General features: G+C 41.5%; 2 protein-coding genes across 2 annotated transcripts; one reads left to right on the forward strand and one right to left on the reverse strand.

Moving 5' to 3' along the window:
- The first annotated feature begins 60706 nt into the window (after positions 1–60706).
- LOC126234746 (uncharacterized) lies at positions 60707–63123 on the forward strand. Its single transcript, XM_049943491.1, has 4 exons — positions 60707–61160; positions 61303–61490; positions 61640–61803; positions 62080–63123. Exons 1-4 carry the CDS (start codon positions 60892–60894, stop codon positions 62365–62367), a joined length of 909 nt encoding a protein of 302 aa, XP_049799448.1. The 5' UTR covers positions 60707–60891; the 3' UTR covers positions 62368–63123.
- A 15382-nt stretch (positions 63124–78505) lies between these two features.
- Positions 78506–243566, reverse strand: LOC126237296 (cullin-associated NEDD8-dissociated protein 1). Its single transcript, XM_049947252.1, has 22 exons — positions 243391–243566; positions 240995–241164; positions 240693–240906; positions 236151–236299; positions 206252–206395; positions 206005–206167; positions 196909–197176; positions 179655–179794; positions 178699–178859; positions 177134–177339; positions 176572–176726; positions 161570–161698; positions 158071–158202; positions 157832–158000; positions 146680–146831; positions 143142–143302; positions 123513–123711; positions 121520–121777; positions 98332–98520; positions 94236–94479; positions 93341–93487; positions 78506–79048 (listed from the first exon to the last, which is right to left on the reverse strand). Exons 1-22 carry the CDS (start codon positions 243430–243432, stop codon positions 78918–78920), a joined length of 3723 nt encoding a protein of 1240 aa, XP_049803209.1. The 5' UTR covers positions 243433–243566; the 3' UTR covers positions 78506–78917.
- Between the last annotated feature and the right edge of the window lie 36943 nt (positions 243567–280509).

A 280509-nucleotide genomic window follows, 5' to 3' on the forward strand; every position in this document is an offset into this window, starting at 1 on the left:
TTTCGCCTTTCTTCACATTAAGGCATCAGTGCTATCTATAATAATACAGTTATGATACAATTTTTTTGATACGTATTATTCGTAGATTACAAAACAGTTCACTTTTCGTTTTTTGTGAATAAGTGATACAGTTCGCGTTTTTAGTTGGAATCTGCGCTTTCTCTCATCTGGTCACATTGTGCAGGCCACACTACTGCTCTATTTACAGAACATGAGCCTGTTTTTATGTTTCGAGCGTTTCTCTTCCCACGTTTCATTTTTTTGCCCTTATTTGTGTGATGCAATATCAGTCTTCTCTCACTAATATAGACATTTGATCGAAAACTGACTTCAAGACATAACTACTTTGAGCTCACTGTGTATCTCATCCTGTCTAGTTTTTTTACGTATATGTTGCCAACTTATCGAAGTATACGCTGAACATCAACGTCTATTCATTTCTGTTACGTTTACATCTGTGTGTGTGTGTGTGTGTGTGTGTGTGTGTGAGCGAGCGAGCTAGAATAGATGCATGTTCTCTTTCTTGTTTTTTCTTTTGAGAGTAGACTGTTGAATATGAATGTAATAGCTATCAGAGAATGATTGAAAGTTGTTGTGTTCAGTTGATTTGAGTTTTGGTTTAAATGTTTTGTCGAGAGGTTCATGGACAAGTAGTGGAAGGGGGTTGGGTGGTATTATTATTATTATTATTATAGTCCTCCGTTGTAGTGTTACTCTGTTCTTTAATCTATTAGTGTAAACAATGAGTTGTTTTGCACATGTACTTCATCATTAAACAGGGTTTTGTTTCCTGCTTTGGTTCTCTTTGTGTGGTAATTTTCTTGCAGGATTAGGAGGTGTTTTTTATAGTTCATTCTAATTATTTTCATGTCTTCTTCTCAAGTAGTTGGTTAATGATTGTGTTCTCTTAGGTGTTCTGCAAACGTCGAGTGGTTTGTCCCATACTTCCAGGCTCTCATGTGTTCTTTGTATCTGACATCAAATGTTCTGCCTGTTTGTCTCATGTATCTGCCATCACAAATGTAACACTGTAATTCATATGTACCTGCTTTCTGGTATATCTTTGTTTTTTGTCACTTCTGGGGTGTATTTTTGGATAGAATTGCCTGTATTGTGTGCTACGTTTATTCTCTGTCTTTTTGAAAATGTTGGTGATTTTATGTATGAGTTTGTGTTTGTATGTCATTGTGTGCCAGATTACGTTTTCTATTAAGTTTTCCTGATTATTTTGTATAGTTGTTATGGTACTGAGTGATTCTGGTTGTGTTTGGTTCTGTTGTGATGTTATTAATGGTTTTGCGCTTTTTGCTTTTATTTTACTTTTAATTTTGTAGTTTAGCTTTGTGACTATGTTACTGTTGTACCCATTATTTTGAGCTGTCTGCATTATTATGTCCAGTTCTTTTTGGTAGTTTTCTTTCTTAAGTGGGACTGTGTTGAGTCTACGGAGTGGTTTTCGATCAGATGTCTGTATTAGTGACAGAAGATTGGCAGTGCATCACAACAACAAGGGCAAACAAAATGAAAAGTGGGAATAAAAATGTTCGAAACATAAAAACATGCTCATGTTTCGTAAGTAGAGAGGTAGTGCGACCTCCAGTATGTGACTAAATAAGAGGAAACGCAGATTCCAACTAAAAACGCGAACTGTGAGTAATCATTTAGCTACATAAAAAAGAGTAGTGAACTGTTTTATAACCTACGAATAATATGTATCAAAAAAGTGTATCATAATTGTATCATTATAGTTCCCACTGGTGACGCCTTAAAGCGAGAAAAGGCGGAACGCGTCTGGGAGAGTAAAAGACTGTGCAGCAAGAGAAGACATTTTTTATTTACAAAAGAAATATTTCTGTGCTTGCTGAGGATGGCCACGCAAACAAACTCGTCTCATAAATGCTTTTCGTGTCGTGTCAGTCTGAATTTTAAATCGTCTCTACTTTGGCCATCATCAGTTGTTTTGCTACCCAAATAGCAAAACTCGCCTACTTTTAGTGTGTGAGGTATTATACCGCTACGGTAAGCACAGTGGCAGTGTATATAAACATTTCATGACACTCACGATTCTAGGTGGCATTCTTTGACTCTTGATTTGGTTTTAGTGTTCTATGCTCCATGTATTAGAGGACATAACGCACACATAAGTGCGAGTATTAATGTAATATATGTGGAAACAAATGATTAATTCTCAATTTGGTGACCGCCGACGTAGCATTACGTCAGTACAACAGCGCCGGCTCCGACGCACCGCATTGCATCGCACCACGCACAGACTAATTCCTTTCGCACCAGCCGTGTCACGCTTATTTTCACGTTTGAAATGGCAAGAGTCAGCAGAGCCGGCTGCAACCAGCAGAATCCCTATAGAACCCCACCGGTCTGGCAACATAATGCAATGCTATGGTTTGCGAGACTGGAAAGCCAATTCGTGTTAGCACAGATATCGTCAGGTGAAACCAAATACAGCTATGTCGTCGCAGCACTAAGTGAAGATTCAGCTACAGAAGTGCAAGACATCCTCAACGGATCGCCGAGAACGGAGCAATGTGGGTCTATCAAAAATGCTTTGGTTCAAAAAATGGCTCTGAGCACTATGGGACTTAACATCTATGGTCATCAGTCCCCTAGAACTTAGAACTAATTAAACCTAACTAACCTAAGGACATCACACAACACCCAGCCATCACGAGGCAGAGAAAATCCCTGACCCCGCCGGGAATCGAACCCGGGAACCCGGGCGTGGGAAGCGAGAACGCTACCGCACGACCACGAGATACGGGCAATGCTTTGGTGACACGGCTATCCAATCAGAGGCGAAGCGATTGGAAAACAAACTTTTCCTATTCTAATTTCTTCAGCGTACCTGATGTAATTCGACCTCATTCCTTTATGCTTGTTTTACTTTTATTGCTAATCATCTTGTGACCTCTTTTAAGGACTCTATCCATTCCATTCAACTTCTCTCCAAAGTCGTTTGCTATGTTTGACAGAATTACAGTGTAATCGGCAAAACCTCGAAGTTATTATTTATTCGCCCTGAAGTTTAATTTCCTTTCCAAATTTCTCTTATGTTTCCTTTACTGACTGTTCAATGTCCAGATTGAATAACATGGGGTACAGGCTACAACCCTCACTCCCTTCTCAACCGGTGCTTCTTTGTCATTCCTTCGATTCTTATAACTATAGTCTGGTTTCCGTACAAGTTGTAAATAACCTTTCGCTCCCTATATTTTATCCCTGCTCCCTTCAGAATTCCAAAGAGTGTGTCCAAGTTAGCATTGTCAACAGGTATCTACAAATGCTATAAACGCAGATGTGGCTATCTTCAATCTATCTTCTAAGATGCATTGCCCCAGATGTTCCTACAACTCCCTGCACCCCGAAACTGGTCTTCTCCGAGGTCGGTTTCTACCAGTTTTTCCATTCTTCTGTAGATAATTCGTTCCAGTATTTTGCAAAAAACGGTTCAAATGGCTCTAAGCACTATGGGACTTAACATCTGAGGTCATCAGTCCCCTAGACTTAGAACTACATAAACCTAACTAACCTAAGGACATCACATACATTAAAGCCCGAGGCAGGATTCGAACCTGCGACCGTAGCAGCAGCGAGGTTCCGGACTGAAGCGCCTAGAACCGCTCGGCCACAGCGGCCGGCAGTATTTTGCAGCCATAACTTACACCGAGGTGACAAAAGTCATGGGATTCCTCCTAATACCGTGTCGCACCTAATTTTTCCCGGTGTAGTGCAGCAACTCGACGTGGCGTGGACTCAACAAGTAGCTGGAAGTCCGCTGCAGAAATGCTGAGCCTTGTTGCCCCTGTAGCAGTCCATAATTGTGACAGTGCTGCCGATGCAGGATTTTATGCAGGAACTGACCTCTCAATTATGTCACATATACAGGGTGTTTCAAAAATGACCGGTATATTTGAAACGGCAATAAAAACTAAACGAGCAGCGATAGAAATACACTGTTTGTTGCAATATGCTTGGGACAACAGTACAGTTTCAGGCGGACAAACTTTCGAAATTACAGTAGTTACACTTTTCAACAACAGATGGCGCTGCAAGTGATGTGAAAGATATAGAAGACAACGCAGTCTGTGGGTGCGCCATTCTGTACGTCGTCTTTCTGCTGTAAGTGTGTGCTGTTCACAACGTGCAAGTGTGCTGTAGACAACATGGTTTATTCCTTAGAACAGAGGATTTTTCTGGTGTTGGAATTCCACCGCCTAGAACACAGTGTTGTTGCAACAAGACGAAGTTTTCAACGGAGGTTTAATGTAACCAAAGGACCGAAAAGCAATACAATAAAGGATCTGTTTGAAAAATTTCAACGGACTGGGAACGTGACGGATGAACGTGCTGGAAAGGTAGGGCGACCGCGTACGGCAACCACAGAGGGCAACGCGCAGCTAGTGCAGCAGGTGATCCAACAGCGGCCTCGGGTTTCCGTTCGCCGTGTTGCAGCTGCGGTCCAAATGACGCCAACGTCCACGTATCGTCTCATGCGCCAGAGTTTACACCTCTATCCATACAAAATTCAAACGCGGCAACCCCTCAGCGCCGCTACCATTGCTGCACGAGAGACATTCGCTAACGATATAGTGCACAGGATTGATGACGGCGATATGCATGTGGGCAGCATTTGGTTTACTGACGAAGCTTATTTTTACCTGGACGGCTTCGTCAATAAACAGAACTGGCGCATATGGGGAACCGAAAAGCCCCATGTTGCAGTCCCATCGTCCCTGCTTCCTCAAAAAGTACTGGTCTGGGCCGCCATGTCTTCCAAAGGAATCATTGGCCCATTTTTCAGATCCGAAACGATTACTGCATCACGCTATCTGGACATTCTTCGTGAATTTGTGGCGGTACAAACTGCCTTAGACGACACTGCGAACACCTCGTGGTTTATGCAAGATGGTGCCCGGCCACATCGCACGGACGACGTCTTTAATTTCCTGAATGAATATTTCGATGATCGTGTGATTGCTTTGGGCTATCCGAAACATACAGGAGGCGGCGTGGATTGGCCTCCCTATTCGCCAGACATGAACCCCTGTAACTTCTTTCTGTGGGGACACTTGAAAGACCAGGTGTACCGCCAGAATCCAGAAACAATTGAACAGCTGAAGCAGTACATCTCATCTGCATGTGAAGCCATTCCGCCAGACACGTTGTCAAAGGTTTCGGGTAATTTCATTCAGAGACTACGCCATATTATTTGCTACGCATGGTGGATATGTGCAAAATATCGTACTATAGAGTTTCCCAGACCGCAGCGCCATCTGTTGTTGAAAATTGTAACTACTGTAATTTCGAAAGTTGGTCTGCCTGAAAATGTACTGTTGTCCCAAGCATATTGCAACAAACGGTGTATTTCTATCGCTGCTCGTTTAGTTTTTATTGCCGTTTCAAATATACCGGTCATTTTTGAAACACCCTGTATGTTCAGTGAGATTTATATCGGACTATCTGGGTGGCCAAATCATTCACTCCAATTGGGTAGAATGTTCTTCAGCCCAATTGCGAGCAACTGTGGCACAGAGACATGGCGCCTAGTCATCCATAGAAATTCCATCGTTGTTTGGGAACATGAAGTCCATGAATAATACAAATGGTCTCCAAGTAGCCGAACATAATCGTTTCCAGTCAATGATCGGCTCGGCTGGACCAGAGGACTCAGACCATGCCACGTAAACACACCATTGTGGAACCACCACCAGCTTGTTCAGAACCTTGTTGATAACTTGGGTCCACGGTTTCGTGGGATCTGTGCCACACTCGAACCCCACCATTAGTTCTTACCAACTGAAATCGGAACTCGTATAACCAGGCTACGGTTTCCCAGTCGTCTAGCTTCCAACCGATATAGTCACGAGCACCGGAGAGGTGCTGCAGGCAATGTTGTGCTATTAGCAAAGGCATTCGCATCGGTCATCTGCTGCTATAGCCCAATAACGCCAAATTTGGCATTACTGTCCTACCGGATACGTTCGACGCATGTCTCACATTGATTTCTGCGTTTATTTCATGCACTGTTGCTTGTCTGTTAGCATTGACAACTCCTAGCAAACGCCGCTGCTCTCGGTCGTTAAGACCATCGGCCACTGCGTTGTCCTTGATGACAGATAATGCCTGATATTTAGTATTCTCGGCACACTATTGACAATGTGGATCTCGCAATATTGAATTTCCTAACGATTTCCGTAATGGAATGTCTCATGTGTCTAGCTCCAACTACCATCCTGCGTTCAAAATTTCTTGATGTCCGTCGTGCGAACCTAATCGTGGCGGACACCTTTTCACATGAATCATTTGAATACGGTTGACAGCTCCGTTAATACACTGCCCTTTCATGCCAGGTGTACACGATACTCGATACTACCGCCATCTGTATATGTGCATATCGCTATCCCATGACTTTTGTCACCTTAGTGTTAAAGTGATAGATCGATACTATTCCCACCTGTTAGCACTTGACTTCTTTGGGACAGGATTTATTACACTCTTATAGAAGTCTGAGAGGCTTTCGCCTGTCTCATATGTTTTGCATATCACGTGGATTAATACTGACTCGCTCAAGGATCTCAATGTTTAAAGAAGTATGATTATACAGAGTATCAACCAAAATCTGTGACTGGATTGAGGATATCTTGCTATAGAGGACGCAGCATATTATCTTTGATTTAGAGACATCGACAGAAGTGGAAACTTCTTCAGCTTTATCTCAGGGAAGTGGGTTCAGGTCATTTTTGTTCATATATATATTCCTGACAGACAATAGTAAGAGTAACCTCAGCCTTTTTGCAGCTGATGCGGTTACCCATTGTAAAGTACTCTCTATAAAAAGCTACACAAGTATACAATCAGATCATGATAAGATTTCAACTTAATGCAAAGATCGGTTACTTTTTTATATGTGCAGGTATTGTGCTATTCACAAAACGCAAAAACGTAGAATCTTATTACTGCAGCATCGATGAGTCACAATTGGAATAAGTTAACTGATTACAATACGTAGGCGTAACAATTCGTAGGGATATGAAATGGAATGATCACATAGGAGAACAGAGAGACCACACGGCAATCGGATTTTTTTATATTTTTCTATACGCTGACGGATCGCAACAAAAAGACGGACTGGTGCGGCATAAACGAAAGTTGGTAGACCTGTCTGTACATCCGAAAGATGATGTCTATTCAAATTTCGCGCCAGTCGCGTAAGAGTGGCGCCAGTAGTGCCACTGTGTGGATGGAAATCAGGTGTTGTTTAAATACACGCCGTAACAGTCGTGAGCGTTAATTACCCTTGACACTGGACGTGGTGAGTTGATTTTAGTCAAGAATGCCTTTAAGACGACAAAGACGTCATTATCAACACCTCATTGCGTTTGGACGAGGTTATGTAATAGGGCTACGAGAAGCTGGATGTTCCTTCTGCGATACTGCTGAAAGATCTGGCAGGAATGTAGCCACTGTAAATGACTGCTGGCAGCGGTGATCAGGAGAATGTACTGTCGGAAGAAGCCCGGGCTCCGGATGCCCACATGGGACTACCAAGAGGGAAGACCTCCGTGTTCGGCTTATGGTTCTGGCACACCGTACTGCATCTACAGCAGCAATCTGAGCAGCAGTTGGCATCACAGTGACGCACAGAACTGTTACAAATCCGTTACTTCAAGGACAGCTCCGAGCCAAACGCCCTATAGCGTGCATTCCGCTAACCAAAAATCAGCGTCGTTAGCGACTTCATCGGTGTCATGCGAGAGCTCACTGGCGAGCAGGATTGAGATCTGTTGCGTTTCCTGATAATAGCTGGTTCTGCCTCGGTGCCAATGATGGCCATGTCTTGGTTAGAAGAACGCTAGTTGAGTACCTGCACCCAATCTGTCTGCGTGCTACAAACATTCCACCTACACCTGGAGTTGTCGTCTGGGCTGCGATTTCCTATGATAGCAGGAACACTCTCCTGGTTATCCCACGCACCCTGAATGCATGTTTGTATGTCAATCTGGTGATTCGACCTATTGTTCTGCCATTCATGAACAGCGTTCCAGGGGGTGCTTTCCAACATGATAACGTTCGCCTACATGCTGCTGTTGTAAACCAGCATGCTCCACAGTGTCGACATGTTGCCTTAGCCTGCTCGATCACCAGATCTGTCTCCTGTGGAGCACATATGGGAACATCATCGGACAACTCCAGTGCCATTCACAACCTCCATTAACCGTCCCTGTATTGAGCGACCAAGTGCAAAAGGTATGGAACTCTATCCTACAAAATGACAAGCAGTATCTGTACAACACAATACATGGATGTTTGCATGCTTGCATTCAGCATTCTGGCGGTTACACCGATTGTTAAACTACCACTATTTCACATTTGCACTGGCCTATCTCGCCTTTAATTAACCTGTGATTTTGCAATGATAATCACTTAAATATGTTACCTAAAGAAATGTATTTCCAAAATTTCATTACTCTACATTAATTATTTTTTTGTTGTTGCGATTTTGTTTCTGTCAGTGTATTTGTGGTACGTGAAGTTCGGAACTCAAATAACAATTAGCTAAACCTTGCCGGTGCAGCTTTCAAAAATTCTCTAGAAAATCGACTTTGAAGTTTTCCAAATGTCTTTAATTCTCTAAATCTAGAATGATTTTCCGATGGACTACGTGGTTCTGTTGTACGATGCTTGCATACCATGTGGGTGGCTAGAGTTCGAATCCGGCTGATGCACTGCCTACAGACGTTTCCGTGAAGCCTAATACATATAAAAATCAAAAATTTTATTTGTATTTTTTAATTTTAACAATTTTTTGTAAAAGATAGGTAATTAAAAATTTACGTTTGCAATGGAAACTGGATTTTTTGACAAGTGTAATTAGAAATAAGAACACCTGTATTTTTCATTAAAATTACAATTAGACATGTGTTAATGAACATAAATTTGATGAATATGATATTTAAATGGTATAGGTATTCGAACTGAACAAAATAAAAACACAGAGATGCAATCACTGAAAGGAGAGTCGAGCCAGTGAGCCAGTGATTACCAATCTCGAACACTGACAATTTTTTTTCATCGTTATGTATTTCACACTTTGAGGAAATGCTCGTAAAACATGCTCCTTCGTTTAAAAATGTTCATCAACAGGGGATCGAACCCAGTTACCCTGTATGGCAGGTGAGCTTTGTACCACAGAGCCATATGACCCGTATTATTATTTTTATTATTTTTTGTAAGTACCGCACAGACGGAGGCATTTGACCAGTTATTCTTCAAGCGCCCCATACGCGTTTGGAAAGGGAAGAAATCCTAACATGTGGTGTCATTCTAAGCACTCTCTTCCATGCACTTCACAGTGGCTTCCAAATTGTGTATATAGATACAGATACAAATCAGATTTTAAGAATTTTCAGAATTAACATCGCCAACGTCAGTCTCTGTAAACTTTCCTAAGACAAGACAACGAGTTTGAAATTCAAAGAAAATTAAAGAAAAGAAGGAAAAGGAATAAACGATGATTGAAATTACGCCATATTGATGTTTGGTCACTAATTTGCTTGGTAAGGGTTGGGGAAGGAAGAGATTATGGCCTGTTTAAGTAACCATCTCCACATACACTTGCAGCGTTTTAAGGAAATCACAGAAAATGTTTACCCTGAAAGTGTAGTTTTAATATTCCTCAATTTCCATCAAGTAACTCAAAAGTAATATCGGGGTTGTTCCTTCAAGAAGGCTGCGAACTGTTTATTGCCGCATCATTGTCCAATACGAATTAGTGCTCAGTCACAAATTAACTCAGACAATGGTGAGTGTTAAAACTCTCACATTCTTTCCATCTTTTGCGTGCAAATCGTTCGTCTTACCCGCTGCAACGGATCGATCGATCATTCCAGTCTAGCATTTTGAAGCAGATTGCAGTTAGAATAGCAAATACAAACAAGAAAATACTTGTTTTGTAAATAAAACCGCCTTTTTCTGCTGCCATTTAATTTATTTATCCCAGACGCGTTTCGCCTAAAAGGCGGTTTTATTTACAAAACAAGTATTTCTGTGCTTGCTGCAGAGGATGGCCACGCAAACAAACTGGACAAACAAATCAATTTACTTGTTGATTTTCAACACGTAGGTCTACAGTATAAAGTTTATTCCAGACGAATGCGTGGTTAAATTGGTTGTGATTTATTTGTCATTTTCTGTTATTGTGATCTTCAATCTGAAGACAGGTTTGACGCAGCTCTCCACACTAGTCTATCCCGTGCAAGTCTCTTCTCTGAATAACTACTGACTGCAACTGTATTCAAATTCAGGCCTTCTCCTCCATCCACTTCCCCCTCCCCTCCCCCACATATTCATATTCCATCCACTACCAACCTGTCAGTTCCTTGATGCCTTAGAACGGTCCCATCAACTGATTACTTCTTTTAGTTAAATTCTGGAATAAACTTCTTTCTTCTCCATTTTGATTCATTAATTAGTCGGTCTAACAATCTAATCTTTAGCATTCTTCTGTAGCACCACATTTCAGAGGCTTCTGTTCTCTTCTTGTCTGAACTGCCTATCGTTCACTTGTCAGTTCCGTATCTATACTCTAGAAAAATACATTCAACGGACTTCCTAACACTTAAATTTATATTAAAAGTCAACAAATTTCTCTTCACTCAGAAATTCTTTTCTTACTATTACCAGTTTGCATTTATCGTCCTCTCTAGTAAGGCCGTCATCAGTTATTTTGCTGCCCACAGAGCAAAACTTGTTTCGTAATCTATAAAAAAAAAAATTTGTGTTCTGCCTTACGGCAGGTCTTGTCATGGGGGAAGCCTCGTCAGAGAGGTACACCGCATGAACGTCTAGGGAAGTGATTCCAGTGGTGGTTTCCCGTTGCCTTCCACTAATGATGATGAAACGATAATGAGGACAACACAACACCCAGTCCCTGAGCGGAGAAAATCTCCGATCCAGCCGGGAATCGAACCCGGGCCCCTTTGCGGGACAGACCGCAGCGCTGATCACTCAGCTATCGGGGCGGACTTTTTAATCTATAAGGGATTATAAAAAAGTTTCCGTTCGCAGACCGTACGATCCAGAATCGGTATTTCAGTCAGGCGACAACGCCATGAACATTGAGGTAATCATCCCACCAACAAACCAGGTTGTTTGGTAAAACAGCATGTTCTGCTGCGTGAAGAGGTGCTTGCTGCACATCTTCGTCCGACAGGAATTGCCGACTCTTCAGGGCGTTTTCTAAGAGACCGAAGGCCTGATACTCGTAAAGGGAGAGGTCAGCACTACAACGCGGGTGCTCGAGTGTCTTCCACATGAGTAGGTGCAACTACTGCCTTACGACATTCCCATTATGGGGATGTGCGTTATCATGAAGCAGCAGCACCAATCCACAGCGGTGGTTTCCGACAGATATGCTACCCCACATGCATTCCTCATTCTCCGATGGATGCCTACCGGTGTTTGTTCTTTGACAGCCAAGAAAAGAATAACAGCACGTTGGTCCTGATTGGACGCATATGCTAATAACATCACCATAGTTCACGTATCCGCATTTGTTGCACGCTCGTCGACACAAATGCCTCATTACTCCCTTGCCTTCACGTCAGTGCTTGTATACACTACGTGATCAAAAGTATCCGGACACCTGACAGGACTTATAAGTTCGTGGCGCCCTCCATCGGTAATGCTGGCATTCATTATGGTGTTGGCCCACCCTTAGCTTTGATGACACCTTCCACTCTCACAGGCATACGTTCAATCAGGTGCTGGACGGTTTCTTAGGGAATGGTAGCCCGTTCTTCACGGAGTGCAGCACTGAGGAGAGGTATCGATGTCGGTTGGTGAGGCCTGGCACGAAGTCGGCGTTCCAAAACATCCCAAAGGAGTTCTATAGGATTCAGGTCAGGACTCTGTGCAGCCCAATCCATTACAGCGATGTTATTATCGTGTAACCACTCCGCCACAGGCCGTGCATTATGAACAGGTGCTCGGTCGTGTTGGGAGATGCAATCGACATCCCCGAATTGTTCAACAGTGGGAAGCAAGAAGGTGCTTAAAACATCAATGAAGGCCAATGCTGTGATAGTGCCACGCAAAACAACAAGGAGTGCAAGCCCCCTCCATGAAAAACGCGACCACACCATAACATCACTGCCTCCGAATTTTACTGTTGGCACTACAAACGCTGGCGGATGACGTTCACCGAGCATTCGCCATGCCCACACCCTGCCATCGGATCGCCATATTGTGTACGTGATTCGTCACTCAGCACAACGTTTTCCCACTGTTCAATCGTCCAGCGATTACGCTCCTTACACCAAGCGAGGCGTCGTTTGGCATTTACCGGCGTGATGTGTGGCTAATGAGTGGCCGCTCGACCATGAAATCCAAGTTTTCTCACCTCCCGCCTAACTGTCATAGTACTTGCAGTGGACCCTATTGCAGTTTGGAATTCCCATGTGATGGTCTGGATAGATTTCTGCGTATTACACTTTACAACCCTCTTCAACTGTCGGCAGTCTCTGTTAGTCAACATGCGAGGTCTGCCTGTTACCTTTTGAACTGTACGTGTCCCTTCACGTTTCCACTTCACTGTCACATCGTAAACAGCGGACCTAGGGATTTTTAGGAGTGTGGAAATCTCGCGTACAGACGTATGACGTAAGTGACACCCAATCACCTGACCACGTTCGAAGTCCGTGAGTTCCGCTGAGCGCCCCATTCTGCTCTTTCACGATGTCTAATGACTACTGAGGTTGCTGATATAGAGTACCTGGCAGTAGGTGGCAGCACAAAGCACTTAATATGAAAAACGTATGTTTTGGGGGGTGTCCGGAAACTTTTGATCACATAGTGTATATCCGCAACGGAATTGCGCTGGACTGCATATACGCTGCAACAACGCCTTCAAACGGAAACGGTTTGATCGATCCTTACATTTCCCTCAGCATTAATGTTTAACCCCTTAGGCTGCGTCCGTTATAAAGGATGAAGCAGATAAACGTACCATACCAATAAGTCCAGAGCAAATAAATCTATCGAAAAAAAAACATTTATATTTGGACGATCTTACTTAATATAAAAATTAAAAGTAACAATCCAAGTCGCAGTTTACTTGCAGTCTATTGGAGGTAAACGGTTTCGGTTACAATATCCATCTTCAGGCCAAGATCCTAAATCACACGAGGAGCCGGGGCCAGAGCCGTTGCGTAAGGCATCCGCCTCGAAGAAACAGAGAAAGAGAGGGGAGGGGGGCGGGAGAGAAACAAAGAGAGAGGTAGAGTTCCCGCTTAAACACAAAGTAGCCCTTCGACTGGCTGAAGCCTCGACCGACAATTTGCCATTCATGTATGGCCTTCTGGCATCGTCAGTCAGGAGCCGCTTCTGAAAATACTACTGTCGCGAGCGTTCTAAACCCGTACAACCCGATCTGCGTATGCCAGTCGTCAGACTTCATTCGTTCCAAGGTCTCCCGTGAAAAGGAGCGTCTCGCGCTGCTTTTAGGAATAGGAGAAGAAAGGACTGTATCAGCCGTCTATAGTTCACAAACCCCGCGTCTGTCTTGCGCGCGCGTACTTAGCATTTTGCGACGTAGTCGCCACAGAAAGTCACTACGTCTGACCTGTATTTGAATTTTAAATGGTACTGTTCATGGACACAGTCTGCAGACATTTGCATACACGCTCCAGGTTGAACCTTACCACCCTTTCAAATAATTATGCTAACCCTCTACAGTCCTTTACATTCAGGTCGAGCGGCGATTTCTACATCTGGATCGACATTCGTTATCTGTCGGTCACTAGGAAGTCTGTGGCAGAGGACGTACTTGAAACGAGCCTGCTGATTTTGTTGAGTCCTCTGACACATGGACAACTACACTAGCGAGAGGACCCACCAGTATGCAGTGCTCGTACACTGCTGGCCATTGAAATTGCTACACCAAGAAGAAATGCAGTTGATAAACGGGTATTCATTGGACAAATACATTATACTAGAACTAACATGTGATTACATTTTCACACAGTTTGGGTGCATAGATCCTGAGAAATCAGTACCCAGAACAACCACCTCTGGCCGTAATAACGGCCTTGATACGCCTGGACTAGAGTCAAACAGACCTTGGATGGCGTGTACAGGTACAGCTGCCCGTGCAGCTTCAGCACGATACCACAGTTCATCAAGAGTAGTGACTGGCGTATTGTGACGAGCCAGTTGCTCGGCCACCATTGACCAGACGTTTTCAGTTGGTGAGAGATCTGGAGAACGTGCTGGCCAGGGCAGCAGTTGAATATTTTCTGTATCCAGAAAGGCCCGTACAGGACCTGCAATATGCGGTCGTGCATTACACTGCTATAGGTATGGTTTCGCAGGGATCGAACGAAGGTTAGAGCCACGGGTCGTAACACATCTGAAATGTAACGTCCACTGTTCAAAGTGCCGTCAATGCGAACAAGAAGTGACAGAGACGTGTAACCAATGGCACCCCATACCATCACGCCGGGTGATACGCCAGTATGGCGATGACGAAGACACGCTTCCAATGTGCGTTCACCGTGATGTCGCCAAACACGGATGCGACCATCATTATGCTGTAAACAGAACCTGGATTCATCCGAAAAAATGACGATTTGCCATTTGTGCACCCAGGTTCGTCGTTGAGTACACCATCGCAGGCGCTCCTGTCTGTGATGCAGTGTCAAGGGTAACCGCAGCCATGGTCTCCGAGCTGATAGTCCATGCTGCTGCAAACGTCGTCGAACTGTTGGTGCAGATGGTTGTTGTCTTGCAAACGTCCCCATCTACTGACTCAGGGATCGAGACGTGGTTGCACGATCAGTTACAGCCATGCGGATAAGATGCCTGTCATCTCGACTGCTAGAGATACGAGGCTGTTGGGATCCAGCATGGCGTTCCGTATTACCCTCCTGACCCCACCGAATCCGTATTCTGCTAACAGTCATTGGATCTCGACCAACGCGAGCAGCAATGTCGCGATGCGATAAACCCTTTATCAAAGTCGGAAACGTGATGGTAAGCATCTCTCCTCCTTATTCGAGGTATCACAACAACGTTTCACCAGGCAACGCCGGTCAACTGCTGTTTGTGTATGAGAAATCGGTTGGAAACTTTCCTCATGTCAGCACGTTGTAGGTGTCGCCACCAGCGCCAACCTTGTGTGAATGCTCTGAAAAGCTAATCATTTGCATATCACAGCATCTTCTTCCTGTCGGTTAAATTTCGCGTCTGTAGCACGTCATCTTCGTGTCGTAGCAATTTTAATGGCCAGTAGTGTAGTTTTATATAAAGATTTCAAGAATGGAAAAGAAAACTGTTAGACGACGACCAGTCACTCTTTAAGAATGGTAAAGACATCAGAGGAGCAGTTCTGACACGCTTGAGGATTTGTCGACTTAGAAAAGGCGTTCGACAATCTAAAATAGTGCAAGATGTTAGAAATTCTCAGGAAAGGAGATGTAAGCAGTAGGGGAAGACGAGTAGTATACAATATGTAGAAGAACCAAGACGGTAAAATAAGAATGGAAGAAAACAAAGTTCTCGGATTAAAAATGATCAAACACAGAGGTGCAGTCTTTCGCCCCTGCTGTTCAGTCTACACACCAAAGAAGCAATGACGAAAGTAAAAAAAGATTGAAGAGTCGGATTAAAATTCAGGGTGAAAGGATATCCATAAGATTCGCTGATGACATTGCTATATTCAGTCAATGGAATGAACAGTCTCATGAGCACATGCTATGGACTGAGAGCAAACCGAAGAAAGACGAAAGTAATGAAGAGAAACAGAAACGCGATTAGCGATTAATTCATCATCAGAATTGGAGATCACGAAGTAGACAATGGAATTCTGCTTCCCTGGAAACGAAAACACACATGGCGGACAAACAAGGAGGATAGAAAACGCAGACTAACACAGCGAAAGACGGCATCCTTGTCCAAAAGAAGTCTACTATGTAGAAAAAATTTCTGTGAATGTATGTTTAGAGCACAGCATCGTCTGGAAGTTAATCAGGGACCGTGGGAAAACCAGAAAAGAAGAGAAGAAGAGAATCGAAGCGTTTCACATCTTCCGTATAAGAATGCTGAAAATAAGATGGACTGATAAGATAGGAAATAAGGAGGTTCTGCGCATAGTCGGCGAGGAGAAGAATACGTGTAAAACACTGACAAGAAGAAGGGCCAGGATGAAGGTCTGAGGCGTGGGGTTGATCTGTTATTCTGTTATTCAGCGCAACGGATTAATCTGAGATGTACCCTTTACCCTGTGGCTCCTGCAAGATGCAATTTCCACCCCCACACTACTACAGAAGTCAGACAGACACTCCGAACGTTCTAAAGAGAAATTCCTGTAAAACTTTCGGCAATAAATATCTTCTGGAGTGTTCCGCTGTAAGGAAATGACACAAAAATTCACAATATTTCTTACGTAACTAGTGGGATACTTGAGTACTGGAGTAGTGCTAGTTAGTGTAAGAAAAAGATTAAACTAACGAAAGTTATTATTTATTTTGCAAAAATTCTGAGAAATCACAATGGCACTTTTAGTTATGAATTTAACAAGTTATATCCTGGTTCTTTTCGGAATGTGAAGTTACCTCTCAAGGATAGGATTCCCTAATGAAATTTCTATACAAAGTTTAAGATGGTTGTTGACTTGGCAGAATGGCTGAGAGGCGCGCCTATTCAACTTGAATAATTATCCTTTAGAATGTTGCTAGGTACGGTCGAGGCTGTCGTGTGTGAAATGCAGTGAAGTGTACTGTTGAGGAGGAAATATGGGGCTCGCAATAGCTGTAGCGCACAATACCGTAAGCTGCGATGACTGCTGTCTGCGCCGCTCGTTGCTGACAAATAAGATAACTCTCGTTCTAACTGGATTGACCTTCGCCAATCAAACTTTCCCTATGCCTTGATGAAGTCAAGGATTCCTATTCGCCCCTAGTCTAAATATTGGCGTGGTACACCGGTCAGATAACCAGTCCACCGCGATGCCACTCAAAATTCGCTAGCAGGCTTTAACTATGTCTGTTCACACCGCACAATAAGTGTGTCGGCCAACACAGTGAACAACGCTTAATCGCAAGGACTCAATATAGAGTAGCACTTCGATTTGCTCTCGACAGAGGTGCTCTCCCAGTGAAGTACTGAGGAGAAACTTGTTCCTCGCTCCAAGAGCGACAACGGAACTGCGCCTCTCCACGCCAGACGTGAAGGGGTATATCTTTCAGTCTCTTCCATTATTCCTTCAGCTCAAGGTGTCAGAAATATCGTCTGCCAATCAGCATTGCTCTTCTAAAATGGGAGAATGACGTTTCCTTTAAGGTGACCAATCCGGAAACCTGTAGCATTGGCGTTTGGCGTTTGCTATCTCCCTGTGAAAATCTCTGAAACTGCGTGCTATGTGTAAAGAATGCGTAGGCTGGCCGCTCCCGCACAATGTAGCAGAATTTGCTTTTAAGCCGAACACGGGGTTGTTCCCCCTTTTCACTCAGGCCCACGCTGTCCGCTACATGGGCAGTCACCGGCCGACATAGGCTGGGTCGTCCTCTGAAATGTGAATGGAATAACAAGATTTACGTTGTGAAGAAATAGCACTGTGCTATTTTTTCACATCGGCATTCTTCAAAAACAATTGCTAAAAATTATGAGCGAAGAAAGATCTAAATGACAAGATTGGTCTTTACGGTGGGTGGACACGTTTGAGGAGAAATGCTTATGTAATCGTAAACAACAGAAAATGCAACGTTTAGCTTCAACAAGCAATTTCGACACTTCAATTGCTAGGTGGCAGAAATAGAAAAAACAACGAAATCGACATGAAGTGTTCGAACACCTTTCATTGTGTCACTTACATCCAGTTGCCGTTGTAAGCAAAGTGGTTAACGCCAAGCATGAAAGTGCATCGTTTTCGTTTCAGTTCTTACTCTAAGGGGAATACGCAAGCTGCTTGCTTGTTGATGTACAGAATGTCTAATAATAAATCAATACTTTAAAAATTCAGCTCTAAAACCGAGAATATATTTACAATGTCCAGCCGATACTTTTATAGGCAGGTACGTCGATATATCATCCGTCGAATATCGATGTATCGGTACCTTTTCTGGGTATATCGAAAGCCTGTGGCGATATTTTTTTAAATAACAATGTATCGGATTCCTGATATTTTTAAAAATATCAAACCAGTCTGAGGACTGGTAATCCAATTAACACTGGCCAACAGTGAAAATTTAACGAGGATGAAAATAAGTCATTTAACTAAATCGAACACGCTGAAAAAGAAAACGACAATGAAAAACTCGATTAGCTCTCGTTTCCAATTTAAAGGGGGTGCACTGAATTATACTTACACAACTGGTCATTAAAATTGCTACACCACGAAGATGACGTGATACAGACGCGAAATTTAACAGACAGGAAGAAGATGCTGTGATATGCAAATGATTAGCTTTTCAGACCATTCACACAAGGTTGGCGCCGGTGGCGACACCTACAACGTGCTCACATGAGGAAAGTTTCCAACCGATTTCTCATACACAAACAGCAGTTGACCAGCGTTGCCTGGTGGAAAGTTGTTGTGATGCCTCGTGTAAGAAGTAGAAACGCGTACCATCACGTTTCCGACTTTGATAAATGTCGGATTGTAGCCTATCGCGATTGCGGTTTAACGTATCGCGACATTGCTGCTCGCGTTGGTCGAGATCCAATGACAGTTAGGAGAATACGGAATCGGTAGGTTCAGGAGGGCATTACGGAACGCCGTTCTGGATCCCAACAGCCTCGTATCTCTAGCACTCGAGATGACAGGCATCTTAACCGCATGGTTGTAACGGATCGTGCAGCCACGTCTCGATCCCTGAGTCAACAGATGGGGACGTTTGCAAGACAACACCCATCTTCACGAACAGTTCGACGACGTATGCAGCAGCATGGACTATCAGCTCGGAGACCATGGCTGCGGTTACCCTTGACGCTGCATCACAGACAGGAGCTCCTGCGATGGTGTACTCAACGACGAACCTGGGTGTACGAATGGCAAAACGTGATTTTTTCGGATGACTCCAGGTCCTGTTTACAGCATCATGATGGTCGCATCCGTGTTTGGCAACATCGCGGTGAACGCACATTGGAAGCGTGTATTCTTCATTGCCACACTGGCGTATCACCCTGCATGATGGTATGGGGTGCCACTGGTTACACGTCTCGGTCACCTCTTGTTCGCATTGACGGCACTTTGAACAGTGGACGTTACATTTCAGATGTGTTACGACCCGTGGCTCTACCCCTTATTCGATCCCTGCGAAACCCTACATTTCAGCAGGATAATGCACGATCGCATGTTGCAGGTCCTGTACGGGCCTTTCTGGATACAGAAAATGTTCGGCTGCCCTGACCAGCACATTCTCCAGATCTCTCACCAATTAAAAACGTCTGGTCAGTGGTGGCCGAGCAACTGGCCCATCACAATACGCCAGTCACTAGTCTTGATGAACTGTGGTATGGTGTTGAAGCTGCATGGGTAGCTGTACCTGTCACGCCATCCAAGCTCTGTTTGACTCAATGCCCAGGCGTATCAAGGCCGTTATTACGGCGAGAGGTGGTTGTTCTGGGTACTGATTTCTCAGGATCTATGCAGCCAAATTGCGCGAAAATGTAGTGACATGTCAGTTCTAGTATAATATATTTATCCGATGAATATCCGTTTATCACATGCATTTCTTCTTGGTGTAGCAATTTTAATGGTCAGTAGTGTATGTTGCATATCTTGTGTTCGAGGCTTCGTTTGAGGCTGAACTGTGAAAGATCAAAAATGGCTCTGAGCACTATGGGACTCAACTGCTGCGGTCATAAGTCCCTTAGAACTTAGAACTACTTAAACCGAACTAACCTAAGGACATCACACACATCCATGCCCGTGGCAGAATTCGAACCTGCGACCGTAGCAGTCGCACAACTGTGAAAGATCTTCCATGGCCTTTGCTACACCCATGATCTGGCGAGAACCATCAGACCATGTGAATGTTGTTACTTTTGTATGACAACTCCATTGAAACATGATATTTCCAAAAATAAAAAGCCTTTCCTTACCTACCATAACATACTGTCGGTCATGCGACCAGTGCCTCACGCCGACGGACTGCCTATTCCTGTCACACCCGATTGTGATAGCCACGAGGGCGCTAGTGAAACTAGTGCTGCACCACTATCTTCGAAACCCGGTTCTTCTGATTTTTCGTATAACAGTGACTGTACAGAGATTCACAAAATAAAACTGTGTGAACTTAATGCCTAGTGAGACACCTAGAACTGCCGAAAAGTAAAGCTGAATTGGTGGCCTCGAGACTATAACAGTGGAATTCTCTTGATAACACGTTAAATGTGATGACTGCGTTCCGTAACCGCCATACACGATTCATTCCATTTTTCTAAAGTGAATACAACTTGGTACTTTGTAGTGATGTACACTGACTAATGGCAACCATGTGAATTGACAATAAAAATGATCAGTGGACGTTGTTCATCGACTCCTTCAAACAAAGTCTCAAGTGTGTGCGCTACTGCATAACTGCAACGTGTTACCATCGATTCTGATTGGGCATCGACCTTACACGAAAGAAACATTTGATAACATGTAAATATGAACTATGACAAAGATAAATGGCAGATTTCTGGGGATCTGAAGCTCATAGGCATATTACTTGGGCTACTACGCGGCTAAACCAAATAATGTTGCTTCCTGTGTCCCTGGGTTAGCAGCGACAAAGCACTTCGTTATAAAAAGGAAGAGTGGCCTAAGCGTAAATCACTTGAACCAAGATCTCACAGTGTTATCTACGAAGCACTTAGCAGATCAAGGAACGTAAGTCTCTCTGCTTTCATATAAAATTTGGCCTAATGAACAACTTCGTTAAGGCCATGGACAAAACTAGAGAAGCGTTTCTCTATTTGCGCAAGAAATTTCTCCGTTCTATTGAGGCGAAAATAAAAGAAGGGGTTGTCGTGGATCCCCATATACACAAACTTTACAAAGATGAGCATTCCAACACCATGAAATGAAATGATCGTATGGCATTGCTGGCCGGGAGACCCTATTCGGGGGAGTTCGGCCGCCATATTGCAAGTCCTCTTTAGTTGACGCCACTTCGGCGACTTGCGAGTCTATGATGATGAAAGGCACACAACACCCAGTCCCCTGCCGGGAATTGAACCCGGGCCCCCGGCGTAGTAGACGGCAACGCTACCGCTACGCTACGGAGGCGGACATTCCAACACCATTCTAACATGTGATGAAAAGTTAGCTTGGGATGCCTTTGTTGTACAGTCAGCAAATTTTATAGGAAATAAGAGGACAGAAAACTTAAGAATCTTGTGGTAAATCTTCTGCACTGCTTCAGGTGCAACATGTGCTGAAAGTTACATTTCCTAGATTCACACTTGGACTTCTTTACTGTAACTGGCGGCAGGGAGAACGCTTCCATCAGCAAATTTCGGATATGGAAATGAGATACCAGAGAAAGTCGAGTGCATCAATGTTAGCCGATTACTGCTGGATACTGATCAGCAGAAAACTGCAAACGCCAGGCAAAGCGGTTGCGCCTTCAGAGACCTTTCTCCGAGGGAAAACACCAAGATAAATACATGCGTAACCTTATATAGGCAGTAACGTAAAGCTGTCACCACTTCAAAGCGAGAGCTAATCTTGTATCTTCATTAACATTTTTGTTATGAGCACACCTGAAAACCTAAAGAATAGCTGTTTTCATGCCTGTTACGGAAAAAAAGTAAAATTTTGTTGGCTAGTGTAACAACTATACCGACGTACATAGCCTTGCTTTAGAGTGAAGCAGTTGTTCAGCAGGTCCCTGTGGAGAAGACGAGTCACAGTGGGCTCTGCGCCAGTAGTTCTCCGTGCGGGAGGCTTTACTGCGCTCGTTAGCGAAGCGGTAATGCCTGGCCAATAGCGCGGCTGCAGCTGAATTTGCGAACGCCAAGGATCACGTCGGCGGTGGCAGTCGCGTGTTGCAGCTGAGAGTATTTCTGGACCGGCAGCGTGACAGCGCATGTCTAACAGCAGATGCGGACTCCCTCCTCCCAGACGAAAATTAGGCCATCAAGTAAAGAGGTACAAAAATATCTGGAGAGATTCCAGTGACCCAAAGGGTTACGACAAGGATGCGCGATAGCTTTACGTTCGTCTTTGTCTACACCTACATGGATACTCCTCAAAACACATTTAAGTGCCTGGCAGAGGGTTCATCGACACACCTTCACAATTCTCTAGTATTCCAATCTCATATAGCTCGCGGAAGAAACGAACACACATCTTTCCGAGCGAACTCTGATTTCCTTTATTTTATTATGATGATCGTTTCGCCCTATGTAGCTCGGCGTCAACAAAATATTTTCGCATTCGGTGGAGAAGGTTGGTGATTGAAATTTCGTGAGAAGATTCCGTCACAAATAAAACGCCTTTGTTTTAATGATGTCCAGCTCAAATCCTGTATCATTTCAGTGACCAGTATACTCTTTCCCCTATTTGGTGGTAACACAAAACGTGCTGCCCTTATTTGAACTTTTTCGATGTACTCCGTCAATCCTATCTGGTAAGGATCCCACACCGCACAGCAGTGTTCTAAAAGAGAACAGACAAGCGTAGTATAGGCAGTCTCTTTAGTAGATCCTGCCAATATAACGCAGTCTTTGGTTAGCCTTCCCCGCAACATTTTCTGTGTGTTCCATCCCATTTAAGTTGTTCTAATTGAAATTCCTAGGTATTTAGTTGAATTTACCGCCTTTAGATTTGACTGATTTATCGTGTAACCGAAGTTTAACACATTCCTTTTAGCACTCATGTGGATGATCTCACACTTTTCGTTATTTAGGGTCTACTGCCAGTTTTCACACCATACAGATTTCTTTTCTAAATCGTTTTGGAATTTGTTTTGATCTTCTGACGCCTTTAGTGGGTAAACGACCGCGTCATCTGCAAACAACCTAAGACGGCTGCTCAGATTGTCTCCCAAATCGTTTATATAGATAAGGAACAGCAAAGGACCAGAAATCACTTCTGTTTCACTCGATGACTTTCCGTCAATTACTACGAACTGTGACCTCTCTGACAGGAAATCACGAATATAGTCACATAACTGAGACAATATTCCATAAGCACGCAATTTCACTACAAGCCGCTTGTGTGGTACAGTGTCATAAACCTTCCGGAAATCAAGAAATACGGAATCAGTTTGGAACCCCTTGTCAATAGCACTCAGCCCTTCGTGCGAGTCAAGAGCTAGTTGTCTTTCACAAGAATGATGTTTTCTAAATACGTGTTGAATGTATGTCAATAGACCATTTCTTCGAGGTAATTCATAATGTTCAGAAACAATATATGTTCCAAAATCCTGCTGCATATCGATGTTAATGGTATGGGCCTGTAATTTAGTGGATTACTCCTACTACCTTCCTTGAATTTTACTGTGACCTGTGCAACTTTCCAGTCTTTGGATAGGGATCTTTCGTAGAGCGAACTGTTGCACATGAAGCTGTTGCATCATCATACTCTGAAAGGAACATAATTGGTGTACAGTCTGCACCAGAAGACTTGCTTTTATTAAGTGATTTAAGCTACTTCAGTACTCCGACCATGTCTACTTCTACGTTACTCATGTTGGCAGTTGTTCTTGATTTGAATTCTGGAATATTTACTTCGTCTTCTTTTGTGAAGGCATTTTGGAAGGCTGTGTTTAGTAACTCTGCTTTGGCAGCACTGTCTTCGACAGTATCTCCATTGCTATCGCGCAGAGAAGGCATCGATTGTGTCTTACCGCTAGCATACTTCACATACGACCAGAATCTCTTAGGATTTTCTACCAGGTTTCGAGACAAAGTTTAATTTTGGAAACTGTTATAAGTATCTCGCATTGAAGTTCGCGCCAAAATCGAGATTCTGGAAAAGATCGTCAATCGTGAAGAGTTTGCTTCCGTTTACATTTTTATTTGTTTGTTTGTTTTTTTTTTTTTTCGTTGCTTCTGCAACAATATTCTGACCTGTTTTGTGTACGTTATTTAAAATGTACTTGAGTTCTGCCTTAAGGTCACGGAAACGCTCCTATCCTATTATGGGTATGTCTACGAATGACGGGTAGCTCTTCACTTTGCATTTTGTCGATGATCAACTCATTTTAACGGGGAAAAAATGAAATGATCGTGTGGCATTGCTGGCCGGGAGACTCCGTCCGGGGAAGTTCGGCAACCCAGTGCAGTCGACGCCACAATGGGCAACTCGTATGCTGGTAATGAGGTTGAAATGATGATAAGGACAACAAAACTCCTAGTGCACGAGCGGAGAAAATCTCCAACCCGGCTAGGTATCGAACCCAGGCCCACTGCATGGGAGGTAAGCACGTTACCAGTCACCTAAGCAGGTGGACATTTCAGCGGAGATGAGGATGAGGTGAACTATATGGTCAAAAAGCTGAAAAAAGTATACCAGAAATGGGGTTTAACCATCACCTTAGAGAAAACTAAATATTTGACAACTGGAGGAGTGAATCAAGACCTGACGTTAGATTCTGTGGTAATAACGTTGTAAGTAGGCTGTTTATGTTTTCTTATTGGCAACGTTACGTAGCGCTCTGTACGAAAATCACTGGCTGTGCTGTGTGCAGTCTGTGGCTAGTTTGCATTGTTGCCTGCCATTGTAGTGTTGGGCAGCGGCAGCTGGATGTTAACAGCGCGTAGCGTTGCGCAGTTGGAGGTGAGCCGCCAGCAGTGATGGATATGGGGAGAGAGATGGCGGAGTCTTGAAATTTGTAAGACTGTCATGAACTGCTATATATAATATGACTATTAAGGTAAATACAGTGTTTGTTCTCTATTAAAATATTTCATTTGCTAACTATGCCTATCAGTAGTTAGTGCCTTCCTTAGTTTGAATCTTTTATTTAGCTGGCAGTAGTGGCGCTCGCTGTATTGCAGTAGTTCGAGTAACGAAGATTTTTGTGAGGTAAGTGATTTGTGAAACGTATAGGTTAATATTAGACAGGGCCATTCTTTTGTAGGGATTATTGGATGTCAGATTGCGATGCGCTAAAAATATTGTGTGTCAGTTTAAGGACAGTCGTGTATAATTGCAAAAAGGGGACGTTTCATATGTCGACCCTTAGCCGAGGATACCTCACTGGAATCTTCTGATTTTTTCCTTGTAGTTTGTGTAATTAGCGTAGATTTTGTTTATTGCTAGCGCGTAATTGTAGAGAGAATCTCCTTTGTAGTTGCAGTCTTTCATTGTTGTACAGTAAAACAGTTGTGACATGCATGTAGATTTGCACCAAGCATTTAAGTAGACATTATTTCCATTTCTATGTTAATGTGTTATCTTATTTTGCTCTTCAAATTGTGCTTTTCTGTGTTATCGTGTGAAATATTGTGACAATAATGGCGTGTGAAAAACGTAACACTAGGCTCCAAAGTAAACTGAGAAATAATAGTGACGACGAGCGTAGCTTATCAGCGCCGCCGAGTAATGAATTTACTAATGTTCAAAGTAGTAATTTGGTAACTGTGCATAGGGAAATGGGGCGGGCGTCAAATAATGGTGTAGACAGTGAAACAGGTAGTGAACAGGGAAGCATTATCGATCGATCGGTCGGCAACAGCTCGCCTCAGGAATCGGGAATGACAGAACACAATATTGCAAATACTGTAGACTCAGGTTTTGGATTCTCACCGTTTTCTCAAATGAGTCAAGACACATTTTCCGCTTGTCAAAATGTGAATGTTGCCGGTGCAAATTCACTGCCGAAAAGCACTGAGGAACATGTTTCAGACACCAATGCATTGTTATTACAATTAATACAACAAATGGGACAAACACAGCAAAAGCTTCAAAAGTTAGACACAATGGAACAAAATCTTCAAAAGTGAGACACGATGGAACAAAATCAGAGACAAACACAGCAACAGCTTCAAAAGTTAGACTCATTGGAACAAACTCTTGAACAAACACGTGAAGATTTAACTACTGAGTTACATAACATTGAATCGAAATGTCAAAAAGTCTGTAATGACGTAAAAACACAGATTTGTGAGCATTTCCAACCTATTTTTTCGCGTCATGAAAATGCATTACAGAACCACGAAGCAGCCATAAAAGAACTGCAGACTATTGTTCATGAAAATCACGACACCTTGCAAGCTAAAATTGACTCAGTTGCATCTACCGATTCGGTTACGCAACTTGCAAAAACTCAGGAAAACTTAAAAGACACAGTAGATACGATTTCAACACAAATGGACACTCTGAAACTTGGTTCAGAAAAACACACAGAGGAAATAATTTCACTATCGGATAAAGTAGCCGAACTTTCAGATCAGTTCACTAACTTATCTACAAAGGTAGATGATGATCTGAATGACACAAGACCTGTAGCCTTCACGGACACTGAAGAGTATGAACAAATTAGAAAATTCAAACAAAATCAAAATCAAATCAATACACAGTACAAAAGAGAAATCCGGGAAGTACAAGATCAGCTGACACAGGTAATACAAGAATTACGTATTTCAGAGGACGCTCGCGCCCCAATACGGGAAGAGGGACATAGAAATACGGAACAGCCACAAAACAATAACACAGGGCATTTCGGAAGTTATGAAAGAAATTGGCAATGTGCACCGAATTTTGAGATTGAACCGCCGACACGACGTAATAATGACCGACATGCGACTCGCCGACATGATGATTTTGACTATAAGCTGTTCATTACTACACGTTAATTCAAAACGTTTAAGAATTCTGGCAACGACATTCATCCACAAGCGTGGCTCCATCAATTCTCTCATTGTTTTCCTCCCAACTGGTCATTAGAGCATAGATTAGAATTTATGTGTGGCTACTTAGAGAATGAACCAGCTGTAAGAATGCGATCGGTCATTCACGATTGTCACAATGAAGGAGAATTTTATCATGCCTTCCTCTCAGCATATTGGTCTCAAGCTACACAAGACCGAGTAAAACATAGCATCATAATGATGAAACATTTCGAACAATCTGAATTTTCCAGTCTTGTGAAATATTTCGAAGACATGTTGTACAAGAATCAGTACCTGTCAAACCCATACAGCCCCTCAGAACTCATCCGCATTTGCTTACTCAAATTGCCTGAACATTTACGACATATTATTTTAGCAGGACGTTGCAAAGACGACATTGAAGCTTTTCAGGGACTGTTACAAGAACTGGAAATTGACACTGACAATCGCGGAACGCGAAAACAGGAACACAACAATTACAGGTCACATCTGTCACGATTCCGCGATGAAAGAAATAATAACTGGACACGACAAGGCTATTCTCACAACACATATCGTGACCAAAACAGACACCACCCTTATGGCAACCGTTGGCAGAGTAGTAATAATTACAGGGAAAGATCACCTCTCCGCGGTAATGACTATGACAGAGACAATCATAGAAACAGACAATGTGGCAACCAGAACTATTATTATCACGGGAGACAGAATAACTTCAGACGCAACGGTCCACCGTGCAGTGATAATTCAGGGAGAAATTCTCCACCACTTAACCGACAAGAAAGAAACTACAGGAACTACCGACATGACGACAGACGATATGATCGTAACGACAGACCTGAATTGCATCAGAACTGGCGGGATTCAAACAGAGCAGGGCCCTCTCGAGGAGGTGGATTTGTAGAAGTTAGGTCTCCAAATCACAATAACGACGCGCGCCAACAAAGAGACAATAGGCAATGACTCATACCGCTGGCAGCCACGAAACGTACGTATGAAACTGACGACGCAGCTGCCGTAGCTAGTAATTACGTAAAAATGGAAGACATTAGGGACATCTTACTCCAGGAACACGACGTAAAACATAACATTGCATATCCTGTGATTCACATTACAGTAAATGACGTAAAATTTACGGCAGTACTTGACTCTGGCAGTCCCATTTCAGTAATTAGTGAAACAGCCTTTAGCAAATGTAACAAATCGAACGATTGCCCCACACTTCCGTTACGTAAGATTAAATTACAAGGTGCAATCTTTGGAAAAAGTGTAGATGTACGCCAACAAACCAACTTAGAATTCTTTTCTCAAAGCCACAGCTTCTCTATGAGCTTTCTTATTGTTCCATTATTGTCGACGGAAATTATATTGGGAGTAGACTTTTTGAATGAATACAAAGCAATCTTAAACTTTCACGATGCTGAAATAAGTTTAGAGAAAGAAGGTAAGTCAATAGCTTTGAAATTTGAAGATTGGCTCTCAAACCATGACGAGGAAATTAATCGGCTTTACCTTCTGTTAGACAACAGTTTGGAGTTTTCTACGGAACTAGACACTAACAATCACTCTGCAAGTACTGACAGGGATGATATCGACGACATATTTGATACTAATGAGTTAATTCAAAATAAAATTCAAACAATTGAGAACTGTAATGACATTGATAGGCAGGACCTTTTTGAGATTTTACTAGCACATTCCACAGTTTTTACTCACAAAACAGGAACAATCAAGGGATTTCAATACCAATTTCGTGTTCGTGAGCATACTAAATTTTGTGCTAGACCATACGTAATTCCAGCACATTATAGGGACCGTGTTAGAACAGAAATACAATCTATGCTTAATAAGGGCATTATTGAGCATGCAGTAGCTCATACAACAATCCATTACATGTTGTCGAGAAGAAAAATGGATCGATCAGGCTTGTCTTAGATTCGAGACAAATAAATACTATCATCATTCCTGAAACAGACAGGCCGCAAATGTTGGAAGAACTTCTTCAAAATTTTAATGGCGTAAAAGTTTTGTCTTCTATTGATCTCAGATCCAGCTTTTATCAGATTGAACTTCATCCAGAATGTAGAAAATACACAGCTTTCCTTTGTTTCGGCGTTTGTTATCAGTTTCGGAAACTTCCTTTTGGTTTGAACATTTCTTCGGCAGCATTCATTCGCGGGCTAAATTCCATATTACCTGAATTCTTAAAACGTCACATCACCTTATATGTGGACGATATTCTAATAGCGGAAGCTTCATGGGAACAACATAATCGCATCCTCAACAGTCTGTTACGTATTTTTGCAGAATCTGGAATTACAGTTAACTTGGAAAAGTCTGAATTCGGTAGGACAAAGGTGAAGTTTTTGGGACATATTATTTCTTCTGAAGATATTCAGCCGGATCCTGAAAAGTTAGAAGCAGTAAGAGCCATTCCAGTTCCATCCACAAAAAAACAAGTCCGCAGTTTTCTAGGTCTTGTAAATTTTTACCGTCGTTTTCTGAATATGCAAATTCTAGTTACACCAAAACTTTGTTCTCTCACTGGAAAAAATACTATTTGGAACTGGGACGAACAAGCACAGTTGGAATTCAATTCTTTGAAAGAATCGCTACTTAATGCGCCAATACTAGCTCATCCAGATCTGTCACAAGATTTCTGCCTTAGCACGGATTCTTCTAAAGTCGGTCTTGGTGCCCATTTATTTCAAGAAGCCATAGAAAATGACACTACTGTTCAGAAAACCATTGCTTTTGCTAGCCGAGTGCTAACAAAATCTGAAAAAAATTATTCCATTACCGAATTAGAAGCTTTAGCTATCGTTTGGGCATTTAACAAATTCCGTTTCTTTCTTTCTGGTAAGCACGTAAAAGTATACAGTGATCATCGTGCATTACAATTTCTTATGTCTTCAAAATTAAATCATGACAGGTTAAAACGTTGGGCATTGTTTCTGCAAGAATTCCGCTTCACAATAGTCTACATTCCCGGCAAGGAGAACATTGTTGCGGACGCACTGTCACGCGCAGCGGCTGGGCTTGAGAAAAGTAACACAGAAGGCAACCTCGAGAAAAATTTCAGTATTCTTTACATTCAGAAAGTCGCCTTTGAAAACTTCATCACCACATCTTTAAAGGACACTGCTCATGAACAAGATAAAGATCTGATTTGGAAAGACATCAAGAGCAAATGGCATGGAAAGACACACACACAGATTCGGCATTATTACCTGGTTAGAAACAACATACTCTTCAAACGCTGCACTGTTGATGACAAGCTATGGGTACTTTGCATTCCAGACGATTTTGTTAATAAGCTCATTTGGTACATTCATTTCAGCTACGCACATTTTGGTCCACGAAAATGTTATCATATTCTGCGAACGACTTATTATTTTAACAATATGGAAAAAAGAATTCGAAGAGTCTTGTCTATTTGTAAACTTTGTCAAAAGGCGAAACCATTTACTGTCTCACATCGTGCTCCGTTGTTTCCTATTATTCCTTCTAAATTAAAAGAATTTGCTGCTGTTGATCTCTTGGGACCGCTTGTCAGAACATCTAATGGATTTTCGTACGTTCTAGTCGCTGTTGAACTTACTTCAAAATTTGTTTCTTTCACTCCGTTACGTAAAGCCACTGGACGGTCTGTATCCAATGCCTTTGTTAAAAATTTCTTACGTGAAGTTGGACACGTTATCAAAGTCATTTCAGATAATGGACCGCAATTCAGATCTGCTGTTTGGTCACGCACGCTTCGGAATCATAAAATCAAACCTGTTTTTATTTCATTGTACTCACCACATTGTAACCAGTCTGAACGGATTATGAAAGAAATCAATAAGCTTTGCAGACTTTATTGTCACAGAAAGCATCAGCAATGGGACAGATATTTACACTTATTTCAAAACGTGCTGAATGAAATGCCTCACGACTCCACTGCTTTACCACCTACTCTTGTACTAAAGAATGAAGAACCACCAAACAGAATCAGAGAGCTTGTACCTTTCCCGAATGCACGTAAACTTCGACACAAATACATAATTGATTTGGCTATTAAAAATATAAAATCTGCAGCAGACAAAAGGAGTAAACTACACGGTAAAGCAAATGCAAAGAAATTATACATTGGTCAGAAAGTTCTCAGTAAAGCTCATTCATTGTCACATAAGAAGAAACACTTGAGTCACAAATTCTTTCTAGTTTACAATGGACCATACAGAATCCGACGTATACCACATGATAATTGCGTTGAAGTTGAAACTCTGCGTACTAGGAAGAGTAAAGGTTTACACCACATTTCACATGTAAAACGATTTATTGAGAGATAATCTGCTTTTTAACTTTGTCTTTGTCATAAAACTTTTCACTTCACATTTCTAGTATGCTTTGTCAGACTTAAGAAACTGTTAACATGCAACAATGTTTGAAGTTAAATATCCAGTCTAGAACCTAGGGAACATTTATAAACAGAAATTACGAATGCATTGTTATAGTGAACAGACGACACAGTGTTGTCATTTGTACATTCTTTCTTGTTAGTTACACGATTACAGAACGACTATCAGGCTCACATACTTAGAACATATACCGGCACTGCTAATGAGATTTTCATGCAACATTTTGGTTTACTTGAAAAGACATTCTTTATTTGAAGTACTTTCTGTGGGATTAAAGATGACTTAGCACTTGGTTTCTTTGAGAGCTACACAATTATATCACGACGCTACTAATGTGTGACACAATTTACATTGTTGCTTTTGTGCTGTATCTGCTGTATATCTGCACAGTTTTTCTGAATTCTTCTGGAAAGTAAAACATGTTTAATAGTGACTTGTGGTATAGCTACAATAAGACAGCCTTTTTTTTATTAGCACAACAATACGTTACAGTGTAGTACTTTCTTGATCACGGTACTGTACGTAATAACTACGATATCTATACGCAAAGCATTTCACTTTTGTTTATCATGAGGTAAGTACATTGGCTTTTGCAGAACTTAGCTTTCGGAGGAAAATAACTACGACACTTCCACAGAGATTATCTTACAGCAAGACGAACATTTAGCGCTACAGTACACGTATTTGAGTGATTAATTTTGTACTTAAATCATTTATTTTTAAAGATATTTGAAGTACAATGATACAAAGATTTTCCGTAATACATTTCATTCCATTGCTGTAGTCTGTAACAGCTGAGGGTATAATTACATTTATCCTCAGGGGGGCACACGCCTACTTTGTGTACCATGTGTTTGGCAAGCACAAGGAGCCCTAGCTAATATGGTATTTGCTTATACAATTTTACACATCGGTACCATATTTCTCTAACACACAAATTACACAGCTATCTGACCATTTAACTGAGAGATAAACTTTTTTTTTTTACTACGTCAGTGACACATGTTTACACAATTACAGAGTTGGATTACTTCACACTTACGAAATTGTATTTTTGTCTGTACTTCGTGAATTGTTCACATTTTTTTCGGAACCATTATGATACTATAAGAGCTTTGAATGATGTATTTGGTAAGGGAGCATGATTTTAAAGTACGTTTTAGGTAGATGACACTTTTGAAATGAGCAGAGAATTTCTTTTAGGTTTTGAAACTATTGGAGGAAGCTACGACGATTTTGAGATTTGGCTGAGGTTTTATGATGTTATTATTACGATGATGATGTGTATTATGCTGTTGCGGTATGTTTATGATCAAAAAGCTGATGCTATATGAGTTATTTGATTATGCTACGTATGTTATGATGAAATATTGAAGAAGTGTTGACGAATAAGGTAAGGAATAATGAGTAGTGGTTAGGGACTCTGGTTTGTGAAAAAGGTTGTTGGAAACCAAGAATCGTACTTTAAGAGTTATGAAATGTGTGTAAATGCGTGAATGTATCACAATGCCGGCGAAAACTTTTTGGACACTGTTATATTCATAGGATTTTGTTTCTACACATTCGTAATGCAAATTCTCGACCTCTGAAATTTTTTTTATATGAGACTGTCACTGTAGCGGAAACTGCTGTCGTAAATATTTCGGTAAGAAAGCTAAGTGACCTTGATGTAATGCGTTGTGGCGCCCAGCTGGGCCAGCCGCCTGGAGAAAAAGCCATTAAGGAAAAAAAAAAAGGAGGCCATTAACCTCGCTTCTGACTTCCTTTGTAGAAAGCATCGCAAATACGACACGCTCATTACCCGGAAACATATCGTACTTTCTGATATTTACTGAAATGCCTAATGAAATGACAAGAAATAGTTTGTCTACACACCTGATTATGACTACTGTCTTTCTAGATGAGAGACTTTTTTACTACTTATGAAATGCCACATGGCTATTGAACGATGTTCTTATGCTTTGCTTTGTACATAGTTGCTTATTTCATTTGATATCTAGTTTCTAGCTGCACTGCATCATTGGTTCAAATAAAATTTTATAGATGTACTAATATAAATATTTTCTGTCTACAGATCCAGTAAATAATAGTTTTGTGATATATTTCCAAAAAAATGAGGGAGCACAAATAGACATTTCCCTTCACAGGAATTGCATAAATAATTTCTTTACGATTTGGTAACTTATCTGCTAGTGTAAGTTCTCGTGATGCATCACTCTAGTGTTAAGATGTGACATAGGTATTAGACATGGCCATTTTTAGTGCAATATTTTTTCTGCTTGAGCTATGCCATGTTTAGATATAAGTTTTTTTTATTTGCTGCTGCTGTTTGCCAGGCATAATGTTACTGAATTTGACTTTGTATTACTCTGTTAAGCCATTTTACTACTGATTTATTTTTCTTGTTTGCTGCTCATTGCCTTATATTAGTTGCAATATTGCTGCTTGCTTTGCGAATTTGAATATTTTGTCATTGCTGTTTGTGTTAATTGTTTTGTGCTGCTGCATTGCCTCGTCCCTTAGTTTAGCATCTGAGCTCAGTAGATTTAAGTTAGTTTAAGAGGGGGTAGACTATAGAAGAGAATGAGTTGTGATGAATTGGAAGAAATGCATTGAGAAGTTATACGAAAAAAGTACAGAAAGCAGGTATATGTAGGATTTTCTTGGAAATAAATAATGAGGTAAGAAATATGTGAAATAAATACAGAAAGCATGCTTGGATAGGATTTTTTTGGTGGAAGCAAAGGTTGAAATAAGACAAAAGATCTATGGAATGAAGTTTTGGGTTGGACTGCAGTACCAAATGTTACACTGAAAACAAACCCTGTCCTTTCCTTTTGTGTTATCCCACTATGTGTTTGTGTACCCTTGTGTATTTGTTTTCTTCCTGTCTCTGTGTAGTTTCATAGAATTTTTTTTCTTCTAATACTAAGCTGCATTCACTATGATGAGGAATGCTGTTATCCTCAAATATAATTGGCATTAATAATATGTTATTTACCTTGTAAATATGCTTAGACATTATTTATTCTGTTTTGTTTTAATGCTCATGTGTAAAGTTGATGTTTCAAAAGTTATTCTGATCTTTTATGTATTTACTTATGTCATAATTCCTGTAACACTGATGTATATGTTAGTTCGATTCTTTTGTAAAGCCTGTACTACAAATGTTATCTGTATTATTATGTTCTTTAATGATGTATTTTGTACCTTTGTTATTGTATTCTCATTTTATAAAATTGTAATTGACACCAGTTCATCAAATTAAGCAACTTGTAAGTTACACGTTTCTGTTGGTCATAGTATATGAATAATATGTGAGAAGTAGGGACTGGCAGTGTTTGCACGTGTGTTAATGATTCAGCAAAGGACTGGATAACAGCATTGCTGGTTCTAAGGACAATTCCAAAAATTTCTTGAGTGGACAAGTGGTGGTTTATGGACTTGCTATATTCTCCGCAAGACTCTTCGATGGTGATTGTGCACCTGCACAGTCGCAACAGATGGCTGCTGGCCGTCTCTACATGGACTACAGTGGGTCTGCATCTTTGATGACCCACCAATACCATTATTTCTATAAGGACTACAGTGGGTCTACACCTTTGCTGACTCACCAGTGCCATTATTTCTACAAGGACTGCAGTGAGTCTGCACATCTGGTGGCCCACCAATACTGTAATCTCTACCAGGACTACAGTGGGTCTACTCTGTGATGACCTACCTACCAATACTCTTCAAAATTTCGACTGACTCTGCTGTGGGTTTGCTCTGTTGTGGCCCATTATCTGTCTGCATGTCAAGAGTCAGCACTGTCTTTCTGTTGGAAGGACAACACTACTTCTTCAAGACTGCATGGAAATCCACTACTTCCATGTGCATTTTCTTTTACTGCTCAGATTTTGAGGAAAACACTGCAATGTTACTGTGATGAATGATCAGGACTGTCTTTATAAACTGTGAGAAAATTTTAGCTTTTGACCAACATTGTATTAATAAGTGTGTGCATATGATATCTTTCTAACTGTAATTATGAAAAATTTTATCAAATCATTATTGGCCACTGCCCAAAACAATTTGTAAAATTTTTTGTGGGGAGCATGGGGGCTATGTAAGTAGGCTGTTTATGTTTTCTTATTGGCAACGTTACGTAGCGCTCTGTACGAAAATCACTGGCTGTGCTGTGTGCAGTCTGTGGCTAGTTTGCATTGTTGCCTGCCATTGTAGTGTTGGGCAGCGGCAGCTGGATGTTAACAGCGCGTAGCGTTGCGCAGTTGGAGGTGAGCCGCCAGCAGTGATGGATATGGGGAGAGAGATGGCGGAGTCTTGAAATTTGTAAGACTATCATGAACTGCTATATATAATATGACTATTAAGGTAAATACAGTGTTTGTTCTCTATTAAAATCTTTCATTTGCTAACTGTGCCTATCAGTAGTTAGTGCCTTCCTTAGTTTGAATCTTTTATTTAGCTGGCAGTAGTGGCGCTCGCTGTATTGCAGTAGTTCGAGTAACGAAGATTTTTGTGAGGTAAGTGATTTGTGAAACGTATAGGTTAATATTAGACAGGGCCATTCTTTTGTAGGGATTATTGGATGTCAGATTGCGTTGCGCTAAAAATATTGTGTGTCAGTTTAAGGACAGTCGTGTATAATTGCAAAAAGGAGACGTTTCATAACGTCTGTGGACTCATAAATATTTGGGAGTCATTAGTAACAAAAATGGACATAGTAAAAGAGGAACCAAGAACCGCACTGTCCATGGTCGACAAGCAGCCAAACAATTGAATGAAGTTTTATGGAGCCCACCTATTACGCCCATGCTTATAAATTAAGGATAATGCTGATACCTGGTGAAACAACGCTCTGGTGGCCGGTTTGCGGGTTTAAATCAGCTCGGGGTATGACCATGCAGTGCATTTGAACTCCGGTCGTCGCTCGGTGGCGCTGGCAGCAGTCCACATACGCAGAGGTGTGTTGGTGCATGTCAGAGTACGGTGCAGCGAGTAAGTGTGCAGGCGTTTTCAGACGTGCTAATGGTGACTGTTTGTTGAAAATAGCTCAAAGAACACATATTGATGACGTTATGAGGGGTAGAATACTAGGGCAACTGGAGGCTGGTCAAACACAACAGGTCGTAGCATGGGTCCTCCGTGTGCCACAAAGTGTGATCTCAAGATTATGACAACGATTCCAGCAGACAGAAAACGTGTCCAGGCGTTACAGTACGGGACGTCCACAGTGTACAACACCACAGGAAGACCGATATCTCACCATCAGTGCCCACAGACGGCCACGGAGTACTGCAGGTAGCCTTGCTCGGGACCTTACCGCAGCCACTGGAACAGTTGTCTCCAGATACACAGTCTACAGACGTCTGAACAGACATGGTTTATTCGCCCGGAGACCTGCAAGGTACATTCCACTGACACCTGGTCACAGGAGAGCCCGTAAAGTCTGCTGTCAAGAACACAGTACAAGGTCATTGGAACAGTGTTCCCAGGTTATTTTCACGGACGAGTCCAGGTGTATACTAAACAGTTATTCTCGCCGGGTTTTCATCTCACGTGAACCAGGAACCAGATACCAACCCCTCAATGTCCTTGAAAGCGACCTGTATGGAGGTCGTGATTTGATGGTGTGGGGTGGGATTATGATTGGTGCACGTACACCCCTGAATGTCTTTGTCTGAGGAACCGTAACAGGTCAGGTGAATCGGGACGTCATTTTGCACCAGTATGTCCGCCTTTTCAGGGGTGCAGTGGGTCCCACCATCCTCATGATGGATGATAATGCACGGCCCCACCGAGCTGCCATCGTGGAGGAGTACCTTGAAACAGAAGATATCAGGCGAATGGAGTGGCCTGCCTGTTCGCCGGACCAAAACCCCATCGTGCACGTCTGGGATGCTCTCGGTCGACGTATCGCTGCACGTCTTCAAACCCCTAGAACACTTCAGGAGCTCCGACAGGCACTGGTGCAATAGTGGGAGGCTATACCCCAGCAGATCCAGAGTATGCCAACCCGTTGTGCGGCCTGTATACGTGTGCACTGTGATCATATTCCATATTGATGTCAGGGTACATGCGCAGGAAACAGTGGCGTTTTGTAGCACATGTGTTTCGGGACGGTTTTCTCAACGTATCACCAATACCGTGGACTTACAGATCTGTGTCGTGTGTGTGCCCTATGTGCCTATGCTGTTAGCGCCAGTTTTGTGTAGTGCCACGTTGTGTGACACCACATTCTGAAATTATCCTTAATTTATGAGCATGAGTGTAGATCAGAAACGAAGATTAGTAAAAGGAGCCTTCAAAATGTCTCACACACGTGTATCTAGAGGACATGTGGCCTGGAATTGAAAAAGTGTCATGATGACCTCTCCGTTGGCAAAAGATTCCGGAATAGTCCCCCATTCGGATCTCCGGGAGGGGACTGCAAAGGGGGAGGTGACCATGAGGAAAAGATGGAAAAATCAGCGAAAGGATAACGTTCTACGAGTCGGGGCGTGGAATGTCAGAAACTTGAATGTGATAGGGAAGCTAGAAAAGCTGAAAGGGAAATGCAAAAACTCAATCTAGGGGTCAGTGAAGTGAAATGGAAAGAAGACAAGGATTTCTGGACAGATGAGTATAGGGTAATATCAACAGCAGCAGAAAATGGTATAACAGGTGTAGGATTCGTTATGAATAGGAAGGTAGGGCAGAGGGTGTGTTACTGTGAAAAGTTCAGTGACCGGGTTGTTCTAATAGAATCGACAGCAGACCAACACCGACAACGATGGCTCAGGTATACATGCCGACGTCGCAAGCTGAAGATGAACAGATAGAGAAAGTGTATGACGATATTGAAAGAGTAATGCAGTATGTAAAGGGATATGAAAATCTAATAGTCATGGGGGACTGGAATGTAATGGTAGGGGAAGGAGTAGAAAAAAAGTTTACAGGAGGATATGGGCTTGGGACAAGGAATGAGAGAGGAGAAAGACTAATTGAGTACTGTAACAAATTTCAGCTAGTAATAGTGAATACTCTGTTCAAGAATCACAAGAGGGGGAGGTATACTTGGAAAAGGCCGGGTGATACGGGAAGACAAATTAGATTACATTATGGTCAGACAGAGATTCCTAAATCAGATATCGGATTGTAAGGCGCACCCAGGAACAGATATAGACTCAGATCGCAATGTAGTAGTGATGAAGAGTAGGCTGAAGTTTAAGAGATTAGTCAGGAAAATTCAATATGCAAAGAAGTGGGATACGGAAGTACTAAGGAATGACGAGATACACTTGAAGTTCTGTAAGGCAGTAGATACAGCAATAAAGAATAGTACAGTAGGCAGTGCAGTTGAATAAGAATGAACATCTCTAAAAAGGGCAATCACAGAAGCTGGAAAGAAAAACATAGGTACAAAGAAGGTAACCGCCAAGAAACCACGGGTAACAGAAGAAATAGTTCAGCTGATCGACGAAAGAAGGAAGTACAAAAATGTTCAGGGATATTCAGGAATACAGAAATACAAGTCACTGGGGAATGAAATAAATAGGAAGTGCAGTGAAGCTAAACGAAATGGCTGCATGAAAAATGTGAAGAAATCGAAAAAGAAATGATAGTCGGTAGGACTGACTCAGCATATAGGAAAGTCAAATTACCCTTCGGTGAAATTAAAAGCAAGAGTGATAACACTAAGAGTACAACCGGAAATCCATTGTTGAATGCAGAGGAGAGAGCGGACAGGTGGAAAGAGTACATTGAAGGCCTCTATGAGGGGGGAAGATTTGTCTGATGTGATAGAAGAAGAAACAGGAGTCGATTTAGTAGAGATAGGGGATCCAGTATTAGAATCAGAATTTAAGAGAGCTTTTGAGGACGTAAGATTAAATAAAGCAGAATGGATCGATAACATTCCATCAGAATTTCTAAAATCGTTAGGAGGAAATGGCAACAAAACGACTATTCACGTTGGTGTTTGGAACGTATGAGTCTGGCGATATACCTCCTGACTTTCGGCATAATATCATCCACACAGTTCCGAAGACTGTAAGAGCTGAAAAGTGCGAGAATTATCCCACAATCAGCTTAACAGCTCATGCATCCAAGCTTCTTACAAGAATAGTATCCAGAAGAATGGAAAAGAAAATTGACGATGTGTTGTTTGGCTTTAGGAAAGGTAAAGGCATAGGAGTGGCAATTCTGACGTTGCGGTTGGTAATGGAAGCAAGATTAAAGAAAAATCAGACACATTCATAGGATTTGTCGACCTAGAAAAAGCGTTCGACAATGTGTAATGGTGCAAGATCTTCGAACTTCTGAGAAAAATAGGTATAAGCTATAGGGATAGACGGTTAATATATGATATGTACAAGAACCAAGAGGGAATAATAAGAGTGGACGACCAAGAACTAAATACGCGGATTAAAAAGAGTGTAAGACAGGGATGCAGCCTTTCGCCCCTACTGTTCAGTCTGTACGTGGAAGAAGCAATGATGGAAATAAAAGAAAGGTTCAGGAGTTGAATTAAAATTCAAGGTGAAAGGGTGTCAATCATACGATTCGCTGATGAAATTGTTGTCGTCACTGAAAGTGAGGGAGATTTACATGGTCTGCTGAATGAAATAGACAGTCTAATGAGTACAGAATATGGACTGAGAGTAAATCGAAGAAAGACGAAAGTAATGAGATGCAGCAAAAATGAGAAAAGCGAGAAACTTAACATCAGGATTGATGGTCACGAAGTAGATGAAGTTGAGGAAATCTGCTACCTAGGCAGCAAAATAACCAATGACGGACGGAGCAAGGAGGACATAAAAAGCAGACTAGCACTGGCGAAAAGGGCATTCCTGGCCAAGAGAAGTCTATTAGTATCAAACATAGTCCTTAACTTGAGGAAGAAATTTCAGAGAATATATGTTTGAACCACAGCATTGTATGGTAGAGAAACATGGACTGTGGGAAAACCGGAACATAAGAGAATCGAAGCATTTGAGATGTGGTGTTACAGACGAATGTTGAAAATTAGGTAGGGCTGACAAGGTAAGGAATGAGGAGGTTCTGTGCAGAATCGGAGAGGAAAGGAATAAATGGAGAACACCTGCGCGGTAAAGGGACAGGATGGCAGGACATCTGTTAAAACACCAGGGAATGATTTCTGTAGTACTAGAAGGAGCTGTATAGGGCAAAAATTGTAGAGGAAGAGAGAGATCGCAATACATCCAACAGATAACTGAGGACGTAGGTTGCGAATGCTACTCTGAGATGAAGATGTTAGCAAAAAAATGGCTCTGAGCACTATGGGACTCAACATCTTAGGTCATAAGTCCCCTAGAACTTAGAACTACTTAAACCTAACTAACCTAAGGACATCACACACACCCATGCCCGAGGCAGGATTCGAACCTGCGACCGTAGCAGTCCCGCGGTTCCGGACTGCAGCGCCAGAACCGCTAGACCACCGCGGCCGGCTAGATGTTAGCACAAGAGAGGAATTCGTGGTGGGCTGCATCAAACCAGTCAGAAGACTGATGACTCAGAAAAGAAAAGAACTGATGGTAGGGTTCGAGTGTGGTGCAGACTCCACGTAGCCATTTACCCAAGTGGTCAACAAGGTTCTGAGCAAGTGGTGGTGTGGACTGTGATATGGACTGGGTCCTCTGTTCCAAATGAACCGATCATTCACTGGTAATGGTTATGTTCAGTTATTTGGAGATCATTTGCAGCCATTCATGGACTTCGTGTTCCCAAACAATGATGGAATTTTTGTGGATGTCAATGCGCCATGTCATCCGGCCTCAATTTGTTCGCGATTTTAAGAGTATTCTGGACAATTCGAGCGAATAATTATGCTATCCAGATTGCCCAACATGAATCCCATCGAAAATTTATGAGGCATAATCGAGACGTTAGTTCGTGCACAAAATCCTTCACCGGCAACACTTCCGCAATTATGGACGGTTGAAGGGGGAGCGTGGCTCAATATTTTTGCAAGGGAATTCCAACGAAGTGCTGACTCCATGCCATGTCGAGTTGCTGCACTACGGCTGACAAAAGAATGTCCGACACGATATTACGAGGCATCCCATGACATTTGTCACCTTGGTGTAAGAATAGCTATGAACTATTACCTGTATTTGTTTCTCTCTTCAAAAGAAACATGTGAAAGAACTGCAACTGTGAGAACAAGAGACGTTCCTCGAAGAAAAAAAGTGTCTGTTGACTTACTATACGCTGCCTCAACGTCAGTTTGGAGTTTGCGCGGGGGAAGCCCTCAAGTGGTGGACTTAAAAAGCGCTGCGACGGTGAGGGGGTGTCCCATTTGCAGTTGTGCTATTGACCTTCCGGCTTTTCGGGCCTTCTTCACGGTTTCCTGAATGTGACGTCAGCAGCCCGCGCAAACGTCAGAGTTGGACCGGTGAGTGCCCGGTGGCCAAAGAGCGGACTCGCCGGTGTTGCACATTCTGTGAAACCGAAAGGCCAACCGAGGCTTCCGTCTCGCGGGAGCAGTGCTGACGTAGCGAGGTGCACCGGTCGCTCGCTGCTCATCCCACCCACGCGCTTACGTCTTTTTTAAGTGCTTAGCCGCGTCACGGGCGATTTACGGCGCTCCATTGATCTCTAGGAAGCAAGAGGCTGACCTTAACGGCGGTGAAGTCTACAGCCAGCGTTGCATTGGCGGAGCCGCCAGCACACCGACAAAATATAACGACATTTATTTATTTGTTTGTCAACGGCCGTGCCACGTTAGACACGCCGGTAACCGTCAGATCACCGAAATTAAGCATCGTCGGGCCCGGTGGACTCTTGGATGGATGACCATACGGACCGCCCTGCAATGGTGGCCTACAGGGACGCACTCAGCCTCAAGATGCCAATTGAGGAGTTACTTGACCAAGTGGTAGCGGCTCCAGGTCACGAAAACTGACAGAGGCCGAGAGAGCGGTGTACAGACCCCACGCCCCTCCATATCCGTATCCAATGGCGCCAGTCGGCTGGGGATGACACGGAGGTCGGTCGGAACTGTTGGATCTTCCGAGATCTGGCATTTATTTCATCATTTTATTGCTCCATTTAGACCTACTCTCTATATAACAAGTCATGTATTTAACAGTTTGTAATGTTGTTACATGTATTTGATTGATTACAAAGCTGCATATCACCATAGTTATAACAACACTAATAATAATAATGATTTGTAAAAAAATTTACAGAAGGGTGGAAGAACTGGTAGCAGCCGACCTCGGGGAAGATCAATATGGATTCCAGAGAAATGTAGGAAACGTGAGGTAATGCTAACCCTACGACTTATCTTGGGAGATAGGTTAAGGATAGGCAAACCTACGTTTATTGCATTTGTAGACTTAGAGACAGCTTTCGACAATGTCGAGTGGAATACTATCCTTGAAACTCTGAAGGTAGCAGGGGTAAAATACAGGGAGAGAAAGGTTATTTACAACTTGTACGAAAACCATACGGCTGTTTTAAAAGTCGAGGAGCATGGAAGGGAAGCAGTAGTTGAGATGGGAGTGAGACAGGGTCGTACCCTGTCCCCGATGCTCTTCGGTCTACACACTGAACAAGCAATAAAGGAAACCGAAGAAAAATTTGGAGTAGGAATTAATTTCAGAGGAAAGAAATAAAAACTTTGAGGTTTACCAGTGACGTTTCAGTTTTGTCAGAGACAACAAAGAATTTGGAAGAGCAGTTGAACGTAATGGACAGTGTCTTGAGAGGAGAATATAAGATGAACTTCAACTACAGCAAATGAAGACTAATGGAATGTTGTCAATTAAATCAGGTGATGCTGAGAGAAATACATTAGGAAACGAGACACTTAAAGCAGTGGATGAGTTTACCTATTTGGGCACCAAAATAACTGATGATGCTCGAAGTAGAGAGGATATAACATGTAGAGAGACAATTACAAGAAAAGCGTTACCAAAGAAGAGAAATTTGTTAACATGGAATTTAAATTTAAGTGCTATGAAGTCTCTTTCTGAACGTATTTGTATGGAGTGCAGGCATGTATGGAAATAAAACATGCACGTTAAAAGCTGGTCGCTGTGGCCGAGCGGTTCTAGGCGCTGCAGTCTGGAACCGCGCGACCGCTACGGTCGCAGGTCCGAATCCTACCTCGGGCATGGATGTTTGTGATAGGTTAGTTAGGTTTAAGTAGTTCTAAGTTCTAGGGGACTGATGACCTCAGATGTTAAGTCCCATAGTGCTCAGAGCCATTTCAGTTTAGAGCTGCATCATACCAGTCAGACAACAACAACAACAACAACAACCACAACATCAACCACAACAACAACATTGATATTCATAGCCGTATTATGTATCGGTACCGATATTAGTTGCATATGCATATGTATTCACTAAAAGTAAGAAAAGGGAAGCTCAAAAAGAAGAAAGAATACTGGACAGACGATATTTAATAGCATGAGCCATTTTACACCAGGATCTAAATAACAGGGCTGAGGCTAGAAACAGAATGAATACCATCCTCTTATAAAAATATGAATGCATTTGTAGACTCTCCAGTCACATTAATGTGACCACTTGTCAAAAACCTGAACAACCACCTTTTGCAGGGTAGGCCGCTACGAGACGTGCAGGAAAAAGAGTCAGTGAAATTCTGGAAGGTACCAACAGGGATGTGGAACCATGCCTACTCAAGTGCACTAGCAAGCTGCAATACGTTTTTCGGTTGAGTATCCATGGCGCGAACAGCCAGCCCAAGATGGTCCCTCGTATTATCGATTGGGTTTAAATACGAGGAAATGGTTCAAAGGGCTCCAAGCACTATGGGACTTAACATCTGTGGTCATCAGTCCCCTAGAACTTAGAACTACTTAAACCTAACTAACCTAAGGACATCACACACATCCATGCCCGAGGCATGATTCGAACCTGCGACCGTAGCAGTCGCGCGGTTCCGGACTGAGCGCCTAGAACCGCTAGACCACCGCGGCCGGCAAATAAGAGGAGTTTGGTGGCCAGGGGAGTACGGTAAACTCATTCTGGCGCTCGTCTAACCACGCACGTACACTGCAAGCTATCTGGCAAAATGGATTGTCCTGCTGGTAGATGCCATCGTGCCGAGAGAAAACAAACTGCTTGTAAGGGTGGGCATGCTCCCCAAGGATAGATGCATACCTGCGTTGACCCATTACGCCTTCCAGAAGGACTAGATCACCCAGGGAATGCCATGAAAACATTCCCCAGACCGTCTTGCAGGGAGTTTGCTTTCAGACGTTTCACGCCTCTTACATCAACGACCGTCTGTCCGATGGAACATAAAAGGTGATTCATCTGAAAAGATCACCTGCCTCCAGTTGCGGTACTGGCATGCAAATTCCAGCCTTCGTCGTCGATGAACAGTAGTCAGCATTGGTGCAGGAACCAGGCGCCTGCTGCGGAGGCCCATACGCAGCGATATTCGCTGAACAGTCGTTGAGGAGACACTGTCGGTAGCTCCTTGATTCATCGCGATGGTCAGTTGCTGAACAGTGGCATACCTATGCGCACATACACATCTCCGCCGCCGGTGTTCACCCTTGTCATCTATGATCCATAATGCACCACATTTGCCTCGGCGCCGGTTTTGGAAGTCGCCATTTTGCCATGCACGGTGTACTTTAACCAGGTGGCATAAGAACAGATTCAACCTTGGCCTGGAAGCTAATTATCATGCCCTTTTGGACTTCAGATAAGTCGTTCCGTTTCCACATCACGACAACGACTGCGCTGTTTTTCGCGTTCCCCTGACACTTTTTATGTATCCTCCACTGCTAGTGGACAATTTTCGAAATTTTTTCCTTTACTTGTATTGTAAAGCCTTGCTTCCTGTCAGATTTCATTATGTCCAAAAGAACAAACACCACATATGTAATGACGGCGAGATTGGCCAGAAAATGTTCAAATGAGTGTGAGATCTTATGGGACTTAACTGCTAAGGTCATCAGTCCCTAAGTTTACACACTACTTAACCTAAATTGCTAAGGACAAACACACACACCCATGCCCGAGGGAGGACTCGAACCTCCGCCGAGACCAGCTGCACAGTCCATGACTGCAGCGCCTAAGACCGCTCGGCTAATCCCGCGCGGCAAGAGATTGGCCACTGCAGGTGCACAGCCGAACTCTTACGGGAATCGGCGACTCCGCGAGTAATGATGAGAATGGGCAGGGGCATTACGTCAGTAGTGTGCAGGTACGTTGAGAATTTGGATCTGACGGAAGGCGTGCTGAGGTAGTCTGTGCAGGTGCGATGACAATAGTGTCTGGATGGCTCAGTGGTCTGCCGGCTCAGCGTGTTCGGTCAGAGGGCTGCTCGCCCTCTGTAATAAAAATGAGTAAAGGAATAAACGATCAACTTGAACGGATGCCTTGTGACGTCCGCCCAGACCAAACGCAACGGAAAAATGTGGTCACAGCATCTGTCTAATAAGCAGGAGACCCGTGTTCGAATCCCAGTCCAGCACAAATTTTCAACTTTCCCCATTGTCATAAATCAATACCCCATGGCAGTGACATGTCGTAACTCCTTTGTGTCTCGATTGATAGTGGCTGCAGGTTCAAAGTGGCCTCAGTACCTGACACAAAATTTCAACTTGATACCTTTACCAGGTTCTGAGGAAAAGGAGTCTTAACAGACGGGCAGACAGACAGACAAACGGACAACAAATGGCAAAATAACATTTTTATGTGATATAATTACAAATTAACAATTTTCAGATGTTTCCCTCACTTGTACTGTAACCCTGTAAAACTTTTCTTCTTGTCAAATTCCGCTATTGTAGACCAAAAAGAAGTACAATATAGGTTTTGATGAGTGAGTCTGCTAGTATCGAAATACAATATGTGATATAAATGGCCATATCTTTTGACCGCATAGACTTGATCCTAAATTTTTCTCACCGCCAAAGGAGTCTAGACCTTTGTATTTGACATAAATTTCAACTTGATACCTCTGCCACTTCCTGAAAAAAACACGTCTTAACAGTCGGACAGACAGAGGGTCTACCTGCTAATTTTGACGAAGTATGTGGAGTGGCGTAGGTAAGAAGAATTTAGGCGCCTCAATTTGCGCCTAGGAGTGCGCTGAACACTGAATTGCAGCTCCAGCTTTCTTCAGCACTATTCCACACTTTGCATAGATATCAGTTGACGCTTTCCGTTTGCTTCTCATTACAAATGAGGAGAAAATGTAAAAGCGGAATACTAATTACCGACGAGAAACATAACCTGAAGAAAATGTGGTATCTACACACTGGTTATTAGCAACTGAAGACGTATACAGGGTGGTTAATTCCAAACCATCGTTACTTCAGAGGGACCCCATGATAAACCAGTGATCGTAGGACAATGAAACTTTGTGGAAACGTTTGTAAGGGCATACGGAAGAGCGATAACGAATAAACCACTGCAAGAAGCACCTTTTAATTTCCACATAAGAGGTTAACATTTGGTAACTGAGTACCATGCTTATGTTCAAGGTTACAAACATTATTCAGTGTGATGACCATCTGCCTCCTTGATAACCTGAAACCGCACTCGAGATTGCTCTACTGTTGCCCGAAACATCGGTGGACCATGGAATGTGCAGCTGTCGTGACACAGTTCGTGCACTGCATTCTCAGCCAAGGCAACAGCAACGTCTTAACAATTTGTGGCCCAATTTCCATATCGCCAGTTAATTCGAACTTCCGAATCCTGTTCTTCAATCCCGGCGCGGAAAGAGGATCTCTAAAAAAGGGTCAAATGGCTCTGAGCACTATGGGACTTAGCATCTGAGGTCATCATCTCCCCTAGAACTTAGAAATACTTAAACCTAACTAACCTAAGGACATCACACACATCCATGCCCGAGGCAGGATTCGAACCTGCGACCGTAGCGGTCACTCGGTTCCAGACTGAAGCGTCCAGAACCGCTCGGCCACAGCGGCCGGCAGAGGATCTCTCCGTATTCCTTTAATGCGTCGATACTCGCAAAGAGCAGCTTCACTACTGCTGTTGTTTCGACAAAAATGTTTTAGTAATAAAGTCGACGTAAAGCGCTGTTCACCTTGTCCAGACCCATGTTGACTGTCTGCTACCGTAATGCACATTCATGCTTAAGTTCAAATGGTTCAAATGGCTCTGAGCACTATGGGACTTAACATCTGTGGTCATCAGTCCCTAGAACTTAGACTACTTAAACCTAACTAATCTAAGGACATCACACACATCCATGCCCGAGGCAGGATTCGAACCTGCGACTGTAGCGGTCCCGCTGTTCCGGACAGCAGCGCCTAGAACCGCACGGCCACCGCGGCCGGCAATGGTTAAGTTTCAATCCTATATCTCCGCACCAGTACTGGCGCCTAATGGCAAGTCATGGCACTAGCAGTATTAACAACGCAAATCCTGCAGCGCACAGTGTGAACATAATTCCTGTAAAGTTGGGTACCCATGAGGTAAACAGTTTTCAGTCTACACTGGCTCAAGTACCAAACGTTTAATCATCCGGTATGTTAGAAATCGTTTCGCATTTCAATACCTGCTATACGTCAGGTAGCTCCTGACGTATTTTGGGAAAGTGTATCTCATCCATAAAGAAGACGGCAAACGAGTGTTTAGGATCTCCACCAAGTCGGATTAAAGGAAGACATCGAAGCAATTCATAGGTGTGCTGCTAGATTCGTTACCAGTAGGATCGATCAGCGTGCAAGCATTACGGAGATGCTTCTTGAGCTCAAATGGCAATCACCGGAGGGAAGACGATGGTCTTTCCGCAAGACACTATTTCGTATAATTTGCGAACCGGCACGTGAGACCGACTGCAGAACGATTCTACCGCCGCCACCGTACATTTCCCGTAAGGACGATGAAGATACAATGTGAGAAATAAGGGCTCGTACGTTGGTTTTTAGACATCCGTTTTTCTCTCGCTCTAACTGCGAGTGGAACAGGAATGGAAATGACTAGTAAAGGTACAAGATGCCCTCCGCCATGCAGCGTACTGTGGTTTGTGGAGTATGTATATAGATGTAGACATATGTGAAGCTCTTCAAGGATTTTGTTAAAGTACGTATGAAGAAGATAATGGCAATAAAGCATGATTAATGAAATGTGAAATACACGTACAACCTCTCACTACTTAATAAAATCTGGTACGTCGTTTCTTAGAGAGCACACGGCGTGATTCAGTAAAAAAAAAAAAAAAAAAAAAAAAAAAAAAAAAAAAAAAATTAATAATAATAATAATAATAATATTTCTCCGGCCATTACATCAAAAACCTCCAAAATAACAATTATACACTAGCCACGTAATACAGCTAGCACCAACATAAGCAACAATAATGATCAGGTCTTTCGTATTTATTTAATTTTAATCAGCATGATACATTCATATTCGTAGTTGTTCACTTTCAGGGAAATTTATTGTTTTGTTCCTTTTTAATGGAAATAAATACAAATACTGTACTTATTTACTCCGTTCCAGCCTCCAATTTCGATCGTCATGTACGAGGGTTATTTGGAAAGTAGGGTCCGATCAGTCACGATATGGAAACCACAGTGGAAATCCGATGAGGCCTCGCACATGCGTGTTGTATGCCCGTCGATTGCGTCACATCGCTCTTTTCAGTTCTGAGTACACAGTGAGCAAGTAAAGATGCCCAGAAAATAGTCTCTCCCACCAAGCATGGATACCTGCTGAGAGATGTCGCCTGATTTCATGCAACCCCACATAACATAGCTGTCATGCCTTCTTCTTTTTCACAATTACTCTTGGGCAGTGAGGGCGCTCCTGCAGTGTTTTCGATGGGAAGTGTCTAAATCACCCACCATACAGTGCGGACTTGTCTCCTTCTGATTTTCTGCTCGCATGCACTGGCTATGACAATAACATTTTGGCACAGACAGCGAGGTGCAGACCAGTGTAGAGAATTGGCGGAAAGAGGGTACTGGAAAGTTGGTACATCGCTACGACAAATATGTAAGTTGGAGCGGTGAATATGCAGAGAAGTAGCTGTAAGATGTAGCTGACTGTTACAAATAAAACATTGTTTTTCATTGGGGTTTCCATTTCGCGACCAATCGGCCGTTTCTTTCCAAACAACCTTCATACCCTAAAGTTTATTTACAACAACTTACATGACAATATTTACTGTGACATCTGGCAACACAAAAGCCACAAAATCAGCTCCTTTCCTTTATATTTATCCAAAATATTTTGTGCATGAAAAGAGCGCAGGTAACCCCTGTTGACAAAAAGGATAGGTCAGATACATAGTGGTGATAGTGGTGGTGGTGGTGGTGGTGGTGGTGATAAGTTCCAATGGGACCAAACTGCTGAGGTCATCGGTCCTTAGGCTTACACACTACTTAATCTAAGTTACTTACGCTAAGGAAAACACACACACCCGTGCCCGAGGGAGGACTCGAACCTCCGACAGCGGGAGCCGCACGAACCGTGGCTAGGCTGTAAGTGGGCTGCTTCTGTGTTGGCAGCGCTGTGTAGCGCTTTGCACTGGATCTCTGACTGCGCTTCCTTTGTAAGAGACTCTGTGGCTGATTGGACTCGTTGTTGGAAATTAATCGCCATTAGTGTTGGGCAGTTGGAAGTTAGTCGCCAGCAGTGATGGAAGTACTGTTGGGCAGTTGTAGGGGAACGGCTAGCAGTGATGGATGTTAGATGTGAGAAGTTAGCGTTGATGGAGGGTAGAGGTCTGAAGTGTTAGCGTAGGCTAACGATCTGTACATGTTCGACTTGGAGATTGAATATTATTCATGACTATATACCTTTGTACTAGATGTCAATGACGATTTATGTTTGCGTCTGAACTGGATGTCACATTATTGAGGTAAAAAAAAATACATTATTTGGTTTGCAACAAAATCTTTCCTTTGCTAACCACATGCCTATTAGCAGTTCAAATGGTTCAAATGGCTCTGAGCACTATGGGACTCAACTGCTGAGGTCATTAGTCCCCTAGAACTTAGAACTAGTTAAACCTAACTAACCTAAGGACATCACAAACATCCATGCCCGAGGCAGGATTCGAACCTGCGACCGTAGGTGCTATTAGCAGTTAGTGGCGTTAGTAGTTAGAACATTTTATTTAGCTGACAGTATTGACGCTCGCTGTATTGTAGTAGTTCGGGTAATGAAGATTTTTGTGAGGTAAGTGTTTAATGAAATGTATAGGTTATTGTTAGGATTTCTCTTTAGTCAGGGCCATTCTTTTGAATTAATTATTTGAAGTCATGTTATTGTTTTTGAGCAGTCAGATTGCGTTGCGCTAGAATATTGTGGGTCAGTGTTAACATGATAAGAATAAGCAAAGAGAAAGTAGGTTCACTTGCGTTCAATTTCACTCAGCAGTTTAAGTAAAATATTTAATACAGAAGGTTCAAGGCGCCTCAGACTGCGCGGCTACCGCGCACAGAATAATAGGCTAATAGTGCTGACATACACCTGTCGTAGGATCCTAGACTTTATTCTAAGCTTAAATATTATGACGTGCCAGGCTAATTCAGGAAAAACCACTCGTGCGGAACAGTTTGCTTTTTTCATACGCGACAGCTTGCCAACAATAGATGCATTTGAACAGGTAGTCTGCGTCTTCCTAGATTTCCGAAAGGTGTTCGTCTCTGCGCCACAGCGTCGCTTAGTAACCACCATACGATCATACAGCGTTTCTTCGCAAATACGTGATTGGTTCGGGGAATATTTGACTAATAGAATCCAATGCGCTATACTGGACGGCGAATGTTCAACAGAAACGAAAGCAATATCGGATATGTCAGTTAATATTTTCAACATATCAGATGGTTATCACTGAAGTACAGGTACTCACGGAGGTCCAGTGTGGGCTGTAATTAAGCATACGGTAGCGAAACTTTGTAGGTATGCTAATGCGTTAAGGCCGAATCGATTTACGCTGGAAAACATTGATTGATTGCAACCAGGTGCAAACCTGGCGCTGTTCACTCTCTGTATGACGCTGTGCCATCCACGCTGTCATTTGACAAGCCACAATATGGGAGAACGGTGTGGCTATCTAGAAGAGAGACCCTGCGCTGTTAGTGAAACTGTTTTATGTGAACGGCAGAAATTACAGTGCTGCATTGAGAGAGTATCGTCGACTGAAACGTTTGAGGTGAGGCCCGATGTCATTAAATGGTTTATAGACGACTATGACGAAATTCGAAAACGTGGATAGGCCTGGCGTGGCACCTGGAAGAGGCAGGCATCCCATCCCGGTGGACGTTATTGACAAGGTCGCTGTTGTTAACTGACCACGCAGCATGTGTCGCGGGCAGTGCTAGTGCTCGTGCAGTGCCACGGGAATTTTCCATCACGTAGTCAACAGCACGGAAAGTTTTCGATCAGTTTTTAAAAGAGACAGACAGTGCAGCAACTGAAACCGCATGATTCGCAGCATTACTAATAGTGGCTGGTTTGTATTTTTACTTTTTCGTAACACTTAACTTGCTTTTTTTCACGCAGACACGGTAAACCCATGTTAATTACCGACAAAGTAGCATCACGCAGCTGAACCTGCGGATCTCAATCGTGGAAATGGAACAGTGTGCTGCTCATGATTCGAAAGCAATCTGGACAGCCTTTCTAAGGTATTGATCGAAGTAGGAATATCTCCGCCCACGAGTATTACGAAATGCTCCAGCTATGCCTGGAGAACTACTTCCCCCCAAGAATGTTATTGTTGTTGTTGTCTTCAGTCCTGAGACTGGTTTGATGCAGCTCTCCATGCTACTCTATCCTGTGTAAGCTGCTTCATCTCCCAGTACTTACTGCAACCTACATCCTTCTGAATCTGCTTAGTGTATTCATCTCTTGGTCTCCCTCTACCATTTTTACCCTCCACGCTGCCCTCCAATGCTAAATTTGTGATCCCTTGATGCCTCAGAACATGTCCTACCAACCGGTCCCTTCTTCTTGTCAAGTTGTGCCACAAACTCCTCTTCTCCCCAATTCTATTCAACACCTCCTCATTATCAATAAACACTTCCGGGCTAAGTTGCCGTGGTCGATCTGTAAAACTTCTTCTCCCTAACGTTTCGTTCTCAACTACGGAGAACATCTTCGGAGGTGAGTCAACGACAAGTCGTTGACTCACCTCCGAAGATGTTCTCCGTAGTTGAGAACGAAACGTTAGGGAGAAGAAGTTTTACAGATCGACCACGGCAACTTAGCCCGGAAGTGTTTATTGATGAAGACGCCGGCCGTGAAAGCCTACATGGAATGACCTCCTCATTAGTTACGTGATCTACCCATCTAATCTTCAGCATTCTTCTGTAGCACCACATTTCGAAAGCTTCTATTCTCTTCTTGTTCAAACTATTTATCGTCCACGTTTCACTTCCATACATGGATACGCTCCATACAAATACTTTCAGAAACGACTTCCTGACACTTAACTCTATACTCGATATTAACAATTTTTTCTTCTTCAGAAACGCTTTCCTTGCCATTGCCAGTCTACATTTTATATCCTCTCTACTTCGACCATCATCAGTTATTTTGCTCCCCAAATAGCAAAACTCCTTTACTACTTTAAGTGTCACATTTCCTAATCTAATTCCCTCAGCATCACCCGACTTAATTCGACTACATTCCATTATCCTCGTTTCGCTGTTGTTGATGTTCATCTTATATCCTCCTTTCAAGACACTGTCCATTCCGTTCAACTGCTCTTCCAATTCCTTTGCTGTCTCTGACAGAATTACAATGTCATCGGCGAACCTCAAAGTTTTTATTTCTTCTCCATGGATTTTAATACCTACTCCGAATTTTTCTTTTGTTTCCTTTCCTGCTTGCTCAATATACAGATCGAATAGCATCGGGGAGAGGCTACAACCCTGTCTCACTCCGTTCCCAACCGCTGCTTCCCTTTCATGTCCCTCGACTCTTATAACTACCATCTGGTTTCTGTACAAATTGTAAATAGCCTTTCGCTCCCTGTATTTTACCCCTGCCATCTTCAGAATTTGAAAGAGAGTATTCCAGTCAACATTGTCGAAAGCTTTCTCTAAGTCTACAAATGCTAGAAACGTAGGTTTGCCTTTCCTTAATCTTTTTTCTAAGATAAGTCGTAGGGTCAGTATTGCCTCACGTGTTCCAACATTTCTGCGGAATCCAAACTGATCTTACCCGAGGTCGGCTTCTACCAGTTTTTCCATTCGTCTGTAAAGAATTCGTGTTAGTATTTTGCAGCTGTGACTTATTAAACTGATAGTTCGGTAATTTTCACATCTGTCAACACCTGCTTTCTTTGGGATTGGAATTATTATATTTTTCTTGAAGTCTGAGGGGATTTCGCCTGTCTCATACATCTTGCTTACCAGATGGTAGAGTTTTGCAGGACTGGCTCTCCCACGGCTGTCAGTAGTTCCAATGGAATGTTGTCTACTCCCGGGGCCTTGTTTCGACTCACAAGAAAGATATTGTTAAAAGCGAATAGCCAGCATTGTACCATATCCAACACTAAACCATTTGTATGAAGGTGAGAAGACCACTGGAGGAGTAATTTCCCGCTTCCTGACATCTCTTCAATTTCATTCGAGTGTGACAGTCACACAGTTCCTGTAGGTTCACGTTACCATTGTACCTGTTACGTAAGAAGAGTGAATGTCTCAGATACTTTTAAATAGATGTGTATACTATGACCACTAGGAAAATCAGACTCAATTGTGTCTAGCAAATGCCAAGTAAATAAATAATTATGAGGGCTGTCCAAAATGGAACTTTCCCTTACACCGTAAACACTAAGGAAACATACACTGGGGTGACAAAAGTCATGGAATAGTGATATGCACATACAGGGTGTTACAAAAAGGTACGGCAAAAATTGCAGGAAACATTCCTCACACACAGAGAAAGAAAATATGTTATGTGGACATGTGTCCGGAAACGCTTACTTTCCATGTTAGAGCTCATTTTATTACTTCTCTTCAAATCACATTAATCATGGAATGGAAACACACAGCAACAGAACGTACCAGCGTGACTTCAAACACTTTGTTACAGGAAATGTTCAAAATGTCCTCCGTTAGCGAGGATAAGGAGCGTACGAACACTTCGACTGAAATGTGCAGGAGCTCCATCGTGCATGAACCACATGTTGTGTCGTTCTTGTAAAGGCACATGTTCTAGCAGCACAGGTAGAGTATCCCGTATGAAATCATGGCGTGAATCGAGGAAGTACAGCACATACTGACGAAACTAAAATGAGCGTTTCCGGACACATGTCCACATAACATCTTTTATTTATTTGTGTCTGAGGAATGTTTCCTAAAAGTTTGGCCGTACCTTTTTGTAACACCCTGTGTACAGATGGCGGTAGTGTCGCGTACGTAAGGTATAAAATGGCAGTGCATTGGCGGAGCGGTCATTGGTACTCAGGTGAATCACCTGGAAAGGTTTCCGACACGATTATGGCTGCACGACGGGAATTAACAGACTTTGAACGCGAAATGATAGTTGGAGCTAGATGCATGGGGCATTCCATTGCGGAAATCATTAGGAAATTCCATATCCCAAGATCCACAGTGTCAAGAGTGTGCCGAGAATACCAAATTTCAGGCATTACTTCTCACTACGGACAACGCAGTGGCCGCCGGCATTCGCTTAGCAACCGAGACGAGCAGTGTTTGCGTAGAGGTGTCAGTGCTAACAGACAAGCAACATTGCATGAGATAACTGCAGAAATCAATGTAGGACGTACGACGAACCTATCCGTTATGACAGTGCGGCGAAATTTGGCCTCAATGGGCTATGGAAGCACACGACCGCACGACATCGCCTGTGGCGCCTCTCCTGTGTTTGTGATCACATCGGTTGGGCCCTTGGCTATTGGAAAACCGTGGCCTGGTCACATGAGTATAGATTTCAGTCGGTAAGGGTTCGATTGTGGACTGGATCCTCTGGTCCAACTGTTCCTATCATTGACTGGAAATGATTATGTTCGGCTACTTGGAGACCATTTGCAGCCATTTAGGGACTTCATGTTATGGATGACAATGTGCCATGTCATCGGGCCACAATTATCTGCAATTGATTTCAGTAACATTCTGGACAGTTCGAGCCAATGATTGGCCACTCAGGCCACCCTACATGAATCCCATCGAACATTTATGAGACATAACAGAGACATCAGTTAGCGCACAAAATCCTGCACCGGCAACACTTTCGCAATTATGGACGTATACAGAGGCAGCAGGGCTCAGTATTTCCGCAGGGAACTTGCGGCGACTTGTTGAGTCAATTCCGCGTTGATTTGCTGCACTACGCCGAGCAAAGAAGGTCCGACACGATATTACAGGGTATGACTTTTGTCCCTCAGTGTAGTTACAAAGATATATTGGAACAGATATGGTAATTACTGACCTACTTCTCAAAATACAGATTACTTGCACTGAGGCACTTGAAAGACCAGCTTTTCTACAAATACGCTTCATCGGTATCGGGCAAAACCTCTGAATAATGCGTGACAGAAGGTTCCTTTGTTTTAGCTGACATTTGAAAATCGAGTTTACGGAATATAAAACTGGTGACTCGGATCTTGGAGTTCCTAACAGAGAGAACCTGAAACGTTCCTTCGCCCTGTCCTGGGAGCTTCTGTGACGCACGAAGTCTCACCCGCGGATAGAATCCACTCACCCAGAAAACGCACCGCGCGAGACAAGTGCGACATACTGCATTGCAGATCTACTCTGCAACGTTTATTGGCGGATGCAGATCGGTTTTATGCACAGTTACACCCATAATAGTCAGTTTAAATAAGGGTCACAAGGCTCACTTCGATCCGCGAGACAGTGTGAAAATTGTCACAACCCCTATACCACTAATTAAAGCTCCTGCAGCTACCTTTTTTCAGAAAGATTCCAAGAACGATCAGTGGACTGGAAAATGAATACCGCTAACAGCTCATACACCACCTTCGGTGACTCCTAGCAAGTTCCGCCGATAATCTTCACCAAACACGTAACATGATAACGATTGAAATTCAACAAGGAGAAGGAGTCTCACAAAAACAACACACTTAGAGTTTTCTGCTACTTCGCCAAGTCCGTCATTTTTATGTCATCATGTCATGGTATATTTCACGTAATATATCGCACAGAGCATATGAACGCAAGTGAAAATGTCCTCCGTTGACTGAAAATTACTCAACCAATAAAAGCTTTGAATCTCATAACTCTCAAAGAATTCTTTGTCAGCGAAAGTCGGTGTGCTACTTGGAAAGGGGGGGAGGGAGGTTACGGGCAGCGCCATAATGAAACTAATAAATATTTTAAACTGCTGCACCTCGAAAAGTATGAACCACACAAGAAAGTCGTTTACTATTCTGATGTGAAATTCCAATGGTGTTAAAAAAAATTAAAAAGTTGGATTCTCAGTCAAAACGTCCGTCAAGTTGGGTACGGTTTTTCGCTAATGCTCTTCAGAAAAAATCGTTGCGATTTGTGAATTGATTGATCGATCTTTATGACTGAAGTGATAGAGCACATTATATTTTTTGAAAAGAATCATCTGCTTCGGTTTCTGAATTACGACAACAATTAATAATGTTTTCTGTAAAATTTCCAAAAGTTCACAAATTTCTAAGTTTAAGTTGCAAAAGTCTGGGTACCAGAAACTTCTGAAAATGTTTAAATTGTAAATGTTTAAATTGTAAATATAATGGTATCACATAGTGCAAGAAGATCGAACACGAAATGAAGGTAGATCTGAATCGCAAAAGACCTGTCGTTCTTGAACACGAGTAATGACGTGTTATAATCTTTGGGGCAATATATGGAGAAATATTCGGTATGGATTTGTCGAATGACATAAAGTAACCCACAACTCTTTGGTAAAACTGATATCGAATTAACATGTATCACAATTTTTGAAATAACCAATAAACTTTACGTTTTCTTTATTAAAATACCATTTAATAAGTCACGGATTGAAAATACTAACGCGAATTCTTTACAGACGAATGGAAAAACTGGTAGAAGCCGACCTCGGGGAAGATCAGTTTGGATTCCGTAGAAATATTGGAACACGTGAGGCAATACTGACCCTACGACTTATTTTAGAAGCTATATTAGGAAATGAGACACTTAAAGTAGCAAAGGAGTTTTGCTATTTGGTGAGCAAAATTACTGATGATGGTCGAAGTAGAGAGGATATAAAATGTAGACTGGCAATGGCAAGGAAAGCGTTTCTGAAGAAGGAAAATTTGTTAACATCGAGTATAGATTTAAATGTCAGGAAGTCGTTTCTGAAAGTATTTGTATGGATTGTATCCATGTATGGAAGTGAAACGTGGGCGATAAATAGTTTAGACAAGAAGAGAATAGAAGCTTTCGAAATGTGGTGCTACAGAAGAATGCTGAAGATTAGATGGGTAGATCACATAACTAATGAGGAAGTATTGAATAGGACTGGGGAGAAGAGAAGTTTGTGGCAAAACTTGACCAGAAGAAGGGATCGGTTCGTAGGACATGTTCTGAGGCATCAAGGGATCACCAATTTAGTAGTGGAGGGCAGCGTGGAGGGTAAAAATTGTAGAGGGAGACCAAGAGATGAATACACTAAGCAGATTCAGAAGGATGTAGGCTGCATTAGGTACTGGGAGATGAAGATGCTTGCACAGGATAGAGTAGCATGGAGAGCTGCATCAAACCAGTCTCAGGACTGAAGACCACAACAACAACTACATACCCTGTGTGCGATATTTACGAAGTTCCAAACATTAAGGTAATGGCAGTACAAGCGAGACTGGCCAATCCTCACCTTTCGCTGCGAGAGAAAAAAAAAAGAAAGAAATGAAACTTGTTGCCTTGAGGAACTACTTGAACGCACTTGCTGAGAAGAGAAAAGCGGCCGTTGCACCACTGGTATCTAACCATAGAAAATATAAGACACGTGACCATGTAACGGGCCTCGAGGACATAATTTCAGTGTTTACCTACTGAATCGGTTCGTATTGGCACAATGCACCGGCGAAGCACTTGCCACATTGACAAGAAAGTATTGCTTAATTCCCACGCAGCTTCTGGAGCTCTGCATTGAATATAGGTAATTGGTACACAAATTTATGAAATGCATTATTATTGCAGTTTGTATGTAGAGTTACAAACGTACAAGCTAAGAAGGGCTATAGTTTAACGTCCTGTCGACATAATGGAAGGATCATTAGCTAAATTGGACCTGTTGTTTGCGACCTTGTCAAAAGAACTATACCAGTACTTGTCAGAAACTTAAATAAGTATGATCGGACAGTAGATTGAATCCCGCTCCTCCCTAGTGCGAGTCCAGTGTCTTACTTATCGGCCACCTAACTGGATTCGATACTAAACCAGCACCTTGCTAACACAAAAATGCGAAGCCACCTCCGGTACTGGATTTAGCAACTTTTCTGCGGTATGTACCGTTGTGGGGAAAGTAATTCGTATGAGACCCAGAGTCATTCACGACTGTCGAATGGGCCTGGTAAACGATCAGGTAGGTAGAGAAGCTATCAGCTGCCATGCTTATCTGAACACGATAGTTTTGCGGACGTTTGTTATCGGTCACTGCGTGACAAAGATTTTACTCCGATCCGGCACGTGCTTGTTGCCGTTGCTGGGTACATGCTTCCGTAGGGCAACGGAGGAACCTCTTTCGTAGGGAAGGTCCCGGACGACTTACGACAAGCTCTTATCTGCGTCCCTCTTGGATAACTGAATCCTTGGCCAGAAGGGGAAAAATTACATCACATGGTTGCTCTATTAGCGACCAAAAATGGGCTACAACCATAAATTCGTGCAAAAATTACAAAGCTACACCAAGATAGAACGTTTGTTAAACATTTTGAAAAAAAATGTCAGTCAGGCGATAGATACTTGAAGATAATTCAGGCAGCTGGAAGACCCAAAAATGCCTCTTGCGGTCAGTGTTAAGTCACTGAACTGTCTTTAGCGCTTTTCACTTCGTAAGAAAGTTTACATGATTTGACTTTGCATTTACATTTGCTGCATTTTATATTATATTTACGTTGCAGGGATGGACTACACACACACGACGATTCATTTCCTTGAACGAAGAGCGTAACCAACTAAACTCAGTTTTCTCATCTCGTTTTCAAACTTCTCTGATATTCGTTCATTAACACAGGTAAGCCGGCCGGAGTGGCCGAGCGTTTCTAGGCGCGTTTCTAGGCGCTACAGTCTCGAACCGCGTGACCGCTAGGGTCGCAGGTTAGAATCCTGCGTAGGGCATGGATGTGTGAGATGCCCTTAGGTTAGTTAGGTTTAAGTAGTTCTAGAGGACTGATGACCTCAGAAGTTAAGTCCCATAGTGCTCAGAGCCGTTTGAACCACTTTTTGAACACAATTCATCTTGCTGCCGCGGTGTTGCAGTAACGGCGACATCCGTAAATAATAAAAGCCAATAAAGCCATAGATACCTGTGACGCTGTGAGGAAGAACTGCAAATTCAAGAACCTGTACAGAGGTGGGTGCGTAAACTGGAATGCCAAACGTGGGATTGTTTTATGAATTCCCTTGCACAAATTACGTAGCCTACATATTCAATTTGGTCTGAAATAAATAACCTCCCTAAAAAAAATCTAGTGCCCTATATGCTAGAGTCTAAACAACCATGGCCACAAATAGTTCCTGTGCAAATAGAAACACGAACTCATTAAGCGACCATTTACAAATTTTGTTAGAATACACATGCTGACGTCACTTCAATATAAATGTAGCATTGACACACAAACACAGCTGGTAATCTTTTACCTGAGGTACTTTTTCAAAATACGTATCCTGACGTCACTTGTATGGTAATACGCTTTCGAAGAACACCTATATTAATTACTTCGTGTTATTTCCAATGAAACCACAAACAAAAAGAGAACTACTAAGAGATTACTCAAGTAGCAACGTCGCGGAGCTCTGAAACATTAATATGCGTAAACTGGCATTTACTTAACCGTCAGAAAGCCGGCAACCAGTAGCATCCAGAAATTTAAGAGATTTCGTTCTAATCGACTGCCAGAAAAGGGCTCATTTTTTGGGTGCAGATCTTCTGTTTCGGTCACATAGATTAATAACCGAACTGTGAATCATACTGTGTCTAAAAGCAGTTTTAACGCGAAATGTTTCTGTTACGACTAATGGAAGTGAAAATCTGGGTTCAGCGAATCTCACAAAAACGACAGATCGTTGTCTTCGTTTGGTTAAAAATTCGAATCATAGTATACCGGCACTGTAGCTGGATAGTAACATTCTACACGGTTTGCCCCTTTTACTGCTGCAGCCCGCCATAAACCTCCTATCTCCACACGTACAGTATCTCTGCCTGTGCTACACGGTAGGCAACATCGTGGGCGCCCGCGACTGCCGGGCGTTCAAGGAGAGGGGAGGTTTGACGTAATGGGTGGGGATAGGCAGTAGCTGCCACGGCTCACTTATATATACAGCACCGAGCGCAGCGACGAGTATTCTCTGTTGAGAGTTCATTGTGTCGAGTTTGACTGTTACGTCTCGGTGACAAGTGAAAGTTCGTTAAAGTGCATTACTGAGCACGAGTGCCATTAGTTACGCGTTTTAGTCTTCAAGTGTCGATTGTTTACGCGGCATCGTCAAGTGCTACATAGAAAACTCCACCAAGGAAATGTGTCGCTCGCAGATAGCCGACATTGTTGATGTGAGTGAAAACGAGGGTACTGGTATGTCCAAAAAATTGTTACTGAAGAACCAGAAGCGCAAGGCGATTAAAATGATGCGGACAGAAGAGGAGAAGCATTCTACAGAACCACCACCGGTTCTACCTCACGAAATGTTGAACACCGATCTGTTGGCAGTGGCAACATCATACTACAGGAGTTTCATCGACAGTGCTACAGACATAGCTGAGAAGTGGAAAGGCACCAAAGCATACCGGTAAGTGACCTGGAGTGAAAATCCTTTCTTGCATACGCATGATTAGTTCAGTTTCGTTTTTGTATATTGTTTTTACATTAATACATCCATTAATTCATAGAAGTACCAGTTTCCAGTCTGATTTGTTTGTTACTTTTTTCAGAGTGATGTTCCAAACAACACAGCCAGCCCATGTTATTACCATTGTTGCTGTCAGTGTTGTCGCAAGTTTAGTTTGTAATAAAAACAACACTGCGAATAGTTTCAAGCCATCACCGTGGATTAACTTACTCTATTTGGGAGCATTTATGACACATTTTGGAGCTCAGATGTGGATGACTTTTGTCTCAGGTAAATAACTTAATGTTTAGCATATTAACATGCGCTAACTTAGTCGACATATTTCCAGAACTCAACTATGTGTCATTTCATACTATATATTTCATATGGAATAGCACTTTTCAATAAATGCTAATTGAGATTTTTCTGTACTGTTGCAGGTTTAACACTATACTTTGAAATTCCAAGACACACATTTGGAGTAGTACAGAAAGTGCTGTTTCCAAAATATTTCTCTCTGAACAGTTTTCTCAGCATGATAACATTATTTCTTTTCGTGAGGCAACATCCTAGAAGTGAATGGGACAGCAGTATAGGATTTCAGGTATGTTTGCACACCAATAGAATTTATGGATAAACTTCTGGAAGAGGCAGTGGTCTCATTTGTCATACAGGAAAGATTATTTTAAAAAAAGCATGTCTGTATTTTTATTGCTTCTCACCTGTGGATCATGATCCCTGCCCCTCATCACAATTTAATTTTTATTATTGATGAGAGCATTGCTGACAACTTTATTCAAAACATGACTTTTATAGTGCATATATTACAAATTTCTCATTTGTAGCGTTTATTTGAAAGCTGTATTTTTTTTCTTTTTAGGTTTTCATCATGTCATTATGTTTCCTGCTGGAACTTGTGATTCGTTTGTACCTTACACCACCTCTTTTGCGCCTGATGACAGCCAAGACAGCTATTGAGAAGGCAGCTGGTGTGGGACTAGAAGTTGGGAAACACAATCCTGGACCCCTTGCGCACTGTCCACATTATGTCAAAATGCATCAAGCATTTCGTAAGATCCACATGGCTGTTGCAATTGGTAACATTCTCACCATGGCCTGCACAACAGTGCATTTACATTATCTTGCCAGCAAGATCTGCTTTCTGTAAAATTTGTATCATATCCACCCTCTAGAATGTGAGAGAGATGAAGATCTGATTCAAACACTATTTTCCACCGACTGAAAAAAGAATAGAAATTGTCTTCCATGCATGTTTGTTTGTTGGTGACTGAATGATAAATTATGTGAGGACTGCTTTATGTTGTGTTTATATGCCATGTATATATTTATTTCAAACTTTCAAATTAGGTGTAGTCATTCATTGTGAAGTATTATCCATGTGGACAAGCATTTTACATAAAATGCGATAATTCATGACATGTTGACACATCTGAGTCAAAGTTGGCAGCCTAGTAACTGACTTTATGGCTGGAGCTGTTAAGAATCTCCATTTGTGCATGTGTTTTTGTGTGTAAATTAAAGATGCAAATGTAATTTGCTTGTAAGAGAAAACAGTCTTGACCAAATGGAAAGTCATCATCTCTTGGTCACTGGAATGTTTAATTTATCATAGAGGCAAATAGCCTGGTAGAGTTCCTGTTTCAGATCAAGATATGATTTATTTTTCAGTGAAGTCATAACAATCATTGATTAATAAGACAGTAAGCATTGTCCTTGAGGTTTCTTAACTGAAATCTGAAGAGAGAAGCATGTCTTGAATACATGATTAATCTAGTCATGTGCCATGTCAGTCTGTTGTGCATTTCATTGTAATTTATTTGTATATGTTCCTTGTTCTGTTAACTTATTTATTATTTTGTCATTTAAAGAGAAAGCTGCAGACAAGAAAATTTTTATATAATTTTTGTAATAAAATGATGCATTATCAAGTTAAAACTGTTTTTATTTTCCCCTATCACCACTTTACATTTTGGTATGATAGTTCAAATTTCTCTGAGAATGGTGCCTACCCACACAAAAACCAACAATTTTTTGTCATGTGGGGCAAATTCATGAACGGAAAAGCTAGTCATTAGTGAAATGACAGGCAAGAAAAAAATAGTTTATGGGACTCAATTTCACAGTGTTATATGCAGCATTTTATCTGCCATTTTCAAAAATGTTTCATAAGAAAGAAGATGTTTCCAGTGATAGGTTTGAAACCGCTCAGTTGTTACCATAACAGTAAATAATAACTGTTGCAAACACACTGCCTACTTATGGTTGCCACAGCACCGTTGAAAATGGATGATGCATTATTAAAACTTTTAAAATACTAACTGTTGCAAACACACTGCCTACTTATGTTTGCCACAGCACCGTTGAAAATGGATGATGCATTATTAAAACTTCTACTGTTGTTGGTTGTATAAGAGTATGGCAACTGCAATGCTTTAAAACAGTTGGTTTCATTAGACCTAATTTCACAATGCCGGCTTATATCATCATCTTCCTCCTCCAGAAACCATATGCAGTGTAAGTTAACAATTTATTCCTTAAAATAAAGCTTGAAATGTAAAAAAGGAATGACAGTCACATTATTCTGAATGAAATTGCCTCTAATTTACATTAACGCACAATGATGGAGCATCCGTCTGCAATAGTAACATATTAACTGCTGTCATTCACGAATGTGACAACTAATTCAGCAGCAGTAGTTTCTGGTGTATTCTTTACTAGTCCCTATCTCTTCATCTGAAAAATACCTGGTAAAGTTACTATGACATTGTTTATACAGACTAGGGGAAGACTGCATTCAATGGAAATTAGTCTTTGGTGGTGGTTTTTTGTCTAGCAAAGTGATGGTCATCAAGCTATGGGGATCATAAATGAATTTGTTGGTGTCAATTAAGGCACATATTTAGCAAAAGTTATAAAGCCACATTGATATTTTTTGTATAATAAAGAACAGCCATATTAAATTCCTGCATTTCAATACACATATGTGTGGTTCTCTCTTGGTTAGTATCACTCTTTTGCACTAATATCGTGAAATCCTAAAAATACAGAAATTTGTTTTAATAACTGGAACATTGCTGTAGGTATAAGTTATTTGTAAAACTATCTTTCCGACATCGATGTAATGAAATGGCATTGTCTATCATTTCCCAGTGTATTCTGCCATCTAAGGAAGTGCTCTAAGCTGCAAGTACAGATTGTCATGTGCTGTGCTCATCTAATAATAAAATTGTTGGTGCCAGTAAATTTGCAAGGATCCTCTAGAACTACAATAGGAAAATAAAGATGCATGCCTTAAGAACTAACTATTCAATGCTGTCCTTAGAAAAGCATGTCTGATGTGAATCTTAAGAAAATAAAGCATTCTTACTAAATCAAATTTACACGCCACACGAAATGAAAAGCAGCATTGACTCCTTCCATAATGTACCCATACACTGGGACAATCTAATTTATGGACTTCTATTCACCGAACAGTAAGCTAGCACGGTTGAAGGCCTGCAACACCATACAATTTATCAGGATAAAATCTGTCATTCGAGACTGCTCACTAAGCAGACGGATGGAGTCAAAAGATCTGTACTAACTCCAAAGATTGCATCTGTCAGCATTGCTGGATTATGGTGCAGATGTCATGATTTCTATCCCTGCTAGCCTAAGATTTTTATGCTGTATGGAATTCTGAAACTAAATTGGAGCTACTGTTGGGAGACCTAATAAGAAGCCATTTTGGGGAAACAAGCTGCAAAACATATAGAAGTGGCCAAAATGGCACAAAAACTACATTGATTATAATACTTTCAGTGCTTATTTGTAGCCAATAAAGGGAAATAATAAACTTGTGAATATTTCACAAACGTCTCACGAAGTAAACAGTTTTGTAATGAACTCAATAATCATTCTTCATGTTAAAGAGAAATTGCTAATGGAGATATTGCTTTCATTAAGAGCAGTCTGCTTAGTGTAAATTACATGTTACTCTTGCTACAAAGGGTAAATAAACATAGTTTAATTCAAGGAAAGAATGCGTTACTTTATTCAGCTGAACACAGTACACATGGTTTTTCTGGAATTTTGTTCTGTGCCATTCCTTCTAAGTCAACAGTTTTAGTCATATTAACTTAACATGCTGACTGCCGTGTGGCCCCAGCTGAGCTTTATACCCTACATCTTGTACCTGGACTGGCCTGACAGTGAAGCAATCATCACTAAGTGTGCAACAGTTGTGTTGAACATCAAGTTAAAGCAGATGTTCCACATGTGTCATGGCAGGTAATCAGAAAATGCAGTCGTTTAGATAGAACAACTCCAATATTAAAAATAAGTTGTGGTTTGCAAATATGTTCAACAGAGTACAGAACGATTCACTTTCTCTTGAGATATTCTCACAATTTTGGCTCAAGATTTTTGCACAAGTGAAATTCTGACCCCTATCTAACTCCCCATAATTAATGCTCTCACCGAACACAAAAATTCGGAGGGGGGGGGGGGGGGGGGGAACTCCGTCCATCAAAAACAATGAGGAAGAAAAATCTAAACTTATTGACAGGGGAGGAGAATACTAGAGACTGTCTGGGTTTGAGTCCTGGTTTGACACCCAAGTTTTAATCTGTCTAAGGTTCGAACATAGTATACAGGGTGATTCAAAAAGAATACCACAACTTTAAAAATGTGTATTTGATGAAAGAAACATAATATAACCTTCTGTTATACATCATTACAAAGAGTATTTAAAAAGTTTTTTTTCACTCAAAAACAAGTTCAGAGATGTTCAATATGGCCCCCTCCAGACACACGAGCAATATCAACCCGATACTCCAACTCGTTCCACACTCTCTGTAGCATATCAGGCGTAACAGTTCGGATAGCTGCTGTTATTTCTCGTTTCAAATCATCAATGGTGGCTGGGAGAGGTGGCCAAACACCATATCCTTAACATACCCCCACAAGAAAAAATCGCAGGGGGTAAGATCACGGCTTCTTGGAGGCCAGTGATGAAGTGCTCTGTCACGGGCTGCCTGGCGGCCGATCCATCGCCTCGGGTAGTTGACGTTCAGGTTTCATAACTAACCTTTTTCGTAGGACACTCCATACAGTTGATTGTGGAATTTGCAGCTCTCTGCTAGCTCTGAGAGTCGATTTTCCTGGGCTGCGAACAAATGCTTGCTGGATGCGTGCTACATTTTCATCACTCGTTCTCGGCCGTCCAGAACTTTTCCCTTTCCACAAACACCCATTCTCTGTAAACTGTTTATACCAACGTTTAATACACCACCTATCAGGAGGTTTAACACCATACTTCGTTCGAAATGCACGCTGAACAACTGTCGTCGATTCACTTCTGCCGTACTCAATAACACAAAAAGCTTTCTGTTGAGCGGTCGCCATCTTAGCATCAACTGACGCTGACGCCTAGTCAACAGCGCCTCAAGCGAACAAATGTACAACTAAATGAAACTTTATAGCTCCCTTAATTCGCCGACAGATAGTGCTTAGCTCTGCCTTTTGTCGTTGCAGAGTTTTAAATTCCTAAAGTTGTGGTATTCTTTTTGAATCACCCTGTATTCTGCTACAGAGTGAAAGTTTCATACTAACAAAGAGAGAAGTTATCACTAATGAGACCATCATGAGAAAGACTACTAAGCTTAAGATGAATCTCAACAACCAAATAGAAGCAACAACAGTATGAAAGAACTGGACAAAATCAAACATAATGTGATCAAAAGAGTCTTTCACCTACCACACAGCTTTGTTCCATATTTACATGTGGAGAACATCAATGTACACATAGCTACACTTCTTTACTGGTCATCATGAATTAAGAGGACCTGTAGGAATGTCGAAGGAACAAGTGATTAATAACATCTACAGTAGCACCTTAGGTGATCATGCTCATGTAATTGCATAAACAGAGTTCCATCAGTATGGGATTCCATTTTCAAAGAGAAGAGCGGTCCCATTTGTACCATCGGAAGTGTGCACTATTGCTCCGCATATGTATTCCATTAGTTATTATGCACAGGCAGCTGCAGTTGAACCAAAATGTCTGCATTCCATCCATTTATAGATAATTACAAGAAAAATATGAAAACTAATCAAGCTGCCACAGACTTGCTTGGTTCAAGTCAACAAAGATACCAATTTCAACACTCTTCTAAAATACTATTAAGAGATAAATATGGTAACAAAAGTTCTGGCAGAAAGTAAGTAATACACTAAAATATTGCTACAACATACAAAACAATAAACACACAGAAACAAGTGCAAGGTAAGAGTGGAAATAAATGAGTCTTGACAACTAGCCCGTCCACAACAAAAAGCACCGAAAAAACTGCATGTGGTATCAGATCACTAGTATGCTAGTTCGTATTTCTAGCATTAAAAGGCAGTTACTTAAATAAAACCGAGTGAGGTGACACGTGGTTAGCACACTTGACTCTCATCCAGGAGCACAATGGTTCAAACTCGCATCCAACCATCCTGAGTTAGATACTCCATGATTTCCCTAAATTGCTTTGGGGTAAATGCCACAATGGTTCCTTTGAAAGGGCATGGCCGGCTTCCTTCCCCATCCTCCCCTAATCCGATGGGACAGATGACCTCACTGATTGGCCCCTCTCCCAAATCAACCAACCAACTTAAATAAATTAAGGAGCAAAACATTGCACTGGTTTCATCCAGTGATAAGTATAATAACTTCACTACACCCTCTCTGGATCTAAAATGGTTGCCAAAATGAAGAGAACTTACTAAAAAAAAAAAAAAAAAAAAAACACTTGCTATTTATTGAATACATACAAAACAAACTGAGACTAAACGGTTTCTTTTCAAAATCAAGGGGTCCAACTGGGAATGGGAGGATATGGAGAAAATGGAGTCACTATGGCAAGTAATCAGTGACACCACGTCCAGAAAAAAACAGTATTAGGGACACAACAACAAGTAAGGCATTGAATGACCTTGTTATGCCTCTTACCAGAATTCATAAAAAAAGGACTCAATCAATAAGCAGACTGCCTTGTAACAACTTTACAAAAAAGACTACAATTCAACCAAGTGAAGGATGTACCTGAAGGGACAAAAGATCATTTTAATATTACCTGAGATGCGTAATGCACACTGCATCTGTATTTCCTTATTCATTGTATATCTTAAATGGAAGTCAAAATAACAATATTGTGGAAAATCATAATTTAAATTTTCTGTAAGGTAACTTCACTCATCACTCTGCAATACAACATAAAAATGTTGCTCTTATTAATATACACACACTCCACTCAGCCAAATAAAAATTTTTTTTAGTTAGGAAGATGAATCAATACTTAAGAACAACACTGAGTGATGGGTTACAAATGTCTTTAATTCTACTCAAGCACTTCATTTTCATCAGGTATCAATCTAAATCCTCTCAGATCTAGAAGTGGCATCATCTTAGTTCAATGGTTTGTCAATGCCATGATGTGAAACATTTTTCTTATCCCAGACAATGTGTCAGTAGATATACTACTACTACTGCTTCCTCAAAACACTGTTTCCACACCCTACAGACATGAAAACCTTTTAAATTTTGCAAATAGCAGACCACTATGAGCAAATTTACATGCAAGATACACTCTTGTCAATATACAATATCTGTTCATATGGGATTTAAGTAACCACTGCACTATTACATAGTTAAATGAATATCAATGATGTAGGAAAAGAGATTGTTACTTACTGTAAAGAAGATACATCAAGTTGCAGACAGGCATGATTAAAAGACACTCACATACAGCCTTTGTCAGTAAAGAAGACTTCACAGAAGCTCTTCTGCCAGGAAGTTTCATGTCAGCAGACACACTACTGCAGAGTGAAATTCTCATTCTGGAAACATCCCCCAAGCTGTGGCTAAGCCATGTCTCCACAATATCCTTTCTTCCAGGAGTTCTAGTTCTGCAAGGTCCGCAGAAGAGCTTCTGTGAAGGTTGGAAGATAGGAGACGAGGTACTGGCAGAATTGAAGCTGTGGGGGCGGGTCATGAGTCGTGCTTGGGTAGCTCAGATGGTAGAGCACTTGCCCGCAAAAGGCAAAGGTCCCAAGTTCGAGTCTCAGTCAGGCACAGAGTTTTAATCTGCCAGGAAGTTTCATATCAGAGTACACTTCGCTGCAGAGTGAAAATCTCATTCTGGAAGTTTTACTTCTCTCTCCCACCAGCACCTATTCCTCTGAGCTACACCATCCCTCCTGCACGTCCTCACAATTTCCCTTGCCAAAACCTCCACTTGCCTTCTTCCTTGGCTGGCTCTTTGCCACTTAAGTACCATAGCCATTTCCTTCCCCATCACTATCCACCCTGCACCTGACTTGCCCAGACATTTTATCCCACATTCCCCAGTCCCTTACTCATTCGTATTCCAACCCTTCACGGTTTTGTAAGTGATTTGTTATTCAAGCCTCATTTTGCTACTGCCACTGCAAGCCAACTTTCATCCTCCTCTTCTGCCATGTATCAACTCCCCGTGCCTTCCTTGTCTTGTATATGTTATTTAAACTTTAACATTTTAGTTCAATGGTTTAAACTTATGTTAACCCCATATACTATAAGCCGCACCAATAATGCTGTTCAAAATAGAAAAATGTTGATTTTAACTTAATACTAGAAACAATGCAAATGAACCTGGAGACAGTGTTACAGAATGGGAAAACTAAGCAGATGACAATGAGACAGAAAACTGATACTGCGAGAAGAATTTCACAGAGCACTGAAATACTTCAGTTAAAAAAAGGCCCCATGCGTACACAAAATTCCCTCAAAATTATTGATATCATTGGTATGCAAGATACATGGGACAGAAGAAATGACCTCAGAATGTAATAATTCCTATTTCAAAGAAGACAGATGCTGACTGATGTAAGTATTACTGAGCCATCAGTTCAGTGAGTCATAATAGCATAATAATGACATAAATTATTTAAATAAGAATAGAAAACTGGAGAAGCTGACCTACGGGAACTTTGGTTTGGGTTCTGGATAAATGTAGGAAATATGACATGGCACTGAGCCTACAACTTATCTTAGAGGATATGACTGAAAAAAGGCAAACCTACGTTTATAGCATTTGTAGATTTCAAAAAACTTTTGACAGAGTTGGCTAGAACACATTCTTCAAAATACTTAAGGGTGCAGGAGAAAATACAGCGAACCTTTGCAGAAGACAGACTACAGTTATTTAGATTTGAAGGACCCGAAGCAGTTGAAAAGGGAGTGAGACAGGGTTGTAGTCTATCCAAACATTATTTAATACATTTACAGGTCAAGCATGAAAGTATACATGGAGAAATTTGGACAGGAAATGAAAGTTCATGGAGAAGTAATAAAAACTTTGAGGTTTGCTGATGATGACATAATTTTCTCAGAGAAGCAAAGGACATAGAACAGCAGTTTAATAGAATAGGTAGCATCTCAGAGAAGAGGTTACAAAATGAGAGACAATAAAACAAAGGTAATGGAGGTTAGTCAAATCAGGTCGTAAGTAGATTAAATAATGTTAAACTAAAAGAAAGAGTGTAGTCTCGCTATTTGGGCACAAAAATAGTGAACGATGACAGAGGCAGAAAAACTAATAAATTTTTGGAGTACAGCCTTGTACAGAAGTGAAATGTGGGCAATAAACAGTTCACAAGATAAGAGAATGAAAGAAGGGATCATTTGATGCAGCATATCCTGAAGCGTCAAGGAATTGTCCATAAGGGTGTGTGTGTGTGTGTGTGTGTGTGTGTGTGTGTGTGTGTGTGTGTGTGTGTGTGTGTGTGTGTGTGTGTGTGTGGAGGGGGGGGGGGGGGGTTGCGCGCGCGCCCCAACAACTAGAAACAAATTTCCATTGCTTTATCATCAGCACATCATTCAACGAATAACATCGTTTTCGGCAACATGAGGTAAAAAATATCAAACGGCTGACAAAAAATTACACTTTTTCTACTGTAGCTGAGGAACAGACCTATATTTGGAAAGAAGTGCTCAGCTAAATTGTTTTGTTTCAGGAATGATATTTAAAAGCTATGGCACTCATCTTTCTGCGACATCATTTACATGTATAACTCGTGCTACAGAAGCATTTAGTGGCAGAGTTAACTGAACATATAGCCAGCTACAAGTTGTCATGGGATAAGAAAGTTAAATTTTGTGGTTTCAGTGCTCAGTTTGCTAAACATGTAAAATAAGTGACTGTTCTGAGACAATGAGTTTATAACTTGCTCAGCTATGTGCAAACATTTTCCCAAGTGAGAAGTGCTGACTTGATTACCTAAGACCAATTGAGTAGAAGATGTGAGACTAAAACTGATGGAGCCTATTTATTCTTTGAGAAATCTACACAAAAACAATTTTAGAAATAGTGTCTAAGGATTAGCAGTGACTTGATTAACAAAACTTTGTCTTAAAAGTCTAAATAATTTTATACTTGTATTTGGTGACCAGTTTTGTTTATACTGCCATCCAGGGGCAGTGGCAAGAGGGGGGGGCATCGGAGGTGCTATGTGGGCCTAACTCCCCCCCATGGAGTATCATATTACACTGGATAAAATAACTTAAGAAATCAGTGAATATATTACTCCAACAGATTCAATCTTTTTTTTAATAAATTTGTAGCAATATAGGTTACAATGTATTTCAAACACTTTTAACAAAAGAATAAGAGTGGAAAATAGCTTACTATCTAAACCAATATATATCAGTTAACTAAAAATAGGTATCCATTTATTAAAACACATTTTTTACCCTGAACTCCAAAGCATTTACCAAAAACTACTTTAAGCAACACTAAATTTTACCAATTTGTCGGTAGAGAACCCAAACTCTCCTTTTGTTAAGCGATATTCCATTCCCCCAAACCCTCCCCCCCCCCCCCTCCAACCCATTAGCCCCTTGACCGACTTCTAGAATCACCCCTGCTGCCATCCTCAGACTAGTTTAATAGACAGTGTGAGGCAACTGCATTGGCAATACCAGCAAAGCCGTAGCTTATAGGAAGTACCAGTGAAGCCGCCAACACTGTGGTTAGCCATTAAACTGGCCTGAGGATGGTCAACAAATACAAATATATAGTGATCGGGACTGTTTTGATATCGGCATACATAGAAAAAAAGTGTTTCCTGCAGTCATACCTGTATTTCTATGTGGCAAACAACATAATAATAGATATCCCATCATACACGTCACAGTTCCTATTGAATGACAATATTTAATAAGCAATGAAAAACTACAATGAAACAATAACATAAAAATTAGATATTAAATAATCCTCAGAACATTTCTTTGATTGAATTCCTTATAGTCTATTTTATCGTTTGAATTATTTCTAATTCATATGTCCCCACATCAAATGTGTTCCTTTTTTCCGCTTTCCAGCACCCTCAATTACTCAACATTTAAAAATGTCATCGCTTGTTTCTTTGCCAATTTTTTTTGTAGTCAGTTCTTGACTGTGTGGATAACGATGCTTAGAATTATCTTCTGCCTTCTTTGTCACAGTGTTTTTAGACCAACAAAATGAAAGCAAATACATGTGAATGGCCTTTATCTTTTTTCTTTATCAATACGAAGTTGAATAAAAGGAAAATGATGAAAATGGAAACAAAATAAATGGCAAGTCACAGGTAGGCATAAAAAAAGATTCTCACAATTAAAGCTTTTGGCCATGGGCCTTCATCACACACACACACACACACACACACACACACACACACACACACACACACACCTGCTGTCTTGGGCAACTGAATCCAAACTGCCCTCTTAATATTGTTACATTCCATCCTGGATTTTTCATTGTTTGATTTTAATAAAATAATTGTGGTTGAATTCAAATACATAGAACAATCTTTGCTTAATTTTCAGTCATTTCTCAAACAATGGAAAAACAAGACTTCTAGCAGTCTTCTTTCTGCCACTCAGTGCTTCCTTTTAGTCATTTATCCTGGATTTATTTTACAGGAGGTTGTCGGCTCACCTCAGTTGACTACAGCTGCGCACAAGGGAGGGCAGTATTAAACAATTAGTAACAGAGAATCATAACTATGTGAAACTGAGTAACAACTAACTTTCATCAACAGAGAAAATGTTCCATATAGCATAATGTGCTTCCAATGGAACTAAAATTTAAATCGTCGTTGTTCCACCCTGGACTTTCACTGGGACAGAGGGGCAAATCAGGCAGCTGATATTGTATGAACTGAACAGTAGCTTGTTTACTCACCATCACTCACAATAACAGAAACTACTGATATGTGAGCACATCCAACAGTAACAACTAGTTATGAAATACACTCACTAAATGACTCACTCTTGAAAAATCATTTCAATGGAATATTTGTAGAATTTTAATGTTAATTTGCAAGAACAAACTTCATACCCAGTAACAATTAACATCTGCACAACTGTAAGAATAACTTTTTGTAGGGATACTACACAGCAGGATTTCAGAACGACAACTGTGGTTTTGTACTTTGAGCATTTCCAACCGAATAGGGCAATACCATCCAATAACAGTTGTCGATCATGATGACATTTTCCTCAGTTATAAAGTTAAGTTTATGCTGATACCCCGACTCTTATCCATTAGGTCACATGCTTCTGCAGCTGTCCTCTAACCTGTATGATCAGAAATTGGAAGCAGCATGCTGGGAGAATGTTGACAGACTGATCTACCAGTAAGTCAAGAAGTTAAGTTCGTGCAAAACCACCAAATGCCAACATCACAAAGGAAGAATGAAGTGCCAACGTAGAACCAAAAAACAATTGTGAAATAGTTTTAAAACAAGTGGACAATGCCAATGCACTGTTGCAGAATTTGATCCAGCAAGAAGACTCAAAATGTATGTTTTGACTGCTCTTGGGTTATTTGGGATACCCAAATTACACATAGTTGTTTACCGTATATGGCCATTAGTTAAAGTAGAAATTCACTGGCCTACCTCCTGGCAAAAACTAACTCTGACTCTATGGTAGAGTCACAGAGAGTTCTTTGGCAAGGACTCTGCCCACATCGTTGCACTTCTGAAAGGTAAGTGTAGCTAGTCTGCAAAACCTAAGGTAAGGTTGGTGAAGTTATCAACAGCCTATAGGAATATGTGGCCCCTGATGCCTGTGAGCTCATGAATCACTGTCTTGTGACCACTTACTTCAGGTGGAAAGGACAGTGTTATGGACTGATTTTCAGTGTAGCTATGGGATTCCTGTTCTCACCAGTTGCAGCAAGCATATTTATGAATGCATTTAAGAAAAATCAGCAATACAGTCCGTATCATGATGCTCCAAATGCTTGCTTTGGCAAGCAGATGACATTTGTGAAATTAAAAACTTTCCCAGGAAATTAAATGTTTGAAGAGATTTCAGCAGACAGTACTCGATGGCTCACCTGAAGATGACTGGCATGCATCCAGCTGAAATATCACGGAGTGAAGTTTATGACAACCGGCTACAATCCTGAAATCTCTTCAAACAAGATGTGACATTTGTCAAGTGGCCACACAGTGAAATAGGAACTGCACAACTTCCACTACCATGTTAACCAAAAGCATTCTAGTATCTCATACACAGCGGAAGCAGAAATTGAAAGGAGCAATGTACTACCCTTCCTTAATGTGGAAATGATAGTCCATTCACCAACAGAGTATACAGGAACCAAGAGAACACACTGAATCACTGATGCAGCACACTTGGGGGCAAACTGCAGCAAATTCAATAGACTTTCATTGGAATGGCTGTAACAACAAGTACAATACGCGGCATTACGACATCACAGAATAAATCTGGAAAGGATCAGGAGGTAGATCAAAGGCACAGTGCTGTGCTACTGTTTGTGGATGCTACCAGTAAATGTGTGGGATAGGTGCTCTACCAAGTGAGCATAATGCCAATCTACTGAAGTGGAAACAAAATTGGAAATGTACCAGACTCTGTGAAGGACACTATCAATAGGCCGAAAAAGTCTGGATTATTAAGATTCCTGTAAGTGTAGAATAGTTTACACCAATAAGACTGAGTAGCCTATTAATTAATGTCCAACAGAAAATTAAAGGCAAACATGGGTTGGACAACATAGAAAGCTAGCAGTGGACAAACATCATGAGTGTGGCAGTAAGTGTAGCAGATAATAATTGGTGTTTTCTTGGCCACCACTGGTTATTGTGGAAGCCAAATAATACATCACTGTAAAGGCTTGCCACTTTTCACCAATACTAGGCATCAGCAATCAAAAATTACTTCCACTAAAGGTTATCAGTTGCCACCTTCCCTCTCCTGCCATCCAATCAACTATATATTTCTATTCATAAACTTGATAGACTGAATATGATTAAGATGAAATCACACTTTATAAAATCTGAACTTGGCATTGGACCAGAAGTAAAAAAAAAAGCACCCAGAAGGCTATTTGGAACAACTGCTGAAATGCATCTATAAAACAATATGACAGTGACATCGTAAATTTTTGTTCAAGCCCAAAAAATAATTCCCCAACATAAGCATGTTAAAATGAGGTCACTGATTCACACTCACTTTACATGTTTGCCCTGTACCTCACAGATGGGTGTTTATTTCTTGGTGTCCTTTTTTGTGCTTCAAAATACCTTTCTGTTTCCTGTGTGTATATACTGATTCAAAAGAGATTGAAGTTCATGCACAAATCATTACATGGCATCGTGTGGAAGCATGAGTGTTAAGTAATTGTTTCACCTTGTCAGTTCAGTTCACACAGTGGTATTTGCTGGTAGGGAACTGTATTCCGTTTTTTAATGGACAAGGTAAGCATGATTAGTTAACTCATTATATTTATATAAGTAATGGCAATAATTCGGCAGATGTAATGGTTTCCACATGCATTTGTCAGCCAGGCTCACAGGAGGAGAAAAAGTGGGGCACTTCTTTGCGAATCCTCTGTTGAAACTAAACTGAAAGCTGAGGGTGACAACACACCGAATACACAGAACCATTCGTGAGAGAGTGGGAAAACGTATTTGCTTAACAGGCACCAAAGTTTTCTTTGGCACACAATGCGTTGTTATACAACTGATTTCATTAATAATATATTTGTTTTATTTAAAAGCAATTTTCATCTAAATGCTGTCAAGTATTTTTAACTGCTGAGTGTTGAAAAAGATCCAGAAGCCATAAGACTTTTCTCTTTAACAATTTCTTCTGTATTATATAGAAATTCTTGAACAGAAGTAAGTGGTCAGTCAGAAACCTATATTTTAATTGTCTATGCAATCTTTTGTTCCTGTGATATATTCCACACCATAAAGTTTATTGTGATATGATCTACAAAAAATAACCAACTATAGAAACACGAATTGCTTCTTACTTGGTCATACTGCTAATTACTAGTTAACAAGGCTGGGAGGAGGAAGTTTTCAGCTACTATGGTTTATAGGGCTAGTGTGATGTGTCTCGTAGACAAGTGCTGGACCATATATCATCTGTAAGTATTTTTAAACTAATGATACTCTTTACCACAGAACAAACTATGCACTGATTTGTTGACAAAGGGCGACATGGTATGTGCTGATTTCCAAAACGCGCCATCCATCAGATCATCATCATAGAGCAGATATACGAACGAAAGCCCAACTAATGCGGCATAATTTGTTTATGGTGCCTGGAAATGGTACAGGCACTCTGCATTTTTTTTCACAAGTGGTGTATATATACTGTAGATATATTGCTTGGAAGTTATTGGAGAATGGTACACTACAGGTTGGATCTATACCTATCCAAACCTTGCTGCAGAACTGGAGGCTATGAAAGAACGAAGGCTAGATGATACACTGATGTAAAGCACATCTTGTTTTTGTACGCTAAATTTGACAAAGAAAGATTGGAATTTAGACTTTGATGAGTATAGGTTACCTCCTCCTTCAAACAGAATTCTCTCTTTTTGTTTCTACAGACAGTTGCCTGTATAAAGTGACTGTCAATTTTCTTAAGACTTCATGGGAACTTTGTAGGAATCATATTTTCATTTATCAGTTATCACTAATTATTAATTTACTAATTATTAATTTTAAGAAGTAGTGTGAATTCTTAACATAAATATGTCTAGTTTACTTACCATTGTATTTGTTAAACATTTATTGAAGGAAAAAACTGATGGTTTGAGCTTTCATTTCTGTTAATATGGACTTATGCATTTTCTCTGTACTCTATGTGAACATGTGTTCTCGATGGCTAAATAGAATACAATCTCTGGAGGTCAAATAAACAAACATGCTGGACAACAATGGAACAAAATTGGACAAAGGTTTTTTGAATGAAACCACAGCAATTGCGTGAACTGGTCCAGAAAACCACACAAGATTCAAACCAGACAGATCGAAATCCGATTTAACTATCTCCTTTCCCCACTTCTTTCAAACATATGCCCTGCATCGTCATAATCGTGCCACTTTGCTCAGACTGGGGGCAATGAAACAGTTCATGTGAGCACAACAAAAACATTTGAGCTCATTACTTTTAGCAGTAAATAGCTTCAGAGAGCAATGTGATTTTTTCTAACCTCTAACCAGCAGTTGAAGTATAGGACACTGAAGCATCACATAAAGTAATACATGAAGCTAATTTCCATTGTTTATGGTGCCAGGAACTCTTACAGGTGCTCTGCATTTTTTCACAAGTGGTGTATGGTACGATATAGTGTTTTCTGTGGATACATTGCTCGGAAGTTATTTGAGAATGACACGCACGTCCAGGCTTTCAGAACAAGCTCATATCATAATTCCAGAACCAAGGTGTTAAAGCAAGCGTGATTGTATTACAAAACTTAAAAAAATTCAGCAACTAAGAAACAAGAAAAGATTTACTGTTTTATTAAAGAGTATTCCTCCTATTCGTTTTATTTTACAATTTTGTTCATTGTACCTCGAAGTTCAGGATTGGATCAGTTACAGAAGATACAACAGAATGGATAAGGAAGATGAATTTGCGAGTAACAGATTATAATTACAAATGGCTCACTGAAAACTGGAAAAGATACATTAATAAAATACGAATCATATGGAGACAAGTAAGCATCAAGATGTTTTGCATTTGTAGTGCCTAAGAAAATAGCTCCCTTACACATTACATTAAATTTAAAAATAACAGGTGGAGATTTTACCAAGCAAAGTGCTATAAAATCTGTTTTATATTAACAAACAAGGAGTTTCTGTTATGAGGTATACCCGTGTACATATGAAGCTCTGCAATTAAATTGCTAATAATGCATACAAATCACACAGCACTGTCATACTTCCAGACAAGTTCTCAACACAAATCAAAGTTTACTTATATTTTATTAAACATGAGTAGTACATAAGACAAATCATCACATTCAAGTTTCAGTAAGAACAACACACCAGTCATTTAAACAACAAAGTTTATGTTGTTGTCTCATTATGACTTTCAATTTGGAAAATTTAACTGCTGCGACATGTGCTCCAGTATGAATGATCACAGGAAAACAAAATTTAACAGCTATGTTCTCGTGATACAGTTTGTTTTTTAAATATGCCTACAATGTTAGTTGCAACAGCACAACACAATCCTCCTTGTACTGATCACAAGTCTCTGGCAAACTTAGGGAGTTCCAACATTCTCCACGTTCACTGTATCCCACATCTGCGTAAGCCTGGCTCCTACTACAGGCGTTTAGTAGGTACTGGGAGACCAAGGCCAAAGTTAAATGCTCAGCTGAGATCCATTAGATTTGATTCTTGAGGAGGACCTGATGAATCCTTTTGAATTGATTCAAATATTGACAACAGTTCAGGATTTCCTTTAATTTGTGTAACAAAATCTGTTAGGTGTGGATTTTTATCTGTAATCACAAAATAAAAAATATGTACTTTGTGGTTCAAGTTACACAAATATATGCATTTACTTATTAACTGTCACTAACTAAGACTAGGATAATGGAAAGTTTTTCATGGAATATAAAAAGTAGAGAGAGTAAACAACTCATCAAATAGACACAAACAAGACCGGGAATATTACTATTTTTCATTCTAGGTCTCTTATGTGGCTCTCAACCACTCACTCAATGCTTATACTATTCACTGAGTAGTTGCCTTTACTCTTTCCATCATTTTTAATTAAACAGTATATTACTTCTTTATTCACATGTTTAGCAACCCAATATAAAAAATCACACAATTCAATTTATTTCACAAATGATCAGAATGGGTACTCCAAGACATAAATGAATTAAAATACAATTGATTTATGCCACTAACTCAGCCATAATAAAGAACCTACTTTATTTTCAGTCTTGCAACCTCACTGATTACTGGCAGGAGCACTTCAAGCATAAATGTATTAGTAAAAACATGTTATTCCAGAAAAGCTCTTTTTCAATTTTGATGTTGTATGGTATCAAAAAGTAACAATTACTGAGCAAAATTACTGTGTTATATTTGATGGGACCACAATGTGTGTTCCCAAAATGAATGAAAACAATGGCCACTGCACCTATCAGCAATTTTAGTGCATTCTTGATACTAGACAGGTGACAGTCAATCAAGTTTGACACAAGGAGAGATTGCTGCTCGCCATATAGCGGAGATATCCACAACAAAAAGACAAAGAAGTAAGCTTTTGGCCAAAAGGCCTTCTTCCAAATTAAACATACACACACACACATTCATGCAAACACAGCTCACACCCCCCATGACTATTATCTCTGGCTAGGAAGATCAGAGTCTGGCCTTGGCAACCACAGACAGTGGTTGTGTGTGAGAGTTGTGTTTGTGTATGTGTATGTTTAATTCTGAAGAAGCTTACTTGTTTAACACCTCTCTGTCATGCCTATCTGCGACTCCATCTCCACTATATGGTGAGTAGCAATCTATTCTTTTCATAATACTTTCATTATTCCATGCTGGATTTTCCACACAAGAATTTTTACGTCAAGGAGATTTGTTATTTCAGTATTGGACATTCTGGCAAGAGAAGATAGGCAAACTTCCATCCACTCAAGTCCAAATCAACTTTGAACACCTGCACCCACCTTAAGCTCAGATAACATGCAACATGTTATTTTCTTCTCATTCCCAAAGTGAAATAAATCATTTCATTTTGAGTCTCTGAAAAGACAGTACTTACAAGGAACCTCAAAGGTGGCCTACAACGGCACCTTTTAACAAAGGGACAACACCTACTTGCCGTCATTGATTTTATCCTACTCTGTGGTATATGCAGGGCTTTGCCAGAAAAGAAAGTGACAAAAGTGGGAGCTCCAGATGACCAAGCTTTCTGAAATAATAGCAGTTTTGACACAGATCAGGTGAGGCATGGGTCACATATGTTAGCATAGTTGCCAGGCAGCATGTAGTGCAGCAGAAAGAGTAGAGGACAGTAAACCAATGGTCATGGGGTAGAGTCCCTAAGCAGAAACTTTTTTTATTTTAAATATTTATATTATTTACATGGCAAATAAAGGAGAACAATGCTCAATATTGTGTTTATTAATATGTTCGCATTTAAGACATAGAAAGCGTAGGCAAAGCAAAATCTGGAATTTCCAAAAAAAGGATACCACTTACAGTGCCCACAATGGCTCTGCAAGTAACTTTCCAAGACAGGATTGTAGTTAAAGCAAACAAGACTGTGTCCCATTAGTTTCAATTTGCCCTTTGAGCAGCCCTCGGAAGCTGCGTGGTACAGTAGGTTGACGGTCTAGACAGAAAAAGGTAACAACACAAGATGACTGTATCAAAATATATTCCATTGTACATCACCAGCTGTCCTCGCCAATATCTGGCAAAACGATGTGTTACTCGTGGTTTGCTGCCAAACTATGTGATAAGGGGGAGCCTTTTAGGAATGTAAAGCAAGTTGTTTTTTTTTTCCTAAAGAAACTTTAAAACAACCACGTCATTGCAAAAACAGTGTTCACAACATGTCAAGATTCCAAGACAATTACTGCTTCCCCTGTTCTTACAATGAATACTATCCCGCCATGTGTAAGTCATCAACTGTACAATAATAAAAACACATAATTTTACTTGCAAAGTTCTCGTGTGCACCTTCAGGCCCTTCCTGCAAATTCATTTAGGATCACAATTTTTTTTCATCCTTCTTTTTCATGCATTTTATGAAAATATTAATAAAGATAATATACTGAGTATTACTTCAGATTATCTGCTGTGTAAATAACATAAAAAATTGGAAATTAAAAAAGTTTCTGCTTAGGAACTTGACCCCATGACCATTTGTTTACCACCCTCTACTCTTTCTGCTGTGCACTGCCCCAGGCAACTACACAAACATAAATGGCTCATGCCTCATCAACTTGCAGCAGATACAGATATGCTTCTTTTAAGTAACTGCTTGGCCACCTAACTCCCACTTTCAGCAATCATTTCTAGCCAAGCCCTGCATATACCATAAATTTGGATGAAATTGGTGATGACAAGTTGGCACAGCCTCTTTGTAAGACAGTTGAATGGACACACCACTACCTACATCTTTAATCACAGTACTTTCAAAGGATGTAGAGATGTCTTGGAATAGCATTCGAGCTTTTTTTTCTATGGGCTGAGAGTCACTCTGATAAACAGCAGAAGCATCAGTCTATACTAGAATCATCACCAATTTCCAATGGAAGAACAAAGCACTCTTAAAATTACTCACAATGCATGTGACAAATGCACTGCATGTCACCACAGACAACAATACGCTGAATATTGTCACTGGATCAAATTGTTTCAGAGATTTGCGGCAAGTAAACCTGCTTCCATCTATTGTCCCACTTAAGTTGCAACAGTGGCTAGTTTTCAAGGAATTTTAAGATTCTAACTATTCTAAGTTGTTAGTTCTAATTACCCACATAATAGCAAGACTGAAGTTTATGCATACTCCAATAAATAATATATGCACAAATGGGGAGGGGGGAGAGGGGGGAGAGGGGGAGAGGGGGGAGAGGGGGAGAGGGGGGAGAGGGGGAGAGGGGGGAGAGGGGGAGAGGGGGAGAGGGGGAGAGGGGAGAGGGGGAGGGGCGGGGAAGAGGGGGGAATGCAACAGTGAAACAACAGCTTGTGGTGTAGAAGATGATATGATATAATATTAATTGGAAAGAAATTTGCTTTTGGCAACAAAAATTCTATAAGGTTTGATCATAAATCCTTTAATTTCTCATGAGTCATTGCCATTACATTTGCTGTGAAACATGTAGTATAACCAGTTCTTTGTCGTGAATTCAAGCAAATGTTAAGTTATTAGTACACACTAAAAAAGAATTTAGTTATTAAAAAGTTGTAATAATAAATTGTGTGGCAGTGGGTGTGTGCAGGGGACAAGGGAATCATACTGCAAATCTCACAAAATGACCATAGTGCAAATTGTATCCATACATATGTGGCAGGTGTGTGTGTGTGGGGGGGGGGGGTGAGGGGGGGGGGACTGGAATTTCTTTGTAAAAAGCATATTTACTTTATTGTTTTTCAAATACAACCTTAATCTCATTCAAAGTTCTCTCCATTACCATTAATACCCTTGTTGAATATTCATTCCAGTGTTGTAAGCATCTTTTATATTTGTCCTCTCTGATAACTGCCAGCACCTACATGACATTATGTTTCACGTCATCGATGTAGGCAAAACGCTTTACTTTGAAGTCCTTTCATTGCTGCAAACAGGACGAAGTCCAAGGATGCTAAATCTGTCAAATAGGGCGCGTGGGTCGACATGTTAGTCGACATTGATGCCACAAACTCGTGAATACAGAGCTGTATGCGCAAGAGCAGTGTCGTGATGAAGGAACCACTTCTTGGAATTCCACAAAGCCGGACTTTTTGCACCAAACTTCTGTGCAGACTTCTCATAACCTCCAAACAGAATTATTGGTTTTCTGTCTGTTTCTGATGGGCAAAATCTGTGTGTGTAATCCCTCTGATTTTATTTTAAATACCATCATCATCTTCACAATCAATTTCACTTGCTGAAATTTCTTCAGATGAGGAGCCATTTGACTTCCATTGAGTTGACTGTTTTGTTTTACTGGTTGTTTACTTTCTGTATCTTGCCCATAGCACCATGACTTGTCACCTCTGATAATTTTGTTGAAAAAATATGGATCATCATTGAACATGTCCATTTCATGACATCTTGAGTGTGACGATCCCTCTCGTCTCTGGTGAGAAGCTTCAGCACAAACTTTGCTGCCACTCTTTGCATCACCAAACTAATCGTCAAAATGCACTTAACAGAGCTCCAGAACAACACAGGTAAGTCCTCGAGGTCGACTGTGATGTGTTGATCTTCATTGATCAGGTCACAGATTTTGTTGATGTCCTCACTTTCAGCAGTTGAAGGGCAACCAGATCGGAGCACATCAACGGCCATTTCTCCCTTTTTCAGCAGTTGAAGGGCAACCAGATCAGAGCTCATCAACGGCCATTTCTCCCTTTTTCAGCAGTAGAAGGGCAACCAGATCAGAGCTCATCAACGGCCATTTCTCCCTTTTTAAACAGGGAAAACCATTTGTACACTTGAGTTTAACAAAGAGCATGTTCTTTGTAAGCTGTTTGCATTGTCAAAACTGTTTCGACTGCTTTCTTGCTGAGTAGGAAAGGCATAATCTGTATCACTTCAGGCAGGGGGGTTACTGTTACTGAATTTAGCATACGTTAAAATTCAGGAGTAAGAAAGAGACACGTATTTTTTGTTTTCTCCAAAAACACTGTCACGAGATACAGCCCTCCAAACATGATACTGTGAACACCATTTTGAAGATGCGAATTTCAGAATTTTTTTTAAAATGCTGTATCTCTGTAACAGTTCTAGTAATTTTCTTAGTTTTTTTTAATTGAAAAATAATTTCTTTATGATTAGAATGATATCCTCCATTTGCACATATCTGTCAAAGTTCTTTTACTGTCGCCTATTGAAATTTTTTTATAATTTGCAGAATTTTTTTTTTTCAAAAATGCCAATCCAGAGAAGATTCTGTTCATTAGTAACATGTAGTACTATATTATCTGTAAAGAAGAGCTTCCACTTTTAAGTTGGACAGGTTTTCTTTTAAAAAATCTTTTTAACTTTCAAGGGCAATGAATGTCTTTAATGAAGTTGTTTCTTAGTAATTTCCTTGTTACAATGTTTATTTCTATTATCTTTGTTGCACTTATTTCTTATCACTTTCTCTGTTGCAGCTGTTTCTTTTCACTTTCATTGCTGCAGATATTTCTTACACTTTGTTGTAGTTTCTTGTCAGTTGCTTTGTTGCGGTTGTTCATTGCAGGTTTCTGTATTCTAGTTGTTCAGTGCTAATTTGTTTACTGAAGAGGCTTCTAAGAAATCTGAGATAATCCAGTGAGTTCTGTGTTTTCGTGAGGAATTTGCCAGTTGACACAGCATAAGCCCTATGCGTCAAGAAAGAGAAGAGAAATTACTAAAGCTATGGATGAATAAACTATAGCAAAACTGACCACACTCTTAAAAGTACAAATTCCATCTTCAGAAGAAAATGAACCAAAGCATTCTTGCATCTCTTGCCAGGAATTTTTCACAAATATCGATTCAGCTGTTGAATATTGTGCATCCTACAGTGAAAACGTCCAAATTGTAACTATTATTCTAGAGACATTTTCAAAGAAAACAATTTTGAACCATGTTCCATCAGCATCAAAGTACATAGTAGACAAATCAAGAAATGTGAGGTCTGTAAAAGGAGTCTTTGGAAGGCCAGATCCCTATCACAGTCATCCTATAGAAGCAGCTCAATTTCAAATAGTGCAGTCATTTTATCTGGAAGATAAATGGGACTGTTCTCGCCAGAGTGGCAACAAAATAGACACTATAACTGTATCAGTTGAAGGTCAAAAAGTTGTGAAAGCGAAGAGGCACATGACTCGCAGTATTAAAGAAACATTTTGCAGTTTGTAAGAGCAGCTATACAACTTCACATATTGGGAGATCAAAATTTTATGCGCTAAGACATAAGTGGGTAGTTCCACATCCACCTAAAGATCTCTCTCTCTCTCTCTCTCTCTCTCTCTCTCTCTCTGTGTGTGTGTGTGTGTGTGTGTGTGTGTGTGTGTGTGATAAAAGTCATTAGTCAGGGTGTATACATGGGCAAGGAAAAAAAAAATTCCCCGATTTTTCCCAGATTTCCCTGTTAAAAATACACTTTCTCCTGGGTGACAGTATATTTTCCCTTATCAGTCCTTTGAATGGTTATGCTTTTATACACGGGTGTACAATTTCCCGGAACTTCAGAAAACAAAACTCTGGGAAAAAGATACGTTTTGGAAATATCTTGGATGTGCAGCAACATGTATGCTGTGTATTTCGTATTACGAAAGTATACATTGGAGTTCCACCAAACATTGCATGTTACTTCCTGAATCATTGAAATCGAGATATCGATGCGCTTTTATAAGCTGTTCATAGCTCATGTCGCCTGATCTCGCCAGCCGATGACAGCGGATATTCAGAGCATAGGACACGCAATGTAGTCAGCCAAAAGCAATATCACTGGTAAGTAGCACGAACACACAAACAGGGAAAGTTAATAGTTTAAATTAATATACATAGTGCTGCTACAAGAAAAGCAAAGCTTTCACATATGATATTGGTCTCAAGCTGCAAGAGAAGCTAAGCTTTCGCATATACTGTTGATCGTTTTTGCGCGTGTTACACTTTAAGATATATCGCACAAATGTGCCAATAAAATTTTTAATAATGACATAAATATCTGATGACCTGGGTTCGAAATTCTTTTAAATGGCTCGTCATCAAAGAGTTGGTTTTTAAACGAGAGTCAAATGCTCTGTGATTTAATAAATTCATGGTACATTCTTGCACATAGTTTAACTTACGTAGAAGGATATTTACTTTGAAAGTAATGCTTTTCAAACCACCATTCGCAATATTTTCCTGAGACCTGTTAGAAATAGGTTCGTTTCAGCAGTTGCCAGAGAGCGCAGATAACAGGCGACACCGCACTTGGGTGGCTATCATGACGTAGGGAACCGTATGTACGTACATGTAAAACATTGAAAGTTCATACATTATGTCATTCAAGAAACAAGACATCAGAGGATACTGCAAGAGCACCGGAATTTCATGAACCATATTAAAATGTGCACATAAGTGCATACTTAAAGGGCACATTCGTATGTCCAGATTCCCAATAAGGTAGACCTCGACCTGATAGTAAGCTTTCAGTGTAGTTTTCGAGATGTAAATTTTCTTGGAGCACCAGTACTGTATTATATCATGTTTGGTTCTTTATTATGGCATAATGCCATACGTGCTAGAAAATGAAAACGTGCACTTGAAATGCAGCAAACAGCTGAAACTAGCCAGTACTGTGGAATTAAACATTTCATTTCGAATACATTGACTGCCTCTGCAGAAAAGGTTAACAAAAGTCAAATTTCTTTAGCAAACAGACAAAAATAACTTCATTGTTCCCCAAGGCGATTAATGCTCGACTGTCAGAAACGTGAAAATAAAATAAAATCTGAAACTAATGACATATTTCAGCCTTCTGTAATTATGTGAATGTGTTTTAATTCACTTGAGAACTCCCAGCCACAGATATCCGTTTTGTCATGTGGAGACTATCCACTATAACTCAGACTGCTCTGCACATCAGCCCCGAATCTACGACATTTGCGAACCGGGTCAATACTAAAAAAAAACCGAATTTTCAAAATACGTTCATCTTGTAGCGGACATCTTTCTGAAAAGTCTGAAACATAAAACATATGTGTTCGAGGAAATGTAAGACATATTATTTGGTCTCAAGTATGCCAAAGTGCAATGCCACGACTCTTCATAAAGCATTTTTCTACCGCACGTCCAAACTATATTCAGGAGTGTGGAAATTGAAATGTCCTGTGGTGGCTCTCCTTCTCCCACTCTGTCAGCTTGACAGCCGGACCCTCTTAAAAAAAAAATCTCACAATTAATAGGAGGATGGGATTCTTTATAATCGAGAGAACAAGAACTCTTCAGAAAATCTGAACTCTTTATTGCCTATTAGTTAGTAACTTGCTGTTTTGTGTGACATAAAATCAAATATAGGATATATAAAACCAATACTGACATGAGTTAAGCAATAAATTATACATTTCTTCAAACCTTAGCTCCTAGCATTTTTTTCTCTCTAATCTTGCTACAGCTTTATATGGCGTGCTTTCCTTTCTGCAAAAGAATCTATTACCTCAAAGTTCGTCAAATGTTTTGCTACATGAAAAATCGAAATGTCGTTATCTAATACTGAAAAAGCTGTTAATACAAGTAATACTTAAGACTGGTGTGGTTTCTCGATCTGATTATGTCTATTTTGTCACTGTGTGCTAGATAAAACAAAATAGGCCTTTCTAATATGGCAGCAATTTTGTAACACACCAAATAAATGAGACTGTTTCTGCAAAAATGGCAATTTTTATAACACGACAGAATATAACCCACAAAGTACCAATATCAAATGCATTAGGCCTACTACAAGCAAAAAGCTTTATGTTAAGAAATAGTTTCACATTTCATTCATACGCACCAGCTTCTCAAGCATGAGATCGAAAAGTAGTATTACAAAATTTTTATATAAATCAGAATCGTCCAATTCTTTTATAATTTGTGTGATATCCCCGCTTCTTCTCCTGCCTCATTCTAACAAACAATCTTGTCATCACCAATTCTGTAGCTATTGCTGCAACTGTCAAAATTTGTTTACTTATCCCACAATTATTTTCCGGTTAGGCATTATTACGTGTTCGAACAACACTTTTCCGCGTTACTTCCAGAATAGAACTACTGGTCCTTACTAGTGTAGCAATCTGGCCAAAAATTTTCTATCAAAATTTCATTTTCTTGGCTATACCGAGAAGATAGTACGTAACCTCTCTCACCTGTTACTCCTGTCAGTCGCTTATTTCCATTCTGGTAGTGTGAATCTATGGATTTCGCTAGTAATTATAACAATGCTGATTATTCACAAACCCAATCAACCACATAATCAGACAGCGATTGGCACTCATCCGTTTGGCTTTACTCCCTAATCTCATATAGCCCCGTCCCATTTTGTCTGCGGAAAGTTTATTTCTAGATGCAACGAGGATTCTCCTGACAGAGACATCACGTACACTATGCATGCTTTCATAAGTAAACTTATGATTCATTCAGAAATCAACTTAAAATGTGTTCAAAAATATTAAAAAACTAGCAGGGAAGCATTTCAAAATCACATGAATAATCGATAGACAAACGTGATGATAGGCGCTTCGTGAAACAAGTTTTTTTTCCTCAAGAATATGAATTTGGCGTCCCCTTTTCCCGGTAGATTGGAAGCAATTTGTTGATATGAAGCACTGCATAGTCTTCCTAAAGGCTTTGACACATTTTCAATTGGCAGACGCTTGCAAGAGCACTGCGTGTCGTCGTCGTATATGGCGCATTTCCTTTGCAATTTTAATTATTTTCGTTTTTTTTTCTCTCGTTTATGTTGTATTGTTGAAGTATTATTCTGCAGTAGCGGGATACAGTAATATCCTTTGTTAGAGTATCGGTTCTTACTAGTCAAAATTACAAAAATCTAACTGAAAACTAAAACAACGAAAAATTCCCAGAATTCCAAAAACATCCCGGGTTGTATACACCCTGATAGTAGTCTGTGGCGTAAAGTGAGAGACTTGTTTGTTTCAAGAATATGGCGACTGCCCTGGAAAGGGAGGACCGTTTGTACAGACACTTGGCCTGGAAGACATAGCAGATAACTCTGCAGAAGTTACATATGTAACATGGGACAAAAATAAACTTATTAAGAAAACTGTTGCCTTTGACAGTTTCATTGATGAACTTGGTAAATGGTCAGTGAAAGCAGTAACACACCAGTATCTGAAGAAATTGCAACAACAGCACATTGCAGAAGTGAAAGGGTGTGTAAAGGCTGAAGAACTATATTTAGTACTTCACTGTGATTTTGCTGAGAACTAGTATTAATTCTCCCACAAGAAGTACAAGAGTATCATTGGAGTAATGACAAGGTTTCAATTATTACAGGAGTGCCATTTTCATTTTCAAATCAAGACCACAAGCATTGCAGTTACAAGTAATGACTAAGCACATGCTTTGCAAGTAATGCACAAAATTCTTAACTGTAAACATGGGCAGAGAAGATCATCTTTATTTCTGATGGTGCTCCCAGTCATTTTAAAAATCGTTACCAGCTGTTTGAACTACTGAGTAAGTCACTTGTGCCACCTGACTGGGCATACATTGCTATTGGTCATGGGAAGGGGCCTTGTGATGGTATAGGAGGCCCTCTGAAGCACCATGCTACAAAACATAATCTTTTCAGACCAAATACAGCTGCGATTCAGAATGCTGAGAATTTCACGAGAGTCGTGAAATCTTACACATCCACAGCCCTCATTCTTTTGTCCAACAAGGAAATCGAAGAATTCCGTGAGCAGAAAAAAGAATGGGTCCAAACAAAGTACTCATGTGAAAGGAATTCAGAAGAAACATTTTTGGACTCAAAGTGATGGGCGAACTCATATTGCACGCGCGTTAAAGAGCAAGAAAGAAGAAATTTCGTTCGTTCAGCCAACACCTCAGACGCAGCAGGCTAAAATTCAGATTCACAACCTGAGAAGGGGGATGTTTGTAGCGTGTGTGTATGACTGACTGGTGGATTGCAGAGAGTATTGACACAAGTTATCAGTTAAATAAAATTGTAGTGAACTTTACGCTACCACATGGACCAGCTGCTGGATACAGGTTTCCAGCTGAAAGACAGCAACCATACCATCAGTGCTCATTTCCTATTCACAATGTTTTGAAGACTGTAAGTGCTGAAGTTCCTATTGCTTCAACAGGAAGACATCACTCTATATCAAATGAAGATACTGAAGCAGTGGACACATTTTTGGTTCATTGACTGGTTAATTCCAGTGCAAAACGTAGTGCACAGAAGTTGTATAAATTGAAACCTTTAAGTCTTTGGACCTTTCACATACATTTTGGAACCATTTAAAATGCTTGAAAATGAGTCTCTTACTCATCTTTCAAAACTAAAATTATGTTAAATAAGGCTAGGCTTTGATTTTTATGAGCCTGTTATGTGATAATGCTGTAGTAAAGCAGGTTTTATGTATGGCAAAAATTTCAACTGTTTATAAAACCTGTTCAACCTAAAAGAGTAAGCTCTCCTTTTCAGGGAATGTAGAACTATATGGTACTAATCAACAGAAAAAAAAAATCAAAATTTTATGGATTGGCATTAAAAAAAACCTTTACCATAAAGTATAAAATAAGTTCAGAGTGCTATAGTGAAAGAACTTTCACAGATAAGTCCCAATGGAGGATTTCTTTGTAATCACAAAGCAATTATCTTTCAAATAAAAAAAGCCAACAAAATATCTAGAACTGTTCCAAGAAACAAAATGGAGTGTGAGGAGGGCTATGCGAGAGGCATTCAATGAATTCGAAAGTAAAGTTCTAGGTACTGACTTGCCAGAAAATCCTAAGAAATTTTGGTCTTACGTCAAAGCGGTAGGTGGATCAAAACAAAATGTCCAAATACTCTGTGACCAAAATTGTACTGAAACAGAGGATGACAGACTAAAGGCCGAAATACTAAATGTCTTTTTACCAAAGCTGTTTCACAGAGGAAGATTGCACTGTAGTTCCTTCTCTAGATTGTCGCACAGATGATAAAATGGTAGATATAGAAATAGACGACAGAGGGATAGAGAAACAATTAAAATCGCTCAAAAGAGGAAAGGCCGCTGGACCTGATGGGATACCAGTTCAATTTTACACAGAGTAAGCGAAAGAACTTGCCCCCCTTCTTGCAGCAGTGTACTGTAGGTCTCTAGAAGAGCGTAGCGTTCCAAAGGATTGGAAAAGGGCACAGGTCATCCCTGTTTTCAAGAAGGGTCATTTAACAGATGTGCAGAACTATAGACCTATATCTCTAACATCGATCAGTTGTAGAATTTTTGAACACGTATTATGTTCGAATATAATGACTTTCCTGGAGACTAGAAATCTACTCTGTAGGAATCAGCATGGGTTTCGAAAAAAGACGATCGAGTGAAACCCAGCTCACGCTATTCGTCCACGAGACTCAGAGTGCCATAGACACGGGTTCCCAGGTAGATGCCGTGTTTCTTGACTTCCGTAAGGCGTTTGATACAGCTTCCCACAGTCGATTAATGCAAAGTAAGAGCATATGGATTAGCAGACAAGTTGTGTGATTGGATTGATGAGTTCCTAGATAACAGAACGCAGCACATCATCCTCAACGGAGAGAAGTCTTCCGAAGTAAGAGCGATTTCAGGTGTGCCGCAGGGGAGTGTCGTAGGACCGTTGCTATTCACAATACACATAAATGACCTTGTGGATAACATCGGGGGGTTTACTGAGGCTTTTTGCGGATGATGCTGTAGTATACTGAGAGGTTGTAACAATGGAAAATTCTAGTGAAATGCAGGAGGATCTGCAATGAACTGACGCATGGTGCAGGGAATGGCAATTTAATCTCAATGTAGCAAGTGTAATGTGCTGTGAATACATAGAAAGAAAGATCCCTTATTGTTTAGCTACAATATAGCAGGTCAGCAACTTGAAGCAGTTAATTCCATAAATTATCTGAGAGTAGGCGTTAGGAGTGATTTAAAATGGAATGACCATATAAAATTAATCGTCGGTAAAGCAAATGCCTGACAGATTCATTGGTAGAATGCTAAGGAAATGCAGTCCGAAAACAAAGGAAGTAGGTTACAGTACACTTGTTCACCCACTGTTTGAATACTGCTCACCAGTGTGGGATCTGTACCAGATAGGGTTGATAGAAGGGATAGAGAAGATCCCACGGAGAGCAGCGCGCTTCATTACAGAATCATTTAGTAATCACGAAAGCGTTACAGAGATGATAGATAAACTCCAGTGGAAGACTGCAAGAGAGACACTCAGTAGCTCGGTACGGGCTTTTGTTGAAGTTTCGAGAACATACCTTTACCGAGCAGTCAAGCAGTATATTTCTCCCTCCTACGTATATCTCGCGAAGAGACCATGATGGTTGGTTGGTTGGTTTGGGGAAGGAGACCAGACAGCGAGTTCATCGGTCTCATCGGATTAGGGAAGGACGGGGAAGGTAGTCGGCCGTGCCCTTTGAAAGGAACCATCCCGGCATTTGCCTGGAGCGATTTAGGGAAATCACGGAAAACCTAAATCAGGATGGCCAGACGCGGGATTGAACCGTTGTCCTCCCGAATGCGAGTCCAGTGTTTAACCACTGCGCGAAGAGACCATGAGGATAAAATCAGAGAGTTTAGAGCCCACACAAACATACCAACAATCTTTCTTTCCATGAACAATACGAGACTAAAATAGAAGGGAGACCCAATAGAGGTACCCTCCACCACACACGGTCAGGTGGTTTGCGGAGTATGGATGTAGATGTAGATACAGCATTTTAAAATTTGTTTTCCAAAATTCGCGTCTTCAAAATTGTATGTGTAGTGTCATCTTTGGAGGGCTGTATCTCGGAGCAATAAAAAAATACTTGTTCCTAATTAGTCCTTCATTTTAACATATGCTAAATTCAACAACATTCAAGACTATGAAGGTAAAATTTTTTCCTGATTTATATGGACTATGTTGAAACAATTTCACAGCTGCATATTATTTGTAAGAAGTATTTCTCCTGTCACATCTGCACTGCATGCACACTCACAGAACTGCCACAGATATCACACTAGTCACTGTCTGGTGATGCCGCCTCGCGGAAAGACTCATGGGAGGTCCTACAACAACCCTCTGCCAGTGCAGCATTACAATTCCGGTTATTTCTGGGTACCCCAAACATATAACTGCCTACTTCAAAGGGCAATTTTGTTGAAAAATAACGTAATTTAGATTTAAAAACTATCTCAGTTAGGCCATCATGCAAACAATTGCACAATGTAAGCAGAACTTACTTTTTTACTGTTTATAAATAGCAGGCAACATGACAAACGAAAAAGATATAAGTACACTATTGACATTTTAACCCTAGTATCACGTTCCACAAAATACTTACATTTTGATGAAATATGCTTCCAATATTAAAAACAACATTATGCAACAATGTTACAGTTAATTTTAAGTTCCATACCTGCATCAGGAACAGTAAGTAAGGAAGAGACAGCTCGCATTGCTGACCGTTTCAGTTCATCTTGTTTCTCATACTCCTGTTTAACAGAATTGGCTTTAACTTTCATTGTGCAGGTATTCCGCAGTGGCTCTATCAAACGTTCCAACCCTTAAAATGTGGGAAAGTAAAATTAAACAGAAACAGCTTACACAAAAAAAAGGACTGAATAATTTTCAACAAGTAACTGAATAGCTATACTTTCATTGTAACTGAACTGCTAGGAGTACCGATAGTACTATAATGCTTACAAATAATAACACTGAGGCAAATGTAATATTTGCACATAAGAAATGAAGAACTACCATTATTATGAGCAAGACAGCATATTCATTGCAGCGACAATCACTATGGAGGTGGTAGTGATGGGGGTCAGAACAGGTGGGAGGGACAGTGTGGCAAGGTGAGAGAGAGGAGGGGGCAGGATAGGGTGAGAAGAGAGAAGGGAAGGGGGAGGGAGGGGGTTAGGATGGAGTGAGAAGGTGTGATGCACAACAGGAGGATAGGGGAAGATGGTGCGTTGCACAGTAGAGATATGCAAGATCGGGTGGGGCGGGAGGCAAGATCGAGCAGGGAGGGAGGCGAGATAGGGTGGTAAGGGTAGTGGAAGGTGGAGGGACAGGAAAGGAGAGAGTAGGGAGATGGGGAAAAAGAATACAGAATGAGGCAGAAGAGGACAAAAGAGATCCGACAACAGCACAGGAAGATAAATTCTGATGAAACAATTTTCTGTCTGAACTAACATTAAAGAAAACTTCAAGTAACCTTTCCACAACCAAAGTGTGTTTGAGAGAACAGATCAGTTTTAACTGTGTTACACAAAAACTTAGTCAGTATAAGTATGATATTCGGTACTTACTTTGTAGAACTGCAGTAGGACAAAGTTGTGCTAACCGGGCAACCATTAAATAAGTAAGCATTTTTATATCGTAATGATCTTTCAATCCATTCTCCACATGGTTTAAAAACTCAAAAATGTCAAGTCTGTCGAGACAAGAGTCAAGAAGAGTGTACATGCATTCAAATGCTGCTTTTCTGATGTCTAGTCCATCATCAACAGTATGTTTAAAAGGCCCCATCTCCACTTCTCGAATCAGTTCTTTCTGTTTTACACAAATGGAAACAATTAATTAGGAACAGGGTTGTTATCATAAAAATTTTACTTATCATACAACCACAGTAGAAAGACATTTCTTTTGCTGATTACATTTCCCTAGTATAAGGCAAGGATAGTACTGCCACATATCTGACAACATTAAACTTGACAGTCAATAGGAACACCTGCATTCTGATGTCATATGTTGTGTTTAAGGTCCCCTCCCCCATAGCTTATGTCACACACGGCATAAGCAAAACCCAACGCCCTGTCAGTATGTGATTTGCAGCACAACAGAAGGAGTGGTTGCTCGTTTTATCATCAGATAATTGGAACCATCTTTTCCTGACAACACTGCTTCCAAATACTGTGACTAGGTAAGGTTCTGAAACAATGCAACGAAATTCATCTACAACAATTTACTTCAAGCTGCATCCCATTTTTGTATGCAGCACAATTTTACCTCGTACTCAAAGCCTAATGTTGTGACGGTACATCACATAAATGGACATTTGGAGAAAGGAAAAAGAAGTTTTTGTTATGCGACATGTGAACCATAAATTAACTAAAGACTAAGTACATCTGCGCGGTGCATTACAAATAGTAAATAATGTAAATTATTATCAAATATTGATGTAATTAATAACGAACCACTTTTGTATAATCTCTGTGTAACATAGGCCTTTAAGATCATAGACAATGCTTTGACTGAACTAACTCTCCCGTTTATGTTTCGTCTAGAGGTAGGCCACCACTGCAGCGCTGGATGATATTGTTAGTTTTTTCTGTATTTTTGCAAAATATAATAGAAATTGTTATTAGAAAGTGTGTATTATTGACTTAGTTGTCACCTCTCATGGTCACAACCATTAATTCTCATTAACCAAGTTTTTTCATAAGTTCGAGTTGTGGGGAGCTCTTCTTCCCTAGCAGCATTTGGTGGGCCATTACACTGACTATCTTTTATAATTAATAATTAATGTTATAATATTAAATGTAAATGTGAGAGACTTCTTAATTTTGATCTTTCATTAATTTCAGAGTAGTGAGAGATTTCATTCACTAAAATTCACAGCACTGAATGAGTTCAGTATCTTGCATTTCGGCCGCTTAATGGCAGATGAGATTCTCTCCAGTTTTGCCTTGCAAATAATGAACAAGAAATATTGAAAATCATTCCATTCAATAAGCTCCTCAATATCTCAGTTCATCTTTGTTAAATTTGGTACATAAATAACCAGTAGCCCCTGAGACCCATATTAATAATTACAGTTTGCGTAAGAATACGTACATTTTCTTTTCTAAATGGCAGCGCTCACGCAAACCATCTATTAGAAGGCAGTGAATCGCGCGTTGTGTTTAAAAAATATTATATCGTACATACTTCGTGGCAGCCGAAGTCCGTACGAGTGTTATCGCGATATACATTAATTAAGTCTCATGCTAGCCCACAATATTTAAAGACACCACAACCAAAATCATAAAATATAATTATAAAAATAAAAAATATACGAGGGCGGTTCAGAAAGTAACCTCCGATTGGTCACAGTGCAGGTTGTGGGGGGAGTAGCGACGCCATCTGTGCGTTCACGCACTCAACAGGTCAGTCGGCATCAAGCCGTGGTCGAGTGAACGTCGTACCTGCGCTAGTTTAGTTTTTGTGGCAGTTTGAAATGTGTGCTGCAATAGAAAACCCCGCCAAATGTGAAGTGCGTGCTGTCATAAGGTTTTTTACAGCCAAAGGATATTCTGCAGCAGCTATTCATCGTGAGCTTTGTGCCGTGTACGGACCAAGAGTTATGAGTGAAGGAGTTGTCCGTGAATGGGTACGTTTATTTAAAAGTGGACGAGAAAACGTTCATGATGAAGAGAGGAGTGGTAGACCATCATTGGTGACTGACGAACTCGTTCAGACAGTTGACGCAAAAGTTCGTGAAAATCGACGTTTCTCAATGTCGGAGTTGTCTACTGGTTTTCCACAGATTTCTAAGACTCTCTTGTACAGATAGTGACAGCAAGATTGGGTTACCGTAAGTTCTGTGCACGATGGGTGCCCAAAATTCTTACCGACCACCACAAAACTCAAAGAATGGCCTCTGCATTAGACTTTCTGTCACGTTATGAGGACGAAGGAGAACCATTGTTAAACAGAATCGTGACCGGTGACGAAACCTGGATTAAGTACGTGAACCCTGAGACAAAAGAACAATCAAAGATGTGGGCACATTCAAATTCGCCTACCAAACCAAGAAAAGCCTCGCAAGATTTTTCTGCCAGAAAACTGATGGCAACGGTGTTTTGGGATGCCAAAGGGGTGTTGTTGGTTGAATTCATGGAACGTGTACTGTGAAACAATAAAAAAGTTACGACGGGCTATACAGAACAAACGCTGTGGTATGCTGACTTCCGGTATCATTTTTTTGCACGATAACGCCCGTCCTCACTCTGCTCGCAGAACAACGGCCCTTCTTGAGTCCTTCAAGTGGGACGTTATCAACCATCCACCTTACAGCCCAGACCTGGCGCCAAGTGATTATCACCTCTTCATGCATTTGAAGAAATGGCTCGGGTCACAGCGGTTTGATGACGACGAAGAGCTCAAAGATGCGGTCACAGGCTGGCTCCAGGCACAAGCGGGTGATTTTTATGCAGAAGGAATTTCAAAGCTTGTGAAGAGATACGATAAGTGCCTCAATCGCTATGGAGACTATGGAGGAGGACATGAGTGTTTAACGTCCCGTCGACAACGAGGTCATTAGAGACGGAGCGCAAGCTCGGGTGAGGGAAGGATGGGGAAGGAAATCGGCCGTGCCCTTTCAAAGGAACCATCCTGGCATTTGCCTGAAGCGATTTAGGGAAATCACAGAAAACCTAAATCAGGATGGCCGGAGACGGGATTGAACCGTCGTCCTCCCGAATGCGAGTCCAGTGTGCTAATCACTGAGCCACCTCGCTCGGTATGGAGACTATGTAGAAAAATAGTGCAAAGATGTAGTTGTAAGATGTATATATTAAAATATTTTTATTTAACTTGGTGTATTTTTTTTAAATCAACCGGAGGTTACTTTCTGAACGGCCCTCGTATAATTATCCCATGGTAAGTGGCCACATATATAACTATACCGTGATAATGTGTGTATATTTAATGATCACTTTTCATACTCCCTCTAACTTTTAATTGTATCATTTTACATTTTGTTCCTCAATTCTTTAAATCATTTAGAAACAAAATATATTAAGTAATGAAGATTCATAAATAACCACCCCAAAAACCCATATCATGGAGCTTTCACTAAATGGCCTGATTAGAAGCTATATTACAAGTAATCTGATTGAGTGGAGTTACAGGTGAATTAAGTAAGATAATTACTTTGAGAAATGTAGCAACCAGCACCATTGTATGTAACTGTTTATGCAAAGACATTTCACGCTTTCACCCCTCTTCAATTGACATTAATAAATTCACCTCTTTATCAATACAACATTTTTATCAATTACGTTTTGAATGCTGCAGCTGTGGCATTAACACGTTAACTTCAACTATGCACTACCAGATATTTTAGTGATATTCATACAATGTACACATAAAAGATCTTATCACTAAATTAGAATTTTCTGATAAATTTTCATCAATTTTCTAAACTTCCAATTTAATTTCAACTATGCTTCAATACATTGCTTACTCTGAATTTAAAAATCAAATCCTTGTTGTGTGAACATGTTGTTTATTTACTGTTATTCTAATGACAAAACTGTTCCATGTTGGGCTAGACCAACTTTGGTGTTTAAATTAAAAACATAACAGAACAACAAGAAACAAACTGTCCACATGAATAAATTTGAAAGCATATTTACTTACACGGACTTTTGTTTCACTGTACAACTGTGGTAAAACAGTATCCAACAGATCTCTGACTAGAATAGGCTTGTTGTGTGCAGCCGAATTAAATGCTACAAGAGCAACTCTGCGAACATTCAAATCAGGATCCTGAAGAGTGCTCAGGAATTGTCCAATGGATTGCCTCAGTAAAGGATCAATTGCTTGGGGCTGAAAGTACACAAATTAATCAACATTCAACTAAATAATTTCTCTTCCCTCAGGAAACTGAGGAATTAAAATTCATAATAACTATAGTAAATTGAAGCAATTAAAGTAATACATTTGTTATGGCTATAAATATTTTAATAGTGGAGAGGTGAATACACATTCATGCCAATAGCCAATGCAGAAATCCTTCATTAAAACTAAAAAAAGCATTAACCTATAATTAGTTTGCTGGGGGTGGAGGGGGGGGGGGGGGGGAAATCTGTATACATACAGAAATTCAGGTAATGGATTCACTAACCTGAAATCTTCATATAAAGTTTTCTTATTAACACTCATCACAGCTTCTTTTGTTACAGGATAACAGTTAACAAATACCATTTCATCTGAAGTGACTAGTACCACCCCCCCCCCCCTATTTACACACAACACAAGACATGGAATAAAGTAGTTTTCAACCAAAGTAAGCATTAAAATATATGTGTCTCAACCGAAATGTATTTTACAATTCAGTTCACCTGTACTTAATTCAATATACTCCACCCACAATGTTTGAAACAACATAATAGCTTGTATGACCAAAAATAAAGCATGTACAACTTCCGATTTCTGGGCAGACGTGAACATTCCTCAGTTTCAAGTGAAACATAGATCATGTGAAACTTTAATGCTGCCAAGTATTTCGTAAGATTCACTTCAGGACAACCCCTAAACACCTTTGCCATACCCCTGTCAGCCAAGAGAGTTGCTTTTGACTTCTGTCATATCGGGCTCTGTAACCAACTCAAATGTATTTATTTCCAAGACTTGTAGTGACTCAACATTTCTGTGGCCGTAATTGAATATTAAATGAAACTATGGTTGGTTGGTTGGTTGGTTGGTTGTTTCGGGGAAGGAGACCAGACAGCGAGATCATCGGTCTCATCGGATTAGGGAAGGACGGGGAAGGAAGTCGGCCGTGCCCTTTCAGAGGAACCATCCCGGCATTTGCCTGGAGCGATTTAGGGAAATCACGGTAAACCTAAATCAGGATGGCCGGACGCGGGATTGAACCGTCGTCCTCCCGAATGCGAGTCCAGTGTCTAACCACTGCGCCACCTCGCTCAGTAAAATGAAACTATGTTCAAAACTATTAAGGGCGTTCATGGCTAGTTGTTGACGTATTTTTTGCTGGCTTCTGTCTTGGAATCTTTGATCAACATTAAAAATTTCTCTACAAGTTTCAACAGCCCAACTGCAGCCATTATCAAAGGCTGACCCTCCATTGCTGCTGGTGGACTGGAACAGACAACAACAACTATGGGTCATATGTATCAGTTATGCCAACATCTGAGAGCTTTTCCCTGGTCACTATTGCTGTGAGTCTCCCAAAGTAACATGCAACGTTTTTTCACTGCAGCATAGGAATCAAGGCTCTGTTTACCACAAGGCTTTAATCTTTCTTATTGAAACTATTGTCATGATTGTGAATTTCTATGACTTCCTTGAACAAGTCAGCAGAGTCGCTGTTCTCTGCACCAAGAACTTCTGTGTCAGCAAATTCTGATCATGTGGTCGGTCTCACATAGCATGTGCTCTGCCACAGCCAATTTCTCCATCTGCCCCAAAATGCAATACCATTTATATTCAGTGATCCTGCTACTAATATATCATCCAGCCATTCAGACAGACTTTTCCATTGTAGAAAATATATTTCCAACATTGCACGAGGGCATCTTTCATCCTTTGCCAATATGAGATGCCCTTTGATCATCTCGGTTGGTTTGTAAATAGTTGTTCGGCCATGTTAGAGCAATATACAGAAAATTATGTCTGTCACCAAGTGATGTATGTTAGAGAGCACATACCAGACATTTCTTCCTCCAAAGTGTCACTTCACTGAGAGTTAAGTTTCAGAACACTTCTTATGCAACTGGTGTGGAACACTTCCCAGATGTTGCATCTTGTGTACAATCTGCTGCAGCTCACATATGAGCATATTTTTCTGACTTGCGGTGTGATTTGACAGTTTGCGCAGGTCAACGTATGCCAATTTACGAAACACACAGTGGCCAAGGTTTTCACCATTCCTCGTAACCAGCATGACTAGAAAGGGTAGCTGTTACTCCTGTTTCACATCCATAGCAAATTTCATGTTTGCATGGAGACTGCTCAGATATCTTAGGAAATCACGAAGCTGTTTCTCACCATGGCTCCCTGCACACGTGTCATCGATTTAACTATATCATCTCATAAGGTTACAATCTGCCAAACCCAGTGCCTGTCTTTTCAAATGCCCCTTGAAGAAACTGGTAACCACTGGACTAAATTGACTACCTGTGTCCACATTTTCAAGCTTTTGTTTTTGAGTCATCTGTCTTAGGTTGGTTTGATGCAGCCCGCCACAAATTTCTCTCCTGTGCCAACCTCTTCATCTCAGAGTAGCACTTGCAACCTACATCCTCAATTATTTGCTGATGTATTCCAAGTTCTGTTTTCTTCTAAAGATTTTTACCCTCTACAGCTCCCTTTAGTACCATGGAAGCTATTCCCTGATTTCTTAGATGTCCTGCCATCCTGTCCTTTCTACTTCCCAGTGTTTTCCATATCCTGTACTTTCTACTTGCCAGTGTATCCATATATTTCTTTCCTCACCAATTACCTACACCTAATTTTCAACATTCTTCTGTAGCACCACATCTCAAATGCTTCAATTTTCTTCTTTCCCCGCTGTTCATAGAAATCGCCATTCCACTAAGTGGCTTGTGATATGACATGCATGAAAGATTTTGGTTATGTCCTGCAAGAAAAGTGAACCTATTTGCTCCACACTGTCGCTGAGAAGCACTTTGGTGAACAAAAAAATAACATCAAATCTAATCACTAAATCATTTTGTCCTACTGTCTTCAGTTTCTCAATGAAATGTCTTGTGTCCCTTATGTAGGTGTTCGTCTTTTCCACATGCAGCTGAAGTAGAGGGGTCAAGTGTTCTGCCAGTTTATAAATTGGTGAGTCACAAGCACTTGGGATCAGTTGCACCTACACATCATATTTACGGATTTTTGGTAACCCGTACAACACAGGTTCCTCTCTAGCTCTGAGGGGATGATGCACCAATTAAGTCATTCATATTATGTGTGCCTGCTACATCAGATCTGTGCTTTGCTTTCGCTACTCTATGAGATTTGTAGGTTATGTATCTTCTACTCATAATCTTTAGTCTTCTTTATGATGACTATTGCATTTTCCTTTTAAGCAGGCAGTACCAATATGCTCTTGTCAACGTTAATGCTCTCAATAGTTTGTAATTCTTCTCTATTCAGGTTGCAAGCTGGTGGTTTGGCCTGATGTAGTATTGTGGCAGTTTCACTGTGTATTTCCTAAGCTTTTTCATGAGGAAGCTTCTGGATGACCGCTTTGGTGTTGGTAATGGTATCCTCCAAAAACAATCAAATTCCCTAATTTTGGAAGGACAGACAATTCCTCTAGGGTCAGTGGCAGTTGACTTATGCTGATCATTGTGTGTGACATGTTGGGAATTGATTTGACATTTTACACACTTTTTCTTCTCTCACTTGGTACAGCAGTTGAGTTTGTCCTGCATGCTTCTGGAGTGATGCTGTCAATCTTATCCTAGTTGTCTCAATGCACATTGCCACTGAGTTGAACGAAAAAGCTATGCATCAGTTTTTGTCAAGTTTTTCTTGGTTGGATGAATTTCCCACCTCCACCCTGCTGTAGTTACAAACTGCTTGAGTGGTTGATATGATCACTTCATTGCAAACTCTGATAAAATTCTGAGAGGACTTTCTTCTTTCGTTGACGGTACAATCCTGGAATTTCCTCCCAGTAGAGGTACAGTACAAATTTGTTGAGACTTTCATGGCCAATTGTTGACATATTACCTGCTGACTTCCGTCTCGACATCTTCGGCCAATGTTTGTTTAATGATTTTTCCTAATGTTTCACCAATGTGAGCAGCAGGCATTGTCAAAGGTTCACCCACCACTGCCGACGGAGGGATGAAGTCAAGCCCGCAGCCACCAGCAATTGTATGTGCCTGAATCCCTACTACCTCAGCTATATGGGTACCAGAAGTCCATAAAGATGATGTATCATTAAGACCAATCGTAAATGTTGCTGGCTCAGTGATGTACAAACTGGTCCAACACTTGGCCTCAGCTTCAGCTGCACTTACGGAAAGCCAACACACACATAAAGAACGTGGAACATTTTTATTGAGAAGCTGAAAACCTACAACTCTGACCAATTATGCCCTGCTGGGCTTCAACAGTGTCTTTGTTTATCACAGTGGCACTCAATGAATTTCTGGAAATTACTGGTCCATTTTCCTGAAGGACATCACCAAGTTCTTTGATGTATGTCTTAACATGTGCTATTTAATGTAGAGTGATGATTTCTACGAACAGCTGGAACATGTCATCGCGGGTAGTCCATTTAAATCACATGGTCGCCAATTTCGCCATGGAGCACTTCAAAAGACAGGTGTGGACTATGCAGCTTGTAAACCCAAGGTGTGGTAAAAGTATGTTGATGAAATAGTCTTCATGTGGAACTATGGTGATAAACAGCTCAATGACTTCCTAAGAAATGTGAACAGACCCATGCCAACATAAAATTTGCTGTGGATATAAAAACGGACCAACAGCTATCCTTTCTAAATGTGCTGGTTATGAGGAGTAGTGAGAATCTGGGCGACATGGTATAAGGAAAACTGACGACATGGCCAATAGACTGTCAAATCATCACCTGAGCCAGGAAAGAGGAATAATTAATATGCTTATAACACGACATGAATATGTGAAACACAGAACAACAGACATGAGATGCAACACCTGGAATGCATTCTGAGGAGCAATGGGCACTCCACCAGCTGTGTAAGACGTGTCACTAAACCCAACACTCAGCAAAGTGACACACTGGAAGAAGAATTGTTGGGTACGGCCTTTCTGTCATAGATCCACAGGATGTAGGACAGAACTGGCCACATATTGGGCAAACACTGCATAAAGATTATTTACAAAGTGACCAAGAAGATCAAAGAGTTTCTCAAATCAGTAAAGGACAAAGTAGAACCATTCACAATATTCGAAATACTGCATACCGTGTACATGTGGAAAAGTATGTCGGAATGACTGGGTCAACCATCAATACTGCGATTATAGTGAGCAGAATCAAACAAGACCAGGAACGGCCCTAGAACCTGTGAGGACAATGAATGTGGTGGTGGTGGTTTCATGGCATGTAGTGGATGTCAACAGTCATTTGTTTGTTTTGAAAGCTAGTGGTTGCTCGTAGACAGTAGTGCGGTCAGCCAGGCAGCTGCCACCAGCCTACCAACACCAACAAGAGGGAAGCAACCAATTTTGGGATGCTTTATGAGTTCCTAACTAGGAGAAGATTACATTGTTTCACTTGTGAGCTTTGGTAGTTTAGTTTTTGAATTTCTGCATGTTAATTTAATATTCATTAGACACAGTTCATGCGTTTTTCTTTGTGTAGGAAAGTATTATTTAGTCTCATCTGTGTGCTTTGGTAGTTTAGTTTTTCAGTATCTGTATGTTAATCTAATTTGTTACATTCCATCCTGGATTTTCTGTTGTTTGATTTTATTAATCTAATTTATTATACAGTTCTTGCATTGTCGTAATCATCTACAGTAGACTTCTGCAGCGCATGTCGATATTGTTTGGTTTGTTTGTGTAGTGTAGTTTTCCATCATCTTTAGTATGGATAGGAGCTGATTGCTACGTGTGGATGCGAACTGAGTTCGTGACACTTCACTCTCAACTCCAGACTGTGTTGGCTTCAGTTACATAGCTTGAGGCTGCAGTGAACAGACATAACTGTTGGGGACTGGCCATGGGAATCCAATGGACATCCAGCAAGACCCACAAATCTGCCGACTGGTCCGCACCATTGGCCATCCCAATTACTGCTCACATTAAGGTTGACCCCTCACTGGTGGTAGAGTGGGAGGTCATCTCAGGGCATGGCAGACTGCAAAAGACTTCCTGGGGGGGGGGGGGGGGCTGAATGTTAAGTCTCCTCCATTGGTCTGACAAACAGTTTCCAGGTGCTATCCGTGGCTGACGATGTCCCTCAGCCCAATACAGTCGCTTGTCCTGTATCAGAGGAAACCTCTCAGCCTGCAAGATCCCGGCAGTCACAGAGGGTGGTATTACTGTGAGCTGGCAGCTCCAATGTTAGGCACGTTATGGGGCCCCTTAGGAACATGGCTGTGAAAGAGGGGAAGATAGTCACTGTGCACTCTGTGTCTGTACCAAGTGGAGTCATTACAGACTTGGCATGGGTCCCTCTGCATGTCATGAAGAGCACAGGGTGCAACTAACTGCAGGTGATAGCTCAAGTTGGTACCAATGTGTGTCACTTTGGATCAAAATAGATTCTCTCTGGCTTCGAGTGGCTATCTGAAGTAGTAAAGGCTGCCAGTCTTGCTTGCAAGACAAAAGCAGAGCTCACTATTTGCAGCCTAGGCGACATGACTGATTGTGGACCTCTGATACAGAGCCAAGTGGAAGACCTCAATCAGAGGCTCAGATGGTTCTGCGAGTGTGTAGGCCACACATTCTTCAACTTGCGCCATAGGTTGGTGGGGTTTCGGGTTCCACAAAATAGGTCAGGAGACCATTACATGCAGCAGGCGGCTACACGAGTAGCAGGGGCTGTGTGGCATGGACTGGATGCTCTTTTATGTTAAGAGGGTCTCAGGAAAACGTAAAAAGGGCTTCAGTCTCAATGGGTGCAGGGCACACACAGGAAGAATGTAGATGTAGGAATAACAGTTGTAAATTGTTGTAGCTGTGTTAAGAAAGTACCCCGAGTTCCAAATGCTAATAGAAAGCACTATTGCTAATACAGTTATAGGCATAGAAAGTTGGCTAAAGCTGGAGATAAATTCAGCCAAGATTTTTGCAAAGGAACTAATGGTGCTCAGAAAGGACAGACTAAATCTCTGCTCTGCATAGAAACTAACAGTTCTTGATCGTTAGGAGAGAAATTTATTTTGTACTTATTTGCTGCGCTTAGCTTTTAAATAGTTTTTCTGGGAAAACCTAGCGTAGTTTTCGCGTCTCGTATTTCAGTGAGTGTTTCTTGATTATCAGAGTAGCTCATCAGAAGATTATCTTGGGAATTTGTCACCGTATAGAGTAGGGTAAACATAGTCATGTGTAGGGACTGTGGTGGTTGTGAGCGGACGCAAGGAGAATTGGCCACTCTTCGGGGGCAGGTGGAGGCTTTGTCTGTTAGGCTCATCGAGCTCGAGGCGCAGGCGTCGGCTCGTAGTGGCGTTGGGGCAACTGTGGTGAGACCTATGCCTACTTCGGTGGCCTTGGAATCACATGGAACCCCTGATGTCGCTGCGTCTTCCGGCAGTGAGCATCTTACCGGTCAGCCATCACTCCAGGGTGAATGGCGGACAGTGGTGGGCTCGCGTGTGCCTGGCCGAAAGGCGAAGGTGGGATCTGGCCGCGTGGCAGCTGCCTTACCCCTTTCCAACAGGTACGGGGTGCTTCCTAGTGGTGATTACATCGTTTCCGAGCCACCACAGGATGCCTCGCCTGTTGGGCCAGTGGCCGATTCTCCGGCAAGGTCCCGACAGTCACAGAGGGCGGGCCTATTAGTTATAGGGAGCTCCAACGTTAGGCGGGTTATGGAGCCCCTCAGGAAAATAGCGGGTAGGTCGGGGAAGAATGCCAGTGTGCACTCGGTGTGCTTGCCGGGGGGTCTCGTCCGTAATGTGGAGGAGGCCCTTCCGGCAGCTATTGAACGCACTGGGTGTGACCGGCTGCAGATAGTAGCACATGTCGGAACGAATGACGCCTGCCGCTTGGGTTCTGAGGCCATCCTTGGTTCCTTCCGGCGGCTGGCTGATTTGGTGAAGACAACCAGCATCGCACGCGGAGTGCAAGCTGAGCTTAATATCTGCAGCATAGTGCCCAGTCGATCGCGGTCCTCTGGTTTGGAGCCGTGTGGAGGGTCTAAACCAGAGGCTCAGACGACTCTGCGACTATAATGGTTGCAAATTCATCGACCTCCGTTATTGGGTGGAGAACTGTAGGGCCCCCCTAGACAGGTCAGGCGTGCACTACACACCGGAAGCAGCTACTAGGGTAGCAGAGTACGTGTGGCGTGCACACGGGGGTTTTTTAGGTTAGAGGGACCCCCCCTTGGGCGAAACGATAAAATACCTGACGGCTTACCAGAGAGAACATCAGCATCGTTGATAAAGAACGTCCGTCCTCAGAGACCAAAAACAGGAAAAGTTAACGTAATATTGGTAAACTGCAGGAGTATCCAGGGCAAGGTTCCTGAATTAGTATCGCTTATTGAAGGAAATAGTGCGCATATAGTATTAGGAACGGAAAGTTGGTTAAAACCGGAAGTGAACAGTAACGAAATCCTAGACACAGAATGGAATATATACCGCAAGGATAGGATAAACGCCAATGGTGGAGGAGTATTTATAGCAGTAAAGAATTCAATAATATCCAGTGAAGTTATTAGCGAATGCGAATGTGAAATAATCTGGGTTAAGTTAAGTATCAAAGGTGGGTCAGATATGATAGTCGGATGCTTCTATAGACCACCTGCATCAGCAACCGTAGTAGTTGAGCGCCTCAGAGAGAACCTGCAGAACGTCGTGAAGAAGTTTCGTGATCATACTATTGTAATAGGGGGAGACTTCAATCTACCAGGTATAGAATGGGATAGTCACACAATCAGAACTGGAGCCAGGGACAGAGACTCTTGTGACATTATCCTGACTGCCTTGTCCGAGAATTACTTCGAGCAGATAGTTAGAGAACCAACTCGTGAAGCTAACGTTTTAGACCTCATAGCAACAAATAGACCGGAACTTTTCGACTCCGTGAATGTAGAAGAGGGTATCAGTGATCATAAGTCAGTGGTTGCATCAATGACTACAAGTGTAATAAGAAATGCCAAGAAAGGAAGGAAAATTTATTTGCTTAACAAGAGTGATAGGGCACAAATCGCAGAATATCTGAGTGACCACCATCAAACGTTCATTTCTGAGGAAGAGGATGTGGAACAAAAATGGAAAAAATTCAGAAACATCGTCCAGTACGCCTTAGATAAGTTCGTACCGACTAAGGTCCAAAGCGAGGGGAAAGATCCACCGTGGTATAACAATCATGTACGAAAGGTACTACGGAAACAAAGAAAGCTTCATCATAGGTTTAAGAGTAGTCGAATCATAGCTGATAAGGAAAAGCTGAACGAAGCAAAAAAGAGCGTAAAGAGAGCAATGAGAGAAGCATTCAACGAATTTGAACATAAAACATTGGCAAACAATCTAAACAAGAACCCTAAAAAGTTTTGGTCATATGTAAAATCGGTAAGCGGATCTAAATCCCCTATTCAGTCACTCGTTGACCACGATGGCACTGAAACAGAGGACGACCGAAGAAAGGCAGAAATACTGAATTCAGTGTTCCGAAACTGTTTCACTGCGGAAAATCGTAACACGGTCCCTGACTTCAGCCGTCGCACGGACGCCAAAATGGAAAATATTGAAATAAACGATATCGGAATTGAAAAACAACTGCTATCACTTAGTAGCGGAAAAGCATCCGGACCAGACGAGATACCCGTAAGATTCTACAGTGATTATGCTAAAGAACTTGCCCCCTTTCTATCAGCAATTTATCGTAGATCTCTGGAAGAACGTAAAGTACCTAGCGACTGGAAGAAAGCGCAGGTCGTTCCCATTTTCAAGAAGGGTCATAAATCAGATGCGAATAATTATAGGCCTATTTCGCTTACGTCAATCTGTTGTAGAATAATGGAACATGTTTTATGTTCTCGTATTATGACGTTCGTAGATAATACAAATCTCCTTCATCATAACCAACATGGATTCCGCAAACAGAGATCATGTGAAACTCAGCTCGCCCTATTTGTCCAAGAAATTCACAGTGCCGTAGACACTGGCGAGCAGATTGATGCCGTATTCCTGGACTTCAGGAAGGCATTTGATACGGTTCCGCACTTACGTTTAGTGAAAAAAATACGAGCTTACGGAATATCGGACCAGGTTTGTGATTGGATTCAGGATTTCCTAGAAGAAAGAACACAACATGTCATTCTTAACGGTTCAAAATCTGCAGATGTAGAGGTAATTTCGGGAGTACCGCAAGGAAGCGTGATTGGACCTTTATTGTTTACAATATACATAAATGACTTAGTTGACAACATCGGTAGCTCCGTGAGGCTATTTGCAGATGACACGGTTGTCTACAAGAAAGTAGCAACATCAGAAGACTCGTACGTACTCCAGGAAGACCTGCAGAGGATTAATGAATGGTGCGACAGCTGGCAGCTTTCCCTAAACGTAGATAAATGTAATATAATGCGCATACATAGGGGCAGAAATCCATTCCAGTACGATTATGCCATAGGTGGTAAATCATTGGAAGCGGTAACGACCGTAAAATACTTAGGAGTTACTATCCAGAGTGATCTGAAGTGGAATGATCACATAAAACAAATAGTGGGAAAAGCAGGCGCCAGGTTGAGATTCATAGGAAGAATTCTAAGAAAATGTGACTCATCGACGAAAGAAGTAGCTTACAAAACGCTTGTTCGTCCGATTCTTGAGTATTGCTCATCAGTATGGGACCCTTACCAGGTTGGATTAATAGAAGAGATAGACATGATCCAGCGAAAAGCAGCGCGATTCGTCATGGGGACATTTAGTCAGCGCGAGAGCGTTACGGAGATGCTGAACAAGCTCCAGTGGCGGACACTTCAAGAAAGGCGTTACGCAATACGGAGAGGTTTATTATCGAAATTACGAGAGAGCACATTCCGGGAAGAGATGGGCAACATATTACTACCGCCCACATATATCTCGCGTAATGATCACAACGAAAAGATCCGAGAAATTAGAGCAAATACGGAGACTTACAAGCAGTCGTTCTTCCCACGCACAATTCGTGAATGGAACAGGGAAGGGGGGATCAGATAGTGGTACAATAAGTACCCTCCGCCACACACCGTAAGGTGGCTCGCGGAGTATAGATGTAGATGTAGATGTAGAATATAGTTGGTGATGGAGTGTTTGTTGCTGTTAGTAGTTTATCTTGTAGCAAAACTGCAGTAGATAGTTCCTGTGAGTTAGTATGGGTAGAGGTCATTCTTGGCAACCGAAATAAAATAATAACTGGATCCTGTTACAGACATCCAAGCTCAGATGATACACTTGCTGAAAGGTTCAAGGAAAACTTGAGTCTAATTTCAAACACATACCCCAACTCATGCAATTATGGTACTTTAATAATGATAACAAAACCAGCAGCTGTATTTGAATCCAACATTGTTTATTATTTTTAAAACAGATTACCACTTTTGACGTCAAATGGTGTCATCTTCTGGCCCCTGAATATGAAAACACAAATAACATGATAGAAGACTATGAGAGCAAAGACAACATAAATCATATTTTATGACTAGAAAGGGATAAATCATCATAGTTTATGACCAAAAAGGGATAAATCACATCATAAAGTTACATAATTAAAAAACAGTATTGTTACCCACATAGAACAAAATTTAGCATCCAACTTACACAGCATTTTTTTTCTTTTTTCAGCAATGACATAACAGACTTGGGGGGGAACCCACGTGTACAATGAGTTACACCAGCAAAGAGATTGCAGTCACATATATTCCTCACCAGAACAGGTACCAATATTAGATTAAAAAAAAAGAAAAGGAAAGAAAGAAACTAATAACTTAATACCAAGAGGCCGGAGTGGACAAATGCAACACAAACCTAATGACCAAATGTTCGCTGGAAAATACAAACCCACTGACATACCACACTATTCTCTAATACCCCAAAAAATGTAAGCAATGTAAAACATGGTATCCAAATAGCCACATGCTCCACTGATAGTACTCTACAGCAACACATCACATGTGTGGGTTCCTCTGAAGTCTATTATGGCACTTGACCGTGTGTGTGTGTGTGTGTGTGTGTGTGTGTGTGTGTGTGTGTGTGTGTGTGTGCGCGCGCGCGCCTCATACTCTTCTATCATGTTATGTATGTTTCCATACACAAGGGTTTGAAGACACCATTTGGTGCCTAAACTGGTAGCATGTTTTAAAAAGAATAAACAATGTTGAATTCAAATACAGCTGCTGGTTTTGTTGTTATTACTCGAGTACTTCATATCCAGATGTAATTCCACTTTTCATGACGGATTGCTAGAGAGTCATACCATTATAGTGGTTGTGGCTTCAATTTACCCTCGACATGTTGGAAGAACTACATGTTTAAATCTGGAGGTATGCATGAAACATCATCAAAAAATTTTGCTACACAGTTTTCTCTGAAAATTATTTTGTGCAATTAGTTCACGAGCCCACTCGAATAGTAAACAGTTCTGAGAACACACTTGACCTCATAGCAACAAATAATCCTGAGCTAATAACAAGCATAAAAAAAGACACAGGAATTAGTTGACACAAGTTTGTTGTAGCCAGACTGAATACTGTAACTCCCAAATCAAGCAAAAATAAACAAAAAACATATCTATTCAAATTATCAGATAAAAATTTGCATGATGCCTTCCTGAGACACAATCTCCAATCCTTCCAAATTAACTGCGTAAGTGTAGACAAGATGTAGTTTGAATTCAAAGAAATAGCAATTGATAGATTTATATCAAATAAATTAACGAACAACAGATCACAAAACAGGTCAAAACACTGTTGCAAAAACCATGAAAAAAGCATGCTAAATTTAAACAAACGCAAAATCCCCAAGATTGGCAATCTTTTACAGAAGCTTGAAATTTAGTGTGGACTTCAATTTGAGATGCTTATAATAGTTTCCACAAAAAAACTGTCTCGAAACCTACCAGAAAACCTACAGAGATTATGGTCGTATGTAAAATATGCTAGAGACAAGGCAAAATCAATGTCTTCTCTGCCTAACAGCAATGGAAATATTATTGATGACTGTGCTCCTGAAGCAGAATTACTAAACACAGCCTTCTGAAATTCCTTCACCAAAGAAGATTAGCGTTCGAATCAAGAACAGCTGCCAACGTGAGTAACTTGGCAGTAGATATCCTTAGAGTAGTGAAGCAATTTAAATCACTTAATAAAACAAGGTCTTCCAATCCAGACTGTATACCAATTAGATTCCTTTCAGAGTATGCTGATGCAATAGCTCCATACTTATTCATATTCAACTGCTCGCTTGACGGAAGACCCGTGCCCAAAATCTGGAAAGTAGCACACAAACACCAATATTCAAGAAAGGCAGTAACAGTAATGTTGAGTGCTGGCAACAAGGGATTTCATACTGATTTCCTATTTCTAGATTCCCAGAAAGCTTTTGACATCGTACCCCATCAGCAGCTTGTGATCAAACTGCATGCTTACTGAATATCATCCCAGTTATGCAATTGGATTCGTGATGTCCTGTCGAGAGAGATCACTGACGGAAAGACATTGAGTTGAATAAAAGCAATTTCTGGAGTTCCCCATCGTAGTTCAAATGGCTCTGAGCACTATGGGACTTAACATCTGTCGTCATCAGTCCCCTAGAACTTAGAACTACTTAAACCTAACTAACCTAAGGACATCACACACATCCATGCCCAAGTCCCCATCGTAGTGTTATAGGCCTTCTGCTGTTTCTTATCTTTATAAATGATTTAGAGGACGATTTGAGCATCTGTCTTCAGTTCTTTGCAGATGGTGTTGTTTATAGTCTAGTAAAGCTATCAGAAGATAAAAACTAATTACAAAATGATTTAGATAAGAAATCTGTACAGTGTGGAAAAGGAATCCTTTGAACTTCAGTTACACAATAAAATCAATCAAATCTAAAGACCATAAACTCATTAAAATATCTAGGAATTACAACTGTGAACAACTTAAATTGGATAGAACACACACAATATGTTGTGGGGCAGGTGAAGCAAAGACTGCGTTTAATTGGCAGAATGCTTAGAAGATGCAACATATCTACTAAAGAAACTGCCTGCACTACACTTGTCCATCCCCTTTTGGAGTACTGCCACACAGTGGGATCCTTACCATAAAGGATTAACTGAGTAGACTGAGAAAGTTCAAAGAAGGGCAGTACCTTTTGTGTTATCGGGAAATAGGGGAGAGTGTCATGGATATGATACAATACTTGGGGTGGAAATCATGCAAACAGAGGCATTTTCCATTGTGGCAAGACCTTGCGAAATGTCAGTCACCATCTTTCTCCTCTAAAAGCAGAAATATTTTGTTGACTCCATTCTACATACGGAGAAACAATCATCATCTTAAAATAAGGGAAATTAAAGCCTGCACGGAAAGATTTAGGTGTTCTTTTTTCCGCTTCCTATTCAAGAGTAGAATAAAGAGAATTAGTGTGAACGTGGTTCAATTAACCCTCTGCAGCACTTAAGTGTGATTTGGACAGCAGTCAAGTAGATCCAGGATGCTAAACAGCAAGGTCATCAGCACCACTGTATGAATCGTATACGGATGAGCATGGTGAAAATCTATGAAAAAACAACAATAAAATCGAAAAACCAAGTTGCATTCACATACAAGAAATGAAAAAACCTCAATTAGGTGAGCATCAGAAAAGCCTTCAGTACAAGGTGGACAAAACACAGCAGAATAACTAGAAAAAAATCAAGGACAAAATACCAGAAAAGACACAGTTAAAAAGGGGACAGGTGACTTCGATTGGATGGCTCCTTAGAAATAATGGGTGACTGAGCCCATCTGTGACACATTACAATCTCACACCCAATATTTTGGAAGGAATTACGGACTTCTACATCTACATCTATACTCCGCAAGCCTCCTGACCGTGTGTGGTGGAGGGTACCTTGAGTACCTCTATTGGTTCTCCCTTCTATTCCAGTCTCTTATTGTTCATGGAAAGAAGGATTGTCAGTATACCTTTGTGTGGGCTCTAATCTCTCTGATTTTATCCTCATGGTCTCTTCGCGAGATATACGTAGGAGGGAACAATATACTGCTTTACATTTGAATACATTATGGGAACAGCAGTGATCAATGTCTTATAAATAATTACTATTAAAAACAGTCTTGATCACGATTTATTTAACAAGGTGACCAGTTTCGACCACTACTGTGGTCATCTTCAGACCATTGAGTAGGAACCTCTTTCTGTTGGAGAATCACTACTCATTCTCCAACAGAAAGAGGTTCCTACTCAATGGTCTGAAGATGACCACAGTAGTGGTCGAAACCGGTCACCTTGTTAAATAAATCGTGATCAAAATTGTTTTTAATAGTAATTAAATATACTGCTTGACTCCTTGGTGAAGTTATGTTCTCGAAACTTCAACAAAAGCCTGTACCGAGCTACTGAGCATCTCTCCAGCAGAGTCTTCCACTGGAGTTTATCTATCATCTCCGTAACACTTTCACGATTACTAAATGATCCTGTAACGAAGCGCGCTGCTCTCCGTTGGATCTTCTCTATCTCTTCTATCAACCCTATCTGGTATGGGTCCCAAACTGGTGAGCAGTATTCAAGCAGTGAGCGAACAAGTGTACTGTAACCTACTTCCTTTGTTTTCGGATTGCATTTCCTTAGGATTCTTCCAATGAATCTCAGTCTGGCATCTGCTTTACCGACGATTAATTTTATATGGTCATTCCATTTTAAATCACTCCCAATGCCTACTCCCAGATAATTTATGGAATTAACTGCTTCCAGTTGCTGACCTGCTATATTGTAGCTAAACGATACGGGATCTTTCTTTCTATGTATTCGCAGCACATTACACTTGTCTACATTGAGATTCAATTGCCATACCCTGCGCCATGCGTCAATTCGCTGCAGGTACTCCTGCATTTCAGTACAATTTTCCATTGTTACAACCTCTCGATATACCACAGCATCATCCGCAAAAAGCCTCAGTCAACCCCCGACGTTATCCAAAAGGTCATTTATGTATATTGTGAATAGCAACAGTCCTACGACACTTCCCTGCGGCACACCTGAAATCACTCTTACCTCGGAAGACCTCTCTCCATTGAGAATGACTTGCTGCGTTCTGTTATCCAGACAATTGGTCTGATAGTACATATGCTCTAACTTTGTTCACTAAATTACTGTGGGGAACTGTATCGAACACCTTGCAGAAGTCAAGAAACACGGCATCTACCTGGAAACCCGTGTCTGTGGCCCTCTGAGTCTCATGGACGAATAGCACAAGCTGGCTTTCACATGATCGTCTTTTTCGAAACCCATGCCGATTCCTACAGAGTAGACGTATAGCCTCCAGAAAATTCATTATACTCGGAACATAATACGTGTTCCAAAATTCTACAACTGATCAACGTTAGAGATATAGGTCTATAGTTCTGCACATCTGTTCGACATCCCTTCTTGAAAACAGGGATGACCTGTGCCATTTTCCAATCCTTTGGAACGCTCGCTCTTCTAGAGACCTACGGTACACCGCTGCAAGAAGGGGGCAAGTTCCTTCGCATACTCTGTGTAAAATCGAACTGGTATCCCATCAGGTCCAGCGGCCTTTCCTCTTTTGAGCGATTTTAATTGTTTCTCTATCCCTCTGTCGTCTATTTTGATATCTACCATTTTATCATCTGTGCGACAATCTAGAGAAGGAACTACAGTGCAATCTTCCTCTGTGAAACAGCTTTGGAAAAAAATTTAGTATTTCGGCCTTTAGTCTGTCATCCTCTGTTTCAGTACCATTTTGGTCACAGAGTGTCTGGACATTTTCTTTTTATCCACCTACCGCTTTGACATAAGACCAAAATTTCTTAGGATTTTCTGGCAAGTCAGTACCTAGAACCTTACTTTCGAATTCATTGAACACCTCTCGCAAAGCCCTACTCACACTACATTTCGCTTTGCGTAATTTTTTTTTTCTGCAAGGCTTTGGCTATATTTATGTTTGCTGTGAAGTTCCCTTTGCTTTCACAGCAGTTTTCTAACTCGGTTGTTGTACCATGGTGGCTCTTTTCCATCTCTTACAATCTTGCTTGGCCCATACTCATCTAATGCATATTGTACGATGGTTTTGAACTTTGTCCACTGATCTTCAACACTATCTGTACTTGAGACAAAACTTTTGTATTGAGCCGTCAAGTACTCTGAAATCTGCTTTTTGTCACTTTTGCTAAACAGAAAAATCTTCCTACCTTTTTTAATATTTCTATTTACGGCTGAAATCATCAATGCAGTAACCGCTTTATGATCACTGATTCCCTGTTCTGCATTAACTGTTTCAAATAGTTCAGGTCTGTTTGTCACCAGAAGGTCTAATATGTTATCGCCACGAGTCGGTTCTCTGTTTAACTGCTCAAGGTAGTTTTCAGATAAAACACTTAAAAAAATTTCACTGGATTCTTTGTCCCTGCCACCCGTTATGAACGTTTGAGTCTCCCAGTCTATATCCGGCAAAATAAAATCTCAACCCAGAACTATAACATGGTGGGGAAATCTACTCTAAATATTTTCCAAATTTTCCTTCAGATGCTCTTCCACAACAGCTGCTGATCCAGGGGGCCTATAGAGACATCCAATTACCATGTTTGAGCCTGCTTTAACGATGACCTTCACCCAAATTATTTCACAAAAAAAATGGCTCTGAGCACTATGGGACTCAACTGCTGAGGTCATTAGTCCCCTAGAACTTAGAACTAGTTAAACCTAACTAACCTAAGGACATCACAAACTTCCATGCCCGAGGCAGGATTCGAACCTGCGACCGTAGCGGTCTTGCGGTTCCAGACTGCAGCGCCTTTAACTGCACGGCCACTTCGGCCGGCAAATTATTTCACATTTCGGATCTCCGTCAATTTCCTTCGATACTATTGAACTTTTTATCGCTATAAACACGCCTCCCCCTTCACTGTCCAGCCTGTCTCTGCGGTATACATTCCAATCTGAGTTTAGAATTTCATTACTGTTTGAATGTGGTTTCAGACAAATTTCTGTCCCTAGTACTATGTGGGCATTGTGACCATTTATTAATGAGAGCAGTTCTGGGACATTTCTATAGACACTCCTGCAGTTTACTATTACCACATTAATATTGTTATTCCCTGTTGTGTTTTGCCTACTACTACCTTGCCGCGTCTCAGGAGGAGTCTTGTCGGGCCTAGGGAGGGAATTCTCTAACCTAAAAAACCCACTTGTGCACTCCACACAAAATCTTAAAAGATGAATCACATGCACCTCATTATCATTAATAATAGAGGGAAGGTCCTGGGGGAGACCCATATCAACCTTAGGTCATCATATAAAAGACCCCTCAATATAATGGGACTTATGTCCTGAAATCAGGCAGTGTTTTTCTTTTTAGAAACAATTTTTACAACACTATGAAATTTTATCATTGACAATGAATAAAAGTTGTTGATGTCCTGTCACAAGAATTGTTTGAATTAAAATATGTTGTACAGATAGCTGTGTCCCACATCTGTGACACACTGGTGGCTCCTCACAACATCAGAGAAAGCTACACATCAATGGGCAATGTCTCCCTAAGTCATGTAAGGGCTGATACTTCTTTACTGTGGTCGGAAGGAGTTAAGCCACAGTCCCACTGAAGGAGTTACACACAGTAGCTTATTACTCCTCACTTCCAGCCACTGAGCCTCCCACCAACACACAGTCTTCTTGGTCAAAAATGAGGTAACAGCCTGCAGGGGGACTGAACATCATGCAGGAGGTGGAAGGGAGCAAGGCCCCTCGGCAGCCACATCAGCAAGTTTGTTACCCTGGATGTGCCCTGGAACCCAGCAGAAAGTTATTTCCTCGTCGTCTGTATTTGCAATACAAGGAGAGTGCTCTGCACATCATGCACCATCCGATTTGCAGGGTACACATGATAAATAGTGAGGAGGCATTGTGGAAATATGAGCAGATCAGGAATTTCTTACCATGACACTGTCCCATCTACTCCAGTTACCTCAAGATAGCACACAATTCCAGATAATAAACTGAAAACTGCTCTGGGAGCCCTATCCTGAGGACAACAGGACAAAAATGAACATTCCAAGGAAAATAGAATATGGACCGGGGTTAAATTGAAGAAAGACAAAAATAATGAGGAAGCAAAAATGAAGACAGCGAGAAACTTAACATGCAAATTGGGGATTTTAAAATGAACATAGTCTCGACTGCAAGAAACCTTTCTTTTTGTGTTGATAAGTTACGGACCATCTTCAGACTTCACACCATGATGGCAGGCAGTGGCGAGGATCGGAGCAGGTGTTACGAACTCCACGATTGTCCACTGCTCCCAGTTCATGGAGTTTGTTAAAGCCTGCTCCATTCTCCGCTACTGCCAACCATCAAAGTATGAGATCTGAAGATAGTAACTGACAAACTGGTAATCACAAAAAAGATAGGTTTCTTGTAGTCGAGACTATTTATGTTCATTTTAAAGTACTAAGAAAAAACACTGTTCTCCACAAGAAATGTTCTCAAAAATTAAGAACTGGTCATCTTGAAGCAAACAAAGTTAGATAACTCAGCTATCTCAGTAGTAAAATAACCCATGATGAGCAGAGCACACCAACACTGGCAAAAAGGGCTTTCCAGGCTGAGAAAAGCCTACTAGTATCAAACATATGCCTTAATTTGAGGAAAAAGTTTCTGAGAATGTTCACGTGCAACATGGACTGTAGGAAAACTGCAACAGAAGAGAATCGAAATGTCTGAGATGTAATGCTACATAAGAATGTTAAAAATTAGGTGTGAAGGTAAGATAAGAAATGAAGAGGTTATCTGCAGAATTGGCAAGGAAAGTTTCACGGAGGCAGTAGAGTTCTTGACAGCTTGACAGTCACTAGTAAGGAGACATTTATGGGATGTGCCTGGCAGAAACAGTGCCCTGCACCTGGATGTAAGGAGATATGAGCCTTGAAACCTGCAGTGCATGCCAGGTCAGGTTCGGATAGAGGTGGAAAGGTGGTATGGAGGATGTCAAGCTCCTGGAAGGGAACCGTGTCTGAGACAACCTGAACCTTATCAGTGATGGAGAATCCATACAGCGAGAAGGCATGCAAACCAAAAATGTTGCTAGTTGAGTGACTATCAACAACAAACAGCTGTTGTATGAAGTTTTGATTGTGAATTTACCCAGTAGGGAAATCAAATTGTCACCATACCTGACAAATGTACGGGATGGCAGGACCAAGTCAGGGGAACCAACACTAGCATATGCTAAGAGGTCAATGAAAGGAACATTAGCTCCTTGTCCACCTGGAAACAGACATCCCAGTTTGTAATCATGAGGTTGATGAACAACTTAGTGGTGGAAATATCGCCCTGAGGAACAAATGGCTGAAGCTCAGGCATCGCCCCTTGACTCTCATGGGGTGTTGTATCCAACTGTCCTGATGGCTGATGACAGACATTTTGGAGATGCCTGTCTTTCCGACAACAGCTGCAGTTCTCCCAGCAATATGGACAGTCTCCATATGGGTGGTCTGTGAAGCAGTCAAAGTATGATGGGAGACCCCACTGTTATGCCAACAGGGTGTGACAGGCTGTTCAGAGGCCACTGACTTCTGAAATCGATGACTCATGTCGTCACCGTAAGGAAAGGACTTATGAGAATTCTGTCCCCAAGTGGTCAACTGGACCACTGCTACTTAGGATTGAGGTGTTCACTTGCTGCCTGCGTGATCTCAAAAGAGTGCAAGGTTTTCAAAATAGTGTCGGGGAAGGGTTGCCTGGTATTAGGGCAGAAGTGCTTACTTCCTGAGTGGAAGCTAATTTGACCACTATGATGTCTGATCAAAGAATCTACACACCTAGTCTTGCAAGCAGGGTTTGTACAAGCGAAATCACAACGTCGACTGGACCTTTGCAAATCCGTCACCAAGAGCGGTACAGCTGGCCAAGCCAATTGTGGTACTGATGGAACTTGCGGCGCAATGCAACTGTATTTAAATTGTTGGGAATAATAATGTGACAACAATGAATACACATCCTTGAGCATGAGCGCAACAGGATTCGTGAGTGGAGCCGACTTCTTTAGTAAGAAAAATGTCTTCAGGGAAGACCAAGAAAGAATGAGCACTGTTTGAGAGGGTCATCAGAGACCTCAAAGGTGCCAATGTGCTGATTCAACTGCTGCAAATTCATGTCCCAGTCCTCTTCGGTGGCATCGCACAGTGGAAATACAGGTTGGTAGATCTCCACCTGGGAATTCACCACAGCCTGGATAGGTTGGGAACTCTGAACCTGTAAACGATCGTACAAAATTTGAATTTCCTGACAGAGCAGTTCAGTCTGTTGTTGAAATTGCTATTGAAAGAAGCTGCTGGAGCAGCCATTGCTGTTGCTGTTCCATGAACTGCACAAGCTTTGTGCCTTTGGAATGGTGATAACCTTACACCCTGTAACCAGTTATAGTGACCAGTATCACACAAGACCTGGAACAAGTTGAAAACCTGCAGAGATGAGTGGAGGGTGTCAACAGCGAGCCACACGAGAGTAAACAGGTGGACAACAACAAGAGAGAGAACGGAGATTACACAGTGTAATGATGAGTGCTGTGAATTACCCATGAGCAAAACTGTAATAACTAGTGAACCCAGAACCAAAACAACATTTTGTAGGGAGATCAATACAACCAGATAGTGACATCACAACTGACTGAGCAGCTGCACTGCTTGCTGATAGGGCAGGAGGATCAGCATGTCTCCATAGAGTTACAGTAGCAACAACAGTGCTTGCAGATTACAGCAGTGCTACCTAGGGGCAGTCATCGAAGTCCATACCTTCCAGCAGACTTTCAAACTCGCCAGGCCACGATTCCAGAATGATCATCAAACATTAACACTATTACAAGTTGGCACATGTGAATAAATTGGTTGTGGTGGAGCACATACTGTATAAAACCAACCACATAACGAAGTTCACTGACACAGAGGTTTTAATTGTGTGGAAAAGCTACTTCCCCCCCCCCCCCTTTTTAGGAAAGCCATAGAAATTAACAAACATAACAATAGGTTCAACAACAATGAAGAAAACTTCAAGATAAATAGATCCCACATTCCAATGCTGCAGTGAACTAATGTTGCAGGTGGCAAGGGAAGAACCTGAGCAATAATAACCAGTGGAAAGCCCTTAGACAATGGTGCAAAATCTCTGACTCAACTCCATTCTGCCACCAATGGAGGAAGAACATACGACAATGTCACTCAGACGTGCTAGTGTAATGTCATGAAAATCTGTAGACAAACATCAGCCATGGATCCCGAGACAGAAACCAACAGGCAATACATCAAAATAATGTTCATCTCACTTAAAACAGTTGTGACAGACAGAAAAACTGACAGACAATATGTCAAAATAACATTCAGCTCATTTAAAACAGTTGGGACGCAATCATGAATTGTACAGCTATTCATTTGTGATAAAGACTGTAAGCAAACACATATATATTACCATTCTACATTCACAATGTTAAATGGCATGTGCCACACCCAATACGACAGCAACAGTTTTAACTCTATCATCCAAAGTTAAGGGCCATAGAATTCAACAACATTAAAGGTCCAATATGCTAAATCATTGCAGTGTGAATTACTTTGTTTACTCAACAGTCCAAGTTTTCACATACAGATTCTATTTCTATTTGAATCTCTTACAAATGACAGAATTTTACCTCATTATCAATATCTGTCAGAGAAATAAATGTAGGGCAAAATTAGACTTTAGTCTGTGTTTTCTTCACTAGCATTCATGGGACAAGTAGACCTGACATGGTGAAGATGCAGTGCGTGCCCATGGAATTTATTTCATTGTGTTTAAAATAATGATTTCAATTAACTCAATCTGAGTTACAGACCAACAGATGCTACAGTCTCAATCATATGATTAAGTATCATTTGATCTGAAAGCACACGTGAAATTTCTGTCAAAATGCAAGCCAACTGACATAACAGGTAACTATCATCTCTACTTACCTGATCAGAAATGGTAAATTTTACAGCAGTAACGACAGTGGTACGCATAAGTGCCGATTCTGAGGCCAGCGACTTCTGAAGCTGTGGCAAGAGGACTCCTGGATCAATTAGTGTAAGTTTTCCCAAACACTCTGCGACAACATTGCGTGTTCCTTCTTCTCCGCATTCACAGTGACGGAACAACTGCTGCCATATAGCAGGTACAAATGGCTGCAATAACTGAATACCACCAGGACTAGATGACTGCCATGATATGATCTGAAGAGTAAAAACACAAATCAACTTCAATGATCCTGGTTGTTTGTTACCAACATGTAGTGTCATTTCCCAGAACTCTTTACAAAACCTAAAAGAAAAGCTGTTTTTTCATCACACACACACACACACACACACACACACACACACACACACACACACACACACACACACACACTTACTTAAGGGTGATTTCTAGATGCGTAGAAAACGTCCAATGAAAGACAGATCAGGACTCAAACCCATATCTGATACACACTTCTATCATTACTTACATTCAGTTGCATTTTAGTTAATGAGGGAACAAGTAGCACATAATATTGTACAAGCAATGAATACGAGGGCAGTTCAATAAGTAATGCAACACATTTTTTTTCTCGGCCAATTTTGGTTGAAAAAACCGGAAATTTCTTGTGGAATATTTTCAAACATTCCCGCTTCATCTCGTATAGTTTCATTGACTTCCGACAGGTGGCAGCGCTGTACGGAGCTGTTAAAATGGCGTCTGTAACGGATGTGCGTTGCAAACAACGGGCAGTGATCGAGTTTCTTTTGGCGGAAAACCAGGACATCTCAGATATTCATAGGCACTTGCAGAATGTCTACGGTGATCTGGCAGTGGACAAAAGCACGGTGAGTCGTTGGGCAAAGCGTGTGTCATCATCGCCGCAAGGTCAAGCAAGACTGTCTGATCTCCCGCGTGCGGGCCGGCCGTGCACAGCTGTGACTCCTGCAATGGCGGAGCGTGCGAACACACTCGTTCGAGATGATCGACGGATCACCATCAAACAACTCAGTGCTCAACTTGACATCTCTGTTGGTAGTGCTGTCACAATTGTTCACCAGTTGGGATATTCAAAGGTTTGTTCCCGCTGGGTCCCTCGTTGTCTAACCGAACACCATAAAGATCAAAGGAGAACCATCTGTGCGGAATTGCTTGCTCGTCATGTGGCTGAGGGTGACAATTTCTTGTCAAAGATTGTTACAGGCGATGAAACATGGGTTCATCACTTCGAACCTGAAACAAAATGGCAATCAATGGAGTGGCGCCACACCCACTCCCCTACCAAGAAAAAGTTTAAAACCATACCCTCAGCCGGTAAAGTCATGGTTACAGTCTTCTGGGACGCTGAAGGGGTTATTCTGTTCGATGTCCTTCCCCATGGTCAAACGATCAACTCTGAAGTGTATTGTGCTACTCTTCAGAAATTGAAGAAACGACTTCAGCGTGTTCGTAGGCACAAAAATCTGAACGAACTTCTCCTTCTTCATGACAACGCAAGACCTCACACAAGTCTTCGCACCCGAGAGGAGCTCACAAAACTTCAGTGGACTGTTCTTCCTCATGCACCCTACAGCCCCGATCTCGCACCGTCGGATTTCCATATGTTTGGCCCAATGAAGGACGCAATCCGTGGGATGCACTACGTGGATGATGAAGAAGTTATTGATGCAGTACGACGTTGGCTCCGACATCGACCAGTGGAATGGTACCGTGCAGGCATACAGGCCCTCATTTCAAGGTGGCGTAAGGTCGTAGCATTGAATGGAGATTACGTAGAAAAATAGTGTTGTGTAGCTAAAAGATTGGGGAATAACCTGGTGTATTTCAATGCTGAATAAAACAACCCCTGTTTCAGAAAAAAAATGTGTTGCATTACTTATTGAACTGCCCTCGTACAACGATGTTACACCCTAGCCAATGAACATCAATGGAAAATAATACGCTGCAACAAACCTCTTTCAGTGAGTGGAGGAGGAGATACTGCCTTCTTGGTTGAGCCTCAATTTCCTGCAATACAAATGGCAGGTACTGTGGTAAGTTGCCTACAGCAACACTTCCAAGTGCATATGAGGCAGCTGATTTTATCTCTTCAGATGGTGGCGAGAATGAGTTCAATATAACTTGCTTCAAACTAGTGATGCTACTAAGGTCACTGAAAGAAAGAATTGGTAGGGTACATTACATGACACATAACCAAAAAGTACATGATAAAAGTGCAAGTTTTAAATTGAAATCTCAGAGAAATGTTTTAGTGGTTTATTCCACCAAAATTAATTTGTACCAACAGTTTTTCTTTAATATCCGATATTGTATATAAATCCCATATTGGGATCATTTATCAAACAAACATGACTTATTGGACAGCCTTCTGCAGTGCATTTTTTAGTATACAGTGCTCCAACACTGCAGAAGTAGATAGCAAATATCTCAAATATATCCAGATGTTGGAGCTGAGTTAGTACCATAAGAGTACAGATACTTAGAATTGCATGACTGATTCGTAGTTATGCTTCTCATTTAACAGAATTTGGTTACCTTAATTACTCGAATCAAAGCCGCACCTGAAAAATGAGACTTGAAATCAAGAGAAAAAAATTTCCCCAATCTAAGACACACTGAAATTTGGGGCTCGAAATTCAAGGGGAGAGAAAAGTTTTAGACTGCACCTCCAATTGAAACAAAGTTGGTCCATTGTAACATGAGACACAATTTAGGTTGAATTGATGAAGATACAGCTACAGTAGTTTGGTTTGAGTCTTAAGCTTAGCAGTTAAGCCTTACCAGGTAGCCATTGCTGTGTGTCAGGCGCTCTGTCCGTATTTATATGGGTACCCCTCCTTTTTCACATGCTTAGTTTGGTTTGAATCGATTGCTTCTTTTGCTTTGATCTGATAAGTGCCGTTCTCTTTATTATAGGTGCTTACGTTACACTAAGCTGAAAATGCATTATTGTTCTGTCATGCATTGTCGCATTCTGATAAGTGTTGACTACCTGTCACCTCTCATAGCAACCGCCGCTTACAATAAAAATAAAAAAAAGAGAGGAATTGTCTCATTAGCGAAACAATGGCAAGAGACTGCTATCTGTTGTTACTTACACTGCTGATTTCTTTGATAATGATCAACAAGAACCAAATAATAGACTGCATATTATAGAAGATGTTCTGGACGAGAGCTTAGCGAAAATTTTTCTCCGTTTGAAAATCTTTCCAGACGCCTCTTTAGTACATTACATACTGCACAGAAATTAGAGTCATCTTAGATTTAAAAATCTAGTCAGTTTCCGTGCTTCATTTCTGACTGTATCACTATTCAGCATAAGAATAATACATATATAAACATGACATGACATGTATATTATTCGGCGTCTGCTGTTGTCTCACTCTAGTTTCATATTTTATTAGGCAGCAAACACGAAAGAATACATGGCATAATGTTTACATTTGTATTATTCTTATGGTGAAGAGAATAATAAATGTGATTCATGATTAAAAAAAGTTTCTGTTAACAACCATCTTTTGTCACAGGTAGGAAAAATTTCAGAATGTAATGTTGGCCGTATTGACATACACCCCAAACAGTCTTGCCAGTCGGATAGTCGTAGCACATTTTTAGTGATGACTTCAAATGCATAGTGTGTTGTTGTTGTTGTTGTTGTTGTTGTTGTCGTCTTCAGTCTGTAGACTGGTTTGCTGCAGCTCCCCACGCTTTTCTATCCTGTGCAATGCAGAGTAGCAACACTTATAAAATAAGGATGAAATTAAACGCTGAAATTTAAAACAAAATTTTATTAGGTTTGTAATACATCTTATACGAAATGTTTAAAATATCAGTCATGTTTCTGAATCACTATCACTTGATTCTTTGTTGCTCATTTCGTCATACAGAGCATCGTCCTCTGTACCATCTAGTGCATTGGATATCAAACATTTTTTAAACGCTTGTTGCACAGTCTGATTTGGAACACACTTCCATGCAGTTGTCTGTCACTTTTCGAAAGCCAGTCTGTGTACATGCGTTTAAGCATGGTTTATTCAAACAGATGTCAAGTGGTTGCAGAATTGACGTCATCCCGCCTGGAATTACTGCCAAGTCGGTTTTGCTTTCCTCTAATTTTCGTTTTATTGCAGGTGATGCATGGCCTGCATACGCATCTAATACCAACAGACTGCGTAAACCGAGCATTGTGCCAGGACGACGATTCCACACATGCTTAATTCATTCCAGCACCACGTCCTCCGAAAACCACCCTGTATCGTTTGCTCGTACAATTACAGTTTTTGGAAACTCTTCCAATTTCAGTAAACTCATTCACTTGAAAACTATGAATGGGGGTAATTTATGTCCATCTGCTGTGCAAGCAAGCATGACGGACATCCGCTGTCTCTCACCCCCTGATGTAAGAACACTTATGTCTTTCTTTCCTTTGGCGTCAACTGTATAATTTGACGGCATGTCAAAATATATGGGAGTTTGGTCAGCATTTCCTATCTGACCAAGAAGGTATTGCTTTTCTATGTGCCACCTAATTACGAAGCGCTGAATTTCACAAGTTTTTCATCATATTTTGCAGCAGCTTCTGTGCAACTGAAGTTTGCCTCCAAAGTGAAAAACCCCACCCCAGCACTTCATAAACAGATCAATCTAGCTGCGACTTGCCTTAAAATTTTCGATTTTTTGCTCTCTAGCAGTTTCATGTGCCTTAATTTTTAAAATTTCGGCATTCACAGGCAGGAATTTCTGACGCTGTTACTTAACAAATTCATTTAAAATCACTTCTAGTGCATGATATCAGCCACACTTTGGCCCACTAAATGCTTTCCTGCTACTTGAACATTCAAATAATTTGTCTCTCTGCAGTCACCATCGCCTGACGTTGCTCTCATCAATCCCATATCGCAGACCTGCAGCACAATTAGAACTTCGTTCCGCAAAAGAAATAACTCCCCTCTTGAATTTGGCACTATAATGAAAGCGCTTCATTATGGTTCACTAACACCAACAAGCACTTCACAAAATACCACGAAGCAACAGGTGTCGCTATCTGAAATGTTAATGAGCCCCAGTGTATCAACTCGTGCAACAATCCTAAAGACTTGCGCATTGTTGGTATTTTTGTGTAAAGAAATTTATTTTTGTTGCTATGAATATTTGAAAGGCTGCTACATTCGAAGATGAACAATATGGAATTTCTATTTACTTCGTTGGATAATGTACGAAAATGCAGTGGTCGAAACTCGGGGCGGAGAAAGAAAGCTTGTCTTCTACTTTTTTTACATTTATTTACTGACGCTGAGATTTTGGTGCCAGAATTTATCTTTGTGCCTGCAAAGCATGCCTGTGTAGCACTACATATATTTGGTGGCAGAAGTTAGTTGTGGCGGCACCTACCAATATTTTTCAGAACTTCCGCTACTTTGCACTCGATTCTAAGCCGCAGGCGGTTTTTTGGATTACAAAAAGCGGAAAAAAGTGCGGATTAGATTCAAGTAAATGTGGTAGCAATTTTCTTTAAGATATTACTCAACCTTATAATATTATTCATGTTTTGTAAGTAAATGTTACAGAGTAACTACTATAAATACTTAAGAGACAATATAGATCTCTAGATACATATAAACAAAATAATTTAACTATTGTGTGCCAAGTCAGAGCATTTTACAGTATATATTAATTATTGAAGGATTTTCTCAATGTATATTAAGTAGGCTTGTTTTCACAAAGAAGTTTTGTACTTAGGACGATACAATCTTCAGCTGATACTTTATAAGGATCACTGTAAATGACTGATTAACAAAAACTTTCTGCTCATGCCTGATGGGACAAATGAGATGTGAAGTGTGTGTAGTAAACTGACTGGCTGTCTGGATGCAAGTGGAACTGCGCCACTGCTTAAATTTCAGAGCTCAGAAGCACTCTACTTCAGTGAGATTATGAATCTTCCTAACGCCAGGACCATACAAGCAGTTTTGCGTTGCTTGGAGGCAGAATCTGTGTTACTCGACTGCTATCTCAGCGAACGATGTAGTAGCACTGAATTAGAATAATTTGTAGTAGCACTGAATTAGAGTAGTTTTCTGTGGTATCCACAATGGCCTTATTTTCCTTACATTTTTGTAGGGAGGGTGGGAGGAGGGACACAAGTGTTCATGAAGCAGCACCAACTTTTCACATCAATTATTTTATGTTAATAGCTTGAAAAATTTTGTTAATTACTATGGTTTGTCGAGACAAACACACTCACCACTACTACATGCTATCCACTAGAATCCATGTGACAAATGAAACAGTTTTATAACTGAAGTATAATAATAATAATTCCTAACTTATCCATTATTCAAAGATATTCTTACACATTACATGTAAAGATGAACAAGTTGTGTGGTTGTCCTAAACACTAAACAGAAACACACTACATATAGTTGTCAGTATGGTAAATAACAATTCTTTTAAATACAATGAACAACATTTGAATTCTTTCCTGTGGATGAACAATCAGAAACATTGAGTGAATTTTTGAATTATACTGGAAAGTTTATGCTTTTATCTCTGTTTACTATTTTATCCCAGGATTTCATTACAGTCTTCTTCCCCTGTTATATTCTGTATTCACTGATTTGGTAGTTGAATCACATCATTTTTTGTTGGTAAAATTAATTGTTCACGCAATCTTTCTCTGTTTACATTCGTCTGTAAAGAATTCATGTTAGTATTTTGCAGCTGTGGCTTATTAAACTGATAGTTCGGTAATTTTCACATCTGTCAACACCTGCTTTCTTTGGGAGTTTATTAAAAAAACAAAGGAGCATGCATGTAACATCAGCAACCAGTAATTCCAACAACAGACTGAAGACTATATTAAATGTAGCGAAACAAGAGGCAGGGTGACCAGCCACAGAACAGGATAACATCACTAATGAACTGAATGGAAGGGCTATAAATGACTAGTCAGTCACTGGTAGCAAATAATACTGAATACTCACTTCTGAAATGTAGTACAATGCACAGGGACGAAGAGATCAAGAGAAAAATCACAACAGTATGTAGGAAAAGTAACTCTCGTAAAATTCAGTCACATGAATGTATCACCAACTTCTCCTATCAAAATTAACAGCTCATCTGGTTTTGATGGTGTTTCCAATTGAGTATTGAAGATTTGCTCCCATATATAATAAGCCCAGTCTTATCTGAAATGAAGTGTGTCACTAACTGATGGCACTTTCCCAAAGAGACTGAAATATGCCATTGTTAATACACTCTGTACTGACCTGTGTCACTGCTGACATCTCTTTCCAACGTTTTGAGATGATGATGTCCAAACAGTATCTCAGCTTAGAAACAGTAATATCCTCAGCACATCAGTTTGGGTTTCAAAAGAGTTGCTCTACTGAGAATGGCACTTACATGTTCACTCATCAGATTTTACAAGCATTAAATAACAAAATAGTGCTGGTTAGTATTTTCTGTGACTTACATAAGGCATTTGAATGTGTGAATCACAGTATTCTCCTCGATAAATTGAAGTTTTATGGGATTGATGGTATAGTCAATTAATGGATGTCATATCTAACCAAAAGAATACAGAAAGATGTACTTAGTAACTCAACCAATATAGTCCCGGGACATAATTGTGACTGGAGAGAAGTACTTATGGGGTTCCCAAACACTCAATCTTAGGTCCACCACTGTTGTTCATGTATGTAAATGATCTTCTGTCCAATATACAACAAGCAGAATTAGTTCTTTTTTCGTATGACACTGGTACTTTAATAAATCCAATCACACATACATAAACAGAAGTAATGGTAAGAACGTTTTAAAAGTATCCAAGATTTGTTTTCCGCGAATGGTCTTATCCTCAATTTTAAAAACACACGACATACTCGTTCCCCACGTATAGGAGTACTACATCAATGATACGTGTTGCATAGCGTAAGGAAATAATAAATAGGGTGGAAACTTCAAAATTCCTAGGTGTTCATATTGAAGAGAATTAGAACTGGATAACCTATGTTTTGGAACTCCTAAAACAACTTAGTTCAGCCACATTTGTACTTAGAATCATTGCGAATTTTAATAAGAGAAAAATCAGTATTTTGCATATTTGTATTCAATAATGTCATATGTAATAATGTTCTGGGATAGTTCATCTTTATTAAAGAAATTCTCCTTTGCTCATAAACGTGCTATAAGAATAATATGTGGTGCTCACCCACGATCATCTTTTAGACATCTTTTGAAGGGGCGACAATGCCACAACAAAAAGTTCTGATCACGTACGAAGTGATATAAAATGTCTGCCTAACAGCAAAGTAAAATATGAAAAACTGAGGAAGTTTCTCTTCAACATCATAATCTGTAGAAGAATTTCTGTTATTGTAATGTGTAAAAAGTGATAGGTAGGAACCACTAATTCACATCTGTATACCTTTTTTTCTCAAAAATACTTAGAAATGTTCAGCACCTAACCAGATGTACAAATTAATTTGCAATGTGAATGTAAAATGACTTGCTCCACATCTTACTATTTATTGTGCAAAATGATCAATGAAACTTTAAGCTGACTGGCTAAGTAACTAACTATGGAAAATCCAGGATGGAATAATGACAATATTATGAAAATGATAGATTTCTACTCACCATATAGTGGATATGTGGAGTTGCAGAAAGGAACAGCAAAAAACAGCTAAACTGGTAAGCTTTGGCCAAAAGACCTACAGTGCATGCACACACGCATGCACCCAAGCACATACCTACCATCTCTGGCTATCGAGGCCAGACAGAGCAACAGCAGCAATCTGGTTGGTGTGGGGTAAGGAAGAGTCTGGGGCGGTGAGGGGAGGGATAGCACAGTATGAGTGGCAGACAGTGAAATTCTGTCTGTGGGAGCCTACAGGAACATGGTGGGGAGATGATAGGACAGCTAGATACAGATGGGTGGTTGGATGGAGGGAGGGAGGGAGGGGGAAGGGAGTGGAAAACAGGAGAATTAAAAAGACTGTGGGTGTGTTGGTGGAATAGAAGACTGTGTAGTGCTGGAGTGCAAACAGAGAAGGGGATAGATGGGGGAAAGACAGTGACTGACAACAGCTGAGGCCAGGGGGCTTACAGGAATGTAGGATATAATGCAGGAAGAGTTCACAACTCTGCAATTCACAATTCAGAAAAGCTGGTGCTGGTAGCAAGGACTGACTCCTCTTCCTGCATCACTCTTGCATATTTTATATTTTCATGTGTTATTTTCTGTATCTTCCTATGTCACATGAAATTGTACCATGTCCTACCAGTCTCTCCCCCCCCCCCCCCTCCTCAACTCTTCATCCTCTTTTATTCCAGTACACACATATTAACATCACCTAATCTAGTCACATTTGCAGGCCCCTTCTTCATACATATCCGCACGCCAACCTAGAACCAACATTAGTCTTTTTATGTATTTTTATCTTTGGTCTCAGGTCCCATCGTGTTTCACATTGATTCAAATTTGTTTTTGCCTTTCACTATCGGCCCTACTCTATCAGGTTTCATCTTGTTTCTCCATAACTCATCTATTCCATCCTTTTTCTGATATTCCCCATGTATTTTTGCTAATTTTTTGTATGTTATTTACATATTTTAACACATTTTTATCCTCCACCCTGGATCCTTACTCCTTCCATCAGCACCAATAAAAAAAATGTCCTTATCCCTAGCCAGAACAAAGTCCTACATACTGTTCCTGCATTGTTGCCTGGCTTATGGAATCCCCCCAAATGGTCTTCCAATTAAATTACCCATCTCTAGTTGCAACTCCTCCTCCTGCAATGACCTCAACTTGTTCTAGTTCTGCCAGCCGTAGCTTTCACCAACCTAGTCCTGCAAAACCATGTAAATCAGGTCCAAATCTCCAGTTCTCCTTTCAACATCTCATCTCCATCCATAAAATTCTCCTGCTCTGCAATCCCGAATTCCTGTACACTATCTCTCACACAAACTCTTGCCCTCCAGGATCTAGGGCAGCATGCACAACACAACCTCAGAAAGCTATCCAATCTGTTCAACCTCTTACTGCCACCTTGGACCACTATCCACCATCTCTACAACAGCCTCTAAACCTCCCCCATGTCCCCTCATAACTGACAAACACCACCTCACAGACCTTGGTCTCTCATAACTGACAAGCATTCTCTCACAGACCTGTTACATTTACCTAACACTCAAAAACTCCCTTACACCACTATACAGAATCCAGAACCTAAACAAATCTGAAACAAAGTCATGAACCTTTCCTCCAAAAGCCTTATTCCCACAGGAGCATCAGTCCTTTCCAAAGGCCTTACCTTCCACTCCACTCCCAAACTCAATCTGCTGGACTTTTTAAAGATCTTCTCTCCTTCTCCCAGTCCCTACAATGGAAACACTTTCGCCACCAACCTACCAATCAGACTCAATCCGAATCCAATAATGAACCCTTCCTGACTCAGTTCAATCCTCCAGCCAACTGTGATCCACCCCAACTGCCCCCAAATCACCTCATTAACTTTCCCGAATTTCTTAACGTCAAACCTTACCTCAACATCATTCCCCAAATCCCTAAACATGCAAGCAAACCCTACATCCACAGAAAGAACTGCAATCCACCACCTAAAAACGGATCCCAACCTTATAATTATACTCGCTGACAAAGACTCCACCACTATGGTTTTGAACAAGAAGGATTTAACTGATGAAAGGACTCCGCCAGCTGTCAGATTCTTCCATCTACAAATCCTGCTGTAGTGGCCCCATTCCAGAAATGGGACAGGATCTCCAGCCTCTCCTCAAATCCTTAGCCCCATTCCAGAAGCTCTCCCACAAACATCGCTCTCTCCTCGTCCCCAACACTCCTTGCACTCCTACCTTCTACATGCTTCCTAAAGTCTATAAACCCAACCACCGAGGATGCCCCACTGTGCCCAGATACTGTGCCCCCACTGAGGCAAGCTGCATAATAATGTACACCTAAGTACGTTTTTCTAACAATGGATAAAATGACTACTCAGAAAAGTACTCGATAGTGTATGAAACTAGGAAATAAACAACACCCAAAATTAATGACAATGTCCAAGAGGAGTCATCCTGAATTGTTACCGCAATAGCCGCATATAAAATGTCATTTAATAATGTAAACCTAAGCATACCACCAAAGAACACGCTGTCCACAATCAGAACAAAATAAAGTTAAAGATGCATAGCCTCAGTTGCAGATATGGGGGGGGGATTACTTTCTTCCTCTGTAAGTTGGTGTCTACAGTAGCAAGACCTTCACGTAGCAGCCTTTCCACTTCTTTTATTGTAAATGTCTTGTTTTATTTTGAATGTAAGCCTCGACATCACTCCAAACCAATTCAATTGAGTTAAAATGGCAGTGATGAGGCGCTAGCCTAATTGCCATATGACCCTGTTCCCTTGTAAATTCATCTACAACATATGCACATGCCACAGGCTTATTTTGTTCCACAACTGAATATAACAGCAGCTTTGTCATACTCATGTCTGCAGCAAAGCCTCTCACCTACAAACCACTGCACAATAGTTTCTTTGTGTTCGCTAATTGTTGGAGGTTTTTCTAAAATCACAGAATTGTAAGGTGCATTATCCATTACAAACACAGTCAGAACACTAAATTGGAGCAACCAATTTTTAAATCATGGAGAAATCATGGGTTGTCCACATCCCCATGATAATCACAGGTTTTTATCAATTGAAAAACTAAAAGTTCTTTGTGCACAAAACTGTTTGAAGAACGTGGATGGGCCACAATTAATCAGGCTCCTCTTCCTGTTGGCTGATGACCACTGCTATTCTGAGTGTCACCTGTCTAACAATTATCAACTGATTCTCCGGCATCAACCCAGCTTTCGTGTAACCAATAACAGAATGTATAGCCTTCCCTACAATTTTATGTAAGAAAGTACTATGAGCCTCAACGATGTGAGCTTTTTTGATAACAGAATTCAGCTGCCTAACTTTATAAAGCAGAAGCCCATACTTTTTAACGCCATTTTAAGACGCGTTTTCTCCCTTTAGAAAGTTCACATTATTTTAAAGAATTTAGAAACTCTGCTATTGTGGGGCATTCTTTTCTGCTACAATATCCTTAAACGTGCAGACAAATTGCATCAGTCTGGAATGAATCAATATCTGTAACTGGACAATGCTGTAGTTTTTCTTTCCAGGAGAGCTTAAAAACACACTGCTTTCTCCATAAGGGCTTTGTTCCACTCTGTTTACTTCAGTATCTTGCGAGTCTTGAAGTAGTATCCCTTCCCTTACAACAGTTCATTGACCGAGTCCTAGAGTTTTCAAGATAAACTCTAAAACTTTTATCAACAGGGATTGACATGTCCGTGAACAGAAACAAATACTTTTTCTTGCTCATAAATCTCCCATGTCCTCTGTAGCAATTCCAAAGTCTGACTATTTGAGGGCACTCCACAGTGCAATGGATTGTCACTTGGGGAATGACATCATTTCGGTGACATTCTTTAATAAACAAAATCTGTAGTCAAGGCAGTAACACAAAGCATCACAACACATAAGCAATAAATCACGCACCAACATACAATGTTTACATAGAAGCTGGCAATGTTGTGGCACTGACACTAGAATGGGCTTATGTTGTGGTGCTGTAATTGGTTCAGAAGACAGTGTGTCTCGCATTCCTCCTTTGTTTGTCAGTTATACTTCCAATTTTACAGCACTTGTGGAGTAACCTTTCAACTTTAAGCAGCCCAGGTATAGAGGAATCCTTCCTGACCACCCAGAAACCCAAAACCTTCACCTGGTTCTACTTCACTGATGACACCTTCGAGATCCACATTCCTTCAGAACCTCAACAGCTTCTCCTCTATCACCTTCACCTGGTCCTCCTCAACTGAACAAGCCACTTTCCGCAGCGTTCATCTCCACCTCAAAGATGGCTACATCAGTACCTCCATCCATATCAAACATACCAACCACCAGCAATACCTCCACTTTGACATATCCCACCCATTCAGTCCCATTCTGCACCAAGAAGTCCCTTCCAACAGCCTAACCACCCATGGTCACCGCATTTGTAGTGATAAGCTGTTGCTCTCAAAATATACCAAGGATCTCACTAAGGCCTTCACAAACTGAAATTACCCTCCGACCCTCGTACAGAGGCAGATCTGTGCATTACCTCTCCAGTCACCCAGCATCTCCCAAAGTGCCATTGTCTGGCCAAAAAGGAGTATTTCCCTCGTGACTCAGTACCAGCCACTATTGAAGCAACTAAATCACATTCTCTGCTAGGGTTCCCACTACCTCATGTCGTGCCCTGCAATGAAGAACGTCCTACCCACTGTCCTTCCCACCCCTCCCACAGTGGTATTCTGTCACCCACCAAACCTACGTAGTATCACAATATCCTCATCCATCCTTACTCTACCGATGCTCCCAACTCCTTGTCTTATGGTACACATCCCTTCAATAGAACTAGATGCAAGACTTGGCCCATACATCCTCCAACCACTACCAGTTCCAGTCCGTTCACAAGCCTTACATACCTCACCAAAGGCAGGGCTACCTGTCAAAGCAATCATGTGACCTACCCGCTAAGCTGCAATCACTCTGCTGAATTCTATGTGGGCATTACAACCAACATGCTAGAGCTCACAAATAATGCGTTTCAACTATGGGTTTAAAGGTGGTGGCTCCACTGAACACTCATGTTCATAGCACTCAATATTTTTGCAGTTGGTAGCCTTGGTGATTCCTAACAGCAACTGTCAGAGATACATATAAACATAACGATGATATGGTGCCTGTAAAACATTAAAATGGCGTGGAAGTTTTGAAATCCAAAGCAGTCAGGGACTACAATGCCACCAAGTCATTTATTGATGTATCCGATCAGATGAGCTCATACTCAACGACACTTTGGCATACGGTTAAATGGTACGGAAAGATGGTTTTTGAAATCCTTTTTGAAACATCCATTGTAAATGCTCAGTGCTGTAAAACTTGGAAAACAATGGATCCAAGTCTCGCATACAAATAATTCCTTACAGAGAGCTCCTGACTCTACTACTATTGCATGCCATAGATCCACAACCACAAGCAACACAACAACCGTTCCACGAAGATAACAGCCATCACCTTGTGACAGTAGAGGGACTAAAGCAGAACAATCAAAGATGATATTCAGGCTATTATAAGTACCTGCAAAGAACAGAAGAAAGAAAGGATGCTGCTAAGAAAGTGAATAAGGTGTGCACTAAAAGCAATAAATGTGACATTTTATGTACGAGTGTTTTAGTGACATTCACAATGCTGTGTTGAAGAAGTAGAATATTCTAAGATCTTTATTCATGAACATTATTGTCAGAAAAAGTAAAAAAAAATTGCAAATAATGCAGTATTATAAGCAGCTAATACAGGGTGTGGCAGAGTTTATAGTAGGATATTAAAAACACACCATCAGGCAGCAACTGTAATTTATTTATTACCTCTTATGTCAATTAGTAGTTAAAAGTATGCCATTTACTAACGTGTAAGTCATTGTCCATTGCGCGAATTACTTTTTGAATACGACTCCTGTCAAATGATGCCCCCTCTGCACAACAAATTCATCTAGGCAGCATTGGAAGCTTTCCATAACTTGGTGTAACATATTCCCTGGGACATTGCCGAAGGCAGTTCTGATGAGATCCTTCAACTCAGGAATGGTGGCACAACGTATTCGGAACACTTCTTGCTTCAGGTAGCCTCAAAGGAAAAAAGTCTGCACATGGAAGGTCAGGTGAGTGAGGTGGCCACGAAATGTCACAAAACGGAAGATTACTCTACCGGGAAATGTCTGACACAAGAAATCAATGCAAATTCTGAGCGTGTGCTAGGTCGCTCCATCTTGTTGAAAACATTGTTGTTCCAAATCCACCATACCTAACTGGGGAAGAACGAAGTCTTGCAGTATCTTTACGCAGCATTCACTGGTGACAGTTACAGTCACACCGCTGTCATCCTCAAAGTAGTAATGGCCAATAATCCCAAAGGAAGCAACTCCACACCACACTGTGACACAAGAAACTGTGCAAGGGCTTGATTTGCAGTTCATGCGGGTTTACAGCACTCCAATAACGCATATTCTGTTTAGTCACTGAACCACGTAATTCAAAATGAGCTTCATCTGACATCAATATGTTGTGCAACATTTGTGGATTTTGGCAAAAGAGATCATGCACGGTTAAGCAGAATGTTTTGCGTGAAACCCAATTACAAAGCCTAATTTCCTGAAAAATCTGCAGCTTATATGGATGAAAATGGAGATCATCTTGCAATATTCTCCTGAATGAGTGATCAGACATATGCACAGTTTGCACATGACGACAAACAGATCTTTATGAGCTACACAATATTGCAGCACAAACATTTTCCATGGCTTCTGGTGTCCGCACAGCACTTTCACTTCATCCTGGCTTGCCATTGCAAACATAACCTGTTGTTCGAAATGCCCATACCCACCGTCCATCTGGAAATTTCCTATGACGTGCGAAGTTGAAATGTTGCCAAAATAGATGCTGGTTAGCAATAACAGAGTCGTTATTCTTGAAATAACTTTCAACAGCAAAGGCATGATGCTGTGCACTCCACCGGTCCGTATCAATGTCACACTCAAAATGGCAGCTCATTAGTACACGAATGCGGCACACATTCCTGCAGTACATCATTGTACTAAACAAGTCAAATTACACTATGAACGTTGCCACACCCTTTACAACCAAATAAATTAAGTTTTTGAATCAGTTTTGGACGACAAATTTTTTATACATATTGTGGTTTTAAATCATGTGAGCAACATGTGGCTCGTGGCCACAGATTATAATTGTACTAAAATTATGTTGTTGGGCCATGTGAGCCATATATGGCACACGCCTTTTATCAGTCCAGATCAGTCAAATTGACGTTTTATCAAGTAACTTAACTCTACATGTTCAAAAGAAGACATCTGAAGCAAAAAATCAATTTGGCTTCAGAAGTAATATTCGTGATATCAATGTGGCATAGCAACGCATGGTCCAAATTTAATCATGGCAGTCAATGTGTTAACTATGTATCACTACTACTTGTTTAAAAGGGATCTGCCATGGTGCAGATTAATGTGATGTGTGTCATCTCCAAGTTGTAAACTGGACAATTCAAGAATGCTCTAGAACATTTGTAAAAGCTCAAGACTATTGTGTACAACTTCAAACATTTTCTCCTGAAAAATTACATGGCTGTGAAAGACACAGACACTGTACTGGTGACAACCACAAGGTGATGGGATTTTTTCAAAACTCTTATCTCCACAGCCACAGCAGCATAACCACTACAGTGCACAGCAGGGGAACCAAAGATAGCATAAAAACCAGTGATTGGTGGTGAGTGGTCAACTAAACCAAAAAAAGTTTTATAATATATATGACGATGACTTTACATCTTCTACTGACGAATAAATTTTCAAGTTTTCCTTTTTTAAGGCAAATATATTAACTTTAACAATGTCATTTTTTCGTCCACAATGGACTGGCTCTGGGAACAACTGTACTAAAAACCCTTTATGCAAACTATCAAGGTGCAATTGCGATGAGTTTGTTCTGTGAGTGTGTGTTTCATATGACAGAATATGGCAACATTATCCAGAGTTTGAATTATTTTTGCTGTTGGTAGTAAGCACACCATAAACTTCACACTGATAATTTAAGAGCAACTGCATGGTGAAGTACTCAGTATAGTAACCTAACAGTAAGCAGAAATGGTACACAGTCTAATGTGATAAGCTTTGAGAGCATTTTTCAAATCCTCAACAACATTTACCAAATTAACTGCAGTGGGGGTATCAGTGGGTGAACCAACAAAGAAACTGAAAACGTTATAGCATACAATGTATCATGCATTAGCTTCCAGACAGATTGGGCTACAGCAGCATTAGTAATGAGGAAGAATTCTGTTTACAAATTCTCTCCTTTCCCACGACATAAACATTCCAGAAAGTTTTACCTATGAGTACATCATTTTAATGGCTTACCAAACCATCATTTAATAATTCTCCAAAAGGCATTTGACAATACAGCAAGCTTACGATTACCCAAGTTAGTATGGATACAGGACTAGATATATAACTGAAAACATAAACAATCCAAAATAACAATGTTTTTTTACAAGAAACTACTACTTACTGTGTTTAGGAACCATGCGACCTGTCATATTTGAATGCCCACTGTATAATCCATGTGAGAAAGTGCAAAGTATTTACAAAATTACACAAACACATTATATACCTTAACACCTCCGCACACTTTTTCAGAAACAACTGTTCGTGGCCCCCCTTTTCTTTCCTGTCACTGGTTCTCCTTTCCTGGAGCACCAAAACATCAGTACAGTCCAACAAATTTTGTCCTGCATAAGAATTTTACACTCTTTAGTACATTTATGCACACAATAAATTCCTCAACCACCTCATTTTCGCTCTTTTCCTCTACTGAATACATTTTCTTCACAAATCCTGCATCACTTAGCTACTCAAATCACAATTAATAAGCATCACTATTTAACCACTCACAGATGTTTTCATCATCTAATGATTCCTTTTCAATTGTTAGAGCAACATGTTTTCATTTGTGTGTCATCTTTCTAGCACATATACACTGGAGAGACAAAGAGACTGGTACACCTGCCTTAGAAGTAGTGCTGGAGGGAACTGACACCATGAATCCTACAGTGCTATCCATAAGAGTACGAGGGGGTGGAGATCTCTTCTGAACAGCAAGTTGAAAGGCATCCCAGATATGCTCAATAACGTTCATATCTGGGGAGTTTGGTGACCAGCGTAAGTGATTAAACTCAGAAGAGTGTTCCTGAAGCAACTCTGCAACAATTCTGGACATGTGGGGTGTCGCATTGTCCTGCTGCAACTGCCCAAGTCCGTTGGAATGCACAATGGACACGAATGGATGCAAGTGATTAGACAGGATGCTTATGAACATGTCGCTGTCAGAATCGTATCTAAACGTACCAGGAGTCCCATTATCATTCCAACTGCACACATCCCACACCATTATAGAGCCTCCACCAGCTTGAAAAGTCCCCTGCTGACATGCAGGGTATATGAATTCATGAGGTTGTCTCCATACCTAACACGTCCATACGCTCAATACAATTTGAAACAAGACTCGCCTGACCAGGCAGCATGTTTCCAAACATCAAAAGTCCAATGTCTGTGTTGATGGGCCCAGACAAGGTGTAAAGCTTTGTGTCCTGCAGTCATCAAGGATACACGAGTGGGCCTTTGGTTCTGAAAGCCCTTATCGATGATGTTTCGTTGATTGGTTCGCATGCTGACACTTGTCGATAGCCCAGCACTGAAATCTGCAGCAATTTGCTGAAGGGTTGCGCTTTTGTTATGTTGAACAATTCTCCTCAGTCATTGTTGGTCCCATTCTTACAGGATCTTTTTCCAGCCGCAGCAACATTTGAGATTTGATGTCTTACAAGATTCATGATATTCACAGTACACTCGTGAAATTGTCATATGGGAAAATCCCCACTTCATCACTACCTCGGATATGCTGTGTCCTATTGCTCGTTTGGTGACAATAACACCATCCTCAAACTCACTTAGATCTTGTTGCGCCAGACACTTACTGCCTTATACAGGTGTTGGTGACTGCAGCACTGTATTCTGCCTGTTTAAATATCTCTGTATTTGAGTATGCATACCTATACCAGTTTCCTTGGCACTTCAGTGCACAAACCATTTCTGTCTTCAGAAAAAAAAGTGAAATAGGTTAACATACACTGTCAATGATCCATTTTAGAAACTATGGTATTACTGAACTCTGTCTGCTGCTGGTAAACTATGAACAATGCATTCATTTTGGCAGTATTCAACAGTATGCCTTCATTTTGTATCAACAGAAGCTAAGAATTCTGAAAGAAACTCTCCCACAACAAAACCTGAATAATTTTGAGTTTGAAATTATTGACTTTTCGCACCAGGGAAAAGGCTTGGCTACCATACAGTCAGGTAATCAGCTGTAGACATGTTGCAAGGATAGAACCCTCATATTTACCTAAAAATGAAATGGGAACAATGGAAAAACATTTCAGTTATGTCTGACAGAGGGATTGGGGCCTGCATTGACTTCTGGTAGTAAAATATGAATCACATGAATAACAACTTATTCTAACAAAAGTATGTGTTCTCATACTAACAGAATACTTGAGACATCATTTTAGAATTTTTCTTTTTCTTTTAAGGGGGGAAAAAAAATTACCGAAATATGCCCAGATAAACTGCAACCAGATAATCAAGAGCTTCATGCACATGCAGGATCTGCAGTGGAACATCACTTAATGAGCACCTCCATTAATGTGCTATACGCATAATAAGCAAAACAAACTGTAAAGGAATGACTCATTTAACGAGCAATGTTTCGCATAACGAGTAACGAAGATTTAGTATGATGTCACCATCAGTTTGTGCACAGGGGGAAAACATTTAACATCATCAACACCTTTCATTGTCGCAACAGCATATGAACAATGTCTTTAGTACGTACTGCAGTCTGGGTTTAGCAGCATCTTAATGCAGCTTGTGGTCACATAGTTTTCCAAAGATAAAGCTGCAAGAAAATAACCGTAAGAGAAAGAAAATGACCTTAGAAGGGAATTGTAAAATCACTGAAAAACACAAACGTGGTGTGAGCGTTGTTGATTTAGCACGCACATACAATCTGTCTATAACTATTTGCACTATTCTCAAGGACAAGGACAAGATTATGGAGATGGATGCTTCAAAGGGAGTGACAGGAGCATCTAAACAGTGGTTTCGTATTCTGGACGATGTCAGAAGCTTGCTCCTTATATGGATAAATAAAAAGCAATTTCAAGTCGACACTATTAATGAGGACATAATTTGTGAGAAGGCAAGAAGGATTTTTGCCGACCTTGTTAGGAAGACACCAGGATCATCAGCATCTGAAAAACTGTTTAAGGGAAGCCATGGGTGGTTCGAGGAGTTCAAGAGAAGGAGCAGCATCCACAGTGTTGTGAGGCATGGCAAATCAGCCAGCTCTAACACAAACACAGCAGAGAACTTCATCACCAATTTCAAGATGCTCATAGATTCTGAGGGTTATCTGCCACAACAGGTTTGTAATTGTGACGAGACAGGTCTATTGTGGAAAAAGATGCTGAAGTTTATATTTATAACAGCAGAGGAGAATGCGCTGACCAGTCACAAGCCAATGAAAGACTGTCTCACACTGTTTTCTGTGTCAAGGAAAGCGGTGATTTGAAAATTAAACCACTGCTTGTTTCCCATTCAGAAACTCCACAAGCCTTCAAGAAGAGTTACATCCAGAAGAGCAGGTTAAACGTGATGTGGAAGTCCAACAGCCAGGCTTGGGTGACGTGATCTTTTTTGCAATTGGATCAATGAAGTATTTGGCTCTTCTGTGAAAAAATATTCGCTTGAGATGAATCTGCCACTCCATGTCTTGCTTGTTATGGCCAACACTCCTGCCCATTCTCCAGGCCTACAAGACCATCTCCTTTAAGAATTTCAATTCATCAAGATCCAATTTCTGCCTCGCAACACCACTTCGTTATTCCAGTCTACGGACCAGCAGATTATTTCTAATTTTAAGAAGCTACCTATCTCACTCTGCGTCAAGATGATCGAAGAGGCACGGGAAGGGGTTACCAAGAGAACTCTCACTTCCGCATTGGCCAGAGTGCACTGTCAAATGTGACTGAGGCATCTGAGTCAGTATCTGTGGAGCCTGTAGTCAACGAGATTGTCTTTGCCAAGAGCATAGGGCTAGTATTGGATAACAATGATATCGATGAGCTTGTGGAAGATCACAGCCAAGAAATTACCACCGAAGAGCTTATGGAGTTGCAGTGTGTTTTCACAGCAGGAAGCTGTGGAGAAGAGTTCTTCAGAGGAGGATGAGGAGGAGGTTACAGCACAGCAGCAATCTTCTGTATCTACAAGAGAAATGCTCAAAAGCATGGGAATTGGTTGCATGGTACATCGAAAATCATCACCCCAATAAAGCAGTGGCTACACATGCTAAAAGTTTGTTTGACAATAATGCTGTGTCGCAATATCACCAAGTGTTGAAGTGCCCGTAGGGACAAGTGACTATAGATAGCTTCCTAGTAAAAAATTATTTGTTACGTATCATGAATAATAATGTAAATAATATTGTATGTATAATTTTCTTTGAATAAATGGCATGAATAAGATAATGATGAATAATTATTGTATTGTATTTTACATTAATTTAACAAGTGTTTCGCACTACAAGTAAGATTCTGGAACGAATTATGCTTGCTATGCAAGGTTCCACTGTACATCTTTAAGTAGTAAATATTTTCAACTTCAACTTAGTGAAGTTACAGACACATCTGAGTAACACTTAATTCCTTTGGAGGTTCAAACATTAGCTACAATACAAACAGTTTGATTGAAACCAAAAATTCCAACACAAGACTAGGAGCAAATAACACCACCCTGTGATAGAGTTAATATATTGCTATACAACTTACATGTGACGGCCTATTTCTCCTATGACCAACAAAGCAAAAATATGTTGTGCATCATTTCGTGGGTTTTGTACATTTCGCAAGAACTGTTCCACAACAGTCAATGCTTCTTGTCGCCATGTTACTGTCAATGCTGCCACACATTTAGCAAGTGAATGGAATGCCTGAAATAGAAGCATTGTAAAGTGGTATTAATTACTACAAAGCCTTTTCCTCTAATTATGTAAACTAAAGTAATACATCTCTTCCCACCCCCCTTTCTCATCATGTATGCAGTTGGGTGAAAAACGCAGAAAGTGCACAGTTTTCGCCTGAAAATCTGACTCCTAAATACTTCTGGAACGCATTTGCAACAGATGAAGAATGTCTATTTACCTGTATCACAAAAACTGAACAGGTGGGCCCTTAAAGAGGGGGAAGGATAGGGATTGGAGGAAAGAACAAGAAAAACAGATACTGTGTCTCTAGGCAGTGGAAATTTCAAGCAGTTTCTTCTCTAAAGAAAGCAGCAATCTGGGATACAATGATGAATGAAACAGGTAGGAGTACGCAAAAGCTAAGTTTTATGGAATTTAAAAGAATTTCCTCCACAATCAAGTATATCCATAAAATAGCAATGTAGGACCAATACAGGCCTTCCAGTAGAGGAACCCATGTGCCAACTTGTGTAACATTAAAAGAAAGAAACGAAGTGATTAGAAAACTCATTGCCAACAGATATTTCTGTCATTCACAAACCATTAATTACCAATGAGTGTGCATTCACCTACTAAAGACCCAGATTTGGATACAAAGTGTTGGCATAATATTACAGCTTAGAGAATGGAACCAAAGCTAACAAATCAATAGAGACACGAAAATAGTCTGAAGAGAGGTGTAAGAATAATTGAAAAACATTAAAAATATCCAAATGGCTGGAATGCAACATAATAAATGGAGATCCATGAGACATTGGCAGAGAAAGGGATAGGAATCTTTTTCTCTAAGCACAATAACTTTATAATATTTTGTATGTTTAATATTTGCCACAAAATAGTGCATGGGGGGTTTAGCAGTCTGTCAATGGCAGCATCATTAGAGATGGCGCACATACTAATCAGTTGCATGGTTTGGTACAACAGGATTAAGAGCTTTCCTGTGAAACATCTCTTCTACTGAACAAATGCTCATACCACTTAAGACCGTCATTTTAGAGCCTATGTTTGCTGCACTTTTTTGTTTTAGTCCATACTACTACCTCTGGAAGTCTGTTGGTGGCGTTCTGGTTAACCCTCTAAATGTAACATTGTATTATAAATGAAAAGCTGAGACAAGACAGATTAAGGGAAGATAGAATTTCGAGAAATTTTGTGCCAACAATTCACAAAATATGGTAGGATGAATATGACAAATTCTGCGAGACTAGTTTCTTCCAGCATATACAATGTTCAAACAACGTTTGGGAATGCAACAAAAGCCAATATTTCGACAGCAGCACAACCTGCCATTTTCACAACTTAACAGTCATGCCTTGAAAATTGGCAGTGTGCGCTCCTGTCTAAATATTGGCAGTTGTCAAAATCACTTGGCTGCATTCCCATTACATTCTCTAAACATGAACACGTCTGAGTTAATTGGTGTAACATCCTTTAATTATTCCAGTTGCCCAATAAGGTAGTTGTAAATGATTGAGGGAGGCTTATAGCACATTACCATTTACTGGTCACAAATTTTTACAGTTTACAAGATAAATCAACTGAAATAAAAGCACAGGAGCTAATTATAATGAACCACCTTTAGAAATAGCATTTGTATGCAAATACACATTGTTGATGGTGAGCATACCCTACTTGTGAGAACAGTCTTTCAGAAACTATGTGGCTATACAGCTCAAATATTTACATGCAATTTTTTCATAGCTTCGGATAGGTAGTATCAATGATGTGATTCCATATTTCAATTGGATCTTATTAAGATCTAAGAGGCGATCTTTCTGATGACAATTTAACTATGATGGTTCCTGTTTCATAATTTAACAATGGTTTGGGTTCACAGTCACGAAACATTTTTTAAATGAAAGTCCTGTCATTTGACTGTGTAGATCATTTCTTCTACTGTACAATCATTATTTTGGCCTTTGGCTATTTTCAAATAACACAATGTTGGGCATAATCAGACTTCTCTAATCAAAGTAATAATTGAAATATGTTAAATTTGGTTATATAATGCAGGTGTCATAGTGCAGAAATGAGAACAATTCACAAAGCATCTGGCAGATGTAAAACAAACATTTGTGACACACACACACACTGAATAACTGTGCAATAAAATGCTCAGCAAAAACAGTTGTTATATGTGCAGGCACCATTATCTCAAGCCAAGTCTTATCTTGCCTAACATTGTGTTGCTTGAAAATGCCCAAAGGCCAAAACCAAGTTTGTACAGTAAAATAAACAATACACAGAGTCAAGTGGTGGAACTTTTATTTAAAAAGTTCCCATTTCAGTTTGCAAAAAAAAAAAAAAAAAAAAAAAAAATAATATGGTTTCCCTGTTTTCCAACAGGAATATATTGCCCATCTCCCATACCTTCATTTCAATGGCTGCAAGGAAATTCTTGATGGTTTTGATTGTTTTCGAACATGCTAAAGTATCTTGAAAGTGTGTTCTCTTAATTTAGGATCAAGCAATGTAGATATGGCTGATATGTTAACACACACAGGTGGTAGCGTTCGTTTTTTTATTTCTGTTATGATGTTACTCTTCAGATTCTCTCCACTCATCTGCATTGGCTGCATACCAGGTATTTTGATACTGAACGTACTAGACACCGGTATTATTTTACTACTTGCAACATATTTTTCTACACAAATTTCATGATTAGTCACTTCTATAGGCCACAGAACGTCACAACCATCTAGCAGATCTACTATATCTGTGTCCATTAGCATGAGTGGTCCACTAGCATGGCAATTAATGATATTAATCCCTGGACACAACTGCAAAAAATCTTTCAATTATATAGAATATTGAAATTAATTAGTATCTGGTCTTACTCCTTTCTCAGTTCATTACTTGCTATTACGCTTCATTTAAACCAAATTAAAATACTTTTCAAAGCAGTAATTAACTATGGTAGTTTGTCAGTCTACTGAATGAAATGTTTTGAAAAAAAAAAAAAAATTAAAATATGAGCATGTAGGCAAACCAAGATTTATGACTTTCTTCTAAATGCTATTTTTATTCCTTTAACCAATGCATTGATGCCGTACGTTCAGAAAGAGACTGATTTAAGTCAAGGGAAAATTATTAACAATGTTAACAATTATGCTGGTTTTTACCACCATCAAAGGTCGGTATTTTGCTATTAACATAAGTGTTAAGACATTTTACAGACTTCAGTATCGATACTGAAATATCAATTTCTGTAAATATTTATGATCATTGCACATCCATATTTCCAGCTAAACAGTTCCTCTGTTCTGTATGCATGATATTCACTACTTTAAAATACATAAATTTTGTAATAGCTGGAAAAATATACAAACTGCTCTGAAAATTACCTGCTTGTGCAAAATCAATACTGGCGTTGTGCTTTCACCACATTGTGTAATAGGAGCAACTAACATAGAAAGCAAATCCCTGAAACCAAGGCCTGGTAATTCTGCTTTCACCAATGCTTCAAAGAACTCCAACATTGAATTAAGTGCTGCTCCTGTCAACAAAATACAAAAATTAACGTCAATGTACATCAAATAAATTACTCGAAACTACAAATTTACTTGGCAACAAAAACTATATAACTGATATGCCCAGGAGCTAATACAACATCAATATACAGATTCAATTTATTAAAACCCCTCTCTGCAATCAGTAAAATAAAAAATAAAAGAATGTTGGCTCTACTCAATAAACCATTGACAGAGTGGAAAGGAGATTAATACTTGTGGACCATGTGATAAGCAAAACTGATAAAGAGATAAGATTTTGTCTTATATCCGCAAATTCTTTAGCAACAGATTTGTTGTAAAAAATGTTCTCTGTGAAAATGTAACACTGAACTTGTACATGATTATAAGCTTTCAAGAATGTAGTCCAATGCCTTGATCAGGAAATCAAATTCTTGAATGTTCGGCAACACCCAACAAATGTGGCAAATACTGCGGCCTGTCAATATTACATCAGGGACAGACTCCTACTCGCCAGATACAGGAGATGTTGAGTTGGCGACATGCACAACAAAAAAGGACTGCTACGCATTTGATCTTTCAGCCACAAAGCCTCTTTCTAAAGTAGAAAACACACACACACAAATTCACACAAGCAAAAAACACACACATGACCATTGTTGATGATCACTGAGGCTGGGCAGCATAGAGCAGCTGTACGTGATGGGCAAGAGCCTGTGGTTCGGGGTTGAGGAGGAGGCTAGGGCAGAAGGGGTAGGAATAGCACGGTAGGGGTAGGAATAGCAGGGTAGGGGCAGGAAAAGATCTAATGCTGCTTGTGGAAGCACGCAGGGATGTGGTGGGGAGACAGGGTAGGGCTGTTCAATGCAGTCGGGAAGCTTAGGAGGGAGGTGAGGAATGGGGAGTGGAAAAGGAGAGAAGCAGAGGGGAGTGGAAAAGGAGAGAATCAGAGAAGGGGAAAAAAGACTAGTTGACGCGTTGATGGAAAAGAGGGTTGCGTAGTGATGGAGTGAGAGCAGGAAAGGGGATAGGTATGTGACAGACAGAGACCAGTGAAATGTCACGGTATAACCATTGCCGTCACTTGCCATCACCAATTTTCAACCACATACCTTAAAACTACCCCCCTCCCTCCGAAATAAAAAAAAAAATCATCCTTTTGCCATCATGATGATACACTTCTGATTTGGTTTCATGGCTGGAAGGCAAACAACAGTTCACTGGTCACAAAAAATAGTATATGTCCCACCATAACGAATATGCTAGAAATGGAGAAGGAATAAAAGCAATCCTTCTTAAGAGATTCTAATAGAATATAAACCAGATGATCTATTTCATTGACCACTCAGTTTATCACAAAATCATCCCAAGCAGACCAGTACCTCTAGGTACATTTTCCAATGCCAAGCCAGAAAAGAGCTCTCTTGAACACTAATACACAAAGACCCGAAAGCTTATCGTATAAAGAATACCTCAGAGCCAAAATAAACTATCTTACATCTATTGAGATTAAATGGCAACTGGATACAAAATTCAGCCCACCAGTACATTTGTTCAGTCAACACAACAGAATTATCATCACACGTCACTGCTTCCTTTTACATAATATTCAATAAAACAGAACACATCACAGACAATGGATTAAAATTAATTTTTGGCAGTTTAATACAATAAGATGTTGCAACCTGTGAAGAACATTCATACTCTTAGAGACGCATGTGTTTATAATATTCCATGTGAATACTGCAGTAACTGTGGGACAATATTTGTACCATTTCCAATAGCTGTTCCTCATAAAATATAGAAATCTAGAAAAATCTGTGGCAAGCAAACTGAGCCTCAAGAATAAGCCTTTGACCTTCCTTGAATACACACAGATTCCAGTGCAAGTACACAGATTCCAGTGCAAGTTTCAATTTACTGTGTTTCAGTCATCGAGGACACACACATTTACTACTGACAGAGATATCCACTACTCATTTAGCAATGCTCCAAAAAGGGCATTTAATACCGAGAAATTACAGACAATATGCAACATCCTGTACATTGTTATGAGCAAAATGATGCTAAAATGTAACCTCTGATCACTGTGAGCATCAGTATATCTTCTGTGGATTCCCAGAATGTCTAACAGTCTGTTGCTTTCTACATATAAGCATCTGAGGGTATTGCCAAAAGCTTGGAAATTTGCATCAATCTGAAGTGACATTTTCACCTTTTATACTAGTTAATCTGATTTCTAACTCTGTTTTACTAAGCACAGAAAATGCACTAAAAAGTTAGTTCCAATTAGAGATAGAGAGTAAATTGTATCTACAGAAAAAAAGTAAGGATAGCTCAAACTCACATGTACGTGATGTGGCGGAAAGTATGTATTACTTTCACTTCCCCCTTCCTTTTTCTACTCATGAATTGTGCGCGCAAAGAATGAGTGTTGAGAAGATTTCATGCGAGTTCAAATCTCTCTCTACCTTTCCTTTCATAGTCTTTTCATAAGACATATGTAGGTGGAAGTAATACATTGGCTGTGTATTCTAGGAAGTATGCACAAAGAATTTTAGTGGGAAACCTCACCTCGATGTAAAATGGCTCTCTTGTAAAGCTTGCCACTGGAGCTGGATGAGTATTTCCTTGATGTTTTTGCGCTTCCTAAACAAACCTGTGATGAAATACATTGCTCTTTTTTGGAGCTTCTCTATTTCCTCTGTTCCCAGACTGATGTGCAAAATTCAATTACACTTCCTGAGGATTCTTCCAACGAATCTCAGTCTGGCATTTATCTTTCCTGTGATTTGTTTTATGTGGTCATTCCACTTTAAATTGCTGATGTCGAATATTCTAAGATATTTAATGGAGTGAATGTTTCTAGTGCTTGTTCAGCAACTGTGTAAACATACAATAAATAACAGGTCCTTTTACCCATTTATGCACAATATGTTACATTTTTATACGTTGACGGTTAACTACCGCAATCAAGTGTCGATCCTCTGCAGGTCTACCTGCATTTCATTATAGTTTTGAAGTCCTGCAAATGCTCAAAAGAAAACAGCACCATCAGCGCGTACAGACCCATGGAGTTTCCGATGTTACCCAGTAGGCCATATATAAATATATATCCACTGTCCCATCACATTAATGTGACAACCTATCAAAAGCCTGTATAACAATCCATGAGATGTGCAGGAAATAAGTCAATGAGGGTCTAGAAGGTACTGACAGGGATATGGAGCCATGCCATCTCCAGTGCCATGGTCCTCAATTGAGGATCCATGGCACGAATAGCTTGATCAAGGTGGTCCCACAGAGTCTTAATTGAGTTTAAATTCGGGGCATTTGGTGGCCAGGGAAGTACAGCAAGCTCAGCATGGTGCTCTTCAAACCACACACGTACAATGTGAGCTGCAAAGCATGTTGCTTTGCCCCACTGGTACATGCTATTCCATAATGGCTAGAGCATGCAGGTAAGGCCCTCCATCCTGGAAGCTTCCAAACACTGTTGTGTAGAATGTTTGTTTCTAGATGTTTCATGCCATACCTGCCAACGGCAATCTGTCTGATGGAGTATAAAAAGTGATTCATCTGAAATGCCACCTGTTGCCACTCAGTTGATATTCAGTTGCAGTACTGGCATGTAAATCCCAGACTTTGTCAACTATGGTGCCATGTGAACAGTTTACGAACTCAGCTGTTTCAGAAATTCTTCCATCCAGATAAATTATTTCATTCTCACATTACAACAACAACTGCATCATTTCCGCATCTCCCTGACACTTTATGTACCCTCTACTGCTAGTGCTGCTGTGAGTGGTTCTTGCATGCTGACATCTGATATAGGCTGTGGTCACATTAGTGTGACTTGACTGTGTATACAGTGAAGATAATGGTCCACCACTCCTTTGGGGTACATCTTAAGTTACTTTTCATGTGAAAATTTCTCTCCATTAAGTATCAACATTCTGTGTTCTATTTGTTAGGAACTCTTTAGCCCAATCACAAAGCTTGATTTTCTGTATGATTGGGTTTTGTTCATTGGGTGATAGAACAGAACTGTATCTAACACTTTCCATCAGTCAAGGAACATGGCATGAACCTGGGCACCATTATCTACTGCCTTCTGGGTCTCATGGACAAATAGAACTAACTGCATTTCATGTTATTCTTGTTTGCAGAATCCCTGTTGAATCCCACAGAGATTTCCTAGGAGATTTTACATCTCTCGGGAGATTATTATACACAACCATAAAACTTGTTTTATGCATTCTACAACCAACTGATATCAGTGATATACACCTGTTTGATGATCATTCTAGGAAACGAGAATGACCTGTGCTATTTTGTAATCACTAGAAATGCTTCATTCCACCAGTCTGCATATTCTGTAACTGTAAAGGCATTAAGTCCAGTCACCTTTCCTCTGTTTAACGATTTCTGTTGATTTTTGTCCTGCAGTCATTTATTTTAATATCTGCAATTTTGACATTCATACAACTGAAAGAAGGAACTGTAGAACAATTTTCCTCAGTGAAATAGTTTCAGAAAAAGGAATTTAGCATTCTGGCCTTCTCTCTGTCATCCTTAATTTTGATGCCTTTATTGTCGAGTGTGGACAAATGGCTTTGATCTGTTCACTCATTTAACAGGACCAAAACTTTATACGTTTTGTAGAATTCTCTTACACTTCATCCATTTAGTCACAAGATTTTCAGTATCCGAGATGAATTTTTGATTTTGACCCCTTTGGTAACCTAAAATCTGTTTCTTGTTGCACTTATTAAGCCGTAGTATCTTTCTACCCCTCTTTACATTCATATTTACATCCACTCTATCAGCAAACCTATTCATACTGTGCTGTATCACTATTAACATACAACTAACATTGACACAAAAGCAAACCCGACAAGGAACCAAGCCATACTAAAAGTACACTTTAGGACGAATGTTGTCAACAAGAACTTTACATAAATGAGACAAATTTATTTCCAAACAAGACACACAGTAAATACTGTCCACACATTCACTGTCATGCAGGTACTTTCCATGCAAATACAGATAAAAAGATAAATGATAGTAAGAAATGAAACAAAATGCAGTTACTCTGAAACAATATCAAACTTTTAATATGTTCAGCTTGCAAACGGATTACTAAAATATGAGGCCTATTGCAGACTTTCCTAAATGTATTAACATGTGCTGATGTTACTGTCCTGTGTATATGCACCACTGCTCCTTAAAGCAGGTGCTTTAGCGATGAATTTACCTTGTTAACTTTGTGTGTGCTCTATACAAGTTGAAACACACAGCTGCTCATGTTAGTTCACATTCCAAATATTCAAACGCAGAGAGCCATATTTCCGTGTCAAGATGCACAACATCCAGCATGTCTATTAGATTTTCTGTGCCTGTTTGTTGTTTTTCTCATCTCTATTTTAAGTTACTGGCTAGTGACTAAGATTGATTTATGCAAAGAATATGGTACACTGCCATGTCCTGCAAAGAAGAACTCTGAGATTCTCACTGGAAGTGACACTGAGACTGAATTCTTCAATTGTGATGACAGTGATAAATCTTCCAACAGAATCTCAAGGTAACAGTCCTTAGCTGTGTGTACCCATCTGCCTGATTCTGCAAGAGATGAAAATGTTTCTGAATCTGAAGCACCTGAAAGTCATATCAGACTGCTGGGTGGAAAAGTGCATACTTGAGCAACACATTATGCTAGAAGAAGTGATTTTCGTCCACTTGTGGACACGCTTGGTGGTTCAGCTTCAGCAGACAAGTGTGAATTAGTTCAAGATACAAGAATTTTCCCAAGATTTGTAACAGAACACCTGTTGAAATCTGTAGCAGATGAAACTACCAGACATTTTTACACCACAGTAAATATGTCAAAATCAGTGCAGTGTCAAGGTGGAAAGAAATAAGATTTAAGGAGCTGTATTCCTTCACTGTTAGTTGTCTGCTAACAGTTCGTGTGAAAATAATGAGAATTAATGATTATTCATTTGCAAATGTACTTTAACTTTTCAGCAAACTTATGTCTACAGACTGTATCTTGTTAACTTTGAGAGTGCTTTCAGTCAACTGAACCAGTAACATAGGAGAAAAGTTATTCAAAATTTGAAATGTTAATAAAGTTCATGCAACATTCCACAGCATACTTCATCCATATCAATACCTCTCCATGCCAGAAGCCTATTATTGTTCAAAAGGCAATTATCTTTCACAGGATATTCTGTTCAAACAAAAAAGTTTGGAACAAAACATTTCTGCTGAGCAACTGACAAAAAATGGTCTTGCACAACTAACAGAGAGTGGTGACATAGTGGCAACACTCATGAAAGAGGGAGGACACACACACACACACACACACACACACACACACACACACACACACACACACACACACACACACACACACATTTCATGTTGACAATCAATATTTGAGCCCAAACCTTCTGCTCTGGCTTTATAGCTATGGAATAACCACATCTGGCACTGTTCATAAGAAAAGGTGCAACGTACCAAAACTACGGAGCACAATGAAATAAGGAGAATTTTAGTTTATCTCCATTGGTGAAACGCTTGCCAGGAAATGGTGTTATGAAAGAATTTTTTTATGCTACCTGTAATGCCACATGAATTGGAGAAATCCAGCAGAAGAACATGTGAAAGAAACCACAAAGTGCTGCAGAATAAAACTCTAGTATGGGGCCAACTGACTGCACTTATATACTCTTGAGTTCCACTAAATCAATGTGAAGGAGTGAAACTGTGCAGAAGGTTCTTTTTCCACACACTGCACATGAGCATTGTAAGTGCTCATGTTCTCTAGGCTGACACAAGGCGAAAAGTGACCATAAGCTGAGTTTTGCCTGTCTCTGTCAAGATCAATTTAAAATATGATGCCACTAAACAGAAGAAAGCTGCCAGAGGAAGCCACTCTGATAATGGGAGTTGTTTACAAATCAATGGGAAGCATTTTACAAATATCACTGAGAGCGAACACTGAAAGAAAGGTATGCCAATGGGTAAACACACAGTTTGCTCAAAACAAGAAGTGCACAGAGAAACCTCCAGACGAGTATTCGCATAAGTCTGTTGCTGTAGAGAACATCAATACTATGAAGAAAGTGTTTACCTCACCAAATTCATCCCCCCCCCCCCCCCCCCCCAGGCAAGCACATGTGCCACGAAGTTTGTCCAAAGAAGCACTTACTTGTGTGTGGTTTGGAAGATATTTTACATTTGGTTTTTATCAGTTCACAGTTTATACGTGGACAAGGAAAAAAATTCCTTGATTTTTTATGGATTTCTGGTGAAAAATACTGTTCTTCTCAGGTAAAATACACATTTTGTGTGTCAGGTAACAGCATACTTTCCCTCGGAACTGTGAAACTTATCAATCCTTTGAATGGTAAATATTTTATACACCGGCAGAGAATGTAATGGCACTTTAGGAAATGATACCCAGCAAAAAAAAAATCTTCATTTTGGAAAGGTCTTTAACATACCGCAATGTCTATAATGCATTTTTTTGTGTTGTGAAAGTACGAATACAGATTCCACCAAACAACACATTAGTTTAAGCATTGAAATTAGGATAGCAATGAATTTTTTTGGCCAATCATAGCTCGTGTCATGTGATCTCGCCAGCCAACAACAGCAGACATTCCAAGCATAGGACGTGATGTAGTCAGTCAATAGCACGAACCTTGGGATGTGGTAGGAGACTGGAAAGATAAGGCACAGGAGATTTGTTTTTACATAAGCCATTGTACAAACCTTTGTCCGCAGGTAGGCTTATAAGGTCGGGATCAGTTTTTAGATGGTGTAATGCAGTTCTTTCTGTGGATGTAAGGTTGGTTTGCAAGTTGAGGGATTTGGGGAATGATGGTGATGCAAGGTTCGAGGTTAAGAAATTCTGGAAAGTTAACAGTTTGGGGGCAGTGGCGGTGGATTACAGTTGGACGGAGGAGTGAACTGAGTTAGGCAAGGTTCAATATTGGTCTTCGGTTGAGTCTGATAGGTAGGGTTGGTGGCGAAAAAGTGTTTCCATTGTAGGGACCAAAGCAAGGAGAGAAGGTCTTTAACAAGCCCAGCATGATTGAATTTGGAACTGGAGCAAAATGGTGAGACCTTTGGAAAGGACTGATTCACCAAATCCCACAACATGCAAACGAACCTTACATCCGCATTAAGAACTGCAGTCCACCGTCTAAAAACTGATCTCGGCCTTATAATCCTACCTGCAGACAAAATCCCAAACACCGTTCTTTTGAACCGAAAGGATTAACTGGCAGAAGGACTCCACCAGCTGTCAGATACTTCCACCTACAAACATTGCCACAGTGACCCCATTCCAGAAATCCAGCATGATCTCCAGCCACTACTCAAATCCTTAGGTCCATCCCAGAACCTCTCCCCAGAGTGCACCTCTCTACTCACCTGGACTACCACCTTCTACATGCCTCATAAGTCAATAAACCTAACCACCCAGGATGCCCCATTGTGGCCGGTTACTGTGCCGCCATTGACAGAACCTCTGCGTTCACAGACCAGCACCTTCAACCTATTACCCAAAACCTATCCTCCTATATAAAAGATACCAACCATTTCCTCCACTGACTTTCCACAGTTCCTGTCCCTTTACCACACGGTGACCTGCTCGTCACTATTGATGCCACCTCCCTGTACACTAACATTCCTGAAGCCCATGGCCTTATCGTTATTGAACACTACCTTTCCCAATGCCCGACAGATTCCAAACCAGCACCCTCCTTCCTAGTTGCTATGACACACTATGTCCTCACCCACAATTACTTCTCCTTTGAAAGCATTACCTACAAACAAATCTGGGGTACAGCCATGGGCACCCACATGGCACCATCCTATGCCAATCTATTCATGGGCCATCTACAGGAATCCTACCAAAAAACCTAGAATCCTAAACCCCTCACCAGGTTCAGATTCACTGATGACACCTCCACATTCCTCCAAAACCTCAACAACTTCTCCCCCACTTGCTTCACATGGTCCTATTCAACCCAACAAGCCACCTTCCTACATGTAGCCATTTTTGAGGTGGACGTCAACATCAGTACCTCCACCCATATCAAACATACTAACCACCAGCAATACCTCCACTTCGACAACTGCTACGCGTTCCATACCAAGCAGCCCCTTCAGTACAGCCAAGCCACCCATGGTCGTCGCATCTGCAGTGACAAGCTAAGCTATCCCTCTCGAAATATACCGAGGGTGTCACTTAAGCCTTCACTGACCATAATTATCCTCACAACCTTGTACAGAAACAAATATCCTGCACCGCATCTTTCCAGTCTCCCACCACCTCCCAAAGTCCCACAGACCAGCATTCCCCTCATAGCTCAGTATCGCTCAGGACTGCAGCAACAGATTTACATTCTCCACCAGGGTTTCAACTACCTTTCATTGTGTCCTGAAATGAGAAATGTCCTGCCTACTATCCTTCCCACTCCTCACACAATGGTATTCCACTATCCACCAAACCTACACAATACACTTGTCCATCCTTACACAACTCCTACTCCCAATCCCTTACCTCATACCCCAATAATAGACCTAGATGCAAGACCTGTTCATATATCCTCTCACCGCCACCTCCTCCAGTCCTGACGGCTGCAACCACTGTGCTACATTCTACGTAGGCATGACAACCAACAAGCTGTCTATCCGCATGAACGGCCACCGACAAACTGTGGCCAAGAATAAGTGGACCACCCTGTTGCTGAGCGTGCTGCCAAACATGACATCCTTCATTTAAATGACTTCTTCACAGCCTGTGCCATATGGATCCTTCCCACCAACACCAGCTTTTCTGATTTGCACAGGTGGGAACTTTCCCTGCAATACATTCTATGTTCCCATAACCCTCCTGGCCTCAACCTTCGTTAGTCACTGTCCTCACCCATCCAGTCCCTTCCCTGTTCCCATTCCAGCACTACACAGCTGTCATTCCACCATCACACCCAGTCTTTATTTCTCTCCTTTTCCATTACCCCCCCCCTTCCCACCCCACCTCTCCCTTGCCCTCCGCCTGAACTGCAGCACTTCATTGTCCACCACCCCCACCATACTCTCCCTCCCCTTACCCCCACTCAATCGCCACTCTCATCATGCACTGGTGTTGCTGCTCGCTGTGTGGTTTCAGTTGCCTGAGACTGCACTTTGTGTGTGTGTGTGTGTGTGTGTGTGTGTGTGTGTGTGTGTGTGTGTGTATATTGCTGATGAAAGCCTTAATGGTCGAAAGCTTTAATTGTGAGAGTCTTTCTGTTGTGCCTATCTGCGACTCAGCATCTCTGCTCAATGGTGAGTAGCAACTTTCCTGTTCATAATATTGCTACTAGGAGACAATCTTTTAGACGATCCATCATTGAAGTGGATGTGGGATTGCGGCTGGTCAGAGGCTGTAAAATGTATGGCTATTATTATTCCTTATTTCTACAAGACCATAACAATCATCCACCAGTGGCTGGTAAGTTGAGGAGAGTAAGTTACGAGTGGCATAGGCATGCAGTAAAGTCACTATTGAATCCCTTCCATATATTCAGGCTTATTTCAGATCAGTAAGCAAGCTAGTACATCACAAGTCACTACTGTAGAGTTGCCCAACAGCTGAGAGTGTGACTGTCATAACAATAGGAAACTATAGACACTGTTCAAACAAGTTATGGGTTACATATGGCACTTGTTAAGTAATGAGCTAAGTAGCAGAGAGAAACCAATCAACTTTTAGGGGAGTTGTCATAAACATGAAAATGGCACTACAATAAAAGATGTGAGCGCGCGCAAGAGGAAGAGAAAGTAATGTCAGAAATACAGAAACAATGACACAGAGAAACAGTATAGATAAAAATACCAAAAAGCAGCAGCTACAAAAGAAATGTTAATATGCTGAAATACCACTTAAATGCATTACAAAGTATACTAAAATAAACATGCATACACACATATTGGTGTACTTTTACTTTATCAGACAGCATCTAACCTTGCAGAAGTGGAGATTTGACTAAAGTAAGGATTTCAGGTAAAATAGCATCAGACACTCTGGTGAGAGCAGCTGGATGAAGTTCAGCTATGGAAGTGAGAAGTGTCAAAGTAAGCTGAGCAATATGCAGGTCAGCTTCACTAAGCAAGGGAGACAATTCAACGATCACCTGAAAAAGAAACAGTAATTAAAATCTATTCTTACGTAACAATGGTATTGATCATAAAAATTAATATTACCTTGTCCAACAATTCGCTATTCAAAGCATTGCTATAGTTTCGAACTAGAACATCCAGCAGAGTCAAGGTACTTAGTTTCAATGCTCTTTGGTTTTTGCGTAGGAAAGAGCCCAGGATAGGAATAGCTTCACCCTGTGAAACACACATATTGTTAGTCAAATGTAAGTAGTCATGTTTATTTTTGGTATTTACATTAAACACACTTGATACGGCTTCCAATAATAAAAATTATATTCGCAACGGGAAAGTCAGGTGGAAAACCATTTCACAGCACAAGCTTACAAACTAAAGAAAGTAGTTTCTGAGCACTGTTCAACGGAGAGGCAGCATTCTAATGAAAACAATGTTTAATACATTCAACAGTTAATACTCATCATACTGACATCTTGTTGAATGTCAAAATCCTGTATTCTATTTTTCCACCTATATCAATAATAGGGGATTGTTCCATACCCACAACTGATCACTGAAAATTCACCCCTTGCTGAAAACCAATTTAAAGTGGAGTGGGCTTATACTGTATCGAAGCTTGATAGAATTCCAGATGGGGTTAAAACTGAATGTACTCAAGGGTTTTCCACTTTCTTTGATTACATTTCAATCACAGTCTCTCTAGCTGAAGACAAATGTAACTGCACGAGATAACGCACAGGTCATCCTGTTTTTAAGGAAGAGGTGGGCAAAATCATAAGTGAACATATGTTAATATCATCTATTTTAACAGAACCAACAGAATATCCATTCTTCAAATAACAACGCTTATTACGAAATAAAAGCCCCTCCCAAAAAGAAGCAATGCTGACAGACACCTTTAAAATATTTGTGGACTCCAAAAATTTCACCTGAAATAGTCAGATCTAGGTACTAATGACCTCTTTTCAAAGAGACTGCAACATATCGTAAGAAAAGATACAAAAACAGATAGCCCACAAGCTTGTACTACTACTACCACTACTACAATTATTGGCAGAAGGACGTGCACCATGGCACTCTGAGTTGCACAACACATTTTTGTTTTTGCAAAAGCATCTCAGAGTCTGACAATTTTGCTGGCAGTTGCATGGCCACTTTCCACTGACTTGAGATGTTGCAACTGTCCTTAGGGCAACAGTTTTCTCTGCTGGAACTTCCTTCTTTGAGATTATTCTAAGACGGCAATTACTGAACTGGGACCTGAAACAAAACTCTGTAGTTGTAGCCGCAGTGGCATATCGTATCGTCCCTTCCATAATTATTAACAAACAAACAATTTATTACTGAGCCTATAGTTGGCTCAGCACACCATCTCTCATCCCAATTCAGTAGAAGTCATCAGCCGTTGTCTCAAGGATGACTCCCAAGATAGACCTAGCATCACCTCTTCCTCTATCAAAGTCAGGACCGGAACTCTCACAGTACAGCCATTTCCCACTGTTGGAAAGCAGTGATCTGAACACTGCTGCATTTTTTGCGCTTGTTCTTATAGGCACTTGTACACTTCAGTTCTGTGTTTTTTAATAGCATGAGCTGACTCATTTAAATCAATCATTATTGTCAGGAATTCTTTCTTTCTCACTGTTCTCAACCTCTGTTCCTGTTTGTATGTTATCCTCTTGCAATGGAGATGTACTGTGATCATTATTCTGCAATGTTTCAGTCCCTGTGTCATTGCTAATACTCACTCGATTAATTATATTTTCAAGGTCATCCTCAGAGTAAACTTTCATCAACGCTTCGGGAGGTAAACTTGTTGAAGACGCAGCATGTTTAGGAGGGCAGCCGAACATCGCTTCGTAAGGAGATCTATTAATTCCAAAATGTACAGCGCTATTCTTCATTAGCTGGACAAATCTTAATGCAAGGCTCCATTACATGGTGTTTTGTTCCCGCATCGACGTAGTTAGCATATTTTCTGTCTTGATTTGCTCGCTCTACGCTGCCTTGGCTCTGATTGTGTAAGTTTACAATGAACAATTTTAAAATTGGACCATAGTTCAGTTAAGCTGCTCATTATTTTGTTAACGAACTCTCTACCATTGTCAGACTGCAATACTGAGGGAGCACGTAACAATGTAAAAATGTCAGTGATGTTATCCTATACCTCTTCAGCTGTTTGAACTTCAGTGGTCTAAGAATAACGAATTTAGTGAAGTGAGCCTGAAAAACCATTATGAATTTGTAATCTCCATCTGGAATTTAGCTCCTTGAACAGCATTGGCTTCACTACTATTCCTTTACTCTGACCTTTTTGCTTTTGTAAAAAAGGCTCACACAAACTAAGATAAATTGGGACATTGTGTATGGTATATTACGGAACTTTGATTTCATCATTCAGTTTTGACCACTGTGGGCAGTCATTACATGAACATTATGCAGAATATCATAAAGTTAATCATGAACATAGTATTTAATCTTACCTTCTTCAGTTTTATTAATTTGGTTACTCCATTCACTTCCAGCACTTCATATCTCTTGAACTTTTTAGTCATTGCCGTCCCTCTTTCATCCAGATTTTAGTGATTTAGCATTGCTGATAAGTGACTCATACTTTTCTCTGTCCACGAGGACAGAATTGTAACTGAGGTTTTTTTCCCATTCCACTCTAAAATGTTCGTAGAACTTCACTGATTGACCCGTAGTTGCACCGATGTGAACCATAACTGCACTACTGTCAACCATAACTGCACTGCTGTATAACATAACAATAATGAGCTGATGACAATTATATTAATGCTGATGCATGGTAGCATTGTTGGATGCTTAATAACCTGGGAGTAGCAATGGTACACCTTCACTAGTGGATGATATGCTACTGTACACTTTCCCTAGCCGAGCACAGTGATGGTTCACCTTCACTTGTGGATGAGTTTTTTTTTTTTTTCCCCCCCCTTCAGTTTATGGTACGATCTCACTGATCATTTTAGTGATCGTGTACATCCACTAGGTTATGTTTACTTTCCCTAATCTTCCACTTCCACTATAACACATACACCCTGTAATTGTACGGGCTATTAACGTGTTCTGAACTATTAGCTGCACATTCCAGGAAGATATTCAGCACTGTGACTAATGGAAGTAACAGAACTACCAAGTCACAAGACAGTGTAAGGTTTTAGACCTCTATTCACCTGTCTGGGCTGCTATCAGCATTAAGACAACATACAATGCAGTGTACACTGCAACTTTTGTTGCCAACGTGCATTGTATTCACTGTGCCGAGTGTTTTTTATGTTGTTATCACTGCATGGCACACTGCTTTTATACATAAAATCAAACATGCTACACTGTTCTGTATGCTAATGAAGTTAGGGTAAGTGGCAGTAAGAGAAAAGACGACAGCACTGATCGAATTCCTTCAATTTGTATCAATTCAGCTAGCTCTCACCTGTCACCGTGCCAAATGGCTTCAAGGCATGTGTGAATACTACATTTAATTCACTTCATAAATGTCATTCAACAACTGAAACATGAGAAAATATGAAATTAAATTTTTTTGTAAAACTATGTACAATTGTCTTACCATAATTGGGCGAAGATCAATACGAAGAGGAGATCCTGCCACTTTAGTAAGTGCTTTAACAGTAGTTAAGCGAGTTATTTCATTACGAAGCCGATCGAGAAATATTGGAAGACATGTTGGCAATTCACCCTGTAAAAACAGAAGCTCATCAGAAATATCTAACTTAAGAAAACTTGGAAAGAGAATATTGTTGTATTCATATTAAGTGGAGTGTGATATAGAGTTTCTGATACTACACCAATGTTAATGGGTGGCAACTTGTATCGGTTGAGTTTTGTGTCATTTAAGCTGTCCAGAGGTCTGCTTAATACCCATGAGCAAATAGTACATATAGGCTACTTATGTTAATCAATCATGATCCAAACTTTTCTCAAAATCCTGTTCTCTTCATCCCAATTCTCCCAAGCTCTTCAGATACTTCCAAATGCAGTTATTTCAGAACGTAAAACATATTTTCCTCTAATTTGTATTCATTCTATTTTTATTTATGCCTAGTTTCTAGCTTCCACTTTGAGTCTATCTGTTTGAGTGTGAAATTTAAATAATTTAGGAGATAATGACACTATTCACCTGGTAGGTGAAGTGTCGAGTCATTGACAGGCGCGCGCGCACACACGCACGCACACACATGCACCCATCCGCACATATACAGACACAGGCAGACATATGTAAAGACAAAGAGGTTGGGCAGAGATGTCAGTTGAGGAGGAAGTACAGAGGCAAAGATGTTGTTGAATGACAAGTGATGTACGAGGGGCAGCAACTTGAAATTAGCAGAGGTTGAGGCCCCTGGTGGGTAACGGGAAGAGACGATATATTGAAGGCCAAGTTCCCATCTCCAGAGTATTTATGTGTGTGTTTGTGTGTTTTTTGTCTCTTTGTAGAGTAACGTTTGTTTCATATGTTGACTAACCTGCTACAGTGCATTTCAATAGGCGAATGTCTGCAGGTGCACTTGTGAACAAATTTTCTTTTCTTGGAAAAACTATGTCTTGTTGGTAGCTATTGTTTGTAAATAAGACGTTTCTCTGAAGTTTTAGTGTGGTGTAAACTGTGTTTCTATAATGACAAAACCAAGAAGTGTTATCAATAAACTTAAGTTCAAAGAAAATCAACACCAGAAAACTGTAGAAAATTCACATAAATATCAGTGCAACAGCAGCGTGCCTCTTGCACATGAAACACCACCAAGTGCTTTGAGAAAGAAGATAACAGTTGATATGAGTACAGAAATAGGTGAAAAAATTGGAAGTACTAATACTATACTAGATCTAGGATTACTATAGTGTGTTCTAAGTGAATTGGTGGCCTGCAAGTTGTGAAGTCAATTTGTGTGAAGACGCAAGTCCCAGAGTAGGTTTAGTAGTAAATTGAAAATAGCATGCAGTGTCTGCATGTCATAAAAGTGTTCTAACAGTGATTCATATGTCACTAATGTAAGGATAATGTACAGGTTTTAAAGCATTGGGTTTTTTTTTTTTTTTTTGTGGGGTTTAAGGGCGCTCAACTACTGAGGTCATTAGCGGCCAGTCACTGTTGTTAGAGCACAGGGAATCTAGTAAAACTCAAGGGGAGGGGGGGACACCAGAAAGACCTAACAAAGATGTAGATAAAATAAGTAAAAAGGTTAGATGTCTTTGGACAAGCCAGTCAAAGTTATAAAACGCAGAACACGAGCAGCTGCTCGAGCGTCATCAGCTAAAATATCCGGTAAAGTAGATGGCAGGGACAGGGCAACACGAGATTGACTAAAGCGGGGACACGACAATAAAACATGGCGCACTGTTAATGCCTGACCACAAGGGCAATGCGGGGCTGGGTCACCGGAGAGCAGGTAGCGGTGGCTAAACCGGCAATGCCCAATCCGCAACCTGGTCAGAAGGACCTCCTCTCGCCGAGATGGTCGGGAGGAGGTTGTCCAAGCAGTTGGGAGCGGTTTTACTGCCTGGAGCTTGTTTCCTTGGAGGGATGACCAAGCATCCCACCACAACGACACAAGCCTCTTACAAACATCCCCACGAACGTCAGATGACGGAACACAATGGGAGGCTGGCCGAGGCAGGAGGACTGCAGCCTTGGCTGCAGCATCCGCAGCCTCATTCCCAGGCACTCCTACATGTCCGGGAACCCACAGAAAGCTGACAGGAGAACCATTATCAGCGAAAGAATGGAGGGACTGCTGTATCCGTTGAGCCAAGGGATGGACCGGATAGGGAGCTCCAAGGCTCTGAAGACCACTGAGTGAGTCAGAGCAGAGTACATACGATGAATGGCGGTGGCGGCGGGCATACTGAACGGCCTGATGGAGAGCAAAAAGCTCGGCCGTAAAGCTGGAACATTGGTTGAGGAGCCGGTATTTAAAGTTGGCGGCCGCGACGACAAAGGCACAGCCGACACCATCGACAGTTTTGGAGCCATCGGTATAAATAAAGGTGTGACCGGCAAGTCGAGCACGAAGTTCGACAAACCGTGAGCAATACACTGCAGCCGGAGTACCCTCCTTCGGGAGTGAGCTGAGGTCGAGATAAATATGAACCGGAGCCTGGAGCCAAAGTGGTGTCGGGCTCTCACCCTCTCTGAAGGTGGTAGGGAGGGCAAAATCCAATTGTCGAAGCAGGCGACGGAAGCGGACTCCGGGGGGGCAGCAGGGCAGACACATACAACCCGTACTGACGTTCGAGAGAATCGGCGAAGGAGGACTCGTAAGAGGGGTGGTCGGGCATAGACAACAGCCGGCAGGCATACCGACACAGCAGTACGTCGCGCCGGTAGGTCAATGGTAATTCGGCAGCTTCAGCATAAAGACTCTCGACAGGACTAGTGTAGAAGGCTCCAGTCGCAAGACGTAACCCCCGATGGTGGATGGAGTTGAGACGGCGTAAGAGGGATGGCCGAGCAGACGAGTAGACGAAGCTCCCATAATCCAGCTTCGATCGGACTATGGACCGATACAAGCGAAGCAGGACAGTGCGATCCGCTCCCCAAGATGAACCACTAAGAACTCTGAGGACATTAAGGGAATGTGTACAACGGGCTGCCAAATAAGAGACATGCGGAGACCAACACAGTTTCCTGTCCAACGTGAGCCCTAGAAACTTAGTTGTTTCCACGAATGAGAGAACAACGGGACCGAGATGTAAGGATGGCGGAAGGAACGCTTTATATCGCCAAAAGTTGATACAAACCGTCTTCTCTTCAGAGAACCGGAAGCCATTTGCCACGCTCCATGAGTATAGGCTGTCTAGACAACGCTGAAGGCAGCACTCCAGGAGGCATGTTCTCTGAGCACTGCAGTAGATCGCGAAGTCATCGACAAAGAGAGAGCCGGAGACATTAGGTAGAATGCAATGCATAATTGGATTGATCGCGATGGCAAAAAGGGCTACGCTCAAGACGGAGCCCTGAGACACTCCGTTCTCCTGGAGGAAGACGTCGGACAATACGGAACCCACACGTACCCTAAACTTTCGATCCGTTAAAAAGGAATCAATAAAAAGGGGCAGGCGACCGCGTAGGCCCCACCTGTGTATAGTGCGGAGGATAACTTCTCTCCAACAGGTATCATAAGCCTTCTCCAAATCGAAGAACACGGCTACCGTTTGGCGCCTTCGCAAAAAGTTGTTCATGATGAATGTCGACAAGGTCACAAGGTGGTCAACAGCGGAGCGGCGGCGACGAAAACCGCATTGGACATTGGTAAGTAGCCGTCGAGATTCAAGAATCCAAACTAACCGAGCATTAACCATGCGCTCCATCACCTTACAGACACAGCTTGTAAGAGAAATGGGGCGGTAACTAGAAGGAAGGTGTCTATCCTTCCCGGGTTTGGGTATAGGAACAACGACGGCGTCACGCCAACACATGGGGACCTGACCTTCGGTCCAGACGCGATTGTAGGTACGAAGAAGGAAGCTTTTGCCCGCCGGAGAAAGGTGTGCCAGCATCTGAACGTGAATGGCATCTGGCCCCGGAGCAGAGGACTGGGACAGTGCAAGCGCACGTTCGAGTTCCCGCATAGTAAAGGGGGCATTGTAAGTTTCCAGATTCAGCGAGTGGAAGGAAGGTCGCCGAGCCTCTTCTGCCTCTTTCCTGGGAAGGAAGGCAGGGTGGTAATGAGCAGAGCTGGAAACCTCTGCGAAAAACCGGCCGAAGGCGTTGGAGACAGCCACAGGATCAACGAGGACCTCATTACCTGAGGTCAGGCCAGGTACCGAGGAGTGGGCCTTAATGCCCGACAGCCGGCGCAGGCCACCCCATACGACAGAAGAGGGAGTAAAACTGTTAAAGGAGCTGGTGAAAGAGGCCCAACAAGCTTTTTTGCTGTCTTTGATGACTCTACGGCATTGCGCTCGGAGTCATTTGTATCCAATACAATTCGCCAACGTAGGATGGCGGCGAAATGTGCGTAAAGCACGTCGTCGAGCACGGATAGCGTCTTGACAAGCCTCGTTCCACCAGGGGACGGAAATGCGACGTGAAGAAGAGGTAGTACGAGGAATGGAACGTTCCGCAGCATTGATGATAACAGCCGTGAGGTATTCGACCTGACTGTCACAACTGAGAAAATCGTGGTCCGGAAAGGTCGCCAGGGAGGAGTAAAGTCCCCAGTCAGCTTTCGGTATGTTCCAGCTCGAAGGACGTGGGGATGGGGTGTGGTGCAGGAGACGAACGACACAGGGGAAGGGGTCGCTCGAATAGGTGTCAGAAAGGACATACCACTCGAACCGACGGGCAAGAGTGGTAGAACAGATCGAGAGGTCCAAGTGAGAGTAGGCATGAGTAGAGTCCGAGAGGAAAGTCGGGACGCCAGTATTGAGGCAGACAAGATTGAGATGGTTGAAGACATCCGCCAAGAGTGAGCCTCTTTGACAGGGGGCAGGAGAGCCCCAAAGGGGATAATGGGCATTGAAGTCGCCAAACAATAAAAACGGCGGGGGAAGCTGAACGATCAGGTGCATCATGTCAGCCCGACTAACAGCAGATGACTATGGAGTGTAGATGGTACAAACTGAAAAAGTAAAAGCAGAAAGAGTAATACGGACAGCTATTGCTTGGAGTGGGGTGGTCAATGGGATGGGATGGTAATAGACATCGTCCCGAACGAGCAACATGACCCCACCATGAGCTGGGATACCGTCCACAGGGGTGAGGTCATACCGCTCCGAGGTATAGTGGGTAAAGGCAATACGGTCAGTCGGGCGCAACTTGGTTTCCTGGAGACCAAGGACGAGCGGACAGTGCAGGCGGAGGAGCAGTTGTAATTCCTCCCGATTAGATCGAATACCTCTTATGTTCCAATGTAACAAGGCCATCGCTAGTCAAAAAAGAGGGGGAACGAGACGGGGGAAGAGCTGGTCACCTCGACGGCCGCGGAGGGCCAGGTTTCGAGGGAACAACGCTACAACCGGCGGGAGGCGGATCCTGGTCCATCGAGTCGTCGCCAGCTGCAGCCGCTGTCCCTGGTGGTGTAGGAGGGGCAGCATCATTTGCCGACGAGAGGCCAGCTGAGCACCTGGCAGCAGAGCGTCCCGGCGAAACTGAGGACGGCCGGGAGCAGCGACTCACGGATGGAGCGTCAGGCGAAACGTGCCGGGGTGGAGACTTCTTCTTGGAGGCCTTCTTGGAAGTCCGAGAAGGCGCAGGGATGGTGGGCTGGACCCGAAGAAGGTCCTCACGCGAGGGGTCCGTTTTGGAACGCCGGACCTCGGAAGCTGGAGTCCGGAACGTTTCCCCGATAGACGCCTGAGAAGAGGATCGCTGCTCAGGCGGCGGCAGCGGGGAGGGGTGGGGGTGGGGGGGCCTGGGGCAGAGGGGGCGGGGGCCACGGGGGAGGAGGATTTGGAAGGGAGGGATTTGGGAGGCGGAGGCAGAGACCCCGGATGGGGGGAGGAGGCGGAGGGGGGACAGGATAGGCGTGAGGATACCGCGGAAGGAGTGGACACAACTGAGGCAAACGAAGTGGTCGATGGCACAGGATGGAGGCGGTCATACTTCTTCCTGGCCTCAGAATAAGAGAGACGATCCAAAGTTTTGAGTTCTTGTATCTTCTTCTCCTTCTGATATGCGGGGCAGTCTGAGGATCTAGGCGAGTGGATGCCAGGACAATTAACGCACCGAGGTGGTGGGGTGCATGTATGTTCCTCACGAAGAGGACGCCCACAATCGCCACAAAGGGGCTCAGCCTCACACCATGACGACATGTGCCCAAAGCGCAAACACCGAAAACAGCGCATAGGAGGCGGGACGTAAGGTCGCACGTCGCACCGGTAGCACATCACCTTTACCTTCTCCGGGAGAACGTCCCCCTCGAAGGCGAGGATAAAGGCCCCGGTGTCGATGCGACGGTTTTTGGGGCCGCGCTGGACTCGCCGGACGAAATGCATGCCTCGGCGCTCCAGGTTGGCCCTGAGCTCCTCATCAGATTGCAGCAGGAGCTCCCGATGAAAAATAACCCCCTGCGTCCTATTTAGTGCCAGATGCGGGACAAGGGACACTGGGATGTCCCCTAGGCGGTCGCACGCCTGGAGCACCGCCGACTGTGTGGCGGAGGTGGTCTTTATAAGAACGGACCCCGAACGCATCTTACTGAGAGCCTCGATTTCCCCGAAGATGTCCTCAATGTGCTGAACAAAGAACATGGGCTTGGAGGTGGCGAACGTCCCCCCAACGGTTCGAGAACAGACCAAATAGCGGGGGAAGTACTTCGCCCCAAGCCGGCGGGCCTGTCCCTCCTCCCAGGGAGTGGCCAAGGGGGAAAGGGCAGGAGAACCAGAACTAGAAACAGTACCTTTCCTTTTGAAAGACTCGGCCGCAGAGCGACCTGATACGTGTTGACGTTTCATTTGCGAAACGTCCACCCCGATACCACCCACTCCGACCAGGGGCTCTCCCCACGGGCGCCACCCAGTCTCAGCAAGGGCCACCTGGCAGGATGACCATTGCCGGGAGTCCTGATGCCCCAAGGAGACGGGCATCTACTCCTTGGCCGACGTGGGGAGGGTGCAGCTCAGGTATAGGCAGTACGATCCCTGTGTTGTCAGGGGGCTACAACCTAGAGGGTACATGACGACCCCACCACAACGGGCTGGCTACCGTGCTGGATTTCTGGTGCCATGGAAAGTCCATCATGATCGTAGGTGCAGATAGGGACGCACTATGGGCGTAACGTGTACAACCCATCAGGCGTTTAGGCCCAATTTGAGGAATAATTGGTATGGTTACAACGCCGGTACAATGCTGAGTGCCAAGGTCTTAGTGCACTGAGGACCAGTGGTACACCATGTAAGGCGTCCTTCCCCAAAAGGCTCGTACTTCTGTAGAATTTTGAAAAATGGAGGTCAAACCCCAAGGGGGACCATCACATGGAAGGCCGAAACGGTTGAAACTCCTTTTAGTCGCCTCTTACGACAGGCAGGAATACCGCGGGCCTATTCTAACCCCCGAACCCGCAGGGGGGTAAAGCATTGGGAAGGGTTACCGCTGGTAAAGTGCTGCGTGCAGTAATGAATTTGCCACAACACCATACAAAATGTTACAGGTACACTAATTACATATTGGATGCTGTCACTATAGTAGCAGTATATTTACTGCCATTGATGCTCAGTAAGACACACAGACAGAAACAAAATGGCTTTTTACAAACCTAGTTGTGTGAAAAACTATGAATGCTAAAGTGGGGCAATGAAAGTTTCTGCTGCTGTAGCGGTCTTCAGTATATCTGAGTCAGAGAGAGGTGTATGGTATACTGAATACCTAGGCAATGGAGATAGCAAAGCATTCAATGCTGTCTGCCAGAGTAATTCTTATTATGTATCACTAATACAGAGTGTGTACACGGACAAGGAAAAAAAATTCCCAGATTTCCCAGTTAAAAATATACTTTCTCCCAGGTGAAAACACACTTTTTCCGTGTTAAGTGACAGTATATTTTCTCTCGGAACTTCAAAACTTAGCAATCCTTTGAATGGTTATGATTTTATACACGGGTGTAGAATTTCCTGGCACTTTAGAAAACGAAACTCAGGGAAAAAGACCTTTTGGAAATATCTTTGATGTGCAGCAACATGTACGCTGCGTATTTTTGTATTACGAAAGTATACATTAGAATTCCACCAACACCACGTTACTCTCCGAATCACTGAAAATGAGATTGCGATGCGCTTTTGTAAACCAGTCATATCTCATGTCATGTGATCTCGCCAGCCGATGACAGCGGATATTCAGAGCACAGGACCAGCCAAAAGCAACATCACTGTTAAGTAGCACGAACACACAAAAAGGGAAAGTTAATAGTTTAAATTAAAATACATAAGTGTTGCTACAAGAAAAGAAAAGCTTTCACATATAAAATTGGCCTCTAACATCAACAAGCTGCAAGAGAAGCTAAGCTTTCGCATATAACATTGATCTTTTTTGCACGTGTTACATTTTAGGAAAATTTTTAATAACGACATACTCTCAGTTCAACTTACGTAAAAGGATACTTACTTTGAAAGTAACGCTTTTCAAACCACCATTCACAATGTTTTCCCGAGACCTGTTAGGAATAGGTTCATTTCAGCAGTTGCCAGAGAGTGCCAATAACAGGCGACATGGCACTTGCGCAGCTACCATGATGTAGGAAGCCCATATGTACGTTCGTGTAAAACATTGAAAGTTCATACGTTATGTAATAAAGAAACAAGGTATCAGAGGATACCCCCCAAGAGCATTGGAATTTCATGAACCATACTAAAATGTGCACATTTAAAGTGCATACGTAAAGTCCAGATTCCCAATGAAGAAGACCTCGACCTGATAGAAAGCTGTTCAGTGTGGTTTTCGGGATGTAAATTTTCTTGGAGCACCAGTACTGTATTATATCATGTTTGGTTCTTTATTATGGCAAAATGCCATACATGCTAGAAGATGAGAACGTGCACTTGAAATGCAGCGAACAGTTGAAACTAGCCAGTACTGTGGAATTAAACATTTCGTTTCAAATACATTGACTGTCTCTGCGGAAAAGGCTAATAGAAGTCAAATTTCTTTAGCAAACAGACTAAAATAACTTTATTGTTCTGCAAGGCCTGACTGTCAGAAAGGTGGAAATAAAATTTAAAAAAATCGAACTTTCAAAAATATGTTGATCTCTTAGCACACATCTTTCTGAAAGTCAAACATAAAACATATGTGTTTGAGGAAATTTAAGATATGTTATTTGGTCTTAAGTGTGCCAAAGTGCAGTGCCACGCCTCTTCACACAGCGGTCTTCTTTCGCATGTCACTGTATTTCGCTCTGTGGAATTGAAACATCTATATTTTGTAATGGATGCCATCAAACTATATTCAGGACAGTGGAAATCGAAATGTCCTGTGGTGCCTCTCCTGCTCTCAGTCTGACAGCCTGCACCTCTTTTTTAAAAATAAATAAATAAATAAATCTCGCAATTAATAGCAGATAGGATTATTTCTAATCGGGAGAACGAGAACTCTTCAGAAAATTTGTACTCTTTTATTGCCTTTTAACTAATAACTTGCTGTTTTGTGTGATATAAAATTCAATACAGGATACATAAAACCAATAAAGACAAGAGACAAGCAAGAAAGTACACATTTCTTCAATCCTTAGCTCCTAGCATTTTTTCTCTCTGACCTTGCTACAGCTTTACATGGCGTGCTTTCCTTTCTGTGAATGAATCTATTACCTCATCAAAGTTCACCAAACGTTTTGCTACATGAAAAATCAAAATGTCGTTATCTAATACTGAAATGGCTGTTAATACAAATAATAACCAAGACTGTTGTGGTTTCTCGATCTGATTACGTCTATTTTGTCACTGTCTGCTAGATAAAACAAAATAGGCCTCTCCAATATTGCAACAATTTTGTAACACACACCAAATAAACGAGTCTGTTTTGGCACAAATGGTCTTTTTTATAACACTACAGAATATAATTCATGAAGTACCAATATCAAACGCCTATTAGGCTTACTACAAGCAAAAAGCTTCATGTCAGGAAATAGTTTCACATTTCATTCACACGCACCAGTTTCTCAAGCACGAGATCAAAAAGTAGTATTATGAAATTTTCATATAAATTTGGAATCGTCCAATTCTTTAATAATTTGTGTGACATACCCGCTTCTTCTCCATCCTCATTCTAACAAACAATCTTGTCAACACCAATTTTGTAGATTTTCCTGCCACTGTCAAAATTTTTTTGCCGATTAACTTCACTAACCCTGCCAGAATAACAGGTTTAGTTATGCCGTCACTATTCTGCGGTTAGGCGTTGTTACATGTTCGTACAACATGTTTTCTGCATTACTTCCAGAATAGAACTTAAGCAGCTGCTATCTGGGGACTGTACAACTGGTCTTTACTAGTGTAGCGATCTGGCCAAAAATTTTCTGTCAAAATTTCATTTTCTTGGATACACCGAGAATACGTAAACTTTCTCACCTGTTATTCCTGTTAGTTGTTTATTTCCATTCTGGTAGTCTGAATCAATGGATTTCGCTAGTAATTATAACAACGCTGATCATTTGCAAACCCAATCAACCACATAATCAGAAATTGGCATTCATCCATTCGGCTTTACTCAGCTCATACAGCCTTGTCCTCTTGTCTGCGACGAGGATTCTCCTGACAGACACATCACGGACACTGCACGCATTCAAAAATCAACATAGAATTCATTCAGAAATCAACTTAAAATGTGTTCAAAAACCAACAGGGATGCATTTCAAAATCATATGAATAATCAATAGACCAATGTGCACTGGGCGCTAGGCGCTTTGTGAAACAAGTTTTTTTCCTCAAGAACATGAACTTGGCACCCCCTTTTCCCAGTAGCATCTAGCTGCTTGCTGTGACTGCTTGTACAGCCAACAGCCACATTCCTGTAGCCAGAAACGGGGGAATCATCTACTACTCAAACGCGACTCAACTGTGCATGCACATGAGTCCGCTCGGGAACTGCTAAAACGAATCTAATGTAAACAGTTGTGACTTCACACTCATCGGAGGAAATTTGTTGTTATGAAGCACTGCACAGTCTTCCTAAAGCCTTTGACACACTTTGCTGTTGGCAGATGCTTGCATCAGCACTGTGTGTCGTCGTCGTATATGGCGCATTTCCTTTGCAGTTTAAGTTATTTTCGTTTTTTCTCTCATTCATGTTTTATTGTTGAAGTATTACTCTGCAGTAGCGGGATACAGTAATATCCTTTGTTAGAGTATCGGTTCTTGCCAGACAAAATTACAAAAATTTAACAGAAAACTAAAACAATGAGAAATTCCCATAATTCTAAAAAATTTCCGGGTTTTTCACAGTTTTGTCCTGGATGAAAAAAATTCCTGAGTTTTTCCTGGATCTCCCAGGTTGTGTACACCCTGTAATAAAATTAGAAGTTAATCATCATTTACACATCTATGAAAAAACTTTATGTAGAATTGTAATGATTGTAAAGAATAGTTTAGTTTAAATGCAGAAATTTATAAAATTTCACCAATTTCTCACGTCTTTTCTCTCCTAAATTATTCTTAATTCTGACCAAAGAAATCTGTAGGTAGGGAAGAGTCTCTCAATGCATGCAGTGCTGGCAAGGCAAGAAATGAGGCACTAATACAGCAGTTGTGAGATTGGGTTAATGTTTTGAATAAATTATTCACAGGAATTTATACCAAATTACTTAATCCCCCCCCCCCCAATATATATATATATATATATATATATATATATATATATATATATATATATATCTCAGAGGGAAACATTCCACGTGGAAAAAATATATCTAAAAAGAAATATGATGAGACTTACCAAACAAAAGCGCTGGCAGGTCGATAGACACACAAACAAACACAAATATACACACAAAATTCAAGCTTTCGCAACAAACTGTTGCCTCATCAGGAAAGAGGGAATATATATATATATATATATACCCTTAAAAACCCAATTTTACCTGCTGGGTTGGTTTTATTGCCATTTTTTTTCCAACCCTGGAAAGAGGCCATGTCATATACCAGTCTGCTGTAATTTCTAAAAATGGCTCACCAAACAGCTGTCCACCAGAATGAATTGCCACCACCAAACTATGCCTAAGAACAGAATTGAGCATCCTGTGGCAGAACACACTGCTGGGCATGACATGCTAGAGTCCAATGGCTGCTTCATAACCCGTATATCTGGATCTTTCCTTTCAGTGCCAGCTTTTCTAAACTACACAGTTGGGAATTACACTTGCAACAGATCCTATAATTGTTTTTACCTCAGTCTCCACTAATCCACTGCATCCAGACCCTCTACTGAACAGTCTCTCCCTCCTCTGTCCTGTCCCCCCCCCCCCCTTCCAAACCCATGCCTTCATGCATTCGTCTGTGTGCTTCACTAACTGACTGTCTCTGGTGCCCTTATACTACATTCCTTTCCTGTACATCTGCTGCTTTGCCACTCCCCACATTCCTATCCCCCACATCCACACATGTGCTGCCTCCCTCCATGCTGCCAGCTATCCATATCCAAACCACTCCTCCTGCTTCCCACCTCTTTTTCATTCAGTTCACACTGCCCGACAACCACAACACAGGGTATCTGATGAACTGAAATCCCACTGGCAATGCACGTTCATCCAGCACAACATGGCTTCACATTGTGTGTGGTGTGGTGTGGTGTGGTGTGGTGTGGTGTGTGTGTGTGTGTGTGTGTCAAAGTATTCACCTGCAAGCTAGCAAATTTTCATTATTTTCTGTGTGCCTGTTGACAACTCACTACCACTACTTTTCAGTGAGTAGTCTCCTAACCTCATAAATTATTTACATTGTACCAGAACTTTCCAATATATTTAGATGTGAAATTTGTTCAGATGGGGAAAAAAAAAATTTAACCAATTTGCGTACAATTCAGTGTCACAATTACTTTTTCAGGTATATTTTATTATAGTTTAAGTGGGCGCATACTACCAATCAAGGGTGGTGTTAGAATTACATAGGGCACCAAGCAAGCCAATACCTGTAATGAAGCGCTTTTAGTAAGTACTCAAACAGAGAGAAAACGTTAAGATAGACAGTAAGTAATATCATAATGTGACTGAGCTCTTGCAACATTGTATGTGATGTTCCAAAAAACAAAGGTATGTTCTTATGAAATTATCTGCCATATGAATTGAAATAAAATACAACAATTGAGCTGCTTGCACCAACACAAGAGGTGGAAAGGCCAACTAAGTGAAGTTTTTTCTTGTTGATGTGGGCACTACAATACTATGCTGTGCCTTTTAAAGCAACAGATGTAGGCACTGGTACACTCATAGCAAATGGAAAATGTAACACTGTGCACAGTCCTAAACATTTAGTATTACTCTCTCCAGAAAATAAATACAAAAACACAGGGAAATAAAAATTCCCAAGTACATTTTATTAATAAATAGTTCATATACCAAACCCAATAACTTGTAAACCTAAATGATTTTTTTTCCCCCGGCTGGGGGGGGGGGCGGGGAGGGGGGGGGGAGAGAGATTAGGGATTAACATCCTAACAACAACGAGGACATCTGAGACTGAAACCAAGTTTGAAATGGGGAAGGACTGGAAGGATATATGCTCCACTCTTTCAAATGAACCATCGTGGTATTAGGAAAACTATGAAACCTATATGTGATTGGCTGGATGGCGATTTTAACTGCCGTTGTCCTGAGTAACAGTCCAGTGTTGTACCACTGTGTCACCACACATGGAGGAGAGAGAGGGAGAGAGGGAGGGAGGGAGGGAGGGAGGGAGGGAGGGAGGAGGAGAGAGAGAGAGAGAGAGAGAGAGAGAGAGAGAGAGAGGTGCAATGTATGACAAAATGTACCTGTGACTTCCACTATCTGACAGCTAGTTTGAAGACCTCAGTGTTTTACTAAGCAGTCTTGTTGTAAGAGGTATGCCCTTACTTCCTCTGATCTTTGCACTGATTAAGTAGAGACCAACAATTTAATATGGTTGCTGAGTCACAGTGGGACTTGCATTTTTTGTATTTACAAAATAATGGCAGGGGTGAAAGAAGTTATAATTGACTTTCTCATAGGACAAACAGGGATTCTAACCCTCAGACCTTTAGACTTTTTGTCTGGCACTTATAAACTGAGACACTGATGGTAGCATTTTGAAAGAATAAAATGACAAACACATCTATGATAGAAAACTATAGCTGCATCAGGAAGTGCACAGACTCCATATGATTCAAGAACCAATATTTATACCAGAAAGCTTCAGTCAGTGACAGATGATTATGAGAACACAATGCAATAGCATCCTTTGAAGGTCTGAAATCAAATATCAGAGTCAGTGTGTTGTATAGTAATGGAATACATACAATTACAAAGATTCTAAATGAATTACAACAATCTATTTCAAGAAGTCACAAATGACACCCTAAGCTCCAAATGCAAATGTTAGTACATCTGGAAAATTTTGTAATTCACAGTGACACTGAACTACGCTTAGTCGTATTACCGCAGATGTCATGAAATTTCTAAGAGCATTTTATTAAAGAAACATGACATAATACCAGTATTCATTAGTACTGAGAAGATCAATGAATAAATTAAACTGAACAATCTGTGTTATCAGCTCCTAACAAACTGAGACCCATGTATCCCTTTATAGAATATAAGTTTAAAACAATGCAAAGTTCATGAATATGCCACATCGGATACGTACGAATACAAAGAACATATACCTCAGCTCCATACACAAACACTTAAAACACATAACATTTTCTTTCTTTTTCTTTTTTTTAAATTTAAACTCTATCAAACACAAAAACCAATTATGTCTGAGTTGAAAATTAAAAAGTTCTGAAAACATTACAGATATTTTCACTAGTTTTGAAAACTATAAGATATGGTTCTACCTGCTAGTGCAGAATTAGTTTGCATCACGTGCAACTATACAAACAAAGAACTACAGGAAAAATATTTTATACATATCTCACTTTTTAAAACAAAACTGATTTGACAGATTTTCACCTACCTGAAGGTAGTCTCCCAAATTGCATATTATCTGGCCCATGCAAGAAATGGCACGCTCCTTTACTTCCTGATCTATATCGGCTGCCTTTAGTCGAATTAAGGTACAATTATAAAGTTCACCAGTAAATGGTGTGAAGTCAAAATTGCTTGGTGTATCTGCACAGAAGAAAAATGAAATACTATTTTAAAGAGTGCTGGGCCTTTGATGAGTTTCTTTCCAGCCTAAGATTCCAGAGAATTCTAGATGTACCATTATTTGTTACTAAAAGAGCACATATGGAATTTTCATGGAAATTATTCCAAGAATCAATTTCACTGAAAATATAAATTAACAGTAATGATATAAGTACAATACTGAAAAGCTGTTTTCAAACTGTGACAGTCAAAATAAATACAAAGAATGCAACAAACGCCACACTAGTGTACCTATCACATAAACAACCAATTGTAATATCTACAAAAGGTGCCTCAAAATAACGATCATAAAAAGCTAATTATGGAAAATTTACATGGTTAGTACCAAACAAAAAACACAAATTCCGTAAATTGTGGATAAATCTTACCTAAAGGACGTATCACTTTCACAAGTTGCTGCAGAACAAGCAGTGCTTCTGCCGTTATTTTGTAGAAAGTATCTCCAACTGCTGTGATAACAGGAGGTACCAGAACAGCCATATGAGGGTGAAATACTTCTGGAGAATGTGTTGTCAGGAGGCAATGCATAAATGACAAAGTATCTATCTTCATGTTACTACTCGAGTTCTTATCCCTGTTTGCAGAAAAGATAAAATGAAATCATTTATGACGTAAATGTTCTTCTATACTATTATACATTAGAGTGAGCTGATAGAAACTGAGGTTGAGGCAAAGCATTTTGGTAGTACACAGATCAAATGGTGAGTACTTCCTTTTAGCAACAGCACTGAAATCATCAGTAAGTACTCCAGGTTGTAAGATGTGTGAAAGAAAACAATCACAATTTACTGGGAAGTCTTTCTGGAATAGTAATACAGCATGACGATGACGGATTAACAGTTTCAGATAAGCAAGAGAACTATTAATGGTAACATAGTATGCAGTGTACTCCAGGGAGAATACACAACATTCTGACTGACTATATTACAGTTCACTGTTTACAAAATATTAATATCAATGTAAGTTCTCTTCACAACAATAATCTACATTTAACGGTCTCTATTTGAACACTGTCAGACTTGTTTATTGTTCATTCGAGTGTAAGTCCTAAGGATTTGTGTCAAAAGTGCATTTATTATTGAATAGAATATATTACAGAATACTCTGAAATATTATACTGATTAACTGGTAAATGCTAATTCAATTTTTTTTTCAGCTTCCTGCAGATGACATGCTGATCAAAGATTCTCAAAATAATCCTTTCACAGCATCAGAATAATTTAATACAGGCACCAACAGTTTATGTTGTTGTTCTTGCTGGGGGTGGTGATGGAGCAACAAATTTTTGTCCTTGCAATATATTTTGCAAAAATAAAATTACTGTGTTTGTATTCTCCATGTTAGCATCGAAAATAATTTATCTTCATGTCATATCAAATCAGGTTTACACTGACTGAGAAACAATATTTAAGTTTTCCAAAATAAGACAACTAACTGATATTGTTGCTGGACAACCACAAATGAAATTTTCAGTGCTACACACACAGTGTTAATATCACCTCAGCACCCACAGGAATTTGACATGGAGCATGATCTCAGTTGGCTACAGCTCTTAAAGGAAATCAGCTGTGGCTATGTCAATGGAACCAACCAGGCAGTCACCTGATGTGATTTAAGACACCCTTGGGAAACGTAAACTTAGATGGCTGTGTGATTAACAGAATCTTCAGACATGTATTTATAAAACACTGCTGATGTAAAAAATTTAAGTATTGGGAAAAAGTAGTTGTCCTATTGCTCACATCTGCCACAAATGCACCTGTCCACATGCACATACAATCTTTACAAGAAGTATAAATGATCCTTCTCTGTAAAACTATCAGAAACCTAGTACTAGTACCAGACCTCAGTAAACCAGTGCCCTTTAATTTTTTTACTATTAGATAACAACAAATATTTAAAAGGAAATTTTCACTGTATCTAGTATACTCACCCTAACGAGTACTGCATGCCAGGGATGATGGCAGGAATATGATTTGTGAGAGCTCCAGGCAGAACTGTCACCAGCTCTTTAAGCAATGCAAAACAGTCTTGCCTTGTCTTGATACTCTTCTCTTTCATTTGGTTGTGAACAGCTTTAACAATAGAAGGAACCTGAAAAATAAAGAAGCCGATGTATTAATACAATGGACTTCCATGTAAGGCCCTCTCTCAATTGGACAGAACAGTGACAAAGGTTATCAATCTGGGAATTACTCATTATGCAGAATGAGATATCAGATAGCAACAGCGGATTTCCACTTCACACAGTAAATACCACACTTCATTTTAGTTTTGAAGACTAGTTTTGATGTTAAGTAAAATTGAACTGCAGAACAGGAAAATTTTGATGATAAAACTAAACAAGCTACCTGTCAATTTTATATTCTTTAAGAATATAGCCTAATTTTCCAATTACTGAGATCTAAATATTCTTCTATCAGTGTATCAACAATGTAAGGAAAAGATAGACAGCTACTTACTGTAAAGATGACACATTTAAGTTGCAGACAGGCACAATTAAGAGACTTACACACTGGCTTTCGGCCACAGCCTTCATCAGAAAAATAAAGAAATACGCACACATGAACGCGCGCGCACGCACGTACGCAGAAGCAAGCACACCTCACGCACACGACTGCCATCTCCAGCGGCTCAGATGGTCATGCGAGTGAGAGCTGTGCTTGCTTCTGTGAATGAATTTGTGTTTGTGTGTGTGTGTGTATTTTCTCTCTTTTTCTGATGAAGGCTGTGGCTGAAACCCAATGTGTAAGTCTCTTAATTTCGCCTGTCTCCAACTTAATATGTCAACTTTACAGTAAGCACAATCTATCTTTTTCTTACGTTTTTGATATTCCAACCTGAGTTTGCACTATCTGTGTATATTTATTAGAAACTAAAGAGATTTACCTGGGACTGTAACATGGATAATGGCCCATCCTCTTGATCCATTAAGTCTGGATCAATATTGACTCCAATTGTGGGCCTTGTTTGTCGTAGTAATGCACAATAGGCATGGAATATGTCTGACTTGACATTTTCTTCACGTTCTAAATAAAAATAGAAATGAAACAAATTTAAACTCATCACCAGAGGTCTGCATTTTGTTTACATGTTGCTTCTTGTAAGTTATTAAGAAATGCAAAGTTGAAATGTACACGAATAATTAACGACAGGTGAACACTATTTCAAAAGACAATGGGGAAAAAACAAACCCGCTAAAATATCATAAGGTTCAGATCATAAACTATTTCAGAAAAATTGCACATAGGTCTATTATTATTATCATCATCATCATCATAATCATCATCATCATCATTATTATTCTCAAAATATTTGACCACACTGACACTGCCCAATGGTCTGTAACTGACTCCTAAGCAATTTTCGCTGTCCTGTTGTTGGCCTGACCTGATTCCCCATGTTGCTGTTGCACAATTGTCCACAGTGAAACACTTCCTGTGTTGACAGTACATATTGAGTTATTTTGTGCATTTTCAAATGTTACCTACTAGGTATCTCTAACATGTTAGATGTTTCTGCATCCATTATTAATCTACTCGGAAACAGCTGATTTTCCTCCTCTTGTTTGTTCGCCATTACCAGTTTTCGGACACAATAATTTCTTGTAAGGTATATTTGACGGATGGTAGCCTAAACTAGGGAACAGCAAGACATCCTGAATTTGCTTTAAGAAAGACAGAATCATTAGAGAGTATTTTTATCACTTTTTCCTCTGTTGTTATCAGAACAGTATGCAAAGGGATAAGGTTCAGCCCACACTGTACCTGTCATAGGGAGTAACATTTAGTGAGCAAAAAACTCATTTCACATCACATTGCTAACAAATGATGTTAGACACACATTTTCTGTTTCATGCACAGAAGTGACAAGTACTTGAACAATTCAGATAAAGTTGAAGCAGTTTTACAAACTGATGTATGTGTACAATACTATACACTGGTAAAAAATAAATATCTATTACCACTACAGATTCAAAAAGGTAACATTGTACTACTGACACATATGCGATATCCATCCTAAATCAGTAGACTGACAAAGTGTACAAGTGGTTTAATTTTAAACCTATCTCTATTCTAATATTTTAAATCAGTTTGAAGCCTGCTATTTCTCTTACATCACTTAGTCGGCCCCCTTCTCTTACTTTTTAACTTGGTGACTAATAGACCATTACTTAGAGGGAGGCTGGCTAGCTAGCATGCTCTCTCTCAGAGATATAAGGTTGTATAGGCATTTAGTAGCACTGTGAATGGGATCCACTGACAGAGCTTAGGGAACTACACTTATAACTGTATCAGAATACCTGGAAAGTATGACTCTGTGCCAAGTGATCCAATCTGATTGAAGATGCTCTGTTTTACAATTTTCAATTTTGATCAAACTCTCACAAGTATATGTAAGTATAAGTATATATCTAAACACAAAGATGATGTGACTTACCATACGAAAGCGCTGGCAGGACGATAGATACACAAACAAACACACACACACAAAATTCAAGCTTTCACAACCAATGGTTGCTGCATCAGGAAAGAGGGAAGGAGAGGGAAAGACGAAAGGATGTGGGTTTTAAGGGAGAGGGTAAGGAGTCATTCCAATCCCGGGAGCGGAAAGACTTACCTTAAGGGGAAAAAAGGACAGGTATACACTCGCGCGCGAGCACACACACAAACATATCCATCTGCACATACACAGACACAAGCAGACATTTGTAAAGGCAATGAGTTTGGGCAGAGATGTCAGTCGAGGCGGAAGTACAGAGGCAAAGATGTTGTTGAAAGACAGGTGAGGTATGAGCGGCGGTAACTTGAAATTAGCGGAGGTTGAGGCCTGGCGGATAATGAGAATAGAGGATATACTAAAGGGCAAGTTCCCATCTCCGGAGTTCTGACAGGTTGGTGTTAGTGGGAAGTATCCAGATAACCCGGACGGTGTAACACTGTGCCAAGATGTGCTGGCCGTGCACCAAGGTATGTTTAGCCACAGGGTGATCCTCATTACCAACAAACACTGTCTGCCTGTGTCCATTCATGCGAATGGACAGTTTGTTGCTGGTCATTCCCACATAGAAAGCTTCACAGTGTAGGCAGGTCAGTTGGTAAATCACGTGGGTGCTTTCACACGTGACTCTGCCTTTGATCGTGTACACCTTCCTGGTTGCAGGACTGGAGTAGGTGGTGGTGGGAGGGTGCATTGGACTGGTTTTACACCGGGGGCGGTTACAAGGGTAGGAGCCAGAGGGTAAGGAAGGTGGTTTGGGGATTTCATAGGGATGAACTAAGAGGTTACGAAGGTTAGGTGGACGGCGGAAAGACACTCTTGGTGGAGTGGGGAGGATTTCATGAAGGATGGATCTCATTTCAGGGCAGGATTTGAGGAAGTCGTATCCCTGCTGGAGAGCGACATTCAAAGTCTGATCCAGTCCCGGAAAGTATCCCGTCACAAGTGGGGCACTTTGTGGTTCTTCTGTGGGAGGTTCTGGGTTTGAGGGGAATGAGGAAGTGGCTCTGGTTATTTGCTTCTGTACCAGGTTGGGAGGGTAGTTTCGGGATGTGAAAGCTGTTTTCAGGTTGTTGGTGTAATGGTTCAGGGATTCTGGACTGGAGCAGATTCGTTTGCCACGAAGACCTAGGCTGTAGGGAAGGAACCGTTTGATGTGGAATGGGTGGCAGCTGTCGCAATGGAGGTACTGTTGCATGTTGGAGGGTTTGATGTGGACAGACGTGTGAAGCTGGCCAATAGACAGATGGAGGTCAACGTCAAGGAAAGTGGTATGGGATTTGGAGTAGGACCAGGTGAATCTGATGGAACCAAAGGAGTTGAGGTTGGAGAGGAAATTCTGGAGTTCTTCTTCACTGTGAGTCCAGATCATGAAGATGTCATCAATAAATCTGTACCAAACTTTGGGTTGGCAGGCCTGGGTAGCCAAGAAGGCTTCCTCTAAGTGACCCATGAATAGGTTGGCGTACTAGGGGGTCATCCTGGTACCCATGGCTGTTCCCTTTAATTGTTGGTATGTCTGGCCTTCAGAAGTGAAGTTGTGGGTCAGGATGAAGCTGGCTCACACGTCCGTCCACATCAAACCCACCAACAAGCAACAGTACCTCCATTACGACAGCTGCCACCCATTCCACATCAAACGGTTCCTTCCCTACAGCCTAGGTCTTCGTAGCAAACGAATCTGCTCCAGTCCGGAATCCCTGAACCATTACACCAACAACCTGAAAACAGCTTTCACATCCCGCAACTACCCTCCCAACCTGGTACAGAAGCAAATAACCAGAGCCACTTCCTCGTCCCCTCAAACCCAGAACCTCCCACAGAAGAATCACAAAAGTGCCCCACTTGTGACAGGATACTTTCCGGGACTGGATCAGACTGAATGTGGCTCTCCAGCAGGGATACAACTTCCTCAAATCCTGCCCTGAAATGAGATCCATCCTTCATGAAATCCTCCCCACTCCACCAAGAGTGTCTTTCTGCCGTCCACCTAACCTTCGTAACCTCTTAGTTCATCCCTATGAAATCCCCAAACCACCTTCCTTACCCTCTGGCTCCTACCCTTGTAACCGCCCCCGGTGTAAAACCAGTCCAATGCACCCACCCACCACCACCACCTACTCCAGTCCTGTAACCCGGAAGGTGTACACGATCAAAGGCAGAGCCACGTGTGAAAGCACCCACGTGATTTACCAACTGACCTGCCTACACTGTGAAGCTTTCTATGTGGGAATGACCAGCAACAAACTGTCCATTCGCATGAATGGACACAGGCAGACAGTGTTTGTTGGTAATGAGGATCACCCTGTGGCTAAACATGCCTCGGTGCACAGCCAGCACATCTTGGCACAGTGTTACACCGCCCGGGTTATCTGGATACTTCCCACTAACACCAACCTGTCAGAACTCCGGAGATGGGAACTTGCCCTTCAGTATATCCTCTATTCTCGTTATCCACCAGGCCTTAACCTCCGCTAATTTCAAGTTAGCTCCGCTCATACCTCACCTGTCTTTCAACAACATCTTTGCCTCTGTACTTCCGCCTCGACTGACATCTCTGCCCAAACTCTTTGCCTTTAAAAATGTCTGCTTGTGTCTGTGTATGTGAGGATGATATGTGTGTGTGTGCGCGAGTGTATACCTGTCCTTTTTTCCCCCTAAGGTAAGTCTTTCCGCTCCCGGGATTGGAATGACTCCGTACCCTCTCCCTTAAAACCCACATCCTTTCGTCTTTCCCTCTCCTTCCCTCTTTCCTGATGAAGCAACCGTTGGTTGCGAAAGCTAGAATTTTGTGTGTATGATTGTGTTTGTTTGTGTGTCTATCGACCTGCCAGCACTTTCGTATGGTAAGTCACATCATCTTTGTTTTTAGATATTTTTTCCCATGTGGAATGTTTCCCTCTATTATATAAGTATAAGTATATGTACATTAATGTCTGCCAAGTTTTAGCTCCATCTGTAACTTAGTGTAGTTACAAGGACCACTTTCTTGGGAATGATAAATACACCAAAAAATACTCAAGTTTACTAACCCACTGTTCCTGGCCCAGTGGAGGTAGAATTGTCAAACTTGCCTTCCTGACACCGTTTTATCCAGAATGTCGAAAAAATAAATGAAGATCAGAACGCGATGCCCATGGTACAATCACTCTTCAGAACCATCTCACCTATTGACTAACAGAAACAGTCTTTTTTTTTGCCAGAATAAATGCTACAAAATTCTTGATTTCTGCTTTTTACATGTGACAATATTCCTTTTTAAACTCAAGATTCTTCTATAGTCTTTTTAACAGATCACCACTGAGAAATTAAGATCAAAATCTAGATTTTTCTAAATATGCCTGTTGTTGTTGCTGTCTTCAGTCCAATGACTGGTTTGCTGCAGCTGTCCATGCAAGCCACCTCGTCTCTGCATAACCACCACAACGTACTTCCGTTTGAAACGGACTATTCGGCTATTCAATAGGGAAATGTGTTCATAAATTGGTCCCTTCATTTACTCAAGTTATTCCATTATTTCTTTTGTTTCCCCATTAGTTATTCGATCTCAACATCTAGCGTTCAGCATTCTTCTGTAGCACCACGTTTCGAAAGCTACTGTACACAGATACGCCCCCACACAAATTCGAAGGTATCCCTAAATCTATAAATGCTGCAAAACTAGATTTGACCTCTTCTACTCACGTGTTCCCACATTTCTCCAGAATCCAAACTTATCTTCTCCAAGGTCAGCTTCTACTTCCAAATATTTAAATTTATATTAGATGTTAGCAAATATCTCTTTTAGATATCAACAATGTAGAAAAAGACAGATTGATACTTACTGTAAAGAGGCCTTGTCAAGTTGCAGACATGCACAATTAACAGACACTTACATAAAATTTTCAGTCACAGCCTTTATCAGTAACACACACACACACACACACACACACACACACACACACACACACACAAAATTGCCAACTACAGCATCTCGGCCAACTATTGCAATGGATGCAAGCAACTGTCTGTAGGAGGTAGGGAAGGGGAAGGGAGAGGATAGTAGTGTATAGGTAGGGAGAGAGATGAACACTATCTGATGGAGTGTGCAGGGATTAGACTGCCAACAGGCACAGCATCAGAGATTATGGGGCAAGGAGGTGGGAAGAAAAAGGGATTAAAAAAAGGAGAGGAGCAGGGAAAGACAGGCTGATGTGTTGGCAGAGGGCTGCAAACAAACAGGGCGGGAGGTGAGAATGGGGAGGAGATGATAGAACAGAGGGGGGTGGAAGCTGTTGGGTGGAGGGTGTGGACACAGTATGTTACCGTAGATTGAGGCCGAGATAATTACATGAGCAGAGAATGTGTTTATGGATATGCACATCTGCACAGGTAAGAAAAGCTGGTGTTGGAGGCAAGAATTCTGACAGCTTGGATAGTGAAGCAGCCACTGAAATCAAGTGTGTTATGTTCAGCTGCATGTTGTGCCACAGGGTGGTCTACTTCGCTCTTGGCCACTGTTTGGTGGCAACCGTTCATCAGTTAGTTGGTAGACATACCAATATGAAAAGCTGTACAACGATTGCAGCTGAGCTAGTAAATCACGTGGCTGTTTTCAAAGGTGGCCCGGCCCCTTATGGTGTAGGATAAACCTGTTACAGGACTGGAACAGGAAGTGCTAGATGGGTGGATTGGCCAAGTTTCGCACCTGCGACTTTCACAGGGATATGATCCTTGTGGCAAGGGGCTAAGACAGACGGAGTAGCACGGGGATGGACTAGGATGTTGTGGAGGATGGGCAGAACTCTTAAGACATACCTCATTTCAGGGCATGATGATAAGTAATCAATGCCCTGGTGAAGGATGTGGTTCAGTTGTCCAGTTCAGTCCGAGGCAGTACTGGGAGATGAAGGGGATCTCCTTTGTGGCTGGTTCTTGAGGGTGGTAAGTGGATTGGAGGTGTGAGGGGAAATGACAGGGATATGCTGGTGTGAGTCTCCATTTCATATCCTCACTACTTAGACCACCATCAGGTTTTTGTTGCCTAAATAACAGAACTGATTTAACTACTTACAATGTTTTCTCTCCGAATATAATTCTTTTGGCATTGCCTGATTTAACTTGACTCCATTTCATTGACCATAATAACTCATTCACTATGGTGTTCCCAGTTGCTAACCCACATTCGTATTTTCTTATTCATTATTAGGCCTACTCCTGCTTTACCATTATTTGACTGTGTGTTGATAACCAACCACATAACCACAAGTCCTATTCTTCCTGTCACCACAATTCACTAAGTTCCACTATAACTTCAACCTATCCATTTCTATTTTCAAATTCTTTAAACTACCTACCCAATTTACGAATTTAAGATACCACACACTAATCCACTGAAAGCCAGTCTTGTTTTTCCTGATGATACCCTTCTTAGCAGTTCACATCAGAAGATCTAAATAGGGGACTATTTTACCTATGGAATATTGTACACACAAGGATGCCATTAACGGTTGCAGTTTCCCCTTGCTTGCAGTCATCCACAGCCGTAGCACAGCAAGGCCACGTTGGCCAATGCCACATTTGGTTATATTCAATTTTTTCTTGATTTATTTATCTGGTAACAAACAATGAATCGGTTGCTTGCAGTAGGTTGCTCTAGTTCATTAGGAGCTAGTATAAACAACTGTCGATATTTTTACATTATGACAGAATTATTAAAATATGGGAACAAATTGTTGGCAAAAAAATTTTCAGCAAGTTCGAAGAGATTGTGATATGGTCTTCATTTCTGTGTTCTTTGCAAGAAAGTTCATCAGCTGCAAGATCTTAACTCTATTGGCTAAGGAACAATGGCTTGCCAAACTTGGAAGTTTTTTTTTTCCACACAAACTTAGTAGAAATTCATGCAAGTCTGTTACCACTAGAACAGTGAAGTTTCTGACATTCCTAAAACAGCAAAAAGGGGTCAATCTGAGCCTGCATAAAATGTTTTCATATTTGACTTAAACAAATACTTTATTTTAGCATATGGCAACCAACTTAATAAAGGACTGGTGCATGGCACACAGAAACACATAATGGAAAACAGCTAACAGTAGCCTCTGAGCTCTTGCTCTTTTTCTACTAAAAGTACACACAACCACATAGACATCTAAATGTACATGCTCCCTGTAGGAGCAAAACTGGTTACTGATAAGGCTGGAATAAAAGAGGGAGGGGGAGAGAGAGAATTCTCTCTCCAATAATATTCTGTGCCACCACAACGCCTCTGGCCTACACTTCACTAACTTGTTTCCCACTGCCTCGTATTACCACTTCCCATCTCCCCTGTACATATTATTCCTTCCCTATCTAGATCACGTACTGCCTTCTCCCCCACCCTCGATGCAAATGTGCAAATGCTTGCTCTCTCTCTCTCTCTCTCTCTCTCTCTCTCTCTCTCTCTCTCCCCCCCCCCCCACCCCATTACTCCCCCCTCTTCTTCACAACATTTCCCTCCTTTCATACCCCCTCCATGCCTCGTACATCCTTCCATATCCCCTCCCCACCTCCACCTACCAGATAATGCTTTCAACAATCCATATTTAGTAATCAGTCTTGCTGCTAACGCAAGCATGCGCATAAGGGTGTGTGCGTGTATATTCCTACTAGAAAAAGAGTGAGTGCTCAAAAGTTGGTGTTGACCTTTTTCTACTACATGTTTCAGTGCACAACACTCCAGACCTCAATAGGTAAGTGATTGCCTTTTCCTTATTTCATGTATTTTCCATCCAGGAATTTCTTTTGCTTTTTAGTGTAGGTTAATCCCTACACTGTGCAAGTTAATAATAATAATAATAATAATAATAATAATAACAACAACAACAATTTAACACGTTACTTATTCATTTCAATAACAAAATATCTTACTGATTTACTGTTGTTCATGCTTACTAGTTTCCTAAACTGTAGACTTTCACTTATTAAGTATTTTTAGTACCTTCTAGACATATTTATTGTATATGTTCCATATTGTACTCAAATGTGTTCTATAAAGTCATTAAAATCTGTTAGACATTTCTAGCACTTGTGATTTTTATTTTACACACAAATTTTCCAAACGCAGCTTTGTGGCACTTTACATGAATTTCGCTGGTATTCTTCCCTTTGCAGAGAATGATTTGGCATCACTTCAGCTTTATAGATGACTTTGGAGCTTATCCTCTTCTTTCGTTTGTTCCATTCTGTAGAATTTATTTGACAGCTGACATACGAACTTCCTCCTTTCCATTTGCTCGGTTATCACTCTTGTGTAGAAGACCTATTTATTGCCGCTATATCCAACATGTTGCACAAGACATGGATTGACCATCACTTACACCTACACCTTTGTAATGTTTTTTTGTGTCATTTGATCAACCATGTTCAACACACTCTTTTTTTTTTCTTTGTAGAATGTTACAATTTCATTTTCTTGCTTCCTCCTTCTTATACTGCAGGTTCTGAGAGAGAATTGTGAATTTTTAAAGTTTAATTCCAGCTACGGCCAGAAAGTAGAGGTCAGCCTGGGCAATGTGCTAATCAAGTAAGCCATAGGGCACTTTGTTGACATTTCATTAAAACATCATGGCCAGATGGGGTTGCTACAACAGTCATGGTCGAGGCGAGTAGAACTGTGAACGTCACAATACAGTGTGACCATGAGTGAAGTAACATTTTATAATTCACAACACCTTCGTGCTACCAAGACACTCATACAATGCAAATTTAGTCCAGCAACCCATGCTCAGGATGGAGAGTCTTTGGAAAAGCTGACAGGACAAGTGTAACCTACCCTTCTCTCCCTAGTAGGACTATGTCAGAAGTGTAGTTTTAAGGGTATAAATAATTGAGCTTAGGGGCTCACAGAATTCAATCATGTTGCCATTCTGTCTGTGTGCTGAACTGGAGAGAATGATGGGCTTTTGAGTTTCAGAGAAACCATTGCTATCACTGGGTGACTCAGGTCAACTGATAACCTGTCTGTGGATTAACTCATGGAGTTCTAGCATGAGGTGCCCCCATACCCATGGCTTGACCTCACCAATGAGGGGAGCTAGTTTTCAGCCAGCCCTTGGAGGCACTTGGGTGGATGGACTGCAAGCTGCATATGAACCAGTTGGGAGTGACAAGTCCTCGCTGTCTCCTTGACATCTAGATGTCATAGGCCACCATCTTGGTCTAACCCTTGGGGGGTTGCCTGGTGCACTGCTTCTTGGCATCAGAACGCCTAGTGTCACCTATTGCACCAAAGCACATGACTCATGGACGAGCACATGGTGGAGTGACTAGCCGACTTAAGTTTGAAGGGCCTGGGTGGGGTGCACTTGTCTACAACTGCAGGCGACCCACATGATACTGCAGCAGCCGCCATCCGTGACCAAGACAACGTAGTCACCAGCACGATACAGGCATCAGTGTATTCCAACATTGGCTGTATTTGCATGCGCACAGTGTGGCCCTGAGATGTTCTGGACCCCTGTATAAGGCCACTTAAATAAACATGTCAATGCTACACCCATTTAACTACACTCTTCAGTGTGAGTCTGCCCTCTCTGTCACCATTTCTGTTGCCCATCCTAATGCGTAGTGGTCCAAAATAGGTCGGTTTGTTGCAGTTGGGTGTCAGTAAGTGGTCCCAACAGGGTGGGTTGTGTCAAGAAGTGTTCATCCAATACCCAAATATATGGTTTGGTGAGAGGAGTCATTGTTGCGTAACTTTTGACACCCAAATGAGATTGGGCAATAAGTTAATAACATACCAATGGTATTTGGCATCCCTCCAGTTCAGCAGTACAGGGCTCAGCACAATGGGCTGAGGTGAGTCCCAATGTTTGAGTCACTATCTGTTTTCAGTTATTAGATTCAATTTGTGAGTAGTGGGCAGATTAGGTTTAAGGCTACATTTGCAAAGCCACGTGGACCCTTGTTAAGGGTAATGGTACCAGTAAGGTGTCATTTTTGCAATCTTGCAGGACACAAGTTGCCATACAGTAAGACTGTAGCAACACATTTTACTTTTAGACCTGTTTATCATTTGGCTCACAACTGTTCAGAGTGTAGATGGGCGATGATATGCCAGAAAAAGTAATTTACACTGAAGCGCCAAAGAAACTGGTATAGGCATGTGTATTCAAATACAGGGATATGTAAACAGGCAGAATACAGCGCTGCAGTCGGCAACGCCTACATAAGACAATAAGTGTCTAGTGCTGTTGTTAGATCAGTTACTGGTGCTACAATGGCAGGAGATTTAAGTGAGTTTGAATGTGGTGTTATAGTCAGCGCACAAGCGATGGGACACAGCATCTCTAAGGTAACGATGAAGTGGGGACTTTCCCGTACAACCATTTCACAAGTGTACCACGAATATCAGGAATCTTGTAAAACATCAAATCCCCTACATCACTGCGGCTGGAAAAAGATCCTGCAACAATGGGATCAATGACTACTGAAGAGAATCATTGATCGTGACAGAAATGCAACCCTTTGGCAAATTGCTGCAGATTTCAATGCTGGGCCATCAACAAGTGTCAGCGTGTGTCACAGGCTCACTCATGTAATCCTGATGACTGCACGACACAAAGCTTTACGCCTCACCTGGGCCCATCAACACCGACCTTTGACTGTTCACGACTGGAAACCTGTTGCCTGGTCGGACAAGTTTCGTTTCAGATTGTATTGAGCAGATGGACGTGTACGGATATGGAGGCAACCTCATGAATCCATGGACCCTGCATGTGAGCAGGGGACTGTTTGCACTGGTGGAGGCTCTGGAATGGTGTGGGGTGTGTGCAGTTAGAGTGATGAGACCTCTTACACGTCTAGATACAACTGTCAGGTCACACATACATAAGCATCCTGTCTGATCACCTGCATCCACTCATGTCCATTGCACATTCCGACAGATTTGGGCAATTCCAGCTGGACAATGCAACACCCCACATTTACAGAATTGCTACAGAGTGGCTCCAGGAACACAATTGAGTTTTAACACTTCCACTGGCGACCAAACTCCCCAGACATGAACATTATTGAGTATATCAGGGATGCCTTGCAACTTGTTGCTCAGGAGAAATCTCCACCTCCTTGTACTAGAGCCCATGCCACGTCGTGTTCCAGCACTTCTGTGTGCTCACGGAGGCCCTAAACGATATCAGGCAGGTGTACCAGTTTCTTTGGCTCTTCAGTGTATAATGTTTTGTGAGAACTGAATGTATTAGTTATTTGTGTTTCTGGCTTCAAGTACAGTAAGAGGTAAGCATGCAAAATAGTAGAAACCCAGGCTGCTGCTGCTCCTACCACAGAGCAGTGGGTAGATCACCATGTATTTGCTTCAGAGATCAAACGTTACAGTTGTGAACATAAGGATTATATGCAGGAACATTTACAGGCAACTAGGGTGTGGGGAAATGGACCACCGGAGCATCAGGTTGTCGGAATAGGAAGAATGGGAAGCATCATCGGTAGAACAGGCCTTTAAACTCAAACAGGAAAGCTTTGGCAGTTTAGTGGGTTTAGTGAGTCGTGTGGAACAGTGCTTTCTTGTAGACATGGGGCCACATGTGTATGTATCAGTCTAGACCTGGTGAGCAGGAGGAGACTTGGGCCATCACAAAATTGGTTACATGAGGTTTTAAGTAATAGTGTGGACAGTGTGGAGTCATTTGGTACAACAGTAGTTTCATATCGGGAAAACTAAGTTTATGGAACATATGGAAGTTTTGCCACGTGTGGGCAAAGGATATTCAGTGATCCTCGGGCTAGATTTCTCGACAAATGTAGTGCTAGGCTCGATCTTTGCCAATGCATGGTTGAGCTTGGAAGAACTTTGTGTCAGTTGAGTGACACAGTTGCAAACAAGGCCATGTTGCAAGGCTCACCTTTCATGAAGGTGATGTCAACTAAATTACAAACAGGTTCATTAAAGATTGATGAATGGGATAAAATACCAGCAACTATAGGAAAAGTATTGCGGGTTTCAGTGCGTACCAATTTGCCTTGTGAGGCTATGTACATGACTGAGTCACTCTCATGCAATGAAGGATTGGATGGTTCAAATTGTTTTGTGCACAGAAGAATAGCTCACGAGTAATGTTAGTGGGGAATATATGCCCCTAGTTAGTGTTGATAACTTTGGCAGAGATGAAGTTAGTCTGTCAAAAGATATAGTTTTAACCACTCGAGAAGTATTAGAGGAAGAAGACTACTCAGACAGGATGGAGTCTGGATATAAGCCATACGTGAACTCTCGATACAGCAGGTGGATCACTTGAAGGGCAGAGATCACACAGCTGTTGAAGAACTATTGTTGAATATTTGTGACTAGTTTTGTACAGATGGGTGGTTACCAGCAACTCCAGGTACTCAGAACCGTGTACCAACAGGAGATAGTACATTTCTTTATAGGAAATCATGCCACCTAGCAAGATATTTACAGCGCTAATAGAGGAGTTCATCACAGGACTTAGTGACAGCCTCTAGAGTGCAAATGTAGTTCCTGCCCCTAAGAAATCATTGGATGGAATGAAGAAATATAGGTTTTGCAGTGATTAAAGGTTTCTGAATGCAAGACCATTATAAATGCTTATTCAACCCCTATATTTACAGAAACCCAGGATAAATTGGGTCAGTGTTGTTACATTATTAGAATGGATTGCAAACATGATTATAACCTGTTAGAAGTAGGACCTGAGGACAGGCCAGAGAGAGCATTTACGGCACCATGTAGTCATTATCAGTACAAACAGATGCCATTCAGTTTGAAAAAAAAAAAAAAGGTAGCTCCTACTTTTCAGCCATTACTGGATAGAGTTTTAAGAGAGTTAAAGCCTAAACCCCGTATGGTGTATTTAGCTGACATAATAGTTTATTCAAAGGATACACCAGAGCATGTGTCCCAGTTGGAGAATGTGTTTAGTAGATTACGGTCAGCACCTTTGACAATGAGTCACAGAACATAACTCACCGACTGAGAAGGAACTGTTAGCAATCACATATGATATTATGTATTTCCGGCATTATTTGTATGGTAGAAGATTTAAGGTTGTGACTGATCATGTGTCATTGCAAATGATTACTTGGTCTGAACGACCCATCTAATCATCTAACATTACGGGCTCTCAAGCTTAGTGAATTTGATTAGGAGGTCATCTGTAACCCAGGTAGAAAACACACAAGTATGGACACATTAATTCATAAAGTGCCCATGTTGAGCGCACAGGGCAAGAATGTGTTCAAATGGCAACAAGCGCTGTCAGTATTTTAAATCATAGCCACATTTTATTGTACGAGGATTTGTCGTGCAGAGTCACAAAATGTTGACCACATGTAGTGGTCATGGCAGTTTTTCGAAAGGAGATGTTTACAACAGGCTCATGACTTGTCAGGACACACTGGACAACAAGCAACAGACAGGTGTTGCAGAATGGTTTTGGTGGAGGAATAGGAAGTGTGACAGAGCAATATGTCGGAGACTGTGTGCCATGTGTGCAAAAAGCGGACATTTTGCATCACAAAATCCCTTTGCAGAGTGTACCAGAGGTGTTGACGCCATTTCAAATGCTTGAGCTGGACGTTCGTGAACCTTTCAACAATAAACCTGCAAGGAACAGGTACGTGCTTATGATCAATTATTTTTCATGGTTTCGAGCGATGGTAGCAATTCCAGACCCACAGGCCAGTACAGCTGTACAGGCATTACTTAACAGATGGGTATCAAAGTCTGGAGTGCCCGACACCTCAGTTATGGATCAGGGTAATAATTGTTTCAGAAGCTATGAAACGGCTATGCCAGGTGATACGTATTCAGAAGTTGTGAACAAGGCTGTTCCACCCTCAAACCAATGGTAGCACACTGTGTGTTCGTAGGAACATTTTGAAGACACTAAGCTTCTACATAAATGCTGGACATGACTGGGATACCTGTGATTTGTGTGTACGACTGACTCATATGGGGACAGGCATTTCACCATTTGAGGTGGTTTATGAGACAAAGGTCACACCGCTCGCCCCCTCCCCTGGAATTGGGACCAGACTGCAAATAAAGAAGTTTGCAAGAAGAACATGGGAAGTATGGAGAAACATACAAAATACAAACACAAAATCTTGGAACACCATGAACATCCAAATGGGCAAACTACTGCCGTGTTGGATAGGACAGCGGGTACTGGCCACTAATCCCTACATACCAAAGGAAAAAACCAAGAAGTTGTTGACCAAATGCCAAGGACCACATCAGGTAGGGAGATGACATCACCGATTAAAGTAAAGGTATAATTTCCTTCCAAAATGTCTACTGTCAGTCAGCCAGGTAAAATCATTTAAAGATACGATGCATGTGGTACCACAATTATCTTCAACAGGCAGAAAGAAGGAACCTCTCGTGGTTAGACAGCTCGTAGATCACACAATTAGTTATGTTGTTCAACTTTTGCAACATTTTAGGGATGTTAGATTTACTCTTGTTACTTGGGTTTATCGATATATTTTACATTCTGTTGTGTTCGGATCGATTTTGAGTTTTCATGTCATTGGCACATGCATTTTTCTGTTACTGTTGTAGGGTTATTGTCAGTTCTTTGGTGGTGTTTTCTACTTGTCATAAGTTACTCATTCCAAAAGAAGGGAGGCGACAATGCACACACACACACACACACACACACACACACACACACACACACACACACACACACACACTGCAGCCCTGAGGAGCACTGGAGTGCTGTAGAAGGCTGCATGAATAATCATCTGCCAACCCTACCACTGTAACTGTACATTCCAGAGTGAATCTGCCCCCTCCCTCACTATTTCTCTTTCCCATCCTGACATGTTGTGGTTCAGAATAGGGTAGATCGTTACAGCATGCACAAATGACATCCTGAGCATATAAGGCAGCTATCAGTTTTTTCTAGTTCAAGTTACATAGTCTAATCATTATTTGTAGCACTTTTCACACATTTGGATCTGTATATTTCTTTACAAAATTTAGCACTGCTTTGTCAAAAGACAAAAAGCATTGATGGCAGAGTTGTCTATTCATTAGCAAGCTTATGTAGTGAGACCTCTTCTCTCCTTCAAAAGGTTCATGGCCAACCTCCTATGAGGAGATGAAGAACTGGGAATCCTCCACCAGGTGCCATCCTAGCGATCATCTTCGCAGAGTCATTCAACTGAGCCTGCTGTGATGGATGAGATGAGGATTGATGTAAATCCCTTGTTGTTCACAATGACAATCTTCACTTATCTCTGGTACAAAATCCCCATCTTTATCAGTGAAGTCGATTTCCAATTCAATGTCAGAATTCTCTAAGAGATGTAACGTTTCTTCATCAGAAAGTCCACACTGAAGATAAATGTTTGAAAACATCTTTCATGGACAAAGAATATTACATAAATGTATGATAAAAAATGTGGCACATTGGAAGATGCAATAATGAGCAGAAAAACTGCTGATTGTTGCCACTCAATTATAGGATTATTTACATATATTCAGAAGGGAAATTACAGCAGTGTCAAACTGGTTCTAGTTATACAATACAAAATGTCTCTGAAAAAAAATATTTTTTAAAATATTAATACATCATCATAATAAGACTAAAATTTAGGAAAAGTCATGTGACTTCGACAACAAAATAAGAAACTGGATGAGAGATTGAAGAAAAAAGTGTGACTGGTCATTCGGACTTTCCGCCATTCTAGCGTAAACCACATTTGATACAAATTTCAAGAAAACTGAAGGTGTCTGAGCTGGGATCCCATAAGCCATTTGACATATGACCCAAAATAATTAACATATTCTAACCATTTGAACAAGATTCCGCTTGTTTTACTTTTATATCTCAAGCGACCATACCTATTTTACAAAAAGAGGTCAATGTGAACTGATAAACAGCGCTGTATTAAAATATACTGACCCAAGTGGACACTTTCTGCACACTACCTAACACTTCGATACAATTTCTCACAAGAAAATTTCCTTCTGGCAAATTACGAGAACACAGAATGTCTTATAATAGTCACTCAGAATATTTCCTAATTAAAGATTTCTTTGTGATAACAAGAGCTGGATGAAAACACACCATCTAGAATGTACTAACATTTACTAACGCAACAAGTAAGTTTTCATTCCACTGATCTTTCTACATTACGAACAAACGTTCTTGAATCTAATCTTCGAAAGGATGCAATGACGTGCGCATTTAACTTGACAAGTTACATTATCAACTAATTGTGTACACGTTTCACTTCTCATTTATTTGTTTTACAAAATTACTTAAGCAATGAATCTGCTTTTCATTAAGTAAGGATTCTTTGCCAGGCATTATTATTAATGTGCCAACATTACTGAGGATTCACAAAGTTTCAGAGTAAGATAAATAAAAAATTGCCGAAGTGTTGGCGCATATTAGATGAACTACACCTAAATTTTTACTGGCAGTAACCTAATTATAATGAACCATACTGGTGGTAGCTTTTGTGTATCCTTAACCAAACATCGCTGCATGCATGAATTTCTCCCCCCCCCCCCCCCCTATTATTTTCTCAGATTTGTCATGTGGCATGTAATTACTCCTCCCTTTCCTTTTCAATTTGAATGATCATGCATCATGCAGTCATACAATAACAATACAAAATAAAACTATACCTTTAAATCTGTTAATAAGTGCTGGTGATACAGTTTTATAGAAGTCTGGCAACAGTTCATGCCTTGTAGCAATGACGGCTTCCAAACACTTTGCAGCAGAGCGTCGTACCTTCCAACTCATGTCATCATCATCAGAATATTCATCATTTTCTTCATCTTCTGCATCTTCCTCTGTTTCCATTACTATGCTGTCTTCTCCATCCTCAGCTTCATCATCATAATTGTAATTAGGATCGTAGGTGATATAACTCAAACAAAGCTCTGTAATCTGTGAAATAAAGAAAAAAATAGTCACTAAAATTAAACAACATTTCAAAAATATCATCCGTTTCAATACCCCTAATTATGTTGCAAAGCAATATGAAATGGAACGAGCATGTGATGATTGTGATTTGGAAGGCAAAGGGTTGACTTTGGTTTATTTGGAGAATATGAGGAAAGTTTGGTTCATCTGTAAAGAAGACCAAATATAGGATGCTGAAGTGACCTGTGCTTGAGTACTGCTTGAGTTTTTAGTATCCACACCAGGTCAGATGAAAGGAAGATGGTGGGCTGCGAGATTTGTTACCGGTAGGTTTGAACAACAGACAAGTGTTACAGATATGCATTGTTTTTTGCTTGAAAATCAGAGTTTGATTAAGTTCAGTACCATCATCACAACATGAAAGGACAACATTGTAGTACATTTTTCAGGTCCAGTTACAGTTTTAGCACCTTTCAAGAAGCCAACAGTTCTATTACTCAACACTCAAATGTCAGAGGAGTTTTGTCCTTATTTGCTGTTGTGCTTACTTCTACACTGGTTTTCTTTCAATGTTGAATAATAAAGCAACGGAAAGATAATATTTCCTATTCATACTCTTACGGCGTTTTCTGATATATTTTGGTTTTGGCTCACATGCTAAGTCCGTGACACTTCATAAACCTGTTGTTGTTGTGGTCTTCAGTCCTGAGACTTGTTTGATGCAGCTCTCCATGCTACTCTATCCTCTGCAAGCTTCTTCATCTCCCCATACCTACTGCAACCTACATCCTTCTGAATCTGTTTAGTGTATTCATCTCTTGGTCTCCCTCTACAATTTTTACCCTCCACGCTGCCCTCCAATACTAAATTGGTGATCCCTTGATGCCATTCCACCCTTAAAGTCAGTTCAGTTCCACTGCAGCACTAGCTTAAGAGTATGTATTTGAATCATTTTTGTATTAATTCCAGTGCCATTTTGACAGTTTCTTTGAACCCATTTCAATATGTTATCATCTAGTTTTGGCCATTTTGCATTAAGTCCTATTTGCACATTTAACCTTCAGTTTTTTCAGTTTTTCTTTACTAGCCCGCCAATCGTGAAGGTTTTTTTCTGTTGGTGGAGAGCCAAAGTGCTTCTTAGCTGTTCTGTTTTCATGTTTTTCTGTATATGCTATTACTTTTAATTTATAGCCCACATTTTATGAATATCTTATTTTTTCCATTATGATACTAGCTACTAACAAAAATATTGCACTGTTACCAATAACACAAATCACTTTCAATTCATGTTCACTGGCACCATAGACTGCAATGATGTACCACATGCTAGCCAATGCTTTGGGTTTGTGATGGCAGGGTGAGCTTGTGAAACCCCACAACTCATGTTCATCCCATCAGTGCTCTGCTGCTGCCAGTTGACTCCAGTGTTGCCAGACGGAGGTCTGTTTCCCGCAACATCAAATATCTCATCATTTTTAGGACGGGTCGAAATTTTAAAGCAAACACTGGACATTTTTGTATTAATTCAGATAGAAGATAAACCCGAATATTGGAGGCAATTTTTTTAAGAAAAAATATCATAGTCTGCAAAATATTGTAGCACAGTAACTACATAATGAACAACATTGGAAATTCCTGGATGAAATAATACATACAGGAAAGACAACAACTCGCCTATAGTGGATGATGCGAGGCACATAGAAACACGCTATTTTCACTATCTTTTCAGCATTTGCTCTTTTTACACACCCACACACACACACACACACACATGCCAGTGGACATGGGCATGTGTGTGTACCACCTCTAGAGAAAGTGCAAAATCTTGAAAGCTAACATAAATAGGATTCTGTTGCTTGTTTTTATGTGCCACACATCAATCAGCTAAAAAGTGAGTGGTTTCTTTTCCTTTACTTACTGTAATGAACAACATTCTTAATGAAATTAGGATATTGTCACCAGACATGAAATAATTACTTTAACAGTGTGTATATGGGGACAAGGAAAAAACATCCTGGTTTTCTCAGTTAAAAATACTCTTTTTCCCCAGGTGAAAATACACTTTTTTCGCCGTGACAGTATACTTCCCCTTGGAACTGAAAACTTATCAATTCTTTGAATGGATAGACAGCAGATATTCAGAGCACAGGACATATGATGAATTCAGCCAATAGCAACCTCACTGTTCAGTAGCGCAAACAAATAGTTAATGGTTTAAAGTAATATATGTAATGTAGCTACAAGGAAAGCCAAGCTTGCACATATAATACTGGTACTGGCATTGGTAGAATACTGGGGAACAGCAATCAGTGTACAAAGGAGATTTCTTACGAATGACTTGTATGACCAATTCACATATGAGGGACCCGTACCAGATAGGACACACAGGGGACGTTTAACGTACACAGAGAAGGGCAGCACAAATGGTCACAGATTTGTTTAACCCATGGGAGTCCGTCACCGAGATATTGAAGGAACTGAACTGGCAGACTCTTGAAGATAGACAAACTGTCGCAAGAAATTCTATTAACAAAATTTCACGAACAAGCTTTAAATGATTATTTTAGGGATATTCTACAACCCTGTAAGTATTGCTCACATAGGGATAGAATAATTACTGCATGCACAGAGGCATTCAAACATTCTTCCCGCACTCCATATGTCAATGGAACAGGAAGAAACCCTAATAACTGGTACAATGGGAGTTACACTCTGCGATGCACCTCATGATGGTTTGCAGAGTTTAAATGTAGATGGTCCTGAAGATTAATATGCTACACAGAAAGCTAAGTTTTCTGTATAATATTGGCCTTTTTTGCGTGTATTACACTTTAAGGCACATCACACAAATTTGCCAGTAAAATTTTAAATAATGATATAAATGTCCAGTTTTCTGGGCTTGAAATTGTTCTAAGTGGCTGCTGGTCCTCAAAGCATTATGTTTTAAGTGAGAGTCAAATGCTCCACGATTTGAGAAATTCATCACACATTCTCACACGTAACATATTTCATCTTGTGTAAAAGTAAATTTACTATCTTACATTACATCGTAAAAGAAACAGGACATAAGAGCATACCCCAAGAGCATCAGAATTTCGCAAACCATACTAAAATGCACATTCATATGTCCAGATTAACAATGATGTAGGCCACTACCTGATATTAAGCTTTTCAGTGTTGTTTTCGGGATGCAATTTTCTTTGGAGTACCAGTACTATATTATCTCATGTTCGGTTCTTTATTATGGCATAATGTCATACATGCCTGAAGCTGAAAATATGCAGTTGAAATTCAGTGAAGACTTGAAACTAGCCAATAGTGTGGAATGAAACATTTTGTTTCAAATAAATTGACTGCCTCTGTAGAAAAGGTTAATAAAACCAAATTTATTTAAGCAAACCGACAAAAATAACTTCATTGTTCTGCAAGGCGAGTAATGTTTGGCTGCCAAAAATGTGGAACTAAAATAAAATTAGAAAACATACTAACAACATATTTAACCTCCTGTAACTATGTGAATGTAGTTTAATTCACTTAATAGCTCCCGGCCACAGAAATCCGCTTAGTCTTCATTTGACGTGAGAGCTGTAAATGAAGATCAAACAGCAAAATCACTAAATGTAAACACAGGTAACATGCAGACTATCCCCTCCCCACTACAACTCTGACTGCTCTGTGCGTGCAAGAATCTGGCAGCTTGGACACACCAAAAGAAAATTTTCAAAGTAGCATCTGGCTGCTTGCTACTACTGCTGCACAGCTAACAGCCACATTTCCAGTAGCCAGAAGCGAGAGAAGGTACTGCTCATATGCTACTCAACTGAGCATGTGCACGAGTCCGCTGGCAACTGCTCAAACGATGTAAAAAGTTGTGACATCACACTCATCAGAAGCAGCTTGTTGTTATGAAGTATTGCACTGGCTTCGTCCTAAAGCCTTTGAAACATTTTGCTGTTGGCAGACACTTGTGTGTGCACTGTGTTTGGTTGCAAATGGCACATTTCCCAGGCAACTTAAGTTTTATTTTGGTTTTTCCTTTCGTTTACTTTCTATTGCTGCAGTATTATTCTGTATTAGTGGAAACAATAACATTCTTTGTAAGGATATCAGTTTTTACCAGTCAAAGTTACAAAAAATTTAACTGAAAAACAGAACAATGAAAAATTCCCGGGATTCTAAAAGAATCCCAGATTTCTAGTGGATGAAAAAATTCCTGGGTTTTTCCCAGTTGTCCCTGGTCATACACACCCAGATTAAAGAGGTAACAACAACACAAAAAAGTTACTTAACAAAGGAAGATATTATCAAAAGACATTGTGTATATGGATCACCTACTGAAGAGAGAAACCAGGGGAGAAGAGAACAAACTTATTTCTTTAAAAAGTTTCCCACAATTAGTACACATATATCTTGAGGTGACTTAAAATAACTGGCAACTCCAGTGCTTAGTGTTGTTGGGAAGTTAATTCAAAAATATTCGTTTAAATATCACAAACTGTAGTGAAAAAACAGGCCACGATTTGGTTCAACTATTGTTAAATTTCTTCCCTGGTTCTTAATTTAATTAAATGCCTTGTCACACACATCTGCAGAACTCATCCGTTTTTATCAACAGTAACAGATCTTAAACTCTAGAACATCTAACAAAAGAAAATGCAGCGAAATGGAGAGAAGTATGGAACATCTAGTGTGCGCATACAATTGATATCCATTCAAAGTTTATGAGGAAATGCCTAGACCAGAAGGATAAAGCATAATTTACATCATCTTCCACAGCCCTTAAGCATTTCAGACAGGGCTTTAGTGTGTACCGTATTTTACAGACTATAAGACACTTATTTCTTGGAAAATTTTCTCCAAAATTCAACTGAGTCTTATATTTGAAATTAATATAAAAACCCCAGTGTTTGATTTAAAATTACTGCCAGCCTTAAAAATGACCATATATTCAATGCCGCAGGAAACCTCTCTCTATCTGGCAACACTGGGTTCAACTGGCAGCAGAGTGCACCAATGCAACAAACACGAGTTGCTGGGATTCACAAGCTTGCTAATGCTATCTCCCACCCACCCCACTGTCACAAACCCAGAACACTGCCTAGCCTATGATGTGTCACTGCAGTCTACAGTGCCAGCGAACTTTAATTGAAAGTGATCTGTGTTATTTGCGACAGTACAATATTTTTGTTAGTAGCTAATTTCTAAATGGAAAAAAAAGGTATTCATATGATGTGGGCTATAAACTGAAAGTAATGGTATATGCAAAAGAACATGTAAACAGAGGTATATGCAAAAGAACATGTAAACAGAGCAGCTAAGCATCATTTCGGCTCTCCACCAACAGAAGAAACCCTTCGCAATTGGCAGACTAGTAAAGAACCACAAACAGAAAAAACCCTTCGCAATTGGCAGACTAGTAAAGAAGAACTGAAAAAAAAAATAATAATAATAATAATAAAATAAAAGGGAGGAAGGCTAAATGTGCAAACAGAGGACTTAATGCAAAAGGGCTAGAAGAAGACATAGCAAAATGGATTTAAGGACACGGTCAAAATGGCATTGGAGTTAATACAAAAATGATTCAAATACACACACGTAAGCTAGTGCTACAATGGAACTTTAAGAGTGGATCTGGTTGGTGCTACAGGTTTATGAAGTGTCATGGACTTACCATGCGAACCAAAAGCAAAATATCTCGGAAAATACCACAATAATATGAAGAGAAAATATTATCTTTCCATTGATTTATTATTCAACATCGGGGGGAACAACGACAGTGTGGAACTAAGCCAATGAGCGAATATGGATGAAACGTCTCTAACATTTGATGTGCCAAATAACTGAACTGTTGGCTTCAAAGGCACTAAAACTATAACACGTGGACCTGAAAAAATGCAATACACTGTTGTCCTTTCATGCTGTGCTGACTGTACTAAACTTAATCCCATGATCATCAAGCGCAACCAATGCCAAAACCTTTAATACCGCCAGGTGGTGGAGATCATGTACATGACACGGGTTCAATGGACAAGGCTGGTATGAAATTATGATTAATGGGAGAAAAGGGAAGGTGCTTCATAGAAGAAGAGTTCTCCTCGTGCGCTAGATCAGTTTAGTACTCATCTGATAAGTTCTGTGAAAGAGAAACTGAGGCAGGGAAATACAGAGCTTGCTGTTATTCTGGGAAGACTTACTTCAGAACTGCAACCTCTTCATGTTGCCATAAATAAACCATTCGGAGAGTATATAAGAGAGGAATGGAACAAATGGATGAAACCCAACATGAATTTATGCCGAAGGGAGCTTTAAAACAACTTACACTTTTAACAAGTATAGCAGTGGATAAAATAGTCATCACCTAGAGTGAGAGAAGACATTATTGTTACACCTTTCAGGAATTGCAGCATAAGTAATGCTCTTGATGACAGTGAAAACCATTTCATACACAAAGAGAACAACGATGACGAAGAAGAAAGTTTAGAAGACAATTTTCAGGGGTTTTAAAAGGTGAGTTCAGTTTTATAAACTAAGAATTTTTTTTAGTCTGCCGATGCAATCTAATAATAAAAATGGTAAAAATGTTGTTATTTAAAACTGCTTACAAATTAAGTTGTGTCTCATAGTCCGTAGTGTCTTACAGACCATAGAATACGGTGTGACAAAAATCTGGCCACAAAATATGGCGTCTAGAAGGTGCTACGCCATAAAATTAGTTATCTGAGAAAGTAAAATCAATGTGTGCAACATCAGGGCAATGCAGTTTGAACCACACGAGTGATTCCTGTAGCCTCTTTCAAGGACGATCCCAGATAATTTGATGTTTTGAGGGCTTTGCCGCTGTCTTGGAAGTAGGAAATTCCAGTAAACTTTACGTTATCCATGAACAGACTGCTGCCAGCCTGGTAGCAATACAGATGAGGATCACATCACAAGTACCTAAGGAGTTGTGACTACAATGAGGGTTACCACGGATATAGTCAGTCTGACACTAGATAAGCGATGGCTTTATCAATACTATACAAAAGGACAGCATCTAACATTAAATGACCATCCTTGAGATATGTTCTGTGGATAGTTGTCTGTGCAGTTTCAAAACAATCATGGTTTGTGAAGATTAAAGATTTGCTCATGAGGACATGATTAGTTCTAGAAAGAACCATATGTGGTTATCTTAGTATCCACAAATGTCATTGGTAAAAGTTCTCCAATAATCTATGAGCATGTATCCAGGGTGATTAGTTATCATCACTACACTTTTGTCATAGTGGGTGGTATGTCATGAAGCTTATATGGTAATCGGTGGAAGAACAGTGGCGCTTCTTGTGAATCACCTCCCAAGCACCACATGCCTGTGACAGATGGCTCATTTTCCATTTCACAGCTGACATTAGGTTACTACACTAAGACAATTATATAGTATTTAAATCTGTGTGTTTATTTGAATACTGTTATGCTTATTTTAATATTCTGCAATTTTTGGGCAGGATGTATTCTAATTAACAGCATAAATGCACACAGTTGAAAGAACATGATACAAGAAATAAACAAGCACAGTAAACATGGGTTCTATAAAAAGTATATCCTATGAGCTATGAGGACCTCCTAATCTTCAATACTATGAAACAAAGCTCTTCTACTTCAAGCTCTTTGTTTCCACATTTTGAGAGGTGGTGGTTGTGTGGACCAATACAAGAAAAAAGCAATGGGTCTAGAAGGCATACCATAAGAGTTACGAGTACTTGTTCAGTACCAGATAATAGAGTTAATATGACCTGAAATGCCTCATTCCTTTGAGGATTGTGAAACAAAAACAAACAACCAACCCCGATGCACGTATTTAGCATACAGTTCAAGTTAGCATTATTTAAAACATAGCTGCTTTAGTAGAAAGTATAATTATTTTTTGCATACAGTAAAATATTTTTGGGCAACACGAATGAAAGAAGTAGAATATCATCTCCCATTAGGACCATCAGTCTCATGCTAAGTGATGTTCTGCTAGTGGTCCAGCTGTAGCTTTACACTATGAATTATGGAAATTAACCCAGACACCAGAAAACTTTGATATTTACATCAGGATTTAATCTGAAATTTCAGTATTTATACATCACTTTGTAAGAGAAAGACTGTAATACTTTCGGCAACACCATGTCCTGGACGGTGGGAAACTAGAAGCACTAAGCAGTTGTATATAGCTATGAGACCTGCCACAGCCACTCTTTTCACAATGCACAATATCCCTTTTTAAACAGCCACACAATGACAAGTTGACAGTCATCAGATTACACTATTGTCTGTCATCACTGGTGCAGGTGAACACTATCAACATTTCAAACATATTTCTGCTGATTATTGAGTAATAAATCTCTTAATATACACAAATTTCAAACTTTTATTAATGTCAGTTCCTGGATTTTTCTGCCACTAACCACTCCTTTGACTTTTTTTTGCCTTAAGGAATGCTTTGTGTATGTGAAAAATGTCAAGTTATAGCTGGGCTGGGAGTCCAGATTAAACTGAAGGTTCCCCTAACCAGCTGGATAAATTGGAACATGGCTCTGAAGTACACAAGGACATAAAATTTATGATACAGCTAAGTCTGGTAAAGTACTGTGATGTTCAGGTCAACCTTTTGATAAGGGAGATCTTAATTTCTTTAATGGTCAGTATGTCACCAAGGTAGGTTTTGTGTGTGTGTGTGTGTGTGTGTGTGTGTGTGTGTGTGTTATTTTAAATATCTCCATATGGGCAAAAAAAAAGAAGAAGAAGAAGAAGAAGAAGAAGAAAATCACAGTGTTGCTCACACCACTGTAGTAGCACTTCTGAACATGAACAATCTGAATTACACTTACAGTATTGATGTGTGGAGTTATTTCTTTAGGACATCGATGGACAAATGCTTCAAAGGCTTGCAAGCAATATTCTCTCAATTCATCATCATCTTCTTTGCTATACTGTACTATGAGAGGCACTACTCTCTCAATGTGTTCCCCAAATCTGTGTCCAGCCTGTCGGCTAAATCACACAAATAGGAATTACTCACATATCATACTGGAACTTAATTATGCACACAAAAAGAAATATTTCACACAAACATACCAGATTGCTGCTATACACTGAATGTATGTACGTGTTGTAGAAGAATTAACATTTCTTGTTAACCCATCCAACAAGACATTTATAAGCTTCCCATAGATCTGATGGTTGCACGACATCACTAGATGACTCAAAGCAACAATTGTTCTGAAAAAATAGCAAGCAGTCAATGCTAGCAATGCTTCTGGCCCACTCTCATTAAATTTACACAATGAACAATGTCTTATCTAACAACATTTAAATACTTGTTAATGGGGGAGTCAAAATCATACAAGATGCTGCATCCAGTAAATATGAAGCAAATTACAAATCTCATTTCTCTCAGTGATACTTCAAGTGTAATATTTTTTCATATGGCTAACACCCAAGTCACATGGTACAGATATAAGCACAAAATAACCACTGTGTGGTGTTCGCATCAATAACAATTAAAATTGTTTATCAAACAATACAACTATGCCATGAAATTTATTTTTAAAAAATTGTCCAGTTTTTACACACACACACACACACACACACACACACACACACACACACACACAAACTGAGACCTAGATTATTATAGTACTAACTTACATAATTATTTAATTGGATAGACAAAAAATCTACTCATCAAGCAGCGGCAGAAGAAACACACAAAAGACTGTTGTGATTGTCAGGCTTTCGAAGCCTGTGGCTTCTCCTTCAGGCAGAACAGTTGAAGGGGAAGGAAGAAGGGTAAAGGAAAAGGACTGGAAAGGTCTAGGAAAAGGGGTAGGTTTTGGGAAAGTCACCCAGAACTGCGAGTCAGAGGATACTTACCGTACGGGATGAAAAGTTGGTCTTTTAAGAATTCCTGAAGGAAACTGTGCAGGCAGCAACGAAAGTTCCACGTGTAGAGAGTATGGAGGATACCAGTCCTCCAGCAGATATAGCAGGCTTTCTCCAAATCAAAAAGCACAGCCACAGTCTGGTATTTCCGCAGAAAAACATTCACGACATGGTTGGACAAAGAGACGAGATGGTCAACTGCAGAACGGCTCACTCGAAATCCACACTGTGCAGTGGTTAGCAAATTGCTAGAGTCGAGCCACCATACCAGCTGGGCATAAATCAATTCCATCACCTTGCAAACACAGCTGGTGAGAGAAATGGTGTGATAACTGGAAGGAAGGTGTTTGTCCATGCTGGGCTTAGGTATGGGTGTGACAGTTGCTTCACGCTAACGTCTGGGAAACGTGCCCCTGCCCAGATGCGACTGTACGTATGAAGGAGAAAATGTTTGTTAGCAAGAGAAAGGTGCTTTTATCCCAAAGACTGCAACGACTGTGCACACAGCTGTAGCAACTGCAGTTGGCCATCGTGGGATGACGGTTAACAACGCCGAGAGCAGGTCTCCGCGCATGAATTGAATCGCAGCATGCCTCAGTCCACCAAGGCAAAGAGGAAGAGTGAGGAATGGAACATTCTGCGGCAGAAGGTATAACATTTTAAAGATATTCTACCTGGTCATCGTAACAGAGGAAATGTTGTTCGTCAAAGGTCGCCAGGGAGGAGTAAAGCCTCCAGTCAGCCTTAGAAAGCTGCCATTTGGGCTTGTATGTAGGTGAGGCAGGAGTCAGCAATTAGAGTGCGTGTCAGAGAGAACAGACTACTCAAGATGATGGGCAAGCTGGGCAGTGCAGAAGGAGAAGTCCAAATGGGAAAATGTGTAAGCGGAGTCAGAAAGGAACATGGGTGCTCCTGTGTTAAGGCAGATGAGGTTAATATGATTGAGAAGGTCAACCAAGAGGGCACGTCTCTGGCAGTCCTGGGCGAACCCCAATGCGGATGGTGTGCAATGAAGTCACCGAGCAGCAGTAAGGCGTGAGAGAGGGGTTGACTATGAACGTCATCCCAAGTGAGTAGCAGACTCCCCCTGGGATGGAACGCTGTCCTTGGGTTGAAAGGTCAATGTGGATCAGGAAGAAATGTGAATGCTCAAAGCGGTTATGAGGATGCAATTTTGTTTCCTGGAATCAGAGATTAAGCGGATGCTGCAATTCTAAGAGCAGCTGTGAACCCTCTTGGTGGGATCGAAGGCCGCAAATGTTCCATTGGAGGAGTGTCACAACGAGGAAACAGCAGGGAAAAAAATGAAGGGGTGTCACCTCAGTGGCTACTGAGTGCCATCCTTTGAATACTCACTGCTACAGGGTGCAGAGGCTAAAGGATCCTACTCCACGAGATCTACAGAGGCATCAGCAGTCTCCCTCTATTGATCCATGGAGTCCACGACAGAAAAACCAGTGACACAAAGGTAGGCTGGGCAAGAATATCACGCGGCAACACCACCAAAGAGTATCACCAAGTTGGCGAAGGAGAAGACCATTTGTCTTTCATTGACTTCTTGGAGCCTTTAAGGTTGGCAGAGGAAGACTGATGTCTGTTGGCTAGAGGGACATAAGAAGTGTTCGAAGGAGTATTCTTTGTCCTTTGCAGCCTGCCGGTTGTGTAGTAGATTACTTCACCCTGCAAGGCGGAAGTTTTGTTGCTTGTTGCACGACTGGAGGAGGAGAAGTTGATGCTACCATGACACTGGGCAATTTTACAACCACGGTGCTGAATTTGAGGTCACATGCCTGTGTGGCCATGTCCTTCATGGAGCAAGATGTAGCAAGACTAGTACTGTAAGTGCCGGTTGGTAGAACACAGGGTTGTGACTGGCCAACACTTGTGAGCAACCACGTAAGGTACTTTTTCCTTCACCTAGATCTCCATGACAGCCCGCTCTTCGACATACACAGAACAATCTCGGGAGAAGGCAGCATGTCGCCATTGCAGTTGATACAGCAGGGAGAAGGAGGCAGGCAATTGCTCTCGTGAGCATCCCTACCACATTTGGCCATGTGTCAACGGGACATTCAAGTGTGGTTGTAATGATGACACTGGTAGCAGCACATCGGGCTCAGAATGTACAGCCTGACTGTGATAATGTCAGAGCCTGCTTGTATCTTTGATGGAAGCACCACTCTATCAAAAGTGAGAAAATCAGTGCATGTTTGCACTAAGGATGCATCTACTATTTTCATCACATGATGAACTGCAATGACACCCTGATCAGAGAGGTACATTTGGATCCCTGCCTTGGTCAGACCATCGAGCAGCCACGTGTAAATAACACCACAGGAAGAATTCAGCATTCAATGGGCCTCAACACAAACAGGGAAGCCATGGAGGAGCGAAGCTGCGAGTAATAGTTGTGCTTGAGAATCAGAAGCAGTCTACAAAAGCAAAGTGCCATTTCGTAAACAAAAGCAACATTTCACAGGGTCAGCAATTGCATCAACTCCTTTCTGAATGATAAACGGATTTACCAGAGCAAAGGACTGACAGTCTTCAGTACATGAAATCAAGAGGAACCGTGGTGCAGCTGGGACCGTCTTGGAATCATTAGCCTCCTTCCATTTACATTTGGTAGACGTTGAATGTGAAGATGATCGGCTCATTGCGAGAAAATCCCCCACGATTGCCAGCATCTCCGATAGCACGCTCCTTCAAATTGAGAACTGCCCTCAGGAGGAGGCACATCCACTTTAGGTGATTTGTTCTGCTACTGAATGTGCAGAACACTTTTCCCAGACATGTTCGCCAAGGGAGAAGAGAAAGAATTGCTAGAAGACAGACATACAGCATGGAATGGAAAAGATGCTGCGAATGTTGGGGCCCCGTGGTAGCCAAGCAAGAACCCACCAAAGAATGGCAAACCCCCTGGGGCCCTGGGGATTGCGTCAATAGCTATTAGAAAAAGTACACTTAATACTTAACTCTGTGGAATGCCATTCTTCTGGGTCTGCAGAGATCTGAGAAAAGTGCCAACATGGACTCCGAATAACTGGTGGGAATAAAAATCTTTAGGGGCCCCAAAGACCACTCATGAAGCATAAGGTTGGTTGGTTTGTTTAAAAGAGGAAGGGAAGCGAATAAACTGCGAGGTCACTGGTACCTTGTTCCCGGTAAAATAATTACACAAGGGAAAGAAGAAAAGAACGGAGATGTACAGCACAATAACAGGAGAAACGAAGAACCAGAAGATTGACAGAAGAACAACCAACACTACCACAGACACAACAGGAAAAGAAAACCACAGAGAGAAGCAAGAAATAGGTAGAAGGGATAAAAGCAATAGAGCAGATGACAGTGGCTAGCTGACCACGAGAATAAAGAGGAAAAGACAGCCACTCTGTGACACATTAAAATATCCATCCTAAAATCATTAGAGTGGAGGACACAAAGGGACAAAGGGTATGCATTAGAACTTATATAGAATGATAAAACCCACCGTCACATATAAAACATAAAACAAAATTAGCCAATGAGGCGTTGTCAGCTAAAATTAATGGCAACGAGTCCAATAACTGAAGAGTCCGTCACAGGGTGGACAAAGAAGGACAGCTCACAAAGATATGGGCCACTGTTAGCCGGGTGCTGCACCGACACTGAGGTGTGTCACCATGGCACAGGAGGTAGCCGTGTGTCACCCAAATGTGGCTAATGCGGAGCCTGCAGAGAACCACACAGTCCCCGCGAGAGGCCTGCAAGGAGGACTGCCACACATTCGTAGTCTCCTTAATGGCACACAGTTTCTTGTGCGTGCTGAGGTTATGCCATTTCGCCTCCCAAAGCCACAAAACCTTGTGGCGTAGTACTGAAAGCAAGTCAGTTGCAGAGAAGCCTATCTCCACAAGCGATTTCCACATAGCTTGTTTGACCAGCCTGTCAGCAGAGTTCAATGTCTGGGATTCCGACGTGGCCTGGGGTCCAGACAAACACCACTGAATGACTGGACCGTTCCAGGGCATTGATGGTCTCCTGGATGGTCATTACCAGTCAGTACACAGAAGAAACGACTCCCCAGGGCATGGACGGAGGGACTCAAGAGCACGAGATACAGCCAACAGCTTGACAGTGAAAACACTGCAGCCATTGGGCAAGGAATTCTGTTCAATACGTCGTCCATGGACATACGCGAAGCTGATGTGACCATCAGCCATTGAGCCATCGGTGTAAACCACTTCCTAGCCTCGGTACATATCAAAAATTGAGAGGAAGTGGCAGCAGACAGCTGTGGGGTTAACCAAGTCCTTAGAGCCACGTGAAATGTCCAGGCGAAGCTGCAGCCTAAGTGCACACCATGGAGGTGTACGTGAATGGACCTCAAGTATAGGTGGTAAAGCCAAGGACTCCAGTTCAGAAAGAAGGGATCGAACACAAACTGCAATTGGGCTGATGCGGGAGATGAACCACTGTGGGTGGGAAAAGGAGACGGTGATTTGGATGCGCAGGAGAACTACGAACATGTGCAACGTAATTGGCCAGTAGTTGAGCACGCCTAACCTGCAATGGAGAGACTCTGGCCTCCACAAGGACGCTGGTCACCGGACTCATCCTAAAAGCTCCTATCACTGGGACGAGTAGTAGTAGTAGTAGAGGGGTTTCGTGGGCGCATGACAGCAAGGTCTTCAGCGCCCGTTCAGTATCATAGTGAGACGGGTGTCAAGAAAAAAATACTCAGAACATTTACATAAAACGGAACATAAAACACGGGGAACAATCATTGAAAAATAGGTGCTCACCCACACCGAAGCGTGGGATGAAGCAGGGCGTCAGCAGTAAAACATGGACAACACAGGAAGAAAATAGTAGAGGGAGCTAAAACAATGTAGCAGATGGAAGTGGCTGGCTGACCGCAAGGAAAAAAGGGAAGAGTCAGCCACTCTGCAATACACTAAAACCTCCAGCCTAAAAGTTTAGGCCAGAGTCCAGACACATCACAAAACTTAGAAACCCTAGACACACACGTCTCATCGTTAGCTAAAACACAAGGCAGATCCCCATCAACTTGTGCTTCTGCCCTTGCATCACGGTATAAAATGCAGTCTGTTAAAATGTGCCGGACAGAGATGTGCACACCACAAGCATCACAAAATGGAGGATCCTCCCGCCGTAATAAATAGCTATGCGTCAGAGGACAGTGCCCGATCCGAAGACGTATGAGGGCCACCTCTTCCCGCCTGAGCAACCGGCAGGAGGAACGCCACGGCCGAGTAGTTGACTTTACCGACCACAGTTTATTGGACGTCACCGCCAGCCATTCGTCCTCCCACAACTCCATGCACTTCCTGTGGAGTGCAGCGATGACTGACTGCAAGGGGATAGGACACTGGACCACATCCTGCTCTCTGCAGGCCTCCTTGGCAGCCCGATCAGCCTGTTCATTGCCCCATATGCCGACATGACCAGGCACCCAGCAGAAGGATACCTCTTTACCCCGCTGTTGGAGCAAGTACAGTTGGTCATGTATCAGCTGGACCATCTCCTCAGTCGGGTATAGGTTCTGTAGTGATTGTAAGGCACTAAGAGAATTGGAGCAGAGAAGAAATCGATCGCCCAGAACACGATTCATCTGCTCCAGTGCCTTCAGGTTCGCGTGGAGCTCCGCTGCGAAAACGGTATATTCAGCAGGGAGGCGAATCCGGGTAACATGACCAGGGAACACTACAGAACAGCCAAGGAAAGTCTCCTGTTTGGAGCCATCAGTATAAACGACAGTGAAACCGTGATGCACATCTGAAATGTTAAAAAACAGAGATTGAAACGTAAAATCAGGTGTGCCATATTTCTTAAAATTAGTCAAATCTAAAATAAGTTAGGGTCTCCGGAGGAGCCAAGGTGGAGATCTGCTCCAACCGCGACGTAAAACACGAAGACCAGCCATAGACATCGCACCGAGGCAATCCTGTGCGCGAATCTCATAGGGCTGCGTCGCACGTTGCCGGTTATGAAACAATCGTGCCAGAGGAGGCTGAGCAACGGTATGGTATGCAAGGGTGTATGGTGTGGACAAAGTTTTATACGTCTGGCGCACTGTAAGTAGCCGTTGCTGCATATGAAGTGGCGGTTCACCAGCCTCTGCACAGAGGCTTGGTATGGGGCTAGTTCGGAATGCCCCAGTGGCCAACCGAAGCCCTTCATGGTGCACAACGTCCAACAACTTTAAGTAAGAAGGCCTCGCAGACCCATACACCGTGCACCCATAATCGAGCCGAGATCGCACAAACGCCCTGTAAAACTGGAGCAGACAAGTCCTGTCAGCTCCCCATGTACTGTGGCTAAGACATTTTAAAATACTTAAAGCCTTAAGTGACCGCCGTTTCAGGTCTTTAAGATGAGGTAACCACGTGAGCTTCGAGTCAAAAATGAGCCCCAGAGATCTCACCGTGTCTTTAAAAGTAAGAATAGTGTCCCTCATCCTCAACTCGGGAAAGGTTAAAATCGAATGAGAACAGTTAAAAAGAACACATACAGACTTCTCGGTGGAAAACTTAAAACCACTCTTCTGCGCCCAGTCATCCAAATGCCTAATCGTAAGTTGCAACTGACGAGTTGTCGTTGCAAGGCTTGAAGAAGAGCAAAACAAAGAGAAATCATCCACAAACAAAGAACACTGGACAGGACTTTTCACTATGGACGTAATGCTATTAATAGCGATGGCAAAGAGAGTCACACTTAAAACGCTACCCTGAGGGACACCGTTCTCCTGCTCAAAGCGATCAGACAGGACGTCACCAATGCGGTATCTAAAATATCGTGGCGAGAGGAAAGACTGAATAAAAAGAGGAAGATAACCATGAAAACCCCATTCGTGAAGCTGCTCCAGGATGAGACACCTCCAAGTGGTATCGTAGGCCTTCTCGATGTCGAAAAATACACCTAGAAAGTGATGACGGTGTAGGAAAGCTTGTTGTATAGCCGCCTCCAGGAGGGCAAGGTTATCGAAGGTGGAACAAAACCTCCTGAACCCACACTGAAAGCGACTAAGGAGTTGCCGGGATTCTAACATCCAGACAAGGCGGCGGCTGACCATCCGCTCCAAGGTCTTCCCTATGCAACTAGTGAGGGCAATACTACGGTAGCTACTTGGGCTCGCGCGGTCTTTCCCAGGTTTTAAAAAAGGGATTAAAACTGCCTCACGCCACGCATCAGGAAAGTGACCCGACGCCCAAATGGCATTAAAAAGTGCGAGGAGGAGTTCTCTGTTGCGCATTGTGAGGTGCCATAGCATACTGTAATGGATCCTGTCGTGACCAGGGGATGTGTCACGAGCTCCAGACAAAGCAGAATCCAGCTCCCACATAGAAAATGGGCAGTTGTAAACTTCATGAGAGGTGGACTGGAAGTTCAGACTACATCTCTCAGCAACCGCTCTATGGCGCTGGAAACCTGGATCCTGACTGGTTGTTGCAGTAACCGTGGCAAAATATGCTGCCATAGTCTGGGCAATGTCTCGCGGATCCGTGTGGAGAGTGCCGTTAGTCATTACAGCAGCTATGGGACACCTCCCTCCTCTGCCAGAAATTCTCCTGATGGTCTCCCACACAATGGAACTTTTGGTGGAACGATTAATGGTGTTCAGCAACGTTTGCCACGACCTCTTCTTGCTCTCACAAATAATGCGGCGACATCTTGCCCTTGCCACCCGAAAGGCTGCAAGATTCTCAGCAGTCGGCCGACACTTGAACCGACGCAGAGCCGCACGCCTGGTCCTGATTGCAGAGCGGCATTCGGCACTCCACCAAGGCACAGGTGGCCTCTTCCGGTGGCCTGTGGACTGTGGAATGGATGCTGCAGCGGCGTGGTGGACCGTTTTGGTAATATGATCCACCCACACCTCAACATTCGCACAGTGTTCGAATTGGGCCAACTGGCTATAAAGTGTCCAGTCAGCTCCACTGAGCACCCATCGTGGTGGTCTCCTTTCGGGCCCCACGCCATCTGGCAGGTGAATCCAGATTGGGAAATGATCACTGCCGTGCAAGTCAGCAACCACTTCCCAGTGAGCACTGGCGGCAAGAGCTGGAGAGCAAAGTGAGAGATCAATGGCAGAGAACGACCCAGTCGCCCTGCAGAAATGAGTACTCTGTCCTCCATTGAGCAAGTAGGCACAGGATGACAGGAGAAGCCTCTCAATTGCTCTACCCCTGGAGCAGGTAATTGCAGAGCCCCAAAGCACATTGTGGGCATTAAAATCACCACAAATAATGAATGGCTGGGGGAGCTGTGTAAGAAGGTCGGTGAGGGCCGCTTCATCAAGAGCATCATGTGGGGGCAAGTAAAGTGAACACACAGTCAATGGATGACGCACGTGCACGGACACAGCGACGGCCTGTAAAGTCGTCGTAAGTGAGAGAGGCGAGGAGTGGTAGTCCGTCCTGACGAAAATACCTTCGCCGCCTCTAGCTCTCTCTCCACGCAGGTCGTCCTTTTTGTGGAGTGAATAGCCTCGTATCTCAGGGGAGTATGATTGATGGAAATACGTCTCCTGGAGACAGAGACACAGTGGTCTACCCTGAGAGAGTAGACTAAGTTCCTCCACATGCGTCCTGAACCCTTGTAAGTTCCACTGGAGTATGGGAGCCATCTATGTTGGGGGTAGCACCCTCATCCTGTCTCTCCGACGGGGCGGGGAGACCGCAGCAGGTGGAGGGGCAGGCGTGGGACGAGATGATTGCCCCACACGTACATCATACTCCATCAACTCTGGGGAAGAGTCAGATGAAGGCTCACGTAAAACAACATCTGCATGGTCAGATGGATTACCACGGGATTTGACCCGCTGTTGCTGCTGTACAGTAGCTTTCTGTGGTTTGGTGGACTTTGGGGGAGCTGATGTGGGAGTGGTAATTGGCGCACTGGGCTTGGGAACAACCTCAGCTGTGGGAGGCGCGAGGGGCTGGACCAAGTTCGCCACTGTACCTTTGTCTGCCTTTCGAGTAGGGGCTACTGGCTCTGAAACACTGGCTGCGTTGCAAGTGCACTGACAGCTGCAGGTGTTAGTGCCAACACTCACCACCTCAGTCTGCGTTGTGGCATCGACTTTTGGAGTAGGCTTCTGTACCAGGGATGCAAAAGATGTAGCAAATGTGGGAGGTTGCATCGACTTATAAATCTTCTTGGCCTCACCATAGGGGATACGCTTTGTTGTTTTTATTTCCTGGACCTTGCGTTCCTCTAAAAATATTCGGCAGTCCCTACTCCAAACAGGGTGGTTCCCAGAGCAATTAATACATTTAGCCGGAGACGAGCAACCAACTCCTTCATGAGCAGCCTGACCACAGTTTCCACAAGTCGCTTCGCCTTTACAGCCTAAGGTGGTATGCCCAAAACGCTGGCATTTAAAACAGCGCATTGGGGTTGGGAAATAAGGCCTCACACTAAGGCGAAGGAAGCCAGCTTTAAAATGTTAAGGAAGTTTTGTGCTACTGAAGGTTAGAATAAAGGAGTCGGATTTGACAAGAGTGCCATCAACCCTCTTCATGATGTGTTGGACATCAACGATACCTTCTGGAGCCCACTCACGTTGCAGTTCTTCCTTGGGAATATCAACTAGATCCCGGCATGTCACAACACCTTTGCTGTAGTTCAAGGTGCTGTGCAGTTCAGTGTCTATGGCATACTTTCCAAGGCATTTAGCAGATTGGAGGTTAGTTGCTTGCTGGGAAGTGGAAGTTTCCACTAGCAAGGTCCCATTACGTAAGCGCTTCACCAATTTTACGGAGCCACAGATTCCCTCCAATCCCTTTTGTATACAGAAGGACGAAACCTTCTCAAAACTACCCTCCTTCCGTTTCACAATAAGAAACACATTTGGATTACCAGAATGCATTCTGTTACCTAAGACTGGACTTTTTAAAGAAGCGCCGAGTCAGGGGGACTGACTGCACGGGCCCTCTTAAGAGACTGGGTGTTAGAACTTTCCAGCGGCCCACCCTTTCCGCTGGGAGGAAGAAAAAGAGGATTTCGAAGGATCCATCGCGGTCCCACGAGCAGCTAGGGAACTAGAAGTCCACCTAGACAGAGCCCCGCGTGCCTAGGTAAGCCTTATACAACTGAGGTGCGGCAGGTTGCCCAGAGGTTGCCCGCTATCGACTGTTCCACCTCAACAGCCATTCATCTCATCAGCGCGCAGCACACCTTGAGATTGAGGTTTTTTTTATAGAGGTTTATTCCATCCTCGCGATCTGGGCGGTCAAGCCAAGATCCCCATTCCCTGAGACACACAACGTTCCACCGCCGCGCCGCACAGTGGTCGCTGAAGTATGCTCAGAGCTTACGGTGACAGGGGACTGGCGGCGCTTACCAGTCCCCAGCTCAGGAACCCCGGGATTGCCAAGCCCGTACCCAGCAAATGAATGCTGAGCCCCTGGGGGCGCACTGGGACGAGTAAACGCAACACTGAGGGTGCCGCCGAACCATAAACTATACTCCCATAGTCAAGGCAGGATTGAACAAGGGCTCTGAAGAGCTGCAGCAGCGTAGAGCGATTTGCACCCCAAATGGTGTTGCTCAGGCAGTGGAGAGCAGATGTTCCGCTTAAGCTGACGAAGGTGAGGAAGCCAAGTCAATCAGGCATCGAAAACCAATCCTAAGAATTGATATGTCTCCACTACAGTGAGTGGATTGTCATTAAGGTAAAGTTCTGGTTCTGGATGAACGGTACAACGCCAACAAAAGTGCATAACACACGACTTTGTGGCCGAAAACTGGAAACAATGGGCTAGAGCCCATGACTGCGTCTTGTGGACGACTCCCTGTAGGAGCCGCTCAGCAACACCAGTACTGGTGGAGCAGTACGAAATGCAGACGTCCTCTGCATACAGAGAAGATGAGACGGACAGCCCTACAGCTGCTGCTACACCGTTAATGGCCATTAAAAGTAGACAGACACTCAATACAGAGCCCTGTGGGACCCCATTCTCCTGGATATGGGGAGGGGGGACACGACTATGGGAGGCACCAACATGGATACGGAAAGTGTGAAGCGACAGGAAATTTTGGATAAAAATCAGGAGCGGGCCTCTGAGACCCCACTTGTACAACGTGGCAAGGATATGTCATCGCCAGGTGGTGTCATATGCTTCTCGTAAATCAAAAAAGACGGCAACCAGATGTTGGCGTCTGGAAAAGGCTGCTCAGATGGTAGACTCAAGGGACACAAGATTACCAGTGGTTGAGTAACCCTGGCACAAACCGCCCTGATATGGAGCCAGTAGGCCACATGACTCCAGGACCCAATGAAACCACCGACACACCATACATTCTAGCAGCTCACAAAGAACGTTGGTCAGGCTGATGGGCCGATAGCCATCCAAATCAAGCAGGTTTTGCCAGGTTTGAGCATCAGAATGATGGTGCTCTCCCGCCACTGCGATGGAAAGACTCCACCACACTTGTAGTCAGATGAGAGATGTTTGATCATCTGACTGTGGATCTGATCTGGCCCAGGAGCTGTGTCGGGGCAATCTGCAAGGACACTGATGTGCTCCATGTCTGTAAATGGGGAATTACAGGATTTACTGTGGCGTGTAATGAACAAGTGTTTGCGTCAGTAGGTAACACGCCATTTATGTTAACACCGGGAACACCTGTTGGGGTCTGGTACCCGAAAACACACGTGAGCTTTGCCCAGACTTGAGAAGGTGACGTATGGCACCTAATGGTCGAGACATCTCTCCGAACACTCCTGCTTCCGTCGTTTGATTAGTTGGCGACCACGGGCAAGGAGCCATTTAAAGGCTATGAGGTGCTCCAGGAAAGGGTGCCGCTGTAGAGATCGCCAATGCTCCTTAATTGCTTCAGCGACTTCCAGCGACCACCAAGGGCTGCCTTTTGCCTGGGGCACCCAAAGAGTGAGGGATTGTGCTTTCTGCCACAGAAACGATTGTTGTAGTCACCTGCTCAATCACCACATCCATGTTACCGTGTGGGAGATTCAACGGTGACAGCAGAGGTGCAAGTTTCCCAGTGTACCTTGTTTAAAGCCCATCTGGGCAGGTGTCCGTGGGTCTAATGCCAGGGCAGTGACAGTAAGATAGGGAAGTTGTCACTACCACACAGGTCGTCATGTGCTCTCCAGTGGATAGATGGGAGAAGTCCTGGGCTGCAAATTGATAAATCAATGGCCAAGTAACTACCATGAGCCACACTGAAATGTGTGGCGGCCCCAGTATGTAAGAGGCAGAGGTCGAGCTAAAACAGTAAAGTTTCGACATCTCTGCCTCGGTCAGTATGCATGGTGCCACCCCACAAGGGGTTATGGGCATTAAAATCTCCCGAAAGTAGGAATGGTTTAGGGAGTTGATCAATAAGTGCAGTTAATACATTCAAGGATACTGCATCATCTGGAGGAAGATATACATTGCAGACAGTTATTTCCTGTGTCATCCTTATTCTGATGGCCACAGCTTCCAGAGAGGTTTAAAGGGGCACAGTTTCACTACAGACCGACTTTAGGACATAAACACCTGACACTCTATTATAGTCTCTACAGTTCCTGTAGTATCCCTTATAGCCGCGGAGGGCAGGGGTTCGCATTGCCGGGAACAGAAAGCAGGTGTAAAGCTCAACAGTTGCCATAGCTCAGCCAGGCGGTGGAAAAAATTGCCGCAATTCCACTGGAGGATGACGTCATCGTGAGACTGGGAAGGCATGGAACATTCAATAAGGCAGTTTACACCTCAGGGTCACCTGCTGCTACCAAAGTTTTGCCTGAGCAGTCTATATCCATTGTGTCTGAGGGTCCGGCGAGATCTAGGTCCTCAGCAGACACCAGAATCTTCAGCTCATCCGCAGACTCAGAGGTTGTAGTAGGTAGCGTTGGTGTGGGTGCCACAACAATTCCCTTGGTCTTGGGGACCTTTCTGGATTTCTCTCGCTGCTCCTTGGATTTCCCTGGCTGGGAAGACTTCACTGATTCAGTCTCTGGGACTGAGGATGAGCGTGAAGCCCTATGACCGGCTGCTTTTGGGCTTTCCAGCCACCGTGTCATCTTTCCCACTAGCAGAAACTTGGGAAGGGAGAAGACTTACGCTTAGAAGAGGGGACTGATACCCCTGACGGTTGGGGAGGGGGCGTTGATCCCGAAGTAGGTGGTGCAGGAGCAACAGGTAGGGAAGTGCCCCCCCTCCCACCATCAAGGGGCAGGTGTAGTCTTCTAGTTCTGGGAGGCGACAGGAATGTGAGGAACTGACGGGACGACAACTGTTCTCATAGCGGCAGCATAAGAGGTGGTCATAGCCACAGGATGTAGGCGCTCAAATTTCCTCTTAAGTCTCAGTGTAGGTCAATCGGCCCAGGGTCTTATATTCCATGATTTTCTGTAAAATCCTGCAGTCTGGTGAGCAAGGTGAACGGTGTTCTCCACAGCTGACACAGATGGGAGGCAGGGCACATGGAGTATTGGGATATGATGGACGTCCAAAATCTTGACATGTGGCGCTGGAAGTACAGCAGGGAGACATATGGCCGAACTTCAGGCATTTAAAGCTCTGCTTTGGGGGAGGGATATAAGGCTTGACACCACAGCAGTAGACTATCACCTTGATCTTCTTGGGTAATGTGTCACCCTTGAAGGCCAAGATGAAGGCACCGGTGGCAACCTGATTACCCCTGGGAGCCGGATGGATGCGTCTGACGATATGAACATCTCACCACTCTAAATTGGTGCGCAGCTCATCATCAAGACTGCAAAAAAAGGTTCCTGTGGAATATAATACCCTGGACCATATATAAGCTCTTATTGGGAGTGATGGTAACAGAAATATCCCCCAACTTGCCACAAGCAAGTTATGCCTGTGACTGGGCAGAGGATGTCGTCTTTATCAAGACTGACCCAGAGCACATTTTGGACAAGCCGTCCACCTCCCCAAACTTGTCCTCCAAATACTCCACAAAAACTGAGGCTTCATGGACATAAAGATTCCCCATCAGCTCTCATACATACGAGGTAGCGGGACAAATAAGCTTCACTGCCATTCTTAGCCTGGCATTCCTCACATGTAGTGGCCAGGGAGGGGAACAATTTGGGGTCATATTTCTTAGCATTGAAGTTAGACTTTCCCCGCGTAGACACTGCTGGCGGCGGACCACCAGCAAGAGATGACGTACTACGCTTCATGGCGTGTCATCCAACCTGATGTCACCCACTCCGACCAGGGGGCCTCCCCATGGGCACCACCCAGCCTCAGCAAGGACCACCTGACAGGATGGCCATTGCCGGGAGTCCCGATGCCCCAGGGATATGGGCATCTACTCCATGGCATACATGAGGAGTTAACAGCGCAAGCACCAGGAGAGCAATCCATGTGTTGTCAAGGGGCTACAACCAACAGGGTACATGGCAGCCCCACCACAACAGACAGGCTACTGTGCTGGATACGAGGTGCTAAGAAGTCCATGGTCATCGTCGGCGCAGAAAGCGACACTTCATAGTGCATGATGGAAAACGCACCCAGGAAGGTGTCCTCGCCCAAGAGATGGAGAATGAGCGGGACTGCAATGCGACAACGAGAAAGTGGGCTGAAGATCTCAATTCATGATGTACACAATACACCATGTAAGGCGCCCTTCCCCATTTGTCTCGCTCTTCAGGAAAATTTAGAAAGATGGAGGTCAAATCAGACAGGGAACCATCACATAAAGGCTGAAACGTGAGAGACTCCTTTTAGTCGCCTCGTATGACAGGCAGGAATACCTTGGGCCTATTCTAAGCCCCAGACCCGCAGGGGGGAAGTGTAAGGAGGATGTGATGGTACCAAGCTGTGTCACATGCCTTACAAAGGTAGAAGACAACTGCGGCAAGACGGCAGCACTGAGAAAAGGCCTGCCAAACTGCCGTTTCCAATCAAAGCATATGACTGATCAGAGATTCCCTTCCCACTGGTAAGGAGATACAAGGTACCGAGATTCATGGACCCAACTGAACCGACAAGCCACCATCCACTCTAATAAATTGTAGGGGACATCGGTCAGCTTATGGGTCAGTAACTATCAAGGGACAACTGACCCTTGCCAGGATTAAGGACAGTAACCACAATACCGTCCCTGCATTGAGGAGGGAAAATGCCTTGGAGCGAAATATGGTTACAATCCTGGTGGAGAACTGAAGTGCTGAAGCAATTGGTTATGGATGAAATTGGAACAAAAGGTGAACCATAGGAAGAAGAGAGGGCCAAGAAACTCCCATTCAGTGAAACGTTCAGTGTAGGATTCCGCCTGACAAGGGCTAAAACATAGGCGGGAAGCTTCAGCCTGCTGTTTCCAGAAGAGGAGGGCAGCTGGATACGAGGCTGACTCTGATGCCATTGCGAAATGGGTCACAAGGTGTTCTGGGGGAACTGATGGATCTGTACAAAGGCCACCTGGAAGAACAAGGTCAGCAATGAAAGACTGCCGCTGACAACATTCGAGGGTGCGGAGTGTAACCCATACAAATGGTGAAGGAACAGAAGAACCTAGAGAGAAGACAAAGCGTTCCCAACATACCCATTTGCTCTGTTTTATTAAGTAACAGGCTTTCGTTCAAAAATGTTGGAAGGTAATAAGACTGACTAAGATGAAGTGTGCCATTTTAAGATGTTGCAAGGTGCAATGACTATCACAAATAGTGGTGGCAATGCCCATGCCCCTCCATAGAACTGGCTGACAGCGAACAGGGCCCATCAAGCAGGGAATGGCAATGCCAGCAGCACGGATTATCTTATCAGACAGATCACAGTAGTCCATCAACACAACTTGACAAAGAAGGTGAAAACACGACGTGGGAGATACATGAAGGCCAATCAGCATCGAGGAAAGCCCAGCAAAACAACCTGCAACCTGGTCAGCGAAAGGCAGGATGGGAATGAGAGAATCAATGGGAATTGGTCAAAAGGAAAGGAGAAGAAAGTGAAAGATCAATGGCAGAAAAAGTGCCTTACGCAGCACTAAAATGAGTAGGGAACCATCATTCAGAAGGTACAGGTCATGGCAAGAAATTGGTCAATGAGGAGCCCCCAAACAGATGAAGAAGCACTGCCCCAAAAGGCGTGGTGAGTATTAAAATCTTCAAGGGGGATGATGGGATGGAGGAGTTGCTGAAGGACGGCAGTTGGGGCAGCAGATGCAAGTGAACTATCAGGAGGGAGATAGAGACTGCAAACCGTCATGGCAGAGTCAAGTGGACCGAACAGCAACCACTTCCAATTGGGTACAAAGTGAGATCCACGTCCCAACAATATCTGTATGGACCAACCTGCAGACACCACCAGAAGCCGTCAAAGGGCTGACCCGGCTCCAACAGAAAGCACAGACCCCACAAACAGATGGTGAGTGAGCATAAGTGAAATGAGATTTCTGAAGAATGACAAGCTGCTGCATAAAAGATAATTAGGTATTGCACCTCTCAGAGGTGATAGTAGTATCCATTATAGGTCCACTGAATAATCAAGGAGTAGGTATCCAAATGGGAGGCAAACAGGTTGGAACCAGTCACTCTGCCAGGTCACCATCCGTCACCAACAACAAAGGGGTAACATCTATAAAGATGATGTCGGACTCAGGTTGCAAAGGGTAGAGATGGCACCTCCGGGGGCACTGGAGGAGGAGGGTAACCTTGTCCTTTGACTTATGTTTCTTCTTCTCCTCCTCCTCCAGTCGAGGAGGGCAGAGCACAGAGGAAGAGTAGGCTTTTCAAGATCTGGAACTGACAGAGAGCAGATGACATTGGGACAAACGGACTGTGTTACGTGGCCGAGTTGTTGTAGAAGGTCTCCAGCCTGAGAGGCACCGGGGAGAGGTGTCCAGGGAGAGGTGTCCCGGGAGAAAGCCCCATCACTGGCAGGCACCAAAGAAGGGGGCACTTCTTCGGCCAGGGAGGAGGAGCGGCACCCGGAGGGGAGTGCATGGGCACTGCAAGCTAGTGTGAGAGGAGAGGGGAACAGGATTGGGTTAAAGAAGAGGGAGGAGGGGAAAGTACGAAACGGGGGCAAAAGTAGAAGTCATCGACACAGGAAGAAATAAGTCACACACGGGTGATGGAACGCAGGGGCTCCCTCATGAAGTGGGTGTCCAGCCACCACAAAGAAGGTCTACTGTACATCAGGTACATACATCCTCGAAATGCAAGCACCTCATGGGTGGTGAGACATATGGCTTCACATCAAACCGGTAACACATAACCTTGACCTCCTCTGGGAGGCTATCTCCCTCAAAAGCTAGAATGATGGCACCGGTATTGAACTGTTTTCCTTACGACCTTTCTACACACGCCAAACAGAATAAACTTCCCGTTGCTCCAGATTGGCCCCGAGTTCCTCATCAGTTTGAAGGATGAGGTCCCTATGAAAAAATGACCCCATGGATCACATTTAAACACTGCTGAGATGTAACAGACATCAGGATGTCACTAAGATGATCACAAGCACAGAGATCTGCAGACTGGGCAGCAAAACTAGTTTTGATCGACAGGGAATCCAATTGCGTCTTACTCAGAGACTGCACTTCACCAAACTTGTCTTTGATATTTTCCAAAAAACAGAAAGGTTTTGTGGCGGTGAATGTGTCCCTGCCCATCTAAGTACGGACCAGGTAGCGGAGAAAGTGTTTCATCCCAAGCTGGCAACCATGGCCATCCTTCCAGGGTGTAACCAGGGAAGGCAAGGCCACAGAGTCATAAGAAGCAGCATTCAATGATGTGATACCTCGGTTAGAAGGGGCTCAGCCAAATTGGTACATAACAGTTCCACGACATGGACGGGTTACTTGTGCTGTTGACCTAGCGAGATGGAGGGGGGCTACAGCAGGGAAGGAAGAGGGGGGAGAAATCCACACTGTAGATGCTAAGGAGGGAGTTCTTCCCCAAATGGCTCACACTACAGAGCAAAAATTTAAAAAGTGGAGCTCAAAACTCAGAAAGTGACCATAAATGCCTAAAAGGAAAGATGAAAGAGTAAAAGGAAAGGGGAACAAAATGACAAGGAATACAGGAAATTAGGTGGATAGCCATATTAATGGAAGTAAGAACACCAGGAGAGGGGAAGGAGGGGGCAGAGGGGGACAAGCAAGGACGGAGATGGAGAGGCACAGGGAAGGAAATGCAGCTCTGGAGGGAAGAGTGGGCTGCAATTTATTCATTTTTACATTTTGATAACACAAGGAGAAATAAAATAAATATAAAGAATTAATTTTTATCTGCACTGCCTATTTTGGTTGCTGTCACATGTGGTACCACTGCTTTTAATCATAATTGTCACCATCCTAACAGGACGGCTTTAAAATTTATACCTTCGTTGTCACAAACATTTGCCTACTTCTTCTGAGTATGATGTGATTTCTGAGGTTGTGGTTACTGTGCAAGCCAAGAACACAGCTGTTTTTTCCTGAAAACATTGCGGATTTTGCTTCTACACTGACGTGAGAATGTTACAGAATCTCCTGCTTCCAAAGATATCGTCTTCATGCCACTCTCCCACTGCTTATGTAAATCAGCAGACGGCACACAGCCTATCATTCCCATCATATCTGACGTCAAGTGTCAACTAGGAATGCTGATATTTTTAAAAATATCGAAAATATATCGGTATTTAAAAAAATGTCATTATCGGCACTTGATATATCAAAAAAAAGTATCAATATAGTGACAAAAAAACCATCGATGTTCCGGTCTATAAAAATATTGCCTGCACATTGTAAATATAATGCCAGTTTTAGAGCCGTATAGTTAAGTATTGATTTATTTAAGTTTATTATTAGACATTCTGTACGTCAACAAGCTAGCAACCTGCCTATCCCCCACACAGGAAACTAAAAGCAAAATGATGCACATTCACACTTGGCAATAACCACTTTTCTAACAATGGTAGTTGCACGTAAGTGGCACAATAAAAGGTGTCTGATGGGTCCGCTGTTTGGTTTTGTCGCATATTTGATTTGTCCCTAACACTTCATATTGACTTCCATGTTTTTTTCATTTCTGCCAACGCCAGCGACCTAGCAGCAGTTGTGTCAAAAATTGTGTAATGAAGTTAGACGCTGCAGTTTCTGTCGGTAGCACCAAGCGCCGAGTACATTAGCGTTTTCCCCCCACACCACCCACTGCAAAGACCAATGTTGTCATTTAGATTCTTTTAATCATTTTTAGCAACAGTTTTTGAAGAATGTTGATGTGAAAAAGTAACACACTAGTTGCATAAAAAATTGTTTGTCATTGCAACGTGTGCTATTTCTTCACATCAGAAATCTTGTTATTCTGTCCCCGCCACCACAGTGCAATCTTACTACTACTACTACTACGTGCCACTTATACTTGCCTTCACACAGTCAAAGAGAAGTAGACTTACGTTCAACTACAATTTCAAAACAACCATTTCAAACATTTAACAAAAACTGTGAAAAAATATAATACAAAATAAGAATATTGACACTCAATATTGGCATTTTGATACTGATATATCTTGGCCAAAAATATTGCTGATAAGTCTCACTATTTTTTGGAAGAAATATCGATATATCAATACTTTATCACCAGCCCTAGTGTCAACAACACTGCTGCATGACACACAGAAGTATGCCACTGGCCCCGGTCTAGACTTTTAGCATCTCTTGCAGGAATTTCAGCTTTTGTCGAGTATTTGTCTAATTTTAAACTCAATTCGATTCAGAGTACAAATGGATTCAGGCAATCTGCAGTTTGAAGAAGACAGATGTTCATAAAACACCAACATACATTATACATTCCCATGGCTGGCAGCACAATGAAATTTGCCGTGCACAAATTACTCCCTTCCCTGCATTCATTGTTCTCAGCCAAGCTGGTGTCACTGATCCCCCTTTCCCCAACCCTTTCATAGTGCTGTGCTTGAGAAGTAGTAAATCAAGGATGGCAATGCCTTCTAGGGTGCAGGCCATATGCAACCACAGCAACTACTACATAAATACACTCCTGGAAATTGAAATAAGAACACCGTGAATTCATTGTCCCAGGAAGGGGAAACTTTATTGACACATTCCTGGGGTCAGATACATCACATGATCACACTGACAGAACCACAGGCACATAGACACAGGCAACAGAGCATGCACAATGTCGGCACTAGTACAGTGTATATCCACCTTTCGCAGCAATGCAGGCTGCTATTCTCCCATGGAGACGATCGTAGAGATGCTGGATGTAGTCCTGTGGAACGGCTTGCCATGCCATTTCCACCTGGTGCCTCAGTTGGACCAGCGTTCGTGCTGGACGTGCAGACCGCGTGAGACGACGCTTCATCCAGTCCCAAACATGCTCAATGGGGGACAGATCCGGAGATCTTGCTGGCCAGGGTAGTTGACTTACACCTTCTAGAGCACGTTGGGTGGCACGGGATACATGCGGACGTGCATTGTCCTGTTGGAACAGCAAGTTCCCTTGCCGGTCTAGGAATGGTAGAACGATGGGTTCGATGACGGTTTGGATGTACCGTGCACTATTCAGTGTCCCCTCGACGATCACCAGTGGTGTACGGCCAGTGTAGGAGATCGCTCCCCACACCATGATGCCGGGTGTTGGCCCTGTGTGCCTCGGTCGTATGCAGTCCTGATTGTGGCGCTCACCTGCACGGCGCCAAACACGCATACGACCATCATTGGCACCAAGGCAGAAGCGACTCTCATCGCTGAAGACGACACGTCTCCATTCGTCCCTCCATTCACGCCTGTCGCGACACCACTGGAGGCGGGCTGCACGATGTTGGGGCGTGAGCGGAAGACGGCCTAACGGTGTGCGGGACCGTAGCCCAGCTTCATGGAGACGGTTGCGAATGGTCCTCGCCGATACCCCAGGAGCAACAGTGTCCCTAATTTGCTGGGAAGTGGCGGTGCGGTCCCCTACGGCACTGCGTAGGATCCTATGGTCTTGGCGTGCATCCGTGCGTCGCTGCGGTCCGGTCCCAGGTCGACGGGCACGTGCACCTTCCGCCGACCACTGGCGACAACATCGATGTACTGTGGAGACCTCACGCCCCACGTGTTGAGCAATTCGGCGGTACGTCCACCCGGCCTCCCGCATGCCCACTATACGCCCTCGCTCAAAGTCCGTCAACTGCACATACGGTTCACGTCCACGCTGTCGCGGCATGCTACCAGTGTTAAAGACTGCGATGGAGCTCCGTATGCCACGGCAAACTGGCTGACACTGACGGCGGCGGTGCACAAATGCTGCGCAGCTAGCGCCATTCGACGGCCAACACCGCGGTTCCTGGTGTGTCCGCTGTGCCGTGCGTGTGATCATTGCTTGTACAGCCCTCTCGCAGTGTCCGGAGCAAGTATGGTGGGTCTGGCACACCGGTGTCAATGTGTTCTTTTTTCCATTTCCAGGAGTGTAGAAGACTGCAATTATGATTCAGTCCAATTCTTGAACTTTCACTTTTCCACGATCTAGTGGTGTCTGTTGGTAATATCTTAACAACAGGTCTTACCGCTTGTAAATTATTCTTCCGATAACAATTGCAGCCAGTTTAATCTGAGTCATTTTTCTTAGAGATTTAATTCTGGATTAATTTTCTTCCTTGTTTCATCTGAAGGTCTCCTTCGTGTTTTAAATCTGATTAAAAGTTGGTGACATTTTTCCACCATATTCTAATATGTGAACAGCAACAAAATTTCTCATTTGCAATTCACTTGGGAAATCATTAAGTTTCTCATAACCAAATAAAATATTTAGTCAGGCTCAGAATCAAGTAATGGTAAGATTTTCACCGTTAAATTTTACATTTACTCAAAAAGCAGCAAAAATGTACACATACGGCATCCATACATTTATGAGAACTTTTATTGCAAACCACTTCAAATAAAACAAATGTTTGCCAAGTTGACAGAATTGATAGGAATTAATGCTAATTCCTCATGTGTTTCACAAAATTGTCAATATTTAAGCAGAGCATTTGATTGCTGTAGTGGTTAGCTCATAGTTTCTCATGCATCCCTTGCACTAGCGTCACGGGTCAATTGCCACTTGTTTGTTTGATCACAGTCATTACTGTACTGAGCACTTTGATGTAGGGGAAAATCTTGAGCCTATTCCAAATGAAAACACTGCTACATCCTACTCTTCAGAATTCCTCAAAATAAATTTGTATGAAAACTCAAAAGCCAAAGCATCATTTGCAAATGTAAGACGGCCTCTATGTTACTCTGTTAGCCAACGTAAAGCACTGTCCTCCGCAGCAATAGTTTAATCTGTGACTAAGACGACCCTGTATTTTTCAACTGGTGAATCCCGGAAAAAAATCTCATCCTATAATCAAGTAAATATGGTATTTCGTATGTTTTATTGCTTGACCATTTGACCACTAGTAGTATTATTTGACACTTTCACTCTTTTTGTGCTGGTTTAAATAATGAAACACTGCACCAGTTACATATTTGTGATGCTTAGCAAGACATATTTGGATAATTTATTCTCACTGTTAAATGGAAATATTTATTTCAGTACTATTTGTGAACTGTAACTTGGCATCTGTTGGGCACGGTGTGTGTGTGTGTGTGGGGGGGGGGGGGGGGGGTCAGGGAGAGTGGGTGTGGTATGCTGTAGGGAGGGAGAGTGGATTGAGGGAAGGGATAAACACTGCCTCCATGTACAGTTAACTGCGCAGTGCAGATAGCGGAATACTGTTTTTGAGCCCTCCTAAAATGGGTCAGCAACCACATTATCACTCAATTTCAAAAAAATCTCAATGAAAACAGTGCAACAAAGCTCAGACAGCTACACCGTCTAATGGTATGTTGCACAACTGGCAACTAACATCTGCAGATCCCTACAGCATCAAGTCTCCAAACTGCTATCCGATCTAGAGACCCCGTGTGCCAAGTTATAGTTCCCCCACAAACCGTGCGAGTGGTGTGTGTGTGTGTGTGTGTGTGTGTGTGTGTGTGTGTGTGACTGCAGATCCCTACAGCATCAAGTCTCCAAACTGCTATCCGATCTAGAGACCCCGTGTGCCAAGTTATAGTTCCCCCACAAACCGTGCGAGTGGTGTGTGTGTGTGTGTGTGTGTGTGTGTGTGTGTGTGAGAGCGAGAGAGAGAGATAATAGAGGGAAACATTCCACGTGGGAAAAATATATGTAAAAACAAAGATGACGTGACTTACCAAATGAAAGTGCTGGCAGGTCGATAGACACACAAACAAACACAAACATACACACAAAATTCAAGCTTTCGCAACAAACTGTTGCCTCACCAGGAAAGAGGGAAGGAGAGGGAAAGACGAAAGGATGTGGGTTTTAAGGGAGAGGGTAAGGAGTCATTCCAATCCCGGGAGCGGAAAGACTTACCTTAGGAGGAAAAAAGGACGGGTATACACTCGCGCGCGCGCACACACACACACATATCCATCCACACATATACAGACACAAGCATACATATTTAAACCATTAACATTATTTAAATAGTAACTGACCAGTTGCAGACTTTCCAAAAACATCGATTATGATGGATGAAATTAAGTTAAGCATTTCTACTTCCCAGAAAGTTAGCAGTTCCAGTTACATCAAAGCTAAATGTAAACAATAAACAAATACAGAATGGAGTTATGATACAAATATCATAAAACTTTAAGCTCATTTTTGCTTGTTATTTAGGAAGATAATGTGTTTTAGGCATTTTATATATATATATGATGTGACTTACCAAATGAAAGTGCTGGCAGGTCGATAGACACACAAACAAACACAAACATACACACAAAATTCAAGCTTTCGCAACAAACTGTTGCCTCATCAGGAAAGAGGGAAGGAGAGGGAAAGACGAAAGGATGTGGGTTTTAAGGGAGAGGGTAAGGAGTCATTCCAATCCCGGGAGCGCAAAGACTTACCTTAGGGGGAAAAAAGGATGGGTATACACTCGCACACACACACATATTCATCCACACATATAAAGACACAAGCAGACATATTTAAAGACAAAAGAGTTTGGGCAGAGATGTCAGTCGAGGCAGAAGTGCAGAGGCAAAGATGTTGTTGAATGACAGGTGAGGTATGAGTGGCGGCAACTTGAAATTAGCGGAGATTGAGGCCTGGTGGATAACGGGAAGAGGGGATATATTGAAGAGCAAGTTCCCATCTCCGGAGTTCGGATAGGTTGGTGTTAGTGGGACGTATCCAGATAACCCGGACGGTGTAACACTGTGCCACGATGTGCTGGCCGTGCACCGAGGCATGTTTAGCCACAGGGTGATCCTCATTACCAACAAACACTGTCTGCCTGTGTCCATTCATGCGAATGGACAGTTTGTTGCTGGTCATTCCCACATAGAATGCGTCACAGTGTAGGCAGGTCAGTTGGTAGATCACGTGGGTGCTTTCACACGTGGCTCTGCCTTTGATCGTGTACACCTTCCGGGTTACAGGACTGGAGTAGGTGGTGGTGGTGGGAGGGTGCATGGGACAGGTTTTACACCGGGGGCGGTTACAAGGGTAGGAGCCAGAGGGTAGGGAAGGTGGTTTGGGGATTTCATAGGGATGAACTAAGAGGTTACGAATGTTAGGTGGACGGCGGAAAGACACTCTTGGTGGAGTGGGGAGGATTTCATGAAGGATGGATCTCATTTCAGGACAGGATTTGAGGAAGTCGTATCCCTGCTGGAGAGCCACATTCAGAATCTGATCCAGTCCCATCGCTTAGAGGAAGCCTTCTTGGTCACCCAGGCCTGCCAACCCAAAGTTTGGTACAGATTTATTGATGACATCTTCATGATCTGGACACACAGTGAAGAACAACTTCAGAATTTCCTCTCCAACCTCAACTCCTTTGGTTCCATCAGATTCACCTGGTCCTACTCCAATCCCATGCCACTTTCCTTGATGTTGACCTCCACCTGTCCAATGGCCAGCTTCACACGTCCGTCCACATCAAACCCACCAACAAGCAACAGTACCTCCATTACGACAGCTGCCACCCATTCCACATCAAACGGTCCCTTCCCTACAGCCTAGGTCTTCGTGGCAAACGAATCTGCTCCAGTCCGGAATCCCTGAAGCATTACACCAACAATCTGACAACAGCTTTCGCATCCCGCAACTACCCTCCCGACCTGGTACAGAAGCAAATAACCAGAGCCACTTCCTCATCCTCTCAAACCCAGAACCTCCCACAGAAGAACCACAAAAGTGCCCCACTTGTGACAGGATACTTTCCGGGACTGGATCAGATTCTGAATGTGGCTCTCCAGCAGGGATACGACTTCCTCAAATCCTGTCCTGAAATGAGATCCATCCTTCATGAAATCCTCCCCACTCCACCAAGAGTGTCTTTCCGCCGTCCACCTAACATTCGTAACCTCTTAGTTCATCCCTATGAAATCCCCAAACCACCTTCCCTACCCTCTGGCTCCTACCCTTGTAACCGCCCCCGGTGTAAAACCTGTCCCATGCACCCTCTCACCACCACCTACTCCAGTCCTGTAACCCGGAAGGTGTACACGATCAAAGGCAGAGCCACGTGTGAAAGCACCCACGTGATCTACCAACTGACCTGCCTACACTGTGACGCATTCTATGTGGGAATGACCAGCAACAAACTGTCCATTCGCATGAATGGACACAGGCAGACAGTGTTTGTTCGTAATGAGGATCACCCTGTGGCTAAACATGCCTCGGTGCACGGCCAGCACATCTTGGCACAGTGTTACACCATCCGGGTTATCTGGATACTTCCCACTAACACCAACCTATCCGAACTCCGGAGATGGGAACTTGCTCTTCAATATATCCTCTCTTCCCGTTATCCACCAGGCCTCAATCTCCGCTAATTTCAAGTTGCCGCCACTCATACCTCACCTGTCATTCAACAACATCTTTGCCTCTGCACTTCTGCCTCGACTGACATCTCTGCCCAAACTCTTTTGTCTTTAAATATGTCTGCTTGTGTCTGTATATGTGTGGATGAATATGTGTGTGTGTGCGAGTGTATACCCATCCTTTTTCCCCCCTAAGGTAAGTCTTTCCGCTCCCGGGATTGGAATGACTCCTTACCCTCTCCCTTAAAACCCAATCCTTTCGTCTTTCCCACTCCTTCCCTCTTTCCTGATGAGGCAACAGTTTGTTGCGAAAGCTTGAATTTTGTGTGTATGTTTGTGTTTGTTTGTGTGTCTGTCGACCTGCCAGCACTTTCATTTGGTAAGTCACATCATCTTTGTTTTTAGATATATATTTCCTACGTGGAATGTTTCCCTTGTCTGTATATGTGTGGATGGATATGTGTGTGCGTGCGCGCGCGCGCGAGTTTATACCCGTCCTTTTTTCCCCCTAAGGTAAGTCTTTCCGCTCCTGGGATTGGAATGACTCCTTACCCTCTCCCTTAAAACCCACATCCTTTCGTTTTTCCCTCTCCTTCCCCTCTTTCCTGATGAGGCAACAGTTTGTTGCGAAAGCTTGAATTTTGTGTGTGTGTGTGTGTGTGTGTGTGTGTGTGTGTGTGTGTGTGTGTGTGTCTATCGACCTGCCAGTGCTTTCGTTCGGTAAGTCACATCAATTTTGTGTGTGTGTGTGTGTGTGTGTGTGTGTGTGTGTGTGTGTCTATCGACCTGCCAGCGCTTTCGTTCGGTAAGTCACATCATCTTTGTTTTTAGATATATTTTTCCCACGTGGAATGTTTCCCTATATATATATATATATATTGTTCAAATGGCTCTGAGCACTATGGGACTTAACTTCTGAGGTCATCAGTCCCCTAGAACTTAGAACTACTTAAACCTAACTAACCTAAGGACATCACACACATTCAGCCCGAGGCAGGATTTGAACCTGCGACCATAGCAGTCGCACGTTTCCAGACTGTAGCACCTAGAACCACTCGGCCACTCCGGCCGGCGTGTGTGATTTTCTGCATAATGAAGGAGGAATGGTACTTTATAATTTCTGAAAGATGACTACAGTGTAAGGGAGGCAGAACAATATACAAGCAAACATCACAAAGTGCTTATGTAGATATTTGCACATTAACATGAGAAACTCTTGAAGCACATAATGCGAAGCATGAAAAAATTATATATCTGGTGCAATGTTTCATTATTTAAATAGTAACTGACCAGTGGCAGACTTTCCAAAAACATCGATTATGATGGATGAAATTAAGTTAAGCATTTCTACTTCCCAGAAAGTTTGCAGTTCCAGTTACATCAAAGCTAAATGTAAACAATAAACAAATCCCTGGCGAGTATTTTGATGACTATTATGTACATTCATTGTACATTATCTAAGAAAATGCAAGGGGGGATACTACATGTAACTTTCAATGCTTAAAATTCTATTTTCCCCGTTTTACATTTTCTGACATTTTACAACATTTTTTTTAAGGTCCCTTGAAAAGTGTAAAATCAGGTTTCACTGTATTTTTAAACAGTTCAGTTTGTATAAGTAAAATTAATATATTCAATTTGCTTGTGGTTAATTAATTAATTTAAAAAGTTATTTTACATAACTGGGTGCAGTTGTCAAGGAAAGTGTTATGGATTAGATTTGAGTTTGTACGTCTGCTTTTACAAGTACTATCAAAATGAAATCACTGGGACAGAATGGAGTTATGATACAAATATCATAAAACTTTAAGCTCATTTTTGCTTGTTATTTAGGAAGATAATCTGTTTTAGGCATTGTTACTTCTTGAAAATTTTGAGAAGTAGGATTTTATTTAGAAAAAATTCTAATTTCTTCTCAATTGTATCACAAGAAATGATGGATGGCTAAAATATGGATGTCCCAATGTTTCCAAAGTGAAACCTCCTCCTTGAAACAACTGACTTTTTCCCCCCATTTTTTCTTGTATCTGTTGCTTATTACAACAAAGATTAATTTTCTGAAAAAAATTTACAATTATATTCCAGGGTGCAGCAACCACCTCCTTACAACAATCAAATGTTTACTTTTTGCCAATTTCTTATTGTGTTCATTGCTTACTATGACAGTACACAATTATATGAAAACTTTTAAATCGTGTTTTTTTTTTTTCATTTTGTTGGGACTAATAGGTTAACCATTGTTCCTCGAAAATCCATCACACACTACTCTAAAATCTTTGGAGTGTGTTTTACCTCTTCCAATGGCCCACACAGATAGGATATTCTAGGAAAGTCTTTAAATGGGCAGCTCACTGCTTCTACTTACACAGTTTAAGCCAAAACTGGTGAGCTCCGTCTTACACATTCTCCTTGTAAGTCATGTATGACTGGTAAAGGCAATTTTTGAAGGGGTATTAGGAGGAAAGAATAAAGCACAACCCAGACTAAAATATCTTGACTAATTAATAAGATAAAAAGGCTGCAAAAGTTACAACTGGCTGAGTAAACTAGCAAACACACCACGTTGCAAAATGGCACTAAAACCTATAGATTGATTACAGAAGTAGATCCTCGACAGAACCACGGACAAAACCCATAGACTCTTACTAATACTGACAGCAAATACATATCTTTATTCACTGACATAATCTGTTCTTAACTTTTCTGTGACTCACTTCAATTTGCAGACAATTCATACTACAGAGGCACTTCACTGGGTGTATGTATTAGTGACTGCTGCGATACCAGTTTATTTACACTGCTGCTTAAAGTACAAATTATGTGACATGTTAATATCACACGCACATGTTTTTTATGTAATGCCACCCAAAACCCTATCTATCTCACATACAATTAGCTCATTTCATAATTAATGATATCATGCCAATATTACTGATCATAATGTTGAACTTAATAATACTAATGCATATTCATTAATTATTCCCTTCCATTAAATGTAAATGTCATGTATGATGAACTATTATCTCCTTGTTGCAAATTACTGTGTATTAATTATAATTCTTGGTGTATGTTCTAAGGTATGACAAATGTGGGTGAAATGTTTAAAGTAACTGAGTTCTATATGACGTAGTTTCCATCAGGAAGCAAAATATTTATAACGGCACTAATTGACTTTTTTATTTTAACTTTTTCGTATTATAACAAGAGTTGAACACTCGGGTAAAATTACTCCTGCACAGGTGATTGGATCCCAACAACCATCAAATATTGAAGTAGGCTAAGGAAGGAACTATACCTTTTTCTGACAGCCTGGCGAGGTGACGACAACTGTGGTATCAATGCAGTAAGTATTGTGGTATGAAAACTGAGCAACAGGCCACCAAATCTTGAAAGCAGATCAGCCAATATGTCCAAAGCTTCCAGCTGAACAGACACGTCTTCCTTCTGAAAATTGGTTATCATTGTCAGCCATAAAATTGGACCAAGTAAGTGCACTCATCCATACAGACAAAGCAGCAGGCATGCGCGCACACACAAAGTAGCGAGCTTAAGCACGCACACAGTGAACAGTATCACCCGTATTACCTGACAAACCAAACTGAATACTTGGCCAGGATGGTTGCAATTTCGTGTTTGCACTTGAGGAACAGGAAGGGGAGGTAGTAGCACCATACACTCCAGTATTCTTGCAAGTGGAACATCGCCACAAGCTGAAAGTCTCCACATAAATACCCTGCATAGTACAATCAGACTGGCCCTTTCGATTGATAATATTCCTCAGACACTATCACTTTGCCAGCATTTATTCACAGAATCCATACGTATCTAAATAAACCACTGCTCACTTTAATTCTTATAGCTAATATGTTTGTAAAAACTTCATTTAATTTGCCTCCACACTATTTTCTTTGCGCATCAAGAGTGTGTGTGTGTGTGGGGTGGGGGGGGGGGTGGGGGGGGGGGCGCAACAACAAAGTACGTTACCAATGTTTCTGTAATGATTGCCCCTCTCAAAATTATGAATTTTAACATAATAAATGAATCTGAATGTACCTGCTGCACATTAAACATGAAAATTCCATTTTTTTCTCCACGTTCACTCTGTAACCAGTGTAATAAAGGTAATTATCAGCTGTTATAAAAGAAGAAAAAGGGCTAGTGTAACTGGTTAACACAAACCATAAAAAATGCATGGAAGTATGTTTTTTAACACAAACCTACATTTTTTTAAATGTAGCCCCGTTAGTTTTGTTAGCACATCTGAACATATAAACAAATACGTAATCAGTGCTGTTTGTTGCATTGTAAAATGTTAATTACATCCGAAGATATTGTAACCTAAAGTTGACGCTTGAGTACCACTCCTCCGCTGTTCGATCGTGTGTATCGGAGAGCACCGAATTACGTAGGGATCCAAAGGGAACGGTGATGGACCTTAGGTACAGAAGAGACTGGAACAGCACATTACGTCCACATGCTAACACCTTTTTATTGGTCTTTTTCACTGACGCACATGTACATTACCATGAGGGGTGAGGTACATGTACACACGTGGTTTCCATTTTCAATTACGGAGTGAAATAGAGTGTGTCCCCACATGTCAGGCCAATAGATGTTCGATGTGGTGGCCATCATTTGCTGCACACAATTGCAATCTCTGGTGTAATGAATGTCGTACACGCCGCAGTACATCTGGTGCAATGTCGCCGCAGGCTGCCACAATACATTGTTTCATATCCTCTGGGGTTGTAAGCACATCACGGTACACATTCTCCTTTAATGTACCCCACAGAAAGAAGTCCAGAGGTGTAAGATCAGGAGAACGGGCTGGCCAATTTATGCGTCCTCCACGTCCTATGAAACGCCCGTCGAACATCCTATCAAGGGTCAGCCTAGTGTTAATTGCGGAATGTGCAGGTGCACCATCATGTTGATACCATATACGTCGACGCGTTTCCAATGGGACATTTTCGAGCAACGTTCGCAGATCATTCTGTACAAACGCGATGTATGTTGCAGCTGTTTGGGCCCCTGCAATGAAGTGAGGACCAATGAGGTCGTCGCCAATGATTCCGCACCATACATTTACAGTCCACGGTTGCTGTCGCTCTACCTGTCTGAACCAGTGAGGATTGTCCACGGACCAGTAATGCATGTTCCGTAGATTCACTGCCCCGTGGTTTGTGAAACCCGCTTCATCGGTAAACAGGTAGAACTGCAACGCATTCTCTGTTAATGCCCATTGACAGAATTGCACTCGATGATTAAAGTCATCACCATGTAATTGCTGATGTAGCGACACATGAAACGGGTGAAAGCGGTGAAGATGCAGTATGCGCATGACACTACTTTGACTCAGTCCACTCATGTGTGACTTCATGGCAACAGCAGCTAACACACCAACTGCACCCGCTTCTCCTGTAACGGGCCTGTTACGGACCTGTTTACGTGCTACAACCATACCTGTTGCATACAGTTGGCGGTAGATGTTTTGCAATGTGCAGCACGTTGGATGCTCTCTGTCCGGGTACCGTTCTGCATACACACTGCAGGCTTCAGCTGCATTTCGTCGACACTCGCCATAGATGAGTATCATCTCCACCTTTTCAGAGTTCGAATACACCATGGTCACAGTTCCTACAACACTACACTATCACAGACGTCTGTTAACACGGTGTACTACAGTTGGTCTGCGTGCGGAGACGAATGCAGAACAACAATAGCAGCAAGCGCTACATGCTAGACCAAACCACAACAGTGCACTACAGCCACACTCGTAAACACGGTCATCATCATAAACATGTCCCTGCAGATGCTGCTCGCCGACCGTGGCCCGTGTTTGTTACAACACGCAACTGAACGTCGGAGGTTTCAAGCGTCAACTTTAGGTTACAATATCTCCGGATGTAATTAACGTTTTACAATGCAACAAATGGCACTGATTACGTATTTGTTTATATGTTCAGATGTGCTAACAAAACTAACGTAGTTCCATTTAAAAAAAAAACATAGGTTTGTGTTAAAAAATATACTTCCATGCATTTTTGTATGGTTTGTATTAAACAATTACACTAGCCCCTCTCCTCACGTTTGGTCTGTGGAATCGGTTCGTCAGTATTTGATGTGGTTTACGAAATACATCCAGCGGTAACGTTAGGTGACTCACCCTGTGTGTATATATATATATATATATATATATATATATATATATATATATATATATATATATATATATATCCAACAATACATGGAGAAAAAAATAAAAATAAATAAAAAATCCAGCGGTAGCGTTAGGTGACTCACCCTGTGTGTGTGTGTGTGTGTGTGTGTGTGTGTGTGTGTGTGTGTGTGTGTGTGTGTGTGTGTGTGTATATATCCAACAATACATTGAGACAGAAAAAAAAAATAATAATAATTTACAGCAGTACCTAACCCATGCCTTTCAGCACTATAGCTTGGGACTCTACACATAGTACTACTACAATGCTTTGCAAAATTTAGTCTTTTACCGATTGGGAAGTAAATTTCTCTCATTGACATCTTGACCAAAAGCCCATCAGGCTGAAAAGCTTTAATACTTATAGATGGTACCTTAAAAAAGATCACGATTCAGTCCATTCTCCGATTCCCATCCCCACATCCTTCTCTTGTCTGAATTTCTTTGCTAACTTTGAAGTTCTGCATCATATAAGCAAAAGGTCTCAGAAAAGTTACTAGGCCTATTTCCTTGTATCATTCATTATGTTGTAAAAGTTGATGCCAAGTAATACATTTATCCAAATGGTCAAATTCATTCTCACTATTTTTTCTTTGTAGTAATTACTTCAAATCCACTCATCTTAGCATCATGTCCCATAGATCATAATTTGCACGACACCCACTTCCTCAGCTTTAACCTTCTGCTTGCACATTCCGTCACCCTTTCTGCCTGCACTGTCACTGTTTCTCATCACCAATAAATTTAATTTTGTTAACAGCACACTTCCATTGTCAGCTAACAATGTTTATCATTTTCAACTTAATCCTGGCTGTACCTGGTTACACGACCAAGTTCATTCTCACTAAAGGCAGCAGGTCACTTTTCTGCCTCTTCCTCAGAAGATCTTCTAAAAACTTTTGTAACCTCCACATGAGCCACCCCACAATGCAGTCAAGTTACCATGCCAAGAAAGGAGCCAAGGAGACTTCATAGCTAAAGTCTGGATTGGGAACCACAGCATTCACAGTCTTATTTCTCTCCCATGCATAGGATGACACTGCATCAGTTTCACGTAGCCAGTGGTATTATAGTTTCACATAACCGGTAAGGGGAGAAAAGACGCAATGTTTTTCTAGGGCCAAAATTGAGACCAAAAGGTGATAATTTGGTTGAGAGTTGGCAAAATCAATTATATATAAAATAGTAAGAAATTTTGTCTCTGAACCTTGTGGTGACACAATGATCTGTGGCATAGCCCGAGGTCTAGGTTTGGTTAGAAGTTGACGATTTGGTTGTAAGCTGTCAAAGCCAACAACTATGATATGACATGCATTTGACAAAATTCCTCTGTCTCTTGCTACAGAACACACTTCTTCGCACCTGCTGAACTCCCACCCTGTCCTCAATTCAGCACAAAAAACTCTCATCAAATGTCAAGTTATCCTTTAAGACGATTAGAGGATCCCAGTGCATCAGGATGGTCCACAAGGAAATGTAAACAATACAAAAAATATATATCTGTTAAAAATTACACAATGTACTTATAAGCTCACTCACCTGTCAAGCAATAAAAATATATGTAATTGCAACTTTAAGAGTTAAAATAAAAATTTAGAGCACACGAACCAAAGTACTCACCTTCTCTATGGCACTACTGAGACGCCCCGTTATGCGTTTACAAACATTCGTGGCTAGTGCACTTGAGGCCAAAGGCAATTCACTGATAACTGTCTTTAGGCCTATACTGGAAATATCTCTAAGTTGTTCTTTATCAGAGACCATGTTCCCACACAGGGCATCTACTATTGTCTCCACTTGATATTCTTTGACTTTGTTTACTAATGGTCCCAAGCTAATAGTAAAAATAAAAAAGAAACATAAATATTCACTTCACATTATTAAAAAAAAAATACAGAAACAAAGAAGGCATATATTCTCACCACTTCACTGCCAAATTTTGAACTTCTCCATTTTTATCTTCTAGTAAACGAAGCAGCATTTTTACAACTTTTCTTTCTGAATCATCATCTAACTTAATACTATCTTTCTGAAGTTCCGTCATCAGGTCATTTGTAGCCATAAACCTGAAATCTTTATCACTTGATGTCATCTGGAAATAAACATTATTGAAAATTTATTTCTTGTAGTAGTAAGCAGCGGTCGCTGGAATGTACTTATGGGTATAAGCAGCTTTTGCAGCATGTGCTGATGTTGGCAATGCGTTGACGTTGGTCAGCCAGTTGGGGTGGATAGTGTACAGTAGCCAATGAGAGTTGCCAATGATTTCTTCCAGCATAAGATATGAATTGATTACATTTGTTTCCAAGATTAAGGATACCAGAATATTTTTTACTGATATGGTTACAATAAATTTTAAGGTTCGTTAATGATTTTTATATTAGTTTGCTATTTGACTGACCTGTCGTGTAGCCTGAGGCCTATGTTAGGATGGAATGTGAGTTTGGTCAATAAAAGTTATTCTGACAGACTGACCTGTAGCATGTCCCAAGACCTAGGTTTGGCTGGGCTGTGACAATTTGCTTGAGAGTTAGCAAAGTCACCAAATCTCAGTGCAAAAATATAATTACCATAAAAGACCGATACGTAGTGTAGCCGTAGATATAAGCTTGTAATTGCAATAAACTTCATTCATTTCAGATTTTGTTGAAAATTGCGACAGTGTAATCTCATTCTAAATGAACAATGTAGTAAACAGAACAAGCTCTTTTCAAAGCCAAATCATTTTATTACCTGAACTGGTTGTTGTGTCACAAAACAATTGGAAAACAGCAGATTTGGTAACAAGAGTTGTACACTGGAGGTACAAAAGCTCTGTTCATTTAAGCTTTTAAAATACCAACTGATGTATCTTTTCATACCTTGCACGCACATAACTGAATACTGACACCCAAAAACTGGAACAATAACCAAGGATATTGTCTCCGAAACCTTTGTTCATGTTCATACACCTATGCACTATATGTCTTACTTTTTCTTTACACCCAATGGCCTTTTTAAACATATTAATCTCACTAAATGTCTATTAGCTGATGATGCTAATGTCCTGATTTAGCCAAGTCGACAGCAGTAAAAAATTCAATGGCATAGCTCTCAGAGTAGACATACAACAAAAAAATAGGCCTCATGTGCAAATGCTGGGGGGGGGGGGGGGGGGGGGGCATGCAGCAGGGTACAGGTGAAGTAACATGTTACAGAAGCTGAGCATTGTGCTAGGGTCTAAGAAAATTAAACTCTGTCGGATATAAACAGTGATGGAGCAGCCATACCATGCACAGCACCATTCACTGTTCTGCTATGTACTCGGCTACTGGGGACTGCTATTCATAGTACAAACATAGGCTATTTCGAACAAAAAGGGACACTGACAACATGGGGCAACAAAAATTGGTATCTTGTAAATATCACTATTAAACTCAACATTTATTTACACATGAACTCATGTTGTCCATTAACCACAACCTAGTAAGTTAATTTAGCTTAATTATATACATGGCACTCTGTACAAGTGGACAAAAAATCTCCACAAACATCAGAATAACAGCCTACCATTATGGTGGAATTTATTCTGGTTTCACACTGAAATTGCACAATGTACACACCTACAATCTGAAGAGTTTTAAATGGTCTCATTAATAGCAACTTGCACGAAACATCAGTAGGCCTACACATAAATAAATACCTTCTGTACTACATCATACAAAATGTCTCAGGCACATACCCAAACATATTATATTAAATCTAAGAAATACATTTAGTGCAGAGTTTAACATAAATCAAACAATGACATAACTTTAGTCAACATTCCTTCGAAAAATGAGTAACTTATTACAACAGGTTGCTTTAATCAAAACGTTGAAAGTTGAGTTCTTTCTTATTTTCCTTACTTGCATGTTAAATACCTTGATCCACTTCCCCAACACTAAAGTTTGGTAGAGATACAACACTAACGTACATGTTGCACAAATCGGGTGAACACTAAGTGAAATTTTATGCAAATATCTGCTTCCTACAACCATTAATATAATAAAAACTATGTATGTTCCAAACCACAGTCTGAATGTGCAATATCCCATGAAACATACTTCGCAAGATGTATATCTGAAACGTGAAACTAAACATAACAAAAACTGTCAAAATGTAAAAAGAATCTGAGCTTGCTGGAGACACAAACCACTACATGATAAAGCAATTCATTTTTATCTTTATTCTGAATACGACTGTCAAAAATCAGGAAAGCTGTCGCTACTTTGTTGCGAATCAAGCTAGTAAAAACACAAATCTGATGAACATTTACTTCAGCCGTTTATACACTTACCTTCTCCAATAAATTCGCAATCTGATAGGACACACTCGCCATTTTCGTGATTTAATGATGAACTACCAGACAGAAATATTTGGGTTTTACAGGTATAAAAAATTTGAATTTATGAATCTTTTACTAAGTTTTCGACAATCACCCGGCGATTCACTGCCCACAGATCTACATCACAGGCAGAGATTAACTGCGATAAAGCAAAGAAGTGTTTTGAGGAATACAAGCCGAATGATAAACGACTCGGTAACGATCATGAGAAATACACCGTGGCGCTAACGTGACAGCATATTTCTTAGTGCTTAGATTAGATGAGCAACTACCTACTATACTTCAAGATTATTAATACTATTTACGACTTAGTCCTCAGACTTCTGAAACAAAATGTATAAAAAAATAAAATAGTATGTTTATGAATGAATGAAATTAGTTTCATCCGGTACCAAATAATCGAAAAGAATATCCTAAACTACTAAGTTCAGCGATACCCTCAAGGTTTTACTTTCACTGTGGATTACAGGACTTTAAGACATGTTGATATAATAACGTATTTGTCTTCTCATGTGCTTGGAACATGTACAGAAGCTTGTTCCACTCCTTACCGAGCACCAGTACCTTTGTAATTACACGCTATCACTACACAAAGTTAACATTAAAAAGTGTAAGATGATTACGATATACAACTGGGGATGCTGCGGTACCTGCTGCTCCCCACATTTAAGTCTCAATCTCTTTCTGTTCTCTGGCGCATGTATTCTTTTCTCCCAAGATATTAATGGTTTTCAATTTTGTTTTAAATTTCTACTGTCAATCAGAATTCTTGTTGGTTCCCAACCACCGTATCACATATCTGTATCACTGTTAAGTACCTTTGTTTAAAAATACAAGATCATTTTATTTTTATATAAATTTTCTTCATTTATAAGTGTTTAAAATCATTATACCTGTCATTCTTGTCTAAGGTAGTCCATACCATTACCATATAAAATGATAATTAATGATAATATCCTGTCATACGACCTCTATATAAAGTTAATGATTGCAGTCCTCTACAATTACAATAATTAGCTGCAACAGGCAGAAGACAGAATACATGGTTTGTTGGTGGTGCAGATTTTGATCGAAATAAAATCATGCTCCAGTTTTCTTCTTCGACATTCCAGTATAGAAGCGTTCACAGAATCAGCTAGGTGAAAAATCCGTGCAATAGGCGCATTTAATCAATCAATCAATCACTCAATTCCTTTTACTTGTCTGAAGACAACATTGCTGTTGCATAAGACATCGTCAAGTACAAGTTATTTCTTTGTGGACAACAGAATATAATACTACATATAACTTACATAAATTTTAATTTATACTAGCATAAGTTATTTCTTTGTGGGCACAGAATACAATGTTACATATTAAACTTACATAAATTTCAATTTACACTTTTATATTACCCAGTTTATAATATACATATTTTAGTTCACATTACAGTTAAATCATTTATACCATTACATAAAAATTCCTGAACATTATAGAAATTCTTTCTTTTTAGTCATGATTCCACCACCATTGTAAATTTATTATGGGGCAGTTCCTTAATACTTTGTGGTATTTTGTTCAGGAACACCTTGCCAATGTGTGTAAAATTGTTTTTGGTATTCGATAGTCTAGTCCAGGGGACATTTATGAAATTTCTGTTCCTGGTTTCATAAGTATGGACATTAGCCCTAGTTTCATATATAAGAGCATTCTCTTTGGCGTAGGCAAGAACTCGCAGAGTGTACAAGCTGGGAACAGTGAGTATTTTGTATTTGGAGAAGTATTATTTACAGGAAGTTGTGTTTTGTAGACCTAAAATGCACTTCACTATTTTCTTCTGCCACAGGAAGACATTCTTAGCCCCAGCAGAGTTCCCCCAGAGTATTATCCCATAGTTCGAATGTGTGTGAAAAAATGCATAATAGGCCATAAGGAGAAGGTATTGATTGAAACAGATTTTTAATTTGCTTATCAGGTACACTACTCTTGATAATTTATTAGAAACTTTTTCTGTCTGGGTATTCCAACATAACTTACTGTCAAAATGGATTCCTAACAATTTCACTGACTTTTCCTTGAGTTTACGCAGGTCAGTGTCGAGGTTCCTGAAGGAGGAAAGTATGTGTTCTTTTTTATTATCATTTAGTTTTAATCAGTTCTCCCTGAACCACTCACTAGCCCCCTTCCATCATTAGTTCATTCATTTGTATCACAACCTTTTCACCTGTATGAGATGTGATGAAAGTGGTGTCATCTGCATACACCACTAATTTACATGGCACCATACTTGGCAAGTCATTCACATGTATAACAAACAGGAAGGGTCCCAGCACAGAACCTTGTGGGACCCCATACATAACATTCTGAAAATCAATTTTTTATTTGGATTTATGATCACCCTTTGTTTTCTTTTAGATAAATATGAGCTCAAAAATGCTAGTTCATTGCCTTTTATTCCATAATGTTCTATTTTGTTTATTAAAATATTACGTGAATCAGTGTCAAAGGACTTGCTAAGATCCAACAGAGTGGCATACGTATGTTGTCTATCCTCAAAGCCATGTAGAGCAGATAACACAACATTTTGAATGGCCTCAATTGCAGACAGCCCATTTCGAAACCCACACTGAGCCTTGTTTAAGAGGTTATTACTTAAAAAAGTCATTCAATTGGTTTTTACTATATTTTCAATAATTTTTGATATTATTGGGACTTTTGCAATAGGCCTATAGTTTTTAGGTGTGTTTCTGTTTCTATTTTTATGCACAGGCATTATGGTGGTTAACTTCAAGCTGTCTGGAAATACTCCTTTTGTGAACATAAGGTTTATAAGAAAACTCAGTGGGCAACAAACTGTATTAACCATTTTTTAAGGATAAAATTGGACAGACCATAGACATCCTCTCTTCTAGAGTTGCTCATCTTGGAGACAACAACTATTATTTCCTTAGGGTCAACAGTTTTTCACCGGAAAGGTTCTAAACCAGCATTAGGTCCATCTTTCCATAAAATGGCCAATCTATCTGCATTTCTGTGATTATTACTTGCCTTGACTTCATTGCTCATAGAAAATTTTCCAACATTTATGAAGTAATAATTAAGTTCATCTGCACTTAAAGGAATTGGAAATTTTCTGTGGTAGTCCTAGTTTATGTTTTAAATACATTCCACACTGCTATGCATTTGTTACTGGAATGAAGAATGTAATCACCATTGGCCTTTTTTTAGCTTCAACAATCTCCTTCCTGTATATCTTTATTAGTTTATCATAAGTGTGTTTAGAGTGATTGTCTCTGTGTGATTTTTCATAATACACTCTTAGTAAGATCCTTAATTTATGGGGATAAGGTATGTATCAGTTGCTGGAACTTTTGTTCTGCTTCTTGGTATGTAACCAATTTGATTTTATTTTGAGTGGGCAGCAATTTACATATATATATATATATATATATATATATATATATATATATATATATATATATATATATATTGTTATATATTGTTATATATATATATATATTGTTTTGGGAATTTTGGACGCTTACTTGCTGGTGTGAGTGTTTTGGATTACTTGCTGGTGTGAGTGTTTTGGATAAGTAATTTGTTACGTAGCAAATCAGCGGTTGTTGTTCACATTTCTGCCAAAGAACACATCACCCCTGAACTTCACTGTACATCAAGCCAAATAAACGTGCGTTTTTGAGAATTTTTGGAAGCTACCATTGTCCTTTGCATAAGCTACAAGCAGTTTGTAGCAAATGGACGTTTCTGATTTAGTTACTGTAGCAGATTTTCTAACATATTGTGTTATATTTAGTTTTCCCTTAAATAGAAGTGGCCCTATAGATTATCTGCATTTATCTCAAATTAACTCCATTTTCGATTTTGCTAACAACTATAATTAACCTCAAAAGTTTTAGGAAACCAATATTTCTTACCAAGGGTTTTGTGTTGCCTTGATAGAAATCTCGTTTTCTGTATTTGCTGCAGTTCTTATAGGGAGTTAGCAACTTTTTAGTTAACCAGGTTAAAAGATAACCAACGGGATTAATTTAGTTATTTTTTCACAGCCTTATATCACATTGCGCCAGCCAAAATGCAGCCCTACTGTGAATGTTGTTCTCGAACACGAGGTGAGTTGGTTGACGTTTGTGCACAGCTGGAAATCGCCATGACTACTGTCAAACGATTGGCAGCTGCTGTCATCTGATGTGTTGGAAGAGCTCCTGAGCGTTGTGTGCTTGTGATACCTGTATCATAGGTACCTCAAATACTATCCTCTCCTGTGGAACCTGTCTCCTCTACAGAAAGTGCAGAAAATGTCATTACTCGTCCACTTGACTGTGAGTGGCGTGTCAATGGTAGGCCAAGGAGTCCTGCACAGGGTGGACAGGGACCAGGGTGTTGTACCGATCCCCCTAACCAACAAGTTTAAGGCGCTGTCTTTCACTGAAACTGAAACTGAGGCAGTGAGACTCACTTCAGCTGTTTCAGGGAAAACTGGTTTGTCCAGTGTTAGGAGCAGGCAAATCCAAAAGGGTATTGGTCTACTAATTGCCAGCAGTTCAAATGTATGGCAAATGATGGTGCCCCTTTGGAAATGGCAGCAAGGCGCTGGAAAGTACATCAGGTGCATTCCGTGTGTATGCCTGGGGGCCTCATTCAACATGCTGAAGAGGCTATTCCAGCAGCCATTGAGGGAACAGAGTGTAACCAACTGCAGATTGTGGCGCACATTGGAACAAATAATACCTGTCGTATGGGCTCTGAAGTCATTCTTAAGTGATTACAGTGACTGGCAGAGAAGGTTGAGAAGACCAAACTTGCACATGCAGTTTCAACAAAGCTCACAATTTGTAGCTCTATACCCATAACTGATCGTGGCCCCTTGGTTCTGAGTCGAGTGGAAGGACTGAACCAGACAATTCAAAGGCTCTGAGACAAGCTAGGCTGCGACTTGCTGGACTTTCGTCATAAAGTTGAGAACTGCAGAGTCCCTCTCAATGGGTCAGGTGTGCCTTACATGTCAGAGGCTACTACTGAGGTAGCTGACTGTGTGTGGGGTGCACACAAGGGTTTTTTAGATTAGACGACTCTCCATCCAGTCCAGATAACAATAGCTATAGGAAACCCAGAAGTATCTAAGTGAAATCGAAAGGAATGTCCACCACAGGTGAAAGTATTAAACTAAGTACCAGAGTTTGAAGAGCTCATGAAAAGCAGTGAAGCTCACATAATACTAGGTACAGAAAAGTGGTTGAAACCTGAAATTGATAGTATTGAAATTTTTTAGGAAAATTTAATTGTATATCGAAAGAATAGGCTAATGGGAAACGGAGGCCATACATTTGTTGCAGCAGACAAGAAACTCAAATCCACTGTAACAGAAACTGAAACTGCATGTGAGTCTGATTGGGCAAGAATCACTATCGGGGGTCGGCATAAAATGATAACTGGATCCTTCTATTGCATACCAGACTCATCTCCTAATGAAACTGAAAACTTTAGAGATAACGTCAGTTCACTTGTACGTAAGTTCCCCAGTCATATTGTAATCACTGGTGGAGACTTTCATCATCCACCAATTAATTGGGAAAATTACAGTTTTGTTAGTGATGGGTGTGATATTCTGAGCTCAAACAGAATGAGGTATCTTCATCAGAATGACTTCCTTAATGCCAGCCAGAATGGATTTCGAAAACATTGATCATGTGAAATCCAACTCGCACTTTTCCCACATGATATATTGAAATCTTTGAACCAAGGCTATGCTGTATTTCTTGATTTCGAAAAAGCATTTTACTCAGTACCACACCTATACCTATTGTCAGACAACTGATCATATAGGGGTATCAAATGGGATTTTTGACTGGGCTGGACTGAGAACTGTTTGGTGCGGAGGACATCACATTTTATCTTGGGTGGAGAGTCATCAGATATAGAAGCAACTTCGGGTGTTCCCCAGGGAAGTGTGTTGAGACTCTTGCTGTTCAAGTTGTATACTAACGACCTTGCCGGTAGTATCAATAATAACCTCAGACATTTTGCAGAAGAGAGAGATCAGTAAGGAAATGCTGTGAGAAAGAAACCGTATAAATATTCAGTCAGATCTTGATAAGATTTCAAAGTGCTGCAAAGACTGGTAACTTGCTTTAAATGTTCAAAAATGTAAAACTTTGCTCTTCACAAAAAGAAAAAAACATAGTATCCTATGACAATTAGATCAATGAGTCACTGTTGAAATCACTCAACTCATAGAAATACCTAGGTGTGACACCTTGTAGGGATATGCAATGGAATGTTCACATAGACTCAGTCGTGGGTAAAACAGGTGGTAGACTTTGGTTTATTTGTAGAATACTGGAGAAGTGCCAACAGCCTCCAAAGGAGATTTTTTACAAATCACTTGTATGACTGGTTCTAGAATATTGTTCAAGTGTATGGGACCTGTACCAGAAACGACTAACAGGGTATAGTGAACATATACACAAAAGGGCAACATGAATTGTCACATGTTTGTTTAATCCCTGGGAGAGTGTCACAGAGATACTGAACTGGAAGACTCTTGAAGATAGACATAAACTATCTCAAGGAAGTCTATTAAGAAAGTTTCATGTATCAGTTTCAAATGATTACTCTAGGAAAGTACTAAAACCCCCTACATATTGCTCATATAGGGATGATAAGTTAAGAATAATTACTGCATACACAGGGGCATTCAAACAATCATTTTTCTCACGCTTCACACATGAATGGAACAGTAAGAATAATAGCTGGTATAGTGGGGTCATACCCTCTGCCATACACCTCACGATGGTTTGTAGAGTATAGATGTAGATGCAGAACCGTTCTCACTATCATTTTTTGGACAGAAATTATATTCAATTTATAACAAGGTCTGTAATATATTTCCTATCAAATATTTACAAAATGTTCCATTAATAAGTTTTAAATGTACACCTGAGTCATTCTTCGCTAACTAGAAATGTCGCAAGACTCTACAGCTTTACCATTTTGCATTTCATACTGCTATGTCGATTTTACTGATGTCATGTCTGCCATCAAATTACTATTTATGTAGTTCGTCCCCCATTATTACTGAAATTCGGGCTTTGTCAGAAGTTTGTGAACATGAATATTTAAATTTTTTTATAATAATCAAGGATATCTTAATGATAATATCTCTATTTCATGCATATTTTAAATCGTTTCGATTTGTATACAACTCATATTTCTTCCACAGTCGTATTTACAACACTGGCCATTAAAATTGCTACACAACGAAGATGACGTGCTGCAGACTCGAAATTTAACTGACAGGAAGAATATGCTGTGATATGCAAATGATTTGCTTTTCAGAGCATTCACACAAGGTTGGTGGCGATGGCGACACCTACAACGTTCTGACATGAGGAAAGTTTTCAACCGATTTCTCATACACAAACAGCAGTTGACCGGCGTTGAAACGTTGTTGTGATGCCTCGTGTAAGCAGGAGAAATGCGTACCATCACGTTTCCGACTTTGATAATGGTCGGATTGTAGCCTATTGCGATTGCGGTTTATCGTATCGCGACATTGCTGCTCGCATTGGTCGAGATACAATGACTATTAGCAGAATATGGAATAAGTTAGTTCAGGAGGGTAATACGGAACGCTGTACCGGATCCCAACGGCCTCGTATCACTAGCAGTCGAGATGACAGGCATCTTATCCTCATGGCTGTAACGGATCGTGCAGCCACGTCTCGATCCCTGAGTCAACAGATGGGGACATTTTCAAGACAATAACCATCTGCACGAACAGTTCGACGACGTTTGCAGCAGCATGGACTATCGGCTCTGAGGCCATGGCCATGGTTACCCTTGACGCTGCATCACAGACAGGAACGCCTGCGATGGTGTACTCAATGACAAACCTCGGTTTACAAATGGCAAAACGTCATTTTTTCGGATGAATCCAGGTTCTGTTTACAGCATCATGATGGTCGCATCCGTGTTTGGCGACATCACGGTGAACGCACATTGGAAGCATGTATTCGTCATCGCCATGCGGGCATATCACTAGCGTGATGGTATGGGGTGCCATTGGTTACATGTCTGGGTCACCTCTTGTTCGCTCTAACGGCACTTTGAACAGTGGACATTATATTTCACATGTGTTACGACCCTTGGCTCTACCCTTCATTCAATCCCTGCAAAACCCTACATTTCAGCAGGATAATGCACGACCGCATGTTGCAGGCCCTGTACGGGCCTTTCTGGATACAGAAAATGTTTGACTGCTGCCCTGGCCAGCACATTCTCCAGATCTCTCACCAATTGAAAACGTCTGGTCCATGGTGGCCGAGCAAGTGGCTCGTCACAATGCGCCAGTCACTACTCTTGATGAACTGTGGTATCATGTTGAAGCAGCATGGGCAGCTGTACCTGTACACGCCATTCAAGCTCTGTTTGACTCAATGACCAGGCGTATCAAGGCCGTTATTACGGCCAGAGATGGTTGTTCTGGGTACTGATTTCTCAGGTTCTATGCACCCAAATTGCGTGAAAATGTAATCACCTGTTAGTTCTAGTACAATATACACTCCTGGAAATGGAAAAAAGAACACATTGACACCGGTGTGTCAGACCCACCATACTTGCTCCGGACACTGCGAGAGGGCTGTACAAGCAATGATCACACGCACGGCACAGCGGACACACCAGGAACCGCGGTGTTGGCCGTCGAATGGCGCTAGCTGCGCAGCATTTGTGCACCGCCGCCGTCAGTGTCAGCCAGTTTGCCGTGGCATACGGAGCTCCATCGCAGTCTTTAACACTGGTAGCATGCCGCGACAGCGTGGACGTGAACCGTATGTGCAGTTGACGGACTTTGAGCGAGGGCGTATAGTGGGCATGCGGGAGGCCGGGTGGACGTACCGCCGAATTGCTCAACACGTGGGGCGTGAGGTCTCCACAGTACATCGATGTTGTCGCCAGTGGTCGGCGGAAGGTGCACGTGCCTGTCGACCTGGGACCGGACCGCAGCGACGCACGGATGCACGCCAAGACCGTAGGATCCTACGCAGTGCCGTAGGGGACCGCACCGCCACTTCCCAGCAAATTAGGGACACTGTTGCTCCTGGGGTATCGGCGAGGACCATTCGCAACCATCTCCATGAAGCTGGGCTACGGTCCCGCACACCGTTAGGCCGTCTTCCGCTCACGCCCCAACATCGTGCAGCCCACCTCCAGTGGTGTCGCGACAGCCGTGAATGGAGGGACGAATGGAGACGTGTCGTCTTCAGCGATGAGAGTCGCTTCTGCCTTGGTGCCAATGATGGTCGTATGCGTGTTTGGCGCCGTGCAGGTGAGCGCCACAATCAGGACTGCATACGACCGAGGCACACAGGGCCAACACCCGGCATCATGGTGTGGGGAGCGATCTCCTACACTGGCCGTACACCACTGGTGATCGTCGAGGGGACACTGAATAGTGCACGGTACATCCAAACCGTCATCGAACCCATCGTTCTACCATTCCTAGACCGGCAAGGGAACTTGCTGTTCCAACAGGACAATGCACGTCCGCATGTATCCCGTGCCACCCAACGTGCTCTAGAAGGTGTAAGTCAACTACCCTGGCCAGCAAGATCTCCAGATCTGTCCCCCATTGAGCATGTTTGGGACTGGATGAAGCGTCGTCTCACGCGGTCTGCACGTCCAGCACGAACGCTGGTCCAACTGAGGCGCCAGGTGGAAATGGCATGGCAAGCCATTCCACAGGACTACATCCAGCATCTCTACGAACGTCTCCATGGGAGAATAGCAGCCTGCATTGCTGCGAAAGGTGGATATACACTGTACTAGTGCCGACATTGTGCATGCTCTGTTGCCTGTGTCTATGTGCCTGTGGTTCTGTCAGTGTGATCATGTAATGTATCTGACCCCAGGAATGTGTCAATAAAGTTTCCCCTTCCTGGGACAATGAATTCACGGTGTTCTTATTTCAATTTCCAGGAGTGTATATTTGTCCAGTGAATACCCGTTTATCATCTGCATTTCGTCTTGGTGTAGGAATTTTAATGGCCAGTAGTGTAGTTCATCACATAAACATATCTACACTTCTTTGTGACTTATTTCTACCTCCATTCTACCTGCTTATTATGGAAAGCATATTTAATAGAGAGCAGGATTAAATCTACTGTGGTATCGATATTACTGCAACATTCAAAGCATTGCCTGCTATGCTTGATAGGTTATGGTCAGCTGATGTCGCCAAAAAAGTAAATGATATACTGAATTCCACAATAATTTCACAGATACGCAGTCCAATCTAGCCACTGTCACGAATGATGATGATGAAATGACGAGGACAACACAAACACCCATTCTCTGGGCTGGGAAACTCCCCAACCTGGCTGGGAATCGAACTGGGGACCCTGTGATTCAGAGGCAGCAACATTAGCTACTAGATCACGAGCTGCAGACTTTTAAAAACATGTAGAAAAATTGTGATTTTAGGTTTCTCCAGCATGGGAAAATCTTGAATAGTTCTCAGGTTTAGACAACACCATCACCACCTAGATGAAAACCAGAGAACTTTTCAAAATGAAGAATGTTGTTTGACCAGTTACATTTGCTGTCTATATAAGCACCCAGGAGTTTTGTATCCTCAACTATCTGCATCGATTGATCAATGTACTTTATGTCAATTACTTCAAAATTTCTTTGTGATAACTGGAACCTTATATAATGGGTATTACATCGTTGAAGGAGGCGTCATTTGAAGAAAATCAATTTAAAATTTCAGTGAAAACTTTGTTTGCATTTTGTTCAACACTGTTTTCTGACAATTCATCAGTGGAACTTTTGGTATCATCTGTGGAAAGGGTAAATCTACTCTTCGTAATGGTGCAAAGTGGGAGGTAATTAATTAAAATAAGATATAGAAGCTAAAATAGTGCCTTTTGTCACACCACAACTTAAGATGCTCCAGTGAGATTAAGCCATTCAGCACCATAATCTGCATTTTCTTTTTTACATGCATGTGAAGTCCCAAACCGACAATACCTGCAAAACCTTAATAATGCTTTTTCAAAAGAATTTGGTGGTTTACACAACTGAAGGCTTTTGAGAGATCGTAATAAATATCTACTGGTGAAATGCTTTTGTTAACGGCTTTCAAAACTCGATTATCAAAACAGGATATTGATTGTTCAGCAGAGAGACCAGCACAAAACCCAAACTAACTTTTGTTGAGGGTATTGTGGAAGCTATATGATCGACAATCGTTCTGTACATGTGTTTTCAAGAATTTTTGAAAAGCGTGTTAGAAGAGAGATTGAACAATAGTTCATGACATTACTTTTATCACATTTTTAAAGAGTGATATCATGACAGCTAGTTTTAGTCTATCACGAACAATGCACACATCCATTGCAGACTCTTATCTATAAATACACTGGTGTCCAAAATTAAAGCAACATTCCGCTATTTCCCCATCATTTGTCTAAGTACCACAAACTATCAACAGATGTCTGTGTGATCGTATTCCGCACCAAAGGTGGCATTATGGTCAACAGACAACCACGCCACGAAATGACGTCAGGGCACACATTAAATGGGGTAATATTTGTTGTATAGTCCTACATCCACAATCACTGTGCACGCAGTCACAGATGGTGCAGTATGACACAGAGAAGACGCCTACCAGACTCTCTGCAGTGGAGACGGCTCTGAGCACTATGGGACTTAACATCTGTGGTCACCAGTCCCCTAGAACTTAGAACTACTTAAACCTAACTAACCTAAGGACATCACACACATCCATGCCCGAGGCAGGATTCGAACCTGCGACCGTAGCAGTCGCGCGGTTCCGGACTGAGCGCCTAGAACTGCGAGACCCCCGCGGCCGGCCTCTCTGCAGTGGAGAGCCATAGGCATAACGGAACCAAGACAGTCGCAAACAGATGTGGCCCAATGGTGTAAACTGAATCATTCTGTTGTTTCTTGGATATGGCGACAGTTGACAGAGACCGAAACTGTATCCCAAAGACCAAGGAAGGAACGACCATGAGTGACATCAGAAAGAGAAGACCGTCGTTATTTGGCTGTAAGAACATAATTTAACCGCCTTAGTACCACACAGCAACTGGAGTCTGACCTTGCAGCATCCACTAGACGTGTTGTATTGAGGCAAACAGTGTACAGAAGGCTTCAGGACAGTGGCCTTTATTGTTGGAGTCTTGCTGTATGCGTACTTCTGACGTGTCTTCACAGAATGGAACGTCTAGAGTGGAGTGGTCAACATGCCACCTGGACTATCGAACAGTGGGCCAATGTTCTTCTCACAGATGAGTCCCGTGTGTGCCTGGAGAAAGAGTCTCGACGGATTCGCATCTGGAGGGAATGTGGAACATGATTTCGGGGCACAAACATTGTGGAAAGAGACTAATATTGAGGGGGATCAACAACAGTGTGGGCAGAGATTGTGTTGACCATTTGAACAGCTCTTTATGAAATTGTAAGGGTGTAACGCCAAGGTTTAACTGCTGTCAGGTATCATGACGATATATTGAGAAATCTTGTCTGGTTGTTGAGAGGTTCTGTGGGATCAGACTTCATACTGAAGGAAAATAATGCATGTGTGGTTGATGTTTCCTTGGAAATAGAAGATACTGCATGTATGACGTGGCCTTCTCACTCTTCGAATTTGAATCCCATAGAGCATGTCTGGGATCACTATGGACACGAGTTGCCTCACGTCTGTATCCACCAACCACTCCCCAAGACTGCGAGCAGCTCTGTGGGAAGAATGGGTGTTATTACCTCAACATAAGATTGTTGACATCATTCACAGCACATCCCATCGTTGTCAGGCCGGTATTGCTGCCAGAGTTGATTACAGCCCATGTTGAGCACAGTAATCAGTTGTCTGAATGTGTGTGCAAATCTGTTAAGTTGGAAAAAAATGAAGAACATTTTTGTCTACCGTTATGCACTTTGCTGTTGTTTACGCTCTGTATTTTTTACATTGTCTAATTTAATGCCACCTGTTTATGTTGTTTTGAGGCAAAATAAACCCAACCTTGCAAAATTTCTTTTTGTTGCTTTAATTTTGGACACCAGTGTATATTGTCAGTCATAATTTAACAGTTACCAGTCCCTCCTGTAGAAAAATCTGCTACTGCCACCAGATTAAAAGACTTAGCTGTACTTTCTAAATCTACTTTAATACTGCACTAAGTTAGGAAACAGACTTTAAAATCACTGCTATTATTGAATTCGTGGAATTTGAGGACAGTTAGGATAAAAGAGTATCTTACTGCCTCAGGAATATATTCATGATCCCTGTAGGACCAACAACTGACAAGCCCTTTATACTAATTTCTAATCTACATAATTCAATATGTTGCTCCATACAGTGGCTCTTTATATTAATGCTCTTGACGATATGTATCATTTTTTACGATAAATTAGAGTACCAACTTTCCCACAGATAGTTCTAGAGTAATGTGTAGCTATACAGTAACCACTCAATTACACAATTTCAACTTATCTCTCATATGATGTTCACTGAAACATAATACACGAATATTGTTAACACCAGGAGGACCAGCATTACCGAACTACCTAAAAGGGCCACTACCTGTCATTTTGACTGGTGAAGTTTTTCTTCTTTGTTTTCAGTTTTACTTCCTAAGTAACTTCATTATAGTATCTTTACAGGTCATTAGCGCATTTTGCTGATTGTACAAATGCGGTATTATTAAACATTTCTGTAGAAAATATATTTAATCAAATAAAAAAAAGTCGGAGCATAGAAGATATTGTAAATACAAAATCAATTCAAACTTAACTTACAAAGCAAATAAACATATAATTATACAATAACATTTTTGATCTGTATGACTAATACTCAAAGTCCCGACAGGTCATAAGCATATATTTAGTACGAAAAATAAAGAACAATGCTGTAGCAATAACAAGGAAATAAAGTCTTTTTCCTCTCTATGACATCTTTTCAATCAAAGTGATCATCTTTATCAAAACACTTTGTGCAATTGTACTGAACATTTCCAGCACATGTATCACATATGAATTTCTTGCACTGCACATACGGAGTTTTGCTTTTGTTGGAACTTTTGTATCCTCCTATCTGGCAGGTCTACTGTACTGGTACCTTATGTACTTCAGTGGTTGCAGTGAACCTATGAAGAGGTCCTTTCCTTGACTGTACCTACACAGAGGAGAGTTCTGCCAATTTGAAAAGAAATATTTGCCAGCTAACTTTTTCTGCTGTTGTCTCTCTGTAAAGGATCTGGGTGGTGGGTTTTCGGGTTCCACTTAATAGGTCAGGAGTCCACTACACACAGGAGGTGGCTACACGGGTAATGGGGGCTGTGTGGAAGGGACTGGGCGGTTTTTTACGTTAGAGGATCTCAGGAAACCACAGAAGGGACGTTCGTCTAAAAGAGGGCAGGTAAAACACAGTAAGGTAGTTGCAGAAACGATTGGTATTGTAGTTGTAAATTGTCGTAGCTGTGTTGGGAAAGAGCCAGATCTCCAAGCCACAATAGAAAGCACTGAAGCCAAATAGTTGTAGGTACAGAGAGCTGGTTAAAGCCGGAAATAAGTTCAGCCGAAATTTTTTCAAACGATCTAACAGCGTTCAGAAAGGATAGATTAAATACAGTTGGTGGTGGAGTATTTATTGCTGTCAGAGGTAGTTTGTCTTGTAGCGAAATTGAAGTAGATAGTTCGTTTGAAATAGTATTGGTAGAGGTTATACCTGACAATCGGATTAAACTATTAACGGGGTCGTTTTACCGACCCCCCTCCCCCCCAGCCCCGACTCAGAAGATAACAGTTGCTGAACAGTTCAAAGAAAACTTGAGTCTCATTTCAAATAAGTACCCCGCTCACACAATTACAGTCGGTGGTGACTTTAATCTACCCTGGAAAAAATACACATTTAAAGCCCGCGGCAGGCAAAAAACGTCATCCGAAATTGTACTGAATGCTTTCTCAGAATTAGATAATGAGCCCACTCAAAGCGTAAATAGTTGCGAAAGCATTCTTGACCTTTTAGCAACAAATAATCCTGGCCAAATAGTGAGTATTGTGACGAATACAGGGACTAGCGACCACAAGGCAGTTGCTGCTAGGCTGAATACCGTAACACCTACAACCATCAAAAAGAAACACAAAGTATATCTATTTAAAAAAGCTGATAAAAATGCTCGTAACACCTTTTTAAGAGACAGTCTTCACTCCTTCCAATCTGATCATGGAAGTGTAGAAAAATTGTGGAATGTTTTCAGAGAGATCGTATCGACAGCAATTGATAGATATATACCACATAAATTAATAAGTGATGGTACTGATCCCCCATAGTGCACAAAACGGGTCAGATCGTTGTTGCAGAAGCAACGATAAAAGCATGCGAAATTTTAACGCAAAATGCCCAAGATTGGCAAAGTTTTACAGAAGTTCGAAATATGGTGCGTACTTCAATGAGAGATGCTTTTTAATATTTTCCACAACGAAATTCTATCTCGAAATCTGGGAGAAAACCCAAAGAGATTCGGGTCATACATAAAGCACACCAGTGGCAAGACGCAATCAATACCTTCACTGCGCGATAACAATGGTGAAGTCACTGATGACAGTGCCACTAAAGCAGAGTTATTAAACACAGTTTTCCGAAACTCCTTCACCAAAGAAGACGAAGTAAATATTCCTGAATTCCAATCAAGAACAACTGCCAAGATGAGAAATATAGAAGTAGATATCCTCGGAGTAACGAATCAGCTTAATAAAGGCAAGGCATCCGGTCCAGATTGTATACCAGTCAGATTCCTCTCAGAGTATGCAGATAAAATAGCTCCATATTTAGCAATTATATACAACCACTCGCTCACAGAAAGATCCGTACCTAAAGACTGGAAAATTGATCAAGTCACACCAATACCAAAAAAGGGAAGGAGGAGTAATCCGCTGAATTGCAGGCCTATATTACTAACGTCGATTTGCAGTAGGGTTTTGGAACATATACTGTATTCTAACATTATGAAGTACCTCGAAGAAAACAATTTATTGACACATAGTCAGCATGGTTTCAGAAAATATCGTTCTTGTGAAACACAACTGGCTCTTTATACCCATGAAGTAATAAGTACCATCGACAGGGGATGACAAATTGATTCCATATTTTTAGATTTCCAGAAGGCTTTTGACACCGTTCCTCACAAGCATTTTCTAACCAAACTGTGTGCCTATGGAGTATCGCCTCAGTTGTGCGACTGGATTCGTGATTTCCTGTCAGAAAGGTCACAGTTCGTAGTGATAGACGGAAAGTCATTGATTAAAACAGAAGTAATATCCGGCGTTGCCCAAGGAAGTGTTATAGGCCCTCTATTGTTCCTGATTTATATTAACGACATATGAGACAATCTGAGTAGCCGTCTTAAACTGTTTGCAGATGATGCTGTCATTTACCGTCTTGTAAAGTCATCAGACGATCAAAACGACTTGCACAATGATTTAGGTAAGATATCTGTATAGTGCGCAAAGTGGCAATTGACCCTGAATAAAGAAAAGTGTGAAGTTATTCACACGAGTACTAAAAGAAATCAGCTAAATTTCGATTACGCGATGAGTCACACAAATCTGAAGGCTGTAAATTCAACTATATACTTAGGGATTACAATTACAAATAACCTAAATTGGAACGATCACAGAGATAATATTGTGGGTAGAACAAACCAAAGACTGCGATTCATTGGCAGAACACTTAAGCCCGGTCCACATGCAACGATCTGTCTGCGCAGACATTGGCGCAGATGTCCGTACATGCAAAAGATCGCTGCAAATGTGGTGTGTTCACACGACAGAAACCCCAATCTACTATTCGCCCGCCATCTGTCGGTGTAGATAAGAAATATCCGTGGCAAGCGACTACGCTCCCCGTAAACGTCAAAAATTTAATTCAGTTATTTTGAAATATAGAAATGGAGGAAGTCCTGTTGTGGTCTGTGTTCGCAACTTGTGTTGCAAAAAACATTCAGACCAACCGCAGGAAACAGAGAAGGCGGTCAAAATGGTGTAGACAGTGGTTGCTAAAGCGAAAGCAGTTTTCTCACGTACATTTACTGCGAGAGTTGCAGGGTGAACCTGTTTTGTTTTACATTACCTCGTGTTCCATTTCCTGGCACATTGACACTCTAATTTCATCTTCAGTTGTACTCCTGCTTGGTCTTGGCGTTTCTTGATCACTAAGAAAGCCAAGCAGATCAAAATACCATAACGTTGGCTGGTATACTTGATCTACTCTTACACCAGATCTTCTAGATTTCTGAACTTTGGATTACTCTTTTCGGTAAACAGTTCGCTGACAGACTTAATTTACTTGACTTGCCTTCATGAACTCATCCTTCAGGACAGCGTAAATAGCTTCACATGTGTTAGGTATTATTTTACTCAACGCTTGTTTCGATACTGCAGTTGAAAATTCCAAATCCTTGTAGCTCCTTCCTGTTGCTAGGAATGTTAATGTTACCGCCAGCCGTTCATGAGGAGAAATTGCCCTTCTCATACAAGTATTTTTTCTCATAATATGAGGGGTTACAAGCTTTAAGAGATAATTATAAGTTTCGACATCCATCCGCAAATAATTTCGCCAGTTCGCAACGAATTTTTTTTTTTTTTTTTTTTTTTTAACCGTTTCTCTGTTTGACGAGGCGTCAACTGCCCGCAATTTTTCAATTAGAGCATTGTATGCTGCTGTCTTTTTGTCTCGGTCACTATATTGTTTACTTTTAATCTTCCACAAACATGGGTGGTTTCTATATATTTCAATGAATTCACTTACAAACTCTCGAGAACACTGACGAGTATCAGCCATTTTAATGCCCTATGCGCACAAATACAAACACTAGACTGAGCAAACAGCTGTTTCGCGCCAGATCTGCGGCGATCCCCTGTCCACACGCTCCAACTTGTCCGAGCAGATGTGGTTTGAACCCACAGATTTGAGAGGTTTCGGTCAAACCTCCAACTTCAACTTCCGGGTTTGCACACACCTCAGGTTGGTGCAAATCTTGCGTCCACACGCAACGATCAGTCTGCGCAGATGTGATGTCCGCAGACATTTGCGCAGACAGATCGTTGCGTGTGGACGGGCCTTTAGAAGGTGCAACAGGTCTACTAAAGAGACTGCTTACACCACGCTTCTCCGCCCTATTCTGGAGTATTGCTGTGCACTGTGAGATCCGCATCAGGTGGGACTGATGGACGACATCGAAAAAAGTACAAAGAGTGCAGCTCGTTTTGTAATATCGCGAAATAGTGGAGATAGTGTCACAGACATGATAAGTGAATTAGAGTGGCAATCATTAAAACAAAGGCGTTTTCGTTGCGACGGGATCTTCTCATGAAATTTCAATCACCAGTTTTCTCCTACGATTGCGAAAACATTCTGTTGGCACCCACCTACATAGGGAGAAATGATCATCACGATAAATTAAGAGATGTCAGGGCTCGCACAGCAAGTACTCGTTTTTCCCGTGTGCCGTTCGAGAGTGGAACAATAGAGAGACAACTTGAAGGTGGTTCATTGAACCCTCTGCCAGGCACTTTATTGTGAATAGCAGAGTAATCACAGTAATGACGCAGATGTGGATGGCGTTAACTACAGCAAGGCCTAGGACGTTGAAAAACATGCACATAGGGCATTTGCGGCAGCCAAACTTGACAGTGTACAGACAAGACATCTGATCCAGAATATCAACTCCAAATTTAGTGGAATTGTAGAAACTCACAGTTTCAGGGAGTTTCTTTTGTATTTGTCCACTGCAACTGACTGGTACGTTGTGCTCAATAGAAGAAAATTTCTCTTGGTCTTCCCACGATCACCAGATTTGTATAAAATAGATTTCGCTGATGGAGGATCTTCTCTTCGAATGATCTTCGGTTTACCTACTGTGATTGTGTTCTCCCACTTCAGCTGCTCTACAAGATGTTTGGCCGAGAAAAAATTGTCACACATTACGTAACTTCCTTTCGAAGTGTAAGGTTGCGCGAGATATGGAGCCGGCCGGAGTGACCGTGCGGTACTAGAAGCTACAGTCTGGAACCTCGCGACCGCTATGGTCGCAGGTTCGAATCCTGCCCCGGGCATGGATCTGTGTGATGTCCTGAGGTTGGTTAGGTTTAAGTAGTTCTAAGTTCTAGGCGACTGATGACCTTATAAATTAAGTCCCATAGTGCTCAGAGCCATTTTAACCATTTTTTGAGATATGGAACACCATGCTCTGCAACAGATATGTTAGTGGATCTTTCACTTTGTTTACCCAAGTAAGGAAATCCATTCACCAATATTTACTACTGGCATTGCTGCAAGCCAGAACTTCAAACCAAATTTGTCTGGTTTATTACTCGTGTATTGTATAAGGCAGCACCTAGCTTTGCATGGATAGAACTGCTCATCTACAGTTATAAATGCATCTGGATTATATTTCTAGATACAGTTAGCTACATATGAATTCCACAATGGAATAGTTGCTGCGAAGCCAGCACGAGTGTGCTTGTCATAAAATCTTAAAAATCGCATGACTTCTACGAAGTTATTTCTTAACATAGTGTGAGAAAAAAATCCCGGCCCCCGCACTTGAGGCCACAGAAGTCTCAGGGCAAATTCTTTCCTCTATGCACTCCACGTGCATACATTATAGTTATGGCAGCTTCTAATTGGGCAGTATCAAGTACCTCTGTGTCATCCTGGTGAAGTTCTCGGGCTCTAATTTCTGTAGTCTTATGTTCTGCAGATTATTATTGTCTATCAACAATCTCCACCCACTCAAGTAACTGCCTGCAACTATAAGTTTCTTAGTATCACACGCTGGCCCAGGAGTTTCTACAAATATGTTGTAACTAATCTTCCAGGTGCGTTTCGAATCCACACTGTTCTGTCAGGCACAGTTTCTGGTCTTCCAACTTCTGCGTGCTCAGTTGGATGCGATTGTTCCGAATATTCATCTTCCGACTCTGATGATTCGCCATGTTCTGTTTCACAGGGCTGAAAATCCTTGTCTTCTTTATCGTCCAGCTCATCACATTCAAAACTATCTGTTCACGTAAATCAGTAATTCTTCACCTGAACGAAAACACTGGCGCGCCATTATAATGTGGAGAAGCGTTAAACTTCTGCAGAGCACAATAAAGTATTGACAGAGAATAGCAACTAAAGTATGTCCACTCTTCCACTAAATAAAGGAAAGAGTAGAGAGAGAGAGAGAGAGGGAACGAGATCACAACAATGAAATTAAGTAAGCTAAGCGGTTGAAAAATCAATTGTTTCGCCTTTACAGACACGAAACGTAAAAAATATCTCACTGGCCAGAATGACTAGCTGCGGTCCTTCCAAGGTACATAAAAAGTCGTGAAAAATAAGGTCCATAAATTAATTTGTACACTGTTTATTAAATGTTAAACAACCTCACTGGTCAGATTGACTGGTACAGTCCTTCTAGTGTTAATAATGTTAGCATCATTTATGGTGGTCGACAGTACATCTAACTTGTTGCTTAGAACCCTTATCTTGATGATACGTACTTAATTTATATTTTTATGATTATAATTACTGTACTTTTTGCTTAATTTAATTTTCCTAGGAGAGATCTGTGGTCTGATTTGTCAACACAAAAATTACCAGGTCAATTAATTAACTGAGAATAATTGAAGCCATGGTAAATATTGCTCACACATTGTGTTGTGTCCCAGTTCCTCTCTTTTTTGTAAACAATGGAAGATCCTTTCGTATACCGGCACCTTCCGCAACTGAAGACATGTTTGCTCATTAAGTGTTGCTGCTGCATCTGCCTCTTTTGCTATACCACTATAGTGATGTACAGTTCATGCTGACATCAGTGAAGCATCCTTAGTTCTGAGTGACTTGGATTTGATTAACGGTTTCATTGACGTTGGTGGTTGCTGCTGCTGCTGCCAGTTGTGTTGTTGTTGTTGATGAAGCTGCCGTTACTGCTTCTTGTAGTATTTTTAGATATGATAACAATACTTATATAGATGTTTGTTGTTCATTTGCTCGTCATAAATTCTTCCTTGCCGATTACTGCACATATTGAGTAGCTGGAACTGTTTTGACTCTACTCTGCCTGTCTTCACTTGTTTCTGTTGCTGAATTTTTTTTTTTTTGCAGTTTTATTTTCCTGCTTCCAAGCTATGACTAATGTATTTGTATTTATATATATTTCATTTCTTCTTTTTAAATGAAAGCCATGCACTATGTAGTGAATTCTGTGCAATTGAGCATTCACATACATGACACTCACATGGGAGTATATACACCACCTAAATCTACTACTGTACTGTTCAGTCTATAAATTGCCTGGTTAATTTCTGGTCTTCCATACAAATAGAGAATGGTAGATACCACAATTTTGGTTTTACTACATTTTGCAAACAGTTTTTTTACAGAAGCCTTGAGTTTGTTTTCATTTTTGAAAAGTCATTTGATCCTACAAGAATAACAACTACATTATCCAAAGTGAAGTCTTTTGTAAGCCCTGCAGCATCTTTGATTACATTCTCATAGGAAGCATTTTGTTTCACCACTTATGTTTTACTGAAATGTGATTACATGATCTCATTTAAAACTGAAGCACATTGATGACCTTGGCTATCAGACACTAGTGTGTTGTATCTTAATGCCCCCACAAATGAGCAAACATTTTCACCGATTTTACTATGTTTGTGAAATATTTGACTGTGTAAAGTGCTGTTTGATGTGTTTTTCAAACATAGACGGTGCTTGATGTGTTTTCTGGAAATTCTGACTGACACAAAATTTGACAACATGGCAGATGTTGTTTGTGTCGAAGTTTCGCCCGATATGTGTAGTGAGAAATAATGTTATTGCAATTTATCTCATTGCATCGTGAGTTTCCACTATTATGGAAACTACGATCAAGTATAAGAACAAAACAGCAATGGCAAACGGCAGGACTGGGGAGGTGGCTCAGTGGTTAGCACACTGGACTTGCATTTGGGAGGCCCGATTGTTCAAACTCGCGTTTAGCCATCCTGATTTAGCTTTTCAATTTCCCTAAACCGCTTCATGCAAATGCCAGGATGGTTCCTTTGAAAGGACACAGCCGACTTCCTTACCCATGCTTCCTTAATCTGGTGGGACAGCTGACCTCACTGTCTGGTCCCCTCCCCCAAATCAACCAACCAGAAAAAACAGTAGTGATGTCACATCTTTCCCAGTCATGTATTATTCAGTAAGAGCTTAAGAAGAAAATCAACACACCACAGATAACATAGAAGTGGGAGCACAATGAAAAAACATGGAAGTTCTCCACTTCTTCCATAGATGACTTTAAAGATGGAAGTTCTATTCGTTCTTCCACAGATGGTTTAGCTACAAGTTCCCACATTATGATATTTTAATGAAGCTTCATTAGAGAACAAAGTACAAGAGAATAATTTTTTATGTACCGTATTTGCATCTTCTTCTTGAATGTGAGGGTGAAGCAACATTCAAAATGAGGGTGAAGCAACATTCAAAAAGGCACTCTGGCATCTATGTATACAAGCTACTGTGTTACGTATGTGCACTTCACGTGTAAAAACAGTTGAAAATCATCGTGGGAAGATGGCAATTCCTGCGGAAAACAAGCTGAGGACAGCCATGCGAGTTGAGGTCATGTGATTTCAATTGACTTGACGTACTGTTACAACAGTTTTTCTCGAATGAACAACAATTCATTGTTAAAGCACTTGTGGAACAGCAAACTTGTTCGCTCTTATCTAGCTTCAGATTTGGCGAAGAAGTCGATACATGAACCAAGAACGCACATCAGTTCTTGCCTAACTTTTGAAGCAGACGCTTTTTGGTTATGCTGGATTTTGACACTAGCGGGAATGGTTAAAAATGCAGGTAAAGCATTTCTCATTTCTTACATTGACTCTGACATTGTATTTGAAGCAGAAAAAGAAATCAAGAAGTTGATCCAGGGAAAGGTTTAAAATGAGAGAGAAATATATACATGAAAACGTGTTAAGGGAAATGTTACTCTCAGAATCTGATGATGTATAGTGAAATATGTAATAACTTGTTTAGAGTTATTCCGTCCTCACATTGGAAAAGAAGACATTTACAGGCTTAAATAAATTTTGTAACAATTTTATTTCATTTATCCAGTCATTTTAGAACTCAGTTTATTATACTAATTCAAATTTTGTCATTAGTTTCATTTCTAAGTTAATAAGCATACTTCTACATCTGCACTGATACCACTGTTACTAATCAATATGTAAGGTTGAGCAAGATAGTAGGGGATTCTATTGTTAATTTATTTCGAAAGGTTAATTTTATTCTCTCGTTACAGTCGAGCATCAGTCGGCAGCTTCGGCTGCCTGTAATTCTCGTCCCATGGTCTGGCAACAGCAAGTCAGCACCAGGGTGGGCAATCTCGATCACGCACCTCCCTTGTGTGCTGACGAGGTGATGCTAACCAGGTCACGCTTCAGAACTTTCCATGCCGCCCCCATGGGTTTCTTGGCTTCTGACCAATCAGGGCAGAGGAAGCCACGTGGCCGTGCTGAATGTGCCCTGCCGCCCGTCGGCGAGAAGCTCTCTCTGCCGTGCGCCCTGTAGGTGTGAACACCACCTGCCTCTCCCGGTGCTGCAGCGCCATGGACTTTGTCTGTAGCTGCCACGCCATTCGGACAATGGCAGACACCGCTATTCATTATCTTCACCCATGTTTGATGCGAACTACGCATCGCCTACCACTTCGCTCTAACTCACCCTCGCCTCCCTGGCCCTGACTCAAGTTGCCCCATTTGAATGCATTTTCTACCAATAAATGAACCATGGACCTTGCCGTTGGTGGGGAGGCTTGTGTGCCTCAGCGATACAGATGGCCGTACCATAGGTGCAACCACAAAGGAGGGGTCATTATCAGGAAAAAGAAAACTGGCATTCTATGGATCGGAGCGTGGAATGTCAGATCCCTTAACCAGGCAGGTAGATAAGAAAATTTAAAAAGGGAAATGGATAGGTTAAAGTTAGATATAGTGGGAATTAGTGAAGTTCGGTGGCAGGAGGAACAAGACTTTTGGTCAGGTGAATACAGGGTTATAAACACAAAATCAATTAGGGGTAATGCAGGAGTAGGTTTAATAATGAATAAAAAAATAGGAGTGCGGGTAAGCTACTACAAACAGAATAGTGAAAGCATTATTGTGGCCAAGATAGACATGAAGCCCATGACTACTACAGTAGTACAAGTTTATATGCCAACTAGCTCTGCAGATGATGAAGAAAGTGATGAAATGTGTGATGAGATAAAAGAAATTATTCAGGTAGTGAAGGGAGACGAAAATTTAATAGTCATGGGAGACTGGAATTCGAGAGCAGGAAAAGGGAGAGAAGGAAATGTAGCAGGTGAATATGGATTTGGGCTAAGAAATGAAAGAGGAAGCTGCCTGGTAGAGTTTTGCACAGAGCATAACTTAATCATAGGTAACACTTGGTTCAAGAATCATGAAAGAAGGTTGTATACATGGAAGAACCCTGGAGATACTAAAAGTATCAGATAGATTATATAATCGTAAGACAGAGATTTAGGAACCAGGTTTTAAATTGTAAGACATTTCCAGGGGCAGATGTGGACTCTGACCACAATCTGTTGGTTATAAAATGTAGATTAAAACTGAAGAAACTGCAAAAAGGTGGGAATTTAAGGAGATGGGATCTGGATAAACTGAAAGAACCAGAGGTTGTACAGAGTTTCAGGGAGAGCATAAGAGAACAATTGACAGGAATGGGGGAAAGAAGTACAGTATAAGAAGAATGGGTAGCTCTGAGGGATGAAGTAGAGAAGGCAGCAGAGGATCAAGTAGGTAAAAAGACAAAGGCTAGTAGAACTCCTTGGGTAACAGAAGAAATATTGAACTTAATTGATGAAAGGAGAAAATATAAAAATGCAGTAAATGAAGCAGGCAAAAAGGAATACAGACGTCTCAAAAATGAGATCGACAGGAAGTACAAAATGGCTAAGCAGGGATGGCTAGAGGACAAATGTAAGGATGTAGAGGCTTATCTCACTAGGGGTAAGATAGATACTGCCTACAGGAAAATTAAGAGACCTTTGGAGAAAAGAGAACCACTTGTATGAATATCAAGAGCTCAGATGGAAACCCAGTTCTAAACAAAGAAGTGAAAGCAGGAAGGAGTATATAGAGGGTCTATACAAGGGTGATGTATTTGAGGACAATATTATGGAAATGGAAGAGGATGTAGATGAAGATGAAATGGGAGATACGATACTGCGTGAAGAGTTTGACAGAGCACTGAAAGACCTGAGTCGAAACAAGGCCCCGGGAGTAGACAACATTCCATTAGAACTACTGATGGCCTTGGGAGAGCCAGTCCTGACAAAACTCTACCATCTGGTGAGCAAGATGTATGAGACAGGTGAAATACCCTCAGACTTAAAGAAGAATATAATAATTCCAATCCCAAAGAACGCAGGTGTTGACAGATGTGAAAATTACCGAACTATCAGTTTAATAAGTCACAGCTGCAAAATACTAATTTGAATTCTTTACAGACAAATGGAAAAACTTATAGACAGCGACCTCGGGGAAGATCAGTTTGGATTCCCTAGAAATGTTGGAACACGTGAGGCAATACTGACCCTATGACTTATGTTAGAAGAAAGATTAAGGAAAGTCAATCCTATGTTTCTAGCATTTGTAGACTTAGAGAAAGCTTTTGACAATGTTGACTGGAATACTCTCTTTCAAATTCTAAACGTGGCAGGGGTAAAATACAGGGAGCGAAAGGCTATTTACAATTTGTACAGAAACCATATGGCAGTTATGAGTCGAGGGGTATGAAAGGGAAGCAGTGGTTGGGAAGGGAGTGAGACAGGGTTGTAGCCTCTCCCTGATGTTATTCAATCTATATTGAGCAAGCAGTAAAGGAAACAAAAGAAAAATTCGGAGTAGGTATTAAAATCCATGGAGAAGAAATAAAAACTTTGAGGTTCGACGATGACATTGTAATTCTGTCAGAGACAGCAAAGGACTTGGAAGAGCAGTTGAATGGAGTGGATAGCGTCTTGAAAGGAGGATATAAGATGAACATCAACAAAAGCAAAACGAGGATAATGGAATGTAGTCGAATTAAATCGGGTGATGCTGAGGGAATTAGATTAGGAAATGAGACACTTAAAATAGTAAGGGAGTTTTGCTATTTGGGGAGCAAAATAACTGATGATGGTCGAAGTAGAGAAGATATAAAATGTAGACTGGCAGGGGCAAGGAAAGAGTTTCTGAAGAAGAGAAATTTTTTAACATTGAGTATAGATTTAAGTGTCAGGAAGTCGTTTCTGAAAGTATTTGTATGGAGTGTAGCCATGTATGGAAGTGAAACATGGACGATAAATAGTTTGAACAAGAAGAGAATAGAAGCTTTCGATATGTGGTGCTACAGAAGAATGCCGAAGATTAGATGGGTAGATCACATAACTAATGATGAAGTATTGAATAGAATTGGGGGGAAGAGGAGTATGTGGCACAACTTGACAAAAAGAAGGGAACGGTTAGTAGGACATGTTCTGAGACATCAAGGGATCACAAATTTAGCATTGGACGGCAGCGTGGAGGGTAAAAATCGTAGAGGGAGACCAAGAGATGAATACACTAAGCAGATTCAGAAGGATGTGGGTTGCAGTAAGTACTGGGAGATGAAGAAGCTTGCACAGGATAGAGTAGCATGGAGAGCTGCATCAAACCAGTCTCAGGACTGAAGACCACCACAACAACAACATCAACAAATGGCCTCATCACAAAAGTTGTCCAAATGATTTATTTCCACCCACCGCATTAGCTGCTCCAGTGATCCTGAACAAACTGGTGTCAGATTTGGGATTCGTTCCCATAGCGACTTTGTCGCTAATCCAAATTCTTACGGCGAATGTATCTTGCCAATAGCCCCATGCCACAGTATCTTGCCTTTTGATATGCTTAACTAAGGTACGAGCATATGGGATTGGTTCCCAAATATGTTAGTGGCTCGAAGACTTCTTAAGTAATAGAACCCAGTACGTTGTCCTCGATGGTGAGTGTTCATCGGAGGTGAGGGTATCATCTGGAGTGCTCCAGGGAAGTGTGGTAGGTCCGCTGTTGTTTTCTATCTACATAAATGATCTTTTGGATAAGGTGGATAACAATGTGCGGCTGTTTGCTGATGATGCTGTGGTGTACGGAAAGGTGTCGTCGTTGAGTGACTGTAGGAGGATACAAGATGACTTGGACAGGATTTATGATTGGTGTAAAGAATGGCAGCTAACTCTAAATATGGATAAATGTAAATTAATGCAGATGAATAGGAAAAAGAATCACGTAATGTTTGAATACTCCATTAGTAGCGTAGCGCTTGACACAGTCACGTCGATTAAATATTTGGGCGTAACATTGCAGAGCGATATGAAGTGGGACAAGCATGTAATGGCAGTTGTGGGGAAGGCGGATAGTCGTCTTCGGTTCAATGGTAGAATTTTGGGAAGATGTGGTTCATCTGTAAAGGAGACCGCTTATAAAACACTAATACGACCTATTCTTGAGTACTGCTCGAGCGTTTGGGATCCCTATTAGGTCGGATTGAGGGAGGACATAGAAGCAATTCAGAGGCGGGCTGCTAGATTTGTTACTGGTAGGTTTGATCATCACGCGAGTGTTACAGAAATGCTTCAGGAACTCGGATGGGAGTCTCTGGAGGAAAGGAGGCGTTCTTTTCGTGAATCGCTACTGAGGAACTTTAGAGAACCATCATTTGAGGCTGATTGCAGTACAATTTTACTGCCGCCAACTTATATTTCGCGGAAAGACCACAAAGATAAACTAAGAGAGATTAGGGCTCGCACAGAGGCATATAGGCAGTCATTTTCCCCTCGTTCTGTTTGGGAGTGGAACAGGGAGAGAAGATGCTAGTTGTGGTACGAGGTACCCACCACCACGCACCGTATGGTGGATTGCGGAGTATGTATGTAGATATAGATATCCAAAATTAAATTCCTAATGAAATGAAATGATCATCGTATGGCATTGCTGGCCGGGAGGCCCCATCCGGGGAAGTTCGGCCGCCAAGTGCGAGTCTTATTGCAGTCGACGACACAGTAGGCGACTCATGCACTGGTGATGAGGATGAAATGATGATGACAACATGACACCCAGTCCATGGGCGGAGAAAATATCCAACCCAGCCGGGAATCGAACCCAGGCCCGCTACATAGGAGACAAGCAAGTTACCACTCAGCTAAGCAGGCAGACAATTCCTAATAACTGTACAATAATGAGGAATACCTTAAATTTGTATCAGTGAGTCCTGGGCAAACTGTATATCAACTGTCATTTGCATACAACTATTGTTGGTACAGGAAATTTTTCTGCTCAACTCAGAAGAAATCTGCCCAGTTGAGGTTGGAACTTTTGGGAAACAAGCTCCACATATGTATACGTAACAACATTCCTTATATTACATAAATGCGTAAACTTTTTCAATTAAATTCTCTTTCTTTATGAACCAATATATGCAACAAAAAAAGCAATTTAAGGCTAACTTTGCCTAGGTAAGTCATTGAAGGAAACATAATCGAATAAATAAAAGTGCTTTTTCCCATTCTGTGACTGCTGACATGAGGCATACTACATCCGTAATGATTTGTAATGTCCTCTGAATTAGCTATTGTATCCTCTTCCTCGTTCAGGAGAGAAAATGTGGTAAATCTTTTCCACCTATGTCACTGTAATTTGTACATTGCTTCTTAGCAAGCAGAGCACTTCTACAGTATGCAGGTTACCTAATACATAACTACTAATAAACCTTCCTCCTTTGGTCAGCAATAACTGACTTCATCTTTGTATTAGTTATTTCTTAGATATTTTTCAAAATCAGGCTTACAAACATTGTAGACTTCAGTATATTCACTAGGACATGCAAATTCTTGTTTAAACTTTACTTCAAATTAAATGTCAAACTTATTTAATGAATTTGGAACTCCAGCCCACTGCTTCACATAGTAAACGTTCAACAGTGAAGTTAATTTTAGTAGTATCAGCCCAACGCTTGGGTAACACTTCCTCAAACTGCTGTAGAAATGCCACTGGGTGTAGGGACCATTTGGTTTGAATTTAGAAATTCCTTCTGGTATTTGCACATAGACTTAACATTATTTTGCACTTTTGACTTTTCTAGAAATCACCTCTAACATTCATCAAAATGTATTAATACTACTTTTTACTTCCTCCCCCTTGTTTTTATATTTTCTACCTGTGTGTTTACATTTTTAATACTGTTTGACTGCTTGTCTAGCATTCCTAATATTTCTGTTATATCGGCTACACTGCTTTCCCATGTTTCGTGTGGGACACAGGAATAACACCAACACGAACAATGAAATCCCATTTCTCTATTTTGGGACCAACATACAGAATCAGTACAATGTATATCGACAACACTTCATAAACAGATCACTACAGCTTGGGGTTGTTTACAGTTCATCTAATTAGGCACACAAGAGGCTGCACTGCACTGTCAATGCACTGTGTGTGTACAGAGTGAGGTCATGATGAGTCACTGTATGTTGTCATGCAGTCAGCTGACAGTCCACTGAACTGTGATGTGAGCTGCACGGTCGTCACATCGGTTGGTTTCTGCAGAGTTGCCCTCCAAGATTGTTGCTGCACTCAGTTTTGGAATCAGCACGCCGAACTCTTCTGTTTTGTCAACGTAATGTTTCTTGACTCATAAGTCTACAGTTACTTCAATGCATAAAGATTCCTTGTTGTTGAGCTGCTTGCTAGAGTCAACTAATCTCATTTATTTCTTCTGCTGTGCTAATTTAGACTTATTTGGTTTTTACCAAATCACGAAATGACTTCTTCTTAACTACCGTAATTGCATTGGACAACACTAGAGCATGTGCTCACCCATATCTTCTTCGTTATTTACTTGGCTCACTCTACACAACATTGTATGTTCCTCCAATATTTCTTGAAAATTATTTTTGTCACAAAAGCTCTCTCTATTTCAGCACCTCTTCCTTTCAGAGAACTGGGCCAAAATGAAATGTTTATGGCTCCAGCTATGGGTTGTAACTTAGTCAGCAACTTCACTAACAGTCACCTTATCGACCTGCTATATAGCGCCAAACCTTACACTGAGACTACTTCTCCATCTGCAGAGGGTCGAGGGCTATAAGAACTCACATCTACACCAATGCACTATGAAATAAAATAACTGCTTTTTAAAGGACTCTGTATTTTGTTGCTCTTATGTAACAGTTATACCATTTGGTAGACAGCTTTCTTGTTAATTAAAACATCTCCGATTTGAAGCTGAGAACAGTCAGAAGTCTGCTTCTTTCAGTATTTCTGGGCGTTGTCATTATAGGCAGTGCCTCTTGTTCCCTGCCTTCCAAACACTGCCAAGTTTCAACGCCGAAGCATAAGCAACCCATTCACAGCAGATTCATTACTGACACAGCATTTGATTCACCTGAGGAACATGCTATCAAACTGACAACCAAGATTTTGAAATTCTTCAAAATTTTCCTCTTGACTGTTGGTGCATTCCTAAAGCAACTGCTTCCAACCCAGCTCTTCGGGTACTTTTGCAAATACACGTGCCATGAATGGCCATGCAGTTTGAAAGAAATTCCACATAAGTGGTATGTTGCTACTTTTCACATCATAGTGCACTATCTGCACCGTCAGGTGTTCTGCTGTTACATACAGAGAATGACTATGCACAGGTTTGCAATTCCTGACTCGCTCCAGCAGGAAGTTATGCCCTTGTTGCACCAAGGTCACTGGGGCATAGTTTGCACAAATCAACTTGCCCAATGTTACTGTTCTAGGCAGGGCATGGACGCCCAAATTCCACAAATGACCTCTCGTTGCACAGCTAATATAGAGTAGCAACCTGTTCCACTTCAACACTTCTTCCAGTGACCACATCTGTCCGACTGTGGCAACACTTGCACATTGATTTTGCGAGTCCTTTCTGGAATGCACAGTGGTTGTTTGTGGTAGATGCATACAGTAAATTTGCATTTGTAGTCCCATGACATACACCACTACTGCTAGTACTCTATTGGCTTTGTCCTCTATTTTTTGTTTCAAAAGTCTTACTGAGGTCCTTGTGTCAGACAACAGATTTCAGTTGAAGTTAGCCAATTTTCAGCAGTTTCGTGCCGACAATGGCATACTCCATGAAACTACTGCTCCTTTTCATCCTCAGCCTAACAGTGAATCTGAACAGTTCATTCAAACATTCCAAAGTTCAATGGAGAAACACTGTTTCTTCCACAAACAGGAGCAAACCTTAAAGATTTTTCTTTCATCCTAGAGCTCCTTGCCATGTGACTGGAAAACACCAGCCGAATTATTACACGGGCATTGTCTCTGTAGCTTGTTACATCATCTGCAGCCACAGCAACAACTCATTCTGCAGGGTCAGGCAAAGTTTCAGCCACAGGATAACGTATTCTTCCACGTTTTTGGCAGGAATCAGTGTCAGGAGCATGGTGTCATCACACAACTATTATCATAATATTGTTACACACAAGTATTGAGTCATTCATTTTGTGTTGTTTCATGGTTCCTCTTTGCTACACCGGTGTCACCAAAATCAGCTGTGGGGCTCCTATGTCAATGATTCTGCCATAGAATTTTTGTCCACAAGTCATGGTTGGTGCTGTATAGCACATTGCTGATGGAGACTGACATTATGCCACCACCATTGAGGATTTATCCTCTGTTTGGGACTTTACTAACAGCCTAAAAGGATAGGCGCCAGGCAAAAAAGATGAATGTGAAGCCTCTAGAAAGACAGAATAACACCCATAATAATAAAGCAAAATTACCCAAGTAACAGATCAGGCAGTGGATTATGTTATCCAGCCTTCACATTCTGAAGGGGAAAACAAGTATCGAGGACACTGCCAGGTAGTTGAAATGACATCCCCAGATAATGTTAAAATACAACTCCCTACCCTAACCACAGTTGCCAATATGAGAGAATCAGCCTGTTTCAAGGTGAAATAGAAGTACTGTCTCAATTGCTGGCTGCACGTTTTGAAGGAGGAAGGGAACTGGGTAGAGAAAACAGAAGAAAGAAAGATAGGAATAAACCAGTGATTCAGACTATACCTGAAATTGTTCCAACACACCTATACTCCTTCAGATCATGACCTGGCCTTGAGATCAATGTTTGTACTTACCACATTAGTTATTAGGTATTATGGTATTGTCTATGTTTTGAGTTTTTTATGAGAAAGTTCCACATAGAACATTTGTATATAGCTAATAGATTAGAGAAATATTGACAGAACATTAGTGTGCCTAATTTAAATAAATTGTTTTTTTGATATGTAGTTGGTACAGAAGTAGATATGCAGACAGAAAGTGAATTAGTAGGTAAGTGAGAATGAGTGAGTATATATGTGATGCATCTTGGCGTTTCTCTTAAGGGTTCATGAGTCTTTATAACGAATGTTTTCTAGGTCAGTCCAGTCATTTAAGATGATGAGGGATTTGAGGAAGTACTACCCTCACCATGGAGACGCTGCAATATTATGCCAGGCAAATCATTTTTTGCACCACAAAGCGAATACACGTCGTATCTGTGTCATGTGAGTATGCTTTGTTTCACTTCAAGACTCCTGCTACTAAATACCCCAGGGAAGTCATTACAAGTAAAACCCTATTTTTCCAGAAGATAAGGTCAACAATGGCAGTATTCAGTACCAAAACTGATAGTATTCATTGTCACCTGCTATGATCAGGGACATTTCAGCAGCACCCTGCAGAGCTATGAGATCAGGTACTCAGTGAGACATTCCAGGTCCCACTTTCCAGTTACTGCCATCCTTACCAGAACTACAACTCTGAACACCAGTTACATTTACTTACTGGATGTACCTTCTGAAATCCTACCCAAGGAAAACTTGACTTTATAAACACCACATGTGACTTAAGACTTCTGGCTATCCTGGACTGATAGCATCACGAAATGGTTGTGTGACAATGAAGCATCTACTCTATCATGAAGGAAAACATCAGAATGAATGACCCCAACTCTTAACCATAGGGACTACTACAACAGCTGTTTGTGTAATTTTGATGACGGTAAGTATTGTGTACTGCCATCTCAGACGTAGAGCTGCCTAGATCCTGTCATCTTCCTTTAACTTGTGGGTCCACAATAATCATGCCAGTACCAGTGAAGAGTGAGTCAACTACAGTGAGCAATACACAGTTGTGAGAAAAAGGAGAAGAAAGCAAAGAGGGGCACAGAAACTCAGTGCTTAAGTGTCAAAGGAGTGAGACATTATATACAGTGTGAAATAAAAAGGAAGACATGCCGAAGACTTATTCGAGAAATGAAGAACCATTAATAGATGTGTAAATGTCTCTGATACAGTCAGAGCAGCAAAATAGGAATCCGGAAGACCGGATTAATCTAAGGAGAGAGGAAACATAGTGGCCCAGACACTGGCAGCCAGGACTGCATCCCAGTAATGGAAACCAGACCACAGTCTACCAGCCAATACAGTAGAATCAGCTGACATGGTTTTCGTAGTTGGCACTTCCGCATGTCGGACATCGAGCAGACTTCTGCCATATGAGTGACCATCTCCTGGTTATGCCTCACTGGGCCATTGACTCCACTTCAGACATTTCAATGCGGCCTCGATATAGGAGGTCTTCTGCAGATGTCAGTACATGCAAATAGGATTTAAACCATTAGGGCGAGCCTTTCTGCAAGTCCTCTCAGCTGTGCCACCTGTTGATGCACAGCCTGAGTCAGTCATCACTGTATCTATGACACAGCCTCTGCTGCTCAATGAACCAATGACAGCCGCCCGAGTGTCCTCCCTGGCACAGGGATGTTAACTTGCTGCTGCATTGCCACCTGCATGCTGTGGTAGCCGGGTCACCACTACTGTCTGTGGGAGATGCCTCCATTGGCATGTCTGTATCTGAGTGCTGGTGTACGATGATCACCTCTTTGCAATCTGTCTGTTTCAGATGTGCTGAACAGTGTCTGTCTGTTCATCAATAAAGTGTCCTATCAATGGAATGGCTGCCTTCTTTGGCCGCTCCATCGTCAAGCTCCACCAGGCAACCACTCACCCATTCCTACCCTGCACTAAACCCTGTTACAGGAGCATGGAACACACTCGTCAGTGGTGAGGATTAAGTGTACGGACTCTACCTGGTCATCACTGTTGTGGAATTATTGTTTGTCAAGGGTCATCAATGAGAAGATGAGTCTCCAGTGAGATTTAGAAAGTTACCAGGTCATCTTGGGAAAAGATTGTACAGGGCCAACAAACAAATTTCGCACAGGAAATGATTGCTTGAGTGTGTGTCTTGAGACAACAGAACACTCTCGACAGTGGGCAAACTGTGTTCTGAAGGAGGAGATATTAAGGTGTCACAATGAGATGAATATGGAGAATCTGAAAGAAATATGGTTTCACCAGAGGTAAGATGAGCGATATTAAGCATGTTCAGAATATCTGCCAGGGGCGTGCCACTTTCACAAGCTTTCCAACACCCACAAATGGGATGGTGGGCATTGCAGTTGCCAAGCAGTAAGGAAGGTGTTGGGAGCTGAGCGATAGGCTGTAGTATGACACTAAATTGAAGGTCACAGGTTTAACTGGCCATAGCCTTTTCTAGTTGTAGCGTAGCAACAACAGTGCTGTAACTCCTGGGTGGTGGTATGGAAGGCTTTCAGAAGGCCAATATCTTCTGAGTAACACTAATGGTGCATTAGTGCTCCTACCTCGCTGCACGCCAGCATGGCCCAACCCTCACCAGGCGATGATATCAAGCTGAGTTGTGTTTCTCTCCACAACCATCACCATTATGTCCTGAAACTTGAGCTGTGATTGGCTGCTTTAAGGTCACTCCAGCAGTGACATGTATGACTCTGCTAGCTATGTGAACATTTGCAGGGTAGTTACTCCAGGTGAGCAGAGAGGCTGCTGCATAAATGTAACAAGGCTGTTGGTAAGCAGAGGTGCAATGTGCCAGCAGCAAGCTACAGAATAAACATATTCTAGGGGAGACATTTTCCCTCATCTGTATAACTTGCATAGTTCAGTCAATTAGGTGCACAGTGTATTCACTGTATGAAGCAGCACTGTCTCCTGTGCAGTCCATGCAATAGGGTGAAGTGGATGTGCGATTTACTTCATGTGCATCTCTGCCACAAGTTACACATTTAACTGCATTTTCACAGGAAAGGGGAAGTCCACCTGATTGAATGTGGGTATCGGCCAGCACTAACTATCTCCATCATAACCTGGCAGACAGGTTTTCACCTTGATTGTCAAGGTAACCTCGGATTTCACCCTCTGTCAAACCATCAGGTAGGTAGGTGATAATACACTCCTGGAAATTGAAATAAGAACACCGTGAATTCATTGTCCCAGGAAGGGGAAACTTTATTGACACATTCCTGGGGTCAGATACATCACATGATCACACTGACAGAACCACAGGCACATAGACACAGGCAACAGAGCATGCACAATGTCGGCACTAGTACAGTGTATATCCACCTTTCGCAGCAATGCAGGCTGCTATTCTCCCATGGAGACGATCGTAGAGATGCTGGATGTAGTCCTGTGGAACGGCTTGCCATGCCATTTCCACCTGGCGCCTCAGTTGGACCAGCGTTCGTGCTGGACGTGCAGACCGCGTGAGACGACGCTTCATCCAGTCCCAAACATGCTCAATGGGGGACAGATCCGGAGATCTTGCTGGCCAGGGTAGTTGACTTACACCTTCTAGAGCACGTTGGGTGGCACGGGATACATGCGGACGTGCATTGTCCTGTTGGAACAGCAAGTTCCCTTGCCGGTCTAGGAATGGTAGAACGATGGGTTTGATGACAGTTTGGATGTACCGTGCACTATTCAGTGTCCCCTCGACGATCACCAGTGGTGTACGGCCAGTGTAGGAGATCGCTCTCCACACCATGATGCCGGGTGTTGGCCCTGTGTGCCTCGGTCGTATGCAGTCCTGATTGTGGCGCTCACCTGCACGGCGCCAAACACGCATACGACCATCATTGGCACCACGGCAGAAGCGACTCTCATCGCTGAAGACGACACGTCTCCATTCGTCCCTCCATTCACGCCTGTCGCGACACCACTGGAGGCGGGCTGCACGATGTTGGGGCGTGAGCGGAAGACGGCCTAACGGTGTGCGGGACCGTAGCCCAGCTTCATGGAGACGGTTGCGAATGGTCCTCGCCGATACCCCAGGAGCAACAGTGTCCCTAATTTGCTGGGAAGTGGCGGTGCGGTCCCCTACGGCACTGCGTAGGATCCTACGGTCTTGGCGTGCATCCGTGCGTCGCTGCGGTCCGGTCCCAGGTCGACGGGCATGTGCACCTTCCGCCGACCACTGGCGACAACATCGATGTACTGTGGAGACCTCACGCCCCACGTGTTGAGCAATTCGGCGGTACGTCCACCTGGCCTCCCTCATGCCCACTATACGCCCTCGCTCAAAGTCCGTCAACTGCACATACGGTTCACGTCCACGCTGTCGCGGCATGCTTCCAGTGTTAAAGACTGCGATGGAGCTCCGTATGCCACGGCAAACTGGCTGACACTGACGGCGGCGGTGCACAAATGCTGCGCAGCTAGCGCCATTCGACGGCCAACACCGCGGTTCCTGGTGTGTCCGCTGTGCCGTGCGTGTGATCATTGCTTGTACAGCCCTCTCGCAGTGTCCGGAGCAAGTATGGTGGGTCTGACACACCGGTGTCAATGTGTTCTTTTTTCCATTTCCAGGAGTGTAATTTCACTTAAGTAATTCAGTGTGTGATGGGCCCCATCACAAATAGGGTATTTGTGGAGGAGCGTAGCTTTCAACAGGTTTTGGGCCTGAAAGGCACTATCTTGGGCCACACCTCCTGAACTCCAGATGTAGGGATCAACTGGTGATTGGGAAGGTATTAATTGGGGGCCATTATATGTCCCTGAGCCT

Source organism: Schistocerca nitens, chromosome 2, assembly GCF_023898315.1.
Source record: "Schistocerca nitens isolate TAMUIC-IGC-003100 chromosome 2, iqSchNite1.1, whole genome shotgun sequence".
Lineage (NCBI taxonomy): Eukaryota > Metazoa > Arthropoda > Insecta > Orthoptera > Acrididae > Schistocerca > Schistocerca nitens.

Bases quoted from the DNA above. Each gene is read 5' to 3' on its own strand.
- LOC126234746 (XM_049943491.1), top strand. From the start codon at position 60,892: ATGTGTCGCTCGCAGATAGCCGACATTGTTGATGTGAGTGAAAACGAG. The intron at 61,491-61,639 runs GTAAATAACTTA...GTACTGTTGCAG, and splicing joins GTGGATGACTTTTGTCTCAG to GTTTAACACTATACTTTGAA. The intron at 61,804-62,079 runs GTATGTTTGCAC...TTTTCTTTTTAG, and splicing joins ACAGCAGTATAGGATTTCAG to GTTTTCATCATGTCATTATG.
- LOC126237296 (XM_049947252.1), bottom strand. From the start codon at position 243,432: ATGGCGAGTGTGTCCTATCAGATTGCGAATTTATTGGAGAAG. The intron at 146,832-157,831 runs GTTAGATGCTGT...TTTTGTTGACAG, and splicing joins CAAATCTCCACTTCTGCAAG to GAGCAGCACTTAATTCAATG. The intron at 94,480-98,331 runs GTAAGTAAATAT...TGTGTAAAACAG, and splicing joins ACAGTGAAACAAAAGTCCGT to AAAGAACTGATTCGAGAAGT.